Genomic DNA, 245,146 nt, shown 5'->3' with positions numbered 1-245,146 from the left:
CAGTTCCAGTCATGCTTGCACATTGATTAATCTAGTCTAATCTTAATAAGAGTTCTCTTTGTGTACAATTTCCTGTAATTAGAGAAATAAAGACATTATTTCTGAGCAATCGAATATTATGCACTCAGGAAAAAGTGTTGTTCCCAAATTCAAGTGCTATTGTTGGAGATTATTTTACACACCCACCCACCCTCTACTGTGCGAGTAACAAAACATGACCTGACACCCAGAATAATTCCCATGGACAGAACTTTAGTGAAGGAAATGGAACTGAATCTCCACCCCAGCAGTGACATAGAATTCTAAAATTTTTTTGTTTAAGAATTCATGCTAGATTTTCACTATTGATGTTTTGCTGTCCTCGTTTCTTGCTTCGTCACTGATCATTGATAAACCATGGACATCTTCACTGGGGACACTTGAAGGTCAGAACATTTATGGTTGTGGAAAGTAGATTGTTTTAATGCCTTGACAGGCTGCCAATGCTACAATCCAAATGAAGGATGATTTTGCTCCTCAAACAGCTTTGGAATTATTATTTGCGTCACAGTAAATCCTAGATAACCCAATCAGGGTTGGGATTCCAAAAGGATCCAACAGACTTCTAGGGGAAATCATCAAAACAGGATTGTTGGTTTTTGGTTTTTTGGTCCTGCAAGCAACAGTGGAAGGCTCTGACTTGAGCTAGGAGGTCACTATGGGTGATCAGGAAGCCATTCACTTTGCTTCCTATGTCAAGGCAGACATAGGGTGATCAAGACAGATTCAAAAAGTTAATCCACCTGCATACACAATGCCCAAGACTACAGGTGTGTTACCCAAGGCTGACTTGAGTCATACTGTCCTGGGCCAATGCACCAAATCTCTCTTCTGTCTATATGCTGAATTCCCCCAAGATCAGTGGTTCTCAAATGTTCATGATTGCACCCGCTTCTTTTTGTCTGTAATAGTTTATGCCCCTCAAGTACATATACCGATATATGTTTTTCACCTAAGTAGTTTGTTTTTTTTCTGTTGAACAAATGAGCCAATGATCCATTGTAATAAAAGCAAAAGCAAAAATGCGATTGTGGTCCATGCTTACAATTAAATGTGCACACTGTGTCATAGGCAATTTACAGAGGCCAACAACTTTGTATAATGCTATGCAAACTTAACAGATACCTATCAAAATGCATAGTATTATCTGAGGACCTGACACGTCTGGAAGAATCAGCTTTGCTAGTTATTCACTGCTGTGGAGAAAAGCTTCTCACACCCCCCCAGAATACATTCCACGCCCCCCAGTTTGAGAACCTCTGCCCCAGATTATTAGTTTCGGCAACTCCAGGATCAAACATGACAGCTGCTTTCCTCCCTGTTGGGAAGCTTGTGGTGCCATTAGTTCAAGTGTACATAACCAAGATTGGCACAATAGTTTCATCCCAAATTTTACCCACTATATGGACCACTCAAAGATCTGCATCTCTGGGAAAAGGCATTCCACAAATCTAACACAAGATGCAAAAAGCATACCAAGGGTGTGAACACAACCAGAAACACAAACATCTAACTCACCCTAATCAGGAACACACAACTATGCACAGACCCAATTAATCCAGAACAGTTTGTAAGTCCAAGTTTTATCTGAATCTGAAAGTTTAAATGTAACAGTACATACAAATTATAAAATGAGTTATTTATTTAACCTTTAAATTCCCATCCATTTGAACTGTCTAATCACTGTGATTGCACACATTACTAGATTATCAGAGGTGAAAGGTTATGCCTTTCAGACATCTGGACATTAGGGCAAACTCAGCATGAAGTTGGCAGGTCTGTGTACAAAGATGACATTCTTTGCTTGCTGTAGTACAGTTTTCACTTGTACGCTGAACACTGCGCTTTGGATCCCCACCCTCAGTTATCTGGCATATGACTCACAAGCAAAACCCTTCTGCTGTGGGAGGCCACAAAATGGATTTATGATTTTGAATCAGAATCTAATGTTCATTATTTAGCAAATTGCTCTAAGCAAACCTTGCTCCTTGTTAACATACTGCATCTAAAAGGAACAACTGAAGCAGTGTCTGGGGGAGTTAACAGAAGGTAAATAAAGATCTATATAAATGTAACAAAATATTTTATATTTCCCAGAAGATAGTTTTTAATGAACATTCGCCGTTCAGCACTGCTTAAAAACCTGTTTTTCAGTATGTCACTAAGATTTCAAAATAAAAATATATAACCAACTACAACTAAATATTTTATTAATCTTTTCAGAATATTAAAATATATTTTTATACAGGCCATTTGAGTAGACCAACTTTGAACATAAAAGTGCAGTTCACTTACATAACAAACAAAACATTTTGAACAAACTCATTGCTAAACAAGGCCCTGATCCTGCCTGTGAGTTCTGTGTGTACATAAACAGTCTCAATGAAAACAATCAAGGGCTATAAAAGAGTTCAGTCACTAAAAAAAAAGTTTACATGCCTTATTCTGAGTATTCAGGAGTAGCTGAACACCGCTCTGGATTGGACCTATAATAATTAGTTATAGGCAGCAACTGAAATACCCTTTATACATGGTATATCATTTAGCAATAATCATTTTCAGTTTTGAACTGTGATCTGCAATTTCCTATTTGATAAAACCTCGAGTGCACCATGATACATAGTAGTCAGAATGCATAAAACTTTCCTTTGACAATAATGAACATTTATCATTTATTTAAATAAACTATGTATGTTGACGATCAATTTGTGGTGCACTGGACGTTAAAATCTAATTTTTTAGCTTTTTACAAAAATGGCAATTTACAAGAATTTACAAAAATTACAGTTTTACTGATATTCACTCAAAGAGAAAACATGTGATCACACCCATCAATCCTCGCCAACTATTTTCTTCTCTGAATCTTTATCTAAACTCACCCCTTTCAGCTTGGCTCCCAAACTACAGGAGAACTGCTGAGACACAACAAATGTCTAGCTTGTTTCTGCAATAATGACTAAAGCCCTGACCCTGCAACTTTCTGTGCTTGCATGGAGCCCTACCGACTTTGACAGGGGTCTGCCGTCAAGATGTAGGATTCAGGCTGTAGTCATTCAGTCCTACATTAACAATATACTGGAAAGAATTTAGAGAAAAAACAGAAGTCAATTTTAACTTTCTTATGCTGCGGTGTACCCCTAAGGCTCACTAGGACACAATGACACGAAGCTTGTGCAAACATAACAAATGTTGCTCATCTAAAGCTGTTGACCACACAACCCTAGAAGGAGCATGCCTTATTCTCAGAGGTAATTATTTCCTTTTCAAACAGGGCAGAACACATCCTGCTTTTTAACAGCATTAGCTAATTAAATTCAAATAGCTCATTCTGCATTTTACATTTAAAACCAGTACACAATTCAAATGACAAAACCAAAAATAGACATTTGCAACGAACTCTGGAAAAAGAATCAAGACAGCTGAAAAAAGGACTTTTTTAATCTTTAAGTAATATTGAATATTGTTAACTAATGCTTTTCTCAAATTGTTTTATTATAAAAACGACAGCAGCTATGATAGTTACTTTCAGCCATAAGCCTTAACTGCAGACATTTGACTTTTCTTCTCCTGTGCTCATTTAAAATAAGATGTTCATATGCAGTGAGTTAAGAAAGGGTTAAGAGATCTAGCATTTCACAACCTTCCTCAACATGGCTGTGCAGCTTGCTCTTCTGCCAGGGCATTCTGGCTTCTCTGATGCAATAAGAAAAATAAGCTCTTCTTTTGTCTTGTGCTTTTTCCAACCCATGTTTTCTCAGCGTGGCTAAACTATTCCTGCTTTGCTTGAGTTTGCTTTTATTTCATTTTCCACTTTTTCTTCTTATTTGCTTGTTTGCAATTATTTTTCTTCAGTTTCTTTGCAGCCACACCTTCATTTCTAACAGGCTTAGCTGGCAAAGGATTGCTTTTTGTTTCCATGGATACTGGCTTTCCATTGTTGGGTGTGTCTGTGTTTGCTTTAGCCCAATCCATCTAGAAGCATTGGGGGGGAAAAAAAAGTATTAACTACTTCAATCTGCATTAAACTTTAAACCTAAATATCTAGAGGATTATATTCAGAAAACTGCCAGCTATGTCTAGCCCACAAAGCAGTCCTTAAGAGTGTCTCACATTTATACAATAGGTTAATAGATGAACCTCTTGAAAAAAAAAAAATACAGGTGCAAACCATGCTACAAGAAATACTGTTCGGAAGTTCTTTACTTTTTAAAATGTCACAGCATTTGTACAAAATATTAGAGTTAACAGTTTGGCTTTGTTAGGGGAAATTCTCACAGGGTGTGAAGTGTATCATTAATCTAAACTCAGTCATTGGTTGGGACCCTAACAAATTCCATCAGAGGCTTCTCCAGACCTAGACAATCAGTTCAATGTAAGCTTAACACTGTGTTACACTAAATCAGTTTACTTGTGATTTAATTTTAGAAGACATGGACATTTTCCCAGTCTGATAAATTCTTTGGTAAAATTCAGTTCCAGCAAACTTATTTTTAAAATGTGTATCTTCACACTAACTTAATCAGTGAAGTAACGGAAAACACACACACACAGTGTGAAGTTGTTCATTTTCACTAAAAAGGAATAAGCCATCCAAATGCAATTATGTGCTTACGTCTGAGACACCATAATCATATTTTCCTAAATTAAAGGTAATCACATGCCTTCAGAAACAGAGTGACATATGGCTCTTATTTTAAAAATGGCCTTGCATAAAAATAAATGTAGCCATTTTCATGATTAGTTCACTGTTTGAGAGGACACAGGTAAGGAATGAGAATTTAAGTAAGTTCCTTTACTTCATGCCCATTTCAAGAAGCCGCCTGAATTGTAATAAGAATTTCTTCAAAGGCACTGGAGTTATGTGGGACCAGAAGCAAGTGGCAAGCTATTGCATATCTGCAATATATTGATGAGAATTTGGCCCCCTTGATCTTACACACTTTGGGAACTAGGTTTGGGGATTTTTTTCTTTGTGGAATGGGGATACTGTTGTTTCTGCACAAGCTCTTCATAAAAACACAAGCCAGAGTGTATAGCCAGAGGCTCTACACTTCCCAAAGAAGCAAATCAGGATATCAGTGAAATCAAGATGGGAAGAGAAGCAATTACTGAAAGTTTTGTTTAAACATCCCTCCTGCGATAGTTTGAGGGAAAAAATATGATTAAAAAAGGACAGCACAAAAATTCACCTCCAAAGCCAAGATTAGGAGGGAGTCCTTGCTGCAACTGTTTTGGTTGCACTTGCAGCATGTTACTACACTGCCTACAGATGCTCCTAGTGAAGAGCATGGCTCACCCCCTACGTTGTCAAGAAGTACTGTTAGTCCACACAAGTTCAAGGAGCAAATCTCCACTTCAAAACTTCGCTACATAGACCACCACCATCAAATTGGGAAAAAGGCATGTTCTAAAAATTCACATCAATCATCAGGGAATAGTTGGAACAACAGCTACTTCTAGTTATTCATTAAATAAACAGGTCTAGTTTCAGGTAAGTGGATTTGTCATTCCTGAAGTGTTGTTCTGTACTCTCCAGGGCTCTGATATGAATTTTTCAACTAAGGATCTCAAGCCCGAATGTGACAGACTAGTAAGCTATCTGTAACCTATGGAGCAAAGCGGCTTATTTCAAATCAGCCAACAAATTTATTCGCATTTAGTGTGGTTACTTACCTTCTGTTTTCTTGTAGTTTCTTGGGGTCTAGGTGGAAAAGTGCATGGGACTCTTCCGTGATTAGTGTGATAGGGTAAAGGAAGGTTGGGATCTAATGGTACCCAAGGAACCGAGAGGGTGGAAGGTATATTAGGCAAACTGCAGTGAGCTTTATGTAAATTATATGATGCTCTGGTCACTTTCCCAAGACAGCTCTGGTAGATTGCAACTGATGAATCTCCTGAAGCATGAGTCAATAAGTAAGAGCCTTCCTGCAAACTTAAAGCACAGACACATGACAAATCAAAATTCAAGAGACTTACTAAAAAGTAAACAAAACAAATTAAGTATTTTTGTATCTTAGTCCAAGCATTTGATCTATTCATAATCAGAGATGGTAAAAATAGTAAATGACTTCTGCTGGAGAAAGACTTGTTCAGAAAGAAAAGAGAACATAGCTAACACCATTGGGGCACCAAAGTATCTTATATTTACATTAAATATATTAACATACCTAATGAACGTATATAATCTGCAACCTGTTTATAAACTAGGGAATAAAAATGTATTGATAAAAATGCTAATTTATCTTTAGTTTTTGTACTATTATCACTAGTTATTTAGGCCCTGATTCAGCTAAGCACTTAAGCCCAGGCAGAAATCCATCCCTATTCAGCTAAGTACATAAATCATTAGAAAGCACACCTATGAAAGTATAATCACAGATATATACAATGGAAGCTTTTTTAACCCCCCCAGGATTACATAGGTCTATAGATAGTAAAGGCTCAACCAATTCCCCATCAGAAAAATCTGTCACATATTGTAAGGCTGGAGCCAGAAACTGTGACGCTCTAAATTTAGAATGTAAAGTAAGATGCTTCACATACATGCACAGCAGAAATGTACTTTACAAAACAAATGTCCGATTTCCAGAGTGGCTCACAGCCTGAGAAAATGTCAGCTGCTAAACAGAGCAAAATAAAATAGAGGACAAAGCTGCAGAGAGCTGGTGAAGACACATGGAGACAAACTGTGCTGCTATAAGTAAAGTCAATTGAAGCCCTGGGGGGAGTGGAGGGGGTGAATACAACAATCAATTCCAGCACAAGCAAAACTAGCAAAAGGCTAGCAGAGTCTAAATGCTGCCCCTGAAGCACCTATAATGTTAGGGCCCAACCCTGTAAACTCAGTAAAGTGAGAAGCGCCGGTGAGAATTACTGAGAGAGGAAAATCTACTCTCTTGAGTAAGGGGGTTTGTAGGATCAAACTCTTATTTGATTATACAGTACCTTTTGTACATAAACAATAGCCGTAAATGCTTTACAGAGCATGTAACTGCATCATCTAAGTTAAAACAGAAATAGCAGCAGACGGGTAGACAATCATTTGGGAGCGTCTGGGTGCTACTACAATATAAATATTAAACAGCAGCAGAAAGTACTTACTCAATCACTTTCCTCAAGATATGTTGAAGTATATTTAATGGATTTGCGGGCCTGTGGGTAGAAAATTCACTGAAGGTAAATTCAAAAGTGACAGGTGACTTGGGTGCTCAATTTGCGACACCCTGAAAGGATCGGATTTTCAGTAAGTAATGTTTTGACAATCAGGTTCTTGTAAGCTGATTCAAGTTGCTCATCCCAAAACAGAAACACGCAAAGTCATTAGTCGTGACTGGAGATTTTGGCCATCATACTAAACCACTGGTTTTCAACCTTTTTTCATTTGCGGACCCCTAAACAATTTCAAATGGAAGTGCGGACCCATTTGGAAATCTAAGTCTGCAGACTGTCAGGTTGAAAACCAGCGTTCTATGGTAATGACCACCTTTGACATAGGGTGCGGACCCCCAGGGGTCTGTGGACCACAGGTTGAAAACCACTGTACTAAACAAAGCAGTTGGAAGTCTATTCTTTTTAAAACTAAAGCAAACAGATGAAATCATGGTTCCATTTACACTCAGTTGGTGCTTTGTCACCTACAGATGACGACGGGTCATAAGATATGACTTGGAAAAGGTTTGTTCGTTTTGAAGATGTTTCAGCTTGACTTTTTAAAAAATGGACAAAGTTTACTCACTTAAATAATCCAAATTTTTCTTTTAACCGTTCTGCAGATATCTCTTCAAGCATTAAGAGGTTTGACGTAAAGGCATCAATATGTCCTGAAAAAATTAATTGAATCTTTTCAGTTAAGAAATAGCAAAAGGGAACACTCCTGGAACACACTAGCCTTTCTTAAGTGAGTGTGTAGAAGCCAAATCTAATTTAAAAGAAAATGTTACCAGTTTGCTCATCTGAAAGTATATCAGGTAAAAAGCAATTCTAACCATTAATGTACTCTGTATAGATATCTGAAAATAAAACACTAAATATAGATGTCTGGGTTAAGGCCTGGGCTTCCAAACTGTGCTGGACAGAAACCAAAATCTAAAAATCTGGACCGGTTAAACAGACTCAGGAGCAGGTGGGGTGAACCTGTTAACCTGCCATATATCATATCCTGCCTCTAAAATCCTAATGGAGTTCACACTGACTGTTACCATGCTCAATTTTGTGGTGGTGCTTTAGATATTCCGCATTAAACTTCAACAAGACAAGACTGGTCAGTACAATAAGCAATAATCTCAGGGCACCTGCAGCCTAACCATTGTCAAGCTTTTTTGTAGGCCTCACAGCAAGGTAGGGTTTTAAAGAAGGTATTGAGGGAGGAAACTGAATTAATTTTGCAGAGAGCTTCTCCTAAGCAGGAGGGGCTTGACTTGTCAGTTTTAAAGAAAATGTGTTTTGTGAGGAGAATGATGATGTTTCAACACTTCACAGACTACACTGGCTTTCCTTTTGGGCTACATCTATTTTGCTTTTATACTGAACTCCTCATTGTCTAATGTGAACACCGGGATTCCTGTTTCCCTTTTCTGTCTGGATTTTTCTTATTTGAAAAATTATTATTTGCAAGTCTGAGCTTGCCATTGGTGACAGCAATCTTGCTAAAAATGGTTCCATTGCTGACACTGGGCACTGTGTCACTGGCTCCTTTCTCAAACTATCCAAACCCATGTCCATTTTGACACTGATGAAAACCTGCGATTCAAACTTCCTGGCTTGTCAAATTTTAATAAACAAGAGCAGGTCAGGAGAATGGCGAGGGTTGGCTAGTGTGTCATATCCACTGGCCCAAGACAACATATTGAGAGCACTCCCTCCTGAAAAACCCCTCTCATTCTAGTTTCCATGGGAGAATCAGAATTTCATTGTTGGGAGAGCGGGGGGAAGCACTGAAAACAGAAAAACATGAATAGAAAAAATATATAGAAATTTCTCTGTGCACCTTACAAGCTCAATACAAATCTGCACTTGTAGAACCCAAGGAATTTCCTACTTATTAAACAACCATTGTATTCAAACTGCTCATCCAAGTTATTTTACATTCAATGCCAAACATTACTAAGCAATCCATTATTTGATGTTTTGGAAGACTGTTAACTAAACACCATTATTCTTAATGGATTAGAAACTGCAAGAGGACAACCAGTTTCATCCAGGTTTTGTACTCGTCAGTCTTCTTGAAGTTAGTAAATTTTGCAAGATTAAGTGGCTAGATTAGGCACTTTGCATTTCAGTCTAATTACCTAGTTATTACAGCACATCTGTTTTCATCTTCTCATCCCTGTCATCCTCAAACCCCTCTTTTTTCTATCATAGATTTATTTATCAGCATCTTTTCCTCTTCTCACTTCACAGCCAGCATAGCCTGAAAACCCAGGAAACTGCTCAGATTTAATTTCAATTCAATCTTACTTTTAATCAAGATTTATATGACTGTTTCTGATGCCTAACTGGTAAATGATAGATTGAAAACCCTTGACATTAATCCAAATACTCATATTGTGAGTACTTCTTTTCAGTTTGTTTTCAAACCATTTAGCCCAATCCCCGCAAAATGAAAACAAAACCAGATTCAATGGACCTTTCTCTGGTCTATCTGAAGGGTCCCCACCACACACAGAGGTGGGTTCAGATCTCTCACTCTATGCTACTTATCCATCAATCCCACTCTTCACAGTATAGGGTCCTGTGGCCGTCCAAGAACACAGTGGGCTTGGAATAGGCCTTCAATCTAAGTGAAGGCAAATGTCTAAGTGACGTAAGTATTTAAAGGTAAACAAAGTAATCAGTCTCCATCATATCGGAGTCTCGATAGCACTTAACATGAGTAAAGTGCTTATCACTGTTTACATAACTACAAACCAAAATATTAACGTTGCCAAGGCATTATGGTTTAGATTGGCATTGAACATAAAGTGTGAAATACATCATCAGGCTGAAAGTTGAATTATTTCTCAGCCAACATTATGAAACTTACCACATTTCATTATGGAAAGAGGCCATGGAGCATGTATGCAGTAAGCTATAAGGGAACCAATACTCCACATATCAATATATTATACATACACACAATGCTTTAACTTAAAGTCACCAAAGCCATCAGGCAGAGATGTGAACATTCAGGTTGGACATGCAAGCTGCAAATGTCAGTCTTTATTGTTTTATTTTATTTCATTTGTTTTAAACTGTTACACTAACTGCATTGTGGTTGTCCTGGGATCCTAGGGCCTTTCTATGGCATAAAGAGAGAAACGGTACAGTATCAAAGTGAGAATCAACAGACTCCCTGCTGGCTCCACTGAGCTGTCAGACTCCACAGAGCTAGAACCCTACTTTCCATGGAAGAGCCTCTGTGTATACAGACAGAAGGGGGAAGCACCTTATGCAAAGGGAACTCCCTTGAGTAAGCATATTAACATTCATAATAATATTAACATCTTTTATTTCCTAGTACCACTTCCATGAAGAGGATGGTTGCCAGTTTCACACTAGTTAAAGAATCAGTAGTTTATCATATATTTTAAATTGCAAGTGTCTTAAAGGGGTTTTAGTATCTTTAGGACTGCCAGTCATGTTTCAGGGCAAAAACTATTTTTACCTTTAAGAAAAAAATTTAACCAATCAGCACATTTACATCCTAACAAATTAAAGCTACTAGAAATGTAACCCAATGGGCAGAATTTCACTAGCAGTCTTCCAATATATTTCTAGGCACAGCAAAAACAATCCAAAAGTGTAACAAGTGAAGCGGACAAATATAGAAAGTGACCAGTGTTCTTCTGAAAGAAGGTTAAAGGGATTCTCTCAATTTACATCTGTGTGTTTCTACCTACTATTGTTACAATTGCCACCTAGAATCACTATACATGAAAGATTAGTGACAAACTATTTTCTTTCCTTTCGTTCCCTTGATGAATGTGACAGCACTCTGTGTACAATCAGTTTCACTGTTTCCCCTGTATAGGCACTGATCTGTTAAACCAGGGGTGTCAAACTCATTTGCTATGACGGGCCAGATTTGAATTAAATGTACTTCAAGTGGGCCATAAATACCATAAATTGAAATACTAGGCACAACCATTTGTATGTAGTATTATATTTTATTTGCTAGATATCAGCGATATAAAAACTGCAGTAAATTCACTTCTACAACTACTACTGTTTTACGATTAAAAGAATCGATCAATGATTAAGAATGATAGCACTGCGCGATGCCCCAAGACCACACTGTTCCTCTCCCGCCTTTTGGAGCGCTGTGTCTCATGCACACAGCGCTCCACATCCTGCCGCCAGAGTACACAGATCTCATAGCAGCGCGCGACGCTGCGACATCTCGGGGCGTTGTACTCTCTGGTGGCGTTGTACCCTCTGGCGGCAGCGCGCGCGATGTCACGGCAGCACACGCTGTCACCAGGGGCTGGACCAAAAAGGTTGGCGGGCCAGATGTTTGACACCCCTGCATTGAACTCTTACAGCTAGGATTTTTAAAAGGTCTATGGAAATGAAGTGCCCAACATTCCAACTGACTTTCATTTAGAGTTTAGCGCCTACCTCTCCTAGGCCCCTTTGAAAACCCAAGCCTATATGCATACATTTAGAATGCATGCAGAGGCATAGTCTACCAAGACCACTCACGTGAGTAGAATTGCAGAATTGGGCCCATTTTAATTTATTTTCCCATTTATGGTGTTTCTTCACATAGCAACAGGAGAGAGGAAAAAACAATTAAAATAGGAAACTGCGGTTGTAAAGCTCATTAAAATTGAATGGATTCAGAAGTAGGGTTACTTAAATTTTAAAAATGTGACTAGATTTCACACTATACTTTTAAGATTAATATAAAAGGGGAAGCTTATATGTAAAGGTCAGGATAAAAATAACTCAGCACATCTAAGAGACAAATACAAAAACTTCTGCTATCATGCTGTTAAGTGAAAAAAAAAAAAAACTTAAAAGGAATAAACTCAGAGAACAACTGGAAGAATTAAGCAACCACAGGCCACAGCAGCTGCTACAGAAACTAATAAAATAAGACAAGCGTTTCCTACAACAGAGAAATGAGGCAGTCCTAGCTGCAGAACATTCAGTCTCTGTACAAGCAGGGTTCCTCTGGCCCCAAGCTGAGTGCCAAACTCATTTAAAAATACATTTTTGAACAAAGCAGACATCACATCTGCTGTAAATTACCCTATTTATCCACGTTAGCTAGCAAGTTACTAATATAAAGAAAATCTACAAATCTCAGTTACATTAACTTGGCCACATCACAGAAATGTAGAGCAGATTGGAAATTTTCCAACAAAACTCAGTTTTGGAAATGCCAGTTTGGTAAAACAGAACATTACAGATTTGACAAAAGTTTAGTCAAAACACAGGCAAGCTTCCCCGCTTCCCCTTGCAATTCTGGGGAAGGGGAGACAGCTCTACTTCCTGCCTCCCCATTGCTCTGGAGTCAGATACACCCAGGGCCAGGGCGCCTCCCTACTGCAGAGCTGGGGGCCGGGAGGAAGAACACCCGAGGTTCTGGGATCTCTGTCACTTCAGCAGCCAGGCTGGAAGGGCTCTTGTTAATTTCACCCTGAGGGTGGCTGGGAAAGCAAAAAATTCCATTTCGGTTCTCCTGAAACAGAGGTTTTCTTTAAAACCCTTTCCATAGGGAATGTTGAATTTCTGATGTTTTTGAGAAAAAAAGTTTCTTGCCAAAGTGGGACAAAATATGAAAATATTTGCAGAAAAGGGTTTTTGTTTTTTCAGCCTGCTCTACATATATGTAGTATTTTCTATTAGTTTTTGTTAAAGGTTTAGTTCAATATATTTCTATTCACAGGATATGCCGCCTGATCAAGTTAACTTTATGGTAGGAAGTTTAAGTTTTGCATTTCCTGACTTCAAAATTTTAATTGTACAATCATGAAAAATGCATTAAACATTTTTCCCTGGTAAAAGCTGTGTTTGTGGTTTCTGAAAAGACAAGCGTTTGGAGAAAGCCACACCTCTACAAAGTAAATTCCTAAGTATTCCTAGGCTGTTACTCTGGCTTTAGCCTCCTCCTATTTTCTAAGTTCCAAACTACTGCCACTATAGCTCCCACTAAAGATTTGTATTTTTCCACTAGCTGTCTCTCTTTACTGATGCATTCTTCCCATTCCATTTCAACCAGAAGTGGCCCCTCCCCTTCTCTTTCCTCTCCATCTTTCACATGTTAAAGGACAGAGAATATTGAGGCCCCTCCTAGTCAGGGTTGTTTCTGATCAGAAGACATATTGGAAAATAAGACTACAGGGTTCAGACAGACATGGGTGGGGACTACACTGCTAGTTGAACATTTTTTCATCTGAAGCAGAAGCAATCACTCGGTGGAAAATGCTTTGTTATTCTTGGCAAGGTAGTTAAATGTTCAAATCTCCTGGGGAAAATTACAGATAAAACTAGAACTTTTTGTCTGCTATGTGATTTGATACTCTTTCCTTTATATTAGTTGTTTTGTTATCTTTAAGCAAAAGCTTCTGAAATCCTAATATTCTACATTCAATGAAAATCTCTTAAAATGTGTAGTGTTTCACAATTTTAAAACAGAAATAGTAAAGAAAGGTTACAAAATATTTGTACAGAATGCAGCAAAACCACAGAACAGAATATTATTCCGAGTTCCATGGATTTTTGAGATTGTACAATATTTTCAGTTCTTGTAATTAGCTGTATGAAATCTTTTGCACATGAAGTGTGTAAAGTAGAAGAAGCAGTTTCAGAAAAAGGCAGGAACTGCTTTTACAATTATGCTTATTCTTTGGAAGTGACATATTAAAATTAAGTATGTGAGTCACAGTGTCTGGAAGAGTTAGGTGAAAGGGGAAATTCTGTTTGCTATGACACAGTCTCACTCACAAAGGCAAGAGCTTGGAAGGGGAAGGAGGATTCAATGATGCAACTTGTTCTAAGTCTCTTGCCCTTTATTTCATTCTCCTTTATCATCATCATCAAGGTTCTGAACACACAGTAAGTACAGTATTGCTCATCTTACTTAAAAAAATTGTGGCACTTTACCTTTTCCTCACTATAACATCAAACCAAAAGACTCAATATCATCTTAGCCAAATACCTAATCTCTCATTACAATATGTAAATACTGTTTTGTTAACAAGTATCTTTAACATTATGGTTGAAATTTCAGCACATAATAGCAAATTAATGAACTAACAGGCCATACGAGAATAAAGCAGTAACCAAACATCAAGAAAAACACCACATTTGATTAAAATCATAGGTACAATATCCAACATACAAATTAATTGGACAAGAATATACGCAAACTTACCAACATAAAATGAGCATTTAGAATGCAACAAGCTCTCTGTCCACAACCGACATATTTCACTTTCCGTAAGAGCTTCTACTCCGTAGTAGGCTTGATATTCTACTTTTGGCAATACGTAAATTGGAGTCTGCTGTAAGTAAAAATAACAACAGCCAAGAGGCCATTAACTATCTACAAGTTATTACAGAACCTTAATTACTCTTTAGTATTTGACAATCATCACAAACAAGAGGAATAATTACACAAGATTTTGGTACAACAGAACATTTTACTTGAAATGCACACTGTACATTTAAACAAATATTATATTAAAGAAAGGCTAATTTTTCTGTTTCTTATATTTTTGACCTAAGAAAGATTTTATGTATAAACAAATGACAATCTAATATACATTCCAGATTAGGTAAAGTTCTTATATGTTTCTACGATCTGCTGCCACCTCCAGGAATTCAAGAAAAATTAGAGAATTGTTCTGTTCCTGAATTAATTTATTAGAGGGAGAGGAAAATGCTATACATATTGTATACCAAGACCCTATTTAAAATCCAAAAATATTTCCATTTTAACACTAACTTTCTGTATTTATAATACACAGAACATCAGCTTTCCTTTTACCTACAATGAATGGAAATAAAGCTCCCGTCCCCAAATTTCTTCAGCAGTTTAGAGTATGTATGCACAACTTTCAATTTCAGCAACTGGAAGTACAACTATTAATAAATCCCAGAGCTTATCATTATGACTGTGAATGAAAGCAGAAGCCTTGAGGAGCTGACAAAATGAGAATGACAGAAGTCTGAAGAGCCTCATCATGTTTTCCTTTTAATCTACACGTCAACCTTCCCATGGAAGACTCTGCCACTATTAGTACAAAGCAATTATTAATTTTTAAGATTTGAAATGGAGTGCAAGTACTAAATTCCTGGGAATCCCCCAAATCAACACACTTCAAAAATTATCCCTTTTGGGGAGATGCTAAAACCTCTGTTAACATAAACCTCCCCCCAACATTACTGTCCCTCAAAGCCTGAGGGACATGTGCAATAACCTAGCAACAAGCAAAAGGCAGTCATCATCAGGATTTAAGCAACATACTAGGTAGCTAATTTTGAATATTTACAAACAATGAACTAGTATGTAAACAGCAATAACTCCTCCAAATAATGTTTCTTATCAGTGAACCTTAGGAAATAATCAAACCATAATATAGAATGAATTCTGCATTAAGAGATAGGCAATATGCTCACATATTCCAGGAATCTGACAATTTGTATGTGTTTTCAGGCATGAGGTAACATGCTAAGTTCATCAAATGAAAGTCTTAGACTAGAGGATCTACTCAAAACACAGGAATCTCCTGATGATTTCACAGTAAGCTTTTGATTCCCAGCTAGGTAAAGTCTACACAGGAATATTAAGAATTCCCAGGATGCTGAGGCAGACTTTTGTTTCTTAAATGCAACAATCTGCTGTGAAACATTCCATAGCAGCTTTATTAACAGAATGAAGTGGGGCTGTGGGCCTTCTGGAACACAGATATGATCTTCCACCCACCTGTAAACCAGAATCCTCCTACCATCCCTCTTTGCGTTCTGGGAAACTCTATGGCCTCCTCCAGTCCTTCTAGCAGTTTAGGATCATTGCTCACATTGTTCCCAAACCATCATGACTACCTCTATCTTTGATTGGCAAAGTGGAGGAAAACAAGAAGAGACAAAGCACTGAAGGAGTGACATGAGAAAGTTCCACTTAAGATTTTTCTCCTCACTTCATTTCATTCAACATAATCTAATACCAGTTCCAAGCGACATGCTTGTACCAGCCTGGGCTACCTTCTCTCCACTGCGGGCTATACAAAAGCTCTTCTGACGCTGCTGCCAGGTCTGGTACAGCATGTGTCATCTGCCAGTGCAGTTTTCTCTCTCTCCTCAAACAAGATGCAAAATGGAAGGAGGAGCGAACATTCTATAGCTTTACATGGGCGGGGTTCTCCGTAGCATAAAAAGAGCATGAACAACCCAGATGAGAAGGCGGGATTCCCTGATGTTTTAGTGAAAACCCTACTCCAATTTTATCACAGGAAAACCAAAGCCCTCTCCTGAAATAATTGCCGGCAGAGCTGGCCGCAATGCTTATAGTTAAGGTTGTTTACCACTTTCCATTACAAACCTGGTTCATTTGCTTATAACTTTGCTGAATTTGGACCATTCAGCTGGAATTCCCTGTATCTGCCTCATGTCGATTTTCAAATTTCAGCAACAGTTGAGGCGTTTTCCGAATAGGTTTGGGGGAAAATATGCTGTTTTTCTCAAGTTAAAACACACTTACACACATTGCTTTGGAGCAGGGACTTGAAATTTGGCAGGCAGGTGACTCTGATGCCAGAGGGTTACCTTTTCCTTTCTCCATGAAAACTCACTCAAATTTTGCTGTATTTGCCTTTGAAAATAATCATTTGCACATGCTCTGTACAGGTTTGTCTGAGGATGGCAACAAGTTTCCCCCAAATATGCTGTCTCCATGACCACGCCATAGAGTTCCAATGCCAACTACACTGAGCAAGCTACACCTTCACATTGGGAATCAGAACTTTTCCACTCAGCTCCTGGGATCTGTTGTGATGCTGAGCATCAAAACTGAGAACAGGGAGAATGTCTTCTCTGTACTTTCAATGTTCCCTCTGATGGTGCCAAAGCAGTATAGAGAAGAAGGAAAAAGTCTGAATCAAATGCAGAGGGTTAAGTTGCAGAGTAGGGACAGGGACAGGCTGGCTGGAGGAACAGAAGGGGGAACATGGATATGGTGACTGGGGGCTAAAAACAGAGGAGGAACGGGTTAAGCTGGGAAAAGGGTAGGAGCGGAGGAGGACAGAAGGGGAGGAGAAGGGAAAGAGAGAGTCTATAACCGTTGCACATAGTCATCTCCAACCACCAGAATTGAATCCAAAACTCCTGACGCTCCTGTGATGTAAGCAACTATCTGTGGAAGCCACTAGCAAAGGTGTGTCTCATAATCCCCATCTGGTATCTGTTTTACCTAGAGAAGACCCTACTCCTGCCAGTTACTCCATAAGATGCAGAGGTCAAGATGTTTATGCTGTGGATCTAAAGTCCCAACCCTGCTGATGATTCATGTGAGGGTCAGTACGGTCCTCACAACACGGCATTTCTGGTTGTAGTGTTTTGTTTTGGGGAGGAGGTGGGTTTATGTTTTCTTGGTTGTTTTGTTTTTTTTTTTTTTTTTAAATGAGTAAATTATATTTTTCATAAAAGGTAAAAATATTAAGGTTGCAAAGTCAAACACTAAAAACTTAAGAAATGCCAGAATTAAAGGATGCCTGTGCACCCTTAATTCAGCCCTCTTGTACATATGCAATTCCTAACTTTTGAGCGTTTGACCTTGGAACCTGAACATTCTTCTAATCTAGGGATTGGTTTTTTTTTTGTATATGATGAATAAAATAACAGTCTTTTGCATTTCTGTGCCATCTTCCTACGATCTCAGTGCAACTTAAATACAAATATTCACAAACCCTTGTGAGGTAACTACAATTATTTCCATTTTACAGGTGTGGCAACTGAGATACACTTGAGATTAAATTACTTGCTCAAGGTCACACAAAGAGCCAGCAATAGAGCTGTAATCTCTTAACACCTGATCCTAAGCTTAAATCACAAAATTGTCCTTTATGTACTGCATTTCCTCCTCATAGCCTCCTTGCTCCAACCAATACAGCCGTCACACTGCGTACTTGCAATTATGAGGACTATACATTTGCAATCACACCACCAGAACTGCGTTAAAAAAAAATCAAACTTGCAGTTAACATAACATCAACAAGAATAGTAAAGACTAGAGGTTCATAAATCTCAAGAAACAAGTGTGTCCTAAATATGATAATCTGAAACACCAGAAATGGATGGCATGAAGAGTAAAAGGAAGCACTTCTGGTCATGAAGAACCTCAGATTTACAGGCCTGATCCTGCAAACACTTAAGCATGTGCATAGTTCTATTCAAGTGACTATTCCATTGACTAACTTCACATGAGTCACTGTTTGTAGGATGGGGCTTATCTTTGCCAACAGGACATTACACTGCATGCCTTATTGAGACCAAATTCCCACTGCGGGAGTGTCACCACAGTAAATAGTGACGGATCAGACCCAAAAGTACTTAAATGCATGAACTAAGTGGGGCTACACAAGTCAAAAGTAATCCTTGCCTCTCTCCCTCCAGAAAATAATTGCTCAATGGATAGAAATTGGACGATTACAGAAATGAACAAAATAGAAATGTATATATTAGTGAGGACTGGATGAAATATGTTAGAGAAGAAAACGTGTGCAAACAATACTGCAGCACTTGAAGCAATGCCTTTATCTCCTTAGAGCACTTTAAATAAAGCTATTTTAATAGAACAAGTTTCATTCAAGCACACGTGTAAAAGGTAACAAATGCAAGATCTTTACCTTTCTGATTTGTCTCTTTTTTTTGGATCGCGGTCCTGTCTTTACTTTTTGCACACTGCAACGCACGAGTAACAGCAGGTCATCCAGACTGAACAATTTATATACAAGATTGCCATCCTGAGGAGCTGTGTATTCTGAATGGTCTTCAACAAGCATCTTAAGTTCAGTTGGGAGCAATCCTTTAGAAAATAAAACAAAACAGACTCATATAATCTTCACAAGGAAGTAATTAGATTTTTTTCTCTCAGAGTAAAATAAATGTTTTATTTTATCTTTTAGTAAGAGATTTGCAAAATTGTCTTATCAAACCAGAGGGATCACTTGTTCTAGGTTTGGTTTATCTTGAAATACATAACATTTCCGCAGCAATCCTGTATAACTACTGAAAGTATTCGGCTAAAGGCTTGCATATATTTTACCCTAGTCACAGCTATTCGTATGTAGACAGAACAGTAAGCTTCTGTTCTGATACAAATGGAGGATCAGATTCTGACCTCTGATGCACCAGTGTACACCTGGAATAACTCCACTGAAGATAAAGTAGTTACGCTGAACTTACATTGCTATAACATGGCAGATTCTGTCCCAAATACTATCATCTATGGAAACAGAAGGTAGTGAATGTGAATTTAATTCTGCGATTTACTAGGATTTTGAGAGAAAGATTTAGAATACTGTATGCAGCTGCAGTCATAGTAGACAGGATACCAAACCCATGGCTGAGGGCAAGTGCTATAGGCTTAAAAAGACTAAAAGACCTCAAAAATGACTCAGTACTTAAAATAGTACTTCTTTTCACATGGAGAAATGTCTGTACTAAAAGTGCCACGGTTGTATGGCTATGGAAGTTCTTATTGACAGAGGCTTATCGTCAGTTTGGTCTAAAATGCATCTACCTGAATTCTAAAATACAGAATTGCAATGAATAAAATTGAATGTCTTTCTTGGACCTACATAGATTTAGAATAATGTGTAATTTTTGATGGTTTCAAACACAGCAACAATGTTCTTTTGGCACTGCCATCTCTCAGTGTAGGACTTCTAGATTAAATCGCTTTCATTGCCTTCAGTGCATATGATCCATAGTTCTTTGTCTCTATTTCTTTTCTTTTAGGTTTCAGATCCCAAATAAAGACATTTTTGAGATCTTGAATCCAGCAGCTGCTAAATTAATGTATAATTTTGTGAAGCTCTTTGCCCATGGCAAGATGTTACTGAATTTTATTTTTAACGTATTTATGCTTCAAAATAAGAAAATTGACTTTCAAATGTCTCCCTGACCAATAAAGCTGGTGTAATAAAAGATATTACCTCATGCATTTTGTCTTTCTAATACCCTGGGACCCACACAGGTACAACCACACTGCATATTTCCAATGCTGACATCCTGCATACACTCAGGTCTGATAGTCAGCCTATGCACCAGGGGCACAAAAGGACCAAAACATCCATTATGATGCCTCCTGAGAATTACCTTCATGTAGTAGTGCTAGATACTTAATTGACCCCAGAACTGAGGAGCTGTAAGATGGCATACAAACCTACTTTTGTCCCTGTATCTCTGGGCCAAGTGTCACATTCAATTCTTTAAAATCAAATTTAAACTGATACCTGTACATTTTAAAGAGATTTTTATAAGAACCTTTGTCAAAGGGGCTGTCCGTCAACCTGTTTAGTCCCCAAAACTTACCTTTTAGGTAAGCAAGTTAAACTTCACTCAGCATCTCTTTAATATATTTTAAAAAACAAAAACAAATATAAACATTTCCGGGGTTATTTATCAATCATTTATCTGAAGGAGGTGTAACAGATGGGAAAGGTGGAAATATGTGCCAATCTTAGAACAAAACAAAACACAGTTGCTATATAGTATTGTGAAAAAACATTAAATTTATATCAACATTAAAGTCATGGTCAAAGATATATACATCCCAAGATAGGTATTTCAAAATCACTTATTCCGAGTATGTGATCAGTCATGTAACTGAAAAGAATCACAGATTAATCAATAATCTGTGTTCCTGCTCTAGGCCCACTGCCAAAAGAATACAGAAATATATGGAGGTTTATCAGAATTGCTGTATGATTTTCAATCATCTCAAATGGTTATTTGTACATGCATATGGTAATGAACGTTTTTGATTGCCATTCTTTCATGTACTTAGTGGCGGCACAAGTACTTTAACTTCTCCAGCAATACTGATTTGCTGGCATAGCTAGAGAAATCGAAGTCCTAAGTGCCAAACACTTGAATTCCATTTTCTTCCTATGTGAAAGCCAAGATACTAAGAGAACAAATTTGTACACCTCCCTCTCAGTTTGGGGGCAGGTATGAACACCTGTGGGGTAATTCCCCGCTGGAGAAGACATACCCACTCTGACTGAGAGAGAGAGAGAGAGAGAGAGTGTGTGGCGGCATGAGGGATAGCCGTCCTGAATGTGTACCCAGCGTCTCTGAAGCTACAGCTACGCTTCTGGTTTTTAGCACCCAGCCTGATCAGAGCTAGCGCAGCTATGTCTCCTCGAGCTGGGAGTTACACCCTGATCTGGAAATGTAAACATACCCGTAGAGTGAAGAAGAAAATTCAGATAAAAAAAATGGTGTCAATGCAACTACCTTTTAAGCCCTCATTTCAGTTTAAGTGCAGGTTTCCTCCCTTTTACTATTGCCAGCATCACTCAGAGAGCTAACTTTCAACCACTGCCTCACTCTATCACTTGCTTCTTAGTTATAGGATTTCCCCTTCCATTCAGTACTGCTCAGCTGATCCCTGGCTTGCTAGCACACAGGCCAGAAGCATTAACCCCAAAAATAATAAGAAAAAAATGATGTCCTATTGTCTACCAGTTGTACAATGCCCACCTCTATATTTGGTCACAAATACCCAAACGCCACTACAATTATTTTCACCACAAAAGGATTAGACAACTCCTTTGGAAATGAAAAGCACCACTTGTTACAGTAAAGCAAACCTCCTTCCACCGCTTTGCATTGAATGGAACATAAAAAGATGAAAGAACATTAGAGGGCTGTGATGGCCTATTGGGAAGTATCTGGGACATACTGATGGTTGTTAAGCCAGGCCACAGAAGGGGTGCTTTACCTGAAGGAAAGAGGTGTAGGAACTTGGAACTGAGCCCAGAGGATGGACAGACAAAGAATCCATCAAGGATCAATATAGTTACACAGATTTTCTGCATTTAAGCAGAGCACCCAAGGTTTTTGTTCTCGCTCAGACACAACAAAGTGCTATTCCAAGCGCCATCCCCACGCCACCCTCAAAAGTTAACATATTTGCTACCACTAGTGCATTCAACAGGACTGAATTAAGGCTTCCGTGGCTGCCTTCTCTTAAATTCTCCTACTAACTTTGAATATACTAAATGCAACACTTACGCTTTGCAGCATCCTGAAAATGTGAAGTCCATGTAAGTTTAGGTAAGCTGCTAGCATTTGTAGCAGGTTCCATGTTGCAAGCTACAGTGGGTTTTGAAGGTGGTGGCACAAGGCTTGTAGGTTTAGAACTTTTATCACAATTCACCAGTGGCTGCTCAGGAGCTTTTGGGGAAGGTAGTTTAAGGAGTTCAGTTTGCATTTTCAAAATTTGTCCAAGAGGATCAAATTCTTTAGACAGCCTTTTGAAAGGTTTTTTGGAAGCAGCTTTTCTCTTGTCTGGGCTCTCTGAAGAATTAGCCAAGCTACTGGATGAAGTTTGTATCGGGGAGGGTAATTTCGAAGTATCTGCTGGAGGATTTGGATTAGAACTGAAAACAGTTGCTTTGCAATATTCCCCACTATTACATTCTGTGTCAATAATCAAACGTTCTTCATCAGTGTCACTATTGCAACAAGAAACGGGAATCTCATTTGCTTCCGCAACTTCAGATTCTCTCTTGAAACTATCAGTTTTAGCCCAACTATTTAACTTTGAACAACTGTCCAATATTTCGTTTGTGGCCGTACCATGTTGCTCATCATTTAACTCAACTTCATCTGAATCAAAGCCTTTAAATGAGGAATTTTCTTCAGAATCAGTCCACCTGACATCACCATTCAATGACGGCAGCTGAGTCTTGTTCACATTCTGCATATTACTACATGTTGAATATCCATGCTCATTAATGTTGCTTCTTCCCTCTTCAGCACCATCGCTTACAGTAGAAACCAACTGTTCCTCTATTTTTAGTTTGTCTGATAGAACTTTACATACGTTAGCAGGAGTACTTTCTGTTTTGGATGTCTTCAAGAGCTCAGATGTTGCTCCAAAGGTCTCCAATTCTGTGACATCACTGGCAAAGTCTAGATCTTTGTGGTCAGGAGTCTGAATCCTCCTTAATTGACAAGTATCAGGAGGCATCTTCATATAACAAAGAAAAATTAATCAACAATAAAGTGTGTCACGCAAAGTAAAACAGATTGCTAAATCCAATGCAAGAGAAAGGCAAAAAATGTTGTTGCCACCAGACATTATTTTGAAGATGTGAAGAAAATCATTTCAGTAATTTATGTATAAAACACCTCTATCTCTAATAGTCACAATGGCCTTTCAAAATATGAGTAAAGGGAACAAACAATATTGCCACTTATATAAGCCACACAAATAAATATTTTTAAAGAGAGCACACATCTGTAACCAGACTACATTGGATAGAAGCTTTTAAGGAGAGAGATATACATTCACAAAACCTCATTCTATAATTCAGTGATATTGGGAGAAAAACAAGGTTCTCTCCATTATTACTGCAGAACACACAGATCAAGGAAATAAGCTGGCATATTTTTGAAAAGACAGACAGCTACATACGTTCCACTGAAACATATCTTCCTCAAATGGATTGTCCATCAACACAGCAGAGACCGGAATAAATGAAGTTTTGGACGTCAGACAGTCCAGCGGAATTTCATGAAAAATTTGGTTCTTCTCTCTCACTGTCATCTCTTTTTTTGGAAGTGGTGAGTCAATATAAACCACTTTGACTGGTTTGGCACCTTTTAAGAGGAGAAAAGGGATTATGTTTCCCATACGCTAAAGAAAAATAATTAGACAGGTAATTTAAATATTAAACTTTCTCCTTCCCACTTATGACCAAAACCATTTTACAGTTAAATTAAAAAGGGTGACACACACATCTAGAAAAAGTGAAATTTATTATGACCCTATGGTAGAAATATGCAATGTGTTGACAGTTTACTTCAGTTTCTCATACTATTTAAAGTGCAGTATTTTCTATCTTGAAAAGTTTATTTGTAAAATTAGCATTTTGGGGTTTCGCACTCATTATATCTCACTGATTCCCATATCAAATATGTTTAGTTTGCAAAAAAGATGTTTTCTCCAACTGCCAAACCCACACATTGATTCAGGGCTCTCAGACTCAATCTCGGTTCTTTCCATTTCATATTTCATTACCAGAAAGGGATGTTCAGCAGCCTAAACTGTATCCTTCGCTACACTCAGCTGTAATGCCCTCCTGTTTTTAGACTGTGCCTTCAGTGCAACATTCATATCATTCACAACAGTCTGAAGACAATGGAAATACCCTTGAAAATGTAGTTAATTTTACAAGAAAATCAGTGAACTGAATCTTTGCAAAATCATATTTGTTTAAAGTGTGGTCCTACCTTAAGAAGTATATGTAATAATTTAGTAATTTCAGAGAATAAGACCAACTGCTTAAAAACATCACATGATGGGAGCCCTTTAAATGACGACGTGTTAATTTAGGGTTCTGTGGGCTCGGATTAAAGTGAAAACCATCAAATAGGTATGCATTGAGTTAAACAGTTATAGATCAGACAATTATGCTTCATATACAAATACATGAAATTTGCAGATATTTGTATTCACTTCTTCAAATCCCCTCTTGCAACTCCCTCCCTGGTATGGAATTCCCATTATTAGGGCTTGTTTACATGAAGACTTATTTGATAGCAAGCGGGGGTGTGAATCTATCCTGCACCAGCTCATTGCCCACTAAGGCTATGTACACACTACAGCTAAGTCAGTATAGGTTATGTTGCTCAGGGGGTGTGAATAAGGGCTGAATAAACTGATTTAAGTGCTGGGAGAGAGCTTCTCCTGCTGACATAGCTACTGCTGCTTGCAAGAGCTGGAGAAATTAAGTCAATGAGAGAGCTCTCTTCCATCGGTTTAGAACATCTGCTCTAGCAGCACTGCACTGGCGCAGCTGCATCACTGTAAGGTCTGTATGGTAGTCATAGCCTAAGTATCCATGTGGACCCTGCCGCTGCACACTAAAAGTTCTGTAATGTACTTTGATCTATCCCACTTTGAAACGGGGAGTAGATTAAAGCACACCAAGGAACTTTTAGTGCACAGCACCAGACTCCGTCTGAACACAATGCATGGTAGACTGCTGTGGGATAGATTCACACCCTGGCAGTTGCTGCGAGCTAAGTAGAAGCCCGTGGTTAGCAACTGTGATGGGAGGTGGGACAAAGTACTGCTCTGCCCATCCAACTGCCAATTCTTTGCCTTGGGTATTCAACAAATATGGAAGAAAAAAATTTTTTTATTCACACTATTTTGAGATTCCATATCTCCACCAATATCTACGATGTGAAATTCACAATCCATTGACATATTAAGACAACATTTTAACTTCAAACTGAAGGAAACCAGGTGAAAAAATGGTAAGGTGGTAGTGGACATGTAGAAAAATGGGGAAGCCTATATTCAAACTCCTGTCAGGATGCAGCTGCCAACAAAAATATTTGTATTTGCATGACTTAAGTGGTTTAGACTAAACTACGAGTTCTTTTGTTTTCTATTGGCAGGCGTGTCTTTTACTAACAAATTATTTATATAATATTATAATGTAACACTGGCCCTTTCAATTCCATGACGTTTTTTGCTAATTCGTTTTAGGAAACTATAGTAAGTTTTTTTCTGAAGCTTGAAAGGACTTCACTCTCTTATTCTACAATCACTTCTCCGATATCATCTCTATCTTACTGTAATTTATAAAATTTGCAAGGAACAAATTTGCTTACTTCATGAAGGGCAGAGTTTACAATCTTAAAAAGCAGGAGAGCATTTTATTGCAATGATATGATATAAAATAGCTTTGTCCAAACTCAATATTAATTGCAATACCCTCTAGAGGATGTTGTTATTCTCAGTAACAAGGTGGGACATGGTCTAAAAACTATCAGATGATTTTGCTATCAGTTTCTCTCCTTAAGAACAGAGGACAAACTCCAGTAGTTGGTATTTTTTCAAGTTCACTTTTTATGATAATTGCAATGCAATTAAACCTTTTTTTCTTTACAAAACAAGAAATTTCCTTGCTGGCTCACTTCCAGATTATTGTAGAAGACTGCCTTGCCATTTTTCCTTAAATGAATTTATTGAATTAATAACTCTAGCCAAACTACATTAATTCAACTGATTTTTAACTGAAAACATTGGCCATGACAACAGGTCCAACTGATTTGGGCTACTTCTAACAGAATGAGGGTAATCAATTTAGGCCCAAACGTTTAAAGGTATTTAGGCATTTAGTGCACTCAGAATTGCAACACTTAACAGATTCATAAGCCTAAGGTATGTCTACATGACAAACTTAAATTGACCTAAGTTACATCGACTTACAGCCACCACAGTATTGAAATAAGTCTTGCACATCCAATACTGCGCTCCTCATGTCACTGGTGCATGTCCCCACCAAAAGCACTTGAACCAACTTAACTGTCAGTGTGGGGCATTGTGAGAAGGCTTCTGAAAGGCAGCAACAATCAATGTAAGCAACGCAGGGTCTACACTGACACTGTGTTGACCTAACTACATCAACTTACGCACTATGCCTCAGTCTAGAAGGCGAGTTACATTGGTGAGAGCTATATTTTGGTGGGGACGCTCACAGTTGGTTCGATGTAAGCTGCCTTATGTCAACCTAGCTCTGTAGTGTAGACCAGGGCTCAGTCTCATTTTCAAAAGGGATTAAGCACTTGGAAGCCAAAAGGTGCTTAAATCCCCTTTGAAAATGAGATTTTGGCCCCTAAATCAGTTAGAAAATGTTCTATAAACTTTTGGAAAGACTGTTGTAAACAGCCTAGAAATTTTTAATGGACTGATAAAGTCTAAAAATCATCCTAAAGGCCCAAAAGAGCCTCAGCTCATCTCTCTCTTTGCTTTTGTTGGTCCTATTTTGTGTTAATTTTTTTTTCTTTTCTTTATTTTCTGATCCTAATCATGAATGTCAAAGCCTATAGACTTGAGGCCATGGTATTTTTCAGATTTTACCAATTAATCCTACATCATAGACTTGGTTTTGCCTGATCATTCTAATGGGTATGCCACTGGTTCCTGTCACCCGGAAAGAGGGGGAAACTACATCTAGCTATGATGATGGTGCCTCTAATTCACCTTCTCCAATTAGTTTATGTGGACCAGACTCCGTATGCCCAAGGAAAGAGCCACAATCCCATCCTGGAGCTGTTTAAAATGATTACCCACCCATAAGGAACACCATTTTCTTATATTCCCCTTCTCATCTTTTTGTTGGGGGTGGATGGGTGGGTGTGGGTGTGTTTAGGGAAACTGACTTGACAAAACTTGAAAAGCTCTATAAGTAAGAATGCTCTGGATGAAACATCTATTACCATTCTCTCATTAAGGTACAAAACTGGTTTTGTAACTTGCCAACTTTTCCTTCACACTTAGGTTAATTAAATGGAAGGCTTAATGTGTAGTGTGATTATTGAGAAGTTACATCAGAGACCATTAAAAAGAATCCTAAGCTACAACACTAGCTGTGGGGTGCAAAAGAAACACCTAAGTAATCCTACACACACAACCACAATAGAAGCACACATTATTTGGCTAATAATTCTTAGTGTTACAGGGAATCAATGCACAAGTATTCAGTAGGGAAAGACTATTTGGACAATAAGAATTTTCAAATTCTCTTCTCTGTGTACCTCTGGAAAGAGACTATAAAAACACAAACCTTGTTAGATGACTTTGGGGACAAAAGCAGCATTAGTTTGGTATAAAAACATATCGTACCTGCAACAGGGATCATTTTAACAGAAACTGGGATTTCCCACTGTTCCTTGTAGTTTAGTCCATGATTATTCAACAAAGTAAATAATGACTGAGTATTTAAAACTACTTGAGGACAATATTTTAAAGCAAGTTTTTCAGCATTTGGGTCCAAACTAATGTCCTGAAACAAATTAATAAAAGAAAGAAAGAAATGACATTTTTAACATTAAAAAGCAAAAACAAGTTAATTATAACATCGTTTAAAAAAATATTTACTGAATAAAAAAACATTTGAAAACAAGTGTTCAAATGCAACATTAAGATGGGCAGATCAGAATCAAAGGAACTTTTAGGCAAGACCACAGAAATGTTCTCTGAACACTACAGACACCTTGTAGCATAAAAAATTATATCCAGTAGCAGATTACTGCTATTGTGAATTACCAGGGAGAAAGTGAACAAAGAAAAGAAATAAACTGCTGCATCACACACACACACACACACACACACAAACCCACACACATTTCTCTTCCTCTCTCCCCAACACACACCATCACAATTAGTACTTTGGGTCAGATAAATCACAAATATACGGATAATAAGACAACACATTGAAGAGTCAATTTCAATGGAGCATCACTACCTCTTGTTCATTAGAATATCAGAGGATGCTCTTGTATCCATGACATTTAGAAGGATGTCATCACCTTATGGGCCCAGAAATAGCATTAACAACAGTTCCCACATGAAAAAAATTAAGGTGAAGTTAAATATGCAGGCACAGATCAGTGGTCTGAGTACATATTAGCTTTCAAATATGATAAACCCAAGAAATACAGAATTAGGATTATAAAATTTGCCAGGAATTATGCTTGTGGATCTCCATGAGCATTAAGAATTTGTACTGGGTGATGAGGTGACGGGAGCTGGAAATATCAGAGATGTCAATGTGGGAAACTCAGGAGCAGTTCAGGACAGTAGAAGAATGTGGGGGGAGAAGGAGGAACTACTGTCTTCCAGGGTTCTTGCTAATGAACTGTATGTGGTTCAGAGAAGCAGGACTACCCTTTGATGAACCACAGTACGAGTTAATGCTTGCATCCTGACTTCTCCTCTTGCACCTCTGGAGACATTTCAAAGCCCCAAGCCTCTAAAATTTCTGGGTCTCCTGAATGGTCAGCATATAATATGTGAACATAGCTCCTATATTAGTGTACAACAAGCTATGCAGAATAAATATTTTTTTAAAGAGCCACATCACACAGCATCTATGATAGGAGACAATTGCTTTTTATCACTGTTTATGTAAGGATACTAACAATAATTTAAGATATCTGTTCAGGAAATAATCCTAATAAATTGTTTAACTCAAAGACTGAATTTATATTCACTATTAAATCAATTCCCATAATGAGAAAAAAAATCCCGTGTAAACTATTTTTTGTATAATCAAAGTCTTTTCTTATTATATATTATTATATTACATACACATTGCAAGGATGAAATTTTAATACAAAAAGATCATTTAAAATGAATACAAAAATAGATCCTTAACCAGAGTAGTGTAAACAATAGCTCTATCTAAATTCATTAGATGTTACAAATAGCCAAATATGTCACATTCTAAGGGCCTCATCCAACATCTATTGAAGTGAATGGAATTTACTGCAGTGAGCATCGGATCATGCTGTTACTGCTATTCCAAACTTTAAAAATGGTAGTAGGATTGCTGTTACAGAAATATTATATTGGTCATGCACCACTAAAAAGAATGATGGGAATAAAATGTCTCTCTTACTACATACATCATAACAACAAATGTTACTCACATCGTGCATAGCAGAAGCTCTCTGTTCTGGAGTTGCAACAGATGCTACCGTTTTATAATCTACAGATAGCTGTTGTTGCATATGCATGGCAGGTGACCATACTTTAACAAATCTTGCCTTTCCCTGGAATAAAATAAAGCAGTATCAGAAATGTATTGGCATCAGTGTTGACATTTTATATTAGATTTTTTAGGATGAAAATATTGTTTATATAAATGCCCTCTAAAAATTAAAGATTCTCATATTTTAAAAATATTCATATAGAATGGTTACATTCCAATCTCCAAGATAATTTAGTTATTACCTAAGCAAAGTATCTTGCAAATTGTAACCCATAGTCGAAGCATGGAAGAATGATCACAATCAGTGTAGCATTACATAATGTTATGCATATTTAATTCAAGTTATCAGTAAATAATATGTGAACTAATATATATATATATATTTTACCAATGCAAGAAGATTTTTCTCCAGCTTCAAGGTCAATTCTGTGCGAAATTTGCCTCCCATGATACTGGTGATTTCATGGAGTACATAAAATTCAGGGTACTTCTTCACATGTCCAATACAAGCATTTAAAAATTGCTACAGAAAAAAAAAGGGTGTGTTACATGGTCTGTGTATCAATATCTTCCATAACAGTTTCACAAAAACTAGAATGCTGCTGCAAAAGTTACATATGCCTATATTTTCAACTATGAAAAACCATGTACGTATCACCCACTTCTTTGAACGAATTAGTTCAAAATATTTCTTTATTCTTCTTTAGAACTCAGTTTAACATATTGTTACAAAAGGAAACAGGAAAAATGGAGGCTGGTAAGAGGCTGCTTTTTGTTTTTTTAAAGCACTGCCACAGAAACGAGGTGGGTAGGTGCTCAGATAACAACGTTGCCAACCCACCAGGATTGTTCTGAAGTTTCCAGGAATTATAGATTAATTTAGTGCAGCAAATAAGATAGTGCAGCTACCAGATATTGGGATGATTCCCTGAATGAATGTGGTGTGAGTGAAAAAAGCTTTGCGATTGCTGAAAGTTGATAATTTAGCCATTGTAATTATAAGAGGTGGAAACACACTAAACATGGAAGAATTCCAAAATGCTGAAGAAACTAGTAAGGGAATATGAAAGCCTTTGGCTAAGTTATATGTTGGCCTTAAGACTAAAAGAGGTATTAAAAGAACTAATTTAGTTTTCCATATTTAGGAAGGGACCAAGGGAGGATAGAGAAAATTACACATCTGCAGGCCTAGTTCCCTAGGGGAAAGATATTGGAAACATTAATAATTTTCACACTTGCAGATGTTTTTTTATTCTTTTATCAAAGGCAAAGGTCAATATGGGTTTATTTATGAAAGGATAGACTAGATCAATACTATTTGAACAATTTAACTAATTAATCAATTGGCAGAATAGAGTAAAAAAGTATATTCTGTAATTTATCATAAAAGCATTTAGTACTTTACCACATTATAGATTACTTTGATCCATAAAACTAGGAAGTACTGTGGAACCAAGGAAGACAGGCTCAGATTAATGTTGTTTTAGGGAAATGAAAGAGGAGGTCTTGATAAGAAAAAACAGTATGAAGTGGAGAAACTCGTTCAGTTATTATTGTGTTGTGGTAGCACCGACATGCCTTAATTATGTATCAGGGCCTCAGAATGTTGGCAATGTTCAAACCCAGAACAAAGTAGAATACAAACCCAAAACAAGTGTAGAATACAAGTGTGCTTAGTGGGGGGTGTCTTTTGCTGTTGTTTTTCTCCTGTATAAATTACCAAGAGTTTATAATTTCAAAAGTGGCTAAATGTTCCTATGATCTTGTTTTGGGGGGGTTCTGCAGATGATGAGGCAGGAATAAACAATGCAGAGAAACAGATTAAGGTACTCCTATCTCCCATATGTTTTTCCCAATTTTAAAAGCCTTTAAAAAAATAAGTTCAACGTGTCATTTTTTTCTTCTTTAAGAACCTAACTAAGTCATTTGTATGTTTGTTGTTCTGTTCTACTGGAATTAGCACAGAGAGGGGAAAAACTCTCAGAAAACTTAGTTTTGGGTAGAATGGAAATAAATACTTACTGTTACTAATACAATAAGTCTACAGAGCTGTAATAATCACTATTGCTGTGGTATATGAAGGCATAAAGAGTACTTAAAAATTAGACTTTTAATTCAGATAATCTGTAAATACATGTTTAGGCCTATCATAAAAGAAACTCTTGGCAGAGTTTGCACTGAACTAGTTAAGTCTTTCTCTCACCAAATAAGCAACTTTCTATGTAGGCTCAGGTGCATGTCCAACCTTAGAATCATAGAATCATAGAGTTGGAAGGCACCTCAGGAGGTCATCTAGTCCAACCCCTTGCTCAACCTTCTAGCTGTGGATTCAAACACTGTTAATCATTCCTTTGTCTTGGTATCTATTTTATATGGGGTGAAGGATGCAAGGGTAAAGAGTAGGGGAATTATCCCCTGTAGACTCACATTCATTTGCACATGAACCTTGGATGCTGAGACAAATTACACTAGTTTCACATCATGTACTAAGGGACCTTAGTAATTCATTACTTGCACCTAGTAAAAATTATTCCATTCTCTGTCCACAATTGCTGCTTCAAAGACGACTGCAGGCAAGTAATTTTGTTAAATATAAACTACAGACTAAAGAACATAGAGGAATTTTTAAGTTTGAAGCCACATTCTGTGACCAGAGAGTAGGGTCCTCTGTTTTAAAAAAATGGATACAAATTACAACAATAGACAATATATAACAAGGTATATAACAAATTAAAACTAATCTCAATTTTAAACAGATCCACGTTTTTATTTCTTACTGTTCCTTTTCTGAAACAATGATGATAAAGCTATAATGGATTCTAACCATTGTATCTACCCAAACAATTTCTCAACTACAGAGCAACTCTGTCTTGTGTAGTAGTAACTATATAGCAAGAAAATGTTAAGATGAAATGAGATCAGCCTTACTACCAAATTTAGCTAAAATAACTATTCACTAACAAATAATGATGATGATGATGTATAGACCAAGACAGTGCTCTGTGCTATAAAAGACAGATTAGCAACACATTCTCGATCTGGAAGAGTTTACCGTTCTAACACAATACTAGGCTATTTCACATCAAGGTAAGTCACTACCAGAAAGGTACACAATTATCAATATGTTTTGTTTATTTTATTAATACTTTCTCCACTTCATCTCTACTACATAAAAACTTCTAACTAAAATGTATATTTGCCAATTTCTTACTCAGGGCCCCTCTGATCCCACTGCAAATTTGTGCAGGAATGAGGCAGAAATTCAGCTCTTGCCATTCATATTCTTCATTCAACTTGAAAAGGCAAATCAAACCTAAACAATGATGTTCTTATATTTTGCCATTCACTATTTAACAATACTGAAGGAATATGTACCACTGAAACAGAAGATACCTAGGACCTAATATAAGGCTGCCTTCACCCTACTTCACTATGACATATGACAAGATAGATAACACTGCCTTCACTTTTCTCTAATAGTGATTAATCAGTTTAGTGTGGGTCTAAGCAGGTATAGCAAGATCTTATCTATTCCTATATTCTGGGCAACCTTTTCCAGTCCTGCGTAACATCACTAAATTACAGCCATAACAGCTCTACATAAAAGTGCATTTCTCTTTTGTTTCAGAATTCAAGAAAACATCAGACTCAGTCCCTGGTCAGCTGAGTCAATCCATATGGATACTCCATGTCATAGTTCACTGCATTATCCACTATATGACACTGAGCCAGTAGCATATCTATTTTTGAAAACCCGATTAATTTAAGTGCATTTAAAAGTGTAATTTCTGTCTTGCCATTGTGGCTGAGTGGGAATTTTCTGTAATATTTTGTATGAATACTGTGTGTGCCCCAGTTTCCTCTATCTGTTACATGGTTAACTAGGTGGCAGGAAAAGTAATTGTTTACTCTGCAAAGACCCAGGGATCCAGGTGTGACTGATGCCTAGCTGTCTGGGGCCTCGGCCCCTGTCCATGGAGAGTCTGAGAAGACAATGGCCACTCCAAATGCCTGGACATTTGGTACTTAGCAACTAATGGCCATGGACGGCACACCCCTCCACAAGAAGCCAGCCATGTTTGACCCCCTGGAGAAAAAAGGGCTGAAGACGGCCAAAGTAACAAAGGACGAATGAGGGGGCCAGGTGGGGTTGTTAAATGTGGACTGCTGGAAGCAGGAAGCGCTCCCTGAATTGGGACAAAAGAAGGATCAGAGGGCTCAGTGCTCGGGGCTGCTCAAGATAGACCATGCTGCAACTTTCTATTCTTTATGTTAACCAAGAACTTTCTATGATGTCTTCCAAACACTAATAAACTCTACTATTTTTACAACACTGGCTGAGAGTTTACAACTGCAGATGCTGAAGCTGGGCTGCATTGCTCCCTTTGGGGATACGTTTCTCTCAGGTATCCAACTCAGGTGGACTCACTGGAGGGAGCTCATGATGTACATGGGGGTGCTGAAGATTCCAAGGTTCGGTCCAAGGAGGCAGTGAAGCCAAGTGGCTTACTCTAGTGAAAGAGTGTGACCCCAGGGGGTTTGGTACACTGAAGGGGTCCCTCCCAAGGACTGTTCCAGAGCTGTTCAAGAGCACCACACTTGTGGATCCATGATAGCCACGAACAAGGTTATGTCACTTGCTTCACTGACAGCAAAGTACATTTCTGTACTTATATTCAACTACCTCAGTTTACTGCATTTATACTGTCCAGGTCTGCTTATCCCTGACCAGTATGTTATTGATTTTGTTCCCAATATTGTATTCTATTTATTCAATGAGTGAATGAATACACAAACATTTCTGTTACCTCAGTATAAAGCAGTGCATCCTCAGTGATGGTATCATAATCCTGAGCGCAACTCTTTGCTGCATTTTGTGCAAACTTCAAAAATTCTGCAATTTCATTGTTCACAAATTCTTTCATTTGCTGAAACAAGAAAGGAGACAAAAAGATTCTCATTTTGAAGATAGTTATGGAGTTCTTTGTTTTCTCTTGCTAGTAACTAATTGTAAAGATGAGCCATTATTGTAAAGGCTAGATTTACACCTTTCATTATCTACCTGCATCCAGCAGGTTATCTAAATTGCACAAGAAGTGAAGCGTGTCTAGAAAGGCAGTGCAGGTGTATGGGTGAAGAACTGAAGACACTATGGTCCAGGTCACACTAGATATTCTACACTGGCAGTTCCGTGTACACCTCCTCACAAAAGAAGTCAACACAAAAGAGGCACACAGGATTGGAGCCTATTTCCTTAAAAAAAGACGCTCCCTCCCCTTAACCAATCTTGGTAGTTTAACCAAGGAGAGTGATGCATGTGTATTGTCAGAGCAGCTGAAATGAGCCCTGCCTATGTTAGCACTTACAGCTCTACTACCAATACTGCACTAGCACAGTTGCTGAAAAAAGGGTACTAATTTTTCTAGTGTAGGTATACCCGTTGTCACAATGTAAGAGAGAGGAATTGCCATAAATCAGAAAGTTGTAGGATGATCACTGCAATGGAGCCACAGCAATAGCCAATGAATCAGTTTATGCCACTTGCAGAACTCAACTCTAATGGTGCACCCACCCAGCATGAAAAGGAAATAGCTCATTGTCTAAAACAGGTTTGCTAAGAATAAGAACTGAGTGAATATTTGTGCATTTCTACTCCTTCAGTGAGGAGAATAATTGCTATGGCAAGTACTGAAGGTCAACATGAAGGCCTCAGATGACGTTAATGAGCGAGGCTTGTATTATGGGATGCAACCTAAGATATAAGCAGCATACAGAATCATAGAAGTGTAGGATTGGAAGGAACCTTGAGTGTCTAATCTGAAAAACCTCCACTGATGGGGATTCCACAACCTCTCTTAGTTAAGCATTAGAATAAGCTGCTATCTTTATGGCTAGAATGTTTTTCCTGATATCTAATCTAAATCTCCCTTGCTATAGATTAAACCCATCATTTCTTGTCCTACCTTCAGCAGACATGGAGAACAATTGATCACAACCCTCTTTATAACAGCCCTTAGCATATTTGAAGATGATTATCAGGTCGTCCCCCAGTCTTCTTTTCTCAACACTAAACATGCTCACTTTTTGTTGTTTTTGTTTTAACTTTTCCTCATAAAAGGTTTAGAAAACGTGACCTATCAATTTTGTTGCTCTCCTCTGGACTCTCTCCAGTCTGTCTACATCTTTCCTAAAGTGTGGCATCCAAAACTAGACACAATACTGCAGCTGAGGCCTCATCAGGGCCAGGCAGTGCAGGACAATGACGTCTTGTATTTTACACAACATTCCTGTTAATACACCCCAGAATATTAGCCTTCTTCACAACTGCATCATAACGATGACTCATATTCAATTTGTGATCCCCTATAACAGGGCTCGACAAATTTGTTCTGCAGCTAGGAGTCAGCCCAAAAATTAAGGAGCCAGACAACGTGGGCCCAGCGGCAGGACACCCTGGCCGGAACGCAGCACCCGCTCTCCCCTCCTGACCCAGTCCCTCTCCCACAACGTGGGCCCAGCGGCAGGGCGTCCTGCCTGGAGCGCAGCATCTGCAGCGCTCACTGCTCTCGGCCCTGCCAAATGGGCGCAGTGGTGTCTGGGCCGGAGTACAGCGGACGCTCTCCCCGGAGAAAGACTAGGCACCAGAATTAAATTCCTAGGCGCCATGGTGACCTGGCACCCAGGGTTTGTCGAGCCCTGCCCTATAAATCCCAGCAGTACTTTTGCCTAGGCAGTTATTCCTAATTTTGTAGTTGTGCATTTGATTTTTCCTTCCCAAGTGTAGTACTTGGCATTTGCCTTTACTGAATTTTATCTTGTTGATTTTAAATCAATCATCCAATTTGTCAGGGTCATTTTTAATTCTAATTCTGTCCTCCAAACTGCTGGCAACCCCTTCTACCTTGGAGTCATCAACAAATTATATAAGCATACTCTTTATATTCCATTATGTAAGTAATTAATGAAAATAATGACTTGTACTGGTCACAAGACAGATCTCTCTGGGACCCTACTAGATCCCCCATTTTGACAGCAAACCATAGATAACTACTCTGAGTATGGTCTTTCAGTCTTGCACCCACCTTATAGTAATTTCATCTACACAACATTTCCCCAGTTTGTGAGAAAGTCATGTGGGATTGTGTCAAAAGCCTTACTAACAATCAAGATATACCATGTCTACAGCTTCCCCCCATCCATCTGGTCAGTAACCCTATCAACGGAGGACATAACCATCACGATGTATTTAACTTCTAATACTGTTAAAACATTATGAAATCATACAACAAGTGTCCCGCACTTACTACTTAGTTTATGGTCAATTCATCACTTTCATTCCTCCTATACCTACCATCGTAGCAACTGACTTAAGGACAGTAAAGTATCAAGACAACTATTCAGCTATGTTTTTAGAGTAATGTGACTATCAACTATCCTCAAAAAATCCTCAGTAAAACAACAATGTACGCTTTTAGTTATCTTTAAAAAAACCAAGTTTCATTGTTGGGGAAAGAAAACGTGGGAAATTGGAAATGTTTAAGGACTTACAATTACAATCAAATTTTTTTACCTACAAACGACTTTTAGAAACTTTTCCTTAAATTATTACAGCAAAGAATATCAGGAGAAAAAACAATTTTTAACACTTACCAAAAACAGGGAATATTCTCTTTGATACATGGCACTAAAGTGGTAGGATGTAGGGTTTTTTGAGTACTTAGTCATCAGATATAAATATGTTTTCTGCTCCTTCTCAGTCAGACTAGAGACATAAGGATAGGGGATTCTGGGCTCTGGAAAAGGATTCTCATCAGACGTGGGTTTAACTTCCTCCTCAGCTGGAGCTGCAGCCTGCGTGTTAAATGTTTTCTCATCTTCTACAGAGTTTACTGATGCTTCTACATTTTCTTCTGTATGTCTGAAAGAGAAGTAATAAGTGAAACAACTTCCAATTTACACTTTTCACATGAAGACCGGTATTTGTGAAAATTGAGGCTGGCAGTCACAGAAGACCTTAAGATTTCCAATCATCAGGCAAAATGCATCATAATGAATAGAACTATGGTGTTATAACACCATTCTACCATCTACATTTTATTATTCTGTGCTTTATTTAGACAGTTAAATCCTAGGACCAATGGGAGTTTCAGCACTGACTTCTAAAGAAGAAAAATTTGGTCCTAATTTCTACTGGATCAACTCCACTTTTCCAGGAAACAACACACACAATAACTTGCTACACTAGATATCTACGTGAGAGAGCCAATCACAAAACACAGGTCCTCTTTGTTCTGGAAATATCTTCGCTATGAATGAGGCCTCAGATCCTCATCTGCTGTCTGCTACTTAAGTATGCAATATTGTTGTAGCTGTGTTGGTCCCAGGTATTACAGACACAAGGTGGGTGAGGTAATATAATTTATTGGACCAACTTCTATTGGTAAGAGAGACAAGCCCTCTAGCTTAGGCCATGTCTATACTACAAAATTATGTCGACTTAACTTACATCTGCATTCAACCACTGCAGCTATTAAATAACTTGTGGGTGTGCAAGGTTGGCTTCCTGTGTCAGCAGTGCATGTGCTCACAAGGAGTATCTGTACCAATTGTATTGTTAGTGTGGGATGTCTCCTGAAAGCCAGTAACAGTTGACGTAAGCATGCAGGGTCTACACTGACACTGTGTCGACCTAATTGACTGTGACTCTACACTGCTCGAGGGGGTGGTGTTATGTTGACATAGAGAGGCACTTACATCGGGGGAAGCCAAATTTAAGTGAAGACACTTCCATTGCTAGATTGATGTAAGGCATCTTACGTCGCCGTAACGGTGTAGCATAGACCAGGCCTTACACAGAGCTCTTCTTCAGGTCTGGGAAATGTACTCAGAGTGTCACAGTTAAACACAAGAAGGAACAGATTCTTTAGCATAAGTAGTTAACACAGATTTCAAGGGACCATTCAAAGTGAAGTGGCCCAGTAATACCTCTTTAGTCACAGCAGGGAAAAAAAGCTGGGGAGATGGGGGATTAGTGGGTTACAGATTGTTTTCATAAGCCATAAATCCAATGTTCCTATTCACGCCATAAATTTTAGTGTCTAGCAACATTATGAATTTAAGGTCCTAGGTTTGTTTTTTAAGGTGTTGTGCAGGTTTCCTTTGAGGATGCAAGCTGAGAGGTCACACAGAGTGATCACTTTGTGAAAAGCGTTCACCCACAGGTGATATGTTTTTGTCTATCATTTTTCTGTGAGAGTTCATTCGAGAGTGTAGTGTTTATCTCATTTCACCCACATAATTGTTATTGGGATGTGTAGTGCACTGAATGAGGTACACTACATATGATAGGCACGTGTAGGACCCAAGAATCTTGAAAGGTGTGTTGTGAGGGGTGTCATCATAGCAGTGGAGATACAGTTACATCAGTGACACTCATGCTGAGGCTTGGGAGCTGCAAGTGGCTCTTTAACATGTCTCCTGTGGCTCTTTGCAGCACATGATATTAAAACAGTGTGTGACTTAATTATTAACCAATATAAGTTATTAACCAATCAGGATGCTTTTACTATGTTAGTAAACAATTGCAGAATGCTTGGTCAGTCATTTTGCTGCGAGAATTATATATAAAAAATAGTAAATGAAACAATGAATTCACTCTACTGTAGCTCTTTTGGGTAATGTTAACAGCTAATTTGGCTCCTGAACCCCTGAGGTCTGAGTATCAGCGGTCTACAGGTCTTGCACCTGATGTTCTGATCCCGCTTTGAGTTTGCCCCTTATGTTTCTTAAATTATGAGTGTCAACAACTTGTAATCAACTGAGCCTCCTCACTCAGGGCTGCTCTACACTAGAGTTTCCGATAAGTCAGCTTTTGTCGACAAAACAGTGAAGGTGTACACACTCAAATACTTCTCCCACCAATGTAACTCCCTTGATATGCCAACATAATAAAACCACCTCAATGAGAGATGTAGGGCTTATGTCGGCATAGCTAGGAAGAGGAAATGTCTATGTAGACACTGCATTCTCTCACATTGGTAGTTAGGGGTCATTCTTGTCTATTTCAGGGCTCCAGAGCCCTGAAATTTACAAGAAAACCAGCTGGGAGCAGGGCAGTGACTGGACCCTGGCTCCCCCTTGCGAGCTAGGACAGGAGAAGCTGGGGGTGCCTGGATCCCAGCTCCCAGCGGGGAGGGGAGAAGCCCAGCCATGAAAATGACAAGGCTGCATGGCTCCTGGTGGGGAGTGAGAAGCAAGGGCAGCTAGACCCCTTCCTCAGGGGCAATAAGCCCCCGGCTGCTTTCCCCTGGGAACAGGCAGGGGGGGGGAGAGGGTGGGGAGAAGAGAGAAGCCCCTGGAAGCTTCCCCTGGTTCCTGGTGGGGAATGGGGAGAAGACCGGGGCTGGCTCCCGGCAGGAAATAGGGAGTGGGGGGCAGTCCGCTGGGAGCACGGGAGCCTGTGGGGCTCCGGCAGGGTGCTGAGAGCCCAGTCTCGCAGCTCCCCACACTGCCCCTCTTAGATCAGTAGAAATGCTCCTGGTGAGGACATGCACCACCAACTCAGGGAGGGTAGTGTGGACGTCAGCCACCTCAGTAATTACTTCAAGTATATGTATTGTAAATACTTAAATCAATACAGTAATTACTGCGCTGGCTGTAAATTGACCTGTGTTAGGTCGACTTATTTTTCCAGTGTAGACAAGGCCTTACTCCTGAACTAAAGTTCTGACAATAAAAGAGAAGTACTTGACCCTGAAGCCTCTTTTAAAATGGAAGCAGTATGATCTTAACACAGGGCTCGACAGATTTGTTACAGAGCTAGGAGCAAGCCCAAAAATTAAGGAGCCAGATAACATGGGCCCAGCAGCAAGGAGCCCTGGCTGGAGCACTGCAGCCGCTCTCCCCTCCTGGCCCCGACCCTTCCACCCACCCCTCTCCCACAACACAGGCCCGGCAGCACACTGGCTAGAACGCAGCAGCCGCTCTCCCCTCCTGGCCCCGGCCTACTCCCACAATGTGGGCCCAGCGGCGGGGCACCCTGCCTGGAGCGTGGCATCCGCAGTGCTTCCCCCTCTCGGCCCTGCCACTTGGGCGCAGTGGCGCCCTGGCCGGAGCATGGTGGCCACTCCCCCCCCGGAGAAATACTAGGTGCCAGAATTAAATTTCTAGGTGCCATGGCGACCTGGCGCCCGGGGTTTGTCGAGCCCTGTCTTAACAGCAGGGAAAGTCGAGATTTCAGAGAAGACTTTTCCCAAGAATGGAACACACTATTCAGAGTGCCATTTATAATATCAAGTAGTACTAGAATCAGTTGCTAAAACAAGGTAACACAGGCTGGACATGATGGGGAGGACTGGTATGGAGGAAGAAATGGTCTAGCAACAGTCAGCAAGGTAGGTAATAAGGTTGGTTCTTAAAACAACCTCAGTATAAGAAGGCTTACTTAGCCCGTATGTATTTACAATACGGGTGCTTAAAAACGGGAATATTTTAGGTTAACAAGATGAACCTTAACTGCTGATCTTGGAAAAACATATTTTAGGAATTTGATTTCAGCACTAGAAAATGTCTCAAGAGCTATTCATACCTAACAGTATCACGTCCACAGCTCTTAATAATACTTCACAGCTGTCTCTCTGAATATGAGAACATGTCCATCCTTGCGGCACAAACTGGCAAATTTAATTAAGCTGCAGCAGCGACAAGATGCTGACTCAGATTTGCCAATGTAGGAATGTCAAGAAATTCTAGCAGTTTAAATTGGCTACATTCAGCACAGAATTAAATGGCAGCACATCAAGATTATTTCACTGTGCAGTGTCAAAATTTTCATCAGGTGCAAACCAAAATAATCCAACAGGGCCTTTCCATTCCTATTTACAGTTATACTTTATCTGAGCTAATGGTTTACATTTTTCCCCTTCACTTTATATAGTCCACCCTCTTCTTAGCTACAGCTTCCATGGGAAGGGAAAAAATACTGGTATCTCAGTTAAATGCTATCAGGGGTCCCTATATAGTGATTCACAAATTCCTGGCATATCCTTAAGAGTCTTCCTCCAAGATGCTGCTGTTGTCCCCTTCTAGGTCTTAAGTTGGATACCCAACTGCACACAACTCCCAGGCAAAATAGTGCTTCTCTAGATGTAGCATGATGACTGCTTTATTTCTATTCCATTTCTTTGGAGGTAGGGGATGAAGAGGACCATGCGGTGGATGTAAGCAGAAATGACTGGCACAATATGCCCTCATAGAAAATGCTGGGGATCACAGCTGGAAAAGAATAGTATAATTCCTATTTGGAGTCAGTTCCTTCTCCAAAGTCCACACTCCCCTGATCACAGCAATTCTTTAATTCTTATCTCTTTCTCTTTCTGTAATACCTCTCTGCACACTCCTCCCCCGACCCCACAGCAATCAGTTTGCCTCTACAGTGATTTTAATAAAATTAAAAACTGAATTTAGGCAAAAGAGAAATTAGGGACCATCTGGCTCAAAACATTGCTAACTGCATACAGAGTATTTCACTATTGGTCAGTGCTGAATTTCATCCAGGTCTTGGGAAATGCAAATACTTCCTACAGGATGTCTTTGTCTATGTGACAGGCAGCATCAGTCCAAGTCCTACTGGGCAGTGTCATATCACAATTTAGTGATAGGTCAAGGATAGAATAGGATCACTGTATTCCACAAAAGCCATTGTAGGCAGGGAAACCTGAACTCAGGTCTTGACATATATATGTAAATGAAGGAACTGATTTTCGAATGGTTGGTTTAATATCTATACTTGAATATCTGAAATATTTAATCTATACATATTCCAGTAATTATTTGGTTTCTGAAACAGGTTCAGTTATTTTTAAGAAAAATTAGTTAACCTATAAAGAAATAAGAAAATAGTGTCAGAAGACAGAAATGGATTAAAAAGCACATGCACACTTGTTTACTGAAGAGAGGGCAGATTGCTTGTCACACTCCCCGAACATACCAAACACCTCTCAAAACACTGTGCCCGCAAATCCGTATTCTGTTCATTTGGGATCCAGTGCTCTGACAGATAGCATGAAAACTCCCTTAAGCCATACAAATGCTAGTCCTACTTTATAACAAGTGTTAGCAAAACAACAAGAAGAAACAAAAGTTGTGGAATTAACATCACGTGTGCCAATATCACTGCTGCTTTTTGCGGCATCCCATTTCCCTGATATATGTAGTTTGTTTAGCTTAGTTGCTCTTTAAGGCAGTGACCTTGTCTATAAAGAGCCTAGCACTCTGTTGTATCTATGTAAATAGATAAGTCATACGACATGAATAAATGGGATTCTAACTCAGTCAACAACACCAACCCTCTCCAAAGTGAAATAAAGATGGAAAAACAGGGAGTGGAACAGAGCCAGCCTTGCCAAAGATACTAGGCCACAGAAAGCAGGATCCCCTGAAATTGCCAGTGAAGGGAGTTTTACTTAAGTTTTTCTTCTTAGGTATCAGTGTGGAAGCAGAGCACCACCCAAGGACACAGCAGGTCTCCTGCTTTATGAGAACGCCAAAAAGAGATGACAGAAGGACAGAGATGAATGCATAACTGTCAAACAAGTGAGTTTCCTCACGTGTTGGGTAACAAGGTTTGTTTTCCTTGCTGTTTTGTTTTTTAAGTCAAATAAGAAAAAAGTATGTTTTGAAAGGAAGCAGACAAGCAACACGGAATATTCACAACAGCTGAAAGAGAATACATACTTGTTTGACAAAATCCACAGTTCAGAGAGAGTTGGAGCCAATGAATATTTTTCATAAATGTCTCGTGAGAAAAACACTTCACCACCATTTTTTGGTGAAATATCCCTGTTTAAAAAAAAAAAAAGACAAGTACTTGCAATTCAATCTCGCAAAACACAACACTGACTCTATGACGAATGATATCCATATAAGGACAATATCTAAGTGACTGAACACTCACAGAATTTGAAAATTGATTCTCTGAATCATTAAGAAATAAAGCATACAAATTGGTGTGAAATAGGGGAGAATGTTATCTACATTGTTTGCCTCCTCCTCAGACAGATATAGCTAATCCAATATTTCATTTCAACACTAAAGTGAACAAGTTCCTCACAATCCAAAAGAAAGTTTATAGATAGGATGGGGGAAATGTCTAGAGCTGGTGAGAGACAATTTTACGGAGCCATATTTTGTTGGAATATTGTGGATCCATACAAACTGAAACATTTTGCAAAGTTGGGTCAATTCTGCTGGAATTCCATTTCGAAAATAATATGGAAACAAGTTCTGACAATGCTGAAAGATCCTGCTTTGACATTTTCAGAATGAAACATTTCAATTTTTTTCTTTTGAAATAATTTTTCATTTCAATATTTTTATTTTGTATTATACTGTCATAATAAAAATTAAGTCAAAATGTAAACACCACATCTAGATTTTACTGAAACAAAATATTTTGAACTCCAAACATTCCCCCTCCTCCTCCCCAGAATTCTCTTTCATTAAGGTTTTCCAAATGTTCAGGTTTTGCTCTGATTCAGAATGAAGTCAAATTTCAAAATCTTGAAATCCCTTAGGAAATGGCACTTCAGTCCTGCATACAGCACTGGTAATTTCTAGCTAAATAATTTAATTTCTTCTATGGTAGCTGCTCCATAAACCCATGATTTATGAGAGGTAGATCAACCTAAACATTCATTCAAATGAAGTAGGAAGTTACATGAGGAGGGTTTGTTTCTGTGTTTCTCTCAGTAGGAGAAAAACTCAAATGTAATCATCCATCATCTTAAAATCAGTCACTTCTCTTTTTCTATTGTTGTTCCCCACTTCCTCTCCAAAATATAAATCCATGTTTTGTTTATGTATTGTATCGCATTTCTGCCAGTCTTTCTTTGTCCACCTCTTGTTTTATAGGAGAGCACAAATGGGGACTTTTTTAAGATGCTCATTTTAGTACATCTTCATGATTCTATGCATCCCCAACACAGTTATAAGGACTCGTACTGCAGCAACTTTCCCTCCAGCTCTGAAGACCACTAGTGCTGTTCCTTCACTGTCCAACGGGGAGGAAAGCTGCTCGAGATTAATGCAAGATCTGGATCCCCAGAAATAGTGCACTGTCTTCATGTGGTTCCTACTCCCTACTGGCTTAGGAAATGAGGGGCCAAAATGAGTTCTAAACTTTGATATACTAACAAGGCTTTTCTGAATCCCTTCTCCCTCTCCATTTGTCTCATGTTCCTTTACTCCCTTCCATCAGAAGATCACACCTGTCTTCAATCATATAAATCACCACCAGCAAGGCAAGAGAAGCAGTAGCAGCAAAATAACTGTGATGACTCTAGTTTCTTTCTCAGCTCCTAACCTGGTCACTGAGGAAGGGCTAAGTGTGCCTTTTGCTCCTGCTAGGAATATTCAGAGAATAGGGCACAAGAAAAACAAACAGTTTTATTTTTACCTTCTTTATATATCCACAGCAGAATTGAAGGGCATTGCTAGTATTTCTGCACCTACTGGTCCAGAAGGGTGAGTGCAAAAACTAGCACGATTAGGGGACACAGATCTGCATATGTACATCCACATAGGAATAATATTACCTGACACGGATATACAGACACATTCTGCGGTGACCTGTGGCAGTGATTTAACAAAGCACAGCAACATTACTCAACAGATTAGCAGAGAAATGAAGAATACTCTAACTGAAACTGCAAGGGGAATTTAGTTAGGTAAATGGAATTACTTGGACACCAGAATCAACATCACTATTCTTGCAAAGAGTGTCATAACATCTAAAAAATAGAGTATAAATCAAAACTAGTGCAGTCAAAATTTTCTTAACAAGCATCAATAAAACGTAAGAACTGTAAACGGTCTACTTAAAACTTGCTAGGCAATTTCAGGTGGACATAGTATTTGTCACTTTTCACCTTAAACTGTTCTAGGTTATTGTGCGCTGTTAAATAGGTGTCAGATTCCATGCTACAGGTGGATGTGGAGATTATGTATAATAATTTAAAAGTGCTTTAGGAGTCTTCTGAAAGAAGTAATGCAAATAATTATTATTTCTTCCTCTCTCCTCCACTACCTGATAAATAACCATTGTAATTACCCTTGATGCACTACCTACCTACCTAAAAGATGTCTGGTAAACTGAAAAAATAAGCTAGCTGGTTGAGATTTTGTCCTAAACTTCTTGTCCTATTGTGTAGAGTTAGTCTGACATATTAAACATCTCCTATTTTTTTTCACCTCAGTGGTGGTTGTATTTCATTAGTGTGTGATTTCTTCATGAAACAGAGAATTCGTACAGCACCATGGCATTCTCTAAGATAAAAGATTGTAAACATTGGCCCTGGTCTTGCAAAGGTTTATGCATGTGCGTAAGGTTAAGCACCTGCACAAATCTTTGTCATGTTAAAGCTGTAAAATCCCCTTGTTGGTTTGGGGATTAGAATAGACCAAACGTATCTCCTGCGTGTCATAAAAGGCGACTAAAAGGAGCTGGTGGCAGGAAGGGCATCCGGCTGTAAAACTAACTGCCAAATCAATATGGTTTATATGGTGAACGGGCTACCACCCAGTGAATGGGGGAGGTTAAGGAAGCAAGTTCAAAAACACATGAAGATGGCTTCCCACATTCAGGGTTGCATAGGGAATGGGAGGCACCAGTGAAAATTGAAGGAGGCAAAATCAAACAGGTAGAAAGCTTCAAGTACCTTGGATCTGTGGTACAAAAGGATGGTGGTAGGGGTGCAGAAATAAAGCAAAGAGTACAATCAGCATGGAACAACTGGAAAAATGTAGAGGTGTGCTTTGCGATAGGAAAACACCAGTTAAACTGAAAGGGAAGATATACAAAACTGTTGTGTGACCAGCACTAACATATGGTGCAGAAACGTGGGTGACAACGTTAAAAGAGGAGACTAGGCTGAATGTGAATGAAATGAGGATGCTGCGATGGATTTGTGATGTCACAAAGAAGGATAAGATAAGGAACGGGTACATTCGAGGGCCTCTGAACGTGATAGAGGTAGCAACAAAGTTGAAGGAGAAGAGATTGAGAAGGTATGGACATGTAATGCGAAGAGGCGAGGACCATGTGACGAGAAGAGTGTTGGAAATGGAGCCCCCTGGACCCCGGAAGAGAGGAAGGCCAAAGATCCGTTGGACGGACGTGCTGAAGAGAGACATGGAAAGTGTTGGACTGAAGAGAGACGCTACACAAGATCGTATCGGATGGAGAAGGACCATAATGAACCTTTCTGGCGACCCTGCGTAGTGCGGGAAAAAGCTGGAAGAAGAAGTCGTCAACGCTGTAAAAGGCAAGCATCTCGTTGTATTGACCGGTAAGGTCACTGGCTCAGCTGCATGCTCTACTGATAGACGACACTTTAAACCACCGGGGCGCTGGTGCTTTGTTCACCGCTGCCCAGCCCCACCCCGCCCCGCCCGAGGGAGGCGGCCAGTGCAGACGGCTGCCGGCGCGCTGCGGGCGGCACGGCCTACTCCGCATTCGTGCCTCTTCACGGCAGGCGGCGGGCACCACTGCGGGGCGTGAGACGCCGGGCAGCTCCCTGCGGCCCCTCCCCGGCGACCGGCGACCGCCTCCCGAGGGCGGGCAGGGCCCGCGAGCACCGGGCCAGTGGGAAACGCGCTGGGGGGCGGGGCCAAGGCCGAGCGCGGGCAATCTGCGGGGGCGGGGATAGCGGCTCGCGATGGCTCCGAGCTACGCCACAACCCCGCGGCGGCGCCTCAGAGCGGCCCGCTCCCCCCAGCACAGGCAGCGCCGCCGGGCTTCGTGCCCGCGCTAGCCGCCGCACACAGCGCCGGGCCGGGTCGGGCCGGGCCGGGCCGGGGCGGCGAGACACAGCCACGTACTCACCAGGTGAGCAGCTTCTCAGCGGCCTCCATCTTGGCCGCCGGCAGCGGCGCTTCCACGCACCAAACCAAAGCCCCCGCTGCCAGGCCGCGGGCCGCCCTCACCACGCTATCCAATCAGCAGCGCGCACAGCGCGGCCCCACGTGGTGAAGGCAACCAACCAGAGAGGAGGAGCTCGAGCTGCCCCGCACCTGTAGCCGCGGCGGCGTCACTGAGCGGCCGTCTTGGGTGAGGCGCCGCACGCCCACTCCCCCCCTCGGCGCCCTGGGGGACTCTCAGGCGGGGAGACCTGGGGCTAGAGGACGCCTCTGGGCTTCCGGCACGGCCTGGCCCGGCCTCTGTCCCCGGGAGGGGAGGGGCCCGTACGGCACGGCACGGCACGGGCCGTTCCCTTGGCGCCCCCTGCCGGCGCGGGCTGGCCCAGCGCGTTGGCGGGGGCCGAGGCGGGAGCGGGGCACCGGCTGCTTCCTGCCGCGGGGTGCAGCGGCAGCTTGGCTCGTGGCCGGGCGTCACTCTGCGGCTGCGCTCCGGCAGCTGGCGGGGAGCCCCTCACCCTCCTACGGCCCTGCCCTGCCCGCCCCTGCGGGACAGGCCCTGCCCTAGTGCCGGGGGCAGAGGGACCGTGAGGTGCCCGTGCTCACGCAGGCCGGTGATGAAGCGGCGGGGAAGGCAGGGCTGTCCGGTCCCAGGCTCGCACCCGACCCCTGACCCGTCCTTCCACGGCGAGCCACGTGCAGCCTGCCCGCCCTCAGCTGCACATCTCCGTGTGCTGCTCATCCTGCTCTGTTCCCCCCATTCCCTTGCCCACAAGCACGCCCCCTACCCCTAGTTCCTGCCGGCTCCTGTGTTCAAAGCCTAGGTGCTGTCGAAAGCTTTAGCAGAAGTCCCCTTTTCAGCAGAGATTTAGGAACCGAAGGCTGTGTGTACACTTACAACATAAGTCAACCTACGCTGGATGGACTTACAGCCGCCCAGTGGTGGCTGCTGTCTGCACTGCCCTTCTCGGGTCCCTAGCAGCACTTCCACTGACATAAGGAACAGTGGGGGGAGCTGAGCCTGTCTCACCGCTCCCTGGGGGTTCCCCAGTCCCAGCCCAGGGCCTGGGGAAGGCACCAGGGACTTCTAGCCTTTCCCAGCTGGAAAAAGGAGAAGCACTCAGTCTTCTGGCCCGGATCCCAGCCCAGAGTGGAGACCAGCAGCCTGGGCTTCTCCCTAGGCTCCCAGCTGGGGCAGCCTTCTCAGCTACAGGGCTGAGCAGTGAAATTGACATGGCTGCCCATACCTCAGGGAGCAGGAACCAGCTGCCCTGACATGGTGCAGCCAGGATTGGGCTTGCTTGTCAATTTCACCACACCACTAGAGCAGTGAAATTGACAATGACAGCCTCACAGCTGATGTAAAGGGGTGCAGTGTCTACATTGACAACTGCCTCACCCTAACTGTGCTGACAAAAACCTTACATCTCTGTGGAGATGGTTTTATTTTGTTGGGGGAAAAAAAGGGAAGTTTTGTCAGCCGGGGGTTGATTGCAGTATGTACACCAGCTCTGTTTTGTGGATCAGAGCTGATTTTGGTCAACAAAACTCTTGTGGAGACCAGGCCTAAGTCACATTGAAATTCAGGGGTACTGAGACTTCTAAGTCACTTGAGATCAAATTGAGTAGCAAATAAGGATATTCTGCACTTACCACAAGTGTTCAAAATCATGGGGGGTTTTTAAATAATAAAATTTGGATTCTTTTTAATTGCCTTCTGGTTTCTGAGCTTCTAGGATGAACTTGTTTGTTTCATGTTTTCAAGCTTTTCTCTGCAATGATGAGGGCTAAAAACTTCCTTTGGAAAAAATAAATGCTGAGGCTTTTATATAATGTTCTGATTTCAGCAGGTGGGGCTTAAAGAAAACAGCAAAATGACTAATGGGGATGGGATAGTGGTCTATAAAATTATGAATGGTATGGAGAAAGTGAATAAGGAACTGCCATCTACCCCCTTCACATAACACAAGAACTAGAGGGTCACATGAAATTAATAGGCAGCAGGTTTAAAACAAACAAAAGGAAGTACTTTTCCCCACAACACATTGTCAACATGCTAAACTCTGCCAGTAAAAGTTGTGAAGGCCAAAAGTATAATGGTTTAAAAAAGAATTAGATAAGTTGATGGATGAGAAGTCCACCAGTGGCTAATAGCCACGATGGTCAGGGAAGCAACCCCATGCTCCAAATAGTCCCTAAACCTCTGGCTGCCAGAAGCTGGCATTGGATGACAGGACTAATCTAGTGATAAATTGCCCTGTTCTGTTCATTCCGTCTGAAGCATCAGGCACTGGCCATGGTCAGAAAACAGGATACTGGGCTAGATGGACCATTGAGTTGACCTATTATAGCCATTCTTATGAGTTGGCAACAATGTGTTATGTATGACCTCCAGCTGATACACTAGTACAAAAATGAGGGAAACTTCAGAAATAGTTCCCTTGTTATGGTTGGGTTGAATTTTGCACTTAAAGCAGGGGGTCATCCACTGTGAATAGAGAGCATCCATATCTAGCCTAATATTACAGCATTTACACTTTGAATACAGAAAGAATTTTCTGAGAACTTACAGGTAAATTCATTATAGGTAGGAGTTAAAATTAATTTTAAAATAGGTCTTTTAAGCACTTTACCATTCTGTGTCAGCCCATTTCTTTGTTCTGAATGATCTTAATAATGGAATAATACAAACTCTTTCAACTCCATATGTAGTTAAAACTCTGCGATCTTGTGCATAACCTGAAGTTCAACTTTTTTTTTATTAATGATCATTTTTTGCTATTCTTCATAACTGAAAGTTTCTTCTTGAATACAGGCTGAGCTATAATGTTCTTCTATAGTGAATTCCATGAAGAATTGCCCTCTTTCCATTGTTACCTGGTGTGAGGTTAGGCTGCCCTTTGCAAAAATGTTCTTTCAAAATGACCACCACTTCCCGTTATCCCTCGGGGGAATGAGTGCCCCGGCAAAAGAGTATGATCCTCTGACAGCAACTTGTATCTATCAGAGCTTATCCGTACACACAGACCCAGATAATGCATAAGACTGGGACACCATGAGACTAATGCAGAAGTCAGGGATATAACTCCAGAACCGAAAAGTACATGATTCCAGATCCACTCTGCCACTGTCCCCACAAAAACATGCTCCTACTGCTGTGGGTAAAATGGCGGGCTTCAAAAAGGTACTTGGCGTATCTGACTTCTGTCCTCCCTGTTCTCTGATATTCCTTGTTGTGCATGGCAGCAAGTACAGCTCTGATGTACATAGCCGGAAGTGCAGGTGAGATCCTGCTAACCCAAGCTTTTTCTAGTTGCTGCTCAGACAGCACTCAGCTCAGTCATGGACACTAATGATGTCAGCTTTCTCTAGTTTTAATGTGATATTCTCTCCTCTGCTGACTGGCTGTTTTCTCCAACTCTCTTCTCCCTTTCCCTCACAGTCTCTTCATCTCAGCCTTGCTCCATATGTGCTTCTCATATCCTCCCTTCTTCCTCTTCAGTGTTCCCTCTTTCTTCCCTCACCTTAACTATCTATCTTATCCCTGCCTAACTAAACCCACTCAAACATGAAATAATAAAACAAAGTGACATTTGCTGCTATCACATTGTTCACGCTGCATGTGTGTTATATCCCTTTGCCTACACTTCCTGTGTCTTTTCTATTTAAACTGTAAGCTCTTCAGGGCTAGGACAGTCTGCTACTTCAACTGCCAAAGCTTAGCACAATGGACCCCCATTTTTGGTTGGTCTCCCGGCATTGCCATAATAAGGATGATTAAATAATAATAATGAAGCACAGGAACCTGTGAGAGGAAGGACTACAGGGTAGAGTGGGAAATCATTCACTAATCCATCCTACCATGAAGGTGTATTCAACAGAAATGTTTGGAACCACTGGCCTATTCCGAAGTGCAGCCTGACCCATTTATTCTCGGAGCTAGAAATCCCTTTACAATTTCAATCCTGTCAAAATCCCCAATAATCATTTTTCTGGTGTCAGAAAGCCTAATTTACATCAGTTTCTTTCCACTGAGTTTTTATTTCTTTCACCGGAATAAAATGAATTTTGACTGAACGGTATTCTCATAAGTCATAGACAGTTAAACCATTGAAACCACAGTTAAACCACTCGTTTCAATGGTGCAGAAGCAGACACTAATAGCACTAGCTAGAGTAAGTAAACATCTCAGCTGCCAAAGCTTCCCCTTCAAAGCTCTGTTCATGCATATCATTTTTTATTCGAACCAGCCTGTTATTTCAGTCTTGGGCCTGGTAGGAGGAAAGATGGCCAGCTACTCCACATTTCAGTTCTGTGCAATCTTATCTTGCTCTTCTTGGCCCAGATCCTCAAAGGTGTTTAGGCTCCTAGCTTTCATCCATTTCAGCAGAAGTTAGGAGCCTCAGTACTTTGACAATCTGGGCCCTTGCTTTGTGAGTATACATTAGCAGAGTCTATAACTCCATGTCACATCTATTTTTCCCACAGGACCCATGCCTCATTCAGTTCACAGAATGGACCTTCTCTGTGGATGAATCAGTGTTATATAGTGATGGAGGTTGTTGTCTGTAGGACCCATGCATCGTTTGTTGCAGAAGTGAAGGTTTATAATGACTGAGGCAGAGGACTGCATGAAGAAAATGGTTAAAGCAGTTAAATGCTGCTCTGGAGAGTTAGATTCTATCCTGGCCTCTGCCACAGAATACCTTGGTGATGCTGGGCAAGCCACTTAAACCAAACTTTTCACAGGTGGTCACAAACTGTGCACGCCTCCATTTTTTTTTGGTGCTTGGCTTGACACCTGGGTTCTGATTTGCTGAGCACTCACAGCTGCAAATGGAAGTCTTGGGAGCTGTTTCTGAATATATGAAGTGCTATGGGCTAAGTACTTTGAAAAATCAGGTCCGAAGTGTCTCAAATTTGGCACTCAAAAATGAGTGCATATTTTTTACCTTAATCTCTCTGTGCCTCGGTTCCACAAGGGTAATATGGGGACAACAATACCTTCTCCTCTCACAGAAATGTTGTGAACAAATATATATATTTGAAGCACTTCGATATTATAGTGATGAATGTGATAGAAAAGCTTGTGAGGAAATGAATAATTCTGTCTTCAGAGCAGAGTTTGGATAGTGTGCAGTAAAAAGAGCATGGGCCACACATTAAACAAGGAGAAAACTACATACTGAATAGCATCCGTCCTCTGTATTGAATGAGGTTGGGGTCCTATGGAAAAAATAATATGTGATCATGTAATTAAAGACAGTGTCATAATGGATACGTACAAGAGGGCTGAATTAAAGTTGCAGAAGCAACATTAATCCTGGCATTTCCCAACAGTTCAGTGCTTAACTTAATAATGTTCTTTTAAGGTAGTTTTTTTGTGTTTAGTAAATAAATATGGTGCCTAGGCAGAAGTAGTGCTGGCTTTTCCACAATGCTACATCTATATACCTGAACCTGGACAGACTGTCTCATCATTACAGGTCAATGTTATTCTAGGATAGCAGACACTTGGATTCCAATCCTCACAAGTGTTTACTCTCACACTGTTGACATCTTTGTTATTGCTGAGTCTATATGTATCTAATGATTTAGTGGGGGCAAGGACATGTGCACCCAGGTTCTTTACTATGTCTGTCAATGTCAAAGGGTCAAATACTAACAAACTCTATAGAGGTTTACTCGTTCAACAAAATCCACCATGACACATCCAGAACTTGACCAACTGTGTACCTCTGTACAGCCACCAACCAATAAATTTAACACAAAGCAGAAAATGAATATGACCCTAATGTCAAAAAATAATAAGACAAGTTTTTCCTTTAGAAGCTGAACTTTTATTACAGGATAACAGTACATAAAGCACATCTAAAATCGATGTGTTCAATGCACTTAATAAAGGTAATGTAATATTAAAGGTACAAGTTTCTAAGTACAATATAACAACATTCATATTAGAATGAAAATTGGAGTATTTAAAAGACAACATTAAATCTCTTATTTTTACAGTTTTATTTACAAAATGAATTAAAATAGTTTTTTCAGGACTCAAAGTAAAATAAACTGTTGAATATAAGCAGACTATTGTAAGAGTGAGTTTAAAAGAAGAGCCAAGAAAGTGAAAAATTAGGTGATCATGGGTAAAGATCATTAGCAAAGTTTTAGTACAATACCATTTTAACATTTCTCTTGATGGCTTACATTTTTATTGTGGCTAGAAAAGGAATTTTTACATACTGTACATATAACAGACAGCGCATATTTTCATGTACAGTATAGCTTCATTTAAATTTGCATGTATTTACAAAAACTGAGTGTATTACTCAGTGAGGTTTGTGAAGTTTATGTGCTTAATCATCAAACCAACACACATTTGTAGTCAGCATTTATTCTGGTCTTTTTACTTAAAACATTTAGTTACGGGAGAAAATATAACCATACGGTTTTGCATAATTTATATAACAACTAAACCTAAACCATCAGGGAGAATATTTTCCTAACATCAAGTTTATGATATATATTGTAGTAGATAAAAATTTAACAGATCCTCCATTTCAGTTTGAAAGTATCAAAAGATGACGAAAATCAACAAGGGATTTAGAAATAAAATCGTCACGGCTTGTATTTAAATAAGACTAACTCTGAAGAGGTTTTAAAAGTAATTGTCCTGATAGTGTTTGCAATTAAACTTTCTACTTATGAAAATATACCCACGGTGCAGAAAAGTTTGTATTTATTTTCAGGACAATACTATGTTGCTGTAAAAATAATATATTTTCCTTGGATTGAGGGTATAAAAGCAGTGCATAGAAGCCAAGGATCGTGGCTTTAAAATTCACTACCTTCTGTTATCAAAAAGTGCAGTAAACAGAAACATTGTCTTTAATAAACTGCGCAAAAATCTTTGCTAAAGATCTTATAAATTCAGTAATATTACAGAAAAATGCTAATAAATATTTAAAAAGGTTAATTACCTCAGATATTTGATACCCAATTTTGTAGGAATTAAAACGACGGGGTGTGTGTGTGGGAGGAGAGAGTTGAAGCGAAAAGTAACTCCAAGAAGTATGATTTCTAGATAAATAAACGTCAGTGTAAAAATTAAGAAAATATCCAATTCTCTGACTGACAAAGTTCCACAAACTCCATTTCTTCATTAACTTTAGGTGTCAAATTCCATCCTTGAATATGCACGTGTGGTTTTAATGAGAATCACATATGCATAAACAAGGTCAGAATTTGGACATCAATGTTCTATAGAAGATTTACAGAACATTCCCATTGCCAATAACTGGAATTAGGCATATCAGCATGTTCATGTTACTTCTGGAATGGTGAGTGCCCTCAAATCCTGTTAGATTTAAGGGCTGGAAGGCACCCAGCACTTAGCAGATTTAGGTCTATAAATCTCACATATACTAACAGGAAAAGAGATCCTCCAACAAGCCAAATATCTACCTCAACCCTTAAACTAGAGAGCATTTTAGGTTGGGGAACTGGCTACATACATTTCATATGATGCGATATGCAGTGAAAGCATTTTAGCAACCCAATGGATAATAAACAGGACATAACACATTTATCATAATGTAAACACAGAAAAAATATTCGATATCAAATATCTATACTGGTGAAGTAATTTTCTCCTTATTAAATATACTACAGAATAATTTATATAATGATACTATGTATTTAAAGAGAAAAACCATGGCCCAAATCTAGTACTCTGATACAGGTACTTGTTGGACATATGTAGTTTTTATATATATATATATATATATATATATATATATATATATATATATATATATATATATATACACACACACATACACATACACATATACACTCAGTGAAATTAACAAGACCCAAAGGTGGTATTTCTAGGAATAAAAGGGGTTTGTTTTTTGTTCACAAAAGTAACTTATCTAGCACCACACGTCAGAAAAAACACAAAAATAGCACACTCTAGTTCTAAACAGCTATGTCTAAAATAGATTATATAGTAAAACAGATATTATACAGCATAATGTGGTATTTTATAAACAGATAAATATTTGCACTGTGTAGGCTGTTTATAGTATAACTTTATCTATACAGAATGAAAGCAAAAAAGTTAACTGTATAGAGGTGAGCAGAACAACATTAAATATTATGACCCAAAAGCAGAGATAAAGATAAAATTGAAAGAACAGAGCAGGAGAAAATGTTTACAGGCCATTACAAGTCCTTAAATTAGTAGTAAAATAAGGAATTAATTGCTCAAGTTTAAGAAAGCAGTGAACACGAGATTGCATTTACATGCAGATGTCTAAAATTTGTATTTCTTTTTAAATCTATGCACAAAAAGTCATTTGTTTTTATTGCTTGACATTCAATTATGGCTAGAGTATATTTAACCTTTTTTTTTTTTTGTACTTTGGAAACAAGAATATTTTTAAAGGTGCCATAAAAATGGACAACATTGAAATCAGTTTGCAAATAAACCTCCTAACACTGCAGTTCTTTATACATTTTAAAAAGCCTTGTCTGGGGTTTGTCATATGTTAAATATATTTAAATTGGGAAAATACACTGTAGCTTGAAGCCTCCCATTGGCCCAAACATCCAATACAAAAACACATCTCCATAAAAGGAGCAGGCAGACAATACAGTTACATATAAAGAAGCAGCCAGCTAATGTCCTAAGAGTCAAAATATTTACCACTGTTCTATAAATTGTTTCAAAATTAAACACAGAAAATGAGGGAAAATTTGGATTTAGAAAGATATTTACAGTACATATGCCTTTTGTGAAATAAAATTCACTGTATTGCTTATGAATTCTCTGCATTTAGGTATCATATAATTAAAGAGATTGCAAGTTCTTGTAAAATTTATGCATCTACATTAAGATAGTTTAGGGGGAAATCAGTATATTAAGCAGACAAACACTGAAAGCATGCAGATACTGCCTAAGATGAAGTGTGATGTCATATAGATTGTATATCATACCAAGCTAAACAACTTTCTAGTGAAGTGCAGCTCCAAGAGGTAATGAAATTGTGAGGAAAGATATCCAGTGACTATTGTGGCAGCAAAACCTATATGTAAAGAGTGTACGTTGATCACCTGCATAGTCACAATATTTCATACATTTTTATTTTCACAATGTAAAGGGGCTAAACATTTCATGTGGCATCTTGTTTTATTTCATATTTGGATAAAGTCTACTTATTGCTCTAAAAGATTATTGCTCTATTCTACCAATGATAAAGGCAAAAAAACCCAACCCATCTGTCAATGGCAATTCTACATATGGAATAAAGGTAGAATACAGCTTTTATTATGATGTTAAAATTCCTTTAAATACCTGAATAAAATTCTAAGAATGGACTACATACTAGCAAGTATCCTTTTGTTAAATATGTTACGTATTTTCCCCCCTCTATCTGGTGTCTTAACAGCATTATAGTGGGTTTTATGCTACAAAGTAATAGGTGCTGAGTGAATACTGCAACCATTTTTCAATTTTTAAAATTAATTTTTCCTATTGCATTGTTTGCTTTCCCAAAATATTCCACCAAATGACTTAAGTGGCAGGAATATTCAAGCAAACAGCAAATGTCACACTACTATTCAAACATGGTCATAGAAGGTGAATTTTAAAAGTAATAAGTATAAATATTAATTACAAAATCCAATTCTAAGAGGTACACACGCCTCCAATTAGAGAAAAGAAATATACCATGTGATCTATGTGTCACAACCAAAACCAGCCAGCACAGCTAAAATTTCAAATATTGAATACTCAGAGAAAACACCTTGTCAATAATTGTTTCTGAATATTGTACAGTAATTTTTTTCGACAACTAATATTGATAAAATCCATTATTTGCCTGAGGGAGACTCATATAGAGAGACAAACTGTTGAATAAATGATTCATTACAAACTGTATGCCCAGTTTTAGTGGTAATGTAGTTTCTACATCAGTTTAAGGGCCCCTAACTCTGAAGGTTAAGGCAGGACTAAACCAATCATTTGTAGAGCTGGGCAAAATTTTTTGACCCAAAACTTTTTTTTTTTGAGAAATATGAAGATTTGTTTTGTGAAATCATGTTGATTTGGCTGCTTTGTTTGCTTTGGAGTTTTTTTTTTAAAAATTAATCCAAATATTTTGTTTTGACATTTTTGGAAAAAAAAAAATTCTCAGTTCAAAATTACTTTTTTGTTTTGAATTTTGCTTTAAGTTTATTTTAAAATATTCAAAAACTTGAAATCAGGACAATTTTTTAAAACTTTTGATTCACCAAAAAATTTCAAACTTTTTCATTATCAGTCCAACTCCAAACTATTTTTCCTCCGATTGCTCAAAATTGCTAACAAATAAAAAAATCCATTATTTACCTTGTTCTCATCATCAGGGGGCCCAGAAAAATACATGCTCCAATGTCTGGGGCACCCAAATACAGAGATAAAATGTATCTTGTAAACTGTACACATTGAATAGAACATTGTGAATGATTTGCAAATATGAACAGAAAGATGTCAAACATTTCAATAAAGATCTTTAGACCACTCCCTTAGTCTTGACATGTTTTGGATCAGCGTTAGGAATTCTCTTCTAACAAGCAAAACAGAATGAGAACTGATCAAGAGACCAACCTTATTATGCAATTTCCTGTTTTAAAAGATCACCCCAAATTAAACCTGCATATATTAGAAAATCAACTGCATAAGCTTGTAGAGTGGTTGCTTAAGACAGATTTCACTGGATTTATTCCTTTACATAAATGCAGAATTGGGATTCATATTATATAAGCAAAGGAAAAATGAAAACTCCCAAAAAATTGGAGAAATGATGCTTTTTACACCAATTTCAATCACATAGGTGAGATTTTGAGAAATCATTCTTCTTGTCCTGATTAAAGAGTCTCAAAATCTTGCCCATTGTATTTGTAATTGCTTATCTTAATCTTCTTCTACCTGTTCTTATTTTAGATACAAAAGAAAGCAAAGCAACAACTCAATCAATTCTGCTAGGCTTCCAGAACCCTATATGGACAGATTTGAAAAATCTTACACTAAATCAAGGGAGTTTTGGCACTGAAAGATAGATTAGACTTTTCTGTTTCCTGTTACTACTGCAATTGCTGTAAGACTTAGATGTGGAAATACAAAGATGTAGCTACATTGCTTCTTTAAATGGCCTTTTTTTTTTTTTTTATTAAGTTTACAGTGAAGCACATAGAGCAGGGGAGGTCTAATAACTTGGTCTCCTGGTATTCTTCTGGTTTTAATGGTGTTCTATGCTATGGGTTTCAATGTAAATACTGAATACTTTGAGCAGGGGGTTGGACTAGATGACCTCCTGAGGTCCCTTCCAACTCTATGATTCTATAATAATCAGTATTTCCACTTATATTACACTGCATATGAAAAACTGAGTTGTTCTCTGTAATAATTATAATTTAAACATTAAGAGTCATTTTCTGTTAGAAAACGCTGAAGTTCAACTTGACATAAAAACACTCCTATGATTTAAAAATGGTGAACACAGGATTCTGAAATGCAATTAGAATGATTTATCTTCCAATAGTGTTTACAAAATTCTGCATGATTTTTTAAGTTCTATTCCTTCCTTTCTTTAATTTTTTCATTAAATTAGACTGATGAGCAATAGGTTGGAAACTCAAATAACTGAATGAGGCACACATGGAGACTTTAGACACATAAGAGTTCTACCCAGTTCACTTGTGCCGTGGAGGGATGATGATATATTTTTCAAAAAGCAATTTGTCCCAGTAGTACTGGCCACCCTGTTGAAGAGTTTTAGTTGATCCCTGAGCACATTCGTTTCTGACTCTTAAACCCAACTCTGAAATAATAGGGTTTGTATTGTTGATAACAAGATGGATTGTCATTCACAGTTAAGTCAATCATAAGGTGCTTATTTATTTACCCTTTTTGTCACCAATCAGCACAAAGAACTGTCAGAAAATAATTTTTATTTCTCTTTTTAAATAAAAGAAGGGCACAAAATGATTAAAAATCATTAATTTTTATGACAGTGGCTTTAGGATTATTATCTGGCTGCCCCTCAACAATAAACAAGTAATTCAATCGACATTCCTTAGGAAAAAAAAGTTAAAAAAAAAAAAAGAAAAATCCTGTACAAATATGTATTTTTCCCTGAGGGATCAAGGTTACACCCGCAAGTGCTCTATGTACATATTGCACTATAGAGGAATGAAGAACATGTGCAAAAAAGCAACAATGATCAAAGCTTACTAATCAATCCTTGTAATCATGATTCTGCTATGTCATCTCGCATTTTGGAATGTCGTAACACAAATAGCTATATTCCTTTCATTAAAAACTTAAAAAAGAAAAGAAAAACAAAAACAAAAAACCCCACACCTTTACTATGGCACATTCAATGAAATAAAAAGATCTCCAAAGACAAATAGACAAATTCCATCAACAAAATAATACAAAGTTCGTTCATTTGTTTTTTGTTTTTGTTTTTTAGAAAAATTACATTACTTTCTTTCATTGTTTCACATTACAAAATCTTTTTTTAATCTTTACACAAATCACATTTTATTGCAGGAATATTTCAAGTGCCATCAAATATTTATAGAAGGGTTAAAAAAATAGAAGTCTCTCTAAAGTGGTCCAGACAAGGCTTTGTATAGAATAAATCTTTTTTCCACCTTCTATTTTTGAGTTAAGTATTTTGAATACATTTTCTTTATTCCATTGACACTTAACAGCCTAGAAGCAGACACACAGACACAGACACACACACAATAATGCATACAGATGTGCATGCACGCACACGCGCACACACACACACGCTCACTCAGACCTTGGTATCCATACTATGATACATAAGCTTTATAAAGAACAACCAAACTTAAAAACAGCATCTCACATCACCTCATCCAATAATTATTAAAAAGGTGAACAGCATCAGACACGAAAGAACACCAGGGTGGCCCAAATGACACTGTAGTACCTCTTCTATAAGAAAGCGTGAGAATGTTTTGTGCCTTAGAACAGAAAACTGGATAGATGCCAACAACCCAAGACAATTTCTTTACAAATTATAAGGAACAGCTCACTTAAAAGGAATAATTATTCCAATATCTTAAGCTATTCTCTGTAATTTCACAGATTTTTCTTTTTCTTTTTTTGGTGGTAGTGAATTGGGAAGATTATGAAAGTTTCACACATCTGACATTCATTCACAGAGCATGAATGTGTATTTCAGTTTGATATACTGCTGAACTTCTGGTCTTAGCCCCTACTCTCAGATGTTCTTAAGAGACACATCATCTGTCAATGTCCTGTTCTTAAACTGTAGATTCATCGCGACTAGCTATATTTAGAATCATTCAACATCCCCTCACAAAAAGGTTCCTTGGACAGCAGTAGTAAGTACATCTACCACCGTTATCCTCTCTCTCTCAAAAAAAAGTTTTCGGCCATCTTGACTACTAACGGTGATTAGGAAAGCACACTCATGTCAGGTGAACAATGGCCTGATTTTACAAGGTACTGAGCCATCAGCGGTTCCCACTAAAGACAGTGAGAGCCGTGAGATGTGCAACACTTTTGAAAATCAGATCACAAGTTAGATGGCTTTCAGTTAAGCCTCTACTTGGCTTCTGGTGCAAACGTAATTGCTTCTGCAATTTTGTGTTCCTGATGAGTTGCAGGTGCAAATACTAGTAGCTAGATTTCACACATCCCATCTATATGCACTCACAGACCAGGTAAAGTACTATTTACCAGAAAAAAAAAGGAAAAGGTAATGACTGAGGAAAAAGGCCCAAAATATTTAGCATGCTTACCTTACTTACTGTCAAAAACAGGGTTGGTCTCTTACTCTCTGGAAAAGGTCAAGTTTTAACTATGCATTAGCTGACACCGGAATTAAGTTTAGTTGATCTTTAATGGGCTAGCACCTGAGGCTGGTCACATTCGGAAAACTTTTGTTAATAAAAAGCCTGCTTTAAAATTAAATCCACAAATGCAAAGATCAGAATGGAAGGGCCACATCAGGCCAGTTACACCAATGCAGTAAACAATGAATCTACAAAAAAGCAAACTGGTAAGAACTGAGAGATGCATTTGACGGTTTATGTTTTCAGCAGAGACATTCTTCTGTTTCTAGAGCCATACAAAGATGCTCTAAAAGCAAAGGACTGCTCTGTTGTGTTGTGCTGGATAAAATTGCTGGATTTTGGAAAAAACAGCCTGCTGGAGTCAATAGCAAAACTCTCATTGACTTCAATGGGAATAGGCTTTTGCTTTAAGTGCATTTTTTACGATATGGCATTTCAAAGTATGTAACAGTGTGTATAACATACACAGACTGTTTTATATTACATATCTTACACTCAGGTCAACATTTTCAAACTTGGGTTCTTAGAGCTGGGCATCCATACTCATACTTATGCACCACAATTAATGGCCCAATTTTCAAGATGTGATTGACTTGCAGATGCTCAGCAAATTCTTGGCGGTGGGTGCTCAGCACTTGTGAAAATCAGAGCTTTTATTCTGGAGTCTAAATATGGATTTAGACATGCAATTTTAAACACCTGGGTTTGACTCTTTTGGGGTTTGTATAAAAATAAAAGTACCTTTTAAAAACCAGCTGAAAAGCAAATTTTATTTTAGAAAATTGTCATGGTTTTCAGACTAAAAATCCAATGTCCTCATTTCAGGATGTGACCAGCCTCTCTTGAAAAGTAAAGTTGAAAACAGCAGCATAAATACCTCCCAATGTATCAGTACCTTCCAAACCTTTTTCAGTTAAACTTGAATTTCTGGTGCACATGCAACACGACAATGAACACGCTAGCATTTAATTTAAAGAAAAAGGTGCAAAATGAAAGTGCCTTATCAATTCAACAAGAAAAGCTATACCAGTAACTACTTTTTATATTAACTAAACCAATATATAAACAATATCTCTTTTGCTATATATAGTCTTCATGCCCATTTACCCTGTAATATATTATAATGCTATTGTTGCTATTGCTATGGACCCTTTTCGTGCCATTCTGCCTATTGGCAATCAATGGTAGATGAAAAAAATCGTCCTTCATGAAACAATGAGCAAAGTTGTGCAAACTGATGCTTAAACCTCTGCAATACACACCAGTTGCTGGTTACTAGCTGGACTCTGCTGTGATCAACAAATGGATTGTTCTGTTGGAAAGTCTGTGGGCAGTGAACTACAAGGAAAAGGAAACTTTCTGAGTTTAGTACCCTCATTCTGTGTAAACAGAGGCCAAAGATCGAGAAGTCGAGACAGAAAAAGGGTCCATATTTGTAGGCATAATGGAAATCATATGCATGAGAAAAACAAGTTCAACTTTGTTTCGTTGTTTCCCATCCTTTGCCTGACCCCGACCGCCAAAAGATGTGCAGTGTGTTGGCTCCCTAGGTCTGTGCAGGGCCATATAAAGTGTCTTGATTTTCTTTTTTTTTTCTTTTCTTTTTTCTTTTTAATGTTTGTACTTCAGACATTCTAGAAGTGCTTAGGTGATATATTTACCCATCAATTTGCATTGCTGGCTCAAATTCTGAAGTGAATAACTCCTTGTACAATGGAGGAAAATGAAGTCGCACAATGTCTGGGTATATTGCTTTAAATGCCATAAGTTTTTCTGTATGTCGTCCACATAGTGCTCTTAAAGTAGACACTTTGCATATTAACTGGAAAAAAAACACACACAAGAGAAATAAAGTCATACACAAAACAGGCTCTCTTCTCCCTGATTTTGCTTTTAGGTATAAAGCTCTCTCAACCAGTTCTAGTTTACCTTGATTGTTTTCCTTGAAGATGAATTTTAGCAGATTCACTTGCTTATAAGATTCCAAGAGAGGAAACCATTAAACAACAAGGATTTTATGGGGCCTAATTCCATTTCTGGCTGAATTCCATTTCTAATAGGGCTGAAAGAGTACCCTGTGTCACAGAAACATTCGTTGGAGTAGTTGGGGGAACAGAGGGAAAGTATAAAGAGAGGAGATGCCTGACAGCTTTTCATGAAGCTCAAAGTTAAAATTACATTTCTCAAACCACTTTAGTGCTCTTTTCTTTCTACCTCAAGCCTTTCCTCCCCTCTTGTGTTCTGTTAGGAAGTGGTTGAAAGTAGGCAGGCTGGATTTTGAACAAGCAAGTCTGGAAAAGGAGGGATGGAAAGAAAGGCCAAATATACCAGATGAGAGCCGTTACTCAGATAGTAATGATGCCGCTGTTACCAGTGTAGAATGCTTTAATGTTTAGAGAATAAGGCACAGTTTGTAATTCTCACCTTTGTTAGGATTCCATCTTCTCGGTGGTTCTTCTGCAGGACGTGCTGAAGTGCTAGCTGAATCTTCTGTTGGAGTTTTTCGATTTTTACCTTCTCCTGAAGCCACGAACGATCTAAATGTAAAGAAAGTGAGTATCTCTGTCATTGCACACTCGCATCACAATACACAAAGAAATGGTCTTAGAGCCTACGCTATGTTCATCTTTCCTGTTGCCAATCTCCTTTCCATCCCAATGGAGTTTATACAGGAAGTATAAGAGGATCTCAACAAGCTTTAACCATATTTGTTCATGTGTCACACGCTAATAAAACTGTATTACAGAATATACAAATTTAAGCTAGCAACATTTTCATCCTGTAGATGACGAGATTATATAATGAGTGACTAACCAAAGAATCTTTGCAAGGTTTTCTTTTTGATATACAGAAAACAATTAAAACAAATAGTTTTAAGAGAAGCATACTCAAAAGAAATCATTCCTGTGCACTTCTTGGCAAATAAGGAACATTACATCTGAAATCCTCAAGGTGGCAGAACCAAACAATTCTGAGGGTCTTGCACTAAGAAACCACAACACTACATACTCTTGATCTGCCAAATGGCTTGACAACATAGCTGCCGCTCTATAAATCAAGAGACACCCTGCTACCTTTACTCACATGGCAATACCTTGCTCCTCGAGGAGACCCATTGGTTTCAACAGGACTACTTACAGAGATGTGTACTACTCAATGGGGAGAAAGAGCAATAAAATTTGGGCAGAGATTAGGATGAATCATTTGAGCAAAATTACCCTTGCACCTACTGTTTATATATATTTGTTAAAGTTAAAATCCAGAGTAGGAAATGGTTAGGGAAGGAGCATACAAGTAGGTGATTACACTGCATGCTTACGGGTTGGCTACCAGATCATCATTAAAGCATACTCCATAACAAAGATCACTAGATTCCATCAAACAAATGTAGAGTGACCTTTTACAACTTACCTGCAGACATTAAAACAAATGAAGAAAACAAAGCAATCTCATCTTCTGTCAGGTGCATAGAACATAAGCTTTTTCCAAATTCAAACACAAAACTAATGAAGTCTTCACAACCTGCCAAAAGGAAGGCACAGATCACTCGAGAACTTCATATAACACTGCTTCAAGGTGTAGGTCAGTTATTTTATTCTGCGGGAGGAGACTAATGGATGTGAAATACCTACAAAACCAGGGCTCCTCTCTACAGAAGAATGGCTTGGTGGTAGTCGTATTATCGTTAAAGTTGAAGCTAGTACCCAATTATGAAGCTAGTACCCATTTTTATACACCTCCAACTTCCCCCAATCTTCCTGACATATTGCATCTCATCCCAAAATACTTTTTCTGATAAATTTGGTAAAAAGCAGATCATTTATAAGTTAAAATCATTTCATAGAGGTAAACCACAGCTACACTTTCCAAATATCTAACTTTTTTTTTTGGCTGACTTGATCGCCAAATGACTTGGCCTAAAAATTTGAAATTGGTTTTGTTTTGTTGACGGAGGAAGTGCCTTTGACATTTTTGGTGGGGGTGCAGGATAATGCATAAAGAGCTGTTTTAAAAGTGTATCCACAACAAGTGTACTATATACATTCATAAAAATAAAATGACCTCCACCTGACACCAGCTGCTGAGCAGTGCCAGAGAGGTGAGGCAAGAAAAGGAGGAGGGAAGAGCGAGGAGACCAGGGAGAAATGGGGTGAGACAGGAGTATGGGAAAAAGCCTGGATATAATGGAGTGGGGCTCTAATGGACATGAACTGGGCAGATATAGGTAGGGGTGGCTCCCCACCTAGAAATGGGGATAGCTGTGGAATATCCAAAAGGAGGGGGAACATGAGAGGAGACAAGACAGGATGCTAATGGGGCAAGACGACAGCGATGAAGTGGCATGCAGGAGAACCCAAAAACATAGAGGGTGAATGAAACAGGATAGAAGAGACAGTCATGGAAGAAGGTGCAGGGAACGGAGGGAGGCATATATAGGGTATGCACAGGGAACATTATGAAAGAGAGGAGGCAAGGGAAAAGCAGAGTGCTACAAATTTTTCATGTGGGTAAGAGCCTCCCTATCTCCTCGCCCTTTCCCTTCCACCCCCATCTGCCATGCAGGTATAACTCAGATTACGGCCGCTGTCGCACATGCTTCCTACAATCTGCAGGAGGTGAGCCCCTCTTTAGAGGGCCTTGAAAGATTTGTTGGAACAGAGCTTTCCCCCTGCAGAGTTTATACACCAACCCGATTTAGACTTTTTGGTGCTCATGGAGAAAAAATTAAAAAGAGTTAAGGTTGAAAGTATATTTCCGTGGAGTCCAGCTAGCAGCCCTCATACAATATTACCATTTGAACTGTGCATGTCCAGATTTCGTACCTTTGGGCGTTTTAAATAAGCACAGAATATTTGTAAAATGATACAGCCGGTTCTTCACTTCCATATTATCCTTCCACCACTCATTGTTATCTTGCCCAATTTACACCCTGTAACACAAACTTAACAATACCTCCCCCCAAAAAATTGGCAATAATATACACAAGTCAAAATGACAAATTACTAGGAAATAAAAAAAAAATCCCATTGTTATTCAAGTGATCTACATCCAATAATCTCCTAGCAATGCTATTTTCGTCTTTGTGTATATGTTCTTGAAAGATTAAAAAGAAGACCAGCAGCTGTGAAAGGATGACGTGGTGTCCAAATTCACCGAAGAACCTGCTCTTCTGTATAGTTAGAAAGTAGCAAATTCTACTCGTTATCAAATGTGGGTGCCTAAACTGGACACATATCCAAATTAGCACTGACCTGTCTAAAACAGGTACCTGGATTCCTGATCTGAACACCAAGGGCCCAATTCTGCATTCTGTTCCACGGTTTCAATTCCCATTGAACTCAACTGGTCCCCACATGTAATCAGCCAAGTTTAAGAAGTGGACATACATAGTAACTTACATAATTAGTAATCCAGGAGTACCTAGATTTTGAGTTACCATTACATTTTTCCCTGTGTTGGCCTAACACAGTGTTTAAGACCCAGTCTATGTTTTGTAAGTGATCCTCTTCCAGTTCCTAACCTCTTTTCTACTTGTTTTTATACAAAGTACTTGAGATTTTCTTACCTAATGACTTGAAAACATCTGGGCTAGCGTACTTGCCGTCAAAGTATACTGTGTTGTTTTGGGAGTCAAAGGCACGGCACATTCTGATAAACACAACCTCTAAAGATCCTAAATGCAAACAATACACAGATTTGATTATTTAAACTGTGATTTCAGTTACAAAGAACACATGAAAAAACTTAAAAAAAAAAAAAAAAAAAAAAAAAGATTTGAAAATGTAATATGGACTGCATTCAATATAGGTCCAGTAGAGTAGTGGCTTTGACAGTTGCAACTGAGAATGGTTTGACTTACCACAAGCATTAAAAGTTAGTTACCTCAGAGTAAATCCAGCATAACTTCACTGAAGTCAAGGCAATTAATTAGGATTTACACTAGTGAACATACAAGAATATTGCCATTTATTTGTAAACCACATCATTTCTATAATATCTTCCCTACAACAAATTCTCAACTTTTATCCAGAAAAGAGTGATTCACTTTTATCAAAACAAATCAGAAATTTTAAGTGCTTGATCCAACCATTTGTAGACTCTCAATACTTCCACAGTTTCTAATGGAATCTCCACACAGAGATACATACACGCACTTCCATCCAGAACAGCTAAGATGAACGCATGTAGGCAAGGAAAGCGCTATAAAACTTGTTAGGCTTTACTGAAACAAACACAAGGATATATATGAAGTGAATCCTAGTGTCAATCATTTTACTTACATAGAATGTCCCTAGGTTAAAATCTGATTAGAAGCAGGTCTCAGAATTCACCAACATACCTGCTTTTAAAAGCACGATTTGATCATTTTGACACAGTTCCATAAAGCCATCAATGCGTTTGGCAAACTCCACGACATACTGTATAGCTTCTGTTATTTTGACTGCACATAACTGCCACATTACCTCCCTCTGCTGTTGAAGAAAAGAGGATAAATCACTGTTCAAGCTCACGTAAACCCATTTTCATAAAGGAAAATGAAGGTGAAAAGCAAAGCAGAGCCTCCCAACCCTCACCAGCATTCATGAGTACAAAGTAGGAAGTGGAGAGGATAAATGAGCCTGTTAGTGGCATACATATACATGCAGCAGTCATTTATTATTGGCAGGGAGATCTAGGCTGGGATTTCTTGTCTCAGGAGACAAATTCTTCCCTCAAATGCCTGGGTACGGTTTCCATTGATTCACACTGGAATTGTATGCATACAACAAAAGGCGGAACGGGACCCAACGGACATAACTAAACTCTCAAAAGCAATTCCATACTTCTTCCTAAGTACTCCATTTCCTACTGAATTTAAATTAAGTAACAAGGAGATCTTAAAATAAATAAATACAATGTATGATCACATGTTATTTATGGTATTGGTAATCAGTCATTTGCATCACAAGCCTCTCAATAATTTAGAATTAAACTACCTATATAGTGTAAAAAATGGGACTTTCTAATAAGATGAACATTCTTCAGAGAACACAAAAAATATTTAACTAAACAATAGTGGGTTTAATAGTACTTCCCAAGATAGTTTACTAAAAAACAGAACTCTTTCACTGGTAAGTGCTTTGCGATGATCAGATGGAAGGTGCTGTGGAAATACAAACACTAATTAAGCATCACAACACCCCTTTGAGGAGGACAGCATTGTGCTATCCACTGTACAGGTAAACCGAGGTGTTGTGAGATTAAGTAACGTGTCCACAGTTGCAGAGTGAGTCAAAGGAAAAACTGTAAACAGAAACCAAGAATCCTGACACCCGTTTCTAGGATTTTAATTTCCAAACAGAAATGCACTACCTTAAATAACAATTAGCCTTCCACATTATATATTAAGCAGTCAGTGCAATTTAGGGGCCAGATTATAGCCTGGCCGTATATTGTGATGCAGGGATGAAAGCAGGAATAAGACACTTGCATTCCATTCCCTGGTGCAGCCTTCTTGCACTGTGACTGGAAGCATAGCACATTGGGCAATCCTTCCCTTCCCACGCCTTTCATACGGGTGAGCAAAGCCTCTGCTGCACTTCCCAAAGCTCTGGCCAGTGTAGCTGAGCTGGCAGAAGGGTTGAGTTCTTTACCAAGAGTAAAAGGTTATTTAGCCATATAAACAAAAAGAAAACAAGAAAAGAAGAAGTGGGACCACTGAACACTGAGGATCAGGTGGAGATGAAAGAATCTAGATATGGCCCAACACGTAAACGAATGCTTTTGCCTTCGTTTTTAATAAAGGTAATGAGGAGCTTGGGGCAGTGGCAGGGTGGCTAATGGGAACAAGGAATTGGAAGTAGAAACTACCACATGTGAGGCGGCAGCCAAGCTGAAACAGTTTAATGGGATTATATCAGGCAGCCTGGATAATCTCAACCAGGAATATTAAAGGGACTGGCACATGAAATTGGAAGTCCAATAGCAAGGAATTTTAATGAATCCATAAACTCGGGGGCCATACCCTTTGACTGGAGAACTGCAAATATAGTACCTATATTTAAGAAAGGAAAAAAACAATCCAGGAAACTACAGCCCTGTTAGTTTGACCTACATTGTATGCAAGGTCTTAGAACAAATTCTGAAAGAGAGTAAGGACATAGAAGTAAACCATAACTGGGATAAAAAATGACATGGGTTTACAAAAGGCAGATTGTGCCAGACCAATCCGATCTCTTTCTTTGATGAGAGAACTGATTTTCAAGACAAAGGAAATGCATTAAATTTCATCTACCTGGATTTCAGTAAAGCATTTATTTGATACAGTTCCATATGAGAAATTATTAAACTGGAGAAGATGGGGATTAATATAAGAATCAAAAGGAACTGATTAAAGGGAGACTACAACGGGTCATATTGAAAGGTGACCTGTCAGGCTGGAGGGAGGTGATGAATGGGGTTCCTCAGGGATCGGTTTTGGGACTGATCTTATTTAACATTTTCATTAATGATCTTGGCAAAAAAAAAAAATGGGAATGAGCTAATAAAATTTGCAGATGACACAAAGTTAGGAGGTAGTGCCAATCTGGAGGAGAACCAGAATATCATACAAAAGATTTGGATGTCCTAGAAAACAGGAGCAATAGAAATGGGATGAAATTTAATAGTACAAAATGCAAGGTCTTGTACTTAGGGACTAACAACATCAATTTCTGCTGTAAGCTTGGGATGTATCGGCTGGAAGCGACAGAGGAAGAGAAAAACCTAGGTGTATTGGTCAATCACAGGATGACTGAGCTGTGACCAGGAAAAAAGGCTAATGCAGTCCTAGGATGCACCAGGCAAGGTATTTCCAGTAGAGAGAGGGAAGTGTTATTACCATTATACAAGGTACTGGTGAAACCTCATCTGGAATACTACATTCGATTCTGGTGTCCTATGTCTAAGAAAGATGAATTCAGACTGAAACAGGTGCAGAACAGGACTACTAGGATGATCAGAGGAATGGAGCACCTACCTTAAGAAAGGAGAATCAAGGAGCTTGGCTTGTTTAGCATAACAAACGAAGGATGAGGGGAGATATGACTGCTCTCTAGAACTACATCAATGGATAAACACCAAGGAGGGAGAGGAGTTATTTAAATTAAGGGCCAATGTTTGCACGAGAACAAATGGATATAAACTGGCCATCAATAAATTTCAGCTTGAAATTAGCTGAAGGTTTCTAACCATCTGAGGAGTAAAGTTCTGGAACAGCCTTCCAAGGGGAGTGGGAGGGCAGGAGGCAGCAAAAAACCTAACTTGTTTTAAAACTGAGTTTGGTGAGTTTATGGAGGGGATGGCATGATGAAGTTGCCTGCAATGGCTTACAGACCATCTGCGATTGCTATCATATGGGGAGGACTTTGAGTTATTACAGAGAATTCTTTCCCAGGAGACTGGCTGGTGGGTCTCACTCATTTTCAGAGTCTAACTGATGGCCATATTTGGGATCCAGAAGGAATTTCCCCCCAGTCAAATCAGAAGAGAGCCTGGGGTTTTCTTGTTTTCTACTGCAGAATGGGGCCCAGGTCACTTGCTTGTTTGAATGAGAGTCAATGGTGGTTTCTCTGTAACTTGAAACCTTTAAATCATGATTTGAGGACTCCAGTAACTCAGCCAGAGGTTCTGGGTCTACGGCAGGAGTGGATGGGCAAGGTTCCGTGGCCTGCACTGTGCAGGAGGTCATACTAGGTGATCACGATGGTGCCCTCTGGCTGTATTGTCTCTGAGTATTATACTACCGGTTAGGGCTAGCAGTAGAATGATTGTCCCCAAGTGCAAGGAGGAGCAGGAACAGAAGAAGTGTCTCTCGGAAAGCCAGGGTCAGGAATGAAGGTCTGAGGCAGAGCTATTCTCCAGGGCCTGCAGCAGGCTGCCTGATTAGCCATGCAATCAAACTGGCTGCCGAGGCCAGCCGGCTCTTACGCCAGCAGCAGCAGCAGCTCGCTGGCTTTGCAACACTCATGTCCACCACTGTGCCTGCTCCTGAGTTACCTAGTTCCTGCTGCTCCCGCCTTGCATCCAGTCTTGCCTTTGCCCTGCCCCTGCCTTGAACCCTCCTTGCCTGAGACTCTGCTTGCTCCAGTTCCTGCCCTCCAACGTGACCCTTGGCTCTGGCTTCCGACCATAGGCTGCAGCTCAACCCCAGGCTCCTGCCTTCTGGTTGGACCCTTGGCTTTGGCTCCTGACTACTGACTACAGCTCTGACCCCAACCACTAGGCCTGCCGCCCACTCCAACCACTAGGCTAGACTGCCCTCATTGTGGTTGGCTGACAGCCACTTTGTTCCCAAGGTTTCTCCCAAAACAGCACAGCTGTCCATCTTCCTTTACACAAGGCAGGGGCCAAATGCATAAAGAAAAAATACATTGCAAGACTGGTTAACACATCAATAAAATGCACGAATACTTCAAAACAAGACACCGAGAAAGAGAAACCCAGAAACCAGCAATGTCTGAAATGGACCCAAGAGTAACACCAAGTTGCACGTCAGTTTGCATGTAAGCTCTTGACTGAGCCTGACCCAGCTCATCTTTTATCCAAACCTCGGCCTTATTAACAGTATTGCCGACTTTCAAGATCTTAACACTTGTCTTGTGATATTTGATACATTTCCTAAAGCACCAGCGTTGGAGTCAAGTCATGCTAAGAGAATCTCAGCCTTCATTTAAAACAAACAAACAAAAAGATACAAAGACTTCCCAGCCCTCCTGGTTGTGGAGAAAAGCTTGAAAACATGAAAACTGAAGATTCAAAAACCAGAAGAAAAATACAAAGACCCACAGCTTATTATTTGAAATCTTATGACTTTTAAGCTAAATTCGTGATTTTTTGGGACCTGACTTATGGTATTTGAGTGCTTGGGGTTTGAAATACTGCATTAAGTTTCTAGGCCGTTTCTTGATCCAGCTTGATGTCAACATAGAGAAGACAACACAGCCTACGTGTCCTGATATACATATTCAGCACTATAACATGGGTGACAAGAACAGCAGTAACCAAGCTGTGGTTTCTGAGGCCGTGTCTACACTTGCACTTAAGTTGGCAAAACTTCTGTCACTCAGGGGTGTGTGAAACCCCCCCCCCCATGTGACATAAATGTTGCTGGCATAAGCGCTTGTGTGGACAGTACTATGTCGTTGGGAGACGCTCTTCCGTTGACATAACATGGCTACACAAACTCTCTTACAGCAGCACAGCTGTACTGATTCAGCTGTGCTGCCGTAAGTTTTAAGTGTAGACTAGCCATTGGTGTCGTCCTTCTAGGCTTTTCTGACTTTTAAGGATTTTTGATGCCAGGATACACCAGAAATGTAAATGGTACCTAGCTGTAGGGAGCAGTGATCTCACTAATCCAGAGACTCATTCTACCATTGAGGGGTGGCAGTGACTGGCTCCGTCTTTCTAACCATTGTTCTTCAAGTGTAGGTAACCAGGAGTCAGGATTATGACTGCATATGCCACACCTGTGAAAACCCCACATGCAAGATTCAGAGAAATCACAACCCATGTGTGACTTCTCATTCCATCTTATTACTAGTGACAAGTTAAAGGGGCAAGGTACATACTTCTCTCCTGCATACACACAAACAAACCAAAATTTCCTATTGGAAATAGAAAATGGAAAAAGCGGAATTTAATAGTTAACAGAATGTTATAAGATTAACAGAAAAAAACCCACCAGAAAGCCCAAGTAGTTTGGCATTTTATTATACCTTGTTCTGGTAGTTCTCAATTTCTTCCTGCAGAAAAGTCTGCCATGTTATCTGCTGTAGCTCCTCTCTCAAGTACTGGCAGGTTTCCATGTGTGACTTAGAAATATTCTGTGCAAGATGTTCTAAAAAAAGAGAGAGCAAGAAGTGGCATGCATTAAAAGAGCAAAGCTATCCCTGCATGCGTGATTTCTGTCCAGCAGAAAAGAGTAAATTGCAGAAATAATGGTCAGAAAATTTAGTTATTTTGAAAAGAGCCTTAATCTATTTTCTGTTATTTCTAATAGTTCCTTGGATTATCTTTTTAAAAAACATTTTATGACATTTGCAAAGAGATACAAGGGGAGGGGGGGACGACACAACAACCCTGGGCCCTCAGAGTATGTCTCTACTGCAGCTGGGAGTGAGCCAGACAGACTCACGCCACCTCTGCTCAAGCTAGTGCATTAAAATAAGCAGCATGGATGTTGTGATGGGGGGGGGGGGGAGGGAGAGGGGGAGGGAATCTTAGCCTAGCCACCCGAACTCAGATCCTGGGGGTCGGGCAGACTTGGAAGCAGGTGACCAGCCCGAGCCCTGGCTGCAATATCCATACTTTAGCGCGCTAGGTCAAGCAGAGCAAGTGCGAGTCTGTCTACCTGGGTGGGGAGGCATGCTCCCAGCCGCAGTGTAGACATCCTGTAAGGAGCTATTTATACTGCAACTAGAAGTGTGATTGCAGCACATGTACACGTACCGGAGCTAGCTTTAATCTAGCTTGCCCAGATACCATAGCAACACGGACTAGCCACCCGAGTAAGTATCCAGGGTCTTGGGCTGCTGCCAATTCACTGTCATTGGCATCCAAAGTAGCTCAATTAAATCACCTGTGACTGCAGTATATACATATCCGAATAGCTTTGACAGTGCTCCTGCAGAGGTCTGAGACCATCCAGTAGAGGGCAGTGTACAGCCATTTACATAGGTCTCTATTTCACAAGTGCAGCTACAGGAAAGTTTCAGAAAGCAGGTAGATTTGCTCTGTTATTAGTTCATTACCAATTTAAAGCTTAGTTAAGCTATCTGGGTGAACCTGGGCTGAAGTAGGCATATTAAGATTTGGGAGACGACGACTCCTCTCCAGGAGTCATGGCTGCCAAATAGCTTGTAAGTGAGGAAAACCCATTTTAAACTAGCTAAAGGCAAAACTCCATGGAAACTTGCGATAGCCTTGTGATCTACAGGCTCAGAGTTCCATCTTGCTCTCTATGGAATGCACTAACTGGTGTTTTTATGAAGATGGAAATCTGCCTGAGGAACTGGGAGTCACAGCGGAGAGGCCCCAGGAGTCTTTGGGCCCATCAGTTTAGTGTGGAGGCACATTAGTGGAGGTGGGGTGATGACTGCCCTGCTGGTGCTGTCAGCTGCTCCATGAATAAACAGCATTTCTAGCCAGGGCCGTCAAACCGGCATCTTTCACCAGAGCTAAATCCCCAGCCATTTGACATAAGAGAAATGTTTTCTTGAAAAAGGAATGTCAGGTATAAAGGGCCCATCCTGCAAGGTATCAGGTGGGACACTGAAAACAGAGGCTGCCTACCTGCGAAAGGTTAGTTTCTTTTCTCTAGGCATGATTTTTTAAAAAGAAACCTTGGTAGCAAATGCATGTATTAGGGAATCAAGGTAATTAAAAATTATACAAATGAAGTCTCAAATTTCCCTTAGTTTTAAAGTAATAGTGTAGCCATTTCTGCATGACAGAAGTTTACATACCCTCAAATCTTTTACCAATATGCTTTGTTAAAACACATCTGAATGGCTCATCGATAACTGATTTGTATGTTTTGGGGGGAGGTTTTCAAAGACAGATGCCTAAAAATCTTGTCCTTAAAACTTGTCATCTGCCTCCCTGCCCATCCCTATTTAAGCACATGGAAATAGGTTTATCAAAGAGCCAAACCCTGGTCCCCCTACTTGCACAGCTCTGCAATCAGTGCTTTCTCTGGCTAAATCACGTTTAAGTTCTGGCCCTAAAATATATCTGAATGGGCATTCATAACTCTCCTTTTAAGGCCAGTTGAGCCAACTTTTCTGCGAAAACTGTTTGTTTGTTTGTTTTAAAAATTCTTTAAATAATAATGTCACACCAAAAATCAGTTTGTTTCACATCATGCTAAATGGTCTAATTTAAGCCCTTTCTCAAGGGTAAGGAAATTCAATAAAGGTTTAAATTACAACCTGCAATAAAAGCCAATCATATGCACCATCTAAACTACTCAACAATATAGGGCATAAAGTAGTTAACTCTTTTTTGCCACCACTGCTTTCACATGTTCCACAGCAGCAACTTCATAAATATATACATTTAAAAACAACATTAGAACCTAGTCACAACATGCTGGGGGGTGTATTTGCAAGATATACTGGCTAGATTTGACAGGGGCTAAGCACAAATCTAGGCCTCAATTCCGGAAAGTATTTAATCGTGTGCTTATACACTTTCCTGAACAGGGAAGGTTTCCTGAATTGGGACCCTACGCTGAAATATACTTAAATACGGTTCTTACAGCATTTGGCCCTGTCCATGTTGGCTAGCCAAGCCATATTACAAACCAGTTTAAAAGGTAAGTAAGGTAATAAACCATTACTGTAAGCCAGGCTGCAAACTCAGCACCTCACCGAGGATGAGCCAGCCTTCAATTCTCTTGCCTTTGTCGGGTTATCCTTTAATAATCACCCATGAAAACACACACAAAAAACCATGTGACTGAGACAAAGCTGCTGGCATAGCCTTTATTTGCAGATATCTTCTTCTCATTTTTATTTAGCTATGACTCAATTTATTTGAATTAAAACAGGGACATAATCCTCTGGTTGTAATGTCACAACAAACTGCGTTGCAGAGAACTGGATTCCACAAGCAGAGGAGAAGGACTTCAAACAGGAGTAACAAAAAACCTGTTTTCATGCAAGATGTCCCTATTAAAAAAAAAAAAAGGAGGGGGAAATCAAATATGCTAATTTCTCAATTAATATGGTATTCGTCAAATAGATTGTTTTCCTTTTACTGTTGTTGTAAATGAGTATTTAGCATGAACGTTACAGAAATAAACAAAACCTGTATTTTAAAACCACTGGTTGCTCAACTAAGCAAACTGGGATTTAAAAACCACTTGTCTAATGCTGGCAAACCACCTTACAGAGCCCTTCTTAACACAAGTCACTAAAGTACTTTTGCTGAGTTCAGTACTCAAGAAGACATTCAGGGAGAAAAATGTAGGGCAGAACATGCTAAGTAAAGCTGTCATTATAAGGGCCTTAGGGAAATTAATAGAACTTCCTAGAATTCATTCCCTAATGAATTTGGGACCAGATTCCCCTCTACCTCATACTTTCTGGAGTCACCTGAGTAAAGCAGGTATAAAAGGCTATCAGATTAGAATAGCAGCATTCTGGCCCACATGGCACGGGTGCACCTGACACCAAAGTAGTAGAGTATCAGGCCTGTTCACTTTATGCTGGAAAACGGAGTAGAGCTGGGAAAAATATTAGTCTGATGATTATTTTTTAAAAATGATGCTGTTCTTCATCAAAAAAATCACACAAGAATATTATTTGCCCAGCTCTAAAAATGAGTTTAACTAACTGCCGGCATTCATGGGTCACCCCACCTCCAAAAACCAGGGGAAACCACCCAAATCCCACCAGCAAGGAGCCAGTGGGATTTGTTGGTCTGATTCTGTGCAGTGCTGAGTGCCATCAACTACCAGCTGAAGTTAAGGGTGCTGAGCGCTTCATGGAACAGTTCTTACAGCTGTACCAAAACAGCACGGCTCTGTGTGATTTTAGAGCAGCATTCACAGAAGGCTAAATGTGATATTCTGAACCCAAAGGGTACTATTAAAGCACTTACAATGGAAACTTTTCTCTCTTATTACCTAATTCTGCCATGGACACAGTTGGCGAGGTCTCCCCATTTGTAAAAGAACAATAAGGGAAGAAGCCCGATGCTGGTGTGTAGTCACATATTGGTTCTGGTTTGATTCCATTAATATCAAGACCCGACTGATCTGGAGAAGGTTGTATGTCTAAGTAGAAGCTGCTAACTGCAGAGTCTGCTTTGCTACCTTCAGGGGTATGCCCATCAATGTAATTACTGAGGTCATCATGTAGCTCTGTTAGCCCATTGGTGGTAATACTGTATGTTGGCGTCAGTGGTTCTGCCTCTCCAGGTTGCTGTGGGTGATCTCGCTGTTGCTGCTGCATTCGATGTTTCTGCACCTCTGCGTATAAGCTGTCCCTCTGTTTTTTTGACATTCGACCAAACTTTACAGCTGAAATATATACACAAAACACTTGATTTCCATACATCACCACTGCACCATAACCATCCTGAGCACTTAGATACCGGTGAAATTACGAAAACCTAGATTGGTGAAATGGACATATCTAAAAATATCTCTACGTACCTACAGGAAAGCCACAACTTAATGACCATACTTCTGCTTCATCTTATGTTCTTTAAATGGCAGTCTTAATGAAACAGTTAATTTTACCATTTGCTTTTATTGTTACTTTGGTAGTTCATTAGCTTTCCAACTGTATAAATAATAGACCATGTTCTTCCCAGGTACACCTCCACTGACATCAGAGTTACAACATCCAGGCAATCAACTCTCATTTAGAAATCACTGTTGGATGATGATTACAAATGAAGTTGGTGGTATGACATGAATAGCCCAATTCCTATTGCATGTACACACAAGTGTAACCAACAGATGATGAGGTATAAACTGATAGGCTGTGTCTAGAACAGGCTCAAACATTAAGTGTTCTGGGAATCAGGACTGAGGTGCATGGAAAAACCGTAGAGCCACTTTACGACAACAGATATTTATTAGTGCTCCCAGTCTGTCAGTGTGATAAACAAAAACATTTACTTAATGATTTATAGTAAATAAATCCACAAGATAAATATGCTGCATGAAGAGAGATACTCATGACTTGTGAACTTGCACCTTAAAATCAGAAGCAAAAGACTTTTGTTGGCTTGGCATCCCTGGTTTTGCATATCACAACAATTCCTAAGAACATGCTATGTGTTTTCTAGGACCTGTATCAGGCTTCATGGTTTGGAAAGAAGTCTGTCAGCACACGTTTCTGTAGCAGGCCAAATAACTCAGAGAAACCTAGCCACTTATGAGACCAACCATTAGAGATTTTCAATAACAGTCAGGCATTGAATTCCACATGAAAAACAAGTCAATACAAGTAAGGTCCCATTTATTATGTGCACAAAGCAATGCATTGTTTTCAGAACATTAGGGATTATGGACCTGGGACACTGCTGACAATATTAACTGAGAAAAGACTGAGCAGATCCTCAGCTTGTGAAAGTGACTGCAGCTCCAGTGAAGTCAATGGAGATTCACCACTGATGTAAATGAATGTATCTGGCTTTACATTCTGTAATGTCTTTAAAATATGTTACATGAAATATTGTCTGTACATTTTATATGCATACAAGTTGACATGCATGCATACATAGAAGGTGGCTTTAGTACTGAGGGCACTTAAAATTTTGTCTGAGGAAGACATTGACTAACTTGTTTAAAGGAAGTCATAAGATTTCTCTGTCTTTTTGCTAAGAAAAATTATTTTAGGTATTTTCATTCTGAAACTTTACTCTTTCATTCTCACAGATTGTACATGTCCAAATATTTGACTCATATTTGAATTTTAAATAATTCAGATCTACACTCATCTGAATATTAAATTCTTACTTGCAACAGTAATAAGTCACTTAAATAAGAGGCTTATCTGGGTGTAATAAACACACAAAGCAAATGTTAAGTAAGTTAGACTAAAAATTGCAAAAAAATCAAATTACTTCTTAGCTCTCTGATAGCATTGACAGATTTTCATTATAGAATACAGTATATAAAAGCCACTGGGTGATCTCAAATATGAACATGGCATGCAGTAACTTTAAAGCCCCACATTAGAATTCGTTTGAGCGGGCATCATAGTAAATATGATTTTACACATGCCAATTCAACCCTGATCTAGCAGCGCTCACCATCTCGAGACATCCCCACGGCAAGGCATTTCTGCAATCGACAGTGTTGGCAGCGATTTCTACTTGTTCGGTCAATCAAACAGTTCTTCTGACGAGGACAGGAGTACGTGGCATTGCTTTGCTGACTCCTCCTGAAAAAACCCTGTGCAAAATACAAGATGTTATTGTCACTGGATTCATAGGACATCATAGGCAATATTTTGAATGGTATTCATACTTAATAGAAAATTATGTTCAAGAGGAGTCCATTCATGAAATTAAAGAGCTAATTTTTTCTCTGAGAAAAAATTATTTCTTTAAAAAAAGGAACTTTAACTGAAAAAAAAAAATCTGAGGCAGGAAGACTTTTACACATTGCTTCTTTATTTTCAGAGATACTCTAAAACATACTTTTGTAACACAAATATAACAATCCCTTCAGTTTAAGATAAAATGTTTCAAGTGCTTCAAGTCCTGGCCAGCCAGTGTCCTTCCAGACCTGCTTTTCATTGCCATGGAAAAATCTGGTGTTTCCCTGGGCAAGCACGGACAGCACATTCAGACCAGAGGGACAGGGAGTGAAACGTAGCGTTCTACAGCTGCCTCCCTGGCAGATTAAGCTGCTGTTTTGACATCTCTTATGTCCTTTTTGGGTGAGAGAATGACAGACCTTGATGTTTAGTTGCACATGTGTGTGCATAGCCACAGGAGTGCATGTGTGTGTGCATGTGTATGTGTGTAAGGTAGACAAAAATTGAAGTGGATGGTCTGAACTTCCCCAGGTCAGGAGTCTGATCAACTTGTTATGGGGTAGGGGAAGAGGTGAATTTTCTAATTTGTTGCTAAAGTAAGTTTTTTTCATCAGAGAAGGGTTTCCTGTTCTCCTGAATTCTCTGTAATGGACAGTCACCAGTGTCACATCTACAAGAAAAAAATTAACAATTAGAGGCTGTGTAGTGGTTACAATACAGTTCTGGTTATCAAGGTTCCTTGTTTCTACTTCCCAATCTGCCATTGGCTCACCTTGGGATCCTGGCCAGTTTACTTCATCTCTCTGTCTCAGACTCCCCACTCATAAATGTGCACACATGTGTGGGTAATACCTGCTTCACAAGGGTTATGAGGTTGTGCTGTCATCATAAAGAGGCATTTGAAACACGTGAACACAGTATTTTAGTTTCATGTTACCACATAATGGACTAATGAACAGTGTTGCAGAGAACATAATTCCTCAGAAAGGCTAGGCACCCTTTAATTATTGTTGGATCTTTACCAATGTTTTATTTATTTGAAGCCCAAATCCTAAAGTGTCCTGGCACATACAACTGATGTCTAAGCATACAACGAGACAAACAGCATGGAGAAATTCTGCATGACAAGGAAGCAACTTCCCGTCCGGTCTCTTGCAGACAAGAAGATGACCCTGCCTAAGTCAATGCAAAATGCAAATCCACATGAGCCAAACCTATGGAGAAGTGAGGGCAGAGCCCTGCATCAGCTCTTCCCCTTGTATGCAAGAGTAGCTGACTACACAGATGCCCTCATACTGAGGGGAAAAAAAAGTGTGAGCTGAGGTTCCTTCCTCAGTCCTGTAGTGTTGTAGTACAATTTCCAATCAGCCAAGCCCCTCTATTCTGACTCTTGTTGTTTCTTCAAGGTTGAGCTGTAAGTGAATTTAGTGTTTGTGAACAGTAGAGATGGGTGAAATTTTTCAGTCTATTTTTTTTTTGGGGGGGTGGGGGGAGGGAGGGAGGAAGGAAGGAAGGAAGGGGGTTTGCAGATTTAGGTCGACCAAAACATTGTACAAATTTGTGTACATTTTGGTGAATTGTTTCAGTTAAAAAAATGTTTTTTTGTGGAGATGGAGAATGTTAAAACTGTTCATTTTAACATTTCCAAAATGTAGTGTTCTGATTTTTCAGACTAGATTCACAATGGGACGTATATAACATACGTACACACTTATTGGAGCCGGGACTGGAATCTGGGTGTCCCTCCTCCCAGGTGAGTGTCTTAATCACTTAATGGAGTTATTTTCACTCTCTGTCACTGGCCTAATTAGCATTTAAGTAGTTTTACAAAGTGGAACAGCTTCAACAGAAAAGACTCACCTCAGAACAGTCAACGGCCCAATGGTTAGGCACACATCAGGGGGTGGGGGTGGGGAGAGAGTTAGAGAGACCAGTAACTGCCCTTCGTTTTGTTGCTTTTATTTATGTATATGGTTAAAAATGCCTGGAAACTAAACAGAACATTTTATTTGACCGGAAGCACATTTTTTTCCTGACGTTTCAAATTCACCAAAAATTCTGAAAAATTGTAGTTTTCGGTGGACCCCAAGTTGTTTTTGTGTGTGTGAATTTTCAGAACTGCCAGTGAACCAAAAAATCAGTTATTGACACAGTTGTAATGAACAGTGCTGGAGTGATGTCACTGGGACATGCACTGAAGCCCTTTCATTATCTGAAGGCTAGTTGAAGCCCTAGCAGTGCAAGTTTCCAAATAGCATCCTGACAACATGACTGAACCCTCACTGGAGTGACCAAGAGGATAGCTGAGTCTCCACGCCCATTGGCATCGTTAGTAACACTCCTAATAAGGGTGCAAATAGATTCTTGCCCACTAGAAAATGGGACTAGGACTCCCTGGATAGGATATCAACTTGACTGGTGACAGAGAAAGGTCCCCCCTCTCCCATTATCAGACCTCTAAACCATCCAGTTCCCCACAGACCATTCTCGTAGATGCATTAATGTGTGTCCTGATACATGAACTGTGCTACATCTTCATCTCCTACTGCCAGCTGCTGGGATCCTGCAAGGCAACTTGATCAATAGCTTAACAAGCGTGGCCATGCAATCAGGGCTGAATTAACACATGAGCAAACATGGCACATGCCTGGGACCCAAATTAGTGGGGGGCCCAAATTGAGTGGTGCAGTGAGCCAGGTCACATCACCACTCACTTAAATTTGCCCCGGATACCACTCCATCATGATGAAGGAAGGGGTGGGCTAGGCCAAACCTCAGTTGGAAGTGGGCAGCCAGCATTGCTCCTCCTTGTCACTGCCATGGGGGGCCAGCTCCTACACCAGGGCTCCTCACTCACGGGCCTGCCTGGCCTCATCCCACTTCCAGAAGTCCATGTCCTCACTGCTCTGCCTGCAGGATTTGTTCAGCGACAGCCTCAAGACGTGTGACAAGTATAGGGAGATGCCCACGTAGTGACAGTGTCCACGTAGGGAAATCAACTGTAAAGGGGCAGCAGAGAGTACGGGGGTTAGACAGGGTGGCCACTAGGGAGTTAAATAGGGGAGTGTGTGTAGCAGGAGCCAGTCATGAACTGATCTGGATAGGAGAGAGTTCACTCAGCAACATCCCTGCCTCAGGAGCCCTATGTGCTTTTGTGAATAGATCACTAGTGCAGTTGTGCTGGTTAGGACAGGGTTAATACAAATGCATTCATACTGTGGGAGCATCTAGTTTAGCTGGCCAGTAGAGAGACCCAGAAGTGTATGTTTTCCTAGGGCCCAGTGAAGGGTTAATCTGGCCCTGCATGCAACCAAAAGCACAGCCTTCTTTCGGGTAAATCCTTAATTTGGGACAATTTGTTTTGGGAGGATATAATGCCAGTTAGCCTCAAGCCTCTTTATGTAGGGAAGTTCTGTGGATCGCTACTGAGGATGAGTTTCAAGCAGAGGGTTATTTTCAGTATTGGAACTGAGAAACTACTAGGCTTTTTGCTCTTTCTAGATTTGTCCTAGAGACATATCTGCTCAATACATTTTTGTGTACAGTTTATCAGCTAAGTTACAGCTTGCAGCTAGATTTCAACAAGGAAGCAGTGCCTAAAGAACCACGCTATCTACAACTGGGACCTTTAAAAGTATTTGCTGTTTACAGCATATGCATGCAGTATAATGCTTTTAAAGATCAACTGTGCTATACTCTGTGTGTCTGTTGAAAACAGCAACGGTATTTAAAGCATAGCAGAGCCTCAGTCACAACTTTCAAATGTATCCAAACGTCCCCATAGCTGAGGAATGTTCTGATTGGGGGTTCTGATAGTAATTAATGATAGAGTCAAACAAAAAACAAACCAAATTTGACCTGAGTGGGGTTTGTTTTTGGTTTTACATGACCTGGTTCTTAATTATATATTTTTTGCCAATTATTTTAGAACTTTGGTGGACCTGGGGCTCACATTATTACAAATGTATGTGTGAAAACCTTAACATCAAAGGGTTATTATAAGCAATTCCAGTTCTTCGGTATTTTCTTTAGTTAAAAAAACCCCACAGCACAAAAATCTACATTTTTCTTGTACAATCTGCCCTGCCTTTTCAAAGGCATTGCGTTAGTCATGATCTTTCTGCAAAGAAAGCAGGCGTGTGGGGGGGAAAATAATATATACAGTTACAATTTTTGTGGAGGCCAGTTAGAAGCCATATGCTCTCAAAATTATTGTTGCTATCATTTATGTTGCAGTGACACCTAAATGCCACAGCTAGTTTGGGCCTGTGATGGAGGGTATAAACTCCATCCTGTCACAGCCACCAAGGGGTCAAGAGATAGAGTAGATATCTCCTTAGCTACGCCTAACTGGTGGTCATCAACAGCAGGATAAGAGCCTGCAAACCAGGCAGAAGAAGGCTGCCAGGGAATCTGAGGGGACCATATATTAGCCACAAATGAGCAGGAAACGTGCAAGGAGCCAGAACCTCCAAAAAGCAAGCACTGGAAGCAAGCTCTGTGAAAAGAGCCAAGAGGCAGATGAAGGTAGGAAGTGGCCTATGGGAAGAGCAGGAAGTCTGAGGAAGCAGTCCTTAGTTGCTTAATATAAGGTCTATGGGCTGGAACCCAAAGGGCTAGAGGAGAGGAAAGGAAGGCCTGGGTTCCCCTACCTGCCCCTCCCCAGGAAAAGGGATGTAAAAGCCCTCCTGACTCAAGTGCATGGTGGGGCTGAAGACCTGGCCTCAGGCCATTAGACTCTGTCTGCTGGACTCTCCACCACGCTGGAAGGAGTGTGGACTACAAGTGACCTGACTGAGTTGACTGACCACAGTCTTGGAGGGGGCTGTCGACAAGGGGAACCAAGGTCGAAGTGGCTGTTTCACCATGCCTGGTCATGAGAGGCTAATGCACTGGCTGGTAAAAGACCCCTCTCTACAGGCCTCATTGTGATAGGCACTGTACAAAGATATAAAATAAGTGACAGATACTAACCTCAAAAGCTTATAGTTATGTTACTGAGAGCACAATTTGGTTCAGAGTCTTCTAGTACTACATTGTTTGCACCAAAGGTAAAATGCTGGCCGCACTGAAGTCAGTATAAAATTCCCATCAACTTTAAATGAGGCCAGGATCTCATCCTAAAATCTCTTTTTGCATACATAGATTAAAATAGTTCTAGCAGAACAGAGAGGAACAGAATAGAAAGTTAGGAATTTGAAAGGCAGAGATGAAGCTGTTTATACACAACACACCGTATGTTTTTTCATAGAGTGCCAAAAAAATCAAGTTTGGAAAAGAAGTGTAGGGGAACTTTTCATCTGCTTGTCAGCTTGAATACAAGCTCGTTAAAAAAGCAACTTTGAAATGTAAATAGCAGTTTTCACCAAGCCTATTAATAGTCTCAATACCTTCACTGTTTAATGGCTGGGTATTACAGACATGTCAGTTTAGGTTCCCTCTTTAGGAAGGGAGAAACTCAATTGTATTTCTCTGATGTCACAAATCTCACTTTATAGGCTCCCTTTCCAGCTAAGCACAGGCTGGCTGAAATGCTGATCTCATGTTTTGGTCTTTTGACAATTTTCATTTAATGAATTGATTCCTACAGTTCATTAGCTTACCCTCTTCCACTTCTGTATACACATATGTCTTAATTAGCTGCTCATTGGCTGTTTAATTACAAGAAAACAGCTGACAGCTGCCTTGCTGCATTCTAATGGCAGATGTTTTAGAATGATTATACACAAGCCTGTAACATCTAAGACTTATTCATAATCCCATGATTTATAGCTAATACCTACAGACATCCACGTATCATTAAGTTTTGCAATATTCTCAGCAATTAACAATTTGGAAAAAAAATCCTGTTCTTAAACCAAACTCTCTTCAAATTTCTTTTTAAAAAATATAGTAAAAGATAACTGTTATATGAAAAGGATGAAAATATTCCAACTGTACTTGTAACCATTTTATAAGAACTAAATTATATTTTAGATTTCAAGGAGAAAGATTTTTGTGTAATTGTTAATAAAGATTAAAGGTGTAACAGCTCTGGAAATAAATGCAAAAAACAAAACTGGTAATAACTACATTCAAGACTTAGGTTTGCCTACAGTGTCTTTATCAGTTTATACAAAGCATTTACACAAAGCTTCTTATAAACCCAATTTGTAATATGATTAGGTTCCATCCACAACAGCTCACCAGTTTTTATTGGAAACTGGTTTAGTCAGAACAGTATTAAAAAAAATTATATAGAAAAAAATCCCCTTCCAAACAGGATATAAAGGCAAATACAACCAAAGTCAACGTGACATTCAGTGTTAAGTAAAAGAAGATAGATTTTATAGTTAGAGAACTTAGAACTAGTTTGATTTATTCATAAATTGAAGTCCAAGTGAAAAAAAGAGATGAGTATGTTGAAGGGAAGAGAAAAACTCCTTAAAAGCAACAAGAGAAATGCTCCAGCTGTATTTTAAAGAAACAAGATTATCTCACAACTTTGAAGAGCACCAAGAGAGTGAGGGCTGAATACCTTTAAACTTCTGAAAGTACAGAAATGCTCTCAAGTGCCCTGCATGAAAGATGTTATGAAACTGAATACAGACATTCAAGTAAGGAGAGTGGCCACACCTATGTATGGCAAATTAGGCATGAGCTTGTCACCACTGAGAACAGAACCTGACAACTTGTTGTATCCACAGCTCTAAAAACATAGGTCATAAGTAGTCGCGGCAGATCTTGATTTTTGTTTTTTCATAATTTCAGTGGATAATACCAATGTTTATTTCGAAGCATTTTTTCAATTTATCAATTTAAATGTTCCCAGTTCTGAGAAATAATGGGGGAGGGAGGGGTCAGTTTAAAGCTTTATAACTGTTAAAACCCACATTGTCAACATCTCACATCATTATTAATCCTTAAATCAAACTCTAAATTCTCAGGGATCATTTTTATCTTATTTGCCTATGTGTAAATTTTGATTATTATAGACGGAAATATTTGTTCAGTTTATATGTCCGATGAAATCGACATTTACCAATGATCTAATCCTGCTAACCCTATTCATATCCAAAACTTTGTTTCCCAAAATCAAAGTATTTCATTATAAGTCCCTACAAACTATTCAGGAATTAAACTTAGAATATCAGGTATTACCTCTGTTTAGGGACAAAGTTGGAGTCACTCTCCCTCTTCTAATGGTCGTACTCAGTAGATTTTAAAGGATTGTGTTTATTAATCACAAATGAAAATTCAGTTCTGTCTAACACTGTACAACAAACCAAACAATGAGAGTCAGAAATATTAGAGAGAGGCACTTCCTTCCCTTCACCCTCAAACATGTTTTATATATTAAGCTCACTGTAGGCATTAGCAATAAACAGATGAGGATTCTCTTTTTTGTAAATTCATTTTTCAGTCAAGAATGAGGGTGGGGTTTTTTTAAAAGAGGCATTCAAAGTCCAAGAAAGTAAGAGGCAGGAGGCTTGCAAATGTTCAGTGAGGTTTTTATTTCTTTGTAAAACACAAATATTTTAAATATAAATCACTAGATTCAAGTAGAACAGCTAAAATCACAAGAAGTTAGGAAATAAAAGATTTCTGAGAAGCATTAACTTGACTTCATTAAAAATGCCAAAGGATATAATAAAAAAATTTGAAACCGGAACAGAATACACAACTAAATATTATATTTACAATTATTAATTATTAAATTACACCACTGCAAAAGGGGAGTGGAGCCAAGTTAACATTGTTATTGCAATCTTAACTTTTGCTCTTCCCAGCTTTTTTGTGGTTAGGAATGTGGAATCTTAATGCTACATTAGTGTATACGTTTGCATTTAACTTCTTTTATTTTTTAAGTTAGAATATGAAATAAATTTCCTGTGTTTAATAATATTAGTATTTAAACAGTCCCATTTTGGCTTTGAAGTTTACACCACACTGGGGTGAAAAGAGTGAGAGAGGAAAACGTCCAATTTCGCTGCTGTAATTGGAGATCATTTTCTACAAGACTGGCTTGAGAAGGTAGCAGCATTTCTGTTCACTTAATGATAACTAAAGGCTCTGATTCTGCAATCTGATGCACATGGATAGACTTTTGCACCTCTGCAGAACCTTATTGACTTCACTGGGATTTTGTACTGGTACAAGAGTCTGCCCGAGAATCAGAGTTCAGGACTGGGACCACTATCTTGACAGCTCTCTTTCCAAGGCAGAGTGTGAAATAACTCAAACTTAGGGGTTTTTTTAAAATCAAAGGTTAGGAGTAATATGAAGAATAGTGTAAGAACATATAAAATTGCAGTGATGACAGCCACAAAAAAGCTGGAAAACACATTGTGGGGAAATAGTCCTAACTGTTTCACATTGATAGAAGCCAAGATGCACCAAGTTGTCCACTACCCGAAATAGCTCTCTTCAGTGAGACTTTGTTGCTACTACTGCGGAGGAGTGCAACACAAACAAAATCCTTCTTTACCTTTCCATATGCCACAGCACAGGATTTTAAAATGCTCCCTAAGCCATGATCATTTACACTCTGAACACAGTCATCCCCACCAGCACTCCTCCATTTTTCACCTGTACACCAAGGTTAGGAAGATTTGAACTCCATGAGTACACTATCCCCCCTACCCCCCAATCCCCCCCCTTTTTTTTTTTTAAGAAGAGAAATATCTGGACACACACAGGGTGCCAGAAATCTAGCAGACACGACATTTCATTTTAACCCAAAAGCCAAGAATGAGAAAAGGGCATGAATAAATAGGTGAATAACATCCAGCCTGGTTCAAGTCTTACATTGTCCTTGCTGTTGCTTTTGCCTGGCTGTACATAATTATGATCCTATGGTCCTGATGCTCTAAGAACAGAAGAACATACCTCACTTTGTTGTTTGGGCCCTTGTTTTACTTATGTGTGTGGGCTCACACACTGCCTTGGTGATTCAGAGTGCTACTGTGTCTCGGCTTTTGCTTTCCCCACCATTAGCTTAGCTGACCTGGTGGGATTTTCAAGAGCAGATTAAGTTTTGCATTCTTCACTGCATACAACTCCAGAAAACTGACTTAACATAGGAGTCCAGGGGAAAACATTTGCCTGAACCATTTACACTCCCCACTGTCAGGCTGGCATCGGTCATTATTCTGATTGTGGAGGTTCAGACAGGAACTTCCTTGTCCTTTGATAAGTGATGTAGGGATTTATACTAGTGAAGGAATAGACATTCTGATGGAGGGAGTCACAATGGATGAACTTATGGCTGCTGAGGTGAGTTCCAGTGATTGATGATGGGATTTTTGCAGAGGAGAAGCAGCATTGCCCAGAGTACTGTTTACATGCAGATGACCATGCACCTACTAACTGAAGGCACTGGGAAAATGAGACCTGCAGCTTCGCCAAAAGCACCTCGTGTGGAGTTTTGCCCAAGAACTCCTAGGTGAATGAGCTTCTCAGACCAGACTCAGGAGCAATTCTGGTCATTGACAGTATTGTGAGTCTTGTAGATCTGGACTGTTCTATTCTATACTTTGTTGTTCCTATACCACCTTCTTCACCGTAGTATCCGAGGACCTTCCCACAGTGCATTAGGAAATGTGCCTACTATATTATGTGTGGCTTGTTCACTTTCATCCTCTCCCTAGTGGGAGACTGGATTGTGTGAGGCAGAGATGATGCGTGGGGTCACATGCCCCCACTCCCGATTTCTACCTTCTGTTTCCAGCCAGGCATCCATCAGCACTGTGGGGGAGAGGGGGAACAGGGGACCTTGCAGGGTGGCACCATCGCAGTCCTGGGGGCTCAGCAGGAGTGGATGAGTCCTGGGGCTCTCCATGGACAGACCATCCTCTTGGGACAGGGCAACCCTGTGCTCCCTGGGGCCAGAGCCAAGCCGAGCAGGGCGGCAGAGAGGTGAAGCCATCTCAAGGATAGTATCTCTAGTCTGCTGATATTCCTATGATGATACAGGTTTTGGATGATCTAAAGAAATGAAGACATTGAGGTTCAAGGAGAGTTTGAAAAACTTGTCCAGCTGAATTTAGAATAGTTCTACAGCCCTGCTGATGGGATCCTTTCTTCTATGTACTGGTATCCAGAATCTCCAGTGGAGATTCAGGCACTGGGGAGATGGCTTTGCCCTTCTTCCTATACTCATGTATAAAGGACTTGGGCTGGAGGGAACTGGGGATCAGGTATATGGTTGTTAGGGGTAGTCAATAAAATTTACTAGCCTCAACTCTTCCTACAGGAAAAGGCGGCCAGATAAATGGATCAACACAGAAACAGCTGATGACGTGGATGAATATTTGGGGTGATTAACCAATTTCTCAAGAGATGAAATTCATCACAGACCTTTCTAGTGTCTCCTCCTTTTTTGGGTTTGTTGTTTTGGACAATCTCTTATCCTCTCCCAGTCCTCACCTCGAGTTAAGAAGTGCAGAGCAGCAATATCTGGCAGAGAACCTAGGAATACTGCAGACTATGTTTGTGCTAATGTGAACACCTTGACTTTCTTTTAGAATTTCTTTCTGAACTCCTGCAAGACATTAGGCTTTGAGAGATGTGGCTGAAAACTGGGTAGGCCTCGGAGCAGGCAAGTTCTCTAAAGAAATTCGAAGGAATCAGGATAACTGATGCCCTAAAGTTCTAGACCTGCATGATGGGATGGGGAGGAGGGTCTTGCACTTAAGTGAAGATATGGAACCCAAAGCCACTTGCTCAGGGCTGTTGATGTGCACGGGTGTCCCTATTCAAAATAAAAAGGTTGATTAGGACGGAATAGAGCAACCACCTGGGTTTCACACTGAACATCAGAGTTGCCCTTTAGGTGAAAATGACTGGCTGATTCCTAAGGTAAGTGATGAAGAGGGGCAATGATAACTGACACAGAGTGAGGCAGGGTTCAAATATCAAGGCTTTGGCCTTCCCCAGTATCATATATCTGGGACAAAGCGAGCCTGTGAAAGCAGCAGTCTTGGCAAAGGTATGCGACCCTTTCCTTCCCTCTTATGAAGCTGGCCCTTGAATACTAAAGCGGCTCAGTGGTGGACAGAAGTTTTAGCAGATAAGCTGGATGAAGATATTTTAGCAGAGTCCACCACTGAGGAAGCACTGAGGTTGGGAAATGCCCACCTTCCATTATGATCTTCCCCCAGGAATCCCTCCTTACCAGCGCTGCTGCTAGACTGAAGGGTGAGTCAGGGCAAAAAAGCTAAAATCCTGTCTGGAAGAGCACAGGATGGATCTCTGTCTAGCACAGAGACAGGAAGTTAATCTCTGAAGGTGGTTGTAGTATCATGTGCCCCAGCAAGGGAAGCAGGCAAGTAGCTTCGATAAGAAATGGCAAGAGCAATCTCTCAGCCTGTGAAATGTGGGTTAAAGGTGGAGAATCCTTTAGTACTTGAGTGACAGCAGAAGGTACTCACATGAGACAACGATGCCCGCAAAGTAAGGCCACAGTGTGGGTGTGCACAATGTGTCAATACCAGGTCAGGTGTGCGTGTGAGAACCTGATTACTCCATTTGGCTGTATCTGCAGTGTAGCCAGACTGGTGACAACGTTAATGCTGAATTAATTTAATCTTCTGTTGAAAGAAAATCGACACCGAACAGGGGGTTAACACTGCTACTGAAATCTTAGTTTAATGGAGTTACTGAAAATCCAAGTCCAGGAGGGAAAAAAAAAAATCCAAGCCTAAACCTCATATGGCAATGAACTGCATCACGGTGAAAAAATAAAATTGCCAGCAGGAAGGTTTTTATATCTTTAATACAAAAAATACACTGCATACAATTTCTTCATCTCATGCTGTTTTCAATGAAGGATAAAATATACGTACAAGTCAGTGCAGTAAATTACAAACACACATGTTTACAAAGGGAAACTTAAAAGCTTGAGTTCTCAGCTAACACCTTTCGACTAGGTTTCTTTGCAACTTACCAATCCCCCTCCCAATATATTTTACATAGAAATCAAGAAAACCACAAATGCTTAAACTGTATTATAAACTTGTTAGTTGTTTTACTAGTTTTATCAATCAAACAATCAACTTCACAGCAAAACAAAATTTGATATTTAAGAAATGAAAAGAATCAAACTCAAAGGATAAACACAGAAGTTTTAAGACTTAATTTTTTTTCCAAAGCTTACCTTGCAGCCTTCACATGTAATGACACCATAATGGATTCCTGATGATTTGTCTCCACAGATCTTGCATGGAATAATTTCAATTTGAGCTGCAACAGAAACACGCAACCAGTTAATTACATTTTCTTTTAAACACCTTATAAAAGTGTTCCCTGATCAGCATTTGTACAGTGAAAACTAATAACCTACTAAACATTATACTGTATTAACTATTCATTGCTGAACTGTGAGGGTCCCCCTAGAGCCTTGGACTAAATTATGGCTGCTCGTTATACAATAGCTTTCGGGTTATTAAAATGGGTCATTGGAGAAGGTGTTTAAGAACCCACAAGAAGACTAGGATCAGCATTTCAAAGCCAAAAAGAACTGGGGAGTTCACATTTTGGCTGAAGAACTGAATAGATGCTAAAAGGTTTCCTGCAATCTCCTTTCCTCAGGGTTGTTATAAAAGGGAGGGTATAAAGTTTGTCCTGGCCATCTAGTCCACACTACTGACCAGTTTTATAGACATATAAATGTGGTAAATAGTGGTAGCATTTTAAATGAAAGATCCCAAATTCAGAAAAAATGTAGATTAAATGCTTATAGTTAATATTTTATGTATTAACATACAGAGCCTGAAGAAGGGAGGGAAATATGGCAGTACTCTAGCTGCACTGGAGTACATCTTCTCCTCTGTCTTTGTATTTCTCTCCCTTTATTGAGAAAGGATCATAGATGAGCTTTGTGAAAGGACTGATTGTTTACTGAACTAACAGCAATTAGAATTTAAATTACCATGCTACAAAGCTCTTTCAACATATCTCGAAGTTCATAAGGTGCCCACCTGGGCAAGTAACATACACAGAACAGACTCCCTGCTAGTGTAAGTACCTAGGAATACATCCTCAAACTCCAGTAGCGTATGCGGTTTGCATCCTTCCAAAGGTTCTATTGGTAACAAAGTCTCTTTCCCGGCAGGACTTTTCACCAAGTATTGGTAGTGTTTCACAATTCAGAACTCCAATTGTGTGTGTGTGTGTGTGTGTGTGTGTGTGTGTGTGTGTGTTTAAAATGGTGTGTACGTGAGTGCTGTCACCTTGTACGCTCTGTCTCCTAAAATTCTGAGACTGGTTTGTGCAATTTTGTGGGACTAGGCTACATCAATTTCCCTTTCTAGTTTAAACTGGGGTGCTCCAAACTCCACCGTACATTTTCCAAGATACAATGGAGCTTTTTACCATAATTTACTAGTAGAAGAGCAGTTAATCTCCTCCGACAAGTTTAAATCCAGTAACTCATTGCCTCCAAGAGACTTTATACTTACTTTGTTGAATTTATAGTTGCCCAACAGTGGATTAAGATTTAGGCATCATGTAAACTTCCAAGTACCTTACATCACGATATGTTTAGGGGTACCTTAGCCTTTTTCTCAGCAAGGGTTCATATGGTAAATGTATGTGCTTTTTCTGATTAGAGTGTGTGTATTGTTCTATGTACTGTTAAACTCTGGGTACACTGACAGTGTGAAATGAATAGTTGTTAAGCAAGCAATGTCTCCGTTTTTTTCTCTGATCCACTTGCATGCAATAGGGAGCCTCACAGTTTAGAAAACATTAAGTGAACATGTCTGAAATTTATTACAAGCATCTGGCAAATTAGAATGTTCCCCAAGCCATATAAAATGCAGTGAATGGAACAGCTGCTGAGGAGCAGTGACTTGCTTCCCAACTCTAACATTAGCTACTATGCTGAGCTCAGGAAAGAAGCTCCCAGCAGCTACACAGCTTCTTTACCGATATTTCTGTACCAGTGGTTCTCAAACATTTTAACACGGGGAGGAGGGGAGGCATTTAGAATCAGTTGCACTATCATGGGCACCGCCTACTTCCAGATATTTAATCCCACACCCTGGGGCAGCTATAATGATAGGCTGCAATGAAAGTGTCATATTAGGATTCGTAAGGAGACAGGACCTCTGAAACCTCTGGAAGCTTGCCAGCACCCTCCACACAAGCTCCTTAATTTCACTTTGCTGTTCGGCTCACACACTGAAAATAACAGGGGAGGAAGCTACCAAAAGCATTAATTTATATTATTTTACTAATGTATTATCTGCATTAGATATTACTACAGCATTTGAGCACTTCACAAATGTTCATGTCCAAAGCATTATCCTTATTTTACCTACAGGAAATGGAGACATGGGTATTAAGCAACTGACCTAACAACCACACAGAAATTCTGAGATCATTTCTGGGACTGATCACCTGGCTCTTACTTCTGTACTTGAAACGTATGACCATCTTTCTTCCCTTCTGCTGTGAATTAGCATCCCAGTCCAACTCCTGTTACCAGTCAATAGAAAAGACTGAACTGGACAGAAAAACCTCAATATATTTTTTATACTCCATTTCTGTATATGTAATTGCTGTGCTATTACATGTAGAAACTGATGTAATCGGCTATTGTTTGCATGTTATCACTATTTATTCGTTAGTCTCATCTGAAGTTTCAGTAAGCAATACTTATTTCTTTTCACATGGCTAAGCAAGAGGACATTCACAATTTGTTTCTGGAGGAATGTAACCTGTCTTCACAGTACTGGCTTAAGGCTAAGTGATGAATTGTCTAAAAAGGTCAATAATTAGCCTAACATTAGTTTGGAATGTCCTATTGCTATAATGAAATGGAATTTACAAAAAGAACCAAGACCCTGGCCACTGAAGCATTTACTGATCATTATGGATAAGGATAGTTGCACCAAATTAAGTATGTTCTTTAAATTCTGAATTTATCATAATCTACTCAATCTTTAGTACACTTAGTTTCTAGCATCACACAACATTTAATACTTCACCCCTTTACTTTTCACTTTTGAGCTACAATTCAGAGGAATGAAGGTCTAATGCATAAATTGCTTGGGATTGCCATAACCAATAACTGAATTACAAATTAATGCAGGGAAAGACATCAGATCAATTACTGCTGGAAGTAATTGCTTTTGCAAATCAATACTAAAATGGAATCCCTGTCACAAATTCACATACTTTCTGTAAAGTTATTAAAGGGCACAGCTACTTTATGGCTAGTGAATGCTAACGGCCTGTTCATAAACTTCATGTTCTTCTTATAAGGGTGAAAATATGGTATCTTACCCTTTCTCATTTTTAACTTTGAGATGCAAACATGGACTTGCTAAAATCTTGTTCATACGCAAACAAGACATGTGGGAAACATTTTTGCTTGTCAAGAATATGTTACAACTTGAGTTACTCACATTCCCAGCATCCAAGTTTTCTGCACTATTAATGTTAATTGTGTCTGTTTTGTGCTTACACATTTATACAGTAGATTTTTTTTCAGGTTATATAAAATACTGTAATTCATGTTTTCAACTAGAATTATCTTAAATTATAGTTCACAATTCTAGTCTCCCAGGGTGGTGCTCAGACTGATTTTGGATCATGCATGAACCAATTATTTCCTCCATATGAATTGGAGAAAAAATAAACTCTTGTGGTTGCTTAGAAACGGCTATGGATACGAAGGTGACAGATGTAGTTTTATACTGGTAGATTAGAAGACTAAGAATATTTCATATTCTGAAAAAAATATGTTCTAGAACCCTACTGAGGGTGTCCTGTGCAGAAAATAGTGGCACACTCCCACCCAGACACTGAATTAAAGAGTCAAAACCACACACACCAAGAATACCAAATACAGGCTCAAACTGGCAGAGTCACCTGAGTAGTACAACAGGCCACTGCAGAAATCTCTTGAGAATACAAAATGAGTATTGAGGGTAAGAGGCAGTACTTCCATATATCCGTGATACTTATACAGCCCCCATCACTGTAGTGTCTGAACACCTCACAATCTTTAATGTTTTCATCCTCACAATACCCCTGTGAGGTAGGGCAGTACTATTATCCCTGTTTTACTGTTGGGAAATGGAAGGACAGAGAGGCCAAGTGACTTCCCCAAGATCACACAGGGAATCTGTGGCAGAGCAGTGAACTGACCCCGTGTCTGCCAAGTGGTAGGCTAGTGTCCTAACCACTGGACATTCCTTTCCCATCCATCCCTGATGTTTTGATTTGGATCTTTTATTCACTGGCCATATTACCTTTGGGGCATCGATTTTGGCTTGTACATTTTAGTTACATTTACGTTTTCAAAAATAAAATTAGATGATTCTCAGCCTAATTTCAAATGCGTATTCCCAACAGACAACCAAACTTGGCATCTTTGTAAACTGCCTATACTCCAGCATCTTCCCTTCATCTCCTCCCACCCTGTGCTTCATTCCTTCCTTCTGTCCAAGTCTGGAACAGCCTCCTTGCACTTGTCTGACAAGAACCCTCTCTCCCACAGTCCCTCCCCAAAACCCACTTCTTCAGATATCACCCCTCCCTTAATTCTCACATCCTTCCCTCTAGTGAAATACTGTCCTGTGCCTGGTCTTGTTGAGATTCCCTCAGGGCAGGGAAGGAAGGAGTCTAACTCTGCCTTTGTGAACTGCTGTGTAAATGTACAGTTCTTTACAAGTTTTACATTTAATCATTTGTGTTATCCTGTGTGTAGAGGCTCAAACCAAGATCAGAGCCAGATCGTGCTAGGCACAGCAAGGAGACAGCCCTTGCCCCAAATTCTTATAGTTTAAATAGACAAGTCAGACAAAGCGAGCATTATTCCCATTTACAAATGGGAAACTGAGAAATAGATTAAGGCTCCGATTCAGCAAAACACCTAGGTATGTTATCAATAGAACTGGTAGAAAGTTTTCTGATTACAAGTTTATCTCAGTGGAAAAGTGGGGTTTTGGTGAAAATAACATTTTCATGCAAAAAATTTCATTTGACAAATCGGTCACTTTCCAAAAGTTTTTCAGAACAAAAAAATTAGGGAAACTAATGCCAAATTTTCTCCATAAGTTCTCATTTAAAAATTGTGGGTGCTCCCATACACTTTTTGCTGTTTTCCAACTGGCAAAAGTGAGAAAAACAGTCAAATTGTTGATGGCAGAGAGAAAGAATACTTAAGTGAAAGGATCACTTTTAAAAGTGGTTTCTCTCCCCACATATTCACACTTACTGTTTCCCATCTGAGTAGTAACTTGAAAGAGCTGCGAAACAAAATGTAGGAAAGCACTCTCACCCCCAACCCTTTTGCAAAGATTCAGAATTTCTTGTGGAAAAACAGAATCTCTGGATAGGAAAGTTTTTATGGGGGTGTAGGGAAAACCAGTTTTCCAGGCAGTAGTAGTGATTAGTTTTGTGCACATGCTTCTGCGGCATTGATTCCTGCTTTGCTGAGTAGAAATGGATTTAAGCACATGCTTAATTGCTTTGTTGAATTGGACCCTCTAGGCTCAATCCTGCAAAGTGCTAAGCACCTTGGATCTGGTCCTTCAAAGTTCTTATGCATGTGCTTTACTTCAAGCACATAGTTCCATTTACACCACTGGGACCATTTGGATGCTCAAAGTTCTTTACTAGCTTGACTCTTCAGTGACTTATTCAAGGCCACACAAGGAGTTCATAGCAGAGCCAGAAACTGAACCCAGATCTCCAGTCCAGTGCCTTAGTCACAAAAGTTTCTTCCTCTCTATATAATAAATATTTAATAATAATGAAAAATCCTTTCCTGCATCTGAGTTAGATGTTTTCTACCTCACAGGCTTTGCAAAATTTCCTCACCTCACATATTGAAATAGGGTGTTAGACTAACCATGTTAAGTATATAAATGGAGCTAACCTGCTTCTGAAAGGCTGTGATTTGTGCCAAACAACATTGCTACTGCTGTTTTATAAGTATACTGATTAAATTAGGAGTCATACATATTCATTGACACAAACAAGGAAGGTACGTGTAATGTACTGTTTAAGGCAACAAAATCTGAGCACAACAATTAACAAAGAACACTTTTACTATATAATATTCTAATCCCCCTGCATTTTCAGCTTCATTACCTAAACAAATTTGCTCCATCATGCACCCTAAGTAATTCAATTCAGCTGCAAATTTCTCTCCTCCAAACATCTGCAGTTTCAATAAACCAAAAGCTAGTGGCACCACAGCTCCACAAATTTCTTAAATATGTTACATTTAGTTAAGTGATCATCTGACTGTTCACATACATTAAGCTATTTAAAACCTCATTCATTCTAGGGCTACATAAATGGCTATAACAGCTTTCTTAGAACACATGCTATTTGTTTTGACACAAACTTACTGGGCCAAATTCTACTCAATTACACAGGTACAACTCCACTGAAGTCAATGGGTATGGTACATGAGTGGAACCAAGAGCATCAAAGCATTAATTAAAAACAAAATATGAGAAATGCCTCCCAAAACCAAGGGAATTTAGGAGGCAGGCTCCATTCAGTGCCCTGTTTAACATCCTTGTGGCTGAACATTGCTGGGCCCCTATCAGAAGGCCTCTCTACACTGTTCAGCAGTACACAACACTAGGAAGCTGTTCAGTTTAAATGAGTATTAAAGTACGTAGATGGGGGTAAATTTTTAAGAAGGACAGTCCTGGCCTCTTCTTCCTTCTAGCACAATTTGGGCCCATGAAATTAATTGCTGGCGAAAATCTAAATCTTTCTGCCTCTACTTGCCTGATTTGAGTGTGACACAGGGCAACTATGCTCTTCCATTTAGGTTCTTACACCATGTCCATCGCTCTAGTACCTGTGTATATTGCTCTATATTAAACCACAAGATGCAACATACACATTTTAATTTAAGTAGCTCAAGCTCTGTTACTAAATTAAGACACTTGCTCCAATTTAGTCATTTTAACTTAGGGTAACTGCAGGCTACTTGAAAAATGTCTGGATTCCATAAGGTGTATAATTACTGCTTTTTAACTAAGGTTTTGTTGTTGTGGTGGTGTGTGTGTATGTTTTAACTGATCTGTTCAGTTGACTAATTGCTGGAAAATTTTAAGTTGCCAGAGCATCAAAATATTCTTAAATCTTATAATGGAAAATGGTTTTCAAAATAAAACAAAACAAACACACACTGCTAATCATTACAAATGACTGGAGCAATTTTTCTTCTACAAATAATACCCTCAGTAATTAAAAAACCTACTGCGTAAAAGAAGATTCTCTTATAAGCTAAAGCAGCACAACGCTCAATCAGTCACAAACACCAGGGAAGACCAGCAGTTACCTTAAAAGTCAAAATTAAGTGGAGCGCATTTGGTAGAGGAGGGACAATTAATCCCTTTCCCCATAGTCCATAACTGAGTCAGCTGGGTTGACTGGATCCTCAAACATCTGCAACTGTCTGGGCAACAAAAAGCAGTTAATTATTGAACTAGGTGTTGTGGGAGATTCATTTGCATGGAGTTTGTTATTTCACAAAAAGCTGTCTACCTTGTCTTCACTTACCTCGGAGATTTGGCGGCAGTCGACAGGAGTTACGCAAGCTATGCAAAAAACCTGCATAACTCCCGTCGACTTCTCTGCTTCTCTTCTGCGCCCGTCTTCATTGCACTGCGCCACTTGAGAAGGTGGTCTTAATATGTCGATTTCTGGATCAACTGAGCGGGTCTTCACTGACCGCTCAGTCGATCCAGAGAAGTCGATCTGACGGCAGCGAATTTGCCTAAACATAGCCTGAATGATTTTCATCTTGCTCCTACCTCTTTCCATTTTCTTGGTTTTACCTAGATTTTAGCTAATTTCTCCCCTCTCCCACTAGTGCTACTTTGGTATGTCAGGCTTATAACATCAAACGCCTGACATCATGAATACATGTAAAAGACACTTGACTTTTTACCCTTATGTTCAGACACACCTTCACTGGACTTCAAGCCAATCACTGATTTTATTAACACAATTGATGGCACTGCAAAAAGATGAAAACATTGTATCTTTTTATGCCCCTGTATAGGCGCTTGTTCGCTTTGAACGCACAGTTAGTTACACACACTAAACTGGACACCAGGGCTGAATATAAGGCTCTTTGAATTATGCAGCCCTGTCATGAACTGAACAGCAGCGCCTCTGCCACCCACAGCAAGCTGTTGCCACAAGGAGAAAAAAGTGCAATCTAATTTGCATCTGAAAACTAGATGTTCTTCCCAAATGCTTGCTGATGGCATGACAGGTACTAGCGATGACTCTTGCATTCAACAGTAGTCACATTATGAAGCGACCACACTGCAGAGTGGAACACAACAGTAATCAACTGAGCGACAAGTCTACATGTAAGAAGGGATTAGGACTGTCACATCCAGAAAACGTTCCCATTGTTTGACATTGCGGGTACATGAGGACAGATGTGCAAGGACAGCCAACACTGAAGATGCTGACACCTAAGGTACACAGACAAACAGCTTAAAGCATTAACCATGCATGTTTTAAAAGTCTCCCCCAACCGACTGTTTAGAATGAAGTTTTAGACAATTTAATTTTGTTTGATCGTCTATTGGGAAGACACAAAAAGAGTGTTATTGCTCAAGAGTATTTGAAGTCAATAACTATTTCTTAAAGTGCAGTCAAATATTTGTTTTAGAAAGAACAAGAATGATATGAACTAAACAGATAAAAAAAGATAGTTCACCATCTTGGTTTTCCCAACTTAGATAGCAGCATGCAAGCAGAGAACATAGCTTTTCATAAGAAACATTGGACCAGATCCTCAGCTGATGTAAATCAGCCTAGTGCCATTTAAATCAATGGAACTATAACAATATACACCAACTGATGATCTGGCCTGTTATCAAAGCATCTAGTCTTGAATCAAGCCTTCATTGCTAGAATGTTTACTTTAATTTCACTGTCTTGCTGGACACACAATACATTTGTTTATTTCTGCTTTCCATTCATCATGATTTTGGGGGGGGACTGCAGAGGTGTATGTGTAAAAGTGTTCCATTGTCCCAGGCTATTTGAAAGCTATTTCCTTGGGAAAAAATCTCTCTTCACTAGCTGTAAAGGATCCTTAAAAAAATCATAGCTTTGTGAAATGCATGAAATTATAGAAGACTGGACATTTAAGAACAATTAATACTGTAGATCAGTGGTTCTCAAATGGTGTTCCGCGGAACCCTAGGGTTCCGTGGGCTGAGCGGAAGGGTTCCGCGAAGACGTACCGCGCCACCAAATGTTAAAAAAATCTGGTGCCGCCGATCAGCAGCTCGCGCGCCGCCGAAAACGGCCCAGAAAGTGCGCCGTCGAATCAAGCAAATACTGCGCCGCCGAAAAGAGGAAGATTTCCTTGACTTTTCAGCGGACAGTATGTCATGTGTGGGCAAGGGTTCCGAGGGCATGGCATGGGCGCGCAAGGGTTCCGTGGGTGGAAAGAAATTGAGAAACACTGCTTTAGATTAATCTTCTACTGTATATAATAGTAACTTAGCAAGATGGTACTTAAGGATACTCATTTTGTAACATTCTTTGAGGATAAGACAACATGCCAGGCATAACAAAAAAAACCAATTACCAGCTGTGATCACAGATTCTACCCCTCTCCCAGATGGAGAAGATGATGCAGTCACGAACCACAGCATGGAGCATAATCATTACTTCACTGCAGTTACAAAACAGATGAACTAAAATTACTCTGGGGGAGGTGGAAGGGAAGCAGACAAAGAAGGAGGGGTGAGGTCCTTCCATGCAAGGTCCTGTGCATTCCAAAGCCAAGACTGGTTTGAGTGTTTCAACAAGGGAAGAAAAGGCTTCCAAGCTTAATAAAATGGCAGGATTATCCTGTAACATGTTGGCTTCTCATACAAAACAGAGCTGGGATCCTTTCTCCAGTGCCTGAATAGCACCCATTTGTGAATCAAACATATTTAACAGTTCTGGCCCTTTTAAGTTTAACTGTATGGGCCACCCAGGGCATGAATGGGAGTAGAACAGATCTGGGGTATGTTCAATATGCAGCGTGAGTCTAGATACTGTTTCAGTAAAACAAGTCTTCAAAAATAAGAGACAATATATTGCACAGCCTCATTTTAAAAATGGCAACTATGTATATGGTTGTCATGAGAGTGTGACTGCCCTGCAGCACCTGCTGCTAAGTGTGGCACGGCAGGACTACTCCCTGCCTCAGTTTCCTCCTCTCGCCCAGGGTTCACGTTGCTCAGTCATCCAGCTGGGTCACTGAGCTCAACCTGCTTTCAGGATAACAAGTCCAAACAAAAATCCCAAACAAACAAAAGACTCTTCTGACCTTTGGGGTTTCTCTGAAGCCTGCCCTTTTGGCCACATTCCCAGTCCTTTCTGGGTTACCTTTATCCTTGCTTAAATAGAGGGCCCCAGCTCTCTGCCTCAGATCTGGGTTGTATGTTAGCTAGCTTCTCCCTCAGCTGGCCCCTTTCTCCAGTTAGTACTCAAGAGTTCACAAGACAGCCTTTTCCTGCTTGAGTCTGCCCGGCCATGAGGGAGAGGCAGAATTTATATTAGTCCTTCTCCCAACTCACCCCACTGTTTGGGTGGATGGACAACCTTTTGCCCTGCCCTCTCTGCAAAGCTCCTGATCCCGAGCCTTTAAAGTCGCAGTGATGGGATTTCCTCCCAAGAGCTGCTTATTTCCTGGATCACTTCCTCTCTATCGATACATTCTAGACCCTTGTATACTTATCAGACCTTTCAGAATCTTTAAAGGCCACACCACATCATGGGGATGGGCTGATCACTAAACACCACTGCTCGTAAGGGGGCGGGTTATCCCGTCACACTGCTGCATAGCAAAGAAACTGGGATGTGTTCTAGGGAGCTTTACAGGGGGCCAGCTGTGGCAATTTGCCCTTTCATGCTTCTAGGGTGCTTTAAGATGTTCAGATCAAATATGGCATGGACATGCAAAATACTGCTGCAAGCTGTCTGAACTCTGGAATTTCAGCTATTGTGTTAACTGTATTTTTTACATTTAAAAAAACCAAGAATTAGGAGCATAATTACATAGCCATAAACTACTGCCATTGACACGGGAATATCAAATATTTAGGTGCACATACCCCCCAGTTTACATGTAATGAAACATGTCTGTTTTTAAAAAAAAGTAAACCCAAGTTCAGCATATTGTAACAGCACTTGGGAATGGTGAACAGCAGCTTCTCTAGATAACATTTCTGTTCTGAGTTGCCACTGCATTTATCCTGTAAGCGGCAGGCAAACAAAGCTGGCCCAGTCTGGATGATGTCACAGAACTCTAGGATTCATAACGTTTTTGTCATCCCTAATTTTTTTTTTGTTGATAACCATTAACCTTGGTCACTTGTGAAGATGAGCACATATAGCAGGGACACCTATATGGTCCTATTGTCATATGTTATACACCATGGTTCTCTATTGCTAGGAGAGGTCAATCCATATTTTCTGACAAAAACATAAGATGGTAGGCCTACATATGTGTGCTGTCAGGAGAGGTACCCTGAAGACTTATGATCTTGAGGTTGTGTGTGTTCCCTTATGTCTTTTATATAGCTGGGGGATCATGAAGTTTTCATAGTTCATTTTTCTCATGCATTCAAAGAAGTAACATATACTGAATGGGGTCTGCATGTTGATTTTTTTTTTTAAACTACAATGGAAAGGGACAGGAAAGCCCTGCAGTGTAAATCTGGAATAATACCATTTGACCAGCTGGTTGGACAATGGTAAGTATTTTTCTTGGGGGGGAATAAAAACTGGAAAAAAACCAAAACCCTAATGCTTTCCATTTTTGGATGAAAAACTGAAAACAAAATTTTTTTTAAATCAAAATCCAAAATTTTCTTTCTTCAAAATGAAGTAATTTCTTCATTTTGAAGAAAGCCTTCCCCTTCACCCACAAAAAAAAAAAAAAAAAAAAAAAAAAAGTTTCCATGCTTTCATGGATTAATTGAGAGTGGAATTTAGCTCATGTTTTAGGCTAGATTTTCTACCATTAGCTGGTGACATTTTAATTTCATTACATCCACATCTTTTTCCCCAAACTTCTTGTCCTTAAACATTTGTTTATGGGAACATTTTTAAATTCTGTGGCTTCCACTACCTAAAAGAGAAAAGAAGAATTTACCAAGTGGATTTTAATTTTAAACAAACATTTAACAGTGTTAAATGCCAGAAATATCACATCTCACTATGCTGATCTTTATTATTTTTGTTTACATGTGGCAAGCATGCTTCTAAATCATGATATAACTATACTTAGGAAGCAATTGTTGCAGCTATCATCTAAATGGTGTACAATCATGCCAGATGCAGGATTATGAGATTAAATATACCTGGCAGTGGAATGACGCTGACTGCTTCATATAGGGTCATACAACCAGCATTTCATAATGGTGATGTGAAGGGTACTTAAGAGACCATAACATTAGACATTTTTTAACTGTACAAAACATGAAATATGGCTGCTGCTTCTTCAAAAGAGCGGTGTACCTTTGTGTTATCTGTTTGTAAAATTACACCTCAGTTCAATAGCCTTGTCACTATCTGCACTAGCACAAATCAAATGACACCTACTGTTACTAGAAAAAAGCAGGTGGGAAAGCTAATCAGCTTGCAATATTGCATCAACATTATTAACAGGTTCAGCTAAATTCATTAACGCTAACAACGTGATCGGTAGGCTCCTGAATTGTTAAAGGGACACTTGTCAGTATTAGTGAAGTTAAACTATAACCCACATTGTTGGTATTTCCACTTTGTGCATTCCTTGCACACACACACTTTGATAGTTAATAACTCTGCAGAATATCGTTTAAAAAGCTGAGTGTGCTTTAAAAATGTTGCATCCATATTCCTCTATCATAACACGTATACATTAATTTGTTTACACTTATCATTAGGCTAAATCATACACCAATTGAATGTTATTTCCAGAATCCAGAAGGTAAAATTAAAAAGATGGGATTACAATCAAGATAATGTCCCTTTAAACAGAGCATTTTATCATGACTTGGCTTTCTCCAGAACTTTTGCTAGGGTTCAGAGACTTCACTGGGGGGTTTTGCCTCAGAGAATGGCAGGATGTGTTCCTGGGAGCACTGAGAAGCGGTACTTTGAGTGATTATGTTAAAAGCTTGTCGACCATGGATGGCATATCAGCCACTTTCTCACAAGACAGCTGAGCTTTCATGAAAAACCACTCTAAAATCTGAATTCACCTTTTATAAGTAAAGTGAGCAGACAGACAGACCATCTCACCCAGAAAAGGAGTTCCTGCAAACTGAAGTGACTACATTTGCATTTAAAAAATATTTTTCTTTATTTTGGCTGCATGGGAACTTGATGTCATGAAACAAATTTCCTTTGATGTTGCATGCCAAGTGGCACAATTAGTTTCTCATACAAAGATATACTCTGTCTAGTTAAAATTTTCATATTGAAGTGATTCATCTAATAGATGTACAATAACAACCAAACACAGGCTCAAAACAGCCTCAGAATAGTCAAGAAGTTTCCACTCGCTATCACTCAACTCCTCTCCCTCTAAACACCTCTCCCTGGGTCCATGTGTGGTAGTAAGATCTGGGCATTTATTCTGTAAATTGGGCTTCCTATAATACCTGACTATTAAAAGCACATCAATGTTAAAATCATCAACAAATTAGGATCGTCAGAGTCCTCTATTCTACCCAAGTCTATGCACTTATATTAATCCCCTTACCAGACCCGAGGAATTATTTTAACCAGTAATAAAGATTTTTAAAATGTGTTTTTCATTAACTCCATCTCTAGTGCACCTGTGCTGCTTTGCCTTTTCATAGGAAATGTCATCAGTTCTCTTAATTAGTCAGACAGCTATTTCAGAGGATGCCAAATCCACAGCTATTGCAGTGTTATCTACTTAGTTTCTAGTGGCAAGCACCAAAAATGTTGATTATAAGAGATGTTTTCTCCATCACAAGGGAAAGAAAAATGTAAAATGTAATGTAAAATTTTTACTGACATCTATAAGCAACAGGGTAATTTGCAGTTCATGTGCACTTCTTAACCTGTAGATGTCATTGCAGTCAATGCATATTGAATTCACAGGACAGTAGAAAGAACAGCTTAAACATCAAGTGTCTATGCCTTTTCTGAGAGACATTTGGTTATGGACCGTCTTGACTTTCACTCAGTAATGGAACTCAAACTTCTCCTGTCAGGTCAATGCCTTTCACAGGATGAGCTCCTCCATGCAGCAGTACAATTAATATTAGGAGGAGTGTATTCGTGTCCGTGTGTCCCTGAAGAATAAGACCACATTAGTCCAGAGCTGCTTTTTGGTGCAGTATCACCCAGAGACTGAAATATTGATGTGATGGATAACGTTCCCATCATCTTCCCGAGTGGTCATACTCCGCCTCTGCATAGCTTTTGTGCATCCCTCTGACTCTCACCTCACCCCAACCGCACGATTCCTGCAGGAGCTCTGCTGGAAGGGTGATGCTGCTGCAAAGCCTAAGTTAACACTGTAGATATTTGTACCCAGTAAAAGAAGAATGCTTGTGAGCAGCAACTCCTCAGTCCCCCAACCTCAGCCCTGCTGAGCCCACTTACACGGGGAACATTCACACGTGGTCTTAGCAGAGAATTGGATGGTGGAAAGAACAATGTAGGATTTGGCTAAAGCATGCGATCCAAGACAATTCTATTACAGATAGGTTGTCTGAATGCATAGTTATAAATTTTACCATGTGTGCTATTTCAATATTTCATCTGAAAACCTTTCACCTGCTCTTAACTTTCCAGTACTTTCCCATATTCTGGGATGATCATTACAAGAGATTTTCTCCTCTAGTTTGAGCTAAATGCAGTCCGCTCCCTGCGCGCACACACCCTGGCTGTCCCAAGCTCTCCTCATAGTATATTAATACAATGCAAAGATTATATCCTTAAAATCACAAAGTCAGGAAATGCAGAGTGTCATATTCCGGCAGCAGTGTTAACTCTGCAACATTGCACATCTTAAATATTTCAGCAAATACGTTTTGTGATGCGTAAAGACTGGGATGGAGAATGATTCAGAAAATACTACTCCGTTATATAAATCAGCTGGTCACCCTCTCCTAGAACAACAACGTCAGATCTGGTCACCCCATTTCAGAAAGAAAAAAGCTGAATTTGGGGGGGGTTCCGAGACTGGTGACAAGAATTACTAAAGAGGGAATGGAAAAACTCATATGAAGGGAGACTGAAAAGCCTGGGGACTGTTTACCTTGTAGGGGGAGTTGAATAAGAGGGGACATGTTAGACATATCCAAAACAATGAATGAGACAAGGTGGTTTATTAAGAACCCTAATCTCCCTGTCTCACTGCACAAGAACAAGGGCACAGTCAATGAAATTGAAAGGTGGTAAGTTTGGTAAGTTCAAAAGTGATAAAAAGGAAATACTCCTTTGAGTAGCATCTTCAAGGCCTCATTGTGCTAGACCACATGCAAACACATAGTAAGAAACAATCCCTCCTCAAGAGCTTACAATCCAAATAGACAAGACACAGATAGAGGAAATAGAAGCATAGACAGGTTAAATGAATAGCCCAATAGCATGTCAGCACAGCTGGGAATAGAACCCTGACACCCAAAGTTCCCCTGACATGAAGACCAGTGCCAAAGCACAATTAATCAGTGAAATTCATTGCCGCAAGAGTCCCATGAGAGCTTAGCAAAATTTCAAAAGAGATTAGATATTTCTATGAGTAACAAGAACATCTAGAGTTGTTACTGTAAAATATTAGAAACAAACAAGAGATTTGGAAGAGATAAAACCTCAATGCCTTAAGACACAAGCCGGCCTTTACTTATTGGCGCCCAGGAGGAATCTTCCCTGATGGTAAGTTATCCCATAACTAGCTGTTACAAGATTTCTTGCACCTTCCTCTGCTACTGGCACTATCAGTGACAAAATACTGGCCTACTGACTTTCATCCAGTCTGGCAATTCTTAGAATATAAATATTAACCTATATACACAAAATATGCTTATGAAAAGCATAAGATAAAGTTGCCCTGTTTTTGATAATGGTAGCATTTAAGTTGCTCCAACTGGACTTTGAAGTTTATACTCCACCTTGCTGAACAGGATGGCAGAGGGGGCAGTTTCTCAGCTACTGATCCTCCTGGTTGGCCAAAGACAACGTGAACTGACTGCAAAGATTAAAAAAAAAGTAAGATCTGGTCCTCCACTGCGTTACTCCAGTTTCATGCTGGTGTGACTCCATTAATATGAATGGAGATACATTAGTATAAAACCACAGAAACACAAAGGGAAACTGAGTAATTCATCTTTATAAGTGAGAGCTTAGCATTTGCAAAATGTGAAATGTATAAAAAGATGCTTAGCCATCTGGATTCTGTTATTTTAATCCATGCTCATGATTTTCTCCCCTCTTGGACATTAAAACAATGGATTGTTGCTTGCAGAACATTTCAGTGAGACATTTCAATTTGCCACATGCAAATTTTCCCAGCAATACCTGGAAACCAGCAGTTCATGGACCTAGGAAATTAACAGACAGAAGGTGTAATGTGATGTCCAAGTGGATGGGCTGTGTTTGAAGAAAACTGCTCTGATATCCACTGAGCGTACTCAAAAATGATTTTTCTATCACTTATAGCTTGCAGTTAATTTCAAAATGCTTTCTTCAAACCATGCACTGCACTGCTGCCTACTAGAATAATGTCCATGCCAAGTTGCAAAATTCAGGTGTTTTGCTCCTTATTTAGATAAGTAGTAGTACTACTTGCATTACCAGACACTGCTCCCTATGTCTCAAAACAGCTTTTTGTACAAGAAATAAGAGCTCTCGTTCCAGTGAATAGTCCACAATTGCAAATAATCTTATGTCCACAAAAGTGCCACAAAATTCAAAATATTCACTTTGGATTCTAACCAATATAGGACTGAAAACGAAGGTTAAAAAAGTGACTATTAGAAGTGTATACACTCCCCTTCTGCTGGGCAACGTGACAGGAAGAATGGAGGATAGATGCCTTGGTTTCTGTGTGGTTTTAAGCCAGGTATTAAATGGTTTGTCCCCTGTCCGGTACTAAGACAAAACCAGACATGGGGGACACCATTTTGAAGATGTGCCATTGTACATCCTCCTTCCCCCCCTGCGTGTGACCTCAAACACACGCTGGCAGGGGTGGAGTGGTGTGCTTTTGAAAAAGGCATCCTTCTTGTGTCATGACCTCCAGCAGGGGCAGGTTCACCCCATCCTGTGCGCGCCTGCCTTCCCAATCTTACCACACAGGCACATCTAGCCCCTCCGATGCCAACGGCACAAACTGGACACCAAGCAGCTGTACGGGGTGTAGCCAGCCAGCCACGTGTGCAGTTGGTAAATGGGCACACTGCATGTCATGTTTCTCTCTCAAGGGATTGCTGATGCCCTGAACAACAGCACTTCCCTCTGTGGCTTTTACATGCCATGGAAGGGACAACAAGGCAGTCACAGATTCCTAGGCTATTTGGGGAACGAAGGGCAGCGTTTACAGGTGGGCTGAGAGATCTTCAGCAGGACATGATCCTGCTTGCATGGATCTGGGCCTTCTGCTGGAACTGGCACTTACACATTCTGGGCATCCTACTCTGTTACCTAGCAGCTCTGTGTTCTTGGGGAACCAGGGCGCAAAACCCCAATTGCTCACCTGAATACCCCCCCCCCCCACCCCCACCCTTCTGCAGGCTGCTTGAACCAGAAATCAAAGACATTCTCAATATGAAAAGGCAGGAGACACAACTGAAACCCGCCCATCAAGGGTGAGACAACTCCCCATGCCTCATAAGCATCTCAGTTAGCACACGAATGGAGAACAGAAGCTTCATCTACATCGAAGATGGAACACGCACGGAATTCTGGGATTGGTACAGCAGGGAACACACTGAACTCTGGGATTGCTGAAGCAGGGAAGCACTGCGTGTTGGGAAATCCCTGCTCTTGATGTAAATGAACTAACACCTGTACACCTGTGCTGGAGGAACTCAGCCCTGAAAACCTTAGGTCCTGCAGGATACCTCCATTGGGAGGGGGCTTGTAGCCCTATGAACACACAAGTAACACAAGCAGTACATTAGTAGAATCACACCCCTAGAATCACACACCCCCTTCCAGGAAGGTAACCCTAATAAATGCCCCAAGGTGAAGGGCAAATCTGGTAACAACTCTGCCTCCACTATTAGGGGGAGCCTGCAGTGTCTCAGGAGCCAGGGATCTGTGGAGACAATGGGCCCAATTCACCACTGTGGTATTCCAGGTTCACTCCAGTTTAGCTCCCTTGATGTCAATGGAATTGAGACAACAGTGGTGAATCAAGCCAAAGGCGTTCACTTGTGAGAGTTCTTACATAGAAAGGGCCAATATATTGATGCAACAAGATGCTAATTCTGATGTTTTTATTTGTGCAGCAGCGGATCTGTGCTATGCTCTCCCCTTCTCTGTTGCAACTCCATTAGTATAATAGCCTCAGAATACGGGGCTGCCATGGACTAAGTGCAAAAGTTTTTCCTTTATGGCTGTGAAGAGATTTTCTAGTGTTCCCTAAGGTAAAGTCAATTAAGTGATAACTGCATCTGTGCTGAGAGTATTGGAAGCGCTAATATCCCCACACAGATAAATCTACAACTTTGCCTGCCTATTTATCTCCAGCATTTAGAAATTATTGCTGGGAATGCTCCAGTGCCTTCACCTTCATCTTTGCGGTCCTACTGCTTTTTAACAAAAAGGCGGGAAGCACAATGCATAACTGCGTTACCACTATGACCTCAGCCTGGATGGGAATGACAGCAAGCAATGAAATATTAGCTGATCTATTGCGGAGTTGATGCTAATATGCTTTGATGCTTTCGAAGTCCCCTCAGATTTTCATCCCACCTATAGTTTGAGAGGGACAACTACGTCACTGAGGACTTGTCCACACTGAGAAATGACATTGTGTCGTAAGATATGTGACCCCCGCTTACAGTTTGCAGTTCCTGAACTTTAGACTTAGCCTCTGTGCCTCCTATGCTATAGACTACAACAATAATGGCTACCAGAGCCCACTGGCACCATTTCCCAACATCTCTGGAGCCAGGGGTGGAGACTGAATGGACTAGAAACTCCTGTGGAGGCCTACAGGGAGGCTTCTCCATGGGAGGCTATGGACAAGCAGTTTGCTGGACCAATGATGGGTCAGGGTACTCAGCCTCTCAGTGAGAGGGGACAGCCGGACTCAGAGACAAGACTGGTTTCAGTTTCAATTTTGAGCTTTGAGTTTAGGGGGATTGGAGCAGACAGAGAAGCAGAGCCCAGGGAGTCTGATGATTAACTCTCCCTCCGCACATAGGGAGTCTTTGAACTGCTGCATGGCTCAGGCAGTTCTTGCCCCACAAAGACCAGCATCCAGAGTGCCAGAGATCTGACCCAGTGCCAGCTACTGAGAGTCAGCTGAGACCCCCAAAGGTCTCTGGACCAGGAATTCACAAAAGAACCCTGCCCCAGGGGCAAACGCATTGTAAACCATGCGCCCCCCCCCCCCCTTTTTTTTTTTCACTTAAAGCTGGCCAACATTCCCAACTCTGCAGCAGTTCTCTCCAGACTGGTCCTCAGCATACCATCTGCCTGGGAAAGCACCAGGGAGAGCGCTGGGGGTTGGGAAATGTTGTGAGTGTTGGGAGGTGGGGAACTGGTTGATTTAGTAATGTTTATTACTTATTACTTAACCTCAACCCTTTCCTTCCCAAGCTCCTATTTTCCTGCTCCAAATAAAGCCCCCCTTTGCTGTATTACTACTTTGGGGAGTGTCATTTCTTTGCTGGGGTTTGTGTTGATGTACCGTATTGTTTCTTGTGCACTTGGTTTTGCACTCCTTGCCAGTAGCGGTAGCTTTATTCATTTTCCCAAGGGACAGCACCCCTTATGTCTCAGGCACAGTAAGGAATCACCTTGGGTAGAGGCACTAGGCACCAGAAAAGAACCTGGATCCAACCTATCTGAGGAGAGGAGAAAAGCCACTCAGTAGAAGCGTCAAGGAGGACACTTGCGCCTCACCTTGGGGGAAGAGTTACACATGTTAACTAACATGATTTAGCACTCCGGATGGCCAACTGGTTTTTGGACTTTAGGGTCATAATATGTTAATCTGCCAATGACGACAAGTACGGATTCTTCTTCTCAGATGGAGGACTCCATTCAAAAAGTGCATTCTTATCTCAATATGTGGAAATTTACTTTGCACGACTCCCACTGGCTACATACATTTAATGTGTTATGTCCTAAAATATTAATGCACTGAAGTGGAAAGCACTGGAACTGAGGCAGAAAGTGAAACATGAACATTTGAGAATGCGCTACTTCTCTTAAAGCATCACAAATTGAAAGAGTTAATTCTTTATTGTTCATATTTTCAGTAGACCATACAATGACGTCCTAAGAGGAATTCTAACCCTTAAACACAAAGTAGATCCAACTACATTATTTTTTAAACCAAAGCAATTTCCAGTGCAAGTCCTCAGGACTGGAATATCCGGTGGGAACAATGAAGAAAATAACCAACCTTCACACTCACAAAACTCAACAGATTGTATCTATTAAAAAACCTCATGAGTTCCTAAGATATTAATTTACTCAAAAAAAAATTGTTTACCAGCCAGATGTCACTAAACCCATTCTGAAGGTGAAATCTTTAGGAATTAAATTCAACTATTGTTTCATATGAGCAACACTAAATTGAAAAACTCCAATACAAACGCAGTTGAGTAGAAGTGGATGTTTACTAATGGCATTTGGTTTGTGTTTGCTATAAAAAATGACAGTTGATAAAAAGTCAGTAGAAACTAATATAAAATAATAGCTGCACATCTATAATCCTCCTTTCCATCCAAATACATCATGGCACTTTACTCTCATTAATGAGCTAAGCCTCACTTAGCCAGGTAATTAAATAATATTATTGCATTTTACAGATGGGTAAGCTGAGTCACAAAGTAGTTCAGTGATTTGACATAAGTCACAGCCAGGAATAAGATCCAGATCTCCTGATTTCCCCATCCTATTCTTTACCAAACTAGACTCTATCTTTGTAGGTAAATGTACTCACTATTCTTATTTGCTTATTTTGATGCTTATTTTCCAGCTTGTATTTTTCCTTAGCCAGAAGATGAGGAGAGTAAACATCAATAAACGATTCAGAATAATTTGTTTAGAAATGACTTAAACACACTCAGTTGCTACATTGTTCTTGATGAAGGACCAAAATGTTTAACTAGAACTCCCACGTGCCTAGTCTTGAAAAAATACTTACAGAACAATCCTGATTATCCTGTGCTATCAGGGGACAAGTGAAACCTACAGATAACTTGGGGCAGAGGCAGGGGCGGGGAAATCCAGCAGACTTTCAAGTATAGTGAGGTTAAAAATAAAGAGCACAAACAAATCTAACAGATGGATTATTGGCCTAGTTCAGGCCTAAAGATTCCTACATTCCTCAATGCAGCATCCCTAAGAAAAATAGACTTTGAGTAAAGAGTTATTGTCTTGCTCAATTTGCCACTTGATTCTCCAAAGAGACAAAGCTCTGTCGCACGTTAATAACCAACCAGTTATTTAGCTGAAATAACATGCATGGTAATGACCCATCAAAAGCTTCAGTGGTTAAGTGCATCAATCTCTTTCAAATCATAATTTCCCTGAATAATACAGGGAAAACACAGAAAAACAGATACTTCACAAACCTTGGTGGATGTGCAAACTCCATAAATGAAGGAGAAAAACAATTGTAGAGGTTGATAATTACAGAAAAGTTATAGCAGTGTAAATTTGAACTAGCTGTAGTGAAGATATTGGAGTTACTCTGAATTTACACTGCCCAAACAGATACGAATCTGGTCCAAGACATTGGCATGAATAGAACAGAACAGAATAGAATAGAAACAAAAATGAATCTGTGCTCTCTCACTTAGAGGGGATTAGACAAGCACAAAGGTGCTAAGAAATGAAAACCACAACTAGATGACTATTTGCATGATTTCCTCATCAATGCTAGCAACATACAGTGGAAATTGAAACCTTTTGCTAAAAGAAACAGCTGTACTGAATTTTTCTCCTTCGTTCGCCTGACTACATATAAACTGAAGTAATCATCTCTGACAATGCCATGGGTTTAATTTTCAAAACAGAATTATTACCATTGCCTCTCTTCTTTAATAATGCCTATACTACAACCAAATAGCTGCTTCACATCTTCAACTGGTATAAATCAACGTGGCTACACTGACTCTAGTGGAGGTACAATGAGCTACATCAGTGGAGGCTTTAGCCCCTGTCTAATTAGATTTCAATTATATACCAATTTAAATAAGGTACCATAGAACATTTGCTGCACAATAAAAGAAAAGGTTACATTCTGCTGTCCAGCATCCAGAAATCCAAACATTTGCTGTGGCATGGTGAAGGTTATGTATCCGTGTTTCAAAGAGCAAGATGAAATTTCGGTATAAATTGCTGCTCACAATAACACTTTAAAACCTGTAATTATTTATACTGTACTACTTTAGGAAGCCTGTAATTATTCTGTAAAATCTTGCCAATGTCTAATCTATTTCATAATTGCCAACACTGGATGCAAAGAAATTAGTGAGTGTGTTAAAATCTCTTTCATATTAGGTTACTATTGAAGCAAAGTAACTACATTGTTATGCTACATTACTACAGTCTGTATCAGAAGAGGGGAGTGAGGGGGAAAGAGAAGGGAGAATCAAAATGACTAATATCCAGATCCTAAGCCTTTAGGCAAAAAAGAGGTTTGATTGCAAGACCTATGAAATGATTGAACTTGGGGTATCTGTGAGGCTAGGCTGGGTCTCATATGGGTAGCAGTAGCATTGTAGGTAGGATTTATAGCACGTGTCTTGTTGTGGCAGTGTTCCTTCCACCCAGAGATAATGAACTGTGGAAATCTCTACAGCTTTTAACCTTGTCATGGGGAAGTTACTTGAGGTGGAAGGAATCACTGCTTGAAGAACTCTATCTGTCAGATACTGAAGAACATGTTTCATTTTTTCTGAAAGTGGTTTCTTAAATCAGGAAAACACTTATCTTGTAGAGGAAGATATTTGCATTTCCCTTTTTATCCTTCTTCCTGCCTTATTCATAAGCAGCCAAGTTGTTAGCAAGTCCAGAATCCCTACTTACATTTTTGGTTTATGATTTAATTAGTCTGAGGCCAACTTTCTACACTTTGTCTTTAAGTTCTACTCACCTGGAACTACCATTCAAGTCAAGGAACAGGGCTCAATATGGCCCTCTGTTTGGTGGCTAAAATACAGATCAGTGTAACTATCTGGAAACTGCCTGTTTTAAACACTACCTTTCAAAGAAAGCCAGCAGCAAAACAAAGGATTTCTCCTTCCGCCTGCGACTTTTATATAAAAGTCATAGCAAGTTACTATTTGTCACCATGTCTTACTGTAGATCCCCTACAAACATGGGGGGAAATCACTCCTAGATCTCAGATCCGTAAACACTTACACGTACTTAACTTTAGCCCATGGGAGCATTTTCCTTGATTTCAGTAGAACAACCCACGGGCAGAAATTAGGTGCATGCGAAGGGCTTGTTAACATGAGACGTTACACTGGTCTCAGATGTTAGTTTAAACTAACGGTATAATTCCCCATGTTGACACACTTAGGCCTGGCCTACACTTAAAAGTTTGGTTGACATAGGTACGGTGGCTCAAGAATGTGAAAAATTCACACCCCTTAGTGCTGTAGTTAAGCTGACCTAAACCCCAGTGTAGATGCAGTCAGGTCAATGGACAAACTCATCCATTGACCTAGCTACCACCGCTTGGGGAGTTGGATTATATAGACAGATAGAAACCCCCCTTCTGTCGCTGTAGGAAGAGTCTACACTATGCTACAACCGATAGTGCCCACAGTGTAGATATGGCCTTATTCTAGTATAAGAGGGCCTTTTTCTGCTTTAGTTTCTTATGTCACTTTGGAAATGGTATAAACTAAACTGGAGAAAGGAACTCCTATTCTGGAATGAGAATGTCCAAACAGGGAGTTATACTGAGATAACTAGAGCAGCTTAACAATACTGGGGTAATTATACTGGTACAATTTTCCATGCAGATAAGCCGTAAGTGTTGGCCGGATCAGAGCCCTAGTGTTCTGACAATTTCCTTGAGCTCCACAAGTCTCAGCTACCCATCACAGTGCATGGCCATTCTTTGTGCAGATCTTTGAACATGGTTAAGAATTCAAAATATACTATCCAGACCCCAAACAGTGAGAGAACCAGAAGCAGGGCAGGATTACTGTAAAGTTTAATCTTAACTTTTTTTATGTTCCTGAGAAAGAGGGGAGAGAAATGTACAACTCCTATTCTGATAAACTGAACAATGTGGGGGAGATGGCGCTAAAGATAAGCGATTGAAATGGTAAACGGGGCTTTTTGTTTGGGGTAACAAAAACTGATGACGAGATGGAGGAAAGATGGACTAGTAAGGGCTAAGCTACTGGGTTAGGATGCATGTTCAATTCCCGGCTCATCAGACTTCCTGCTTGACCTCAGGCAAGTCACTTCTTCTACCCTGCATCTCAATTCCCAATCTGTAAAATTAGGATAATACTTCCCTATATCTCAGGAGTGCTGTAAGAATAAAATCCATTCATGTCTGAGGTAGTCGGATGCTCTGGTGATGAGCCCTAAATAAGTACTTTGCTAAAATAGAAGGCAAGGGATGGTTGGATGATAGGGAGGGGCAGAAGAGTCAACATGTTGTTTTTGCTGGATTACTTTCTTACATAATGAACCAGAGTAAGTGCTAGTTACGTGATGGTAAGGAACAAAGAGATTCCACTGTTGCTATTTTGTGGGTGGACATCCACATAATTAAATAGCTATGGCCCAATTTCAGTCACAAACTCCATGTCATGAGAAATTGCAGGTAAGTGCCCTTTGTGTGTGCAAAAGTAACTGCATTGTGGAAAGAGATCTCAGCAAATAATTGTTTGGCTTTATAACACTTAGGGAAAGATTGTCCCCCTCCACATCTCTGACCTGATAGAAAACTCTCCATGGATCTGCTCCTGGCTGCATGACAGAAAATATCCCGCCCCGTTCCATGAGCACAGTGGAGGAAACACCACAAACATGTGAGGAGTGGGCAAGGGCCAGAAGAGATGTGTCTCAGCACAACAATAGGAGGAAAAGTTTATAGATTCATAGATTTTAGGCCAGAAGGGACCATTATGATCATCTGATTTAACCTTCTGCATAATACAGCCACAGAACTTCACCAGGTGCTTCCTGCATCAAGCCCATAACTAATGATTATATGAGACGATCTCTTTTAGAACGACAACCAAACTTGACATAAAGACAGCAAGTGACAGAGAATCCACCTCACCCATAGGTAAGTTGTTCCGAAGGTTTGTTACCCACAGGGTTAAAAATCTGTTCTTTGTTTCTAGTCTGAATTTGTCTAACTGTGTAGAGCAGAATGAGAGGATGGATAGTTCAGTGGCTAGAGCACCAATTCCCTGCTCCAGCACTGACTTCTTGTGTGACATATGATAAATCACACAGCCTCTCTGTGCCTCAGCTCTCCACCCATCAAATGGGGATAACAGCACTTACCTAACTCATGGGCATTGTGAGGGAAAAATACATTCAAAATTATGAGATGCTCAGATACTAGCGTGATGTGGGTCATAGAAGCACCTTAAATAGACAGATATTCAGTCACTGGATCTTGTTATGCCTTTCTCTGCTAGATTAAAGAGACCTATGGTCACAGAGGAAAGAGAAAACACAAACCTTCCGGCTCAAAAATCAGATGGAAAATAAGAATCCAGTTGGGGGGGACGGGGACGGACGGGGACGGACGGACACACACACACCAAGCTCATGATATTTTGAGATCTGACTCATGATTTTGAATTCTTGGGGTTGACACCCGACAAAGATCATTTAACTAGTCTATTGCTTTGACCATATCATCCCTCTCTGAATTCCTCCACTGGCTCCATCACTTCAAACAGTTGCTTGTATTCATTTTCAAGGTCCTGAACAGTCACTCCTCACCCTACCTATTTGCTATCAATCTTTTAATGCTGGCCTCTGATCGGCCCATGATGCCGGCCCCCCTGCGCACTTGTTAAATTTTCAAACAAAGAACGTTGGGGCTTTCTCCCATACTGCCCCACATGTTTGGGAGATGCTCCCCATAAACATATGCAAAGTCACCTCATTCCTTCAAACCCCTCCTCAAAACTCTCTTTTGCCAGGACGCCTGCAAAAAACTTGACAACAGTTAGGCTACTGGTGTGCTGACACCGCAGACTATCATGCCAATCAATATTGTCCAATTGTTTCCTTGTTCTTCCCCATCTGTCTGTACCCATCTGCTGTCTCCTGTTCTATACTTACATTGTAAATTCCTTGGAGCAGGGATTGTCTTTTGCTCTGTGTTGTAGCACAATGGGGTCCTGGTCTATGACTTGGGCTCTTAGGTGCAATGGTAATACAAATGATATAAACCCCATAAAGAGAACATATTGGAATATTCCCTTCTCTCTTCTGCAGGAGGGGAAGTAAATATTATTCTGTATTTTGTACTGATGGGTATACATTTGGTAGAAAATTAAAAACTACAACCCCATTGGGATTTGCACTTGATATCATTGAAATAAAAGGTAGGCAGGAACTTCATACAGCTATGCAGTCTTCAGTTAAACCGATAGGATTATATAGGTACTATTGGGCTTTTAATGCAGATCCTTATAATCCCTATGGACAGAAAAGTGAGTACACTTTACAGCTACAACAGGACACAAATTTTCTGTGCTGTCTGGTTTTGTTTGGCTTTTATTTTTAATTTAAAAAAAGAAGGAAAGTCTTGTGGTTAAGGCAGTGAAATAGGGCTCTGGGATCTAGCTTGGCTCCCTGGCTTTGCCACAGGCTTCCTGTGTGGCCATGGCCCAGTCACTTATTCTGATCCTCAGTCCCCTATCTCTGAAATAAGGATAATACTCTCAGTGGTGTTGAGTTCTAGTCTTACCTCTGCCATTGACTATCTTTAACATACTTTGGAATTCAGTAGCACTTGGAAAACCAGGCTCTGCTTGGGCAAGTCACTTCCCTCCCCGTGCCTCAGTTTCCTCATCTTTACAAGGGGATAATGATACTGACCTCCTTTGTAAACCACTTTGAAATCTAAAGATGAAAAGAGCTTTACAAGCTAGGTATTATTATATAACCATCCTCATTTCACAGATGGGGAACTGAGGCTCAGAAGTTAAGTGAGTTGCCCATGGTTACACAATAAGTTAGTTTTTTTAAAAAAAGGTGCCTAAACTCTCACTCTAACACCTAATTCATAAGTCCTGTGGTGCTCCCTAGACATTCAAAACATTCCTGAACCTCAAATCCATAAAATGGGAACAATTTTCACTATTGCATTCTTTTGCATCTCCTTTAAAATGCAAAATGGAACCAGTCTGAGAAGCTTAGGGGACATAGATAAGTCAAATTTAGCCTCAAATTTATGTTTTGCAGAAGTAAGCTTTTAATAGTCTAAGACCCGCAGAAATATTTCCTTAAAAAAATTTTTTTTTTAAATTAAAATAGTCTATTTAAAATAATCACCACATTCTCCTACAATGCTAAAGATAGCATGGCATAAACACCAAGCTGGAAAGTTTTGTTGCAATATTATGCTGATATGTGAAAATGGGAAAGTGAAATTGACTAGAAATAGATGAAATAGAAACAAAAATATACTAGTCATGTAAGTACCTATACTAACTGACTTGCAAAAAACAAAACAACCTTTCTCCCCTCCCAACAATCAAACAGTGAAAAGCAAACTACATAATCAATCCTGGAAGAATTGCTTTTTAAATGTTAATTATAAACAAGAATAAATAATTTTAAATACATTATTTAATTTAAAAGGACGCTGTCTTTTTAAGTGCCAAGAGTCAAACAAAAATCAAAGGATATAAACAAGTAAAGGATAATTACTAAGTCTGTGGCCACAGTATTCAAAGTGACTATATAACTTGAAATTAATAGCATGTTATTAAAACATTTGTGCTTGGCTGCAACATTCTATGCTTTGTTTCTGTTAAAGAAATGTACAAATATTTCCATGTACAAACTAGTTCTGCTACAAAACATACCAGCTTAACTGTTAACAGAAACAAAATAATGCATTTCCCTCTTGAATTGTAAAAAGCACAAACACAAACCAAGACTGACAAATGGTTACAGTAAAGCAATGAACTCACTGGTATTAAGCTGCACAGTCCACTTAAGCATGGGGAGAAAAATCTGTGTGTGGAGATACATGTCTTCTTGATTTCTGCACTATACTGAGCACTTAATGGAATGTTTCAACCTTTTCCAAAAGAGGAACTGGGATAGATTTGTGAACTCTCAGATTCTCTCAACTCCCAGTTCCACAAAGGCTGTGTGTTTTGTTTTCACAGATTTCAAGGCCAGAAGGTAGCACTTTGATCATCTAGTCTGACCTCCTGTGTAACACAAGCTACAGAACTTCCCCAAAATAATTCCTAGAGCATACCTTTTAGAAAAACATTCAATCTTGATTTAAAAATGGTCAGTGATGGACAATCCACCACAACCCTTGATAAACTGTTTCAATGGATAATTGCTCTCACTGTTCAAAATGTATGCCTTATTTCCTGTCTGAATTTGTCTAGCTTCAATTTGTTGCTTAATAAGAGATGAAAAATGAAAACTTTTTTGTTATATGGGTCCTGAACCCTAGCAAGACTATCTGTGCAAGAAACTGTTAGGCATAGATTAGCACCTTTATGAGCTGGTGTCACAGACTGGCTGGCTCTTTAAGGGGAGGTGGGCCCAGTCTCACCTGTGGCTAATCATCTACCTACCAGCAGAGAATGATCAGGTGATTATAAAAAGCCAGCGAGTGGCTCATTTGAAGTGGAAGCTATAGGAAGTATGTTGTCTTTCAGGAAAATGGCCAGTAGAGTGGGAACAGATAGACCCTGGGTCAGGAGGAAGAAAACTGGGTTTAATGTGTGGAAATATTTTATGGTGAAGAAATAAAACTGAAGCCCTGAGAAAGAGACTCTGGGGGTGGTGTCAGGCCCCCAGCTTTGCTTTTAGAACTGTATAATTGTTTTCAAAGGGTTATTCTGATATCCTATTCAACCTCTTGTGGCTACTGCTTTAAAAGCATGGTCAACCCTCACCCCACTAATACAGAATATTTTAAGGATCAAGTTAACTTTTTTGCATAAACTTCTTGGGAAAGGGAGAAGTAATAGTAGTTGGAAGGTCCTACTTACGTAAGTCCTTAGTTTTTGTTCTTATTATCATAGTAGTGTCTAGGAGCCATAGGCCCCACTGTACTAGGTGCTATACAAGATACAACAAAAAGATAATCCTCATCCCAGGAGATACAATGAAGATGCAAAATTATATTGTCTTGTGTATTTCTGGTTGTTTCCTGTCATGTTGTGGTTCATCCAATCCCCATATATAACGTGTGACTTCATTGTAATTTTGTTTTTTTAATACTGCCGGGATATTAGGGGAACTGTAGCTGTGATTTGTAAAGCAATTTGTTAGAGTGCGTGCGTAGCAGACTTTCAGCTCATGCTAGTTAATTTTGATAATTCTTCATTTACTTAAGTGATCTGTGAGCAAAGCAGAATTCTGATAGACCCTGTGCTTAAAGCTATGTTGCTTCATTCTTAAAGCAGTTTTTGATGTAGTCATCACATGAAGTATCTAAATTTTGACCAGATTATTTTGAAGGTTTTTAAGGAGCTTATCTTTAAAAAATACTTAGGATATTGCAGCAGCTGTGCTCTTTAATGGTAAAATATTTTCACACCTCTTTTCTTCAGTATCTGAAAACTGACAGCAACATTTCTGCAAATAAAAGGGCCACAAAGGAACCAATTTAAGAGCTTATTGACCATACCAATGAAAGTGTTGATGGTGTTCCTTGCAAAGAGTGCCAAACAGTAGTAATAAAACCAGAAGAGTTTCAGAAAACTATGTGGCTCTATGAACCAGATGTGAATTTTGGTACATTGGAAAGATAATTAAAGCCCATCTGGAGAGATGGTTTCTTCCAGTTGTCATAACCCTGTAGAGTGCTTAGAGCTATTGTATAACACTACTAAAGGAACAAAGACCTCTCTAAGAACTGAGCATGAAGTGTTAGAATGGTAATGTCTAGAGAGATGTCCTATAGAGCTATCTTTCATTCTCTTTGTTAATATGGTAGCAGGATGAAGATGCAAAACACAGCTGGCTATGAAGGGCAAATGCTGATCAGGCTCTAACAAAGAGCATGAGATGTAGAGATTGTGTTACTCTGACTGATGCTAAAAATGGAATTAAGCAGGGGGCTGCCAGTATGCTTTGAACAGAGGCTGACAGTAAGAAGAGTACAAGAAAGTGAATCACAACTGAAGAAGGTTAATATGAATGGGGAGGAAGAGAAAATGATTGAAAAGGAAGCCCTGGGAATCTACACACCAAAGGAAAGGAAACTGTGGAATTGCACAGCATTTAGGCAAGATGACCGTATCATATATTGCATACGTACACCAGAAGACACATTAATCTCATGTGATTATATCAATCCTAGTTGGGGGGGAAAACACAATTGGGCTTCTCTTCACACCCTCAGCTAAGCAAGAACTTGATTTTAACATCTTCCCGGTTACAATCTGGAAAAGATACAAATGAATCACGTTAACAGTGGTGCAATAAAGGGCTCAATACTACAAATCACTTGCTCAGGTGAATAGTCCTTTTGCAAGATATCATCACTGATTATCAAGCAGCCAACTGTGGCCCAGATTTTCAAAGGGGTTGAGCACCTGCATCTCCTACAGACCTCAACTGGATCTGAGAATGCTCAGCACTTGTTAAAAAGCAGGACCTCAATCTATTTCGTTCCCAATATCATCTAAGACAGATGTTTCAAACGGTTGTGCAGTGGTGGTGGTCTACAGACTACTGTCCGATCATATGGTGATGGTGCCCCTCGTCTCCAACTACAAAACTGTATTACAAAGCAACTAAAAATAGGTTATTTTCCAAACTTTATTTTTCCACACAAACAATTGCCGTCATTTCCACACATATATGCAGTGGAAGGGGACACAGCCCACTGTTTCAAGAGCATCTGAGACACTCTCAAAATTTAGTCTCACATTTCTTTGTAGTGCAGAGACACATGATTCAGAACTTAATTGGTATCCCTTTCAACTGGAGTTTTTGTTACATCTAGATTTTAGTTGTTGATCAATGATGCATTAATACTTTATGTTTAGCATCTTAGAATGTGTGTATTAATAGATTTTGGGAGCAGGTGTCAAAGCATTTGATTCTCTTTCTTGCATTAAGTTGCTTGGATGGAGCAAGCCAATTATCCCCATCAAAAACACATCTGAGAAAGTTTACCTTGATGTTTACCAATCTGACAAGAGTTAGTGGATTGGTTTATAAAATGTTTTCTGTACTCTATAGCATGATTACTTCACTGTCAGAGATACTGTTGCAAAACCAAAGGCACTGATATAGTAAAAACAAAAAAACATTAAGTGTGTTAATCCTTTTTTAAAAAGTTGATTGTCTTTGCAGAGTATGAATTCATTATCAAGTTTCCATTCATACCATTGATAAAAAACCACTCACTGTTCATATTTCAAGAGGCACAAAAACCTCCCCACAAAACAGTTCCGTTGTCATTTTTATTCAAGGTCATTTGATGCCCCTTTTATTTAATTATATAAAGCATATCTTAGAAAATTATTAAAAATTGATTTAGCTCAACACTATTTGGCCATAATTTATATGTATCCAGTTATAAATCATAACTCTGATGCAAACTGTGCAGTTACTCTACAGAAAATTCAAATAGTGGACTTCTCTGTAACTTGTACTAAAACTGGGCCATTAGCACAGTCAACATTCTTATTTTAACAGGCTTGGATAAATGCATGAATTCTATCTAGCTCAGCTATTCTGTCTCAAACGTCAGTACTTTGAAAAGAACTACAAAACTTTGGTATTACAACGTGCTTTAAAATTAATCATAATAGACAGACCAGTATCAAAGAGGAGTTCCTACCTCCCTTCATGGTATTACTTTTTGTGAGAACACCAACTGTTCTGCAGTCCTTGGAAAAAAACAAACTTCTCTCTCCTGGATCAAAGTCAATACAGCTTCTTAATCCATTGTATTGTCACAACATCATAATAAACTCCTTGTTATAAATTGATACAGTAAGGGAAAACTCGAGACTGCAAAGCCATTGTAGAATATATGTCAATCTACCATCCCTAAAGATTCCTACACAGACAAATCTTTGTATAATAAAACCAAATACATTTTTAAAAGCCTTCATTAAATCAAGAAGTTTTTGTCAGAAAATAATAGGCAAGCAAGACTTATATATATTTACCTATGGTTAATGATGTTTTATGTAGTAATGCAACCCCACAAACAGAGTCTAGGCTGCATACTATATCTAGAATTAATTTTAGGTGAGTTCAGGAACCCATATTTATACTCACTCCCACACATGCGCACACCAAAGCAATACAGCTCTGTTTTGTTCCTGAATTCTGACTGGGCTGTGTTTCTTATAACAATGAATAAACTTGGGTTCTAAAAAGGTTTAATTTGAAAGTCAACGATTACCTTACTCCTTCGAGCTCCCTATTTCCTGGCAAATTGGAGCAAAATCACTTCTACAAATCATTTCGCTGTGGTGAAGAGCTGATATCCCTCAACAGTGCTCACAAAATGAAGCTGCACCCATTAATGGTTTATACTGGATTAATTTGCAGAGGGGTGAAATTCACCCAGGAGAACAGGGTCTGGAGAAGGCCCCAACTCAGTCAGACCAATGTGTTTCTGCTGGTGGGCAGCTGATCAGGAAGTTAAGGATGGGGGATTCTATACTTCCTATGCTCAGTAGATCTTGCTAGCTCAGTATAGGCCAGCTTGGAGGGGGATTAGATTCAAGTGAGAGGAGGGGGATGGACAGGACTATTGGAAGCTGCTCAACAGCCACAGCTCCTGTTCCAGTCCAGAGCCTAGCTCAGTCAGAGATGATGCAGGCTTGTCCTGCGCCCATGGGTTGGTGTGGATTTCCATCGCCTCACGGTTTCCCACACAAAGCCTGTTTATGCTGGCTGCGTGTGTGGGTGGTGTGGACTTTCACCAATAAATGAGTGGAGCACGGATGAATGACACAATCCCACTGCAGATGGTGGCAGGACCACTATCCAAAGTCTCAGACTGGAGACATATCTTACAAACTGGAGATTTTTTTCTCATCTAAGACTATTTATGCAACATACTGTGTTTTAAAACCTTACCAGACTCATTCATGCCACTTAACAACTAATAATATCCATAACTGGTCTAGAGGTTTCTGATAAGTTTCAGAACCATTGTAATTCACCTCCTCTGTCATTAAAAATGCAATAATTTCCAGTCAACAATGCTTCAAAATGCCTTAAAATATTTCAAGCGGATTATTTAATTTGACTGTCTAAATTATTTACAAGTACCTGGACTGAATTAGTACTCAAGCTAACACATTTGTCATTTTCCTTTGTGCAGCAGATATTTTTCCATTTAACATGGAACCCTTCTACTTTCTAAAGTGCATTTATAATATATTGTAATGGATGTTTCCTGAAAATAAATGAGCACCTTAAAGCTAGTTTTCTTGATGAGAGATGCCTTTTAATTCAGCAGGCTGTGATAAACTTCTTTGGATTACGTTCTTATTCCTGTTTTCAGCATAAAAGGACATAGACTAAGATGGTGTAAATAGGTATAGATCTACTGATGGCCCTAAATTCTTTAGTAGGTTGTATCCAAAAGGAACAATCAGTTTATTATTATATTAATAGAGTTATGGCACATATTACATACCATCCTTGTATGAAGATCAACCATCTTTGGTTCCATGATTAAGGGTATATCTACACTTCAACCTATGCTCAAAGCATAGGTATACCCTTACTACCAGCAACTACCTCCAAAAACCATAGAAACTACAGACAAAAGTAAGCAGAGGTGCAGAAAGGGATTTGCAACAACAATTATCTTGTACTTTCCATAAAAATCAATTTTTCTGATTTTAGGTCAAGTTGATGACCACTTTAATCCTTTGGAAAATGTTGTAGTACAACAGACTTCAGAGGGGGAATGTAAAATTCTAATGAAGACCTGGTTTGAAGTGCTATACCCATTTCTACTGTCACAGCTTCTGAAGCACTGGACATATAGCGGGGAGGAAGTGAGTTGACACACACCGAGGCTTAATAAAATCTTACGGTCCTTCTACTGATAGTGTCTGCAATGGATTTAACTATTAATTGAACAGCTTCCCAACTTGTATCAATCTTAAAGTTTAATTATCAGTAATTGGAAGGATGGATAATCCCGTTGAAAGGCATTGGATTAGCAGCAAGCAAGATGGGCCCTACACCCTTGGCCAAATCACTTGGCCTGCTTGGGCACAGGTTCTCCATCTCTTAAATGGGTACCAATATTTACCTTTCAGGGCTTTTGGGGAACTTGCAATATTCTCTCAATTGACTAGTGACTCTGGGTGCCTCCATTTTTAGGTGCTGAATTTAATTCACCTTAATGGTACCTGATTTTCAGCAGATGGGTGCACAACACTTCCTGAAAGTCAAGTATCTAAAGACATCTCTAGATGGGCACCAAAACACACAAAAACCTCACCAATCACCTGAACTTGGTCTATTAACATTTATTAAGTGGGTTGAGATCCTTGGATGGAAGGCACTATGGAAGCTAAAAGTATTACTAATAAATAAAAAATTCAATAAGTGCATGTTCCCCACAATATATTTTGTGATTCATTTTGAAGCCTGATTCTCTTTGTAATACATGCCTTTGCTTTAAAATAACATAGGGCCATCCAGGATTTCACACCCTCTTTCCACCAAAATAAGCATTTGGTGATTAAAGTCACTTAGATTCTATGGGGTAAATCCCGAGTTGGTGTAAACCAGTGACACTTTTGATATCAATGGTGCTATCTTGATTTATACCAACTAAGGATCTGGCTCTACAGGAACAGCTGTAGCCCCCAATTTGATAACCTGGACAGCTGAGTATATTGCCCACTCATCATCCATTAACACTAATTCAAATGTGAACTTTCTTATCGCACTGCAAGGAGCTCACATCCATCCTTGGTGAGAAACCTAACCCCCCAACAAAAATGCTTAACCTCACACAATGTGAAATCAATCAAAAGAGAAAAGGCTAAGCTGTGGATTCCTGCAGTTATTTTTCCCCAGCACTGTCCTAAAGAAGTATTTCAATAGAATAAAGGGGACCAGTACAGCTCCTTCAAAGATTAATTCACATTAACTAGAATATTTAAGAACTTGGGTGAAGGATTTCCTTTAAAAAACATTTTGATGAAAAAAGGCTGTTAATTTTTATTTTCGCTCTGAAATTATACTGCTAAAAATCTGGCAGGTCAAATACTTAAAAGCCTGGAAAGAGATTCTAGAAAGATTTTAAAAAATACTTTCAAAAAATCCTTCAATTTAGCATATAAATTGCATTCATTTGATTAGTTATTCTAAAATATAAAGCTCCTGTCTCTGTTAACCATATTCCAAGCCAGCAAGCAGGTCTGGATTTGACACCTCCAGTGAAGAAACCTGCACCTACTGGTATACATCATGGTATGAACATGTTTACAATTAATTCTGCATGCCAGGGTACACATATAGTAATCTGAGAGTTATGGTCACAGTTTACAAATCAGTGATTATAGTTTGTTCAGCTAAGGCTCAAAGAGTCAGTTGTTTGTGGGAGCTGAGGGTACAATTATGCATTATAGTAAAACTGCAATTCACTCTCTCTCTCTCTCTCTCTCCAACCAATCTACAGACTGAGTGAGGCATTAAGTACATTAGCGCTTTTCTATTTATCAAAAAAGATACATAATAAAGAAGTAAATCTGTTAAATGAATCTATTTGCCACATCTTTGTCAAATAACGAAAAGTGAAAATTTCTTGAATCAAATTAGAGACTCTCACTCCCTGAGTCAAATTCTTCACTGGTGTAACTCCACAGAAGCCAATGGAGTTACATCAAAGTATTTCACCAAAGGCTTTAAACTCAATTACCGCAGAGCCTCTCTCATCCACATGCAATGTGACCCACACTGATGGTTTCTACCAACATTACAGCTTCACTTTTTGTGGTCATTTTGTAGACAACCCTGAATTTTGCCAACATAAATGTGTGTTCAGAGGATCTTGCTCTGTATTAACTTACAGACTATTCACAGACAGACAACTATTTAGTGTATGTCAAAGCATCCACGACAAACAATGGCACAAGTCATGGATCCTATTCAACATTTCAGAGACAACTTAGTTATCAAAAAAGCTTCATTTTATTTAAAGCATGATGCTACCAAATGGAACATTTTAATAGCACTTACTCAATACTGTTTTTATAAATATGTCAATATAACCTACATCATCTCAAACCCAACATGGAAGTCCTAAGAGATACTACGAACAGTAAAGCTAAGCTTCCTGCAATTGTTTCATTGTTCACAAAATTGTTTCTAAACTCCATTCTCAGTCTTAATGTTTCCCCTGGCATCAGCACCCTTATATAAAATTTTATATCCTTTCACCAGATGCAAATGTTGGTTCCTCCTGAGATGCCTTACTGTTATGTCCAAACCTTGATGTCTTCACACAATTCCCAACGGTTCTTAACCTTTTACATGTTTACTGAGACACTATTTTTGTTACTGCATTAGTCTATCATTTAATTTCATGGTAGTATTTTTACTCAGGTTTCCCTAGAGTTTTTAAGAGAAACACTTTGTATTTCTTAATGATTGCATGAAATGTGTTAAGTATTTTTAGCTCTGGAAGCAAAACCTTAGATCCAAGAACACCTAAACTCGGGAACTTCAGATTTAGATCCAGACCTAAATTTTAGGACTCAGACTTATCTCTACAGTCCACAGTCTTCATCTATTGACAAGGGAAAAAAGAAATGAGAACTATTTTGAGCGCAGTGATGTAATTTTTAGGAGGTCCCACTGAAGCTGATGGCAAAGCTTCGATTGACTTTAATATGAGAACGAAACCAGCCATTTAAAATGTCCATACTATTCAAACAATGGAGTTCTCATGCAAAAAAATGTCCTGTGTGAAATTGGGCACATGTTTTTTGATGCATAATATTAGGTCTCCTAAAGCAAGAAAGTCAGGCACTTCTTCATTAATGTAAGGGCCAGTACAGAAAGTCTGAACTTCTTTTAAAATATGATAGATACCAGAAGTCTAAGTCAGCAAAATTACATCCAGATTCCATGCTGCAGAACCTCAGAAAAAGAAAGAGTCGGCTTGTGTGGGCTTTTGCGGTGTGGAAGCTGGACATATTTTTGGCTGAATTGTGCCTAATATTAGCTGGAATTATAACTAAGAATGCATGCAGAGAGTTACTTTTAAATTAAAGCTGCTATTATTTTATACCAAGGAGACATTTAGCAGTAGCTTTCATTCATGTACTTTATGTACTTTTTGCCTAATTTTTCCCCATTCATTGCCAATGTCATAATTCAGGTCCTAATTCTGCTAATCCTGCATACATATATATATGCTTGAGTAACTTTGCTCATGTAAATTGTACCACTGAAGTCCTGTGAGTTAAATTACTCATGCCAGCGTAAGTTGGCAGGACTCAACTCTTTGGTTGCGTTCTTCATCCTTCATTTATATTTTTTTCATAATTCAGAAATAAAGATGTACAAGAGATGTTTTCATGTTATAAAAGGCGTTCTCTGTACTTTTCCAGACCTGGGTGTAAGGCTATCTGTATTTCTAAACAGTTCCTTTTCTCCTGTATTTGCTTGTAAACTAGCATGTTTACAAGAAGAGCTGACAATTTTCCCTTCTCAATATTCTCATTTCACTATGGCATCTACTTTACAAGCCAGAGTTCTGGGGAAAGTATTAAATTACCACAGTGCGCTCTGGACCAGCCGTCGTGATGTCTGCATCAAGGTTTCATTTTAAAGCACATTTTAAAGCTATTAAAAAAAATGCTTTGGAGACATTTGGAAGGCCTCCGCTTTAGAACGGCCTTTACATTTATCTGTTTTAACATTTACAAAGCTAAATACTGCAGTTTGAAGAGGGAAATAGAAGTAAAAAACCATTTTGAACATTTGTTAAGCGATTAAACCCATTTTATGGTTTAATGATGTGTGTTGTGGAGGAGGGAGAGGAAAATAAGATGAAAGAAGTTACGTTGCAGATATCACTATGGAAATCTCCAGCATCTAGACTACTACTGCTTAGTAATAAAAACTACTAGTCATAGCCTTGACCATCTCATGCAGTTGAGAAACCCACAAGAAGAGAGCGGAAGTGGGCTAGATAACTCCTCCTGGTGATGTCATAGTTTCCAAAAAAGCATCCTCTCGGGTGGAAGCTATAGGAGGTAAGGGGGTGTCAATTTTTATGCCTATGGAATTTGGAGACCAGAAGAGAAGGGCAGAATGAAGTATTGGCTCCTTCACATAGCTTCTCCCCAGAACCTCATTTAGGGCTGCCACCTTTCTAAGTGCTGTTAATCAGACCCCTGAGGTCCCGCCCCAACTCTTCCCTTGATACCCCGCCCCACCTCACCTCTTCCATCCCAATGCTCCTCCTCATAGCTCACTCCTCTCAACCCTCCCCACTCACTGGATCATCTCAAGGACCCTGCCTGCAGGTAGGAGCAGCCCCAGCTGAGCAGGGGCTGGCAGAGGTTATTGACCAGTGCCTCTCCCCACCCCACGGTAACTGGACTTTTCGTTTGGGTGCTGCTTACGGTAGCCAGATCCTGAAAACTGGACACCTGGCAATCCTAAATGGCACCTGGGCACATAAGCTAAAATCAGATGGTCCGGGTAAAACCTAGACAGGTAGCAACCCTACCCCTTCTCTTTCCTGTGTGCCATCTCCCTACCCCCTTCCTCTCCCCACCCCATCTCCTTTCCTCTCCACACTGTTTCCTGCCCCATCCCACTCCATCTTCCACTCCCCAACTCATTCCCCCAGTCCCTTCTTGTTCCCCTGCCGTATCCCATCCCCCTTCCTTCCCCCCACCACACCCCTTTGCCCTGCCCTCCCACAGGCACTCACCATTGTACAGAAACAGGAGAAGAGGATGACAATGGGCACTTGTACCCAGGAGGCAGCATCCCAGAGCTGCCAGCCTCAACCGGGAAGAGGGGCCGAGTCAGTTGTTGTAGTGTGGGAAGGACAGACAGGCTGAGCAGACTAAGCCCTGCTCGGCACTCGCAGAAATCGGCAGTGGGGGACCAGTGCGGGGGCAATGACCCCCAAACTAAGCCCATGGCTGGTGCAGGTTGATGACCTGGCACCACCCTCACCCATGGTAACTGGATTTTTAGTGTCCGGTCAGCAGTGCTGACTGGACATTGCTTGGTTCCCTTTTTGACCAGACTTTCCGGTCAAAAACCAGACACCTGCCAACCCTATCCTCACTGCTGTGAGTCACCCCAGTACAACACCATGATATCTGTCGCCACTGAAGCCATGGATAAATGCTGCTCCCATTGCTCCTCTACAACCCCAAGCTCCCTGCAGTGCATCTGGAAGTTCTCGGGGAGGAAGATGTTGTGCCAGGCATGGCAATCTCTACTTTTATTGCCCCTGGAGGAAAGTCACCCAGACAGAGGCTGCTCAGCTCTTAGAAAATGGAGGGCCCATATTTCTGTCTCATTTATTAGATCAGGCTCCCCAAATGGAAGATTTACAGCTGTTTAATTAACTTGCTTTTTAATTAACTGTTGATGTAATTATATATAAATGTGCATCGTATTCTCATGTTTTAGACAAATGTATCTGTTAATACAGCAATGCACTCGCAGTACAAGAAAAACTATCCAGTGTCTAGTACAATGCATCTTATGCAAGTATAAATTGTTGGGATTGTTCCTTTGAACAAAAACCGAAGGGCAACATAATCCCAGCTACTCTGGAGCTTGTCCCACAATTTGGTCCTCTTTGTGCAGCAGAGCCATTATAGTGCGGTTTGGAAGACATTTTCTCTGGATTCCTATGCACTTCAGCCTGCTGTTTTAAACTATGTATCAAAGGATAGCTTCTCTTTCATTCACATTCTCCAACGTTTGCTATTATGTAACATCTAACACATAAATATTTCCAAAGTAAATATAAAGAGCCCAATTGAATAAGAGGAAAAATGTATTTCTAGGCTATGGATGCTGAGAAGAAGAGATTTTATGCAGTGCAAAAACTTGGTGTATTAATTTCTGAACTGGGCTTGAAGCAGTCACAACACATTAGCTAGAAATTTTGTTTTACACAATAACTGGTGTGTGGCAAATCAAATACAGACAAATAAGAGGAGATTCATTTAACTGAGGGGAAAATGCATCTGTTAATAAGCAACACTAAAATTTAAAATTAACTTAGAATACCAACAAGTCACACTGTTCCTTTCAACTCAGTAAAGCAATTCACACTGCTCTAATGCAAGTCAATATAGAAGCACATGAATCTTTCTGCTTTGAGAGGAGACTAATTCTTGTGATAAAAAAAGAACAGCACACCTTTGTCTGGCCCTCCATTCCCTGCCCGGAGTTTGTGTTTCAGGTCAAGTGGAGATTTGAGCATCCATGTGCCTAAAGAGGCTTCATCCTCCATTGAGAATGGTAGAGACTGAATGCAGTCCACATCACTTCTACTGGTAGGTTTGGGAGCTGAGGGGTGGGAAGAAAATGTTGCCCTTCTCAGAGGTTAAGGATGAGAACCAAATCTAATGTCGTCTCATGCCAGCAAGTTCTAAGGTATCCATTTGAGCACTAAGAGTATAGTGTAAACTCTTTAAGGCAAGGATTGCATTCTAGTTGTATCTGCATACTCTACTCAGCATAAGGGGACCCTGATCCCTAATTGTGTCTCTAGGTTCTAATGCAATACAAACAAATGATACTTGTATTAGGGGAAAAATATTTGTTTGACATGTCAAACTCTGGCTTCAGGGATTTGGTGGGAGGTACATGCCTTAATCCCATGCCTGTGGGCGCGTGCGCGAGTTCTCCTTCCCCTGCTCACCTTCTCTTGACCCTCTGTAGAAGTGAAGTAGGAAGGTGGAATGAATCTAAGACTTTGCCTACAGTCCAACTGATTTAACTCAACTCTGTGGACACTCTTATTTCAGATTAAGAAGGTCTCATTTTGATTTTGCTTAAACCACTTCATAATAGACTTCAGCAAAACCAAAATAAGCCTTGTTTTAAACTGCAATAAGCACACCCATCTAGCCTGTGGCAACGCTTTAACAAATTCCATTTGAAATTCCATCTTATATTAAATGGGCGCAGCTCTATGTAGATGAACCCTAATCCCTTGGGACCCATAGTCTCTAGGTAGAAGAGGAGGCAGAGATAACATTATAGAATTTGACACCCTGTTCCTTGGCCTCTATAGGGATAGGAAGAAGCAGCTCTGGCTATAGCCTGGCATTCAGCTGCATCTTTCCAGGGTTTGTTTGATTTGTTTTACATTAAATGGGCTTTTTTATTATGATTGTTTTATAAGCTACATAAATACACTGAAGGAAAAGGACACTACACAAGCAGCACGTTACCTAAGAATATATGTTTATAAGGCATTCAGATAAAGGAAAGGTCCTTGGGTTATTTTTAGTCATGGTTCAGCAGCAATTTACCAGATACCACACATGATTGAAAAACTCCATGAGATCTTGGATACAGCTCTATTTTGGTTCACTTAAATTTGAGAGGATTCATTCTTATGATGAATGTGCAACACTGGGGCAGTCGTAATCAGAGTATCTGATTTATTATATTTTCTGTGACAAGCACCAATCTGAATATATGCCAAAATGAAATAGCAATTTCTACTTGTTTTTGTATTTGAGAATGATCAGCTTCTTCCAAAATTTAAAAATAAAGACTAATTGAAGCAGTTGTATGAAGAACTTCATCCCAAGTTTCAATGGCAATAAACTGCACTGTATTTCAGAAAACACAAACATTACACAATTACATGACAGACACCTTATATTATAAACATGCTGAATATTTTACTTGCATTGTTCAATAGTGAAGAGGTTAGATGTATTTACATTTAAGTAGTTTTAATTGAGCTTAGAAATCAACATTCTTAAAATGAAGACTGGATGATTATAATTCTCTTGGCATTGATTTTAGTCTAGTTGGCTATGTACACAGCATGACAAAAGGCACAAGGCCTATAGTCACATAACCAGAAAGACTAGTAGCTTCTATGCAAAAGGACTTTTGACTTCAATAGGGCCAGGATTTCACCTCTGCTGTACACAAATGGGAATCAGCAATGGGTGCAGCCGGACCACTGCACGTACAGACCATGACAAACTGTGTCCAGCATGGCCTGTTTTCAGCAATGAGAAATTTTGCTAGGTTTAACCAGAATGCAGGTAGAATGCTGGCCTAACTTACCAAAGAGTGATGGACACATACTGCAGAGCCTCTACATGTTAATACCATGTGGTGGGAGCTCCAGCAACTTTTGGACAGGACTACTATTAAGGCTAAAGGTGCTGAAACTGGGAGGCAGCCACACTGTGCCGAATAACCCAGTGGACATGCATGTGTAGATGTTAATACTTTTTCTCAGAGCACAGACTTCAACATGATGCCTTCATCCCCCACAGAATGGGTTTAGGGAGCAACAGTCTGCACTGGCTAATTTACAGTCCACAGATGCCCTGAGATTTGGGGAGGAGGACCTTGAGTTCTCTGTGTATCCATTAGTTCCACACGGGCAGTTTCCCATGGTACAATTAAGGAAAGAGATGAGAAGCTCTATTAGTTTCACTGGGTTTTCCATAAGTGTAGGCAAAGAGCCCTATTTTTAACAATGGAAACAGAGGGCCAGGTGTTGTCTGGACCCATAGGGGCATACAGGCCCACCTGCTCAAAAGTACTGATTTCCTTGGGAGTCAGGTGACTAAATACATGAGAGCATCTGGGCCACGAGCTGCCTTTGAGCTCAGTGAGTGCAAGGACTGCTCCAGTCTGATGCCACTAGCTACACTAGTCTCCCTAAAAGGAAGTGGAGAGGGGTAGGGCCATAGCTCCATCACTCATTCCACTGTCCAATGGAGTTGGTCCAAACTGTTTGCTATACTCTGTAGGGAGGCATAGCAAGAACTCCTCAGGCCCACACTCCCCAAGGCCCTTGTGACTTGCATCTGCCTCAACATTCAATGCCTGAAGCAGCTCTGGCTGAGGCAATGTACCCCCATATTACAGGCTGTCCCTTCAAAGGCACAATCTAGCCTTAGTAGCTAAATTCAAGACTTAGATTTTAGGGAGAACAGCAACAACTATATAGAGCACCCAAACTAATTTCTGCTGACCTTTCTGTAGGACAGCCCTGGCCTAGCAGGAAGAATAGAAAAGCAGACTATAGCATTTATTAACATCAGTTAAGGGCCCCTTTCAAACACTGCATAGTAGAAGAGAACACCAGATCCCTTGCTAGATACCCTAGGAAGATATTTTACTTAACTTTTCAGTCCTGTATTTAAACAATGATTTGAGCCGTTTTCCTCCAATAAGCAAAGAGCCTAGCACACCATACAATCACCTTTTCGTCTGATAACATAACTCTTCACGGTGCGATGTATCTAAGCAGGTCTGCCCCAACATGAGGGACCACATCACATCTCACTTCACACTATTTGGGGTCCAAATATATCCAAACTGACAGTTTCCAATTTTATTTTTTAAATTAAAACAAGAGCTTTAAAAGGCAACAGCTTCAGCACCATTAGTATGTGCAGGTCCCTTAGATATTTTCCCCTCAAGGAAAAGCCAAATCATGAAAGGAGAAAATTAGCCACTTGCTTGATCTCTGGAGTTATCAGCTGTAATTGCAAATTACAGCTAGAAGATAAATGGGAGAAAGGTGAAAATTTAAGTTCTGCTCTCACTGCAAATGAAGATGAGCAAAAGAATATATTTTTAAAATGCACCCCTAGGCTGACTGGTCTTGTAATAATTTAACTCATTCTTTCCAGGAGCTTGCCTGGCACATGGAGTTATTTTGCAGCCTACAAAAGCTTATCTCATGAGAATGCAAAGGAAGAACATACTGCATCCCAAGTGTCTCTAACACTAGATAGATAATTTACAAAGTCACAGAAGAACAGAGCTGCATTTACCTACTGGAGAAAGAGACAAAGAGTAGCCACATTCTCCTTAATGCAGTTGGATTTCTTTTTTATTTTATGAAAAACAATCCTATTTTTGAAGCAAACATATCCATATGGAAAAGGGAAAATAAGAATTCTCTCTAGTAGTAACCGTGAAACACTTTACATGACATTAACATACGTGTTATATACTCAATTATCATACAACAATGAAAATTTCCAATGCTATATTGCTGGTAATATACCCAATACTCCCAGAGAGAGGATTTAAAACTCCAAAGGTGAAATTTTCAAATGCAACATAAAGCCTGAGAAATACGATTCTACGTGGAAGTCTTGTGTGGAGGTGAGGGGGGAAATGAGAAATGCAAATTTATATTGTACAAGGCATTTAGATTGTTAATCGGCACCATCTTTGTGTTATATGTTGGTACAGAGTCCAGCACAGTGGTGCCCAACTGCTGATTGGGACCCGGAGGCACTACTGCAATAGAAATAAATAATAATACAAATATTCACCTATCTACCCCAAGGATAGGCAACAAAGCTCAACTACAGCCCATCTGTGGCCATTTCCTTGGACTACGTGTTGCAATAGCAGTTCCCCACCAACTGCATACCAGGCCACTGGATCGACTACATGAGTTTGCCTGCAACTTGCCCTCTATGCTGGCATATTGAGTTGGCATGTAGCCCACCTCCCAGACGCTTAAGTACATGGCCCCTCTGTTCCCACCTCTCTTCCATGCTGAAGGACATCATTCATTGATGTTTGTGAAGCATGGAGGTCCTTGCACAGATTCCCCATAAATGGGCTGAATTACAACGTTCAGGATAATCTCAAGATCATTATTTTTTACAGTGCTCTATTGTCAGCCACTTAAAACAGGCTAATGTTTTTAAGAAGGAAACAGCTCTATATCATTCAAGAGCCTGATCCCGCGAGAAGATCAGCACCTGCCATTGCCATGGACTTCAATAGGAGCCTAGGCTGCTCTCCACTTTGTGGGATCAGTTCTCAAGTGAGGTTTGTACAGTGCATGATGCGTTCTAGGAATTTTACACAAAACCAAGCACACATACAGATTTCTTCCCCCTCCTTCCCTTCCCACACACATCTTTTATTGGAAAACTCCTATAGTCTTTCAGAGAGCCTGAAAATGAAATGTAAAGGACAAACCTCAAGATCAGTCTGGCACTGTCAACATGATGTAACAAGTATGTTGACTTAGGTGAATGCAGATCTGTCAGAACAGCTGTATTCATCAATACGCCAAGAAAACAGACAAACCAATTCCACGGGCCTGATCCTGCCACCACTCCATATGTGACATTCCCATTGATGTCCTGTATTAGACTGCGCACTAGACTAGAGCAGGCGTTGACTTTCCCTCACTGGTGAAGTTGCATAGCTAGTTAAAACAGGCTTAAAAATCTAAAATGAATGAATTCATTTTCTTCCTGCATGAGGAAATCTCTGTACATGGTGGTTTACTGGCAAAGAACACATACTCTTTCCAGAAGTGCCTCATAGTCAGTAGGTCAGTGCCAAGAAATGTGATCAAGAACTTCTTAAGAGGTCAGGCTCAATCGCTTCAGGAAAGCTCAACCACAGTAATCGGTTCAGCTAGCCTGCTGGGCCCGATCTTGTGAAACGAAGGGCACTGTAGTCAACGGAAGTATAGGGTGCTCAGCAAACTCAAGGAACCAGGCAACACTAAGATCCCATCTACAAATATACACAGATTGTGCTGTGACAGGCCTCCACTAAACAAAAACATTCACACTAATAAGGAAACCCACAGGTCTTCAATAAAGCTATTTATTTAAGTGAATAATACTTTAAAATCTCTAACAGTACACCTGTTCAAAGGTATATCCTATATAAGCCAGCCAAAAATCAGAGCCATATCTTTCCATGGTTAAACCAAAAACTCTTAATTGATTTATAACAATGTTATAACTAGTTTAACCCAGGATTTTTGCTTGTTTGTTTTTAATTCTGGTTTGTCTTTTGAATGCTTGAACAGTAAGAGACTGTATCAATAATTTAAATAAAGTGCTTCAGTTTTTGGTTACTAACAAATATGTGTCCAACACAAAGAAGCTGAGAAAATTATATACTTAATGTCCCACATTCCTCTAGGATCCTTTATTTGGGAATCCCCAACCCAAATTTACTAAAATATTTCTAGGGTCATTTTACTGAATTTGTCCAGCATCCCTACTATCTACGGCCTGATGATACTACCATCCGAGCCCTCCTAGTGAAGTACTAGCACCCTAAACTCCCACTGACACTGGGCCTGATTTACCATTTCCCTGCACCATAGACAGTCATTTTCACTTGTACAAAGTTATTCCTAAGTGACTATAAAAACAAAATTCAACCCGGTTGGCTTATTTGTGCCTCGGGTCTGCTGCTAGTTAGGACATTTTGTCAATGAGTTTTTACATCCATTCATAGCACTTACCCAGTCCTGCTCCTTAAGCCAACAGCAAAAAGCTAATATGCATAGGATCAAGATCAACAAATATTCAGATCCACACAAAGATTAATCTACTTGGGAAAGGCGTCTTATTTCTTTTTAAACAGAGCTATAAGATACACACATAATGTTGCACTCTTCTTTGAATAAAAAAATATAGCCTGAATATATTCAAACAAAACAAGATTTGCTTAACCAACTCTTATAAGTTTGTGGAGATGCATAAACAAGTAAAAAAACAAAATCAGTCAATCCACAAAATATTTCCTCTAACATCACAGACAGAAATATTTCACAAAATAGAAAATATTTCCAAATTGCTTATTTCCAAAAATAGAAAGCTTTCCCCTCAAGCTGAAACCAGAAAGTTACATTTCATATAAGGCTACCTGTTTCAATGACATAATGCATCCTCTTTTCATTGGCTGTGCCTAGGTTTACCAGTTCTTTGAATGTATCAGTGTAGCTATCGACATGCTGACTGTTAACCGTATTCTGTAATTCTTTCAAACCCCTATGTACATTAGAAATCTCTGTATATTTCAAAATGAAAGAAATTATGTTTGACAGAGCATTTGTTCTGCATGAAAAATACAATCATACACAATTCTTTTCATATGAAGTCAATTTGGGAAACCAGAACTGAAGGACAGAAGGAAGGAATTTAATATGTTTCTGTGACATTTAAAAAAAAATCTGATATGGAAATTTGCAACATTCCAAATTCTCCCACAAACCATTATTTTCTTCACCTCAACTTCACAGCAACTATAAATGTTCACATACCTCTAAGGTGCTATTACAGCAACAGGAATAAATAAAATATTCTAATCAGCTAGACTTATTCTGTTTCTCCCTTGTGCATTTGAGCTCATATAAAAACTGCATTCCCAGTGCTTCTGGTCTACTTCTCTTAAAGTACAATACTATGGATCTATTATTTCGTGGCAGCCAGAGGTCACTCCAAGACAAATGTGTAGGCAAGAGCTCTGAGCTTTGGAAGAAAAAAAATGGTTATTTTGATTAATCTATTTGTCAGTGATAATGTGGAACACTACTTTGGTAATAGCAACACAAATGCAAAATACACTGAAACCTTCGATACCAAAAGTCAGTAATACCAAAATACATAACTTTGGAGTTGAGAAGCGAGTTTCTCAGAATCATCTCGTCATCTTACAATGTTCCATTATGTTTCTTCCAAAAGCTTTCTTAAGTGGTTTATACCCTAAGGATATATTCCTCAGTATACATTCATTTTTTCCTATTTGGTTACATGTTTGCAGAGGGATACATAGAAACAGTATTTTGTCAATACAACACTTGCAGAGTTTTGAAGAATTGTTAAAATTTCCTATAAATCATACTCAAAGCATGCTATTTTTGTCACAGAAACAAATATTTTGGATCAACCCAGTTACAATCTACTGTCAACTAAATTGAGAGATGATAATGATCAATGCTAATGATAATTAACTCTTCTATTCACCTAGTCTTCTCTGTTAAAAAGAAAGTGAGAAGCTTAGCATAACGTAAATTATCATGCTTCCACTGCACACTGATATTGGTGTCTTCCACTTAGTGCCCTTGCAAAGTAAAAAAACACAACCAAGCATAGATTTCTGTCTCTAGTTAGTAGGATTATCATTAAATATCAAATAAGTCCTTTTTTAAACCAGATCTGTGTACCAAAAAAAAAAAAAAAAAAAAAAAAGGCTTAGTATTTTTAGTTGGGAAACTAAATATATAAATTAAAAAAGACTGGATTACTGAGAAAGGTCCTATTTAAATAAAACTGTTAGAATATTTAGATACGTGTTTTTATTGCACGCATTCTTGCTTTAAAACTATAGTGCAGTGTACAATTTATCCGTGGATCCCATTATATTAGAAAACATCACAGACTATTTGAAAGCACACCTTTAAACTTTTGATTTCTCATTAAAAAAAACCCTCTCTCTGACTTTCCTCAATCCTTCATTGCCCCTCTCTAAGGACAGGGATTTGAAAGCAGAGAAAATGTCAGATTTTTAAAGTATCATTTGATAATTTTCACTTTTCCTTTCAATCTAAAACCTCTTTAAAAATGTACAGCTTCGTGAGCCTGTCACTTCTACCGGCACAAACCGTCTACAGGATGCAGCACACTCTCTTTTCCTTTCTATCACAGCTATGTTTTGCCGTAATTTTTAGATTTTATTAGGATTATGCAGCACGTCCCTGGCTTTATGCAACCCCAACCATAACCTCTCCCTCCGCAAATCATGTGAGCAAATAAACTCCCGCTTATCCTCCAACTTTTATGTCCAAGTATAGAGTACAGCTGGGCGCGGAGCACGGCGCTGGTCTGCACGAAAACAGCAGGGGAACCTTTCCGCACGTGCCCGGTCACTTTCACTACTTGATTAGCGAGAAATCACACCCAGAGCAAACAGCCGCAGGAGCGGCAGATGAGAGACACGCTACGGCGGGCGCCACTTCGCCCGGCGGGATCCATAAGAAACAGCCTGTGCTCTGCAGTAGCTGGCCCGGTCGGGTGTCCCCCCGGCGAGGAAGGACACGGAGCCGAAGCCGGGCAGGCGCTAGGGGACATGCCCGCCGCACAGCCCGGCATGTGCAGGGGTGGGCAAGGGGAGACGCGAGCCGGAGCGGCGGGTGGCAGCGGCCAGCGGCCAGCTCCCAGCCAGGCTCCCACGGGCTGCCCTGGCTCCAGCTGCCGGCGGCGCACGGAGCAGCAGCAGCTCGGAAGGACGATGCCCCACGAACCCACCCCCGACGTCCCCGATCTGCGCCCCGGAGCCGGGCCGGGCCGGGCCGCCCGGCTCGCAGCGGGGGAAGAAGGGGCCTGCGGCCGGGGGAAGGGAGCCAGGGGCAGGGCTGGCCGGGGCGCTCCCCGCCCGGCTCCCCGCAGGGCTGCGCCTACCTTTCATCGCGGCGATCACCAAACACATCCTTTGTCAGGGGCGACGCGGCGGGGAGCAGGGCCCCGAGGACTGGGCTGGGCTGGGTGCGCGCCGGCCGGCCGGGCCCCTCTCCTCCGACCGCCGCCTCAGCCGCATCTGCCGCCTGCCCGCTGCCAGCCTGCCGCCGCCGCCGCCGCCTCCTCCTCCCGGCCCAGCCGAGCCTCCATGTGACCCGCTGACAGCCAGCCCGCCCCCGCCTCCCGCCGTGTTTACACCGCTCGCCTCCTCCCCGCCCCGCCCCGCCCCGCCGGGGGCTGAGCGGCAGCGCCGCCGGCCAGTCACGGTCACGGTCACGGTCAGAGCGCGGCAGCGCCGCCTCCTGCCGGGGAGGCAGGGAGCGGGGTCTCCCTGGGGCTCGCGCCGCCTCCGCAGGGCGCCCGCCAACGGCTGCGGGAGCGCGAGCCCCGGGAAGGAGGCGCCCCTCTCTCCCCCTCCCCCCCCGGCCCAGCTCAGGGGCTGCTACGTCAGAGCGGGGTCGCTCGTGCGCCCGGCGCGCGCCCTTTCGGGGCAGCTTTCGCCGCCCTGACTCGGCCCGCGCGTGTCTCCTGCCGGCGGCCGCCGCCGAGCCCCGCTGGCCCGGGGCCGGCTCAGAGCTCTGCCGAGCCTGCGAGCCGCCCGGCCCGGCCCGCCGGCCCCGAGAGCGGCACTGAGTAGCCGGGGGTGAACAAACTGCCGCTGCTCTGACCTTCACAGCAAATCACATCCACCGACCTGCCGGTGCATCGCTGAGCACAATGCAGCGGGCGCTGCTTCTCACTGGACCGCTGCTGCGGTTCACACTGCCCCCCCGGAGGGTAGTTTGAATGGAAAAAGAATGTCTTCTGTGCAGGAGGGGTCTGAGCCTGACAGACCTACAGAGTTACTGGTCACTGACGTAGATGAGGAACGAAGGAACCCCATCTCCACGTGCAGTATGCTGGGCCATGGGTTCACATTCCCTCGGCACTGACTGAAATGTATGCAGCAGTAGGCCACCACCGGACTTCTTCAATATTCGGGATAGCAGGAGCTGTCTCCATAGTGTCTATCTGTTCCCACCACTCCATTGTGCAGCTTGGAGATGTACGCTCTGTACACCCAAATATTCAACTTGTTCAAGTACACGCAGAAGAAAACTGACTTAGCAAGAACATTCATTGCGCCTGATCTTGCCCTAAAACTAGGAGAGAAATTCCCAAAATACGAGTTCAGCAGAGCACACACGCACTATAACAGAGGAACAGTGACAATAATGAAGCTGTATGCAAGGGTTCTGTAGCCACTTGGGTGGCAAGATCTGAGAGACAAGGTGAGTGAGGTCCAATATCTTTAACTGGACGGACTTCTGTTGGTGAGAGAGACAAGCTTTCCAGCTACGAAGAATGCTTGTCTTTCTTGCCCACAGAAGGTGGTCCAATAAAAAGAATTACCTCACCCACCTTGTCTCTCTAATAATGAAGCTAGCACATAAACTTAAAAAATTACATAAATAAAGACCAGGGGCAAAGGGGACAACCAAATGTTTGAAACAAATACCTACATTTGAGATAACATTTAAGAGATGAAAGTATACACATCATCTTTTATTCAATGTCGCATAATGGACGATTCTTATATATTTTAAAAAAGGGCACAATATATTATGGTATTCTTTACATATGCCATTCAGGTATACCTGGCCATTTATCAGCTTAGCCATTCAAGTCACATTAATGCAAAGTTGTGGCTTTTTTATATCTTCCTTGCTTAAAAAATCGTAACCAGAAGAAATGGACTGATACAGTGATGCTAGAATTCGGTTTCCTATCTTTGACATACATTTGATCCATTTTGCTATCCTTACTTTCATTAAGTAGAGCCTTACTCTCACCATGCAGAATAAGGTACCACGCAGTGAGTAAGGGTGGAAGAATATCACCCTAAAATGATTTTGTTGTTCATAGTACTTCACCTATAAAACACGTTTAACTCGCAAGCCACTGAACAGAAATTGTACAAGACATGTTGGATTGGATCAAGTTCTGTTACTTTTGTCTTATGTTGTTTATAACTTTTCAGAAGCTGGAAAATGTTACTTTTACATCTGCTTCAGTTGTTTGATGCCACTACACTTTGAAATTTAGATAGACTAGGATAACTTACAGTGTAGAGAGAGAGAATGATGTCTTGAAGTATTGTAATGTAGAGTTAGATCACTGTAAACATTTCATTCTGACACAGCAAGTAATGTCAGGCCTATGGCTTGAAAAATGTCATAGTCCATTAGCACCAGTCTGGTTGTCAAACATTTAACCTTAAGGTACATAGCCTTACATTATTACTGATCTGTATTTATTTCCAGTCCAACTGAAATGAAATTGATAATCTGGAATGACATCTGAAGTGCTAAATGGCTCCAATAATAAGTAGTCAACACAGATCTTTATTCCTATGTCTTATAATATTTGCTTCATATATTTACAGAAGTTTAACCACTAGACATTTTAAATGATGAATATAATACCTGTCCTTATATTTTAATGCTTTAGAATGTCAACTCCACACACCTGAGGGAAGCACACTTTTCCCCACTGTATTCTATACTTTGATTTGCAATTCCCATCTAAAGCCATTTACAAAACTCTGTTTTTCTAGCATACATAATCAGTGTTTAAAGTATGGACATGTGTACTTTAATTTTGTGTCTTCCGCATGCCACATTTTGATCATCCAGTCCAAAACTGACTTCTATTTTTTGACCAAGAGTATTACAGTAACTGTACAGCATTACATGAATTTAGTCAATGTATAAGACATAAAACAATATTTGCTGTCATTTTTCATTTCCTGTTCTCACAGTCATAAGTTAGATAAGTTAGCTCAGCATTAGTTTATTTGACCAGAACGTATTCTCACTTTTTGTATAAGCAATTTCTCAAACCGGAATCAGTTAAGTAATATGAAGAACACCTTTAATGTATCAGAAACTTATATTACATTATGCTTGTATTGTGTATTACTTGATGAATATTAATAAATATTAAGATTAAAATATTGTAAATATCCATATATTTGTCAGACAGGAGAAATGACATACAAGATTAGATGTAATTCATTCATTGGTTAATGGATCCAAAGACCTCCTGAATGTGTTGAGTCCACATAAATGATCCTGTGTATGATTTACACTAAAGATTAGGAAGAGAGGATGGAGGTGATAGGAAGGGAAATGGGATCAGGACTCTTGAGCTCTATTCTCATCCCTCCCACTGACAGTGTACACATGTACAGGTTACTTGGAGCACAGCTGTTGCACTTTGTGTGGCATCAAGCTCTATTGACTAGATGGAGCTTAGCTGCTCCTGGTACCCTAAAGATGTATATTCACCAGCACACCCCTTCAGGAGAAGTAACATGCCCCCTTGTTTGCAGCTAACTGCTTCTGGGGTGGCTTGTGTTGTAAAGGGAGCAAGGAAGGAGTGCAACTGGGCCTGGCCTGGCCCTTTCACAGTGGACACCGCTTTAGAACCTGACCCTCCCTTGTGCACCTGAGTGGTGGCCAGCCACAACCTGGCCTTTAGCTTTCCTGTGCCTCACTTTATCCATCTGTGAGCTAGGTATAACATCTACCACACAGGGGTGTTAAGCAGCTAATGTGTGTAAACCTCTGAGAGATCTATATACACAGCAATGCTATCTAAATTGTAGTCAAATTACTGTACGCTGCCTCTCTTACATTAAAACGTCAAGGAAAAATGGAAAATAATTGTATTTTATTTATGATGTTTATCAAAAGTATTTTCAAAATTATTAGTTTATTGAAAACCCTGTTTTCAGTAAGAAAAAGAGGTTTTAGTAAATTAAAAACTTCAGTGATTTCAAAACAGATTGACAAAAACGTAAATAAATTTGTGATAAAAGTATCCTAAAATTGGGCAAAAATGAGCTTCTTTCTATTAGTGAATTGGAAAGAATTTGAAATTGCAATTTTTTCCCATTTTTAAGCAGCTCTAAACCCAACCACTTTTGGCCAAAACTTTGGGGAGGAGCTATCACTAATGAAGAGTAAGTATAAGCAGTTTCTAGAGATAAGCACTGGCAGAATACTGGTACATTAGGAGTTTAGTAACGAGAATTCTGGCAACCCTTATCATGCATAACTTACTCCAAACATTGGAAATCCACTTTATGTCTTTTTGCTCTTTACATAGCAATGATTGTATGAAAAAAACCACAGGGGCACAGTGAGGTCCAAATAACCATGTTTATTAAATATACACAATATAGAAGGTCTAGCTACATTGCTGCTCTCAGATGTTAGTCCCCTAGTGGTGCTCATTATTTAAAGAGACATTACCCAATTCCTATAGACCAGTGGCTCTCAACCTTTCCACACTACTGTATCCTATTCAGGAGTCTGATTTGTCTTGTGTGATGTTTCCCTCCTGCAATCTGGATTGGTGTGTAGCTACATCACCCCAATTCCTCACTCCTGGGCCCTGACTTACTTCGCTTTGCTATGTGAACCACCCACTCACTGGGTCAGCCCATGCCCAGCTTCCTGCGAATAATTAGTCCCTGGCCCAGTGAAGGAGTGCTTCTGGCCAGCCGCTCATGAGATTGACCCTCAACAAACACCCCCAGTTCCAGATGCAACCCTGGGAACTGCCATCTTGCAGGTTCAGTGCTGTACACTGCACCCTGAAAACTCATTTACATTTATCCGTCAATTTGTCAAAGAAATTGATGTGCACCTGCTCTGTCACTCCAAGCTAAGTCTCTACACACACTCAATCCACATGCACTGTTTTAGATAAAACAAACAATAAGTTTGACTACAGCAAGATTTTAAGTGATTATAAATCAGATTAATATGAATCAAGAAGTTGGTCACAATTAACTAAAAGGTAACTCACATCCTAAACTAAGCTTAATATTTCTGTAGCTTTTCAATTTGTGATGTTAGCTTACCCACAGCTGGCTGCGATGCCTCTTCAAGTGAGGGCCCTCCGCGTGGGCAGTTGTCAGTCCTTGATGTTGCTTAGAAGATGGATTCCAAGGGTGAGCCCTGAGACAAAGATGCCTCTTTCTTTTAACAAGCTTCCTCGACCCCCTGGAGTCAGGTGATCAGCCATGTCCGGCAATGGGCATGATTTCTTCCACTTGTGTCAAAGTGCTCAAAGGTGATTAGGCCAGTCCTTTGTTCCTGTATCCATGCCCCACAGAGGCATGCAACCTCAGCTTTGTGTTTGTCTACATCTATTCATGCCATGTGAGACACACATTTGGGGACATGACATAGCAGAGTTTCATATCTGTACATATGCATAACATTGCAGGGAACATGCTCCCATAACAATAATGTTCAGTATGTCATGGGCATTCCAAAAACATCTTACATGACATACTTTGCATTAGACAATACACAGTTACACTATAAGGGTGTACATGGGGTACCCCATGTCACACGGGCGTACCCCAAACGTATTTAAAAACTTTCACTTAAAAATGACTTGCTTACAAAATCAGATATAAAAATACAAAAGTGTCACAGCACACTATTACTGAAAAATTGTTTACTTTCTCATTTTTACCATATAATTATGAAATAAATAATTTGGTATACAAATATTGTACTTACATTTCAGTGTATAATATATAAAGCAGTATAAACAAGTCACCTATATGAAATTTTAATTTGTACTGACTTTGCTAGTGCTTTTATGTAGTCTGTAGTAAAACTAGGCAAATATCTAGATGAGTTGATGTATCCCCTGGAACATCTCTGAGTACCCCCAGGGGTATGCGTACCCCTGGTTGAGAACCACTGCTATACACTACCAAACATGCCGGGAGAACTATAGTCTCTAAATCTCAAGATTCATGTCTCTACAGCTTTTTCTAGCCTTTTAACTCAACTGATTTATTTGTAGCATTGCAAGCAGTTCATCAGTGAAGCTGAACACAGCACTAGTCATGCCAGCCCGGGTACCTCTTTTTGCTGTTATTTATAATGGACATTAGTACTCTTAAGATGCCATACACTACCTTGTTTCAAACACAGCACTTCCTAGATTTCTTATTGGTACAGAGTGCTTTCATACCACACCCAATGTGGGGCTGGCTATATATCACAAACAAGCCATTCTGTGAACTCCCGCACTAGTTTCATTGAGGTACATTGTTATTCACTTTCTTTTTTGAACTATGGTATAGTTGCTGTGCTCTGTTAAACAGCTACTGCAGTTTTGTGGTTGGCGAAATAAAGTAAAGACAGACACGGAGTTTGCAAGTGTTTTGGGATTCTTCCAGATGAAACGTAAGTCCACAAAGTCATTATTATCATAATCAGCTAGATATGATGTTGGCAGTGAAAGATTTGAGAGACCTAGTTAAATTTATTGTCACCAAAACTCCTCCAACCTTGGAAACCCTTGGAAGTAAATCACACATTTGCTGAGTCTCCAAATGTAGAATGTCTTCCTAAATCACTTTAATTCCAAAGTATACTGAGGTTAAGATTATAACTGATCAGCTGTCACTGATTACAAATCACACCATGAAATAATAGCGAGATTATAAACAAATGTATCAAACTGCATTTGATAGGTTATCCATCTTGTATGAGAGCCCTAGGATGATGTTAGTATTGGTCACTCTGCTGCACTGCAGAGTCCTTGCTTGAGTTCACAAAGTTTCTCTGGTATGGGTCTGAAGTTGACAACATTTTAAAGATTATCTTGTAGACCGCTCACCCTCACCAGCAACTGGATCACCTCCCTTCACTCACAATTACACAGCATGACCTGTGATGCTTGCTGAGAATTGGGAAGGTTATCATTAGAGTTGATTGTTGATTCTTCAATAAGGAATGGCAAGATTGTGACTTCCCTCAAAAAATCAAATTTTAGACCCTTTTTCATGGAGTCACCTGTTGACATAGACAGTTTCTCAAAAAAAGCACTCTGCTTCAAGAATGTTCACACTTTATAGGAAAAATGAGTAGATTGTAGTGAAGCAACTCCAGAACTTCCTGGAATCTTCTAGTCTTTTTGACTCTAGCTAACTTGGTTTGAGGCATGGCTATAGTATGGAAACAGCTCTGATAATGTTGGTTGATTACCAACCATTCTCCTGAAAATAAGTATCCATGCTGAAAAGACATCGGCGTGTCTATAATGTATCAGGTGTTGGTGCACTCTGGACTCCTAACATGAGTCAGTGGAGTTGCTTGAGAGCCTCTTTCCCTTCTTTCTGAGAGATCCCACAGCAGTAATGGAGAATTGTTTACCCGCCTGAAAACTCTCTAACCACAGGGTTCTGTGTGGTTATCCCATTTTTTCAACGCGTGCATTGGAATGAAGAGGTTTAGAGAGGCAGTGATGTCTGGTTACAGTGTCTCCAGTGTGCTAGTGATACTCAGGTCTGTATTTACAAACTTGCCTGTGCCATGTCTAACAGAGATAGAGACATGGATGAGCATTCATTGGATAAGACTGAGATTATGTACGTAGAGTGAGGAAACAATGGCAGAAATTATATCAGTAGTTTCACTTGATGGAGTCTACCTGTCATTTTATTCTATGGTTCACAACCAAGAGTCTTGTTAGTCCCCAGCTGTTTCTGTAGAAGCAGTTGCTCAGCATGCTTTTTATCATCTGCCCTTGACAAAGAGGTTCCATCTTATGGTTGAATGTAATCCTTAGTATAGCTTGTCACTTCATGATCAGGTTACAAAGTGGTACATCTTCAGGCTATTCAGGCGTCTAGTGTGAAACCCAGCAGCCCAATAATTAAGTGGCATTTCTCTCTAAAACACATTAACTGCAGCGCTCCAGGATTTGCACTGGCTAATGACTGATTTCCAGGTGAAGTTCAAGGAGTTAGTTTTGACCTGCAAAGCCAAGAAGGTTGAAGTCTTGGCTGCTTGAGAGACCACTTCTTTTCTCATATGGTAGTGCAGGAGTTGCAATTACTTGAGCTGCTGGATGTAACATCTCCTTTCAATGGGAGAGGGCTAGAAGTGAAGCATTCCCTTACCTTTCGATATGCTGCCAGCCACTTGTTTTTCCAGAGGTGGAGTGGAGTGCTGTAGGAGGGGAGAATGGGACTGAGCAGAAGGCATCTGCTTTGAAACTGGGACTTTTTATATATTCGTCTTCAATATAGTTTGATATATTTAAAAATTGTACCTTTAGTGACTGCAATGCACCTAGAGAATTACACAGGTGCAGCTGGAAAGAACTCTGTATAAAAACTAGCAAGGACCTGATTGTGCAACCTTTCTTTGACCACAACGAGTAGCACTTCCTCACAGTAGTCTCATTGAGACTACCCAGATGAGTAAAGCTACAGATTCTACCCTTAAATACACCAATTTTGCCTCTCACTTCTTTCCAGCTTTGGCAAAATTCATCTAAACTCTATGCCAATGTTTTGATTCCCTCAGGTTATGCCTTATTCATCTTATCCATCCATCCATCTATATGTGACAAACTCTCCTTATTTTCAATGTGTGAGTAAGAACAAGGCTTCAGTGGGACAAATCAGCTCTTTCTACTGTAAGTGCTCTGAGAACAAATATGGAAATTATTTTGCTTTCATTGGAAAATAGATGTTTCTGTCCAGTCAAGCAAACTAATCAATTATTCTGCATTATGAAATACTCTTTTTATAACTATTGACATTTCAGTCAGTTGTGCCACATGTCAATAGTGGTTTTACTGCTCACATTTAAACTACAGCTTACCGGACAGGATTCATTTAAGTTGACACTGTCTGATCAGCAGCATATTCCCTGCTCCCCTGAGCACATACATTATTTATACACCATTGCATTGAAGAATATTTATGCTAGAATGAAAACAATTAAGGCATATTTTCATGTTCTGATACAAACCACAAGTTTAATACCAAATATGCTTTCTAAAATAATTGAAGTTTCATTTGATGCCTCTCTCCAGCATTACTTTTCAAACCACACTTAACATGAAGTTCTAAGCTTATCTGACTTCCATTCTTCAAGCACAATATTTATGATTGGGCATGTCTTATGCTCTGGGTGTATCTCAATCCCTTCATTCCTCCCACAGATTAATTCTGATCTCCAAAATATTAATGAATTTGGCAAGGATAGAAGTGCCTCTAATGACAAACAGTTTTATCACTGTTCATTTCTTCCATCCCTTGCCTCTGTTTGCAATAGGCAAACTGTTTTTCATGGATCAAATACTACTACTGTAATAAAACTTGAGGCCCAGCCTTGGAGTCTTCACTCAAGATGCCCTCCTGCACTGCACCAGATTTTGTAATTACAGAAGAAAGCTTATTATTGTCCATTACTCTTAGTGAAAAATAAAATATAATTTGTAAGCAGATAAAGATCTTATATGAAACACTATCCAAGTAACAGCTAACTGTAGCTTTTAAGCCTTCAAGGATACAATAAGCTTTAATGATTTTATTTTAAAAAAAGCCCCCAAATATAGAGAGAAACAAATAAAAGCCTACATACATATATACAATGACAAATAAACTGCACAAACAATGATACAGTTACTGGGCATAAAATCCATACGGATCATTGCCTTGAATAATTACGATTATCAGACATGATAGTGACACTGTTGAAGGATATTAGTCTTTAGTGGATACAAAATAACAGGATGATTCACAGACAAAGGAAGCTAATTATTAGGGAATATTGTTTTGCTAATAATTATCAAGTCTGAAGAGAATACCTGCATAGTATAACCTTTTTCTGAAAGAAAGAAAGAAAGAAAGAAAGATTCTAAGCTGATGCATTTGATTACAAAGCAGAGCATACAGGGCAAACCATCTATAGTGAATGATGTATTGCTTCACATAAAACCTATCTAGTTTCTCAACCTGAATTTATATTAAGTTAGTTAGAGATAGCAATTTTTATTTTATGTATTTAGAAACAAGCCATGGAAAGTACTTAGAAATGTCTCATTTCTTATCTTAATAATTTAGAATGGACCACTGTTGCTTGCTTGATAAGAATCATTTTTAACTCATGATTTAAAACTCATTAGCATACCTTTATCTGACAGAAAGGAATTCGTCAAGTATTTTTCACATAGGCACATCATTTTTTATTATTTCAGTTCAATTTTAAATGATCTTTGACAGGGCTACTGAAAGGCTTGTCAGAAAATAGAGAAACATTATGACATTCCTTCCCCATATCCCTTTCCAGAACATGAAATAGGAGGGGCAGTTCTAATAGAATCAAGGCTAATTTAAGATTAACTGTATCTTCACTTTAAGGCTGTTAAACTTGGGGGACATGTTCTAACACACAGCAGCAGAACTCTGGCTCACAGCTGTATTCAGGGTCTAACACCGCTCCACCCACCCCCTGTATTAAACATAAATACCTTGGTTCCAAAGCAAATGTCCTGCAAGGAGCACCACATGTACTTTTCAGACTATTGTTTGTGGATGTGCTTGGATTTCAAGACATTTTTAAAATGTCCAAATATTATTTAAAATTATACTCAGTCTTTTTAATCATTCTGTTAATTATTAATTGACGAGTACAGAATGATTTTCATATTAAAGTAAAAATAGTAGCCAAAGTAGAATTTTTACTGCATTTAGTTAAAGAACTTATTTGTTTGTTCACCTAGCATGTGCAATTCTACCTGATAAATGAACAGTGTCAGCTTGATTTTCAGTTAGGTGCATCAGAGGACATGGCATGCAGTTACCTGATCTGGGCGTGTTAGCCATATGACACCATTCTGTTTGTCTCCCCCTTGGGATCTGATCCAAAGCCCGCAGAAGTCAAAAGAAGCACTGCCATTGGATTCTCTGGGATTCTCTGGATCAGGCCGTGGGTATGGTGCTGAATAAAGGTGTGATCAACATGAACCGACATGGCTGCTTACTCACAAGTGGCAAATCCATGAGTAGGTTATGCAGTTCATCCCAAATGAGTGCCCATAAAAAGTTGATACCACTGCATACATATATTGTTTTATATTGCTTTTTTTTTTTTTTTTTTTCCCCCAGGAAAAAAATATTTTATGAATATTTTAGAGGTTTAAAAAAAACCTCTCATACTATGTTTTATAACCTGTAAGGCCAGGTTGCCTTATTAACATGACTCCAACTGTATGGGTCTGAAGAGGAAGAGAAAAAATTGAATAAATACTGGAAACCTCTAAAATTCAGAAAATTATATACATAATATTGTTGTAATTATAAGAGTCTATGTTTTACAGTCTACGAGGTGATCAAAGGAGTTATCCTATTATATAGGTGGGATTTCCTATTCTAACACTGCCATAAAGCACACGTGTTTGTAGCCTTTATGGTTCCATTTATTACAGGACTTTAAACCACACAGAGAGGGTACATACATATGTGTACAATCCATGTTATAAATTGTGGAATCATGTTATAAGTTGCATTTTTCATGCACTTTTAACAGTTTTACCTGCTCTTTGTCCATTAAATGAACAATTACTTAACATTCCAAACCTTTGAGCAGCTTTTGAATGGCCACCTGTTTTGTAAAATCCACCAGATAAAAAATGCTTCCTCACAAAGTCACACTACTTTTAGGTGCAGGATGAACAACATTCAGTCCTGGACCAGAGACAGCACACACAAACACACACAGTTTCCACTCACAATCTTAAATATATGATTATCTAACTTGTTCCTTTATTCTTCCATATCTGCTTTCCACCACCTATATGTTAACACTATTTTTAATCCCTACTATTCCTGATATGCAGGTGACATATTTCAGCCTCAAAGATGAACATTTCAGAAAGCTGACTGAGTGAAAACAATAGGTTTCAATTACCATCACAGCTGCTATAAAAGAGTGTGCTTGTATATATGTTGTGTTAAACACAACATTGTTAAATCTACAACAAATCATTGAAATCAATTACACTACTCCCATTTTTAAGGCACACCAGATTTGGTTCAGTATGTTGGCTCACCTGCACACCTGAGGACTACATATAAAAGAACTGGGCATTCTGAAATGTTCGAAAGCTGAATAATTATCAGGAGAAGCACTAAGAGGTGCATATAAAACAATGAAAAACAAGATTACATGACAAAGGACAAAAAGCTTGAGAAAGCTATTATCAAACAAGATAGGAGACATGCCAATTAAAAGCAAAAGAGTACAAAAGGTTGCAGAAGATTAAGATTTGTTAAAATTTCTGTGTTAAATGATAGCAGCAAGAAGACCCTCAACAATTCACTGATCAAAGACAAAATGGTAGACTGTCCATCGTTGAGGATGTGATAAAGAAGGGATGGAAATGAACTCTTCTGCAGATGACTGAACGGCTAGAATGTGCTGAATGAATAACACCATTTCTGAGCAAATCCCTGAGATGAAAGTGGAAGCTGGATCACTTACAATAGAAGAACTGAAGAAAGCCATGAAAGGAGATGAAGAATAACTAAAGTCCAGAGGTAGTGATGAGATCAGCACCAAAATGCTAAACTGTTCTAAGGACAAAGCTTTTGAAGCACTACTAAAGATATGGAGCACGATCGGAAAAAAACAGGAATTGCTATCAAATAGGAACAGAAGTGCCACTGTGAAACTGCAAAAGAAGGGCAACCTAGCTCAATGTGGAAACTGGAGAAGACTCACCCTATTTGCACCCAGCAAAGTCTTTTTTCAACATTTTTCTTAATCATACTAAAGATCACTTAGAAGAGATACATGGAGAAAAACCAAAGGCGATTTTGACAGAAGCAATTGGTTAGAGATCGCATCTTTCCACAGCATGTTATTGAACAATGCAAAGTGCTAAAAGCCTCTCTGAGTCTCAGCTTCGTGTGTAAGGAGAGAATATTTGATACTATCAAGACATCTTCTTGGCTCTTCTGAACATCTATGTTAGATTTGCTAAACTGTACTATGACACATTGTACAGTGAAAAGCAGGTATAAAATAAATGGGAGTCATCAAAATCATGGCACTTTATACTTAAGACCAAGCGACACTCCAGGAGCACAGATCAGAGCATTTGGCAGCTGACTCAGCCATTTGCTAAAACTAGGCAAATATCTGCAGCTCCCTTCACTCTCAGGGTATTTGTCAATAGATTTGTGGTAAAGCCACTCCTGGGAGAACTCTGGTATTGCCTGGTTGGCAGTTAAATCTAGGTTGTGAGTAGGCACCATTGCAGTTCACTTCCACACAAGCATATTCAGTCAAAACGCCAACGTGGATTAAGAACACTATGTGTTTTTATGATGATAGAAGGGAGTATAGTGAAAATATGGGTAGTTAATCTGAAGAGTCAGTGTACGTAACATTCAAGAATGATGACTGAATTAATCACGGTCTAAATCCTCCCTTTCATCTGTGCAGGCAAGGGAATAGGAAATAGGCAGATTTTAGCCTGGAAGCTGAGGCATGTACTGCATCTGCTGTACTGCACCTGCTGTTCCTGGTCTCCACGGTAAGTTCTCCATGATGCTGTAGAACTAGACGAGAGAACCAGTGCCTTAAGCCAGGGCTTCCCTAAAGAATTGATGCCCTGGATACTCCCCTATTGGAGGTGGACCAGGAAGAACTTAAGTCAACACTTAACCTACGTTAATATTGTTTCCATAGTATTAGCTTAAGCAGGGAATGTGTGTGTGTGTTTAGGCAGTGAGGCTCCAGAGGGACCAGGGGGAAGGAGTACAGATGTCCATGGCCTTTTCATGGATGGAGCTGGCCTCCAGTAGCTCCCCTGAGATTTCTTAAAGATCTTTGAAGAGAGTGCAGGGAAAAGGAGTAAAAACAATGGGTCTTGGGAATGGATCCCCTGGCTGTTCCACAAGGGTACAAACCACTACACAATGAAAGAATAATCTGGTTTAAACTCTGAGGAGAACCTTGAGGCATTACCAGTCCCCTATGCGGGTTTTTCCCTAAATGATGATCTAGACCAGGGATATCAACGGCAACCAAAGGACCACGTCTTCTGGTAACTAAGTCTCCTGGTATCCCTTGGTCCGCCAGCACAAAAAATTAAAAGGAAACATGTACATTGTTTATTTACAGTGTTATAGTTTATATGTATATAATAATTGAAATAACTAATTTTCATCAAGAAGTGTTAATAGTAGGCCACAGTGCCTATTGCAGCTGCACAGGTGGGCCTCAGGGAAAAATGTTTGGGAACCCCACCTTAGAGAGAAAGACCAGCTGAGCCAGATCATGGGTTAACCCTGCTAGAATTTTTCCCAGTCTGTATTCAGAAAGCACTCCTAACTGGGAAGTACTCTAATAAAATGCTAGTCAGGCTCATAATTCAACTAAAGGGATGGACCATGTATAGGAGAAACAAGGGATACTACTTGTACTTAGAACAAGGAGCTCTAGAGATGGAGGAGCTGTCTTCTTGTCGATAGTGCTTTGGGTTTCGGTGCCTAAAGGTTAAAGCCTTAGGAAAAGCATGTGGGCACAGACTGGTAGGATTTGGTGTTTCTCTTGATTTTTTTTTTTTTTTTTTTTTATAGTCTTGCACGGAGCTCAATGCAGAAGAAAGATTCAGCCTGCAGGGAGCTGCTTGCAGAATCTGAGCCTTCAACCTCATCTAGATTGGGATTGCAGCCAATGTGTAACTGTTTGAAATGAACTAAAACTGCAGTTGTGTCTGCACTAGGTGTTTCCACTGTGTGGCTGCACCTGTGCATCTGTGCTGGAACCTAAAACCTCATTGTAGACAAGGCCTCGGTTTGCATATGCTGCAATAATGGTATTTTTTTAAAGGTAAGTCTGAGTGTCTCCTTGATTTGAGCAGGAAATCCTGGCCCATCACAACAGAACTCTCAATGGTACAGATCTAGTGGTATCCACAGATAATACAGAGTTTTGCCTATTGAAGTACATGGAGATGCACACATGTGACTAAGAAAACATTTGTGTTTGTAGAGTTCTCGTCTCAGGTGAAAACACTCAGGTAGTTTGTTAGGGATATTCCCCGCTTCCCACTCCAAAAGCAAATGTTTCTTTTTGGTTAGCTAGAGGGTTGAATCAGACTGTTTCACATCCAGCCACCTCGGTCCTTTAATTTCCATCTTCTCAGGGATGAACAGAACAGCAAGCTAGAGAGGCCTGTGCTTGACATCAGCTGGTCCTCCCCATAATAATGTGATAACGGCTCATATAAAAATTCTCTTTCATGTAACACGATACTGGATAAGCAGCAATCCTCCAAAGTTACGCAAGCCAGCGCTCTGTCATGTTACAGCTGCTCACTGCTAGTGTATCTGACAGATTCTTGATGTGATCCAAAATACAGCAAAGATGTACAAACAAACTTAAAGGACAACAGTAACGTGAGCAGCTGACTGCTGTCTTCTGCATGATGAAGAAACTCACCAGAAATAGAACTAAATTGTTCCGCAAGATGATGGAAATAAAGAAACAAACAGAAAAGCACCAGCAAGGCCAGAAAGCACCCGCAGCTTCTAATTAGTGACAACTAATGTACATGCAAATGCCAGAGTAAGGGGAATCGTATTATAGTACCTCTATATCCTAAAGTATCTTATGGAAATTATAGAGGAATCTCTCTGTTAGCAATTCCAGGAGAGGTTCTCGCAAGACTTCTCCTCAACTCTTTTCTTCCTCTTGCCGAAGACATTCTTCCTGAATCTCAGTGGGGAGTTGGACCATCTAGAGGCACTATTGACATGGTCGTCACAGCTCCCAGCTGCAGGAAAAATGTAGAGAACACCACACGCCACTATACCTGGTGTTCATTGACCTGACAAAAGCCTTTGAGTCCATTAACAGGGAAACATTGTGGAAAATCCTTCTGAAGTATGGATGTCCACCAAAAATTTGTCACCATTCTTCGTCTCCTTCACGATGACATGCAAGCAGTGATCCTCTGTAGTGGATCTACTATGGCTCCTTTTAAGGTTAAGAGAGACATCAAGCAGGGCTGTGTCATTGCCCTGACACTTTTCTCCATCTTCCTTGCTGTGATGCTCTATCTATTTGATCACCAATAAGATCCTGGTAGGAATGCATCTAATCTACCAAATGGATGGTAAGCTGTTCAACCTGGGCCGCTTCAGATCCAAAATCAAAACATCACTGACTTCTGTCATTGAGCTTCAGTATGCTAATGACACTATAATGTGTGCTCACTCAGAAACAGATCTTCAGGCGATCATCAACATCTTTGCTGAAGCACATCAGAAAATGGAACAGACACTTAACATCCAGAAGACAAAGGTTCTCCACCATCGAGCTCCTGGTGCACAATTCCCAGCACCAGCAATACAGATGCATAATAACCCTCTAGAGGATGTTGCGTACTTCCCATATCTTGTAAGCTATCTCTCACAGACAGCTGATACTGATGAAGAAATCCAGTATCAGCTCAAATATGCAAGCCAAGCTTTTGGTCTTCTGAGAAAGAGGGTGTTTGAAGATTGTGACATCAGAACCAAAACCAAATTCGTGGTCTATAAAGCTGTTGATAGCCCCACCCTACTATATGGTGCTGAAATATGGTCAATATACAGGAGATATCTTAAGGCACTGGAGAAGTATCATGAACGAATCAAATGGGATGACAGGCGCACTTACATCAGTGTCCTTTTGCAAGCCAATATTATGAGCATTGTGGCGATGATTATTTATCATCAACTTCACTGGGCAAGCCATCTTGTCCAGATCCCTGATTCCAGACTGCCAAAACAAATCTTCTACTCTCAACTCAGCTAAGGCAAACATGCCAGAGGAGGGCAGAATATATGCTACTGGGATGTCTTCAAGGCTTATATGAGGAAATGCAACATTGACAACAATTCATGGGAACGTATAACCCAGGACTGAGACCAATGGAAGAACTACTTGAGGCAGGGAACTCAGCACTTCGAGAATCAGATGTGACTACATGTAATGGAAAAAAGGACGTGACATAAAGGACGTGCTATGGCCCGAACCAATACCCCAAGTTCATCCACCCTGCTTGGAAACACATGTCTACAATGTGGCAGAGCCTGCAGCTCCAGAATAGACCTCATTAGTCATCAGTGGATGCACAGATAATTTGAAGTGGACAATCCATGAAAGACAATCATCCTCGACTTTGAGGGATTCTCGTGGATGATGACCCTAAAGTACTATATTAAGTATCAAGAAAACACTAAACTGAGCAAGAATATTTAAGAGAGTCACTGTCTCTTTTGCATCTTAAAAGAGGTTATTTGTTAGCTTCCAGATTATTTTTCTCTATCCACAAGAATTATGTAGTATTAACATCTCTATTCACTTATGCTGCAATGCACCTTTTCTGTTTCATACATGTACTTTTTAAAAAAAACAAAACTCTGAAGCTGTACGATAGAGATGGAGGCATGCACAAAGTGCACAAGAGTTTAAAAGTAGAGGGCTGAATTTTATCTAAATCTCATCTAAATGAAATGGTTGATCAAATCCACCTGATGGGTGTGTGTCTTCTAATGTCAGTGTCAAAATAAGTGGGTAAAGTTAACATCACATGATTTCTTCAAATGAATGAATTAATATCTTCTACACTGATCAAACCACCACTAGCATTTCCAAAGTGGGACAATAGGTGCTTGGCATTTGTTTATCCCCATATCAAAAGACTAAGCATAGACTATCTGTCTGGATGACTTGTGTTTGGTCACACAATAGTGTGTGTTTGTGTGTGTTTGTCCATTCTGTACAGGCTGCAGCAACTCTGATAATAAAAATGGGTGGCATCTCTTTAACCAAGCAGGTTTTAGAAATTTAAATGTGCAGTACACAGAAAACAAGGGATCACTTGCCTAGTTACAGACACCGTATTAGTAGATGGAAAGGGTCGGAAACATTTTTGAATGGCATTTGCTGTGGAAACCAAGTTCTGTGAAAAGACACAGGAAAGAAGGGAAACTACAGGTACACTATGCCTGAACCAGCTGTGTCCCTGAGGAAATCAGAATTTTTAAATGCTGGAGGTGGGGGGGTGATTGGATAGGTAAATAATCTCTGTTTAACAGAGGCATGGTTTGATATCCTCTCCTGAGGACAGTAGTTTATAGTGATAAAGAAGAAGCTGTTAAACTCCTCCTCTATACTGCATTCCATCAGTTTAAGAATATTTTATCAAAGATGATTTTTTAAAGAGTTTGCTAGTTTTAAAGGGATTTTCAGTCATGGACAGGAATAGTAAACTCTGCTGATCATTCACCTAACTGACCCATCCATATAGAGCAGGGCTAGAAGCTACATCCTAGATTCGAAAAAATTACATCCCTCAGAGAATGCCTGGGTCAGCCAATGGTCAAGGAAAGGAGAAACTCTGCTGACAAGGAGTACAAGGGACCTGAAGTGATTCCAGGCAGAAGTGCTGAGGCAAGAGGCCTTCTGGTTGGTCTCTGGGAACCAGAGACCCATGGCTAAGATCCCCATCACCTTCTGCAGAAAGGGGAGCTGTCCCTTCCCACCCTTCCAAAATAAGATGGTGACATTTCCATGGACCCCTCAAAATAACCTAAATAAGGGCAAACAGGGCCTTAATTGCTAGGGCATCCCAAACCCCAGTCCTAACACTGCAATTTTGCAGATACAATTTTCTGCCTAAGATATGTTTGCAGGTGCCCGTCAGGTAGGTGTGCAATCATTTTAGATTGTATACTTTGAAAACATTATCCTCAATCCTGTTTCTACCAGGCTTGTGCTGCACTAATGGTCCAGAAGCAGAAGAAAATCCATGGAAAAATTTTGTTGCAACACAAAATCTTGTCAACAGTTGAAAGTTTGCTGAGTTATAGATTTCCATATTACATGTCCACACCCAAAGGGTGCTCACTTTGAAAGGGAGTGGACTGAAGAGAACTACATGTTCTTAATTCAAACTACACCTATCATCTATCCAACTAGTTCAAACATTTCCCATAGTAATAATATGCATGAGCCTCAAAAGCTGCTCGTTTGGCATCTTTTCTGCACTTAATTAAAATAACAACTGACATGTTACCAGACTTGTTTATATGCATGATGTGGGAAAAGAAACAGATTTATCTTTTTTCCTAATTGTGGCAATAGCCAGAAAGCCAAGTCAGAATTCAACTGGTTAAATAGCCTCTCTGCCCCTGTGTATTTTAGAACCACACAATCTGTTTACTTGAACGACACAAACTAGAGAGTCTGTCCTGCTAATCCTGTACAACCAATATAACCTCATGCATCAAACAGAACTTCAAGCTAAATTCAGATTCTGGAATCTGTTATTGGTGAAGTTGCAAGAGTCAAAAAGAGCGCACAGAGCTTGATGTTCAGATCACAGGCTGTTTGCAGTTAGAAAAATCACTGCTTGGCTTTTAAACTGAGCAAATGTAACGTGGAAATTAGGAAGAAGAAATGCTATGTTTTGAGTTCCTCCTCACTTTTACAGGGTATAATGGCACTTTCAGTAAATGTAGTGTTTCTTTGCAATTTTAATATGGCAGGAGAAAGTAAAAGTAATGTTGTGAAAGTTACCTTTTGCGCTGCCATTTTGTACTTGGTATTATTGCAAGCCAAGCCTGCAAAGCTGTCCCAGTGTTGAGAAGCCACTTCCTTTATCATCTGATCACACGACATTGCACCGTACCCTGCACTGAGAAGCAGTCATTTCCGTTTACATCTCAGACAAGCTACCTCGCAGGACCAGAAAGCAGGGTGCTCAGTTCCATATCTGGATACTCAAATATGCAGCCGAGCTCCCAATTCCCTGATTTGAACACAACAAACAATTATGTGCCAGTTTTGGTACCCAAACAGAAAATCAGCTAGGGTATTGGGGGGTGAGCGTAACGGGAACCTTTTGACCAAAGTCACCAAAAAGAGTATAAAAACTTACAACAGGATTTTATAAGTTACTCAGTGTGACATGCATGCAAATACCATTGTTAAAAATACTCCATTTCACTTGCTGTCCCAGAAGGGCGTGAAATGAAGCAGGAGAATATTTCAGTGCACAAAAAGGCTAGTTGGGGCACCTTCTTATTTTGTCTCTTGTGGCATTTCCTTGGGTCAGAAGCAACCACTGCAGGCAATAGCATAGCACATCAATGATTACCCAGTCCTAGTTAAATTTCCCATACACCAAGCGACTATTGCAGAAGGGTTCCCATGGTCTCAGTATTTCTCCTTTTATAAATAATGTACAGCTAGCTGAATTGCCTCCACAAAATGGCAGTGCAGCACATCCGTGGTAACGTGGTAAAATAGGTAAATATGCATTATGTTTTGGCTGGCTCATAGCCGTGTTTCTATGGCTACATTTAGTGCAGCTGGCATGATTCAATCTGTGCATGTTTACTGGGTATAACATTACTACATTTACATAAGCTAAGGTATCCAAATATATTTTGGGGAGGGTAAGAAGCTAAGGGAGTGGTGACTGAGTCAGGATCCCACATATTAGGTTTCCATTTGGAATTGGTTTCCTAAGGTATCTAATTTCACTTGCAGCACTGTATGTCTGGGGTTTCTCAGTGTCTAACTGATGGAAAATATTATGTCTGTGTTTAAATCCAATTCCTGAAAGGCCTGCACTTTATATGGTTACAAGCAGTTTAGCTGGGTACGCCAGACGACACATTTTTGGTATTGCCATACCAAAGAAATCATGCTAGATTTTCCATAAAGGGAGTAAATTCCTGTGACTGCTTGGTCTCGGGTTTTTAACTTAATAAGTCCAACAATACACCTTTGTGAGTACTAATCACAAAACCGAGACACTAAATATGTGACTAATTCCCTACAGATCTATACGGATAATAATTAACCCTGGGGCAAAAGATTTAGCGTTAAAAAATAAGCATTGAAGGAATTGGTAGAAAGAAACACATAAATAACAGGAAATAGCTACTAGCTCGGACTCTGATGCTGTAGGAAAGAAAGAGAAATACCTAATAAAGATGGATCACTTGTTAAACACTGAATCAAAGTGGTAGGTATATGAAGTAGGAAAGAGTCATTTAGCCAGGAGGAGAAATGGATGAAGCACCATTCTCCCTTCCATCATAATGGGTCAGATTCACTCCTTGTCTAATTCCACTGTAATCAGTTGATTTACAGCAGGAATGAATTTGGCTCTATGGTTCTAATCCTGCTGTTCCCAAACTGATCCCACAGACCACTGGTTGGTGGTCCAAGGACATCTGGATGCTCATATGGTTCTGGCTCTCCTTATTGCTAGCTGAGCCTAGCAGGAAAGATGTGAGGAGATATGAGGTGATAAGCAAAACTAGACAGGAGGATTTCTCCCCCTCCCAAGAAGTCCAAGTCTCTTAATAGCTTAAACACACATATGCTTTCTCAGTGTTACTATTCCATCACAGTAGCTGCCACAGGGATGTTGCCTGATGACAAATGGTCCATGAGATAATTTTTCTACTAAAATATAGTCCACACTATAAAGTATTTGGGGATTTTCTCTTCTAATCCATAAGAGGCATAGAGGGAAGAAATTATAGTGAATATGGACGTAAAGAACAACTCTAACACATTCAGTAAATAAATCTGGGAAATAACACTGATGAAAGACGTTAAAGCAGAAAAGGAAACAGAAGTGTTTGTGCTTCAAGGTCAGATGTGGATAGAAAATTCTCCCTTTGCCTCCAGCCATTTGCATCAAAGGATGAAATTCTCCAGCATTTGGCTCCAGAGTAGTGGTTTGGACTATTACATGCTTAGGGGCATTCAGATTCTGGCTATCCAGAAGTTTGGGGTGCTCAAACCAGAGATTTTGGTCCAGGCCCATCCCCACAAAAAACAGGCAAAAGAACAAAACTTCAGCCAAAGAGTTCCAGTTGCTATTCAGTTTGCTTGATGGCAACAAGAATACCACAGATCCAAAAGCTAACACACCTACTGCTAAGTGGAAAATAAATTACCTGCAATTTTCATTACACAGAATCTATGAAAACAACATTCCTGATTCTGGTTCAATATTCACAATACTCAAGAGATCCGCTTTTTACTCTGAGATTGTAATAATTCATATTCAGATAGCTATCCTGTATATACATTATGCTAATGATTCAGATATGAGTATCTGCATACTATCACAGGTATTACTGATTTGAAAGGTTCCCCAATCAATGTGACTTATTCCTGTTAATATGAGTGGAGTTTACACTTCAGTGGGAGAATAGAATTTCTAGTATTTAACCAGCTTTGGTACTTATCATATTGAAAGATCATGAGAATTAGTACCTTAGGGAATTCAAGACTCATTAATAAAGTGTTTGCCTGAGAGTTCAAGAACACTCATTCTAGCAAATGATAACTACATGAAAGGATAATCTTCCATTTACAGAATTAAATTAAACCTATGTAAACAAAGCTCCTATGCTCGTAAAAACAAAAATGACGATTCATGGCCACAAAAAGATTAACTCTCCGGGGGAGAGATTAAATCAATACATTTAACCTCTATATTCCACAGGACTGCCAAATCACCTTTTGGCAAGGATACTTGTGTAAACAATCATCATTTACATTACAAATCTGGATGATAAAGCTAGTTGAAGTCCTTCTGGGAATGACTCTTGAAGATGTAAGTGAAATAGCAGGAGAGGGGAAAACCTTAATGACGGATCCCTATAAATTCAAGGTTTATCACTGTTCCTGCACATCCATATGCCTTAAAAAATTAACTCCATGTGAACCAGTAGTGTGTTACATTGAAAATGAGAGCATTTAAAGGGACATGCCAAAGAGTTTAAGACCAACTGGAACTCAACGTATGCATCAAAGGATGAAATTTTGCTTTGTTATATTTGTAATTCAATATCCAACTCATCAAAATTTCCTTTGCCCTTGAAGTAGTTGATTCCTATTACTTATATAACATTTGAAGCATGCTAGCAGTTTAAAAACAAATCCTGCTCTGAAGATCTTCCAGCCTAGATATAACACAGTAAGAGAGATAACAAGCAATGAGGTAGGGAGAATAAGATGTTCATGAGTTTGTTTGTGCTTGTAGTTGGATGATTCCTACCCTCAAATGCTTACTAAAGTACATTTATAAGCTATTACATTCTGCAGAAAACAAGAGAATCCTTTTCCTTCTTACTTCTGCTGTCACTCTTGTGGCCTACAGTGATGAAGCTGGCAGAGAGGACGTTTGGGGGCAATTGTATCAAGAGTGGAGAACAAAAGGTTACAGAGTTCTACCAAACTCTCAATGGGGTCACTCTGATGAACAGCCCCTTTCCTCTAGACTGCCTGACAGCTTGTTGGTTCTTTTCATGAGCCTCCAAGAATGGATCATCAAGACTGGTCCTTTTGCAATATCTGTACCCCACCTTCAAAGTGCTCAAGACAATGGTTGGTCCATGGCAGAGGAGTAATATCCAACCCTTAGCTCTTGATTGCCATAGCAGCCTCAGGAGTGTGCCCACCTGAAAGTGTGGAATCTACATCCCACTCAGGACAGTCCTAATTAGGGAAAAGAACTGTACAATATTACTTCTTAAAAATTCCTATTCACTCCCTTCTGTGGTTTCCAAGTGCCTCATATCTACTCCATCTTGTTTAGTTTGTGAACCCTTCAGGGCAGAACAGTATGTTTCTTGTGCCTGGTGCAGCACTAGACATACTGTCAGCACATAAATAAAGAATTATCACTGTATATAGTATGTTTAACTTCACAATGCTGTTATAAATCCTTTACTTCTTACTCTGGGAGAGATTTCTCTGAGTTGGGACATAGGACCCAATGCTTGCCTTCACCTACATGAAGAGGGATGGCAATAGGGCACAGCTCTTTAGAGCAAGCTCATCATTGAGCCTTGTAAATGTAACATTAAGGCCATGCCTGTCTCTCACAGTCTCTCTCACAGAGAGAGGGTAATGTGAAGCCACAGGCAGAATGGTTCAGAAAGGACCAATGTTTCCAAAAGACGTGGGAGAGTGTGGCCCATTAGTACTTTGGATATGAAGCCCTTCTGTGGGTTTCTTCTGTACATATCTGGGATTTGAGCCTGACAGAATCTCTTCATGGTTCATTAGCAACTACATTTAACTATTACTTATATGGAGTTATAGTTTGTGGGGTTTTTTTCAAATATCCCAACAGATGGGATTCACAAAATGTGTCCTCCCATTGGCCAACTGTGCACAGGGGCACATGACATTAGTCCATTTATTCATGCAAAAGTAAAAAGAAGAGTGCGTTCAATTTTCATGTCTTACCCATCAAGCAAGCCTTTGATAGTTTGTTCTTTAGTACCTCATACGGATGCTGTTGCTTTTATACCTCTATTTCATAGATGGTGAACATCAGACAACTGGAAACAGATATTTCCCTGCCCAAGTTGGAAAAAGGGCTATGGTCAAATGTGTTCTCATTAGCTTTTTGGCAGAGATTCTCGAGCTACTGCTTGCCTGAACTTGCTAGTGTACATTATGTTCCTATTACATCTCTATCTGGAAGCTGTTCAGGTTGTGACATCTGCCATTTCAAGTGTTAAATACACTTTTAAAAGATTAAGGTGGAGATTTTCATAGGCGTCTACAAGAATTATGCACCCAAATCCCACTGGAATTAAGTGAGAATGGGATACTATAGATTTCTTTGAAAATTCCAGCTTAAATCATTTTGGCTGTGATTCAAGGAGGACACTACACAAAGTCAAATCTTGTTCTGGGTCCCTGATAACCATCTCACTAACTCACTCTTTGCCGTACCTGTGTGATTAATGCTTTGGTTAGCAAGCACAGAACCCTTCAGACACCATTTCCTTCCTACGTGTCAACCAGGTTAACGAAACATGCAACGTATTTCATGGCCCCCGGCTTGCTTTAAATAGTTCCTGTCACCTAGTCATTTGTCTCTACCACTATGACTTTGCAGAATACTAATCTCATGATAACTTAGTGCCTGCTTCAATAATGCAGATGCACGGTCTCCTCGAAATTGCAATTTCAGAGCTGCTGCTAGGCAAGAGAGGTATTTTATTTGTATGTTTCTCTTGAAAATCCCAACTTGACAATAATGTGATATTTTAACTTATTTTTAGTGCCAAAGCCATTACATTTAACTGTGATAGGTGCACATTACTGATGCATACCCTGAGACTTGTCTAGAATACAGTTGTTCAATGCTGGGGGTGGCACTGGAGGTGAAATAGGTAAGACAATTTTCTTGGTTCTCAGAGTTCTTGTTCTTTAGGATGCTGTTAAAGACAAATCCTGTCCTGGCTCCCACTGGTATGATGTGTCCCGTGGCACTGGATCTGGTACAGTTCTGCTAAGGAAGGAAGGAACAAGACTCAGGGAAAGAGAAGGATTCAGAGGACTCGGGGGAACAGTGACTACAGAACCCTCTTCCAATGGGAAGCTGCACAACATCACACAGAGAAGGCAAGGATGTTTAGAGCTGGGGTGGAGGGAAGGGGAGGATGCTGCCCTGTGTGGATCCTCCAGCTCTTCCCCTGGATGAGGTTGCCTTCTCTTTTTTAATAGCCTGACCCTTGCCTGTTAAACCCGGACAAAATGAGAATGACTAAGAAAGGAAGAGTGGCCAAGATGCAGGAGCTGGGGATTGCAGCTGGTGGAGGAGGGAGGTGAGCTTGGTATTTAGACAAACAAGTTCTCATGCTCATTATCACCCACCTAAATGAAGCCCTCTGCCCCACCAGTGTACTGGTCTTATCCTGATGCCTACTTCCATTTATCATGCAGCATTCATTAAGGCACAGGAATTGAGAGTGAGTAATTATCTGACTGGCAAAAAGAATAAGGGTCAGAGTCTTAAAGGTGACCTTGGAAGGGTATTTTTTAACAGTTGGGCCCTTTTCACTATTTTGTGGTGTATAAAGGAGGTCTGACTTTAAAGGAAAAAAAAGCCTGCTTGACTTTTTACCCTAAAAAGAAATTGGGAAAGCCAAGGCTGATTTTGCTGGAGTGCATACAGGGGTTTTCAGAGGCTGCATGTTGTTAGCTTTCAAAGCTGGACTGAGGAGTAGGGCATGTTGAAGCTTTAAGACAAATCTCCTTTATCCATAAGGTTTGTCAGTCATTGAGGGTACGTAGGTGTCTCCTGCTTGTCTCACTACAAAATCCCTTTTTCTCTTAGTTGAGCAACTTCCTGTAGCTTGGCTTTCCAGGCAGTGTCTTCCTGGTTAGATCCTGCTACTAACCTCAGCGATGAATCATATCACCCTGCCTACGAGGAAAGTGGTACGATAAAGAGGAAGAGAGACAGAGCAGTCCAAGAAAAGGGATGTTTATTACACCAACACATAATCATTTATATACAAGTCTAATTTCTCAAAGGGGTTAATGCCCTTGATCCGCAAAGTCTTCAATATACAGACAAAAGCTTCTCTTCAAGTGGGTGAGTCACTCCAAGCCCCTGCTTGTATGTGTTCACAAGTTTTCCCTCATCCACAGTCCTTTAGACAGCACCCTCTCTCTAGTAATGTCCTCTAAAAAACGAGAAGCAGAAGAACCTGCAACAGAAAGGGCTCCAGACTTCCCAACATGCTTTGATAAAAGATGATTGACAGGCTGGCCTCTTTCCCCAGACTTTTAGCAGAACAGGATGGCTCCAAGCCCATGTCCCAGGTAAGATTATGGATCCCAAGGAATGATGGACTCCTGTTTGGACAGCCCCACAATCAGTTTAAGTTATTTTGCTTCAGATAACAATGGGTTGAGGCCAAGAATTATCATTTTACTGTAGAATGAATGACTTTAGACCCTCCATTTGTGTTTAACTTGGTCTCTTTTCATAGTCAGCACTCCAGTTGATGCTTCTTAATGAACCTTTAACGAGTTAATGGGGAGATGGAGGTAGGTGGTGGGAAAATCTATTTTAACACTAAATGGGACTTACTAAAGATGAGTACTATAATAAGATCAACTCTTTCTGTATTGGAAGAACAGTCCTGAGACTCTGTACCTTGAAGGACTTCAATAACTCACTCTTAGGTTAGGGGTCTATTACAGAGGTGGGTGAATGAAGTTCTGTGGCCTGTGTTGTGCAGGAAGTCAGACTAGATGATCATAATGATCGTAATCTGGAAATGTCAAGGAAAATTTCAGAACACTGTGGAAATTAAGTCTTGGCAATTACTTTCACTATTATTAGTGCTGCAGAGATGCACCGTAAATTTTGGATTAACTTCCCATTTGCCTCTAATTGGATCTTTTACACATTTTATTTGGAAATTACACTGACTTTTTAAGATTTCAAGGAAAGCCTTTTGAAACGTATTCATTTTCCTGTCTTCCCAGCACTAGCCTTCTAAGGTGATCTTAAGCATAAGAGAAGCTGTCAGAATACTTACATCTTGTCTACACAATTTGATTGTAGCAAACTCAGGCATGAATCTACCTCTCACTAGCCTGACACAGTCCTACTGTCCACATGTAGCCTGCTGATGCATGTTATCAGTTTGTTAATGTGCTTTGAGCTAGTCCCTTTCAAAGAGGATTAGATGTAAGTGCTCTAACAAACTGTTAATAAGAGTCAGCAGGGTGCACATAGAGAGTTAGATTGTGGCGGGATAGCATGGGGTAGATTCACACCCCAGTCTGCCACAGTCTAATTGTTTGTGGAGACAAGCCCTTAGCTTCATGGAAATCATCCTCTGGAGTTTCTACAAGCTTGTTTTCTCCCTCAAAAATTGTGGACCTGAGCTGCCTTTGGAGAAATCAGCTCAGACAAAAAGACCAGTTTCATTAAGAGGTGAGGTTTTAGATGCAGATCATTGGGCGTACTCAGAGACACTGCCATGCACAGTAGTGTACATAACTGCTTTAGCCTTGTCACATTTACAAAAGATTCCAATTGTTGCAGCTACACTGGAGTTACCAGGTTGGGGGAGCCACTCCCATGGCTGCAGCAGTATCCCACCATGTCGATTAGTTTTGCTCTGGCTAGGTTTCACTGACAAGATGTTCAAAACAGCTGTGGAGCATTGTACTGGGGCTGACAACGTGGCTAACACCCGTGCAATTATAATGGGCTTAGTTTTAGAACATTTCCCTATCCTAAATAAGGTCAGATCTTGTAGCCACTTCATGCACAACGTTTCCACAGAAAAAGCATTTTTGCAAGTTAAACTACAGCTATAAAGCCGTGTCTTTCTAATTTATGTACACCTGGATAGCGTCTGCTACAAAGGCAGCGTCATGCAGTGCATGGGACATCCAAATAGGAGTCAGACCCAAGCTCTTTTCCCACATCAGCCACCGACTTGCTGTGTGACCTTGAGCAAGTAACCTAGTTTCGCAGTGCTTCAATCTCCCCATCTGCACGATGCAGATACTATATCATTGCCTCCATATGAAACTCTCAGAGACTTAGATGAACAGGGCTACAAAAGTGCAAACAACATTTATTATGACATGTTAGTGTACCTTCTTGCAGTGTAGACAGGCCTTGGTTTTCATAGCAAGGTTCTCAGAAAAAAATCACATTCATTGAGGAAACCATGCTAGAAATCTACTAGTAGCAATTATAGAGGGCTGTTCCTGGTATGGTTTAAAATACAATGTAGACAGGGCCTCAGAGATTAACTGAACAGAGGGGTCAATTTGTGGGATAATGGTTTATAACAAGCAAATTGGTTTATGATTTTAACTTCGGGTTTCTTTTCAAGAAATAAAGCAATTCCTTGAAGCAGATAGGGCTTTGTTATCAGGGACTTATTTTGGAGCCACTAATATTCAAATAACTGATGCACACTTTAGAGCACGATTACAAATGGGTCAGTACATCTTGTAATATGGCAGGCAAAACTCTGGTTCAGGAGAGTTCTTACGTTCCGTGGTGCATTTGAGACAGAGAAGGAGGGAACTCCTCTTTCATATGGGAAGAAAGGTGATAAGCAGGGTTCAAAGAACCAAGTCCAGATTAGTGAGCCAGTGAATAGTTTCAGAAGTGGGTTGGTCTAAGGCTGAGGCTATGTCTACACTATCACTTAAGTCAGTAGAACTTATGTTGCTCAGGAGTGCAAATAAACCACCCCTTTGAGCGACATAAGTTACACCGACCTAAGCACCGTTTGCCTATAGCAGCTATACAAGAGAGCTTAGAGCAGTGCAGCTGCATTGGTGCACTCTGTAAGCTCTCTAGTGTAATCATAGCCTGAGATACCACCGGCAAACAATCAAAGCAGGCTTCATTTACAACATGGTCTTTGCTTTGTGACTGGTGTCCATAATCACATTGGATGTTGTCTCTCATCTTCCAGTGATGTAAAAGATGACAGCCTCTGCCACATCACGTTCTGTTATGATTCAATGTGGACCATTGTTTCCAGGGTAGGTTGAAGCCTAGAAGTTCTTTTTGTGGGGTTGGCAATCAGGTGTTTGTTTGGGACATTAGCATTATCCCAGAATTTTTTCCAGTGTGCCTCAGGATTGAATGAGGATGTTTTAAGAGCATTAGCCCGATCTCAGAAAAAGGCTTGGAAGATTTCAGGCGCATATTCGGAAGGTCTGAAAGTTCTCATGAACTGCTAAATTCAAGTTGGGCCTGGGTCGATTGTATTCACCAGCTGTCTCTCTCTCTAGATTTTTTTGGGGGCAGAGGATATATGTGCCAGAGTGGACAACCATTGAGTGGACTTTGGGGATACTGTTTTTAGAAGGCAAGCAGCAGCCAAACACATTACTCTTGGAGACTACCCATCATTCACTGAGTGGTATCATCAGCACATGCTAATGTTGCCTGATTAATCATCTTTCAGATTCTGCAAGTTTGTGGCTAATCGTTACACTGTGCCTGATGAGCTGCAGAACAATGTGCTCCCACAGACTAGAGTGGTGGAGGGAAAAGAAAACAAAACCATGATCACATGTTGTTTGCCCTCCTGTAGGCAGACATGAGTGGGGAGCGTCATGGAGCAGAATCAGTGGGTACAGGAGATAGATCCCTCTGCACAGATGCCTGGAAAATGGAAACACAACACAGCACACTCAGAGATAACCGAGGGCTGCTCCACACTGCCGGCGGCAGTTGAAAGGAGTTACGCAAGCTACGTATTTCTCCAGGGATTGAAAAAACATTGATTTGATCCACTGTATTATGGAGAGAAAAGGTACATAAAATGCCTTGTAGCTAAGAAATATATCAGGGTTGTTTGTACATTCTCAAAATGAAAATATAGCCCAGTCTTAATCTGAACATGTGCATACATAATTTCCCCTACAAACGGTAAATGACTGAAGGCTTTAATTTACTATGGCATGTTCAGGTGGCCATGACAGCCTATGCAATCACAATATATGTATGTGCAATTTATGCATATACATTTTTGCATGCATGCAATCTTGAAGAGCTGGCCATTTTTCTTTAAATACATCATGTGACAATGTAATCAGACTAGTAACAGCAGCATGATAAAACAAGACAGTTTAAAAAAAAAAGAGAAGCTGATTTTAGTTTCTTATTTTCAAAGTAAATATTCTCTTTTCCTTTTCTGGTTCAGGTACCGAAAAACTCAGTATTGTGATAAAATGTTATCTCTGCACATTCAAAAAAGCAATACGTTGGACACTGAACAATATTAATACAAAACATATGGCTTTGTTGGGTACAAATACTTCCTTTTTATGGCAGTGAAGATGAAATTCTCTTTACTATTTCCCTTGCATTGCCTTTCTTTTACATTCATCTTTTACTTATTCTCTAACTGTCTGAGACCCAAAATACCCACCAGTGAAGTGATGATGACAAGCTTTGATATTATTGTAGTTTCCCCATAACAAGGATCAGTTGTTGATAACCACAGTTCACTCAGCATGCTCTACCCTAGTGACACAATACTCAGAATGTTACCCAGTAGGCTTTCTGTTCTAGCAGACACAAACTACTTTGAAAGTAATTTTTCAGCCTGTTACAATCTGATCCAAGAACCTGCAGTTACAATTCCCCAATGCCAAAACCCTTGCTACAGTCCTTAAGATCAGTCAGCTCCGGTAGCCTACAGTGTGTTGAGTCATGTAGAGCCATTTTCTCCCCAGTTTCCTTATCATTTTAAAGGAGATTTCTGTAATGCATGAGCTGAGTGATGAAGTTAAATGTGCACAGACAGCTCAAGCTCCACCAGGAAGCACTGATATTTATAGCCAGCCCTTAGTAAGCACAAATGAATTCTTTGTTTTGACATTGAAGCCACCTCCTTATCGTCTTTTAATGTCTGAGGATATTCAGATTAAGAGCTCCTGTTACCTTAATGCAAGCCTCATAAACAAACACTCTTCAATTACTCGCTGTCTGCCAATTGACAAGAGCCTTATTTCTGCTCCTTTGTGTGTGGGACTTCAGACCTTTCCCTAGCTGAATACACATGATATGACAGTTTAAGTTTACATCATAAATTGCTCTGATACAGCTAACTTGCCAATTCCAAGATGACTGTCATGAAAACATAAACGGTTTGCCAATTAATAAGCTTGTGTTTTTATAGAAATACAATGTGTTGTACATGTTTGTTTCCATGAAACACATGGCTGGAATTAAACTGCTTGCCTATAGCTCTAAGTTAGTGTAACAAAAGTTGCCAAGAAAAAAAACAATTATGCAGACTGATATGAAAAACAACCATGGCAAACATATTTCTTGATAAAAAACAACCAAAGAGGCTGCCCATTTAATTGCCTGGAGCCTAAAAGACAACAGAAGCTAAAAGAACAGAAGACTAGCTTTTACTAAAACTATTAAAACAGTTAATTAAGAATGTTTGCTGGATTTATCATACACTATGAAATAACTATTATTAAGGGTTATTTTTGGGTATGCCATTTCAAATTAGTATTTTTGATTAAGTCAGTTTTTTGCTTTGGGAAACTAATTTTGCACCTAAAATATATTGATCCGGTAATAGATCTGTATCTGATGACAGTTGCTGAAGAGGAAGCTGGAGGGGAGGGGGTCAGACATATACCAAAAAAAGCTGTTTACATCTATTTGCAAACATCAAGCTAATACTCAATAATTCAACCTATAACTACTGTTTGCTAAACCCAAAGCAAAATCCTGCAAATAACCTACCAATCAATTTCTTCTAATTTTGGCTCATCTCATTCACACAATCTAATGTACAAACATCAGCTATATTGTGTTGTAGAGACAGCAGGGTGGACTAAATGAAATAATACAATAGCTCTTTACTAACCTAATTTGATATCTAACGTTCTGAGAAAGAGAACTTTATCTTGCCATTTTCTCAGGCTGGTTAATTCTGGGTTCAGATGGCTAATTTTAGAAAACCAAGTTTGAAATTTTTAGCTCATATCTGTAGCATAGTTTCTTTGCTGTAAGGCTTTTCACACTGCTGGATTTTAGCGTTGGATACACACTGCAAATGGTAGATTTCCTATTCAGGCAAATCTCGTTATGCAGAAAATTTGGGGGAAGCACAAAGCAAAGGTTGCTTAACACTAAACACAATACTTCTTACTCCTATTATTATTAACACTAAGACATGAGGTCAGCTGGAGGCCTAACCCAAAGATCATTTAAGTCAACATGAATCTATCCACAGATTTAAACTGTCTTTGGATCAAGCCCCAAGTGAAGGAGGAAATGAAGAGTTATGAAAACTATATATAGTTTCTCTATTACTATTATGCAAATAAGTAAACTAAACAGACTCTTCTCCTTAAAGAAAAATGCCTGGATCAACCTGTTCCATCCCTGACACAGATTTCATAATAGGTGACCTGGAAAATGTACTAGACAAGTGGATTCCATAATGGCCTTTTAATTCAAGGTCAGTAATGTGGATTATTTTTTCTGTTCAGTCTGAGGATATGTTTGCACTGCTGTTAAGAGGTGTCTTCCTAACTCAGGTTAGCTAACTCAGGTTAAAATAGCAGTGAAGTCTTTTAACTCAGGTTAGCAGCTTTAGTTCAACTCCAGACTCCCCTATAGGCTAACTAGAGTTAAAAGCAGAGTTGTTGCATCTTCACTGCTATTTTCAACCGTGTTAGCTAATCCAATTAAAGAACACACCTTTTATTTAAGACATACCCTGAGAAATCTCTCTCTCTTGTGGTACATATGCAGGCATGCAACAAACTACACTGGTTATTCTGTTTTTTATTTTGTCTCAAATTGAAAAAAATATATCTAGAGTCATGCATCTGGAGCACAAAGGGAAACACTGCACCAATGACGGCAATGGGACTTTACTATGGACTTCAATGGGAACTGGATCAGACTTTTTTCTCAAGTGTTTAATATTATACAGATGGGAGAAGCAGCGAGTAACTAAGAAAGAACAGGCAATTAGTCCATCAGCCTTTCCCTTTCCAGCACAGTGAGACAGTGGAGGTGTGGTGCCTGTTACACATGCCCACAGAATAAGGAACCACGTTAATTTCCTTAAAAGGCATTTAGAAGCATGTGTTTTCCTAGACAGCTGCCTAGTGGCAGTAATGCGCAGAAAAGTTACATAATAGACATTAATGTGAATCACACACTGAAATCATGGCTACAATAATGGAAATTTTTTTCTAGGCAAAAATTAAGCAGCAGATTCATTTTGCTTGCTGAGACTGTTGTATTAGAAAGGAACGCAATCATTTCACCATCCATTTGGATTAAAGTGGTGGATGAATCAAGATACAGCTAGAGGGATAGATCCTAAACTGGTGTAAACTGGCAGAGCTCCACACAAGTCAAAAGATCTGGCCCAGTGAATTTAAAAAAATTAAGAACCATATTTAATGTAGGCACGGAATATCGCAAATGACATTCTCTTCATAAGAGCTTGTTATATTGATATGGCCTACCACAGATTCTGCTGTTTGTTATGCTATTTTAAACAACTTCTATAGCACCTCCCATCTGATAATCTCAAAGCCCTTTAAATATTAAAGCCTTGTAACACTTGTGTGACGGATAATTATCCATATTTACACTTGGGGAAACTGAGGAAAAGACGTTAAGTGGCTTATCCAAGGTCATTATGCAAATCTGTTCTATACTGGGAATAGAATCTAGATGTTCTGGCCAACAATCATAGAATGAGAAAAGATCTGTTACTGATAGTTGTGTATTTGTGGATAGATGGACAGGATGATCCATACTTTAACGATCACCCTTGAATCCTTGTTATGCTAATAGAGGACAAAATTATATTAGTCTTTTGTTCCAGGCCAAATGGGATTTCATGTAAACAAACAAACTTCCATATAAACAGGTGTAAATGTTAAAAATATGTTTTAAAAGAGTAAAGCCAGACTTATTCTATGTAGCCCCTGGAGCAGTCACATAATTCACAGTGCTCTAACAAACTAGCGAAGGGTGAGCTGCCAAAGGTGTAGAAGATTCTTTATGATTCAACAAGCCTTCAAATATGTGAACATATCCGGCCTGTAGAATTTGGCTGCAAATCTGTGAAATACCAGAACCCTTGCAAGCGCTTGTTGTTTTGCTGCTGGTCTTGACTGGAACAAGAGTGCAGAGCCACAAAACTGAAAAATAATTAAAAACAAAAACTAAGCTAATTAAAAAATGTGTCGGGGAAGGTGGGGAGGGGGAGAGTTAACCCCAAATGCTGAGTACTATTTTGAGCTGCTTAGCCCAAATCTAATAAAAAAGGGGCAGTTCAGATTTAGGTTGGCTAGAGGGTTGCACACCTCGTGGCTTCTATAGGCCAAACTCACTGCACACAGCAGAGGCTCCTTAAATCCCTCCATGTGAGTGAGCAAAGCAGGTTGCTTGTAAAACACAAGCTGAACTCTCACTTTAAACTACCATGTACAATATTTTATCATGTCAAGGGACATCAGCAGATTAACATAGGATGAGGAGAATGTTTGCTGACAGATGATGTTGTCGGGTATAATCTGCTAAATTTGTTTCCCTAAGTAAACTTTTCGTTAGTATAGTATATTTCTTATCAGGACATTCAAGCACCTGAGGGCAATTAGGATTATTTTTCCAGGTGCCCATTTTCATTCAATTTAAATGGAAGCATGAAGCTGGAGTAAGTATGGGAGGCTTCATGAATTTCCAATCTGCAAGCAGGCAGTGAAAGGAGGGGAAAGGAAAAGGGGACCTGAAGAAGAGATATGTTAAGAGTTGGAACAGGAAGCTGTCTTATCTGTGAGAGTTGTTTCAGCAGCCAGCTAATATCACACCTACATATCTGTTTAGTAGCTATAACAAAGATAAGGAATAAGCTTCTTCAGATAAACACTTGGTGGGAAGGTTGGTCACTAACTGACTATATCTGGAAGGCAATCTCTGAATGGCTTCAGTCCACATTCTAGTCTTCTGAAACCTGAAAACGCAGTGTGTTTCCCTGCCTCCAGTGCACGGTGCATGCAGAGATTAAAGGAGATCTGATTTGAATTTCCAGAAAACTGCTATATTAGCACCTTTGTTATGTGCAGCCTTTTGAAGTCAGTGGTAAACACCTTTCAAAGAGGAGAGGAAGTGTGCTGCGAGGGTGTGTCTATTCTGTTGTTTGGCTGGATTAAGCTGTTCAAAGTATTTGAAATAACTTGCTGCAACTGATTGTAGCATGAAACTAGTACAGACACCCTTGACACCTGACCAGAGAGCAAAAAAAAGTCATAATATGTATTATTTATCCTAGTTACAACAATTAGTTTTTTGTAGTGTAGTTAATGGAGGTATGTGCAAAACTTCCAATTCCCCCCCATCTGAAAAAGTATAGACATTAATGTCTGGTCTACACATTTTTACTTATAATAGGAGGAAATTAGGTATTGAGGGGTCTTCCGACATTTGTGAATCAGAAAATAAGATTCCCTCCTGTTCTGGATTCAACCTGGAACAAAAACTTCAAGGGTTGGTGCTGTATTATGGATATGAATGTAATGGAATTCAAGGATGTTTGTATCGGAAAATCCAATTTTGGCACAATTCTAATGTGTATGTGATTGTACATATGTAAAATACCTATGTTAATCAAACTCAGTGTGTAAATACACTGGCATTTCTTATAGAATCTTATGAACAGTGAGATATTTCTTGTAGTCTTCAGACATTGTCTTGCATCTCACTGAGGCTGAAAAAATCAAGACAATTTTGTTTATTTACAATACTGGAGCAGCTGATGTGTAGTGCAGGAATGGATGTTTTAATATTTAAAGAATAAAGAAAAACAGCTAAAAAATGATTTATAACAAATCATTACCACCCATGGAGAGCAGCTGATGTTCAGAAGGAATCTTATTTCACTATTATGACTCTATACAAGAAGTCAGATGAATATAATGTTGATCACCAGCAAAACCAATTATATTTGAGCTGTGTTTTACAGTACACACACAAATGACCCAAAAGAATTCATTATAGCACGGCAGAAAAATTAGACTTTGTTTTGCGTGTTTAACATTTAGTTGTCAGAGCATGAGAACAGCTGTATTTGCTCTCCCTCTGCTTTAATGTTAAAACACTGCTATTAAACCATGACAGGAAATTAAAGCAATCATCTATACTAAAGTCGCATGGATGGCCAGATTTTCTAACAGCAACTGAGAATTTGGCACACGCAGTTATCACATATGAGCATGCAGTTTGGGTAGGCAGGTGCCCATCTTCCCAACTTATATGTTAAATTACAGATGCAAATACAGAAGCCTGTTAGAGATCCTCTTGGAAACTTGGCCCAAAGCAGGTGCCACTAATTTTTTATCTATTATTCCTGTCACTTGCCATTCAGGGGCATTTACGGCACTCTTAATGACTGCAGCCTATAGCTGGGCAACTCTTTTCAGGGCCTTTCCTCAACCAAGAACTCTAGGATATGTACCATTTTCTCCCCAAATGCCTCTCACAAGAGATGAGAAGGACGAACCACGGAGACATTTTACCTCAAAACAATCTAACACTACACCGGTCTAAAAGAAAGATTTATTGTGGAGAGAGAAAATCAGATTAACACAAAGAAAGTCTGTAAAAGCTATACTCAGCAAGAGGTCTGCAGGCACATCTTGAATCAGTTGTATGGAAGTAACAGCCTTAGATTTCCAGAGATCATTTTCTCCTGTTTTCCTCTTACTCTATCTGATGTTCAGCCTGTCAAAAACAGGTTCCATCTTCTTGGTTTCCATGTCTAACTCACATCCCTATTATTACTTCCCTGAATTGTTCGTGTGAACTGAGTGTCCCATTATACACTCCTTTTAATCACTTCCTCCAGGGTGTTTCTGGGAGTCTGTCCCCAGATTCCATCAGGATTGTAAAGAGTTCAGTGGGTAAACTGTTTCAGTTCCTGTTTTCCTGTTCCTCCTTTGCATCTTCCTACCCACATGTGCCTGCCCTGGTCTCCAAGGTTGCCTGTCTTTTGTGCTGGCATTAATAACCTTGCTTTTGACATGTTAATTCTGAGTGGATGATGTAATCATGACCAGTAAAGATTGCTTTTAAAGACAATGAGTTGACATAATTATGTTATTTGTTCTTAATGTTCATTCTAGTCTATATTTGATAGGAATCGTGGACAGTGTAACTGATCGGTCACAGTGATGACCTGCAAGTTAGTTTCATAAAGAATGTGTCCCCTGGTTAGAACAAAGGTTTAAGTGATTTCAGGTTAATCTTTCCAGAGAATGGCTGCAACAGCTTCCAACAGTTTGAATAGTCCTAGGAGGATTAGATATAAACATACACTGAAAAAAATACCGTCAGGTTCAATCGCTGTCTCAGCGTGGGGAGCGCACAAGTGTGATGAGTCATCCCTGAGCCAGAGCATGTGTAGAGTCATCAGAAACAATTACCTGCAGGTCTCAGGATAGGCCCTTCACCATTCAGCCAGGGTTCAGCCAATTCATGGTGAGGACCCACCCAGGTAATCCCAAAGCAGATATATAGAGCGAATTCCTACGGGAAGCAACAGGCTCCCCAGTCTGCTCAACATCATCACTGTCTGGCTGGGACACTGACATCATACGGCGATATGAATAGAGCTGTTGCTTTCAGAATTCAGATGATAAAGTGCGCTCTCTCTCTCTCTCTCTCTCTCTCTCTCTCTTTTTGATTTCGAGACCCATCTGGAGAAGGCTGTCTGACCCACTTTGTTTGAGAGTCATTATAGTTTAACTGTTCTCACCATCCATGCACCATCAGCGCACAAGGCAGAAGTCAAATGGCTCTGCTCATTCCTAGCCTGGGCTAGTTTTTTCCAGAACTTTTATAAGGTTAACTTTACTGCAGCAAATAACCCTCTGCAAACAAGGTAAAGACAAGTGTTTGAAAAGCCTCCCCGCCTTTGGGAATAAATGCACTGCTGTCTTAGGAAGAGCTGCTCTGTGCAGGAGCATAAAATTAGAGACAGGCACAGATCAAGAAACCCCGAGGACGGACTCTTCCCACCCCTTCCACAGAGGTACCAGCAATTCCCACTAACTCCAGTGGCTGTAGCTCATATTCTCTGGGCGAAGAATCAGGCCCAGGGTCTTTGAACAAGTAGGTATCTGGATCCAAACTTTTTGTCTGGCCCATAGTTTTATAATGGACTGAACCCCTTGTGCACTTGGATGTGAGCCACACAACAGCTGAGACTCATACACAAAGTGTAAAAGGAGGCCAGGTGAATGTTTTGGTCAGCTGCAGTCAGTTTTACATCAGCACTTGAATTCTGCTCCTGCACCACTGAAGTCAATGGGAGTTTTTCCCTTTACTTCAAAGGGAACTGGATCAGGCTCAAGTAGCATCTAGAGACAATAGTGATACGACTGCGTTCAATGTCGTGGCATTTCTCTGAATGTGAGGTGGAAGCTACTCAGTGTATCTGGGACTATTCAGACTATTCAGAGCCAAAGCATGCCATCGTGTACTCTGCTCAGCCTCGCTCATCTAGTTGTGAAAGCAGTAAGTCGCAAACAGTGATGCTTCCTATTAGTTTTCAGACTGGTCACGTTGCAAAGTAGCAAAAATGCAAAAAACCGATTTGGAGAACGCCACAATGTCAGTTTACCAGCAAACGCTTCAAGTTGGAAATGGTAATTCAGTCCCAGTAGCTGTCTGCCACGGTCTGTAAACTTAGGTGTTTTCAGAGTTTGATTAGAATTTTAAAGTATGTAAAATAGCATGTTTGCTGAACTCTGAATTCACCCTCCTCTTCCCCGTAACACATACGCTTTTTTTCTCTAACCACAATACTGAAATTGTGTGCGGTTGCTACTACTAGTACCAAGTTGGAGACATTCATTTCTAACAAGAACAGTGTGAAGTCTAACATTAGGAGACTCTTCTTTTTTTTTTTTTTTTTTAAGTTACACAGACTCTCTCCTTGTTGGTGTTTTGGGGGTGATCCAAGCCCATTCAAGTCAATGGGAGTCTTTCCAGTGACTTCAGTGGGATTTGGATCAGGCCTGTAGTTGCTTTGCTAGAATGCAGAGCACAGTATATCAGTGATGTCCAAGCTCCACGTCAATGTATTTTACACCAGGCAGGCTTCCCTAGAAATTACTGAAACAAAAGGAAGAAGGGGCCAACAGTGTCCGTGCAGCATTTTGAGAGTTTACCCTGGCAGACAGGTGCTACGCAGATATAGCATTATGCCATGAATGATTGGCCCTTGACATTTTACAACAGAAACAATGCAGCATTGGGGGCAATTGACTCTAGAATGGAAGGATTTTCCTAACGCATTTTCTACCTAAAGTTGAAGAGAGTTTAAAATTAGTTCTGTTAGTTGTTCTGAACCTTTTCCTGAATAATGGCTTCCGGCAGTTTAGGATTTCAGAGCCAGAAATCTTGAGCTATTTTCTATTGGTCTTTAAAACAGCAGCCCCAAATCCATCTTTTTCAATAGTAAGACAATACTGAAGAAAAGGTCCACACCCATATTATACACTTCACACAACAGAGTATTGAAATAAATGAAGTGTGAAACAGACTTGGATCTTATTAATTTATAATCTCCATTCGTGTGTATTAGAGTTGAGGAGCAGGTCAGAATTTACATATGGGTAAAATGCTGTACAGTTTAAGAGTTTCATTTCACCTAGTTTTCCTGCCTGAGTTTCACATGAATCCAAATTGTCTCTCTAATGGACATACTAATACTAACTGCACTGCGAGATGCTGATGAGAGTCTTGATTTGCCAAGTTTCATCTGCAGCCCAGTCTGTTAGTAGCTACTCAGCTTACTCTAGCATGTCTGGTGCTCTGCAGACAAGACAGACAACAAGATCCATGTTACAGGATCCACCAGAGATCCCTGTTATCAGAAAGCATGGTAAGAGGAAGGATCTAGCAAACCAAACTTCAAAGCCAACGTTCACATGGCTAGACGTTGCTCTGTATACCAGCAGACGTGCTGGAGGAGTAAGTGGTTGCACTGTAATTGGAGTTGCAGGTAGGAATTCTAGCCGACTCAGCCGGAATTCTCCTAGGCCATGCACATGGCTTGCCTGTTGCATTACTCTTGCAGAAACTGCAATGTACTCTTACATCTGAGCTCAGCCAACTCTACCTGCTGGTGGGGTGGAGTCTAGCCAGAGGCCTACCCTCATTCAAGCACATAGCAGCTGTGTAGAGAATAGGAAAGATAGCAGGGTCCCAAGACACATCTGAATCATTTGCTGTCCTTGATGAAAGTCGCACGTCCAAGTCCTGTTGCTGTCAGTGTGTGTGTGCTCCCAGCCCCATACTCACCACAAAGGATTAATAATCATCTAAATATCCTCTTATTCCACTTCCTTAGCTGGCAGGTGAAATCCTCTGGTAATCAAAAGGCTCAGTTGATGCATGAAGGTGTGTGCTTCACTATCTCTGCCCCAGGATTCAGTGTTTTACCCATCTACAGATAGAAGTTAGCTTTTACAGTCTCTCTCTCTCTCTCTAGCTCTCTCAACAAACCAACCACTGAGAGGCAGCTTTGTCTAGAAGAGAATAAAATTGACTGATTACTGGTCAGTGCCCTAAAAACAAACATTTCCCTATGACAGCTTCAAAAACAAATTAAACTTACATAACCAGCTGGAGAAGAACAGGTGTCCCCTGGCTCCCACAAGAAATCAAAGCCTAGAAAAAGTTTTAAACAAGGAGAAAAGCCCTAGATAGCTGTCTTTAGGATTCTTCAGCAGGGCAAACACAGCTTCAAGGACAAATGGGAAAGTAGCTGCTATTTGAGGCAACTTCATTATAAAACCATTTTTAATAAGCATTCTTAACAAAGGGAGTGACAGAACCCTCCAAGGGATCTTGCGGCTGCCCAGTTAAGTTATTAGGAGGTTACACACAGGGGACCAAACAGCTATTTTATTGGCCTCAGGGGACAGGGTTTAGTTTTTCACCTGTTCTTTAGAGGCATTGGAACTAACAGCAGATACTGTTAACCATCAATTTTCTGCCTGTTCCCACTCTGTGAAGGAAAGGGTATTTTTACTTACTCTAGCTGGTACACAAAAGCACAGTGTACGGTAAGAAAGTTGTAATTTATGCACTAGGTATTCGTAAGTCTGAGCAGTCAAGATGAATCCTTTGTATCCCCCCCCCCCCCCCCATGTAAATATATGATATCAATACTACATTTAAAGAAAGAAGAGTAAGAAAGGGAAGTCCATCAATGTTGTGAACAGAATTAGGACAGCTCAGTAACACGTATAGTATAAGAGGGACTCATGGAAGAATAAAGAGGACTAGTGTTGATACATTAACTTTGTGTTCTTTTGTCTGACTTGTTGAATCAAACAGAACAGGAAACCTCAGTCTGCTTGCCAAAGTCTGGTGACCATGATTTAAGGTTATTTGCACATCTAGAAAATTGATGGGCCTAATGCAAAGCTGTCCTCCCTCACTCTCTGACAAGCCAAACCCTCTTTTTAACCTCCTCTGAGGGCTGAAGATAGTAAGGACCTGATTCAGGAAAGCATCCCTTAAACACATGCTTAAAGTTAAGTATGTGCTTAAATCCTACTGAAGTCAATACTTAATTGCTGTACTGAGTCACAGTCTAATATAAACCTGGTGTCGGAGCAGTGCCAGAACTTATTGTGGGGATGGGGTTGGTAAAGCACAGAGGGGTGTTTGTGAGGCTAGGAAGGAGCTGGGTGGGGAACCTCCATTAACCAAACGTGCAGGGATTGATTCACTTCCATCTTTGCTAACCAAACTGCTGGTTTGGTTTGTGAATGCTTTTGTTAACCAAAACCTGTAAAGCTCACACAGTCCTCACCTGCGTGAGCTTTTGAACAGGAGCTCATGCTCTTTCAGATTAGCACCCGCTGTTTTGACAATACTCTGCAGCTGCCACTGGAAAACTAAGAGCTTGTCTACATTCGGAAATTGTTATTCCAGAATAATTATTTCGGAACAAAACCCATTATGAGGTTACTATTCTAGAACAGGAGGGTCCACATGGGGTCTTATACTGAAATAGCTATTCCAGAATTGTTCTGAAATAGCTATTCTTGTAAATTGTCAAGTGTAGACCAGACCTGATTCTGAACCAATACAGGATGAACTTCTAGACATTCTTAATAAAGAGTGCTTATATAACTAATGTTCTGATATTGCTTATTTGCTCCACCGCTGTTTAAAGTGTCTACTGAAACTGGAATTTGTCTTGCATTCAGAATTTTAAAATCTAGGGAGATTAATAAAGTAAGATTAAACTTTCATCTTGTATTTAATTTGCAAGCAAACACAGCAACAATATTATCTTAAACGAGGGCGCACAAAGTCACCCAGGGGCCACACGCAATTCAAACTCTGGATTTAGTTTATATTAACACGTGTTATCACAGTAGCATGAAGTGTGACCTCCTGACTCTGTTCCTGTTAATATCACAAGGTTAGCAAAGCAGAATAAAAGGGGAAGTCAGAGGTTTGTGGTAGTGCAGTGGGAAGTAACACATTGAGATTTGAAAGCCCAGTACTTCAATCTGTTCCAGTATGTCCAATATATCAAGAAGCCAGTGTGGCTACCCTGACCTAAAAATCCTCTGTACGCACAGAGTTTGAAAACAAAATAACTTGTGTAACATGAAGTCATACAGAGAGGATGATCCAAACCCATTTTCAGCAGGTCAAGCTCACTGCAATGAGTTATCAATCTTTTCCTACAATATTAAATTCCCTCCCAATACTAATACTGGTTCAGCTGTTTCCATTAATCGCTCTTGTTGCTGCCTTTGCTGATCTCACCCATCTCTTTGTGCCACACAGACCCAATCCTAAAATGGTGCTGCATATCCTCAACTCACTGTTTATCGTGTGAGTTAAGGATGCTCAATGTTTTGTACTATAAGGCTATAGGAAACGAGGGGTAGATGTTGACATAAATATAAACGGCAGCCAAAAAACAGTAACCACGTAACAGAGAGAACCTGACATGCAGGCTGAGCTCTATTGGAGTGAATACAAGGATGTGAAATGGTTCACGGAATGTTGAGAAAATGAGATCTTAAATCAGTGTAATGGACAGTTTAAAGTAGATTATAACAGCCTTGTCTACAGTACAGCTGTAGCTGAACTCCCTGACAGTTTAATTGATGATGTTTCCTTGAACTGAGCACCTGGTACATACATATTCTGAACACCATTTTATGATAGAATCACAGAAGATTAGGGTTGGAAGGGACCTCAGGAGGTCATCTAGTCCAACACCCTGCTCAAAGCAGGACCAATCCCAACTAAATCATCCCAGCCAGGGCTTTATGAAGCCTCTAAGGATGGAGATGCAGATTCCACCACCTCCCTAGGTAACCCATTCCAGTGCTTCACCACGCTCCTAGTGAAAAAGATTTTCCTAATATCCAACCTAGACCTCCCCCATTGCAACTTGAGACCACTGCTCCTTGTTCTGTCATCTGCCACCACTGAGAACAGCTTAGCTCCATCCTCCCTGGAACCCCACTTCATGTAGTTGAAGGCTCCTATCAAATCCCCCCTCACTCTTCTTTTCTGCAGACTAAATAAGCCCAGTTCCCTCACCCTTGCCTCATAAATCATGTGCTCCAGCCCCCTAATCATTTTTGTTGCCCTCCGCTGGACTCTCTCCAATTTGTCCACATCCTTCCTATAGTGGAGGGCCCAAAACTGGACACAGTACTCCAAATGTGGCCTCACCAATGCTGAATAGAGGGGAATAATCACTTCCCTTGATCTGCTGGCAATGCTGCTACTAATGCAGCCTACTGTGCCAAGCCTTCTTGGCAAGAAGGGCACACTGTTTACTCATAACCAGCTTCTTGTTCACTGTATCCCCCAGGTCCTTTTCTGCAAACTGCTGCCTAGCCAGTTGGTCCCAAGTCTGTAGCAGTGCATGAGATTCTTCCATCTTAAGTGCAGGACTCTGCACTTGTCCTTGTTGAACCTTAACAAAAACTTTGCTAAAGTCAAGGTACATCACACCCACTGCTTTCCCCACATCAATGTGCTTTTCCACACAGTCTTCTCAACATAGAAGCAATCAGGTTGGTCAGGCTGACTTGCGCTTGGGGAATCCATGCTGACTGGATCCTGTCATCCATCCTGATCACCTTCCTCTCCTCCGAGTACTTCAGAATGGATCGCTTGAGGACCTGCTCCATGATTTTTCTGGGGATTGAGCTGAGGCTGACCGGTCTGTAGTTCTGTGGATCCTCTTTCTTCCCTTTCTTGAAGATGTGCACTGTGTTTTCCAGTCATCTGAGACCTCCCCAATTGCCACATTTTCAAAGATAATGGCCAATGGCTCTGCAATCCTATCAGTCAACTCTCTCTGCACCCTTGGATGCATTGCATCCGGCCCCATGGACTTGTGCATGTCCAGCTTTTCTAAATAATCCTGAACCTGTTCTTCCACCACTAAGGGCTGCTCACCTCCTACTCATTCTATGCTGCCTAGTGCAGTAGTCTGGGAGCTGACCTTGTCTGTGAAGACAGAGGCAAAAAAAGCATTGAGTACTTCAGCCTTTTTCACATCATCTATCACTAAGTTGCCTCCTCCATTCAGTAAGGGGCCCACACTTTCCTTGACCTTCTTCTTGTTGCTAACATACCTGTAGAAACCCTTCTTCTTAACCTTCATGTCCCTTGTTAGCTGCAACTCCAGTTGTGCTTTGGCCTTCCTGATTTCACACCTGCATGCTTGAGCAATATTTTTATACTCCTCCCTAGTCATCTGTCTAAGCTTCCACTTCTTGTAAGTTTCCTTTTTGTGTTTAAGTTTGCCTAAGATTTCTCTGTTAAGCCAAGCTGGTCGCCTGCCATATTTTCTATTCTTTCTGCACGTTGGGATGGTGTGTTCCGTTGCTCTCAATACCTTTTTTTTAAGTTACAGCCAGCTCTCCTGGAATCCTTTCCCCCTCATATCCCATTTCCCCACTTATCTCCAGGCTTAGGTCTCCATCCCCCAGTGAACCTAGTATAAAGCCCTCCTCACTGCATTAGCAAGCCTGTACACTGCGAAGATGCTCTTCCCTCTCTTCGTTAAGTGGATCCTGTTTCTTCCTAGCTATCCATCTTGGAACAATGTCCCATGGTCGAAGAATCCAAAGCCCCCTCTCTGACACAACCTGCATAACCACACATTTACTTCCACAATTCGATGGTCCCTTCCTGGGCCTTTTCCTTCAACAGAGGATGGATGAGAACACCACTTGTGACTCAAACTCCTTTATCCTTCTTCCCAGAGCCACATAGTCTGCAGTGACCCGCTCAAGGTTATTCTTGGCAGTATCATTGGTGCCCACGTGGAGAAGTAGGAAAGGGTAGCAGTCCGAGGGCTTGATGAGTCTCGGCAGACTCTCCGTCACATTCTGAATTCTAGTCCAGGCAAGCAGCACACGTCTCAATTTTCCCGATCTGGATGACAGATGGATGACTCTGTCCCCCTTAGTGGGGTGTCCCCGACCACCACCACCCATCTCCTTCTCTTGGGAGTGGTGGTTGTGAAACCCCCATCCCTAGGACAATGCACCTCCTGCCTTCTGATTGATGGGGTGTCCTTCTGATCCCTTCCCTCAGATGACTCTTCCAAGCCATTCTCTGCAGTAGTATCTGTGCAGAGAGCCTGAAAATGGTTGCTTACCTCTATCTGCATTGGGGATATATGGGTTCTTCTCTTTCTTCCTCTGGAAGTCACACACTGCCAATTTTCTTCCGCATTCTTCAGTCCCCCCCTGCACTGCCCTCTCTGATTTTTGAGCATGCTGTGCCTACAGTATCAAATCCAGACTTCTATCCAGAATGTCTTCATTTTCTCAGATGCAATGCAGGGTTGATACTTGGATCCTTTAACCTTCTCTTGCAATATGGAGTCCAGCTTGCATTTCGTACAGACGAAGTTGCTTCTATCCTCTGGGAGAAAGACAAAATGGCACATCCTGTGCAGGTCACAACAGCTGATTGCTCACTATCCATATTATCTTCCTTCTAAGAGCCTCTTCAGACGTTGTATTTACTGCTCACAGAAGCCTGAAAGGCAAAAACTCTGGGAACTCCCCCAAGGCGAACTCCCAGGCAAACTCCCTCTGTTTGCTTCTCCTCTGGTCACAGCTGTGTACAGCAGCCTTTAATGGTTGCAGCTCTTCAGTCAGAGGTTTAAGATAACCCTTGCTGATAGAATGGTAGCGTAAGAGCACAGTTAATACATTCCATTTCCTATATGCTAAACCTACAGGAATGTGTAGAAGGGAAGAGGTCCAGGTGTCTTGGACCAATCGCTCACCCCTGCCAGCTGGCAGATCCCTCTGGAAACTGCCATTTGATAATGGTGCTGGGTGTGGTGGGATTGAGGCACTTGACTATCAGTCACTGGCAAGGTGGGGGCCCTGTCCCTATACAATATCATAGGAAACACCACCTCCTTCCCAGTGACCATACTGCAATACACGGCAGAGGAGACTGCCACAGACTCCAGGGGAGTGGAGGGCCAAGCAGCTGAAGAGAAGTTTGGCAGTCAGTCCCGAGGGGGCAGCCCTACACAGGATGACAGTAATGCTCCGCGGGTATGTTGTCGCCGCAGAGGCAGATGGGTGATCGGCACCCGGTTCTGAGCACTGCCCTTAGCCTAGCTTGGCTGTGAGCAGCCACACTGAAAAGCTCTACCCAGTCACTGTGTCCTCCCTGGTGCTGCATTCACCCGTGTCTATCACTAGGACTTCCCAGGGTGCTTTGCACTGCAGTAAGTTGAGCCACTCTATCAATCTTTCTCAGTACATTGTGGGAGAACTTATTGGTCCTTCTGGTCACAATGGGGAGTTGTGGGAAGGCACAGGAGGACTAGCAGCACTCAGGTGACTTAGCCTGTGTCCTCTGTATCCTTGCGGCAAAGTAGGTGGGCCACCAGCCCAAGTGAAAGTGGAGCCCAGACCGCCAGCTAGATAGGGCTACCTAATTCGGGTGAGAGGAGATTCAGGCCAACACTCAGAGAAGAGCCTGAGTTAATCTGCAACGAAAATATACTCTGTGTGTCCAAAGTCTGGCTGGTGTGCAGAGCTGAGGCCAGTCTCCACATCAGAGAAGTGGGGCTCCCAGGATATGGCTCACAGAAAAGTTCATTTAGCCATAAACACTCCTAGGCATTTCAAATTGTTCCAAAGCTGACATCACAACTGACAAGTGTTCTTTAAGCACCACAGATTAGTTCTGCATTTATTTCTTAAGTGGACATTGTGCCTGTTAGAGGTGCTGAACTGATAGGTCCTCCAGACTGGAGTCCTCTCGCAATTCCTGCAGTTGATTCAGCATGGGAATGGGCAATGCAAGACTCTTTGAACACTTCCCTCCATATGCCTCAACTCTGTCCCAGAAAGAACACCTCTTACACTGGGTTAGACTCAATGCCAGTTCAAGTCTTCTCCTTTCTTCCAGGACCACCAACTATGATGGTGGTTTTGGTGCCATGAACATTGTTACCCACACAAGTAGGCTGGCCTCAGCAGCTACTTTCACCTTGGCTATAACTTTTGGTTATCATCGACCTGGATTGGATTGAAAGGATGGCCCTGTATCCTATTACTAAGTTTGTGAGACTTCCAGTCCTTCTCAATGAACATAAGAACGACCATACTGGGTCAGACCAATAGTCCACCTAGCCCAGTATCCTGTCTTCTGACAGTGGCCAATGCCAAGTGCTTCAGAGGGAAAGAACATAACAGGTGAGCCATCCTCTGTTGTCCATTCCCAGCTTCTGTCAAAACAGAGGCTAGGGGCACTTCAGAGCATGATTTTGCATCCCTGCCCATCCTGGATAATAGCCACTGATAGACCTATCCTCCATAAACTTAGCTAGTTCTTTTTTGAAGAACATTCCAGAAACTGATGGTGAAATCAATGTGGCACTTAGCTTCTGACTATACCCAATACTTGGATTAAAAAGACCTGTGAGAGTAACAAAGTGCAGTTTAACAATGAAATTATCACTTGCGAGGAAGGGATCGTAAAATTTCTATTAGCATATTCCTATTTTTCTACCTTAAAAAGTTGGCATGGGTGATTATACTGAGGAAATATTTGAATCCACTTGGACCTTTGTGTGTGTTTGAACTGTAACCATATAATCAGCCTTTTACAAAGACTTTGTGTGTGGTTCCTTGCCACGTTTAAAGCAGGACTAAGGATGTTCAATCACATCAGGAGTTGGAATAGTAGTATACTGAGTGCACCAGCAGATAACACCCATTTATTTGGTTAGATTCTTAAAGAAAGTTAATGTAATTCTTTCCATTGACGTCAGTGGACTTTGGATTAAGCAACAATGGACTTTGGATCAAGCTATTGAAAAGGATTGTCAAGGGAACAGGTAAGCAGCAAGATTAGGGTTCAAAATGAAGCATCCAGTATCTGAAAACAATCTGGAGGAAAAAAAGGTTATTTCACTAAGAAAGCATCACCAACCATGAAAAATTATGTGGTAATACGGAGACAACTCAGCAAGTATCTGCAAAGCCCTATGCTGTGGCCACTTAATTATTTTCAGTAAATATGGTAAGATCTGAATGCAAGTTGCTAGAGGTGAAATGCTACCATATTCACTTATTACACTTTCATGGTTTGATGTGAGCCAAAAGGCAGCGGTACAAAATGCGATAGAGTGGCCTCCTGTCCCCCAGAATTTCATGTTTTGGGTTTTTTTTTTTTTTAAAGGTCTCTAGCTGTTATAGTGGTAAGGAAAGTTTTGAAAACACGAGCTGAGTGTAACAGATACAGTTGTGTGTGCTTGCATTTGCAGAGAGTCTGAAATTGTAGTTCTGGGAAATGTGAACTGCCCCCGTTCATCTCAGAGGGTGTTAGTTATTATTATTGGCATTTAAGTGAATGTGGACATTTAGAGTGTTTCTCTAGTCATTACATAGAAGAAGGGAGGAGGAGGAGGATCATATTATGAAGAGCAGCACAATCTACTCTAAGAGACCTGCCACTTTGGTGCCATGGGATTGGGTGTGGGGGAGGCTTCAGAAGGTACCATCATCTTTTTCCGTAATCCAGAAAAATCAAAGTTGTGGGAGCCAAGCGGAGGCCAGCAGGGCATAAAGTCCCAAGGAGGAGGAGCCTGTACAAGAGGCCGAGACAGCATGCATCATCCTGTTTTGAACACTGTTCAGTTGACTGAAAGCAGTGTCATGTGTGGACATAGCTTATTCTGTGGGCAAAGCTTGGAAGAACACCACTCTCTTGTAGGGTTTCAAGTATTGCAGTTCACAAATTATATATATATAATATAAAGATGACATTATAGTTCAACTAACTAACTTCTAACTAACTAACATCTACAGTTCAACTAACTAGCTCTCTTCAGCCCAGGAGTTAAATTTCTCCTAATACAAAATTTATCAAAGATGGAACCCGAGAAGATTACCACAACAAGATTATTTACTCCAGCCCAACACAATGGAAATGACCATTAAGGTGGTATGCAAACAGAGCTAACCTGCTGTCCAACATGCTTATGCTCCATATAATCAGACAAAACTGCCTGGCACGTGTACCAGAATAAGTGATATTACAGCTGTGACTCTAACTGGGTCAGAAGGTCATTATAACCCTTCTTCTAAAATCAGTGCAGGGTTTTTAGCCAACCAGTACACTCAAATACCCCTGTACTTGGAGTAACTTAGTATGATAGAACAGTGATCTTTCACAAGATCCCTAGATAGTATCACATGCAGCACTCACTTCATATGGTGCTTGCAAGAATGATTTTAGATTTTCCTTAGAGAAACCCTAATCTATTTAACTTGTCTTGTTTTTGTTAAATTTATGCTCATACTAAGATGATGAGCAAGTGGTGGATAAATAGATTAGATGTACAAACACAGTGATTTGGTATAAGTCAATACACAAAATGCTTGTCAGATAAAAGTGTCATTTCATTTGCATATTATTAGGTTCCATAACAGCTCAGATTTGCTTTGTGATTCTTGTATCTGTGTGCCTACATGAAACTACACTTGTCTGAAACTATTACACAACTGGACATTTTCACCTCTAAGCTGCTTTCTTTGCAATGATAGGAAAAAAGACACATTTACTGTGCATTATGACGAATTGTTAAAGATGCATAGTCTGAATCAATTCCTGCTTTCAGAGAACTAGTCACAATATCACTTAGTTCTCAAGGAACTTCAGTAAAAGTTGAAGGAAAGTTCATATGTGTTTGTCTGCAAATGGTGCCTATATTTTCATTATGCCAATTACTGTAAATTACTCATTTTATTCAGATTCTTGCCTAATGGGTAAGCTCATCTTTCCACAGCTCAGACAACTTTCTTTTCAGGCTTCAGAGAAGTGCATAGAAACATCTGCTTGGTATCGATGTGCAAAGTGAGAATCACTCTTTGCCAATTCTCTTTAAACTGCAAACAAATAGATCCTTCCTTATGTGTATGATTCCCCTAATATCTGCTTGAGATAGCTCATAGGGCATATGTGGTGGTCGTTAACAGCACAAACGTTGTGATTGTATCTACCGCACATAATAGAACACAAACAAAACTTTGCTTTTCTGGAAGCATGAATCAGAATACTTTTCACTGTTACTGATAGAAAACGACCCTTTGCCATCATTAGTCAACACTGTTAACAGTGACTTAGCATAAATCATACAGTACAACAAATCAAGTTTCCAAAACAAGATTGTTTTTCATAATAGGCCCCAGACGCACAATCCATTAAAGCATAAGTGAGGACAATTCCTTACTAGTCTGACATGGATTAAGAAAGCAAAGTCTTCCTTACAGTCTTCAGATCTCTGGCTAACGTTTAATTTCACTTATATATGGCACTTCAGAGTGAACATGGAGACGTGGTGTTCCTGACAGTGGGTCAGTAAAAGGCGCTACTGCATATAAAATATATAGTCTGGTGGTTTCCGCTCATTTTCAGGTGGACTGGAGTCCATGTCACAAACCACCCTGTACAGTAAGCACAATCACTAGCCTCTGCTCTAGAGAGGCCCAGGACTGAGCTAGCATAAATTCTGAATTACTTACCACCTCTAGAGAGGGTGGTCCCTCCGGGCCAGGGTTGAGCTCATGGGCAAGGAAGCTGTCTGTACAATGCCTGGCCTGCGGATATACAGAGGACTTCAGTCTCCTGTACTGTCAATCTCAGTCAGCATGAGCTCAAATATTCACCAAAAAACTAAGGGCCAAATTTTTCCCTCAGATGCCCATGTGTAGTTCCCATTTACGTCAATGGGAATCACATCCATACATCCAATGGGAGAATCTGACCCTCAAAATGTGTCTTTTAAGTACTAAATCCGCCTGAGTAGAGGACCATCACAGTGCTCTAAACAAGTTTGTGATATTTAACATTTCAAGCAACTTCTCTGTTGAATGTCTTGTTGACATTTGTTGATACAAACGATAGACTATAAATGTGTTATTAAATTTCATAAGACATTTTTAGTGGTACATGAATTTATAGCGTGTTTTTTCTTAACATGGATATTTTAAAATGATGAATGAAATAGGAGTGAAATTAATGTAAGATATTTTATGAAACTGCTTTCACCTTATGAAGCTGTGGTACACACACCTCTAAGTCTTGTCTTTGTTAAGTCTTGCATAGCAGCGTGTATGATTCTGGTATGAGGCATTCATCAAATTCTAACGCCATACATTTTTCTTTCTTCTATGGATACATGAAATGGTGGGCAAGGGCAATTACTTCACTACCTGACTTCCATGACTTAATGATTTCTGAACATTTCAGTGTATAATATCACTCTTCTAGTAACAAATCATAACGTTTCCTCAGCGCTGAACTTTTGGTTCACTGTGGAGTAAGAATGCAGGCTGATCCCAAAAGTAGTTGTCTGTGACGAGGGGGACTCGGAGTAAATATGTATTCAGTTAGTGCACACGTCTACATCACGATTGTCATTTACAATGGCTGTGTATATAGATGGCTAATGAAAAACTTCTAATTCCAACCAGTATCACCTTACGCACAAGCACAACGTCATCTAATTTATAGACTATTGGACAGGAAGGGGGAAGAGATTTAAAATAAAATTTAAAAATAGGGTTTTATTTGAAGCCTATCACATATGTAACAGGTACACAAATGAAGGGAGATCAGAAGGTAATTGTCCTCTCCCTTGGCTTCAGGATACACTAGTTTCCAGCCAACTATAAAGGCACATACATCAGAACCCAGAGCTTTGTCTTGCCTTTTCAAACCCCTTCCCTTGCCTCCCTCCACCCCAAGACACACCCCTACTGCATACACATTGTGATGAAATTTCATCTCTGGGCTGAACCACTCTGTCTCGGGACGCACACTAGAGTTTGTAAAGTGGAACTTCCCCAGATCAGACAAGCAGCTAACAGTCTGAGAGGCACATCAGTCAGACTACCAAGAATTCCATTTGTACGAGGAGACCAAATCAAAAGGTATTACTTACATGTATGCGTCTTCTTTGTTACGGAAATACCTGGGGGGAAGAAATGATACCATTGTTAAGAAAATCACCATTGTGTAAAGTCTTTTGATACATATTTCATTGTTAAATTCTTTTATCACAGACATACGACTGCCACTATAGAAGAGAGATGAACATCACATTGATTTCAACATTAGATTCAGGAGTATCTCCCTTCTTGGTGTGCAGGTTTTAATGTTATTTTATATTCTCACCCTCCTACCCATAAATGAAGGTTAAGATATGTATCCACTGAGATTTTGTTGACCAAAAGTTCAATTCAAGTTAAACTGTTTTGAGACACGTGGCTATTCTAAAAGGCAGGTTTTTGATAACACTACGTTCAGAGACCCCCACCTTTTATTTTCCATGATAAAGAATTTTGCCACACTCATACCAACCAAAGCACATCAGCCTACCCAGACAGAAAAAATCTGAGCAAGACAGCAAGTCATTTGCTGTGGTTATTAAGTTCAAGTTGGCTTTTTACTGCAAGCCGCAGATCATGCTCATTAAAACCAAATAAACAGCATTAGGAATATGGGCTTTATTGGCTGCTATTGTAAGCTGGAAGCAAATAGATATAACCAGTTAAATATATTTTTGAGGTAATAAAGATGTTTTTATGCCAAATAGGCTTGTGGTAATAGTCAGTAGTGATCCAACTCCAGTGAAATTTGAGACATTTTAAAGACTGCAACAAAACAAATGGAACTAGGCAAGATACATAATAACAAATAAAGATAACATTAACTCCGTTAAATGTCATCGGAATTCATGCTTGAATATAAACAATGTTGTCTCCACTTTAGTAGATAACTGCTATAGTCTAAGCTCTCATTATTTAAGCTTCACTCTCCTTTGGGGGCATTCTATGAGAGGGGAAAGAGGTTAGTGGAAGTAATACATGTATCTGAAATATTTTGTTTGCGATTAAGACCTGTAATGAAATCTTGGATTGGCTTTGCTTGCAAAGTACAAAAGTAATTCAGTTCTGTATCTCCTTGACCCCCAAAACAAATTAGTACAGAAAGAGTGAGCTTTTATTTTAGCCCTCTTCCTTTGTTATGGAACTTCTCAGCGAGACAAAGTGGATTATAAAAATCCACGCAAAAACATAGATGTCATTTGTAAATTTTTTCCTAACTCCTAAAGACAACATTTTCAAAGCATCCCTATTTTGATACATAATTAAATCAATATTGCCAATCTCAAGCATTCAAGAATCAGGAGGCACAGGCTCCCCAGGAAAAAAAATCAAAAGATGAAAAAAATCACAAGCATTTTAAAATATATATATATATATATATATATGGTTTTTTTTTATTGTTTGATGGTTTTTCAGCCTTTCAGTTTCACATTTTCAAGATTTTCTCCATAATCACGAAAGGTGGAAACTTATTTAAAGGAAAGCTGAGATTTTCACAATAACACATGACTCCAGACTTTAACACCACATATCACAAAAGCTTGGAAAACTGATGAAGGGACCTAACTCAGAGTTGCTGATCAAGGCAACCAAAGGGAGCGCTCAGTGATCAGCATTTATTCAGATGCCTAAACTTGATTATTTATTTCTAGTGTGGCAACACACAAAGTCCCCTATCAAGATCAAGCCCTAATCATCCGTGGTACTGGACAAAACTCATAAATGACACAATCCTGGCCCCAAAGAGTTTGTAATTTAATTTGAGCAACAAGCCTGGCAAACAACAGGCTTGAAGTTGAGAGGAAAGGCAAAAGAAATAATAGTAAGATCATGTGATTACTTAGTTAGCTATAGGCAGGCTTGAAAGGATTATATTTTTATTGGTAAACAGTGATTTCACCATACACACAAAAACCTACGAAAAAAAAATATTTCCATCGATGATCATTGAAAATTACAGATAGGAAAAGTATGAAAAATGTCACTTGAGAACTTCTTAGAACTTGATTTAAGGATATTTACTTAGTGTATTTTGACATGTGACTGTCACAGTTTCAGGGTAACTGCACCAGTCTGGTCTATGGCAGGAGTTCCTAGTCATGTCTCAGGTCCTCAGCCGCCTCCTGTCTCTGGGCACTGTTTTTAGTTCCTGGAGGAGCTGTGATAACCCGCCCCCGATGGAGTAAAATGCAGTCATACGTACAATTCCTGGCCCACAATGATACATAAACTTAATACAATACATTCCCTCAGAGATACTGCATGCAAACTGCATTATTTGTCACAGCAATGCTGACAATTTATGTTTTAACATCTATAAAGCTTAAACTTTTTGAATCTCAACGTCTACTGTCATTGCATATTCACTGTCTGACCCTCCCCCCTCAATTTCCCATAACTGTGAAAATTTAAATAAATATAAATGGGGGCGGGGCAGGGGAGAAAATGCTTTAAAATAATTATCATCTCCTGTTCAAATTATGTAAAAAAAAAAAAAAAATCTAATCTTGCCAAGCCTAGGTATAAGGTTCAAAGCCATTCTCCAGATTTCTATTTAATAAATAAAAGTCAGCTTTCCTTTGTGTCACAACTTCACCATCATTGGCATGGCTGATAACATGCAGGCACTGCACCAGAACTGGGTGCGAAGGAGAAGGGGTGAGAGGCTTTACGAATTCATTCACTGGGGGGGACTCCATGCATAAGGGACAGAATGGAAAAAAATGCTGAGGTGGATGCACCACTGGCTTTCATAACCGAGGAGGGGGAGGTGGGCGCAACACATTGAAATAAGCAGAGAAGTGGGGAGGAACACAACTGGGAAGATTCTTGAAAGTGGAGTGAAGAAGCTCGAATACAATTCCTTGGATAAAAGTGGAAAGAGTCAAAGAATGGGATGACACGGTCAGAGTGGACCAGAATACTGTTAACAGGAATGTCTTAAAAAGATCAGTGTGGGCAACATTTGTCAGGGAGGCCAGAGAGCAGGAGGTTGCAGAAGTCAAGACATCTAGGAAGAGATGCCAGGCAGGGATTGGAAGGATGGAGACCAGTCAGGAATGGAAAGGTACACTGACGTGTCATCAGTATAGAGATGCTAGTTGAGGCCATGAGCTGGTATGAGAGAAGAGGAGAGAGCCAAAACATCCAGGTTTGATTTTAGCCTAGGCACCTAAATCACATTACATATATCTGAAGATACTTTGCAACACACAGTTCTGTATCTGGATCTTTTTAAAGGCCTGATTTAGCCTTTGGATTTGAAATTATAGCCCTCATCAGTAAAACCCATTTGTCCCCCAAGGGAGAAAGTCTTTGTTGTTGTCTGTTTTCTTGGCTGATCTGCAGAACAGCACACAGAGCTCCTTATAGAAACTTCCATCACTACAAACTTTCCTAACATTTCCTTGATAGAAGCCCTCACCTCTGCCATACTGTCTTTGATTAGCTCTTATAATCTTAGTGATATTCTACTGAATAGCAAATGCAGGAAAAAAAGAGAGTCTTTAATTTGAACACCATTTGCAACTCGCTCTCACAACTCTAGTGCTAATAAATTGATATATCAGTACTCTTTCAGCATTATGAGAGCCATATGTGTACTCAGAAAATAATGCTTTCAGTAAAATCACTTTGAACAGAAAGTGCTTATACTGTCACTTCTGATTATTCACAGCCTCATCACAATAGGGTTTGCCACAGCAGAAAACAGATTTAGCTGTATTTGCTGACTGAGGAACTACTTTCTCCTGATGCATGAAGCACTGATGGAAATATCAATGTTTATATCTTTCTACTTAAAATTGTTATATGTGTGGAACATTCATCTAATCAAATGTATCTGTAATAATTACCGATTAGCCAGATAAGGCTTAAGATCTTTTACACACACATTTTGAGATTTGTTTAAAAACATACATCAGCTTGATAGCAGTCAATGTTGGTGTCTTCTGAAACTTTACACTGGCATTAGCTATGTATAAACCAAACATATTTTAATTTTAATCGAACCTTTACAGAAACCAGTTTTGTGCTCAGTGAAATCAATGTGAGTTTTGCCACTGATTTCAACAGGACTAAATTCAAATTCACTAGGAATCTTCATTATATTTTTAAAGACGTATTTTTTTAATTTGTAAATTTAAAGATACCTCTCACATAAATAATTAAATATTGGGAAACTTTGAACAACAAAGGTACTGGAATATCCAACCAGTTAATCAGATGGATATGTTAAACCAGTGCTTTAAGATTTAACAATAAATATGCAGTGCATTTCTAGGTCATTGTAATATATCTTGTCTAGTATTATGACAGGAAACCAAAGGCAGAGTGATTCCTACCACCTAAGTATAATAATCTCCTAGAAATATACAATTTAAAGTGTGTTATGAAGGGAAATGTACAAATAACTACAAAGAATCAGCCCATATCAGGCATAAACTAGGCACTGACATGAATTTTAAATCACTCACAGTCAAAGCTAACTCTATTAACATCCAGATTTCTATGTTTAGTTTCTATGTTTAGTGCCATATCTCACTAGTTTTACACACAGAAGTAAACACTACTGAAGTCAATGGGATCACATCAGGACCTAACTCTGCAAAGTCTAATGCATATAATCAACTTTACTCACATTATTAGTCACATTCAGTGTAATGGGATTACTTGTGTTCACAAATATTTGCAGGATTGGACCCTAAATGTGTATAGATTGGACTACAATGGAAAAAAATGCATACAGTAAAATGGAAATGGCATGGATGATGCCACAACTCAGCACTGGATCAAACTCCAAGATGTTTCTAAAATAAAGCACCAGGTGTTATTTTTGTAAGCAAGTGGAGCACACACAATCTCTTGACCCCAGTTAAAAATGTTATTTAGGGAAATCTAATTTTTTTTAACATCGGATTACAGTATGTTTCACTTTACATACATGGACTCATTTTCAGTGTGATGTTCTGAAGTAATGTGTGATAACTTAATGTGATTATCACTCTCCTAAACTGCCACTTTTTCATTCTGATTTAAAACCAAAACCAAACAGCATCATTGTTGATAATACAGAAAGACTTCCTGACTTCAACCAGCCAGACTTCAGAGTAAAGCAAAGGAAATGTCATGAAAATACCACAGTATATTATTGCCATGGTTATCAGTGAGTGACAGTTTCAATATTACAGTTATCACAGTGTTCATCACTTCAGCTGAATAATTGGACATTCCCAATCAATGCCAAATCCTAGCCATATTAAAGTGTTGCTAAGCACTTCTCTGTGTGGCAACAAGCAGTATCATTTTGTTTTAAAAATAATTTATATGACACTCCTTTTTCCACTCTCCCTAAATAGACATAATTTGCCATTGTAGCTGGTTTTTCCAAAAACAGTTTTCTATATGCAATGAACTTTAGGGAGAATACCTAGCAACAGCGATAGGATATCATTTTGCAAGCAGTTAGTTGAATGACCTTCACTAACCAAGTTCAACTAGAGATAAAAATGTCTTCTGAGAATTAAAAAAAAAAAAAAAAAAAAATCAAATGTTTATACATCCTAAGCTATTTCTTGGAATTGCCCACCCAAATAATGTCTAAAAAAGCATAATTGAAACATTGCTTACTCTGTGAACCTGGCTAATTACTGCTGTTGTACAATTGTCAACTTGCCATATTTCAAGGGGAAAATGTACTTTGATGTACAGAATGATAAGTAAAAGGTCCAATCTGGCAGAATTCATTATTCTCCTAAACATCCAAGGGAATATTTGCTTGAGTGCAGTATTTCCTATAGTTTTCTTAAACCTCTGAGAAAACTGTTCCAAAGAATTTGTCTTTATAAAGGCCTGCATTAATGGCAGACCACGTAACTGAACTTTAGGATGCCTCTTAATCAGAATGTTTCATTTTCTTCATTTAAGATTAATTTAAACTGACTTTAATATAATTTGCTCAATTTTTTGAGGGAAAATTAGTTCATCAATAGCATGGTTAAAAAAAAAAAAAATGAGGAAGTTAGCATTGTAACTTAGGGAAATTCTGGAAGTTAGTGTTTTTATGGCACATTGTAAACCTGTCATTACTGAATCAAAAACATTTAAACTTTTTAACTCTAGGCCTCCCGCCTGATGTATTATGTAAAATCAGAAAGAAAAAGTATTAAAATCTTCTGGATCCAACTGTGTTTCTATCTGTCACTTCACTTCTCTTTTACTTTATCATTGTTAGAAACTAGCAATTAAGGTGGTAGATTATACGTAACACTTGGGTGCTTGCAGAGAACCTACCAAAGCAGAATAATAGTCTCAAATGTACTCAGACAGGAATACATTCTTTTAGAACGTTTAACAATGGTTTATATAAAGTACATAGGGATCCCTGGCTCGAGAAGTCACATGATCTTTCTTGGCACTGTTTTTATGATGACCAAGGTAAAAGTAAAATGCACACAAGTATTGTAAATGCAGGCTGAGCGGATCTAACCAAACAAAATGATGTTACCAAACAATGTCCTTGTCTAGGACAAAAGAGCTGTTAATGATAATCAGTACATATTACTGAAAGTGCTCCAAGTAATTTTAGTACTTTGTTTCAAAAATTGTTAATGGACACTAATGCTTATAGTTCACTCAAAAGAGAAATAAATTATGTGCTAAGGTTGCAAGGACAACATACACTAGACATCAAAGCATCAGGAATATAAGAACAATCAAACATTCTAATTGCATAAAAGTCTTTTTAAAAAAATCACTTAGAAATTATTATGAGCATTAAAAATATTTTGTAATGTTTTAGCTTTCCTAAAGCTTTGTCATACTAAAAAGGGGACATCTGGCTGTTACTGATAAAATAGTATCTCGCCATGGCAAAAACAAAGCTTTTCTATTAGGGCTAGATCATGCTTTTCATCATAAAGGGATGGTGTACAGGGAGAACCCAGCAGTTGGGGTCAGGCCTGGAGTCTTCCATCCTGCTGTATCGGACTCTATGGAAGAGGAGAGGGGACTCCTGCTACCATTCCTGGTGGGGAAAGAAGGGAGATGCTACTGTCCATGGCTCTCTGGCAACAGAGGAGGACATCCTGTCACCAGTACCCCAGGGTGTGAGCAAGGTCACGGTTTAGGGGTCAGGGTAGGGCCAGAGCCATGGAGAGAGTCATGTATCTAAGGCCCCTGATGGACTTCTCCAGTCCTGATTCTCCCATGTTTATAGCCAGCTCTGCCACATGTGAGGGTGCCATGATTCTCCAGGCTTCCTGCCATGTTTCTACCAGCAGAGATCAGTTGTGGTTATTAAAATTCCAACTATATTTGGAATACAGATCACCCTTGTGCACAGAAAATTTTCTCCAGACATGTTGCTTAAACTCTGTTCCTCAGCGTCCTCCTATGTAAAATGGGGATAGTATGAGGCCTACAGATGGAAAAACACTGAGTGTTTGAGGAGTAGGTTGAATATCATCCTCATTTTATGGAAAGGTTAATGACCTGACTTAAGCAGGTGCTGAGCACCAGGCAACTCCATCTGACTTCCAGTCAACTTTCTCGCTCTGGTTCTGATACTGCACTTGCTATGTGATCTGAGTACATCATTTTATAACTTCATTTTTCAGAAAGGCTGAGCCCCTACAACCTCAAAGTGACTTGAGCACCTCTGAAAAAAGTCAATAAAACTATTATTGTTCCTCCAGCACCTCACAATATCCATCAAAGAACAAATATCATTGTCATTACAAAACCTATTCTCACACTTTGTAGAAACCATAACCCCTGTAGAACAGCTGCTGCTATTTGCTCTCAACATTCACCACCTCATAAATTCTTACTGTCCCACCTCACGTGTCAAAAAATTTCAGAAGGCAAAAGTCTGACTCTCGGGACAAATTTCATTATCCAACCTTAAATGTTTGGCATTAGGATACTGAGATTATTACACACATGGATAACAAAATCAGTTTACCCTGAGACACAACACCCTTTACTTACCAGAAGAGTGGGCAAGCAATATTCTCCCCAGTATATAACACTGGACAACTGGCCAGCTACATTTTTTTTTACAAGTCTTCCTATAAAGCCTCAGCTATTGGCCACTGCCAGTGGTAGGATAGAAGCTTCAACACTGGTCTGACCCTGCACAGAAAATCTTCTCATAGGTATAAAAATACCATTTCATGCTTCATCACTTCAGGGAAACCCTGATTTTTGCTAGATTTGAACTGAGTTAACTCCCAGTTAACTGAAGGTCAGTTATGTCCCCTTGATTTACTGAGTGAAGCTTGACTCCTCTTCAAACACCTCTGGAGAGACACGTTAACTCTCCAAAGTTTAGAAAGAAACTCTCTGGTTCCCCTTATACGGAGACTGATGGCCTAACTAATTGGGAAAACTGATGAGCTGAGTGCCAGTTTTAAGGAAGTTTCTGGTGTCCAGACACTTGTTTTCTTGGACTTGCCTTATCTCAAGGAGGGTCTTTCAGACCTTTAAGTGTTTTATTTTTCTTCAATAAATAGGTAATGAAATAGATAAGAAAAAACAGACAGACAAAACATATTAAAAAATCTCTAAGTTTTTATATGGCAACCATCAGAGTAGGATATATGTCTAAACAGCTGACCTAAACTTAAATTCCCTATTTGTACCTAGTGTTTTGAAAGTTAAATACACTTTAGAATTGTATCTAAAACAAGAACATAGATCCAGCAGGAGACTTCATAGGAAAACTTAGAATTAGTTGTGTTTTAATTATTAGTAATTACACAATTGACTGAGCAAACCATGAAGTGAGGATTTTAAAACAGTCTTACAGCGCAACACAATTATGGGGAGCGAATTCAGTTTAATGTACAGAGTTCCATAAATCCACCACTACCCTCCACACCACTATTATTCTTAAGGTAAGCTACAAACCATAAAGAAATCCTACATCTTTTGAAAACTGACAGGGGCTGCCTTATTATTATATATTTTATCTAAACTGTGAGCCTTACCATAAGTCATCATTTTATATAGTTTTTACTATGATAGTAAAATATTGCCACAAATGGCAGACACCCTCTCAATAAGCCCTGTACCTTTTCCTTGCAGTGACATTCAAAGCACAGAGTCTCCTTCAGTTAAAGGAGCTGTCCTATCAGCTCACTAATGGGAACAATTCATTTAACCTGCACTAGATATACAGCCAAGGAGCTCTGTAATGTGTGTAGCTTCCTGAGGGGAATCAATCCTCATGGTTGGCCCTTCCTGCTATTTGATTCATTGACTAGAGTTCCACTTTCTTTTCCACTTTGTCGGATTTTAGACAAAGAGGACATTCCAGAAAATATGAATTGTTTAACTATTAGCAAAACTTCACGGAGCTCAGTGTTTGATAGAACTGGAGACAAGTAGCTCAACACTATGAAGCAATGGGAGTTTCTTGATTTCAGACAAATTTGCTGTGTACTGGACAACCAATAGCCCATATTACTCCTTTTATTACACTGTGAGAGTTGTTTCTTCTTGCATCTTGGATCATAAAAGGTTAACTTTTCCTGACTGTTCCCCTAACCTACTGTATAAAACAAAAATGCCAGCATTTATTTTTTTTAAATCACATTTAGAAGCAATATCTTATTTAAACATGCAGCCTAAAGAAGCCTTCCATCTATACATGGAACGGGTACAAAATGAATTGAACAGCATCTCTGCACTGCCCTGTTAATGTACACAGCACTGCCAACCCCAAGCATTCAAAAATCATGAGACAGGCCCATGGTGGGGTGTATAAATTGCACACGGACAACGAAGGTGCCGAAGAAGCCCAAGTGGTAGGGCTAGCCCCGCCCTTCTGACCTTGTCAATCTTGTCGGATAGGGAGAAGGCCTTTAAAAGGGAGGAAGCTGCAGTCAGCGGGGGTAGGGGTGAGGGGGAGGACGCAGAGTTGCCCTAAGCAGCAGGAGTGACTCCTGAAGCTGCGGAGGAAACTCCTAGCCAGGAGTCCTTCACTCCGACCCTGAGGAGAGTACAGTGGACTCCCAGGGTAAAACAGACAGGCTGAGCTTGGCTCAGAGGCCCAGCCAGACCGATTTCCCCAACCCCCACTACATTTGTGCTGGATTGTTAGCAGCCCTGTAGACTTATGCTTTCCCCTCCCCTCCTGCTTTGCTGGGACCAGGGGGAAGGAGAAGCGGTTTGTGACTTTCACTTTGATTCCCCTAGCTGAAGAGGTTTATAAAATAAATCGATTGGAATATAAATATTATACTTACATTTCAGTATAGAGCAATATAAACAAGTCATTCTCTGTATGAAATTTGAGTTTTACTGACTTCATTAGTGCTTTTTATGTAGTCTGTTGTAAAATAAGGCAAATATTTAGATGAGTTGCTGTACCCCCGGCAGACTTCTGTGTACCCCCAGGGGTATGTGTACCCTTGGTTGAGAACCACTGGTTTATATGATATAGTGTCATTCACAGTTCTTTTGGGAGACAGCCGCTAAGTTTTACTCGGCATTCATGTAGTGAAAACAAGAACTGATCATGAGTTGGCCAGTAACACAAATAGAAATATCCTCAGGCGCTATGTACATTCATAACCTAGAGAGGTTGTGGAATCTCCATCACTGGAGGTGTCTAAGAACAGGTTAGACAATAATACTTAATTCTGCCTCAGTGCAGGGAGTAGACTAGATGACTATCGACGTCCCTTCCAATCCTACATTTCTATGATTCTGTTATATACAATGAAAGACAATATTATAGTGCTATTGCTATTGTTACTGTTATAGAGGTGATATAATACTTATCATGAGTTTGTGATCTACTAGTTATGCTAAAAAGTTGTCCAAATCACTTGTATTGCTAGAATACACATTTTTACATGTAGGGCTCTAGTCTATTAAATTAGGTGCTTTGAAGATGGAGGCCTCCAGTATTCAGTATCATAAGTTAGGGATATTTAGCTATCCAGAAACTGATTTGCTGAATATTAAGTAGTTCACAGTATATAGTTATTATATATATATATATATATATATGTTATATAGACACTAATTAATATATAGTATATAATATACCACATAATATATTCTAAATATGTAGAACATGCAGATATGTCAGGGAAATCAGTTCTCTGTGCTAGCCACATATCCCTTATTCACAGTCTTTCCTGTTGTGTCTATTCCAAGCTTTAGTCACATTAAAATTACAAATTTACAGACGTTTGTATACATCCCACAAATATCTTGGTCAAATTCTATTTGACATAATTACACTTGACCTTCCTGTATTTTCCTCTGAAATACCAGTTATATGCAACATACTTCACTTCCTGTCTAAACTTCCTTGTGATGTGACTGCATGCAGTAAAATTCCTGTAACGTTATGTTACCTAAGCAGTGGCTACATTTCAGTGGTGGGTAAAGTGATTCCCCCCCTTTATTATAGTTTGCATATCAGCTTGACTTCAGATATAATATTGACAGAAAATGATATTTTACATATATTCATCAAAACATGCAATGTTAATTTATTTAGTCCAGTGCATTATGTACGCTGCAAAAACTTTAAAAAGTCAGAAGAACTGACATTAGCTTTAAAACAAGAGAAGGTCCAAAATCAAAACCACAGAACTCTTCAGGACTGTGAGGAAGTTCAGCTCCAGATCTATGCAACTAGCCTCAGTCTTTATAAGAGGTTGAAAAAAAAATTGGATAAAAAACATGGACAACTTTGGATCTAGAAGCAAACTCTGCAGGTTGGGCTCATCTGTATTAGAAAACTAAGCACTCTCTCTGGGCTTAGTCAAATATGCCCACGTCTTTGGATTTTCTCTAGTTTTAATTCCCTGCGTCATGGAGATCATGATGGTTTCAAGTGAAGAACATACATTTCATTATCGTACACAAATAGCAGTATTACCATTGTTGTTCCCAGAAAGACTCAGAGTACTTAACAGACACAGAATTTGTAGAGAACATCTCCCAGTTCAAATAAGGAAATTTGCTCATGTAAAAGAAAAATATTGGTAGATTCTCTGAAACAGCCTATGTATGGGAAGTCTAATTTGTACACTGACCATTAAATTGGATTATCAAATACAATTTAATAATGAATGCAAGGGAGATTAATTCTCTATTATGACATTATAAAAATGTTACCTCTTCCGTCCCTGGATGCCAGTGGTTACTGCAAATACTGAACAACTGCTGGCAAAAGGGAGTCCCCCTAGAAATCCATCATTAAGACATTAGTGTGTTTCTTAAAGGAACCCACATAAAAATGGTATTTCAGCTTCTGTAGCATTCAAACTACTGGACAAAATGAGGATAATGGGCAAACACGATAAAATATTTGAAGAAAGCCATTTCATTTACTGACCACAAAAGGTCCTGTATAAAAATGGAAAATAGCATTGTGCATTGGGATTCAAAAGGAGAAGGGGAAGCATTGCCTATAAACATGAAATTGGATTTGGCATGGAGCTCAGAATACTGATTGAATCAATCTTTGAACTAACCTCTGAATTATCTACTGCGTTGGGAATACAGCAAATGGGTCGATGCTGTAGGGTGACCTGTATCTCTAGAGTGGCATAGCATGTCTCTGTACACTATGTTGCTAACATTCTGTTTACTAATAATGACGGGCAATGTGCTTAAGAGAACAGGTAAGATGGCAACAAACAAGATCCACTTCTATGATCAATGTTTGAATTGAAAATAAGGGTTGTTTCTATGTAGCCTTTATTTGAGCTTCTTGTGATAGGGTTGGTTTAATCCTGGGGCTGTGTTTTTACTGCCTGGAGATAGAGAGATGATTGTTATCTTGCAGATCGCGTTGGTAACACTGCAGAATCACCAGGGTTTTCCTATGCTATAGTGCCAAAGGATGGCTTGCCTGTGGGCTGGAGAGCCCTAAGCCAGCTCTAATGACAAGACAAGCCACACTTGGGTTGAATCAGGTGGCCACAGGATAAAAAGCTTCGGAGACGGGGCTCCTGCAGTGAGGGATCTGCAGAGTGAAGCTGCAGGGAAAGATCGTCTCCTGCAGTGGTTCCCGAGGCAGGCCCAGTCCCTCAGAAAGGCGGGGTGTGCCCACCGAAAGCCCGGGTGGCAGCTGGATTTCGTGTTTGTTTTAGAACTCTGTTAATTTAATTTAAAAAAACAGACCCTAAGCTGGGCTGCAACTGAAAGAGAGACTGTGGAGTTTGTTGAAAGAGGCCTGGTGAAGGAGAGAACAGGGGCCGGAAACAGCAGAGGGAATGCCATGAGGGAATGCTCGGGTGGTGAGTGGCCCTAGTCACTGGACCTGTACCAACACGCCCACTTGGTTATGGTAAAGAGCAGGGTTCCAAATCCAAGTCTCAGAGCTACCCCATCCCGAGAATGGACTAACCAAAGACCCTCATCGCAAGAGCCTTGAACTTCCAGGAGAGGTGGTTAAAATTCATATTGAAATTTTGCAGCCAGAGTCTGGCCCGTGTCTAGCATTTCTTGACCTATGTCCATAAACAGTACTTCTTATTGAGATGAAGATACCGCGCATGTTTAACATACTATTTTCATCTAAGGTTTAACAGAAAAACAATTAGGTTTGTAACATGAGACACTCTTCGATTCCTGTCATAAATGTATTGGTTGGTTAATGACGTACTAACACAGCTATGAGTAGATAACTTAAATTAGAAAACAACACATTTTAAAGAACCAAACAGCTGTCCCATTTCACTTCTACTGACAAGATAAATCTTATCAGGTATGCAATTTTGTTCCCATTAAGTTGTAAGGTTAAGGGTTTTATAGTCCAGTTCATGAAAGCAATGTCAGGTCTTCACCTTGAAAAGTCATCTTAGCAGAACTACTTTCAGCCTTAGCCCCATTGTAAAATATAGTACTAGGATGTGTTATAGAGTTGCATATCAAACAGACAATTGCACCGCTGGCTGAATTCCAGTCTAGCTTCAGTGCTTATTTTCTTCAATTAACCTGGTGCACACAAATTGCACATAAGCACAGAAGGATTCCCCGTTCTCTTCAAGACGGTACATAAGGGAAGACTTCACATAGACTGAAAACTTCACACAAGTTTTGCATAGAAAATCTTTCATCAGTACAGTAGCTAAAGGGCACAAGAAAACTATTTTACAGCAGAGAGACTGGGGTAACTGTCTTAATAGTCTAATTATGGTAATGCCTGGGAGAACGGCACTTTCATCCCAAATTCTGGCTGTTGCCACTCCCTAAAGCCAATATTCAAGCAGTGTCTAAGCTTATAATACATGTCTTGTTTTCTCAATTACATGCGTCTCCTTATCAATACTGGTAAATATCAGACATGTCTAAGCATTGCTTGGATCCCACGGTGGCTGTAGAAAGTCACCTGTTACTGGTCTAGCAGCAATACTATGCTGCAAAAGAACTCTTTTGGGTCTTATGACTGAGTGCCTTCAACTTGTATATGTTACCTGAAAGATGGCACCTCTAACAGCCCAATATCAACTAGTACAACATACAGACACTGGTTCAATTCTATCTAAGGAAGACGTGTACCACCTGTTGAGTCACTAGCTTCATTTTAACATTCAGGCAGTCCATGGAGATCTCCCATGCAAGTATAGCCCTGCTTAATTTTTGACAAAAAACAGGCACACGGTACCAACTGGTATGTTTGCAGACTACAATTTTTTTTTTTTGCCAATTCCTTATGTAATTTATAATCAAATAATTATTATAATTGAACTTTGCTACCCATAACAATTGCATGCAGTGACAGATTAGCAAGTACATTTACCTTTCAAGTGGAGTTGTAACATTTGCAAAGATACGAGCAATGCAGTGAAAGAATTTTACAGTTGCACTGAAGCAAATTTGAAAATATGAAGATTTATCCCATATCAGAAAAGTATTCAACTCTACAAGAAATGCTTGGTGTGCTTTCCTTGCAGTTATTGCAGATAACATAGTACTTAGCATTTACTTTATACAGTGCTTTACATCTTCAAAGCACTGTGCAAACAACCTCAAAACCCAAGTGTTATCCCCAATTTACAGACAAGTAAAGAGACACAAATGTAGTTACAAAAGTTGCTCAAGCCCAAAGAGCTGGAATTAAAAACACATGGGTTCCGGGCTCCCAGCTCCAGTCTTCATTCACAAAGGTATAACAGTAAGGAATTTCTCACTCTGCCCTCCATCCAGTGACTCCTTCTGCTTATGTGGTAAAATCCTAAACTTGTCCCTTTGGCAACCCGTTCATAAGGCATCAGAATGATTGTGATGTCACAAGGTAAGCATTATGACATCACCGGGGAACAGAAAGGCAGCAAGATATTTAAAAAAAACCCACTTGTTCAATCAACAGACATCTTGGATCTGAAAACTGGGCCTATGTCCTGGAGATAATTCGTGTTGTAATTTTCTAACATCAGATCAGGAGTCTTAATTTGGGACATTCCCAGAAAATACAAAGAATGGCTCCCAATACCACAAGCATCCCCCCCCCACACCTTTTTGCTGTTAATTTTGCATATTTGTTTTGTAAAATAATGATGGGGAAATATCCCAGATTTAAAAAAAAAGTTGAACCATTGTGACTGCCAGCTGGTATATATTTAATCAATATGGGTGCAAATACTACTGGCCAGTGTGAAAGTGTGGTCGATAAGAATAAAAGAATTAGAAGAAAACCTATAGAAATTAGTCTAAGAGCTTAGGATTTAATTCTTTATTAAAATCCTTCTATATTTTTTTAAACCATCCCATAGTATTTAATTGAATAGATAATTACAGCCCTGCTACAGAGTTTACAGTGTTGGCTTTATATTGCTAGAGAATTCAAAATTCTATCATTCTCAGTTGAATCCCACAGGGTTAGTCCATAAGGAAATATTTTCTCTAGTGTGAAATCCTTTTTTAAAAAATATGGGGAGAGTTTACTGGACTGAATTCAACTCTGGTATAATTCCATTGACTTCAGTATGGTTATAGCATGAAGGAGTTTTTGGCCCATTGAATGGAGACAGCATTGGACATCAACTTCTTACTACATCTGGGGGGGATTCTTTTAAGCATAATTAAAAGATAATCAATATTCTCTAGCAAGGAATATTTTCTCTTTGCCCAATGGCTCTATTATGGTAGATTCTGTAGAATGGTCTTTTTAAAAGAAATATTTATGCTCTGGAAAGTCGATTTCTGGTGTGTTGCTTGATTTATCCTGACCAAATACTTTATCAGCAATGTGCTTGTAAATTTGACTTTCATTATTCTTCTGAGATTGACTGTCTCAGGTATGACACTTTTTAGTAGGCTCTCTCCATGGTAACTTTTTGACTTTTATAGACTAGTTCCCTTTTATTTCAAAAAATATACTGAGGTTGAATCACAACTTCTCATTGCTTTGCTCTCCTGGGGAAGAGAAGCAGATTCTATTATGTCTTGATCAGCTGCGGATGAATGGGGGGAAATAGGGAGGGGGAAGGAGTTATGCTGAGGGCTTATGCAAAAATTGAGACTTGAATATAGCACAAGTAGCACTTCAACACTTCAGACTCCTCTAGTGCAGAGCTCCCTGGAGGGTTCAGTTTAAATCGCTAAATTTATTTCAGGAAAGGGGAAAACACCCTAGAGAAAACTCCGTCAACTCCAGCAAAATTAATAAACTGGTTGCCACTGATGTGAACTACATTTTTTGACAGGAGTTTGACAAATTTGTAATTCCCACTAAGCCACCTTGTGAGCACTGCACTGGTTGCTACTGTTTTTAAACAACCGTTTAACACTCCTTCTTTTGCACACAATAGACGTGATAAAAGTTGGGAAGTGCAATGCCATTTCTAATCTGTAAAGCCAGGCGGCTATGGCCACTCTGAAAACCTGTCATCCAAATAGAGTATTCGTTTCTCATTTTAAAATGTTCCTGTACTAGAAGAAAATCACTTAACTGATAAACTGAGCTTCTGTCAGCACAAATGCATAACTGAAACTGATCTCAAACACAATCCTAGAGAGAATTACAGTTGCATGTTATAGTCCATTTTAGGTTCTGACTCAGGCAAAACTCCCACTAAAATCAACTTGAGGACTCTCCAGCTTCCACATTTCATCAGAAACTGTGGATTGGAGCTCTCTTACAGCCGACATACATTGATAAAAGGGGTTAAATTAATCTTTGATCTACCTCTGCTCAAATCAAGGAGTTACACAAGGGATGAATTTGGCACAATATGTTAAAACACGTCTCCTCTACGCACTAGTTTTCTATAGTTTGCATTTCTCCTTATGGTCAAATGTCATGGCAGATCTTTTACTTTCATGTGCCTTTGGATGCCAGTTATTTTGCAGCATATAGTCTGCCACATTGTTATCGTGATTGGGAATTCATAGTACAGTCAAAAATCTCTTTCGGATCCCTATACACAATAAAACTAGTCAAAAAGATTAACTCCTTTGCTGAGATGATTATTTTCTAGTGCTTAAATCCAGCACATAAAAAATTACAGTGGTCTAAAAAATACTGCATTTGAAATACTGCATTTTAAAAATCAAATGTTCTAGACCATAAGTATCTTTTTGACCTTTTATAATAAGGTTTCCGAAATAGCTGAACTACAGTAAACATTGAAATAAAATGTGAACTTGAGAGTGAGTATTTCCTTTTTACACTCTATTCTATCGAAAGGGACATTTGCTGTCCCAGGAAGATCAATATATACAGACAGACGGAATCAGGTAAACATTTATATTTTCAAAATATAGAGCCTTTTCTAGAATTCTAAGTTATTCTTGGGTGGATGTTGGTTGTTGGTTTTCATGATTTAGGCTGAATTTGTTGCAATCATACAAATGGCATTTTCTCTTAGCTTGCAGCACGGCTCTAGTGAGCCAGCAACCCCATTGCCAGGCTACAATACCATTGACAATCCTGGGTGTATAAGCTCAGACATATTGCACCGAGCCACGGCATTTTACCAATAACAATCCATTAGGAAGTCAAAGAGTCTCTGAGAAAAGCTCTATTTTTAGTAGTGAAAGATCTGAGTGGGGGATGGGAAACCTGTTATTTTAAATACGGTGAAAGTTGCCATCCTAAAAATACTGCTCATAAAAATGTGAACATAGAGGGCTACAATGCACACCTGAAGAGCCATAGCTAGGCCTGTCACTCCAGTACCCTGGTAGGTTTATAATCCTATTAAAGGCAATTGGGTGGATGTTACTGTTTATAATACATGGTCATAAATTTGTGTAACATATAAAGTATTTCTTATCCTCTGCTGTTGGTACGCATACGGGCTGCATAGTGAAATCAATTGGTTCATGGTATGTGCTTCTGAAGGCAGACTATGGCCCAAAGGCTTTGAATTAAATTGCTGGGTTAGTCTTTCAATACAGTCCACTTATGCATTTAGCTTTTTAACTTTTTTTAAGTTAAACTTGAAGAAATGCAGCAGAATCTTTGAAACAAATATTTACAATGAATACGTGGAGCACGCAGAGCAGGCTGGCACTGAAACGGGCTAATTTAGGAACAAACCTGAAACAAACATCCCAAATCCAACATTCTTTTCCAGCTGACTCTGCCTTCTTTTCCTTCTGTGTACTGAATCGTTGGGAGCTTATCTATGTCATATATCCCTTTTCTTACACACAGGACTATCAGAAAAGACTAGTGCATTACAACCTCAATAGGTTGATATGGTCTACATAGCATGGTTGAACCTGCCAGATTTAAGTTATGTGGTTTAGATGTCAAATGTATATAATTCAAGAGTAAGAACGGTTCTGTGGTATGAATGGTTTAGAACTCAGGAGATCTATGTTCAATTCCTGATTCTGCTAGAGATTTCCTGGTGTCCTTGGACATGTGCCTCAGTTTCCTCTCTGTAAAATAGGAATACTTTATTCTGCCCCTCCCACTCTGTGTCTTGTCTATTTAGATTATAAGCTATTTAGGACAGGGGCTGTTCCTCACTATGTGTTTGTACTGATTTCAGTTGCAACGCCTAGGTGCTACTGTTATATTGCTATTAATTTCCCATTTGAGCCAATATCAGTGACTCTGTCATCACTATGGCAAAAAACTAATTATGTCGAATCAGAGACATTTGGTTAAAGGAAAAGATTTTTCAATTCATGCCTGCATTTTACACTACCTTCCCTTCCCCAGAAGAAGCTGGAATCAATCTCCAATCAGCTTTCAATGGTAAAGTCGCTAAGGGAACATTTAATTCTTTCCTTAAACTTTCTGGTTCCTGCAGACAGCATTCCCCTAAGGAACAAGGCAAGAGCTTTTGAAAATGCTTGGGAGCAATAGGAAGGCTCTGTAGCTGCAAAAAGACATGAATATCTCCAAATAATCCCACACTACTTATTTCCAGGGCTCAAGGGAAATTAAACAAGGGGTGGGAGGAAGAAATAACCTGGCTCCTTCATATACATATCTCAAATTTACAACATTACTGATTGGAGCCCAAGAGCAGAATTTTGAGCATTACTCTATAAATTCATTGTAACGGCATCATATCCAGAACTGTCTGACTGGAGGGAGGGGAGGTGATGGCAAAGGATGGGGGAGGAGATATTTGATTGTGTTTGAGCATTTCGATTTAAGGACACTCTTCTCTGACAAGGTATCTTATCTGAGAGAGGGCTTTGCTCAGCTGCTGTAAAAACCCTCCATATTTACTCAAACTCAGCACATTCCCGGCAGAATCAATTGGCTCAACAAACTCTAGATGTTCTCTGTACTATCTTACAAAAAGGTATTTCCATATAAAAATTTACTCCAGGCAAACACATGATGTATGAGGGCTTGTCCTGGAGCCAATTTAAAAAAAAACGTTTTTTATACGCAAATTTAGTGCTGGCATTGCTGGATTGACAAGGGTTCTCTTTAACCCACCAAACCTCAGCAGTGCAAACTCCTCACATTGTCAATTAGCTTCATTTCAGGGTATGATAGACCACCTCAAACAGAGAGACTGAGGGAATTCAGTCACCAGGCCCATTCATTCAGGGCATTTAAGCAAATACCTCTGTTGACGCACGTGCTTATATGGTGCTTAAACAACGTTCTAAACTTGAGCCTCAATACTTGACCTCTATTGAAGCTGCCAACATGGGTGTCAATTAGTGCCAAGGAAAACAGCATACAAAGATGTTGGGAGATGCTGGAGCTACAGATAAAAAAATTGATAGAACAATGATGCTGATTTCTGAAGCTTTTTGGTATTTATATAACTCAAAGATTGTGCTATAAAAAAACTTTGCAGTCTGATAGTCAATATTTGAAGTATTTGGGGGAAAACAAATACGAACGAGCTATTAGTTTAGAGAATGATTCTACGAGAATTTTTAGTTATTACTTTTTGCACAGCAGATAGTCCTTAGGCAGCAGCACTGGCTCCCTTGGAATTATTCTTAAAAAGACAGAGCACCCAAAGAAGTCAAGGGTTACAAAATTCGCATTTCAGTTTCAATCCACTAAAGCCCTAATCTTGTCTGGAGGTCCACGGAGGCAGAGTGCTGCTCCCACACAGATCACAATGGAGGGTTAAGGTCTAGGTCAGGAAATTCAATGGATAGCATAAAACTCCACTCTTACCGTGACACAATCCTCTCCTAAGGCAGGAGATGTAGAATAGTGGTGACTCTTACAAATATTATCATGTCACATAGTTTAGAACTACTGGGCCAGATCCTCAGGAAGTGTGAACTGGCAGAGATGAAAATCCAGTCCACAGTTCTAACACATAACTTCAGTGCCTACATACTTTGTTGATAAGGGCATTATGAAGAGTGATAGTCAAATGATGAATTACAGTTTAAGATTCCCCTTTAGTTCTGAATTTGTTTTACTTGGAGGCTCTATGCTCATACACACTTGCGTATACTTTGCACACTTTGGATATTACAACCAACTTAGCATTATTTCTTCTCCCTAATTTGGCTTTATTCAGATTTGGCACTGAGTGATTAAACTTAATTTTTTCTGAATTGCTCCCATGGAGGATAATATCACTGAGGAGTTCCAATGTGTTGCAGGACCTACTCCTATACTCCCTATACAAGCAAAACTCCCATTAAATTCAACAGGACCACATAGGGTTTGCAATATTGTCCCCTGAGTTGTTTGGTACTAATGACATGGTTTGGAATATGCTTTGAACAACCAATCACATGGCTTATAGAGCTAAGTTTTAAGCATGGTAGAACCTGACTAGAGCAGACATTTCCAAGTAAATGGTTTCAGTTATTACTAGTTAAAACATGTAGTAATCTGTTTAAGAGACACAAGGTGGGCGAAGTATCTTTTATTGGACCAATTTCTGTCCAACTACAACCCATGCTTGATGGGGACCCCATCCTGAGAGAAGTCTTTCCTGGACCCCCATTTCTGGCCTTCAAACAACCCTCCAACTTCGCCACGCCCATTGTTAGATGCAAGCTCCCCACAGCCCAGGAAACACCAATTCAAAGCAGAACCAGATCCTGCCAGATGCAAAGCCTGCAGACATACCTCCACTGCTACAATGATCAATACACCTTTCAAGATCCACAGGTCCTACACATGCCTATCACAACATGTGGTGTACCTCATCCAGTGCAATAAATGCTCCAATAACAACTATGTGGGTGAAACCAGATAATTACTATGCTCTGGAATGAACTCACACAGGAAAATTAAAATAAAAGACAAACACACACTTTACCTGTGGGTGAACACATTTCACAAAGCAATCACTTTATATCTGAACTATCATCCTCATCCTCAAAGGATACCTACACAACATTGTACTTTCAAAATATGAGCCTGGGAGCTTAAATTCATAACTTTGCTATACGCTAAAAATCATGGACTGAACAGAGACACTGGATTCATGGCAAATTATCTGTAACCCATTAACCCCCTCTTTTTGTTCTATGACTGCAGAGGTGTTAATGGACCAGTCTACCTTGAATGGTTCCTTACAATATGTTCTAACTACTACTGCTAAACAATCTGTTCCACCTTTGCATTTATCTGTGATGCTTGGAGCACCTTTCCTAGACCTGAAGAAGAGCTCTGTATGGTTCAAAAGCTCCTCTGTCTCACCAACAGGAGTTGCTCCAATAAAATATATTACCTCCCCACCTTCTCTCTCTAATATCCTGGGACCGACACAGCCATAGCTACACTACATATAATAATGTTTAAGAGACAGTGAGGCTAAGATGGTCATTCTCCCCCCCCCGCCATACTAAGCCTAATCAATGGTTTTACCAATGCTCATTTATAGTTAGGTTATGGTGAGGTCATTTGTATACAAAAACAAAAAGAAGAAAATTCTTGAAGAGACTTTAGCCTTCCACATAGCATGAAATACAATACATCTTAAAAATGCCTGTCCGAAAGACCTTGCTATAAATGTGAACTCAACACAAGTGAGAAAATTTCACTGGGTTACATCACTGCGACTCATTGTGGTATCCTGTCATGATCCAAGTACTCAGTCTTGCCCATAGGCAATGTATCTGGTTTTCCATGGCAAGTTTCAGAGTTGGAGAAAGTTAATGAAAGTCATCATAAAAATGTTTTGTCGTCTTTCTGCTCCTGACTGCTGTTGTCTAGATTAGTACATTGGAAACCTTGAGAAGCTGCAGCCCAGGTTTTAAACGATGTGGAATTCTGTCCCTTCAGTGATGCTGCATGGATGCTACTGACAGCGGCCCGTGACCCAAGAGATAACAAAAGCATGCAGAAGGGAGAGCTGAAGGGAAAAAAGTAACATCTGGCTATTTTCACATTCAAAATAAATCAGATATTTAATTAAAAGCACTGGAGAAATGTTCAAAACACAGTTCCTCAGTTGCTCCTATAAAGAAATTCCATGCACTGAGCCCCACATTTATATGTATACATAGGGAGTTTTCATGCACAATAGCCACTCCCACGTTCAGTTATGCAACATGCACATATGAATTTTTGCTTGTACATTTTCCCATATGAGTGGGCAATTCTGTAGGCACATACAGGGGTAGAATTTTGAAAATGTCACCCTTTTTGCTCCTTCTTGTAGAAGGATGGGTTTTTTACTAAAACACTAAACTGGGGTTTGGGAGATCTGGCTCTACCACAGACTTCTTGTGTGTCCCTGGGCAAGTCACTCTGATCCCCATCTGCAAAAGAAGGATCATGGTGCTCTGCCTCACAAGGATTCTCAGGATAAATGTATTTATGTTTTTGAGAGGCTCATATACTACAGTGATGGAGTTCGTATGAGTATCCTGAGAGATTCCTAACTCTTCCATCCCAATTTAGCACTTAGTTACCTGTCAGATACTGAACGATAGCCTTGCTGGTAAGCAAATTAAAGTTTAAATCAATAATTGCCATTCACTTTTTTCCATTTTCCAATCAAGTAGTCAACACTCTGTAAACAGGATGAAGAAATAGCAATATAGCCGAGTGGAATTCAGAAACACATTCATTCACAAAGCTCTGGTAGGATCCCTTAGATTTAAATTCACCTGAGCCTCTATGCCCTACCTCAGTCTAACCTCAACTGCCACACTTGGCAGGGAGTCACAAAAGGAAATCATTAACATGTGGAAAAGGGGTCTCTTCGAGACACGGAGAAAATGAGCACCGTTCATTAATGAAAATCAGAAAGGAATTGTATAAATATTTACCGGGCTGAAGGAATACGAGGCTGAAATGTTGGCCAGTGCTTTGCACAAATCAATGAAAAGGAGCCTCTAATTAATTAAACCCAAGCTGTAGGCTTTATAGGCACTTAGACCAGTTCTGGAAGCTGAACGCAAATACCTCTTGCTCTGGGCTGATTGCTTGCAAGCTGCGAAAAGGATTAAGGTGGATAGGATCACTGCCAACTTAAAGCTGTTAAATGATTCCATAGCCCAAAAAAAAAAAAAAAAAGGCAGCTCCATAAGTTACTTGTAGGAGAAAAAGGATGCGCTACTCCCTACTGCACGACTACGGCAGGATTATAACCACATGCACTCACTGACTACAAGTAATAACTAAATAAAAAGCAATAATTAATGACCAAGGCAATGTACATTCCAGTAAGTGGAAGCAGTTGACATAAACATCTTAATTTAAAGAGCTGCTGGTTGGGGAATTATAGCACTGTAAAAAGCTGCTCCCTTCTGCTGCTCCACAGAACTGGAACATATCAGGCCTTTAAATTTTTAAACATGGCTTTCATGTTCTTTACAGCACAAAACCCTTTGAAAAGACAGCTTGTTAGGAAATTCACCTTACAGAATCCTACCTTTAGGTCTGGCTGGGGTGCTTCAGTGCTGTGAATAGAAGATCTTTCTGGCACAACGGGGTTTTTAATGTTCTTATTGTTTAAGCAGTACAATAGCTTTCTCTATCTGATTTAGTGGAACATTCTCCCTCATTATATATAGAATATATACAAATCTTGCTGTTAAAATGTCAAGTTCCCTGCCAAAACTATATAGAAGTCAACATCACACTAGCTTCCTCCTCCCACAAAAAAAAGGATATGTCACCATAGTTACAGCCCCAAAAAAGCCGGAAATCTTAAAGCCAGGCCATCCTTTGCATTCAGGGTTTGGCAAGAAAAATGCCAGGAGAGAGTACAAACAGCACAGTATTAAGCTATATCATGATATTATGTAAGGAACTAAAGAAGTTGTATATATGTCCAAACTCCCATTAAAAAAAGACAGTCCATTCTTGTCTGCAACGATCTCAAGAAGAACAGATTCCTGCACTATTATCTTGTCTAATAAGTCAAGTCACTTTACTTGCCACACCATATTGAACGTCTGGTTTTTTATTGTCTCCTCTTGCCAGTAAATACTATGACTAATAGCTGTCATTTTGTAATTTCCCAGCTTTGGTGGTTACTATTTTAAACAACCTTCCTTATCTTTATAAAATATTGTTTTGGGGAAAACGCTCTTATATATATTATATTTTCTCCCATTTCATGTCTGGTTAACAACTCCTCAGTCCCTGAGGCCATGGTGGACAGTGGGCTGGGACCCATGTTTAAGACTACTGCAGGTTTTTATAACCCTGTGATAACATGACTATAAGAAAAATTATCTGTCCACATTGCCAAGCAAAACATAATAAAATTTTACTACAGAACTGTCTCCCAAATTCCTGGCCGAACCATGACAGGAGACACTGGCTACAAGATACGCTATTATGCCTAGCACAGAAAAGCTTCCCCCACTCTCCCCCCTCCATGGCAAACACCCTGCCAAGTCCTCGCCAGAGGGAACACTTAGAATTTCAGAAGAGGTTTGTTCCCTAAGTGGCTTCGATGGCCATTTTCAATCCTTGCATGTATGCACTCGTTCCTTTGGGACACAGCGTGATATTAAATACAGCATGTGCTGAAATCCACCTAGCTGCATAAAACCCTTAGAAGGCTCCTTTGATCCTACCCCAAACCACAATGCAGCTGAACAGCTGCAGTAGCGGCAAACAGGTGGCTACAGCATAAATACAAATGGAGACTTTGCATCCTCCTCTCTTATGCCCACTGCACAAGCCACTGGGAATAGCAAAGTTAAGGTGCAGGATGAAGCATGAGCAGTGTCTTTGTCTCCATGATTTTGCTGAATCTTTGGCTACACAAACCTCTTTGTAGTGGGCGTGGAGAGGAGTGTTGGACCATACCAGCAGCTGTGAATCTACTCCAGCCAACTACTCCCCAAACTACTCCCTTGCATTGTTCCACCACACATAGTTTGTTTACAAACCTTCGAGCTCTCCAGCTACAATACATCTGAGGCCAAAGACACTACCTTAGCATCCTTATTTAAAGGGCAGAATCAGTACAGAACTCGAGTTAACATAGGATTGCCACTTGTGATTGGACATATTCCTGGAGGTTTCATCACGTGACTTGATCTTTAATTACAGATTCATCTTTAATTCCTGGAGACTCTAGGACAACCCTGACTCGTCTTTCCTGTTAAGCCATGATTGCATTCGTTTTTAACTTTACAGATGTTTAAATGGCTTAAAGAGAGCTGTCAATGGTTTTGTTTGTTTTCTTCCAATGGGTCTTTTAACAAGAATATCTAGAGCCAAATTATTTGCCAGGGCAGAATTTGACAGAGTGGCAGAACCCCTTTGTGGATATCAGGCCTTAGAGCCCTCTCTGGAGGTGCAAAACTAGTCTGCGGATCCATCCTGACAAGCAAACCAGATGGATCTCATTAGCTCCAGATCAGCAGCATAAAAGGCTTAAGATTCTTAAGCATCTAGAGGGAGGAACAGGAACCCTAAAAATCAGCTAGTGGCTCAAGCTGAGGCCTTACTGCTTAAGGGTTCTATTATTTAAATGTAAAGGCAAAACCCCAAGAAGTAGACAAGGTTTTGGGCTGTAACCTATACTGGATGTTTTGGGAAACATGAGGACCCTATCTGTTCACAGACCACTTAGAAAAGTAGCTTAATGTTTTAGTTAGCAGAGTTTAACGAGCATAAAGTCCTGAAAATAATGGAAAGATTTTCTATTTCCTTGTTTGTGCTAATAAAAAAGCAGAATCTAAGACGTGATTTTGTTTCCATATTTCTTTTTCTGCTTTTTTGCTGCAGGTGTTTTTTGTGAGTAGGAAAGATGGCAATCATTCATTTTGGAAGCAGGCGAGAATACGGCTAAGGGACAAGGGAGTTCTAGTCCCAAGAACCACAAGTCTGCAAGCTCAGCACACACAGCTGGTTCATCTTAAAAAGAAGTAGAAGAAGAAGAAAAAAGTTGGCTGCGTAGGAACAACTTGCAATTTTTCCTTCTTCCTTTCAATTTAAAAAAAAATTAATACTAAGGGACCAAAATGTGCTATGACATTCTGATGCACAGGACTGGGGGGCTGAGGTGGGGAGCAAGATAAGAGTGGCTTGAACCTGGACTCTAGCTAAATTCAGATCCAGAACTTCACAGTTCAGACCCAGTTCTAGCTGTGAAATGTTTACACAGTACTTCCCTTCCCTTCCCATACCAAGCTATTCACTTTCAGCATTCCCTCGATCTCTGCCGTGATGTATCGAGTCCCAATCAGAAATGTTTCTTTGCTCCCTCTCTCCCTAACCTATGCATCTAGGTTTTGAGAGCCTATGAAAGTCACAGCGCTTCCCCGCAATCTTTTTGGTCTAAACAACTCTGGGGAAAATATTTTAAGAATATTTTCAGTGAGGCAGCCAATGACATGAGCTGTGTATTGTGCCATGAGTCAGGATGCCCCATCTGACACAAAAGTGATGGGATAAAGAGAAAAAATGAAGCAATTTCCTTCCCCAAAATAGTGTTTATTAATCAGGAAACACAATTACTTGCATTGAGACTAATTCCCAAAAATATTAAGTGATCCTGATCTCTAAATGCTTCTCCAAAATACAACCATGTGTTCTTTTTTCCAAGCAGGACAGTCCTTCCTAGCATCCACCTGCATGTTCTCCCCGAGTTTCTCTTTCCTTGGAACCCTTGCACAGCAACTCCTTCCTTAATACTATTCTTCCCGGAACTTACTGTACAGTAGAAGAGGCTGCAAGACAAAGGACAGAAGACACCTCCCCTTCCCAGCATGCTTTGTTAAAAGGAGACTGACAGGCAAGCTTCCTTTTCTGCACTTTCTCTATGGAGCATTCCTGCTATGAACCATGCTCTGAGTCTCTTACCCAGGTAAGGGCATCTTTGTTAGGACCTGTTTCTTGGGGTTCCCTCCTTTCCCAAAAAAAGACTATCTCAATATGCTAACACTGGGGTAAACGGAGAGTACCGATCTATTCTTGTCTCTCGGTCCTGTCCTAGGGGTTGAACAGAGTGAATAAGTCCAGTTTTTTAAAAAGCGTGGTTTCTTTTTTTTCACACCTCTTCCCTAATTCCCAGTGATATGGCTTGTCACCAATATCTCCCTGGTATTTTTCTCTACTTAACAGTATAGTTTCTCTTGCAAATCTCACTATCACCGAGGGGCCAATAGAGAGCTTCACAACATACAAGGAAGACCAAGAACAAGTAGTGTCCATGCTTCTTACCTGTTTCTAGAACAAAGAATAATTTATTAGCTTTGTCAAACAGCATAATTCCAGTGATCAAGAACGTAGAGATGTTCCATTCCATGCTAACGTTCATTAACTTGTCAGGGCAGAAGAAGGCAAACATCCTCTATTCTATCCAGGTTCTTATACCTCCAATATTTGTTTCCTATCACTCTTAATTCTTTTTTTTAATAGCTAATTTATTGCATATCACATGTTAAAGGGACACTATCAGATAGGCCCCAAAGTAGACTTGCTTTTGACATTGTATAATGCAAACAAGAAAGTCCTTTTGCTCCTAAACACTTAACCTATTTCATTTTAATTCCTCTACTTTGTCAACTGGTATTTTTAAAAGCCACCATTTTAGCATCATCACACTAAAATGCAGTCTGTGCCCTATCAGTCTGATGTTGGCCTGCCAGTAATTAATGCCACCCACATAAGTGATACCCAGTGTATTTCCATGGGACATGTTCTGCCGGCCAATATTATGTACAACCCAATGATGTACTGAAGCTGCCTCTGCACATAGACTGGATCAAAATGCTTTAGTAGAAGAATGCTTAATTGTTTTATCTGCATTTATTAATTTCTTGTGGTTTGTAATATTGCCTTTGGAATGCACTGAGGACTGATATAATTCAGTTCACTTGCATTATTGGCAAGGCAAGAAACCACTGACCTTTCTGTTAAATATTCAAATGCTAATTAACTAGAGGGGAAAACTTAATGATATTAAGTGTCGCCTGCCCTCATTAGCCCTGCAAAGAAAATTAAGTGAAAAAGTGTGCATGTTTCTTTTGTCCAGTAGACTGTATGGAGGAGGGAGATACTGTCTGATAAGGTAAGTATAGCCTTATCTACACTTCAGACTAGCCCCAATTCAGTAAACTTACTGCAGCCCCAAGTGTAGATAAACAAAGTTGCGATTAGCACCCCTGAAGCTTACCTGATTTCAAGCAGGTTTACACTTGTCTTTTACGCTTGTTTACACTTAAGGTTTGCACAGGTGGAGTTTCACTAGTTGCTGGCCACCAATGGCTAAATCAAAGTACAGACAAAGCCTTACTTTACTTGCATATCTGAAGTTGCAAGTGAGTTACATTAAGCTTGGGAAAACCAGACTATGTGAAAGTAACCACATCTCAGACAATGTCTTAGTGACCACAACACGAACTCAAAGATCCTGTTCAAAGTGGATTAAGTTAATAAACAGTGATGAGTCAATACCCTCTTTGTTTTAATGACATGAACTATCAGAAAGGCACTGTTAATCAAAAGACAGCATGTAGCATGAATTAAGAAAAAAGGAAGTATAACTTTTGAGATGTCATCACAAAATAGCTGTATGCAAATGAGAGAGATTTAACAGAATACACTTCAGTTGGTTAATATAACTCATATTTCCCAGGGATGAGCATGTTCCTGTATTACCATCAGTAAATTCAATGCTGCATCGTGTCATGAGCAGAATACGGAAAATAGATACGTTGGGATGTTTGACGCCAGAGAGAAAGCCAAACACAAACACAACGCTGGATTCACATGGGAGAAGAACAAAAAGGGTAGGGAAATAAATTTTACAGCCTATATCTGGAATTTTTAAATGAGACATATGGAGTTTGGCAACCCAGTCCTACTAAGGGAATCCAGAGGGGTGGACTGATTAAGTCCTTTAGGTGCTTTGGAAAAATCTCAGGCTATGTTCCTAAGGGACATGACAGAATAAAAGGAATTTAAACTCACATTGCTCATCTTACCCCCTAATGCTCACAGTAAGGACTTTCAGGATGCCTGGAAAATACTGAGTTCTAAGGCCCACTAGATCTCATCTTGCCAAGTACATTTCCATTCAAAGCAAGTTCTCTTTTCTCTCCCAGCTCATTCTTATGCAGACCAATGCCTGACGGATAATCAGAGGTTGCTCCAGGATAGGCAAAAAGATCCACTGCATGAAAACACTGCGAACATTAGAGATGGTGTCGGCTGTTAGTGGTGCTGCAAAAGCCATAACTCCCTTCTGCTTATTCAAAAAAAAAAAAAAAAAGCACTCTGACCCCCTTTGGTAGGCAAGAGGTTAATAGCCTGTTTTTTTTAAAAAAAATTCCTCTAACACAAAAATGTTATTTCTATTGTACGACATTTAGGAGCCCTCAGGGTCACGAGGTAGATAATCAAAAAGGACAAGGAGAAAATTAAAAAAGAGAAGAAGGCAATCAAAAAGGGCACTGAGGAGGACCATAACTCTCCACAGGAAGAACACTAATTATACTACTGTATCATCTTATAATTAACCCTGATCTAGAGTTCTTTTTTAGCAGTAATAACGATCACCCGCACAATCATTTTGATTGCTAATTGTCCCCAACATTTCTTGAACAGCTATTTTAGTTCGTGTAGCTTCTTTTCACACAGCAGTTAACTCTCATTTATAAGAAATAAGACAAAATATTTAGTCTCTTGGATAATTCTGTCATCATACATTCCAGTAAGCGTGCTGGCTTCGTTTTATGTTTGATCAGTGGGTAGAACACATTCTCCTCCTTTCCCATCTAGTCCTCTCTCTCTAGCGGTGAAATTAATCTCTGGTGTAAATCTCAGGTAGCACCCTGACAGGCTAGCAGCTGAAATTGGCCATAGCTCTTTTTAATGACTTCCATCTGCACTTTCATATTTTCTTTAATAAATGTGGGATATTATTGTAGCAAGCACGCTGAATTCCCAACATACTTTCCTTCCATAACAGATCCCTACTTGGGCTCACATCATTCCTGGGCAACTGGGCACATGTTGGTATGCTATTTCTAAAGACTTACAAACAAAACCAAGTTTCTGCCAGATTACATAAATGGTTGGGGTCCAGAAGAAGAGGCCTGCACTTTCTCTTTAGTGATGGCTGCTCCTTCACGAACGCAAGCAAAATTCCCAACAGGACAAGCTAACCTGAGCTATAGAGACACGTTGGAAACGAACAGACGATTTTACACCAGGTACGTGGGTGAGATATATAGGGAGCAGGAATACACAACCACTCTGGATGAATGGAGAGGACAGGAAGAGGCACAGGAACAAGCAATTTTGATTCTTTATGAAATTTGCCGTCAGGGCAAGGTATTTACAGCATTCACATTCAGTACTTTCAGTGCTCGTTTTCATTCAGAATTGGTGGCATTCCACTCCTGTAAATTCACCCCAATTATAAAAGACCATCTGCTCCCCATTTGTATTGAGATTCATGATTAAGTAAACCAGGGCAAACATTATCTTTAGCTGAATTTTTTGTTAGGAAGAGACACTAGAGTAATCCCTCTCTCCCCCTTGCTCCCCTCAAATACCCCTCAAACTATTTTGTTCCTTGGCTCTCAATGTTGAGTTAAATTTCCAGATTATGAATGTAAGGAGGGTTTTATTCCCAACTAGGCTGATTCTACCCTAGGACAAAAAGTTGTGTTGAATAATACATTAACCAGCGAAGACAAGGCTTAGGAGTTTTGAGCTATATGTTCAAGGCACGTCAATTCTCTGCTTCTGTCACCAGCAACTGCTAGTTGGGTGCAGACACTGCTCCAGTAAAGCAGCACTGTATGCCACACGGGCACCTGAGGATACTTTCCTTCCCTCGCTCGCCAGGTTTACACCTCAAAACATTATTCCCAGAACCGGGGGTTAAATCCTGGTTAGATGGCACAGTACTAAAGACTCTTTTACCCTGCTCTACACTCACTGCTAAACAGACTTCAGCATCATGTTGGTTAACATGAACTGTGGAATTTAAAGGCATAGCAACATTTTTCAGTGTAGACCTGGCCCCTGTGAAATTCTCTCCGGTATGAGGGAAAGCTGCCGTTATATGCTAAAATATTTGAGTAAGAGTTTAAGATTATACTGGGATTTACAAAGGGGCTATGGGAGTTAGGAACTCAACTCCCATTTAAAATCAAAGGGAGGAGACCATGTAAGTGCCCATTTGAAAATCTCCGCCCGTTTTCATTCTACAATGGAAACCGTATTCTGACTGCATGTTCTTAATCTAGATTTAATAATATAAACATCTATTACTGTAATGTAGACAGTATTATCACCACTTCACAGCAGGAATGTGCACAAGCGGGGCAAGCAGGGGCCCAGCTCCCCACCCCCAATAATCAGGCGGGGGACACAGAACTCCTCCAGGTCCAGGGCGGGGAGAGCGAACTCCTCTGGCCCTGGGCAGAAGCCGACAGCTCCTCTGGTCCCAGAGAAGAGGGGGGGCAAGCCAGTCAGCTCCCCAGGGCCATGGGGGTAGGAGGGGAGAGAGCCAGCCAGCTCCCCGGGGCTATGAGGCGGGGGAGAGCCAGCTCCACCAGGGGGCACAGAACGTGCCCCTCCAAATGCGGCCACATTTTTATTCCTCTGCATGCCCGTGCTTCACAGCTCAAAGCATGTAATAGTGAATATAATCACTGGATCATTTGATTTGATGGTGACAGTGCTTAAGTCAGATCTCTTAAGCTTGATGATAATTAAACATCGACAGAAGTTATAACATCAGGCAGCTGAAGTCGGGGATATTCTTACAGTAATTACTATTAAAGGTGTCACTTCCCCCAATCTTATTCAAAATCACTTACTCTGCAGAAGCGATTTCGTCGTGGGAAATTGTCAGATTTCTTCTCTTTGCCTGTTGTTTTAGGAGGCAGGCAGCAGCGAAGTGGGTGGTGTTCAATGAACTCATTAAGAACCTGTCATTCCTCACGTCTGCCTTTTGTCAGAACAGAGCAAACAATGCTAAACAGCTAATAATCCGAAACAAAATAAAAAGCACAAAAATTGCCATCTGCAAAAGGCCTTTACATCAGCTTTGAACCCTGAGCTATGTATGGCCTAACATGCCCTCCTAACCTGTGCATTCATAGCATGCAGCTAATGGGGTTGAAAAAAGTCTTCCTTATTAAAAGTTGATTACCCCTTTACATTAAAGTTGATTAACCCCAGTTACATTACCCCTTGCATGGTGCTCTTGCCCTGGCTCCTCCAGGTGGTGCTTGTTTAAGGAGACGAATGCTTTGAGTTCAGAATCGAAGCAACACAGAGTTTCCTGCAAATATGGCTAAATGTAACCCTTTTTATTCTCCATCACCAAAAGCCTGACACTGGAGTCTTTCGCTATGATTGGTACAACACAGTGGCACACTGACACAAAATAAGGGGATTTCAGCTGCCTTGAAACATTGCAATGATGAAGGTCCCACAGGAAGCAGCTGTAGCCATCACCGAAAACACTTGCTATTTATTTTTTCCTTCACAGCCATCAAAAAGTAACTCCATCATAAAGGGCAGTTATCAGTTGTGCTTAGAAAATTTGTAAAACCAAAAGACAAACTCTATCTGGGTAACAGCTAGAAGATAACAATGTTAAAACATTGACTTGTATAAGTGGAGAAACAAGAGTGAAGGGTAATATCGGTTAACACTTTTATGTATATGTACGTATTACTGCTGCCTCTATTAAGCAGCTAGCCCTTTAAGAAAAAGAGCAGGGCATCCTAAATTTTGTGTGCTTGCCTATGCAACCTAAAGAACATTCTTTTAACAGAGACGTGGTGGGTGAGGTGTTACCCTTTATTGGACCAACTTCTGTTGATTAAAACATTGACTCATATAATTAGAGGAACAAGAGTGAAGGGTGATGCAGTGTAACACATGCATATATGTATTATCACATACAATATATTCAGATTCCTGTATGATCACAGTAGCCTCATTTTTCTAGCAGTGACTTACTCCAGTAGCCAGCAAAGGGACATTTTTAAAAGTGTTTTAGAAGTTCCCTACTCCTGCTGGGAAAGCGCCTCAGAACTTGAAATCTTATTCAAAGGTGAATCAAAGGTGCAGAGATTTGATTATGCCCTCCCCTTCTTTATTACAAGTACACTAAGTCAATCAAGGAACAGAAACAATTTTTCATGGCTAAGGTAACCTGTTACATGTCAGGAATACTGAATGCATGCTGCAAACAGAATTTCAAAATTTTTTTTTCCATAAGCCAGTCAAATACTTTCAAATCATAAATGAATTCATGAAAGTCAAAGTCTGTTCATGACCAGGAAAAAGGGTGATATTTGTCAAATAACTTGGGGGTTTTCTTAAAAAACAAAAAATGGAATATTCTTCCAAAAATGAAAGTTTCTCGCAAAATTTTCCATTTTCAAAAAATAGCTTTTTTTAAAGAGAAAGAATTTGTTCAAAAAATTAAATCAGCTTGAATTTTCTGCACCACAGTTTCCCTCTTGCATTGCCTATGGGCAATGAGACAGGCTCAGATCTTTCTAGCACTCCAAATTTGCTTGTGGATTGAGGAAGCAGTGGTCTAGATAATTCTGCCAGCAATATAAAATGCCAAGGGGGCTTCTTGTATTAGGAGGCACTTAGGAGGCAGACTGAGGGAGGAGGCTAAAGATTTTCTGCCCCCCAAACTCAAACATATAAACACAAGGGCAAGCTATGGCCAACTTCTCACAAACAGGCTTCAGTTAAGAGACAGCATGACAAACAGATCTGTGGGGCTCATGCAGATCGACCTGAAATTCTACGTGGTTAGCTAGTCAACGTGTCCTGAGTCAGAGTTCCCCACTTGCATAGCCTCAGTCTTCTCATTGGTTACCTAACTGGATTAACAGATGATGACATCACCTGTTCTACTGAAAATAGCCATGAGATTGTATCTGCAAGGATTCTATCTGCAGACAGTTTCTTGCCATGTAATTCATTGCTCATTTCAAGATTATTTCCTCAAATGGATATATTTCTAATCCAGAGGTAGGTTCTTCTACTCCCCTTTATGACATCTTTGCCCCAACCCTTTCCAGTGTTTGGGTGAAGAGTAACCATCACCTCCAATTTCACCACAAGGTGTTTGTGTGATTACCTTCCCCTTTCAGTGATTCTTTTCTTCCGATTACACTGTGCTGAGATTAGCTAGGTTTTTCTGCAAGTAGGTGTAATTTATACCCAGCTAATGACTGATCATTCAGTCAAAACAAAGACCTGAAAGTGAAACTCTGTCAGAGGAGAAAGGTTAAGATGGAAAATAAAATGAATCAACTACTGTACCCCAAAGACCTTTTTCGGAGGGAATACTTGAGACTATGTAAGTGCTCCCTTGTTGAGAGTCTATGTTTTAAACTACCATCAAGCATTCAAACAAGGGTCACTAAACTCTCTCCCTGTGTAATGTTAAATGCTTAGATTCCCAGAGGAGACTGTAAACCACAACAACACACAGGCTATCAATTCAAAAGAAAAATCACCTTACACAAAAGTAGACTAATAAAGCAAAATAGCTCCAGGGGCATGTAAAGTGAAAACTGATATAGTACATGAACTTTGACTGTCCATTTAAAATGCAAAAACTCCAGTTCACTCAAAGCTTAGAGTGTTGTCTGGAAAAGCCATTCATAGCCTTGATGTGAACTGGAGCCTGAGAAATCATTCAAGACACCAGTAACAATACTGTGAAAGCTTTGTCAAGAGCAGTGCAGCCTCTGTGAAATGATTCTCTGGAGTGAACTGGAGTAAATAACAGTGATTGCTTTGTTAGACGGCATGCCAGGAATAAAGGCCTTTATATTTATGCAGCGTAAAAGTCAAAACCACGGCGGGAAGAATCTTTTTCAGCATAGGGATTGTAATGAAATAATTCTGGTAGTTCTTCTGGCCAGAAGCTTCCCCAGGCCTTTGATATGGTAATGTCCTACCCTGTACAGTAGAAACCTGGAAAATGACGACTCTTGTTGCATAAAAACATTCTATTCTTTGAACAGATCCACTTATTTCCCCTAACTGCTCGGCTCTCAGGTGAGCTCCGTGGGCTCACCTTTGCTTGGTGCTGCCTCACTCTGTAAAGTGCCTCTGTCAGAGGGCTACCACTGATGTGAGTCCCCAGCCATTGTAATGGGCTGTTACAGGATTAATGGATTAATTGGCTGCTTACCAAGGCTCCCTAGTCCCAGATGGACTCACAAGACCCTTCAGTTTTATTCACAAGCAAGCTGGGTTTTTCTTCTAGTTTATACAATGCACAAAATCCACCCTCTCAGTCCTCTGCTACTCTCTTCACCAGCCACTCCACCCTTCACCTTCTGATCACTATGCTTCCATGCCCTGAAAAGCCAGGGCTCTGCACTCTAACTGCACCAGTGAAGGACCACAATCTCCACCCTGCTGTGCTCTGTTACTTTGGCTTTTTATTGCCAATTCATTTAATTAAGAGACATGAGCAACCATCAGACTGTAATGATTCTTGGTCTCTACCAACCAAGGCCTGATCCCAGGCAAGTACACTGATAATATCATTCAGCCATGCTACCGCAGAGCATTACATCCCCGAATTTCCACCGTAAAGAAGTAGACAGGCTCATCACTGTAATATACAGCTTGGCTCCTGAAACTCATGCAGGGAGGAAGCACTTAACTCTTATTACATGTGCTTTCATTTTTCTTGGGTTCAGTTTGCTCCGCTCCTCAGCCCAACAAAGAAAATAAGAATAATTTGAAAGTGAGAGGTGGCAAGCGAGGTCACTGGAATTTTTTTTCCAGATTCAGCCAGTATGACTTGGCAAGACAAAATAATTGCTTTACTATTCTATACCCAGATCCTGATGGCAGAATTTGGCCTTTGATGCATGTAGGTGTTATATTGTCCCCAGACAGTCTTGGGCTTTTACCTATCCTCTGCTGAATTTGCTTTTCTGAGGCCTGCTCATCCTGTCAGTACCACATGGGTAACTCCCATTTAACTCAACTGATATAATGATCAGACATGAAAATAATCCAATGGTGTTTAAAAAAGTGCTTCCCATTGGAATCACCTACCACAGACAACCATGTCTGAAAACTGTTTCAGAGTGCTGATCAAACACAGTTCCCACCTTCACCTGTTGGGAACAAAGTTGTTTGGAGTGTGGACAGGCGCAAAGTGTGTTCAAAATCACCTTGAGAAATCATGCACAAGTTTCTGCCTCCACTGTGGCCTGTTCAGGTCTCCCATAACAAACAGGAAATGTACGCCACTTTCAACTGTCTCCTGCGATGTTACTGGCTGAAACTGAAAACCTGCAACAGACAGAGGGAAGGTTTCTGCTTCCATGGTCATCAGCCCAGGAGAAGCTGAGAATGGCTGGTGTGGGGAAAAAAAGCTTTCAGAGTTTTTAACAAACAGCACTTCACTCTCTAACTGAGTTGAGATTTTATTATAAGACATAACCAAATAAATGCCAGCTATAGTTAATAACTGTCCCTTGAGATTCTATAACTGTTCTCCATCAAATGTCTATGCAAGTATTAATTTTTCAGGCAAGTTCTAACATCTTTTCCAATATCATAGCAACAACACTGTCTGCTTTCTGGGAAGTGCATTAGTTGTCATGAATAAATCACAGTTAACCTGCTGCACTTTTCCACTTGCAAGAGTTGTCTGCTGTTGATTGGAAGTTTTCTGCCACATTTAAACAACTCCATGGTTTGGCCTCTCCTCTTCTGAGCACTTTAAAGCCACTCATTTCCTGTGTACCATTGACATTCAGCCAGGAAGAATGAACAGTATGAGAAAAATGTGTAACTTCAGTTCGAAGTCCCTCCCTAAAAATATCTCAAACTACAAAAAAGAATCCTAACGTATACCGTAACGGCTTTTAAAAACACACATTACAAATATATATATTCCATATCTCTTTGCTGATCTTTCACGTACATCCCCCTAAAACCAACTTTGAATAATTGCCATAAATAAAATTCAGTCATCACAGCAGAGCTAGTAAACTGTAGGCTGGCAGCAAATCTGGAAATGATGAATGATATGCAGGATTTTTTACTTCTCTTCTAAGTACTTGAAGTGGGTGTAATTCTAGTGGGAGAGCTCCAACTCAGCCCCAGACACTGAAGTCTTTGATCCCATGTGCCTCAATCCTCATCTAGTGGTATCATCTCTAGGCCTGAGAGGGGAGTTCTGTATTCCTGACTCACATAGGGCCTGGTCTTGCTCCTAATTAAATCAATTAATAAAATCTCAATGGACTTCCATGGGAGCAGGATTGTGTTCACAATTCATGTCCTAACTGTAAAGACTCTGAACAAAGGCACCAGCTAGTGGCAATTGTGATGGGGGGAAGATTTGCTGATGCGGAGAGGGATGATGGAGCACAGAGTTCAGTTAGCTAGTGGCAAGCGTGGTGAACAAGGCTTGAAAAAGCTGGAAAGCATTTACTTGTACAACTACCAGCCGCAGCAGGAGAAATAAAATGTGAACATAAGAACATCAGCTGTACACAGGCAGGTAACACATACAAATGCTAATTTATCAGTTGGTCCCTAATATCCTCTTGCAGGTGTAGGCCACTGGTGAGCACGTGTTACAAGTCCTCCTCTGTGACAGGAATTGTTACAGCTCCCGCCTACCAACCGTGAGCTCAAGTAGGTCCCCAGTTCAACATCCGGTGTGTTGGCCGAGAGGGCAGCTATCACCCAGGCATATCATGAGGGGCATTTTATGTGACAAAAGAGGCTTTCTACCTAGGAGGCTGGAACACAGCAAGGGCACCCTAATCTACCAAACTCAGGGCCACATGTCCAAACTTCAACATGGTGCCTCCACTTCCTACAGTGGGCCCGGCCTCTGTGGGTTGTTACAGAGGGGGGGCCATAGCCCACCTCCTCCTCAAGCCTTTGAGGGAATGTGGTCCCTGGGCTGCATTGTGGGAGCAGTCCCTGTACTTCTCAGATAGAGGGATGCCATTCTGAAAGGCCCTTATATGGGAAGCAGAAGTGGTGCACCCACACAAGGATCAGATGCAATTGGGCCCTAAATACCCAGTGCGATCACAATAACCACCATGCATTCAAATTCATAGTATGAAAACTGATATTTAATGGCTTTAGTTCCACAATGCTTCATCTCCTTCAAGGCATAGCCATTTACATCTTAAATGGTATTTTGCTCATTGTAAACCTAGAGAGAGGATATTCATTCTAAAATTATTCCTCATTTCTAAAGTACAGTAAATGTATCACTGGTAGCAGCGGACCAGCAAAGGGACATTGTGCGAAGCAGCAGCTACCACATACAACACAGAGCAGTTGAGTATTTCTTTCTGCCACAGAGCAAAACAGTGACTTGAGAGGCTTGCCTTCATTTTTTTTTTCTTTTTTAAACATGTCTTGGTAGCCAGGCCTCAGCAGTCACTTTCTAGAGCAACAACAGAAAAAAGCTTTGTTCTAGTGCTTTGCCTTTTATTTTATAATTGATATAGATTTCCCCAAAAAGTCATAAATGATTTAAACATCATCCATATTGCAGCTAGCACTTGTTAAAATTTAAAACATTTCAAATAGGCAAGACTCTAGTCTTCGTTTGCAAGAATCTCACAACGGAAGTAGCGCACTTAGTGTTTGGAGAGAGGGGTCGGGGGTAGTGTCTCCTGGGTTCTGTTCTTGTCTCTGACCCTGGCTCCCCAGGACAGTTGAAACGAATGCATGTAAAGCAACATTAGTAATAAAAATAACCCAACCTCCAAGATATCACCTGTGGTGATGCTGAGCATGCAGAGAGATCCCTTGGGAGGCCAGAGAAACCGGTTTTATTCTTCAGGAGTTACAAAGATTCTGGGGGGGAGGAGGGGAGGTTGTGTGTGTGTGTGTGTTGGGGGGAAGAGCTCATTTCTGGTAGACTACTCCTCCATTCCAGCTATACTGGGACCATAAAGGAATGCCCCTGATGGACACCATTCCAATCATAGAATCGTAGGACTGGAAGGGACCTCGAAAGATCTTCTAGTCCAGTCCCTTGCTCTCAGTGAAGGACTAATATTATCTAGACCATCCCTGAGAGGTGTCTAACATGCTCTTAAAAATCTCCAGAGACGAAGATTCCACAAACTTGCTAGGCAATTTATTCCAGTGCTTAACCACCCTGACAGTTAGGAAGTTTTTCCTAATGTCTGACCTAAACTGCCCTTGCTGCACTTTAAGCCCATTGCTTCTTGTCCTATCCTCAGCGGTTAAAGAGAACAATTTTTCTCCCTCCTCCTTGTAACAACCTTTTATGTACTTGAAAACTGTTCTCATGTCCCCCCTCAGTCTTCTCTTCTCCAGACTAAACAAACCCAGTTTTTTTCAATATTCCCTCATAGGTCATGTTTTCTGGACCTTTAAGCATTTTTATTGCCCTCCTCTGGAATTTCTCCAATTTGTCTATATCTTTCCTGAAATGCAGCACCCAGGTCTGGACACAATACGCTAGTTGAGGCATGATCAGCATGGAGTAGTGCAGAAGAATTACTTCTTGTGTCTTGCTTATGACGCTCCTGCTAATACATCCCAGAATGATGTTTGCTTTTTTTGCAACAGCCTTGTACTGTTGACTCATATTTAGCGTCTGAGCCACAATGACCCCTCAGCTTCCTTTTCACAGTACTCCTTCCTAGACATCATTTCCCATTTTGTATGTGTGCAACTGATTATTGCTTCCTAAGTGCAATACTTTGCATTGGTCCTTATTGAATTTCATCCTATTTACTTCAGACCATTTCTCCAGCTTGTCCAGATCATTTTGAATTTTAATCTTATCCTCCAAAGCACTTGCAACTTCTCCCAGCTTGGTATCATCCGTAAAACTTTATACATGTACTCTCTATGCCATTATCTAATCATTGACGAAGATACTGAACAGAACCAGACCCAGAATTGATCCCTGTGGGACCCCACTTGATATGCCCTTCTAGCTTGACTGTGGACCACTGATAAGTACTCTCTGGGAACAGTTTTCCAACCAGTTATGCATCCACCTTATAGTGGTTCCATCTAGGTTGTATTTTCCTAGTTTGTTTATTAGGAGGTCATGCAAGACAATATCAAAAACCTTACTAAAGTCAAGATATACTATATATACTATTTCCCCCCCATCCACAAGGCTTATTATCCCTGTCAAAGAAAGCTATTAGGTTAGTTAGACTCAATTTGTTCTTGACAAATCCATGCTGACTGTTACTTATCACCTTATTATCTTCTAGGTGTTTGCAAATTGATTGCTTAATTATTTGCTCCATTATCTTTCTGGTTACTGAAATGAAGCTGACTGGTCTGTAATTCCCCAGGTTGTCCTTTTCCCCCCCCTTTATTGGGTGGCACTATATTTGCCCTTTCCAGTCCTCTGGAATCTCTCCCATCTTCCATAACTTTTCAAAGATGATTGCTAATGGCTTAGACATCTTCTCAGTCAGCTTCTTGAGTATTCTAGGATTGAGTATTTCATTGGGCTCTGGGGACTTGCAAACATCTAACTTGTCTAAGTAATTTTTTACTTGTTCTTTCCCTATTTTAGCCTCTCATGCTTCCTCATTTTCACTGGCTTTCATTAAGTTAGATGTCCAATTGCTAATAAACTTTTTGGTGAAAACTGATGGCAGCAGGGTTGCTATGTGGGACATGCTTTCTGTCTCCCATCTCCTGCAACACTTGGATCTCTTCTCACAGACTACTATCTTGAAGTATTTATAAAGCAGCTATAATTGCATTCCTTACATAATGCTTAAAAATACAGCAAGAGTTACGCACTAGCAGTTAGTGCAGTGATCTGTTCAGCTCCAGGGACAATGCAATTCCTTGGCTGGGTCTGAGTGGCTTCCTCTTTCAATCCAGTTGTAGACCATCCTCTTTTCCTCATCCAGGTAACCAACAAACTCATTTTTAACTCAGACACAGTTGTTACCATTTGTGTGGAGACTCTAGTTGCAATTTCAGTTTCAGTATTCATAGTGTTGAATGGTATTAGCTGCAGCTCCATTTAAAAATGACTTAACTCTGTTGCACAGTTTTGGACAATCAAATTATTTTCTGAAGCTGTAAAAGAACACCAGCTGAGGAAGCATCCTGTAGGCCAGTCATAATGAATATATAGCTCTGCTGAGGCCATAACAAAGGCACTGTTGTGCTGTACACACAGTTCAGTGTGCAAACTTAACTATAATGAGCTGCTCTCTACATGGAAAAGTGTTGGCACAGAGGAAATTGATGACAACATTAGAGGGTCTTGGGAATGGCAATTGTTGTTCAGCACACACATGCACTTCCATCCACGAGGTGTCATGTTGTCCTGGTTTTACTAAACTTCCCCCTCCCCTGAATCTCCTTCATTCTTCCCCTTGCTCTCTTCCTAAAATTCCCAGGTGTTTACCTGTCTTTTTTTTCCACCTTGGAACTTTTAAGATAGCTAAGCAGGTAATAGAAAGGTCAAGAGCAGCAATACACGGATGCTGCGGGGTGAATTTTCTCAGCAGTTGCCCAGGTCTCTCACATGTTCATAGATTCTGATGCCATGAGACATTTTCTTTGCTTTGTTAACACTTACTCTTGTTTTTGTGTCTTGATTACATGACAACTTTTCTGGAATATGTCTAATTTCTTAACTTTGGACTTTCTGCTTATCTGCAATATCTCACCACTTCCTTCTCTGTAAACTTCCTGTGGAGGATTATTTAACTGGATTTCAACCATTTCCTACGTTCTCCTAGAAGACAGCAAGATTCATCCTGAAATATGGGGCCTCTGAGTGACACAAGAAAGTCCCTTTTTAGTTTTGCTTTCACACATAGGGCTGCATGCTTCGGACTAGTAGCAAGCGCTAAGAAACTGTGGTGATATTGTGGGGATATGACTGAGCTGGGCAACAGCAGATACAATAGCAACAGTTATTTGCTCTTTGGGAGGATCCTTCGAGGGAAAAAAATCTATTGTGTTGCATATGGCTCTGGTGAAATACTGTTCTTGTTATGTCTCTCACCTGAGCTCCTGTATAATAGCAATGACTCAGATAGGCCAAGCAGTACATTGCTTTTCACTGTGGGATATTTTTTAGGATGAGGCGTATCAATGTTGAGCAAAATGAGGAAGACCATGTGTGATGCTGCAGTGCAGGTCCACACTGCAAATGAGAACAAAGAGGTTCAGTATGGTAGGACTGACAGCGCAGGACATTTCCAATCAAACCTTCAGATTAACTGTTCTCTCTTCTAATCTCTCCCTTTCTCTTTAGTTTGCCAAGCAGGTTATGCCAACAGAGCAGGCCACACAGCATAGCTGCTTTCTGGTACCTCTTCTGGGCCAAATTCCTGTGCATCTACAAATGTGAGACTTTGCTACACATTTTCAAGGGGATAATTTGGGGCTGGGACTAAAGAGAGGAACCATCACTGCATTTTTCGTGCACAGAATACTCTGCTATTTTAGGGATGCACAAAAAATGCTGATTGCGGCCTTGAGTAGCGCTGTTTCCCTCAGGGCAGCTTGACCATCTCTTTATCGTGTGCTTCTGCTACAGACAGCATGGGGAGTGCACTGTATTATAGTTAGGAGTAGTGGAGAAAGAGAAGTCTGCACTGGGGGGGTAGGCATTCCTTACGTCACACTCATGCGCAGGACAAAATGCTGACTGTGCTCGGTGATCTTTCTTCCTAGATCTGATACTTGAGGGTTAATTTCAGTACAATTGCTAAGGTACTAGAGAAAGAGGGTAGTAAGGGTGAGGAAAGAGTTACAGAGAAATCTCTTAATGAGGCCCTAGCAACAGCACAAATCCAGCAGGAATTGGAGAGGGAAACAACAAAGGCCCTTTGTGTATTTTCTCCCACCTACACACTTATTTACTCTCTGCCCAGGGACTGCACAAGAAACACTGTGGAATCGGAGAGCTATCTTTGTGTCTTGTTCTGGATTTTCACAGATGCAGATAAACACAGAAAGGGCAGGATTCTGCAATGTGCTGAGCCCTCTGGATCCCAGTGATGTCAGCTGGGACGTGAGCGCTCAGCACCTTGCAGGATCAGACCCAAAATACAGATTGATGAAGAAGGAAATCGCTTGGATAGAATTGTTCATTCCTCGTAAGCAGGAACCTGCAATCCCTCACCCAAATTGCCATGTTGTCTTCAGTGGGTGTGAGTAAGGATGATTTGCATGAGTAAGTGTCAGCAGGAGTGGGCCACAGAAGTGCTTCACCCCCGTTCCTAACCGAACAGTCTATTTTAGTGGCTACCTTTCGCTCTCCAGAATGTTCCCTTCTGTTATTTCTGTCGGCTCCCAATCCTGTGATGTGATTAGAGTGGATGATTACACTTACATAACAGCATCAAATTAATTTGCAGCACAGCACAACAGCAGAGGAAATTGTTTGAGGTCTCAAATCTCACCCTCCCCAGTTTATTTAAGTGACATCAAGGGATTAAGGCAAAGTGGGTCAGTAGAGCACTGCTGGGAAAACAACCAAAACATCAGACCTGACCTTGTAAACTAAAGTGAGAGACAGCAAATAAAGAAAAGAGTTTGTACCGGGTTCTATTAAAAGAGCCATCAGGATAAATCAGCCTCCTAAACACGTTTCCATTGGAAAGCTCAGAGGTGATCGCAGGACGAAACAAATTGTACCAAGTCTTTCAGTGGAACAGAATTCCTTTTTCCTGCTGTGTTGAGTGAGTCAAGGACTTGGAGCACAGACATCATTTGAGGGTTTAGTTTTGTTTGTAAGTGGAGGATGCCTCAAGTTTTCCTATCAGCAGCATTGCCATAAAGACTCATGTAACTGTTTCACTCCTTTTAACAAAGATGGGATGGGCACCCTTCAAACAGTGATGTAAAGAACATTTTGAGTAGGGTTGGGGGCATGGGGGATATATTTTAATTCCCAAACAATCACTATGCTTGATAACTTCGGACTTGTTATTTAATTTTTTTTGTGTACGCGCCTGCAAAATCAATTTACCACATGAGGATTCTCAGAAGGGATAATCTCACAGAAGAACAATAAAATGACTTCTCTGGAACTCAGGACACCATTTGGTACGTATCAAAATATGAAATCTATAACCACCTTGTTTATATTGTTATTTTTGTAATTTAACAGATGTGCAACCAATTGTCCCTATTTATTAAACTCTTCAGCTGTCTGCAGTGAGTGGGTTGGTTTGCAATCACTGCTGAATGTTTGCATACCAAGGGAAGTGACCAAATATTGACTCTTCAGTTGGAAAATAGAGAGATGCTTCTTAAAAAGACATGTGCAGGCACTGTTTGGATAGTGATAAATCTGGGGCTTGGGCCAACCCATTTTGAAATTTGTAAATTACTCTTTTCACTATCCATTGGTCCTTCTCTACTTGCAACAGTGATTCCTCCTCCCTCCTACTCTCCCCCCCCCCCGTCTTTGAATGGCTCTGAAATTCACATCACACCATTAATTTAACAACTTCAGCTTTATAGCACCTTGACATGCCAAAACAGCAATCTTTGTACACTGCCAGCTTAATCAACTGAGGTCAGCACAATGCTGGAAGTAGCGTGTGTTAGGATGCTACGGCTGTGGATTGCACGGAAAGAACGCTACTGTGTGTGTTTGGAAGGACTTTGAAACAGGTGGCATTTCAAAAAGAAATCTAAGCATTTAGGATTTGGTAGTCTTTCAGATTATAACAGGACAGGTCAAATACAAAGCATTTCCCCTCCTCCCACCCCCATTGGCGTACTGAGGGGAAGGGTGTGGGGGCGTAGAAGGTTCTGAGGGGCACCTCTCAGCACCTCCCCCCAGGTGTCGTGAAGGGCCGGCCCAGCCCCCGACCCCAGTCTGTGGGGGGTGAGGCTGCCTCTGTCCGAGCAAGCACTGGGCTGCAGGGCTGCAGCAGGAGAGAGGGCGCCAGATGCTAAGTAAGTGCGGTGGTGTGGGGTGGTGGAGCTAAACCTGCATTTGCAGTCCCCCCCATGCCTTACGTCCTCTGCAGGTACAGACCTCCCCTCCCCAGGGCAGCTGGGGGGCAGGGCCAGGACCCCTCCTGCCCTACGCGGAGAGGAGGTGTGAGGGTGCAAATGGAGGCTTGGCTCCTGGGCGCCAGAGACCCATGCATGCCACTGCCCTCCCCACAAAAGCAAAGCAAAATGCTTGATAGCGACTCTCCATACAAGAATCTTGTGATAGGATCAGGAAGCTGAATGGTGAAGATCATCCAAGACATATACTATTCTAATTTTTTCCCCCTAGTAGTATTTTAAAAGAATCCAACCATAACGTACTGAACTCAGGCTGAAAGTGTAGGCTACAAACCTACTTTTTCTGCTCCACCCAGTTTGTGTTTCTTCTGGGTCACCTTCACAACCCTGTTACGAAATGCAGATCTATTGTAATTTGTTGTGTGTGTTCCCTGTTCCCACACTTGTCATTTCTACACCAATAAGGCAACTTGTTGGTATTAATCAGACTCTACAAATGATAAGAAACATGTTACTTTGTTGATGTAACCATACAACCATAAATCTTATTTGTCTTTCATGTCACTGGATTACAGTAGTCAAATCTCTGGCCACTACAAAAATGCTACATTCAGGATGAAATATCAAGCACTGAAAAGTCTGATTACTGTAATGTTAAAGTTGCTCCTACAATATTGCACATACCATATACTTTATTCTAAACATTAATAACAAAACAACAGTAGGTTAAGGTTTACGTTTAATTAGGAAAACAATAGATTATACCACTAACATTAACATTGTGACGTTATCATTGGAAATTTCCTCAATTTTGAATACAGGATATTTTAACTTTTAATATTTCATTAATGCTCGTTTTTCCCTGTAGGTTTCCTTGGTGTAGGTGTGGGGGTTTTGTCTGGAGGGAGGAGGGTTTAGAGATAGAGATAAATGGAAATATTTTGTTTGGGGATCTTAGACTGCACTAGCATAAATTTATATATTCCTTTATTCTGGATCCATGCTAAGGTCTTTCCTGCAACTTGGAGAGTTTCTCCCCTTATGAATTCCATAGCCTCCCAGGCCTAGTAGCTGTCAGTGAAGGGTTCACATTGTTGATACCAAGGTGCTACACAGAATGGCCTCTGACCAAGATTTTCAAAAGTGAGTAGTGATTTTTTTCAATGCCTAAATATCTGGGTTCCCAACTAGAGCCAATTTAATGCAGTCTGATTTTCATAAGGGAAGGTGCACACCATTCTGTAAATCAGGCCTCTTTGGGGTGTCATTGCTTGGACATCGCATCACTATGGCACCCAAAACTGCTAGTCTTTTAGAAAATCTTGGTCCTAGACTTTATAACTTCTTTGATATACAACTGTTTGGCCTGCAGATCTTACAGGCTTCCCCAACTTTGCCTGCAGAGTGTGTAAGATTCTTGCCACATGTCTGTGTTAGTCTTACAGACCATAGTATTTTACTTACACTTGAAGAAAAGATTACAATACAGTCTTTTCATTTTCAGGCTCATTAATACTATCACTAGGGCTCCCTTGACTCAAACCGAGTCAAAAGTCAATGCTGGTGTTACCACTGCACCAATTAATACAGTGCTAAAAGACAAAAAAACAAAACCCTGAATCAATAACAGCTGCTATTCCCACAAGTATCTAACGAGCAAGCTCTATTTTAATAGCATTAAATATTGGTCTTTCAGTCTGGAGATCACATTTTGTATGCGCCTTTCGGTCCTAAGCAAAAAAGCCTGGTTATCCTTGCCCAGAGCATTCCACAGACTGTCACTGCTCTCAATTAAACCATTATAAGTGTATCCTTAAAAGAGTGACACCCATATGGGACTATGGATGGAAAGTTGTCTGTCTGCAACTTAATTTATTTAGTGCACTGCCCCTTTCAAATATAGGGCAGCTGGGATGTATGTATGGGGATGTGGCATGTAACTGGTCAGGAGACTAGAACTGCGCTAGAGTGAAAGCTCCAAGATCTCTCAGAAGATAGAAAACGTGAAATTGAGAGGTTTAAACACCGGATGGCTAATAAAAAAGCCCCGATTTGTCTTTTACACTATCTCGAGATTTGGGGGAGGATGGAAGGGGCTGGTCTCATGGTTTTTGAAACCTTGGGATTGGCAATCCCCGGTACTAGATTACAGCTGGCTGAACTGCCGTCACCTTTACTCGTTGGTGTCCCCAGTCAGAAAGAGCTTTTTTGATTCATTTGTGTGTGTGTGTGTGTGTGTCTGTGTGATGCAATCATCTGTAAATCAATCTGTGGGTAAACAGCCTTAGAAACACAAATGACAGGAAACAAGATGAAGAGACCATTTTTGCCCGTCTAGTTGTCTTACTATCCCGTGGACTGAAGAGTGTTGGTATAATCCCTGTGAGGACAATTCTAGGCATAGGGAAAGATCTTCTGGCCCAAGGTACTATCGTTCCTCCCACCCTTTATCAACATTTCCACCATTTCGCATAATTAAGGATTAGCTAAAATTGTGCTTCTATCATTTAGGAGGGAAAAATAGATTATCTTGGGAAATGCCTGAACTGTCATATGCCTGGATGGGTGGAATTGCATTGCCAGTTTTCCACGAGGTATCCTGGCCCAGTATTTTCATTAGGGGTGCACAGATAACTCCTTACATACTCCTTTGATTTGCATTTAGCCTTCAAATCCTTAGTAGCGACTATTGTAAGCTTGTCCAGAATGCATTTCTTTCCTTTCTGAGTAAGTCGAGGGAGTCCAAACTGTTGAGTTCTATCACTACTTCTGTCTTGAATTGCTGTGAGAAAGTCACTTATATTTGGGACTCAGACCTGTACAATAGCGATGATAATACTTTCACATTGTGGCTGAGGACATTGTGAAGCACAGTTCAATTTATGTTTGTAAAGTGCTTTGAGATCCTCAGAGAAGGGGTCGCACAAGTGTCTTGTCAGCATCTGAAGGCATTTCATGGAACACAGTAGCATGACAGCGATAGAGTTCAGACCCCAGCTAACACAAAAACCACCACAGCTGCAGCACACGACTAACAGAGGCAGAGATTTTACAAATCTGAAATCAGGACCTCAATCCTGCATTCCTCGTATACTCCAAACGCCCACTGACTACAACTGGAATGATGAATTGGGAACTAGTGCAGAAGAATGATACCAAAAAATGCTCAGGAAGACAGCGGTACCATAATTCTGCATCCTCCTCTGACTAGTGATACTTTGTAACAACACTTTAAAAATAGAGAGAACGCATGAAACTACTTTAAAAGTAATTGCTCAACAACTTGCCCAGTCACAAGGCTTGATCCTCTGTCTACATGCACCTCGGACAAATCACCCAGCGCCTCCAATGGGTGTTTGCTTGTGTTGGACTGCAGCCGTAGTCCACTAATTTGTGCACACACATATTGCCACTGCAAGGTTTGGTTTATTTATTTCCTCAGACAATAGGAGCCAAATGAACCTAATGAATGACATTTTATCCGATGCTATTGCTGTTTATAATAATATGCCTGGCTTTATTCTGTAGTCTCTGCAATTTCTCTAACTGCTGACCCAAGATTATGTCTCCAAGAGGGACAATACTGGTGTGTTGTAAACTGCTGCTGTTTCTTCTCTCTCTGTTAAACATGGTCTAATGAGTTTAGAAAATGACATTCAAGATGCAGTTTTGCCAATTAGAGCTGCTGCTACCTGATTCTTGAAGGACACAGCTATGCCTAATTGTACGCTCAGACATTTTAAGTCTGCTTCTTGTGCTGAAAGTCTCTTAATCTCCCCAGACAGAGTCATAAAATTGGTAACAGCAGCAAGCAAACAACAAAATCTACATCTACAGAGGTGAAAGCCAGTTCCAGACTGCATAGGATTTTGACCACAGGATTTCCTGTCCCAAGTCTTTGAATAGTAGTGCAAAAAATCTACATACCTCATCAAACCTTCTACCTAATCAACACCGGAGCACTGCTCAAAGTAATTGAACACTGGGCAGTGAAAGTGGGAGGCAGAAGGATTCCAGAGCCATGTACTGGGTTTGAAGATTAAGGAGATAGTTTCAGAAACTTGTCTGTATGGGGCAGGGAGAAACAAAAAGACGACATTTTTCGATGGCGCTGCCTGTATTTCTAAACTAAACCAAATTGTGTTTTCCTTCTGAAATGTAACTCCTCTAAGCAAATACTAGCGTAACCTTTTCCATGTAGAGGGTGGAAGCTCTGGGTAGGGAGCCATGAGACCAACACTTGGGACATTCTGCTAATGGATGCCGGCAGGATGTTGCAATAAAGACCATTAGAATTTGCATTGGGAGCATGCTACTGCCCCTCTCCCAGCATCCTGCCTTCTCCCTGTTTGTTCCCTAACTGGTGGGACGCTAGCCACACCCGTAACCCACAGACCACTCTCCCTTGGGACTTAGCATATATGACTAGTTAATAACCATGTCAAACATGTCTATTGCTTACTGTGAAGAGATGCCACCCTGCTGCTTGTATAGGGTGGGGAGAGAGAAGTGGAGGAATATGATGACAATTCTATCTCCTCTTCCTCTGATCCCCTGCCTTTGTGCATCAGCATAGCTCAGAGTGGAACTTCACCCTTAATGGTACGATGTAAAAGAGCATTCCAAATACTAAAGATGCATATCCAGGGACCTGGGGAATATCAGAGACAGAGTAATAATTTTTTGTTCTTCAGGTACACTGTTTTATGCATCAGACTGGGCACACAATGCCAGGCAAATGATAATCCCTTCCTGGATTGGGTCATGAACCATCCCATTTTCACTAAATATATAAGAATAATAAGGAGCACATCAATGGGCTCTGAATAGGCTATAGAGATGAGACAGCGCCTGGAATAATAGCCCATGCCCTAAATGCTGCGACTGACCCCTCCTTCATTAGGTAGAATTGGCCCTGCTTTTCCAACCAGAGTCCCAGTCTCCCTTTTTCACCAAGTAGAATGGCTTCACATCCTTTCACCTCAGAGTCCCAATCTCCTACCTGTGTTTTCCCAGCTCATGAGCCTTTTTATTTTCTGCTGCCTACCTGCTTGCAATGGTGCTGCTACACGACCAGCAGGCTTTGTCTGCCTGCTCCCACTGTGACTGGCATGTTATTAATGAAGAAGGCCTGGCTGGTGTCTCTCATTACATTTCCAATGAGTGAAAGCACCACAGAACTCATTTAGCTTTCTCTCGC

At 40.1% G+C, this 245,146-nt stretch overlaps 2 protein-coding genes across 6 annotated transcripts; both read right to left on the bottom strand.

The window, feature by feature from the left end:
• Positions 1-2,232: 2,232 nt before the first annotated feature.
• ICE2 (interactor of little elongation complex ELL subunit 2) lies at positions 2,233-48,591 on the bottom strand. Of its 5 annotated transcripts, XM_067534745.1 has the most exons (16): positions 47,029-47,102; positions 45,365-45,398; positions 43,506-43,610; positions 37,422-37,689; positions 34,580-34,699; positions 30,160-30,294; positions 29,710-29,832; positions 27,902-28,061; positions 23,675-23,859; positions 22,267-23,227; positions 18,870-19,048; positions 14,399-14,528; positions 7,775-7,859; positions 7,141-7,191; positions 5,713-5,971; positions 2,233-4,011 (listed from the first exon to the last, which is right to left on the bottom strand). In XM_067534745.1, the coding sequence occupies exons 2-16, from the start codon at positions 45,385-45,387 to the stop codon at positions 3,835-3,837; spliced, it is 2,961 nt and encodes a 986-aa protein (XP_067390846.1). In that variant the 5' UTR covers positions 45,388-45,398; positions 47,029-47,102; the 3' UTR covers positions 2,233-3,834. The 5 variants fall into 5 exon arrangements, with proteins under 5 accessions (XP_067390846.1, XP_067390845.1, XP_067390850.1 ...); XM_067534744.1 differs by lacking the exons at positions 45,365-45,398; positions 47,029-47,102 and adding an exon at positions 47,653-48,591; XM_067534749.1 differs by lacking the exon at positions 45,365-45,398 and having other exon boundaries at positions 47,029-47,187.
• Positions 48,592-59,416: 10,825 nt separating this feature from the next.
• On the bottom strand, positions 59,417-141,587 carry RORA (RAR related orphan receptor A). The gene is made up of 10 exons (XM_067534750.1): positions 141,382-141,587; positions 91,740-91,825; positions 79,374-79,515; positions 77,233-77,628; positions 73,319-73,440; positions 67,921-68,053; positions 67,147-67,254; positions 64,992-65,102; positions 64,005-64,117; positions 59,417-63,402 (listed from the first exon to the last, which is right to left on the bottom strand). Exons 1-10 carry the CDS (start codon positions 141,407-141,409, stop codon positions 63,238-63,240), a joined length of 1,404 nt encoding a protein of 467 aa, XP_067390851.1. The 5' UTR covers positions 141,410-141,587; the 3' UTR covers positions 59,417-63,237.
• Between the last annotated feature and the right edge of the window lie 103,559 nt (positions 141,588-245,146).

The sequence above is a fragment of the Emydura macquarii genome, unplaced genomic scaffold, assembly GCF_026122565.2.
Source record: "Emydura macquarii macquarii isolate MOO-44397 ecotype Brisbane River unplaced genomic scaffold, CSIRO-AGI_Emac_v2 contig_3451, whole genome shotgun sequence".
In the NCBI taxonomy this organism is placed as follows: domain Eukaryota; kingdom Metazoa; phylum Chordata; order Testudines; family Chelidae; genus Emydura; species Emydura macquarii.
The sequence above is the reverse complement of the archived record's forward strand: the minus strand, read 5'-3'. Positions and strand labels throughout refer to the sequence as shown.

Bases quoted from the DNA above. Each gene is read 5' to 3' on its own strand.
- ICE2 (XM_067534744.1), bottom strand. From the start codon at position 47,681: ATGGAGGCCGCTGAGAAGCTGCTCACCTG. The intron at 37,690-43,505 runs GTATGTATTCTC...CTTCTCTTTCAG, and splicing joins CTGTGGATTTTGTCAAACAA to ACATACAGAAGAAAATGTAG. The intron at 34,700-37,421 runs GTAAGTGTTAAA...TTCTTGTTTCAG, and splicing joins GAGAATATTCCCTGTTTTTG to CAAATGAAAGAATTTGTGAA.
- RORA (XM_067534750.1), bottom strand. From the start codon at position 141,409: ATGTGTTTGGTGATCGCCGCGATGAAAG. The intron at 68,054-73,318 runs GTATAATAAAAT...TTTCTTCAACAG, and splicing joins TTGAGAACTACCAGAACAAG to CAGAGGGAGGTAATGTGGCA. The intron at 67,255-67,920 runs GTATGTTGGTGA...GTTTGCATTTAG, and splicing joins AATCGTGCTTTTAAAAGCAG to GATCTTTAGAGGTTGTGTTT.